At 51.8% G+C, this 288,358-nt stretch overlaps 1 protein-coding gene and 1 long non-coding RNA gene across 11 annotated transcripts in view; both read right to left on the bottom strand.

Moving 5' to 3' along the window:
• Positions 1 to 101,632: 101,632 nt before the first annotated feature.
• LOC124980349 (uncharacterized) lies at positions 101,633 to 244,455 on the bottom strand. The gene is made up of 3 exons (XR_007107784.1): positions 243,881 to 244,455; positions 121,551 to 121,617; positions 101,633 to 103,683 (listed from the first exon to the last, which is right to left on the bottom strand). It is a non-coding gene; the product is annotated as an uncharacterized LOC124980349 (long non-coding RNA).
• A 36,425-nt stretch (positions 244,456 to 280,880) lies between these two features.
• Positions 280,881 to 288,358, bottom strand: part of Slc39a11 (solute carrier family 39 member 11) — a 397,212-nt gene continuing 389,734 nt past the window's right edge. For all 10 annotated transcript variants that reach the window (XM_047544191.1, XM_047544190.1, XM_047544193.1 and 7 more), the window contains 3 exons: positions 285,453 to 285,551; positions 282,963 to 283,121; positions 280,881 to 282,349 (listed from right to left, as the gene is read on the bottom strand). In XM_047544191.1, the coding sequence (XP_047400147.1) occupies positions 282,271 to 282,349; positions 282,963 to 283,121; positions 285,453 to 285,551 (337 nt within the window). In that variant the 3' untranslated portion in view covers positions 280,881 to 282,270. The remainder of the gene's footprint in view (positions 282,350 to 282,962; positions 283,122 to 285,452; positions 285,552 to 288,358) is intronic.

The raw sequence follows: 288,358 nt of genomic DNA, 5'->3' as shown, positions 1-288,358 counted from the left end.
TGCGAGCGCCCCGCTCCACGCCAGGCCAGGCAGCGGCAGCTCCCCGGAGCTGGGAGCATGCGCGGTCCTGGGAGCATGCGCGGTCCCCAGTCTGCCTTCTACACATCACTCTCTGCTCAAAGGAACCAAGGTTCCCTGGAGGGATGGCAGATTTCAGGGCGGGGGCAAGGGAAGTACCAGATGAATCTGGGCCATGGCGCCTTTCCATTAACCAAGGAGATACTCAGAAAATGATGGAGACTTGTCAAAAGGGCGCAGGATTCAGCCCGAAGGAGCTCCTCCTTGCCAAATCAGGGACAGTGTGAGCAACGAAATGAAGAATAAAGCCATGGCTTATGACTGATGAGAACAATAGGAATCCTTGAGCCCACACAATGACATCAACTGAAAATATCAATGAGAAAGAGAAGATTTGTACAGTCACCAAGTGCCATCAAAAAATAAAAATAAAAAAAGAAACAAAGAAAGAAAGAACAGAAAAGAAACCTTATTAATGGCTCAGAGAACAGGGAATGATTTTCTGATTTTCTGATGGAGATGTCCGGCAGACCCGCCTCCATCAAGAGCTCAGAGCTCTCTAACCCACGCCTGGAGGGAACAGGGAACAGTGTCGTGATTCGTCAGGAGTCACCGCTCAAACTAAAAATTGAGAGATACCCTAGGAAGGGCTGGGTTGTGGTCTTTCGAACTGCCAAAGTCATCAAAGTCAAGGAGAGACACAGACGGGCCCACAGGGCCCTGAAGGCACAGGGCAAATAAATGACATGGGTTCCTTTTCTATAAAAGGCATCATCGGAACAATTGGTGAGACAGGAAGGACTCTTGGTAGCAGCGTGTCCGGGTTAGCTTTCAGGGTGCTGTGTTCGCACATGTGCTGCTAAGCCGGTACTATCGGCGCTATCCCTAGGAATCCCACACTGGCGTTTCCACAGTGGTGGAAACATGCTGGTAACTTACTCTCAAACACCTCCTGGGGAAGTAACATCTTTGTACAGTATTTGTAATTCTTCTGGAAGGTTAAGGTCGTTTCAAAAAAAAAAAAATCTAAAAAATTAAAGAAAAAAAAAAACAAGACTTGGTAGGTCACATAATATAGATCTCAACATGCAACAGTAGCAAAGGCGAACTGGACAGTGCCATTCTCTCAGGATTAAAAAGTTCATTGCAATGGACTGGACTTGAACTTGAGCTCAGAACTCCAGTCTCAACCATGCAACTTTGTGTCAACGAGGCATGGGGAGCTACAGAAGGGGGGTGCCCAGCGCCACCTCCCCAAAGAGCCTGTGAAGGCAATTGCCTTGGTGCAAGTTTGGGCTGGACGTGCCTCTGCTCTGGCTCCTGCCTGCCCCACACCCCAGGTCAGCTGGCTCTGGGGAAGGCTTTGCCTGTCTCCAGGGAGCCTCGGCAAGCCAGGCTGGGCTCCCAGGCACTACAGCTCTCTGTCTCTCCCACCTGCACCCTCCACCGCTCCTCTCTGGACAGCAATGACCCTCAGCTCAGTGGGCATCAAGGATGACTGGACAGAGGAATTTCTTTCTTCTGTGAGAGTTAGCTAAAAAGGCAGAGATGGAGTGACTTTGCAAACAGCCAGCCCCACGTCAAGGAAACACATTTGAGGGAGAGAGCCGAGTGGTAGCATCTTAGGGAGTTGGAGGTGCACACACTAGAGTCACTAAGACTCGCGACTATCTCCTGTAAACAGGTACTCGCCCAATCACACTCTTCTCCCACGAGGGCTTAAGAACGTCCGGAACACAGCAACAACCCCGCTCCTCCTTTAGGTGGGAGAGACTACATCCAACACACAGGGGCCTGCTGGGCCCCTCAGGTGACTGTCTTCATAAAATTCTCCAGGAGAGAAGAATGCCAACTATGCCTCTCGCATGCCGGCCTGCCATGAGGCGTGGCCACAGGCAGGTCAACAGGACGGGTCGGATCACATAACCTGGCCCTGGCACCCACCTCCGCGTGGCACCCTGACAAATCAAACACGGAACTGCCAGGACCTTCCTCTGCCACCCGCTCTGCCGGGAATCCGGTCCTCCTGCGGAATGCCCGAGTTCCTTGCAAAGTGGGGATAGCAGCCCAAGGAGCCCAGCACATTCCATAGGCTAACCTGAGACGTGGGACCTGCCGTCAGCCTCCTGAGCTCTGCTGTATGAAGGAGCAAAGTGTGATAATACAACTGAGGCACAGAAAGGAAGCCCAAACTCACACCTGGTGACGGGGTCCGTTCTGACGCTCCCGGGTGTAAGTGAAAAATAAAATAAAGTTAGGACTTTATATTAAGTAGAGGGGAGTGAAGGGAGGCGAAGGGGTACGGGGGGTGGGAAGGATAGTAGAGTGAAAGAGGCATGATTATCTCATGTCCATGTATGACTGCATGGCCAATGTGATCCAGCAATATGTATAACCAGAAAAAGGAGAGATTACACTCCATGTATGCATGATCTATCAAAATGTATACATGCTCTCCACTGTCATGTACAACTAACAAGAAGAAATAAAAAATTAATTAAAAAATAAATGAATTAAATCAATAAAATTAGGAAAAATGACCTTTAAAAATGAGCGTATTCAAGGACAGTAAGTCTGAAGTTAGGAGGCTCCAGGTGGGTTCATTTAGCAGTTCAAATGCGTCAGGGCTCTGGGTCACTTTCCCTGGAATTCTTTGCACTCTTCCTCATGGTGGCAAAATGGCTGCAACAGTTCCAAACATCAAACCCTGCACCGAGCGTCTATCATCTCTTAAGCACTGTACACAGATAAGCCGGACAGGTGGAATCCCTGCCTCCTTGCGGTTTCCAGTCTGTCACTAGTCCAGAGACTGTTCCAAAACTCTCCCACCTACAGGGGCCCCAGTTTCTTTTACTTCTGTCTGAATAAAACATCCTGGAGCAAATCAATTTGTCCTGTGTATTCTGTAACGCAGGGGAAGTCTGAGTGCTAGTGTACCCAGAATTCCTTTTCTCCAGGAACCAGCTTTCTCAACATCTTGAGACGGAGTGAGTAGAAAGCAACCAGCCCAGAGCCTGGAATGTGGCCAGTGTTCAAAACCAGTGACTTTGTTAATATTCAAGGCCCCTGGCTGCCACCACCTCCACTTCTCCCTCTACACCTTTCAGGAGAGACCTTTTCATGTCATGTTCTTAACCACGTGCTGCCCGGGGACAGGATGGACCACGACATACAGACAGCTTTCCTCGGCTTCCGCTCGCCCGCATGGGCTGGGACAGCACTGGGCTCACACGAGGCCCGGGACGTGGAATCAAGGCCATATTAGTTCCACGCAGAGGAATGCACCACGGGCAGCTTCAGGAGACAGCGACTGGTGAGATCAACATCTCCGACCCAGGGAGCTGGTCATCAGAGCGGGGGGACTTCTTCCTTAATCCATCCATTCTCACCTTCCCATCACTGATCCTGTGTAGCCACATTGAATCTTTCTGGCAATCTGACAGAGGAGTTGTTATTTCTCTTGGTTTGCACAGGAGGGAACTGGGTTTCAGAGAGGTTTGAAGACTTACCTGAGGCTACACAGCCAGCAGGAAAGCCAAGATGAAACCCAGGCATCTTGGGCTCTTTTTTTTCTTTTTCTTTATCTCATTCCTATTGCCTCGCCCGCAGGAAGTGTGGAAGAGAGGTAAGGACTCCCTGTCACACACCATTTTAGTTGTTTGGGCCTCCCACTTCCCACTTTAGAGTGGCGTGCCAGATTCATCCATTCATTCAATAAACACACCCACTGTGTGGGGAGCACTAGGAGAGAGCAGAAGTTTCTAGAATCAATAAGACCCAGCTGCGGGCCAACCTCAAGGAACTCACACCTAGGTGCAGGTCAGGTGGGTGAAAGGTACATGCCTAAGCAGTCCCTTCTAAAACACAGTAGAGGTGGAAAGAAAATCTTCTTCTGAAATTAAAATACAGAGCTTTCCTTGGGCTTGAGGGAAGAGAAGGCCCTTTCCCAGCTAAAGGTATTGTCATGGAGCAGCTGTCCATGTAAACAGCAACGGACTTGCAGGGGACACAGGAGGAGTAACGACTTGATACCTCTTGTTGCTGTGCAGGAAAAACATTCCCTCCTGATCTTTCACACCACCCTGCCAAGTAGGAAAATTCCCCTCCGCATCCCTGTATCAAATGGAAATGCCAAATCTCCGGAGGCCTGGCTCTGCAGGGAGAGGTGACGGGCAGGAGGGGAAGCCAAGGGGAGGGAGGAGGGAGATGAGGTGACAGGCCAAGGTCAGCTTGTGGTGTTGTTTTCGGCAAGTCCCCGACACCCTTCTGCTCGAAGTTTCCATTTCTCTCTACACTGCAAATCACTGGCTTTGCCCCTTCGCTATTAAAATAAGCCGAGTCCACAGGTAGAACCAGGCAAGGAAATGGAGGCATGGAACCTCCTGGTCCTCATTGGCTCGGATGGGGAGGCCCAGGTGATCGGGGGCGAGGCTGCACCTCCAGCTCACGGGATCTCCTCTCCCCCTCCCCCCAGCCCCTGCGACGGCCCTGGAGGGGGCCCGATAAATAGCAGGGACACTGGAGCATGCGGGTGCTTGGATCTGAAAGCTCTTCTCTGCCCGAGCTCTCCACCACCCTCCTCACCAAACAGCCCCGCCCCGGCCACTGTAGAATGAGGTCTCTGACACGTGGCCCTACCTTCCAGCCTTTCTCTCTGCCCGTCCTCTCACCTCATCATGATCCCCAGGGTCCTCCCTTTCCTCCCGGGTGTCACCCGGCTCCTCCTGCCACTCCTCCCCAGCCCCCGCTGAGCCCCTCCGGCCACGTCCACTCTCACGCTGTCCAGCCACACCACCTGTCCTGCATTGCCAGCCCCACTTGCCACCAGGCTGACTACGTGCAGGCCACTGAGGCACTGCCTGCTGACCCAGTCCTGACCCGGGCAGAAGGAAGCTCCCTGCAGGGTGACCCTCCTGCAGCGTCCTGGTGAACCCTGTCCTCTACTGTCCCCATCAGCACTGCCAGACCTCCTGCCCTGCTGCCACGCCTCCTAATAGAGCCCACCGCCTCCTGTCCCACTGAGGAGAGCAGCGTCCAGCCCGCCCGTGCCTCACCCGCCTGGGCCCCGAGGACCCCTCCCCTCCTGTCCGAGGGCCAGCCACACGCTCCCGCCTGCTTCTTCCATAACTTCCCACAAACAATGGACCCCAACAGTTCTTGCATTTTTAAATCTCTCTCTCCATTCCTTCTTCTTTTCTGTTGTCTTGACTTTCCGAGGGTTTTCAACCGAAGAGTCAGCTCACTGTGGGCTCTTTCTGCACCGAGTTGCTCTTAAGTGAGCCCATGTTTAGAGAATCTCCTTTTCACCTTTCGCTGACCCCCCGGGTTCCTTGGATCTGTCCCCTTCTTCTCTACACTGAAACAGCTCTCTCCAGGGCGATGTGTGACTTCCTTGTTCCCGAATCCAGGGTGTCTTTCAAGTCCCACTTGCCCTTCTGTGTGTGGACCTTTTGCCCCCAGCCTCCCCCTTTGATTCTTCTCCTGCTTCCATTTTGGACCATCTCCATCCTCTCCCTTCTCTGATTGCTCCTCCAGGTTCCGTGGGTGAACTTCCTTTCCTCTGTCCACCCTGCAGACGCCGGTGTCCCCCGGAGCTCGGCTCTCCAGTCGTTCTACTTCCTTTCTCTCCGTCACTCACCCGTGCACAGACTTTAAGCACCAAGCATTGCCAACGACTTCTCCAAGACCGTCCCCCCAAGATTCCTCCTGCATCCACCCAGTGGCCCCCGAGACACGTACCTCTGCTCCTCCCATGAGCCTTTTAGATTCTGTACCCCAAAATTCCCCCCAGCCCATCCTACTCTTTCCAACAGCTCACTGTCCCCACCACCCTGACTCTGAGAACAGAGCCACCACTCACTGTCTGTGGAGGTCACAGACCAAGAGACATCCTGGTTGCTCCTCTTTCCCTCACGCCCATGTGCACTGTACTTAGAAACTAGCTGGTCGCTCTCCCGTCCCCCACATCTCTTCACTTCACGCCACTGCTGTCTCCTTCCCTGCCTGAAATGTCACAAAGGCTACTAACTGGTTCTCCTGGCTCCAGCCCAGGTCCCCAGCAGCACGTCCTCTACTTGACACCAAGCATCTTTCCTAACGTGTAAATATGGCCATCTCATCTCATGTACTTAGAATTCCCCGCTGGCTCTCCGTGGCTTCCCATACACACTGCACTTCGGCATCCATAATTGCCATCCAGAAAATCATGTGCTCCAAAGCCCCACCACCTCCATGCCTGGCTTTTCCTCTGCTCAGAACAGCTTGTCTCCAGCCCCTTCCTGTACCCATGACCACGCCGGAAGATCTCCGGTCTCCTCATATCTATTTCTCCTTCACATCATCATCTTGACACCATCACTAGGTGTCAAAGGCAGCTCCATCACCACGTGGACCACATTGTATTGGGCCTGTTTATCTGTCCCTCTCTCTTCTCCAAGGACAGAGCCGCTTTCTTTCACCCTGTGTTCCAAGAGCCTAGACTCGGGTGTGGGAGGGCTGATAAAGTTGCACTGAAGGGAAGCACGAATAAATGAAAGCAAAGGCGCCAATTCAGACAATAACATGCCAGTAAAAGAATAAAAAAGAACTGACGTCAAATGGGAAGATGGTCCAGGGACATTCCTTTGCAGATCAGATCCTGCGACTGTTAGGTACAAGAGCCTTCACTCTGCATGAGTCTCATTTGCTGGAGTTTGGGATTGCTGATCCCAAAGCACCCTCCAAGTCCACAGAGGGCTCGCTGCGCATTAGACCCCTTGACTTAGTCTGACCCCACTGTCCTACCGTCCCAGGAATGAAGGCCTCACCTGTGAACATCTGGCCACTAGACTGTAGCTCCCGGAGCAGCAGAGCCTCCACTCCAGAGAGTAGACAGGCCACCTAGACCTTGTGGACCCTGTCCCCCATCAAGGTTTCCAATTCCGTACAGCCGATGGTCTCCCTGGGTCTCAGCAGGAACCAGCGAGTGTTTCTGTCTAGTAGAGATTGGGGGGCAGGGGCAGGGTGGCCTGTCCAGCCCTGCCACCCGCAGCTTCCTGGGTATGTGACTTAGCAATGAGCCAGGCCAGGGCTGGGGGAGCAAGAGGCCACCAGGGAGCACCCGTCCAGGGCTCCCCTTCTGAGCTTTCTGCTTTCTTCAGGCCTCCAGACAAGCAAGACTCATGGGAACAAGATGCGATTGAAGAGAGAAATGGCGTCAAGAAAGGAAGAAGATGCCCTCGTGCCAAAGGTTATCAGAGACAGGAATCCCAAGACATTTTTAGACAATTTAATAGAATGTAGTGTGGGTATGCGGTTAAGGGACACGCTGTAGGTAGGAGTTTAGGATTTATGTCCATGGGATCCTCCCTCCTCCTCCTTCCCAAAGCTTTACATCCCTTCCTCTTCCCCTTCCTCACACCCGACAAGGGATCCTAGAACTCACAAACATCCAAGTGGGCTTCGTCCATCCTTTCCTGAGCCGCATGTGAAGTCACTCCCTGAGTGTAGCCAGCGAGCAGTGCCACCTTCTTAGAGAATCCTCTTCCAAATTATCAAACACAAAACTAGGTCTTTCACCCTTCCTCAAACTCAACCTCACAGTTTTATGTCCCACAGAGACCAGTACCAACCTATGGATCCAGGACCCAGGAGGAAAACCATCCTGCTGTCTCCAGGACATAGCACCAGGTGTTGCTGGTGAGAGGCCAGCCGGTAACGCACTCCTGACTGGAGACTTGGTCCGGCTCAGCGCCATGCCAATGGTCACCTGGTGAACACCTCCAGGACAGGAGTGGACCCTCTGCATGCATGACATCACTACAAGCTCACACTGGACTCTGCCTCCTTTTATGAGGATCCTGTGGTGGAAGGGAATCTTGCCTGCCCTGCCCGCGACCATCCCCAAGGGAAGGCGGCAAGGGCCTCCTAAATCCCTCCCTGTGGCTGCCTTGGGACCCTTCCTTCCTCCAACTGGGTCCCCTCCATCATTACCCAGGGAAGTTCCCTCTCTCTGGCTCCTGGACACCACGTCCCCACACCTTGACCCGTGACTCTAAATGGGCTTCTGATTTGCCTTTGGAGGCGAAGATCTGCTTTGACGCACACCCAGGAAGGGCTGGAAGAGGGTGGCTTCTGTGTTTGGGATTCTAGGACTCCATGGTGGGCATGGAGAGTAGGGAGGGGTGGGGGATGGGGGCACAGATTTGGGAGGGAGATGGTGAGGGAGCCTCTGCCCCTGGGCTCCAGGCCTCTCAAAACCAGCCCACACTCAGGCAGAGGGATTTGACTGACCCTCTAACAAAGGGCTCCTTGGAAGAATGTCACCTTGTGAGGAACGTCATTGCGACTGCCGTTCAGCATCACCAACAGGTGGATGATGATAAGTGAAGGAGCAGAAAGGAGAAGTCTGAGATAGACAGAGCCTGGGCCTCAGGGTCCCAGCAAAGCCACCAAGTGGCCCGTTTTTGTTGCAACCTGTCTCGAGTCCTTCTTCCAAACCAATCCTTCAAAGAGTGGGGCCATACCCTGGCAGGAAAGATGATCCCCTCCTACCCAGAGTTCCCGGGAGCATGAGCTCATCCGATCTCCTCACTCCCTGCCACCAGAAGAGCTTGCTGAGAATGAGCTAAGGGGAAGGAGACGCTGAGTCAGAAGTGCACAGCCAGACCAGTTCCCCTCCTTTGGCTTAGATGGTAGACCATAGGAAACACAGCCTCTGCTGGCTTGGTGGCAGCCTCTCTCCAAGCTTGCCTACTGATTCTGGTCCCTTGTCCCAGGTCACCCTCTTCTCTCCAGGCTCCAGGCTGTCCCCTCCCCCCTTTCTCTCCTGGTCACTAGCCCTCTTTCTATCAGGGGTCAAGGGTTAAATGTTTCCAGGACAGGCCCATGGATGCAGGTGTGAACAGGGAGGAAGGCTCTGTCGCAGGTCCAAGAGCTTCTCTGAATGAAGAGTAATCACAGATTTTTACTAAAAGTCTCCAGGTGAAAATTCCATAAATCTAGAAACTGTGAAACATCAACAGAAATTTAATGAAATGAGTTAATATACGTGGAGAGCTTGGGGCAATGCCTGGCACGCAGCGAGCTGTATGAACACTTGGAAAGGAGCGAGAGTTTGGGGCGATGCACACACATTTCAACATCCCCAGAGTCGATGTGTCCCAGAATCCTGGCAAGTGATTGACCTTGGGTCTCTGCATTCGAAGTCTCTACTCTCTCCGCCACTAGGTTCTGTGATTCTTCTCTCTCCTCCATCTCATTTCCTTCTCCCCACTCCCTCTCTCTGAGAATCTTGGAGCTGTTCTGCATTTGTGGCTAAAGGCCCCGTCATTTGCTCTTACCCCCAAATCCAGTGGAAACCCTTGATTTCCCTAAACCTCTCGCTGGAGCAGCCGATGTGGAATCTTTCCTATCTCCTTGGCAGTGACTGCATTGGCTTCATGATAATAACCGTTTAGAGTTGGGCTGTAATTATAGAATGTTCTGGAAAGCCCATGTGAGCGTCAACTCTCCTCCCCCAGGCACACTGGCAGGGTATGGGTTGGGTTTCCAGGGAAGATCTCTCTGGAGCTCTCATGGGAAGAGGGTCCATGTGGTGGAGTAGGAGAGGACCCGGTGGTCTTAACTTTTCTCCAGACCCGGCTCAGTCAGGCCCTCGTCTCTAACCTGCCTGCCAGGGAAGTTGTAAAACTCTTCACTCCCCACAGAGCAGGCCATCTTTAGGACCCTTCAAACCGTGGCTTAAAGAGGAGAGAGGGAAAGAAATGAACGTCTCCTCCTTTTCAAGGCTTGGGGGGAAAGGAGGACGTGGGAGCGGTCCCCCACGACCTGTTGCTCAGGGGTGTGCTGGTCCCGGCAGCACTGACCTGGCTGAGATCCTGCCCGAGGCTGCCCCGCTAGCCTGGAGAGGGGAGTGACAGATGCCACTCTCCTGAGACATGATGAAAGACATGAGTCAGAAGCAGTGGGAGGGAAGTTGGCCCCAGGTTGGGGCCCAGCACTCCAGCAGCTGGATGGAGCTGAAGGAAGAGGAGGATCCTGGAGGGAAGCTTATCACTGAATCCAGCTGCCTGCTTCCTCACCCACCTCGACATTTCAGAACTGTACCAGATACTGAGTGGCCAAGTCCAGGACCATGCTGAGAACCAAAGAGCCCTCTGGATGCTCCCTCCCAGCCAGGCACCGCCCTGGAGGTGAGGCTGGCACATGGGCCAGGGTCGCTTGAAAAAGGGTGAAGAGGTAAAGGTGATTTAGCCACACTCTATACAGTGACGGAATCAGAAGAGCTCTTAGGAACCTCTTCTCTGCAAACCAAGATTCAGAGAGGGCAACAGGTGTGTCCAGGACACACAGCTCCCTGGTGGACAGGCAAGACCTTGCTCTGTTTGGCCCCCTCCCCGGACAAGGTGAAGGACAGCACACAAGAGCTGCCCATGCATCCACCAGAGATCATCTCCCAAGTGGGATCTGACCTCATAGTGGGTCCCCACCCCTTTGTCACCTGTGGGGCACTGAGAGACACACAGGTGACCACCTTGACAATCTCATTATACCTGTCTTAGTTCAAGGAAAATCCTAAGACCTGTGATTCACAAGCCCCAGGTCCTAAGAAAACCAAAGAAATCCAAGTAACTTTCAAAGATGGCTCTGGTGGCCACGTTTCTAGTGGCACACCACGAGGGTTGTGAATCTTTGGTCTGTGGTTTAGTGAAAGGCAAGGGACCCACAACCGAGTTCAAGACTGTACCATCAACTGTACCATCAACTAGGCATCTTTTAAAAAAGCAGCAATACCCACCATAGTAGGGATGCAATTCAGTTCTATCAAGGCTTAATGGACTTTGCAATTGCACCCAAAGGATCATTTTATTTTGGGAGAATATAAGGAAATACAGTAGAGGGCCCAGATTCCAGCAGACCTTTCCCAGAGCCTGGTGCACAGAATCCCAGAAGGACAATCCAGGCGGTGCTGGCTAAAATGCAGTCTTGGGCCTACCCTAGCCTGTGAATTCAGAACCTCTGAATCCCTGGCGGAATTCAAGTTCCCCCACATAGTTATTATTCACCCTGACGTTGGATTAAAATTTCCTCCTTGGTGCCTGTCACAGGAAAACCGCTGGGGGAAGTCATGGCGGCAGGATCATCAGGACCTCCAAGTCCATATGGGTGGAGAATCCCCAACCCCAAAGACCCGAAATACGAAACTTTTGAGCACCCACGCGACACCACATGCGGACAATGCCACACCACAAAACTTTGTTTCATGCACAACATTACTTAAAATGTTGTATAAAGTTTCTTCAGCTTGTCTGTGTAGATTGCCTACGAAACAGGATGAATTCTGGGTTCAGAGTGGGGTCCCAGTCCCAAAGATATCTCATTATGTATATGCAAATATTCCAAAATCAAATAGAAATCTGCAACAGTTCTAGTCCCAAGCATTTCAGGAAAGGGACAGATGGGAACAGACGAGAAGAGGATACAGACAACACAAGAACCCAGACAAAAGAGGCAACACTTGACCTTCCAGAACAATCTAGACAGATGCGTCCATTGTTGCTTTTCCCCTGTAGATGGTGAGCTCCTTGAGGCCAAGAGTCCAGCCCTTTTTGCTTGTCCCCTCAGTGTCTGGCCCTGCTCAATATGTTGGGCTCATCCCAGGGAAGGCCCGGGTCAGACAACCAGCAAAGTCACCCCAGACCTTGCCCCTGGCCTTACCTGTCCCCTTCCTTTCTCATGCAGATTGTCTGGGGCCATGGGAGGGACACTGCAGGCCCTGGGACCACAGGGCAAAATCAAATGAGGTCTGGACACCACCAGGGAATGGTGACCCCAGGGAGTTTCCACCTCTGGAAACCAGAAGCATCTGTTTCCAAAAGCCACAGCTCAGGGTGCCTGGTTAGCTTGGGGTGGTGGCACTAGCAGGGCTCAGTCTCCAGGGCTCAGAGCAGGGGACATGGGGAAAATGCTGAGCAAACCCTTGGGGACAGGCCCCAGGCTCTCCAGGATGCCTGGAGCAAGGCCCAGATGGGGGGCCCCCACTGTTCACCCACCAGTTCTCGGAGTGCCCTGTGTCCCTCCTTTGAGATGCATCTCTTGGACTTTTTTCTACTCTTTAAAATTGAAATGCCCCTGGAATGTGTTTAACCTGGTTGGTGCTGGGGTGTAAGTTACTTGCCGCCTTCGTAGGCGAGGGCTCTGTGACGCGGCACCACAGACGATGTGGCTTAAGCAGTGGACAGTAAATTTTTTTTTCTCTCAGTTGTGGCAGTTGCAAGACCAGCACCAAGCTGGACCAAACGGGGCTGGTTCCTTCTGGGGGCTGTGAGGGGCAGATCCACTCCAGGTCTCTCCTCGGCTTGTGGATGGCGACTTCTTCCTGGGTCTCTTCATATGCCTTCCCTCTGTATCCGTGTCGCAGTTTCCCCTTTAGATAAGGAAACCATCATCCTGGATTAGCGCCGTTCTGACGATCTCACCTGAATTACCACTGTGAAGACCCCGTCTCCAAAGAAGGCCACAGGCAGAGGCTCTAAGGGGTTGGGACTCCAATGTATGATTTGAGCAGGGGACATGATGTGACCCCTATGATGTGACCCGTATGATGACCCCATGTCTCTCCTTCAAGGCAGAAGTAAGGCAGAGAACGGCTGGAGGAGGAAGGGACCCTGAACAACAGAAATAGAAGTGGCAGAAATGTGCGTCAGCTCTGGGGGCCGGAAGTGGGGGACGCGCTGGCAGTCGGGCCCTGGCTGGCTCTGAGCCCAGTGGCACTTTGCGCTTCTCACTTTGCTGTTGCCTCTGGCGACGGCGCCACCCCCCTGCACCTGACCCTCAGGCGAGACAGGCCAGCTTGTTCCCCGCACCTGCAGAAGCCAGCCTGGCAGAGATGGGAGGTCGCTCACAAACTTCGCCCCGCAAAGTCTTTAGTCCCCCGATGACTTGCAGCCAAACCTTCATCCTTCTGAAGCCACCACCAAATGTTGCCTTGGTTGCCTGGAAAATCCTTCCTGGTGGTGCCCAGGGGATGTGACCTGTCACCTTTAATACACTGTAAGTTCTTTCAGCATCTGGCCAGCCTGGGAGCACCGACCTGTTCTGTCACTTGCCACCTGCATGGCCTGGGGCACATTACTTAACCTCCTGTGCCTCAGTTTCCTCATCTTTCGTCGGAGATAATGGTGACTCTCGGTGTTGTTGCAACGATTAAATAAGAGAGCATGTGTAAATTCTGTGCATATTTAATCAGCGGTGGTTATCCTCTTCTGCCCTATAACACCCACTGTTCTTTCTGTGTGTGATAGACAATGCACGCTCCCTGCCAACAACTGTCACACTCTGCACACGTAGACACTTACCCAGTGAGTTGAGTCCCAGCAGGGCTGGACCCAAGTCAGCTCTGGGCTGCCTTCACCTCCCTGGGGGCCAGGCATCTCCCCCTTCTCTGGACTCCAGAGCCTTCCTCTTTATTCTGGTGTATCACCTCTTTGGGTGGCTTTAAGGGAAAGACCCTCTAACATGAGTTGGGAGGCACAGCTGGAGGGGACAGGGCTCATGCTTCTGAATTTGGGGACCTCCAGCCTGGGAGTTCTGGGTGATCGTGAGTCCCACTGGCCCAAATCCTTTCTAGTTGTTCCATCCATTCAGCCAGAAAAGCCAAGTCCTCTGCCTCTGGTCTGTGGTTGCTTGTGAAACCCAGCACCCAGGTGAAAGAGTTAACAACCTCCCGGCAGAGGGATTTCCCCATAATCTGTGCACATGTCCCGGGGATCAGGACGGTGGGAGGTGGTGCTAGTCTGTGGCAGTTGCTTAGGTCCTTGGCCCCCAGCCCACCAAGCTCCCAAAGCCCTGTTGTTCAAGTTGATTTCAAATTTAATTAAGAACAACCCACAGAGGCTGAGGTCTCTGCAGGGCCATCATCGAGAGCTTGGAGATGGCCAAGGAGATGGTCACACCATCGTGGAACAGCAGGTGGAAGGCTGAACCATCACCCTCACCTGCGAAAACAAGAGACCCGAACTGTGGTGCAGAGCAGCTTGTAGAGCTCAGGGCTGGCAGGGGCTGAGCTGAGCTGGGCGGGTGGGGAGAGGCCGTGAGAAGCCCTCAGCAAGTCTCCAGGCAGCCTGCCCGCCTCTGCGTCTCGCCTCCACCCTCCCTGGCCAAAAGACCTGACACGGACCCTGTCCTGAGACTGGTGTGACTTAATAACCTGCAGCAGAGAAGCACTTAAGAAGAAAAGACAGGGAGGCTAGAGCCGAGGCTCGATGGATCCGTAGGGGAAACACAGAGAGCTTTGGGTCTTGGTCCACCAGCCACGGGGCTGTGCCTATTTCTACAAGTATGGCCCATTGGCCCCCAAATCAGAAAAAGCTCCAAATTCTGGGATGCTTCTCAGCATTGAAGATTCCTAGGCCTCCATCTAGACTTGGGAAAAGACCATCTAAGGGGGCTAGAAAATTTGCATTGTCAGGTGCTCTTGCAGTGATTTTTTTCTGTTCATTTTTAAAAAACTAGGATGGTCTACAATAGGGATTGGAGAATGACTGCCCATGAGTCAAATACGGCCCACCATCTGGTTTTGTAAATAAAGCTTTATTGGGATACGACCCTACCCTCTTGTTTATATACTGTCTAGGGTGACTTTTGCAATTCAACCAAGGAGTTGAGTAGTTGCAAGAGAGTTGGAGTGACCCTCAAAACCTGCCCCTTTACAGGAAACATTTGCCAACCTCTGGTCGACAACAGTGGCTCTCAGCCTCCATATCATGTTAAAACCAGACCCAGCCAGGAAGATGTAAGTCTCCTGAGGAGGGTCTGGCCACTCCATGGGGTCGGGTGGGCATGAGTGGTTTTTGATGCTCCTGTGTCCTAGACAGGTTGGGGATCCCTATGCAAGATCGTCTAGACATGATTCATAGCTTCCTGCTGCTCCTCCTCCAAGGGAAAAGGACCTTCTTCCACAGCTAAGCAAGCCCTGCTGCTGAGGGTCACGCAGCCCACCAGCCTTCAGCTGTGGCCAACAAAGTTCTGCATGCTCTCCTTCAGGTCCCAAAGCCCTGCTCCATCCTCAGCCAGCCTGTCTTCAGTTCCAGTGACCATTCCATCAGAATCATTGCAGGGGGTCCATTAGAAACCCAGACTCCAGGACCCAAGTTCCTGGGTGGGTTTGATCGAGAAGCTTCCAGGTGGCATCAGGACATAGATGCCCAGAAGCTGGTGGAGGCTGGAGAAGACCTTGCAATCAGCAGAAAGTTCTCTCTGAGAGTCAGTCAGCCCAGAGGAGAACTTTGTCCCCTCTTGATGGGAATTTGGGAAGTAGCTGATTAGTTCCATCTCTAGGCTACAATCAGGAGACTGCACGCGAGACGTCCAGAAGGCTGTTAACGTGGGAATGTGTGTGTGAATGCGTGTGCACTCTGAGCATGTGGGTGCAGGCGTGTTTGAGAGTAGGTATGTATGCAGGCAAATGTGTACACACACACAAGGGTGTGGGTGTGTGCATGTGTGTCCATCATGCCTGTGGGCACATGATGTGTGAGTGCGTATGTAGGCAAGTGGGGGGGGTGTGCATTTGCGTGTGCACGTGTGCTTGAGCGCATGCGAAAGTGAGTCTGTCAGTGGGCGTGCATGCATGTGATGTGTGAGCAGGTGCGTGTGTACGTGTGTGTCAGGCTGCTCCATGGGAGGGGTCCTGCCGCTGGCAGGAGATCAGTGAGGTGCAGGGTGCAGGGTCATGAGCGCGGGGCAGCCCATCCTGCAGCCAGAGCTGGAATCCCTTCACTGCTTCCCACCCAACTCCTTAGGCAGGTGCTGACATCTTTATAAGCCTCTGGTCCTTCATCCAGGTGAGGACAGTGACCGTGCCTGAGTCTGGAGGTGGGTGAGGAAGTCAGACAAGGTGCAAGGTGCTGTGCGGCCACCAGAATTCCCCATGCGGTTTTCTTTCACCAGGTATTTAGTAAGCCCTTGCTCTGGACAGGTTCACTCTAGACATTGGAAAGGAAACGTTGCACAGAACTAAAAACATCCCTTCCTCATGGAGGCTACGTGCTATGGGGACACAGGGAGGAAGACAGAAGAACCAAGTAAGGGCATTGGTGATGGGCAGAACCTCCAGGTGGTGTAAAGGCCATGGAGAACAGTGAATAGGGCCACACAGACACAAGGAGCATCGTGATTCAAATAGGGAGGCACTCCACGGCGACCTGGCTCACGTAGGACTCGGCTCCTTCACCCCAGGCTCCCTAACTTCCTGGGACATAAATGGTCCCCGTAGTTAAAAATGGAGCATTCTACCCAGAGTCATGCAAAACAAAACAAAATCCTAGACAGTAAACAGATGAAAGGCCCCCACACTTGCGGGTGGCTCTTCTCTGCGGCTCCTCTGCAGAGCGAATACTTACCCACGGACACGGAAGTGGCCCTGGAGACTGCAGCTGCCGCTCCAGGGACAGCTGGGACCCCCGCCCGCCCAGGAGGAACGCCCCTCCAGAGCCCACGCTCTCGTTTTCAGGATGTAACTCTAGACTCCAAAAGACAGAGAAGCCACGACCGTGGCAGTTACCGCCAACCAGGCTCCCCAGGGGGAGTTTTGTAACCAAGGAAGATTTTGAAATCACTCGCTGTTCCAGCCAGTGAGAAATAAATCTCAGTGCTGGTCAGAGGCTGAGACTCACTGGCTCTTGCATGCACTCAGGAGAGAAATCCACCATCGCTCTCCAGCCTCGTTCATCTCCACCTCGCGCCACCAGGGAGATGACCATTGCCTAGTGCCACCCGCCCGCTTGCAAGAGCCTCCGGGCATCACTTGCACAGGGCTCTGAGCTGACAGCACTGGCCAGGCTCCGCACGGGGGTCGTTTCATGCAGACTCAGCCCTTCTGCAAGTTTCATTGCTTTGTTTCCATCCATGTGTCCCCTGACTCACGCCAGGCACACGCACAGTGGTGATCACGGGAGACAAAGCCGGCAAGGGTCCTTTAAAAACTGCCGCACAGGTGAGAAGTGAGATGGTGGTTCTCATTGGCCACCGGATGCACAAGGCAGATCTTCCCAAAGCCCTGCAGACACAGGGCAGACGAGCAAGCTGGCACCCAGCAGGCATTTCTGTTGACTGCCACTTGGGAGCAAAGGACAATAGTGAATGGGCAGTGGCAACGTGAGATTCCGCCAGGCAGACTGGCACCCTCGAAACACCCTGCATTCTTCAGTTGCTGGCTGCCACACCCTTCTCAGGGCTCATGGGCCACAAGGAAGACAGGCCAGGAGAGAAGTCATTCCCGGGAGGATGTTCACTCAGAGGCAGAAGAGACACCTCAACATGTATCTGTTGAGGACCCAACCTCCCTGGACAATATTAGATTCAAAAATAAAGGAATAAATAAAGAAACTATACTTTCTTTTTCCTAGGAATGCAGAGTCCATAAGGATAACAGAGAAGCAGATACATTTTTTAAATTGTTCTAATGCGTTGTACATTGTTTGTTCTAATGCATTTATGCATTTTGATGGATCATACATAAATGGAGGGTCGTCTCTCATTTTTCAGATTGTACATATTGTAGGAGCAATCCGTCATGCACTCATATATTGTTGTCTCTGACATGCGGGTGCTAATTCACCATGGGGCTGGGGCTAGGAAAGCAGATACATTTTTAAATGACATTAACATCTAACTTCCTCTCCCTGACCCTTAAGGCCTTATGTGATATGATCTCTACCTACTTTCCTTAACGTATGCTCTCCTCCTTTCCACTCATGTAATCTTTTCCAGCCACACTAGTCTTCTTGCTATGTCTTGAGCATGCTAAGAATCATTCTGCTTCAGGGATGAGGCATTTTCTATTCTCTCTGGAATGTTCTCCCTGCAGACCTGCCCATGGCTGGCCCTCTGACTTCATGTCCTCTGCTGTCCGAGGACCCTCCAAGGAGATCCCCCCAGCCAGTCTACCCGAGCTAGCCCTGTGGTTTCCCTCGCTATCCCTCATGTAGACTTTATTTTCTCCACAGCACACACCACTGTCTAACATAATATACCTTCACTTGATATCCGCCTCCCTACTGGAAGAAAACCCCGTGAGACACCAACCTCGCTCCTGTGGTTCCCTGCTATATGCTTAATGCCTGGCATATAACCGGTAAATGAGAAATACTTGTTAAATAAGGGAATAAACAAACACGAAGATAAAATCCAAGCTCAACTCAATGCTTCCAAGGCAGTCGGGCAATTCCATGACGCCCGTCCCACTGAAGCAACCCTTCCCGGAATGCATCCTTGAAGCCCAGTTCCAAGGGTCAGCTCCGATTCCCCTGACAGCCCTTGCTGCCGTGTTTGGACGTGAGTCTCTGGAAAGAGACGCTCACATCCATGTACAGCAGAATCTCAGAAAGCCGTTCCAATCACGTTCAAATACAATATAGAGACTTCTAAAGGGTCAGCTGCCGAATTCGAGACGCTCACGTGCGAATGTCCTCATAAGGCAGAGCGAAGTCAGGATGATGCGGCGGAAGAGGGGCAGGAAGCTGAGCCCTTCTGCAGGACCCCTTCACTCCTCCCGAACAGCCACGAAGATGGATAATAGAACCTCCAGGCTCCGGGAAGCACAGTTTAAAATCAAGCACCAAGACTCCCCGGATAAACCAGGAGATACAAATGGAAGCCGAAGCAGGCTTCTCTCTGCTGACACCAAAGTCCCAAAGCTTAGAGAAAGCATCATCGCCAGCTGGTGACACAGCCCTCGCAGTCGCCCCGCAGCCTACTGCAGGGGCACAGGCATCTCTTTTGGGACCAGTCAGAACCAGGGTCCAGGCTCCTGGGCACAGTTGCTGCAGCTATTTCTGAGACCCAAACTGGTATCATTCTTGCCTTTCAGGGACTTAGGTCACTTCTCCAAGGGTGCACAACTGTGGGGGTCACTCAAACCTAAAATCTGTTCCCCGCTTCTCCTCGCCTATGCAATGGCACTTGCTGCCTTGCCTGCCTCCCAGGGTCACAGTGGGGGACAAATGGCATTCAGTGTGACAGCTCCCCACAAGGTACAAAACAGGTTCCAGCCGTCCCTTCATTCCAACACACGAGGCAGGCCTCGCTGGGCCAGACTCCGTCCCCGGCTCTGAATCACAGCGGCAGCTGGACGGACAGAAGCTGTGGCCGCTGGGGCAGGCGCTAGCAGGAAATGCAGACAACACAGGTAGGGAGAAAAATAACGGGTGGTGCAGAGAAGCATGGGGGGCGGCGGGGGGTAAGGTTGGCAGTGGGACCCACCCTGGACGGAGGGGCCAGGGGAGTCCAGTCTGGGGTGCCAGCCACAGGGCCTTCTGGGGAAGAGGACTCCAGACCACAGGGGCAGCAAACGCACTGGGCTGAGACGGAGGCCCAGGGACAACAGCAGGAAGCCAGAGTGAATTGGAAGTGAGGTGGTGGCTCCGGAGGTGGCGAGGGACAAGGCCTTGGTCCCCAGGGATGCACTTGGGTCATTCTCCTGCAGAGGGAGAAACAGGGCTCTTTGGACACGTCTTGGGTGTGTCCACCTGGGTCATGGGTTGGAAGCCTGCTCCTGAGAGGGCCAGAGTGTCCATGTGGGGAGGTGGTGGGGCTGAGGAGGAGGCCCTTAGACCAATTGGGGCTGCTCCCTCAGAAGGGGCCTGGGACCCCCGTCTCTGGTTCCTAACTTGCAATGTGCTCATTTGCTCACCCCTGCCCTCCTGCCATGATGTCATCTATCAGGATGTGACACAGCCAAAAAAGACTCACCACAGCAGAATTGATTCCAGCACCATGTCCTTGAACCCCAGGACTGTGAGTTAAATAAACCTCTTCTCTTTACCAGCACCTAGCCTCGGGTGTTTTGTTATAGGACTGAGAAGCGGACTAATCCAGCATCCACCAGTAACATCCAAAAGGCATCGTGCCAGCTGATCGGGACAGCAGCACCCCGGTGCTGTAAGGACAGCCTCTGGTAGTGCCCCCCACCCTCTGCCTCCATGAAGGGGGGCAGCCACAATTCACACCAACCCCACAGGGACTCTTCCCTGGCCTTTACTCTTTAAATGTACAGATTAACTGGGGCAGAGAGGCCAGGAACAGGGAAGTTTGCTGAGGCGCTGCCCCTCCCCCTGTCCCCCCCCAGCTTATTTGCATGAGATAACGGCAGTTAGGAGTCCTAGCAAGGGAAGGGAAACCACAGGTGTCACAGCAAGGGCACCCCGCAGCAGGACAGAGCTAGGGTTAGAGGTAAGGCAGGGAAGCATAAAGGAGCAGGATTAGCCAGGCACACATGCTCCCTAAGCAAATGTGACCATCGCGGTCCTGCCGAGGAACACCCAATGCAAAACTATTTGCATGCTCCCGCCACAGCCTCACCTCCGAGGCTGCAGGGAGGAGGCTACAGGGAGGCACAGGATTCTTCAAAGGTAAGACAGTCGCCAGGGTTGCCTCTTGGCACAGGCCAGCGCTCCCTCTGGTTCCACAAGGAGAGCCTTCCTTCCAGGACAGGACCAGGACTGGGCCTGGAGGAGCCAGGCTAGGCGGTTCTCACGCTGGCCTGGAGGGGCTCGGAGTGGCAGAAGGATTGGGGCTTGAGGATTCCCTTCACCCTTCCACTTTGTTTTCCCCTCCAAAGTTAAAAAAAATAGAATTACCGGGAGTTGATACGAGGACTTTCCTAAAAGTTGTAGACTTCAGGTCGTCCAGAGGAGCCATCTCAAGGCCCGGGGCTACACGGTCACTGAGCCCCTAATGCCATTCGGCTTTGCTTGACAGGCTCCTCGCCACAAGGGCCAAATTGAGCCACCACTCCCAAACAGATACATTGAAGTTCCCCAGACCTAGAATGTGACTGTGTTTGGAAGTAGAGTCATTCCTATTTCCTCATTGTGTAGGTGAGAAAACAAAGGTATTAGTTATTATGCAGCATTTATGGAGAATGACCAAAAAATCTGGTGCATGTTGACAGAAGGGGTAACCAAGTCGAATGAGGTCATTACGGTGGCCCCAACCTCCTAGAAGAGGTGTCCTGATGAAAGGGGAGGGATTTAGACTCTGACAGACAGGGGGAGTGGGTGGGGCTGCGCAGACCCAGGGGAGAAAGCCATTCAGTGGCTAGGAGAGAGGCGTGGCAGATTGTCCCTGGCAGCCCTCAGAAGGAGCCCACCCTGCCGACATCTTCATGGGGGCGCTCAGGCCTCCAGAGCTGTGAGACAATCCCAGCCCCCAGGGAACAAGAGCATGCACCCACAGCAGCTTCTGCAGGAAGGTCAGTCTTTAGCAGATGCCCCGTGGGGAGGTTTGCACCTCTTCCACGGGGTTTTCCTGGGTGCGGGGCTCCCCAGCCATGTTCTCCATGAGGCTGTGACATGGGCTCCTCCCACGTTTCCAGGATTCACTTTGTGTTAGGCGTGGGACAGGTAGTTTGCCGGGACTCTGATTTCACGTTCTGCATAACAAGTGCTGGTTTTCCCCACTTTGTAAGTGAGGAGACAAAAGCATTAGTTATCATGTGACATTCATAGATGATGGCCTTCGTCCTCCTCTGGCCAATTGCAAGGGTCCAGGTAGAGCCCTGGCCTTCCTCTGATCCCTCTCTCGGCATCAACTGCCCAGATCCAGCAGAGGGTTCCTCCACCGCTCGCTCTTCTCCACTGTTGGCCAGCCCCAGGCCAAGTGCCTGTCTCCCAGCAGTTCCTAGAGAGCTCTAGACCAGTTCCCATGGCCCTCCTGCCATCCTTCCATGTGTCCTGTGGGGACGATCACACCATCCTCAGGTTCCGCGTTCCAAGACCCGTGTCCCCTACCTGCCTCCTTCCCATGCCTGCAGTCTCCCTGCCAGCTCAGCGCCCAGGACCTTGGTTAACGTCTCCAGCTCTGACTGGCTTTTCCTTTCACTGAATTCTGCATTCCGTGGTAGAGATGGTCACTTGTCACACAGCACGTCACCAACTCCTTGTTTAAAGCCAGCCCTGTCTTCCGCCCTCCAGCGTCCTCAGATGTAGGAAGTCTTATTTCTGGAGTGCTAAGCTCCATGCCCCGCTTCCGTGCCGGACACCTGGCTCCCTCCTTCCCTCCTCAGGTGTTTGTGGAAACGTCACTCTCTCTGAATAACCTTCTGGGATCAGCACGATTAAAACCACAATACTCTGCCACCCCAAGGACCTCCATCCATCTCAACAAGCTGCTAAATAGACAAGTCACAACTTTGCTGGAGCTTCGAGACATTTGCTTGGACATAAAATACAGCATATTCCCTTTATCACTTAGTTCCCTCACAGCTCATATCAAATCTGTTCTCAGATTTTTATTATGTCTCCTTATCGATGCCCTTGATCTTAACTCCAAGGACAAGGACCATCTCTGCTCTGTGTTTCTAAAATGGGCTTTTAATTTTGGAATAGTTTTAGATTTATGGAAGAGTTGTCAAACATGGAGAGTTCCCATATATGCCATACCGGGGTTTCCCTACTGTTAACATGGTGTATTAATATGGAACACTGTCACAATTTATGAACTAATATGACTGGTTTCAGACTTGCCTTCTTTTTAATGACCTGGACAGTTTGGAGAAGCAGTGATCGAGCGTATTGTGGAATGTCTCTCAATTTGGATTTGCGTGATGTTTTGCATATTCCATGCGGTTTGGGCTTTTAGGAAAGAAGCCCCCAGGGGTCATGAGCACTCTCGTTGCATCTGGACTGGGCTGCGTGCTCCCATGGTCCACGCTCTGACTGTGACACTGTGGCTGATGAGCAGTTCACCCCCTCCTCCACCGTAACCCTACTGGTTTCCACACGCAGCCCCCTTTTGGAAGGTGGTATCCAGGTCCCAGGTCCTTGAGGTTTGAGAGTTTATCAATAATTTTATCAGTGCACTCATGAATATTTTTACTTTGGATTACAACCCAGGACTAAGTTTTTGTTGTTCAAATCTTTTCCATGTTGGTCATTGAAAGCTTTTTGTTGTTGTTGTTGTTGTTTTTTTGGGGGGGGTGCAGGAAGGGGGTGGGTGCTCTAGCACAGAGCTAGCTCCCAAAACCTTTCTTTTCTTTTTCTTTTTTTTTTTTTTTTATTGGGAGAGGGATAGGGTCTCACTAAATGGCCCATTCCGGCCTTGAACTTGTGACTCTCCTGCCTCAGCCTGGGATTACAGGCATGGGCCACCATGCCCATCTTGAAATCTCTTTCATTGGATATATCTCCATTGCTGGGTTTGTTTTATTTGTGTTTTGAGCATTTTTCTTACTTTCTGGCTTTACAAATGCTCCAGACGCATCTTGGGTGTTTCCGGCCCTAGCCTTAGAATCTGCCATTTCTCCAGGGAGCCCAGGTCCCTTGAATGGAGAACAGCACTGGAAATCAACTTCCAACACGATGTGCTCATTGCTTTTGGGATGTTGTTAACTCTTAGCCTCTCAGCTCAAGGAAACAGATGTTTGTATGTTGACCATGTTTATGCATGTGTGTGTACGTAATTTTTATATAAACAAAATTGCTATTTTATTACTAAGACAATTGTGAGTACATTTATTTTAGTCCCACTATAAAAGGTAAAAGGTAAAAATATTAAAAATGAATATAACTAAATTATGTTAAAATATACATAAAATAAGTAGCTGTAAATTGTGACAAATAAGTTGGAAATAATATGAGGATTTAGGCTAAAACAGTTTTTACATACAAGTTATCAGCTTAAAGTATACTTTTACAACTTGAAGTTTTCTATTTATTGATTTCTCTGTATACATGTTTTTAATTTCTTTGTTCTAATTAGTTGTACATGACAGTAGAATGCACTTATACATTTTGATAGATCACACATAAATGGAATATAATCTCATTTTTCTGATTATACATGCTCCAGGATCACATTGATCATGCAGTCACACATGTACATGAGGTAATAATGTCTGTTTCACTCTACAATCATTCCTTCCCCCATGCCCATTCCCCTCCCTTCATTCCCCTCTACCTAATCTAAAGTAACTCTATTCTTCCCTGTCCCCCCACTTATTGTGAATTAGCATCAGCATATCAGAGAAAACATCCGGCCTTTGGTCTTTCGGGTTTGGCTTATTTCTGTATATGTATTTTAAGAGTTGCTATATGTAACCATGTGTATTCCTGCTGAAGATGCAGATGCTGTAAAGTTCTGTGGGATTCGACTGCTCGATGTCCTGTGCACACCATTTCAGAATCAAATAGAAGCGTTCCATTGCCCTAAAACATCTCCTGTGCTCCATCCTTCCCTCCTGAGTCTCTGGCCACCACCGAATGTTTGCCATCTATATTCTTTATTTTGCCAGAATGTCATAAAAATGGAATCACACAGCATGTACATTTCCTGACCAGCTTCGTTCACTTAGCAATATGCACTTCAGATGCATCCTATTTCTGCATGGCCTAATAGCAGATTTCTTTTCAGTTCTGACTACTATTCCATTGCAGGTGTGCACCAAAGATTCTTGATCCATTCACCTACCAGAGAGGCATAGGCATAAAGCTGCTATAGACATTCAAACACAGGATTTTTTGCGGACATCATTTTGCAAATCAGTGACGTAAAAACCCAGGAGTATGATGGCCGGATTGTTCTATAAGATTTTGATTAACTTTATAAGATAAAGTAAAATCAACTTTTCACTTATTTGCTTGTTTTGAGCCAGGCTCAATAGTGACACATCTACAGATAAATACTTGGTAAATAGTTTTTGATTTGTGACAGTTGACTGCCTATGAACTCAGGTCCTAGAGAGCAGCTTTTAACCGTAAGTGAAGGAAGGAAAGTCCCTGGCAGAGCTCACTTCAGTTGAGATGCCTGGACATCAAGGCTGACCGTGGAAACACGTGCGGTGCCCTGCTCTGCTGCCCAACTCCTTTCAACTTGGCCATGCTTTGTGGCTTAAGGTATAATAATTACTATTAATGTTTTAATGTGTGGCCCAACCGAAACCCACATTCTCCATTCAATGTATTTATTTACAGTCTCCCTCTTAGGCAGAGATTTTCACAAATCCAAACAATCTGGCTGCCCACACCCTGGGTGGCAGGGAGGAAGCCCACTTTTCCAGGAAAAAAAAAAAAAAAAAAAAACTATTAACAAGCCTGAGCTCATTTGGAAGATGTCAGACCACCAGAAGGATCTGGCTCCTCTCCCAACCATGGAGGAACAAAGGACCTGCCCCTCTTCTTTTCCAATGTGCAATGGACCAAGGGGAGCTCAGGCTGTGTCTGTGTTCCCCTGCCGACCTCTTCAGATCTAGCCCAGAGCAGGGTTTGGGACTTGAGCTCATGTTAAAATCACCTAGAAGACTAAAGCCCAGACTCCCGGGGACCATCACCAGGAACTCAAAAATTCCCATTTCTAACAATCTGCTCCATGATGCGGGTGCTGCTGGTCTTGGAAGCCTCTCTGAGAACTCTTACCTAGAGACATCCAAATTCCAAATCTGGTACCATCACCCAGGACTTGGCTGGGAGACAGGCTGAAAGGAAGAGCTAGGGAAGGCTGAGCCGAGGATTAGAGACGGAGACAGGGGAGCCCAATGCTCTGACACGGGTCACACTGGCTGTCTACTACTCTGGAAGTAGCCACTCCTGCAGAAGCACAGGCCGTAGGAGATGAAGTGGACTGTAGCAGTGAAGCCCCCTTCATTGAAAAGCCAAGAAAGTGAGCCCAGAGGATGGAAGTAACTCCCCCAGGGCCACACAGCATGCTGGGGCAGAGTCACAGTGACCGAAGCCTTCTGGCTCTTTCCTCATAGCAAAGCGACCCTTCCATGTACAGGGAAGCACACCTGCTTTCTGAGCACAGAGGTGAGGAGGCAGAATTAAGCCTTGACTGGAAGGACAATGTTTGAGTTGTCATCTCAATCGGAGATGAACGAAGAATAGCTCCTCCCCCTAGACACACACACACACACACACACACACACACACACACACACACACAGGGTCACAAGGGCCAGAACTCCAGGGAGACAGGGAGTAGGAAAAGGGCAAACGAGGAGGATGAAATCTCATTGTTTTTACAGCAAGAGCCATAATTCATTTCTGACCACACAGGATAAACAACTGTGAGGATCTCAGAGACGAGGCTACTAAAGTTCCCAGCTGACAACCCGAGGGGGCGAGAGAGCCAGAATCCACATCCTCCACCAGAACGAAAGCCCTAGCCAGCCCCGCTGGAGCGGAAGCCCTGGGAACAGGCGCGCCGACCCTCAGGCTTGCTCAGGATGAATAACTTCCCGGCACAAAGTTTGGAACCCAGATCTCAGAGGGACCAACAGAAGAGGGAAGGGACCAGCGGAGGAAAGGCACGGGAGAGAAGAGTTTTGCCTGCTTTCCTGATATTGTAAACACGATTAGATGGCATTCTAGAATTTCTAATATGCAGGTTGAAGTTTAAATTACAAGATCTCTAACACAGTCAGGATCTGAACGGCACAGGAGCCGGCGGACAGCAATCGCCAGGCCGAATGGGTCTCAGGTACATGCTTTGCAAAGACAAAGCTCCTCTTGAGTGGCGGAGGGAAATCCGGGACAGGAGGGAGGGTTACAGGGTTTCCATTACCCTGATCATCATGTCCACGGGTGGGGGAGATGGAGAAAGAAGAGAGCGGAGTCCAGCCTGGCCCTGGTGCGGCTGAGCAGGACAGCTTAGGAAGAAGCACACACGCGGTATGTGCCACACCTCCAGAGGCGCCTCGAGGAACCAGGGAGCAAGCCAAGGGCCAGAGCCCTGTGAGCTCAGGCGTTCAACAAAAGGGGAAAAGCAACAGAAAAGCAGAGGGTGGGTTTTTGGTAGGTGGTCCAGGGCCAGGAAGGTGATCTTTCTCTGTTTATTCTTGAGATGACTTAAGATCAGTGCCTGAGCTTCCTCTGCAACCAAAGGACCTTAGAGATGAAGAGCAGTGGCAACTGCCCAAGTAGGAGGTGAAACGGAGAGAGGAGATGCTGTCCCTGTCTTTGTGGGCCAATGGTGGAGAGCGCAGGTCTCTAGCCATCTTGCTCCCGCGTCTTGTTCCTCTTTCCCCATTTCTCCCCTCCTTGTCATTATTACCATGGTCGGTGGCCTCTCTGAAGCCAGCCAGTCTCCAGCTAACTGGACACGTGGTCCTCATTGGACATCCCTCTTAGCAGGTGCTTCCCATGGCCAACCCCCATGCACATCCTTGCTCCTCCCACACTGGCACTTGGGGTGAGCAGGTCCATCCAGATATGGCCAAATAATACCTGGGAGGTGAAGCCAGTGGCTCCCCAATAGGGCTGCACAGGGGAAAGTCCTGAAGAACATGAACAACCGAAACAGGTATCTCTAATTTGGTTGCCCAGGCTCGGTGCTTCAGAGATCCTGAGGTAACCCGTCCACGTTTCCAAAGCTCCCTCCAGGGGCTCTTCTTGCCACCAGATCTGAGACCCACTTGTTAAAGAGCTGCTGAGGAGAGTTCTCCACAGGCTTGTTAAGCAGAGATGGCCAGGCCCATCTGCAGGGAGTGTCACTCAGTGGGTCCAGGGAGGATCAGACAATCTGCATTCCTAACAAGCCCCCAGTTGATGCGATGCTGCTAGTCTAAAAGCACACCATGAGAGTCACCGGCTCTAAGAGACGTGTTTAACTGGTGAGTAAGATGGAACCTGGGTCTTTCTGCCTCTGAGTCTGCACCCCAAGCATGTTTGGGTTATCCCTTAGAATGGTCTATAAAGGTCAGGAGGGTCTCCAGGTTCCTTGGCTGCTGTGGGGCAGCTGTACAATTTTTCCCAAGAGATTTGTCAGATAGGATGGGGGCAAAGTCATCCCAGGGCCCTGCTACTCAACCTGTACCCTGGGGACCAGGAGTATTGGTCTCACCTGAGAGCACAAAAGAGATGGAGACTCTATGCCAGAATCCCCCCCACCCCAGACCTGGAACCAGAAGCTGCATTTTGACCAGACTGTAGGGGTCTTAAGCACACGAAACCTGGAGCACAGAGGACACACCCACCAGGGAACAGAGGACACACCCACCAGGGCCACAGTTCAACCAGGTCCTCCCAGCCCAGGGCAAATACCAGCAGATCAAGAAAGGTGTCCAAGAGAGAGCACTTGACCTTGACGATAACAGTGACATAGGAAAGAAGGGAGGGAAAGGAACAAGATCCAGGTGCGGGGTTTGCACAAGGTCAGCAATGCATAGAGTGTGTTGAACTCTGGAGCTGCCCTGAGCCTGGGGCAGGGAGAGGAGAGGATGCTAGGAGGGTCCACTGTGGCTGGGCTCCCAGCAACCCTTGCACAACCCCTTCTGGAACTCCCGAGTTCTGACTGACACCAGTGCCCCCAGTTTTCTCTGAAGGACATCACCTCAGTCTCGCTGGAGAAGCATGTGAGCAAATCTCTGGCCAGTCACAGGGGCACATCCCCCCGGCTGCCAGGGTTGGCTCCCACATGTGGCTTGGGCAACCAGAGGAGAGGTGACTCATTCTGTTGGACATGAGGCTGTGAGCCCACAAGCCTGGAGGGAGAGCTGCCTGAGAACCAAGCCAATACCAAGAACAGCAAAACCCAGAGATGGTGCACAGGTCAGAGAGACCATGCTAAGCAGCGGGAGCCAAGGAGCACAGGAGCATCAGTAGTTCAGCACAGTAAAGCTTTGCTTCTCCCATACATAAAGTTCAACGCGAATGGACAACTCGCCAGGGCAATGGCTTCTCTTCTGTATCTTGAGGTTCAGGGGGCTTCCGGCAACACATGGATTTCAGAGTACCTGAGGGAGGGAAGCAAGACACAGCACATGCGACTTCTACTCACATCGGGTTGGCTAGAAGTTGCACAAGGTGACACCTACACCTAAAAGGACTGGGAGACATCATCCTCCGACACAGACAGGAAGCTGAAAGGAACCTCACATGCATGAACACTAGGGAGGGAGGGAGGGAAAGAAAGCAGTTTAAATGAGTAGACAGGATTTAGGTCTCTGGATCAAGCTGTACCTGAAGGTGTGGGAGTTCTTAAATAATGCAAAGGATTTCTTTTTGAAAGTCTAGTTCAAGTTTGGCTCTTGTCTCACTTGCAATTGAACAAATGCCAGTTGAGAAGAGCATGCACACTCCTCACTCCCAGGCGGGCCCAGTTTTCCCCTCCTCAACCTCTAAACACCATCCACTATCCTGCCCTTCCACTCATCAGAGAGCTACAACACTCAGCAACACAGATGTTCTAGGTTTTTCTAGGACCTGTCTTTTCAGTCACAGTGAAGGCCAAGTGGTCTGTGAGAGAGAAGTCGCTTAGAAGAAAAATGTGACCATTCTGATAACCTTTGGCCTTGCAGATGAACCCAGGGTCACCTGATAGTAAGACAGGCCCTCTCCAGAAAGCCATGAACTGAGCTCCCAGGGTCTTTGGAGGGAGCCGCACATCTGCTCTTGAACAAGAGGCAGCGTTTGGGGTCAGCGTGAGATTCTTGGGGGTTGCTTGATGACTCACCAAAGAGGAGACCTGGCTTCACCTTTCACTCTTGAGTTGATCCTGGGCAGGTTGTTTGTCCGCTCTGAGCCGGTTTCCCATCTAGAGGGAAATAGTTAAAGTAGCCTGTGTCTAATGTCCCTCCCTGTCCCCCTCGTACCTTAGAGTTCTCCAAGAGTCCCCTCTGCCCACAGGCACTGAGAATGTGAACAACAGTTGTCCTAATGGACCAACAGCAGAGGGTGCGCTGGTTGAAACCCGTCCCAGGGTTTCCCATGCAGAGTGGACAGTGCTCTCTGCCAGTTCCCGGAGCACTGGACAGCAAGTCAGGAGACCGAGGTTCACATGCCACTGTTCCATTGCCTCTGGCAAGCCATTTGAATCTCCCTGGGCTTCGGTCTCTCCATCTTCCGTGCTGGGGTGATCCGTGCCTCCCTTGCAGAGTTTCGGAGAGCGGCTACCTCTTGGAGGCGGGGCTGGACTTGGACTCGCATGGCCTGGTTGGGCTCCTGCTGTCAACCTGGAGCGCCGCGAGTAAGAGCACAGCCAACTCCACTGAGCACCTTCTTTGCGCTTCTCTTCCACCCACTTGGTAACTGACTCTCTAAGCTGCAAGGCCACACAGCAGGTGGAAGATCCGGATTCCAACCCCAACATGTCTGCCCCCAGCCCTCTGCTCTCAACCACATGCAGGGCAGTCTCTTGGACACAGAGGAGCCTGAAATGCGGCAGAGAAGTCTTATTTTGTCTTGCATGACCCTGCACGCCTAGAAAGGGGAGGGGGACTTAACGTGGTCTCAGAACCCTCTAGTTGAGTGAGTGGCTGGACTGGCAGGTGTTCCCATGGATGAAGAGATGGGTAAATTGCAGATGAGAACCAGCAAGAGGTGCAGAGGCCCCCACACGTTACGTGTTGACCAGATACCTTCCCGGCCGCTCCACAGGGAATGCGCGCGCTGCCATCAGGCGCGTGTGGGTTTGAGCTGTGGAGGGGGCCGTGCTGAAGGAGCCCAGAGAACCAAGCACCAAAACACCAGGTCTGCTTCCGCTCTCCATTCTCGCCCACAGCCCAGCGTGGCTCGGACAGCGGTCCACGTAGGAAAGTCATCTAATTAGAGGCTCATGCTAGAAAGCTTGAGGACCTTCACTGGAAATGAGAGAGAGAGAACTGGCCAGAGAGAGTGGCCAGCTGATGCAAGAGTCCACCCAACTCCGCCCTCGAGGCCCCGTGCCAGAAGCAGGGTGACCTCCTGAGCTTACCGCCAACCAGGGCTATGTCTCCCTCCTCGTGTTTTCACTCCCTCGACAAGCTCCCAACACCCAGAAAGACCCACTCATCCAACATCTCGAGAACCTACAATGTGCCAGCGCTGCTCACATTGCTTGCGATATCATTGAATAAACAGACTAAAAGTCCCTGCCAGCTGCAGCCGGAGTCTGATCACAAGAGCAACCCGTGGCCAACGACCACCTGCACTGTATCACTGAGATGCATTGACTAGCGGCTGGTCTTGCTGTGAACCTAGGGACTGGAGCCGTGTTTAAAGGCTGGATGGGTTCTAGAATTAACTCCCACTTTTAAAGAAGACCTCCAGCATTAGAGAACCAGCTGGCATCTCTCTTCAATAGAAGGACACAGGGCGTGGAGTCAGATTCTTTTGCAGATCTCAGCCTAAGCCACTCAGTGGCATGAGTGACATGCACAAGATCCACCCTCCCTCTTGCATGGGTCTGCAAAAACAGGGAGGTCTGGGGCTGCCAGAGGCTCAAACAAATTCGCTCACTGATAGTGCTGGGCAGGAGTCATGTCCATGGTCCCTTGCTAGGTGCTGAGGAGATGAGAGGCAGCCCTCACCTTGCAGGAACTCCCAAACAAGCTGACCACTGCACAGGCTAAAGAGGCTGGGAAAGCCATTCCTGGGGGAACAGAGAGCGAGGCCGAGGGGAAACCAGTCCGAGGCTGAAGCCAATGCTGAGAGCATGCAGGGCCCAGGGAGAGCTGCAGGGAGTCCATATTCATTCACTCAACCAGTAAGAAATATTTGTTCCATGCCTCTCCCACTCCACTCGAGTAAGCTCTGCAGATAACATGGTGACAAATCTGCACCATCTCTTTGCACATTAATCCGGTGACCCTAGTGGAAGGGGTAGGCAGTCAATAGATAACCACGCGTTATTTCTATGAAGGAAAAATACAAGCTGTATATCAAGAGAACAGTGAGAATCCACGCAGACGCAGGGCGTGGCTGCTATGAGCTGGTGGCAAGGGGCAAGTCCTGCAAAGGGAACAACCCGTCCAAAACTTCCGAGGTAGAGAGGGGTCTGGTACAACTAAGGAATTAGGAGCAGATGGACTAGGGGAAGCAGTAGGGAGGCAAGGGAGAGAATCTGCAAAGCCCCTGCTGATCGGTGCTGGTCAAGTTGAAGGGAAGGGCGGCCGTTGGAAGGTTTATGCAGCAAACAGCTATGCTGTGATTTGTCCTGAGAGAAGACGCCTGGCGGAGGGCTTCTGAGAGATTAGGTTCACACTTACGTTTTTTTGTGTATGAATAATTTGTAAGGATTTTAAGCCAAAAAAGTTCACTGGATGCATTCTCTCAGTACAGCGGGGTGGTTGTGCAAGCGGGATCTTAGAGTAAGGATGCCAAGTCCACGTGGAATGATTAATAACAAATTACCTCTGGGCCTCACGTCTCTCATAGGGCTTTTGTAAGCATTTCAATGTAAACATACGTAAATTTTAGAAGGGTTTCTAGCACCCAATCAGCACCCAACAATTTGCAGCTCTTTTCCATGGGTCTCCTTGCACACTGAGTAGAGAGATCCCAGGCAGATTAAGGTGCTCAACAGCCTGACCACTCGTGGGCTCATCCTTCACGGAAGAACCTTTGAGCAATTACTTTTTTGCTGAAATTTAAACATTTCCATTTTCTTCTTGAGAACAGCTGGTCTCAATCTACTAAATAACCCCTTTGCACACTTGAAGACCATTATTAAGATTCCCTTTGGCCATAAACATACGAAGAAGTGTTTAACATATGAAAAAAAAATGCTTAACCTCACCAGTAATCAAAGAAATTCAAATCAAAACAACAAAATACAATTTCTGCCTATCAATTTGGTAACTTTTTAAAATGATAGTGCTCAGGCTGGTGAGAGTGGGGTAAGGCGGCAATTTCGTACATTGCTGGTAGGAGCATAAATTGGTACAATCTTTCTGGAGAGCAATTTGGCAATATGTTATCAAGACCCTGATCGTCCTTCCCCTCTGACCTAGTCATCCACTTCTGGGAATCCGTGTCCAGAAAATAATCAAAGAATCAGATGCAGATTCCTGTTCACTGGTGTTGGTTATAGCACGCAATATCTCAAAATAGGAACAACGAAAAAAGACCTAGAAATCAAATGAGGTCATAACCTAGTTTAGGAGGTCATTAAAAGTCACGGGGACAAGGAACATCTGAGGACATGCAAAGCGGTCGCCATAAAATATGAATCCCAAACATACAAGATCCAAAACCAAATATAGCAGAAATTTAATTATGTAAATACTTATACTTTTTCAACTGTATGCGTATAGAAAACTTAAATGCAAACATAGCAAAACATTAACATTTCTTGTTAGAGGGCAACAGAATGATAGGTGGCTTTTTATTTTCTTCTTTATAATTTTATAATGAAAAATTATTTGAGAGCCTACAGATTGGGAGAAAATCTTTACCACATGCATCTCAGATAAAGCATTAATCTCTAGGATATATAAAGAACTCAAAAAACACCAAAAAAAAACAAATAACCGAGTCAATAAATGGGCTAAGGAACTGAACAGACACTTCACTGAAAAAATACAATTGATCAACAAATATATGAAAAAATGTTCAACATCTCTAGTGATTAGAGAAATGCAAATCTAAACTACTCTAAGATTTCATCTCACTCCAATCAGAATGGCAATTATCAAAAATACAAGCAACAATAAATGTTGGCAAGGATGTGGGGAAAGGTACACTCATACATTGCTGGTGGGGTGCAAATTGGTGCAACTGCTATGGAAAGCAATATGGAGATTCCTCAGGAAACTTGGAATGGAACCACCATTTGTCCCAGTTATCCCAGTCCTCGGTTTACACCCACTTCCCCGTTTACACCCAAGGAACTTAAAATCAGCATACTACAGTGACACAGCCACATCAATGTTTATAGCAACTCAATTCACAATAGCTAAACTATGAAATCAACCTAGATGCCCTTCAACAGATGAATGGATAAAGAAAATGTGATATATATATATATATCATATATATATATGGTGGAATATTACTCAGCTTTAAAGAAGAATGAAATTCTGGCATTTGCTGGTAAAAGCATGGAGTTAGAGAATATCATGCTAAGTGAAATAAGCCAAACCCAAAAAAAAATGACCGAGTGTTTTCTCTGATATGGGAAATCTAATTCACAATAGGGAGGGATAGGGAAAATTAGAGCTACATTATGTGAGGTAGAGGGGAAGGAAGGGAGGGGAAAGGCTATGGGGGAAGGAATGAAGTGGAGTGAAACACATTATTGCCTCATGTCCATATATGATTGCATGACCGGTGCACTCCTATAATATGTATAGTCAGAAAAATGAGAAATTACACTCCATTTATGTGTGATCTATCAAAATGTATAAATGCATTCTACTGTCATGTACAACTAATCAGAACAAATTAAAAGTTAATATATATATATATATATATATTTTTTTTTTTTTTTAAAGAATGCACATGGCCCTAAATATTTTCCTAAATAGCATCCCATCCCTGTCCTGCCGGAGCATGTTACCCCGGATTTGACAACTCTCGGGGGTTGTTGAGTTTCCTGGTTGTGGCCAGGCAGTGAGCATCTCACGCTCTTTGGGCCCCACGATCTTTACCGCAACCACTCAGTTCTACTGTCTTCGTGCAAAGGCAGCCACAGACAATAACACGCCAACAAGAGGGCAAGACTATGTTCTACTAAAACTACCCTTTGAGAAACAGAATCAGGCAGGAAGTCGGCTTTAGACCGGATCCAGCCTTGGTGGACTGATACATGACTGAGATGATTTGAATCACTCTCAGCCCCCGAAATCTATAATCCCAAGCAAATATAATTAGAGAGACTTCCAGAAAGGTCGGGAGAACCCTTCTCGCACGTCCCCGTCTCCCTAGTGAGCCAGCAGCCCGAGACCGGCACACAGAAGCAGGCAGCCCGGGCGCTCCCCGTGGCCTGGCCGTTCCTGCGCTCGGTGGTGCACACACTCCTTCCCAGAGCTGTTCCCCGGCCCTGGCCTCCGCCCTCACACAGCCTGTGCGCCGGGTGGTGGAAGCAGACAGCTCGGCCATGGCGTGGAGCTCAGCAGGAGGGCAGTTTATCTCGGGGACTTCCTTCTCCAACCCTGTAGCCACACAGGCTTCTAGGTCCTCAGGCCCCTTGTTCATTCCCCCCCTCTTGCCACTGTGCTCCAGAGGAAGTGGGGAGACAGGAGAACAACTGTGAGTGTTATGCACCCCAGGCAATATCCAAATGCGTTTAGTGGCCTGAGCTTTATAGAGAGACAAAGAGAATGCTCGGAAAAGACACGAAATGCCCATTGCGGATTTAAACATGAGGCGTGTGCTTAGCGCGAGAAGCTTTGGAATATCTCCTCTTGGGATCACAGTCCTACACCACTTACCCTGGTAGATATGCGGGTCATGCCGGGTGCGGGGAGTCTTCCTCCCATCCCACCTCTCCTTCCCAGGCCCAACTCATTTCGAGTGTTTCCAATGGCGACTCCGTGTCTAAATCATTTCAGACATAGTGCTTTTGTTCAACAGGCAGAAATGATACCTCAGAGCCTTCTGCATTTCAGGTGATGGGCGAGGGGCTACAAGACGATGGTGGCACTCCCAGGACCTCTCCATGCTTGTCACTTATCCCTGCAACCAAATCAGACGAGAACCATCCATAGAAAATGGCCCAAGTGACCAGAAAAGCCGGCAGTCCAGGGGTCCTCCCAAAGTCCTCTTCAGGCTCCTGGCTTTTATTTCTCCGACTTGGTTTAATTTTACTACCGTATTCTCTTTTGCAACCAAGAGGCAGGAAAGTCAACTTTCCCTAGGAACCCACCACGCTGGTTAGTTAACAATGACAGGAAAGAGCAGAGAACTAGATTCTGCACTGGAAAAATTCAAAGCTCCAGTGGGTTGTTTTGCTCATAAAGTCTCTCTCGCACCATAGACAAGACAGAACACATGTACCGCCAGCCCCCGTCTCTACCCGTGATTTCCATTTGGCTGCCTGTCTGACCTGCTTTCCTGTGCAAGACTGATGCTAATCTGCTTTGTCCCATTGTCCCAGATGTGGACAGTATATAATACACATGCAATTATAGAACGCAATTATAAAATAAGAATACAGTTATAATAAGACTAATTAATATGGTCATATATGTGACCTCTAGCTTATAATTTCCGACCTATTTGAATGCACCTGAGACAATTTCATCGACACAGACTTCCTTGTTGGCAGAACTGAAAATTTGGGACTTGATGAGTCTGACTCTGATTTCCCCCTGATAGAAATGTTTGGCGGATGTTTTGTTGGTGGAAAGGTGGGTTGAAGGCCCGCCGTGAATCGCACCATCGCATGCCCTCGGTATAACGCATCTTAATTATCAAACATTGGGAGGGTCACGGTGCAAAGAAAGACCATACGATCAGACATTCCGGAAGCCCACTTTTTAGGTATTATCTCTGCCGGAGATGAGCCTCAGTTGGAAACGTAGTTCTCTGCTTCCCAGCTGGGCAAACACCTTAATCTCTCCAGGTTTCTATTTCTTCTATTTAAGGGAGAAAAAGAACAGGGTGGAGGCGGGAGGCATGCAGCTGTCCACCATGCAGAGGGCAAAGTGGGCGCCATGGTCCCCTGGCACACGGAGGCGGGCTCAGAACTGTGGGTTCCCCATAACTTCTCTAAGCAAGGAATGGCACTAACAGCTCTGAGAGAGGCAGAGAAGGTCGGCCTCTAGCTCTGTCCTCTGAGCCTCCGCCAGTGCTGCATCTTTGGGGAGCAACATTTGTGTACACTGATAACTCGAAATGTTCTCCATGCTGAGAAAGGTCATGCAGTGTGCCACCAAAACAGAGAAGTACTAGGAATGTGACAAGAAGGTGGTAGCATTTGAGTTGAGCCTTGAAAGACAAGGATGGAGATAGAGAGGGACTTCCGATGTGTCCATTTTCGTTATCATAATGAAATCCCTGAGGCAGGCTGCTTATGAAGAAAGGAGCCTTCTCAGCCCTCAGCTTTAGAGATTCAAAGCTCCAGTTTGGGCACCCTGCTGCTTGGGCTCCGGCAAGGACAACAGGTAGCACCCCATGGTGGCAAGAATGTGTGGGCCAAAGCCGCCCAACACCAAGCAGAAAGTCAGAGGGGACTCAGGCTCTGGCTTTGTAACAGCTCACTCTTCCAAGAACTAACTCCAAGACATCATGGAGGACATGCCCCTGGGGACCTGAGGACCTTCCACCTCTTAAAGGTCCCATTATCACCTCCCACGTCGCCACACTAAGGACCAAGCCTCCAGCGCATGGAGCCTTGGGAAGCAGACCAAATCTAAACCATAACACAGAGGACCTGTAAGAGCACAGGCTGGAACGGGAGGGGACAAAGCATCTCAGGAAATGATGACACGTCACAGTCCGGTGCACAGGGAGCCCAGCATGGACACTGTGCTGAGGTTGCATGTTCTAATGAGGACGGCAAGGTCCTCGATCCAGGACATGACCTCATCACAACGTCATTTTAACAGGGTGAATGCACAGGACATTCCCATGGCATAATTATCTATAAAACCCCTTGTGCTCACAAAAGTGTTTCCGTCTAAACAATAAATTGAATGGCCACCCTAATTTTAGATGATGTTGCCATCCCATGGGAAACAGAAACTGGGGCAGAAAGAGGCTGGGCCCAAAGAGACAACTTAAAGGCCACATCAACTATCCAAGTAGGAAATTAGGGTCCCCAAATGCAGAGAACTAATGGGAATGAAAGAAACCCATAGACCAAAAAACCACGTTGAAGGTAGATTCAGTGAGTCCTATTGATTGATGGATGGGAGGAAGAAATAAGTAGCCCCATAGAGGATGGTGGTTGAGTATAAGTTATGTGGAGTCTGGGGGACAAGCAGGACAAGAAGCTGGGAGTGGGAATGTGGAGCAGAGCAGAGGTGAGAGACGGAGGTGTGGACTTGGCCAACTCCTGGGGAGGATCGTGGCTAGAGAAGGCCAGTTTGAGACCACCCAAGGAGAGGGGAGACAAAAGAACACAGGGCACACAGATGAGACCCAGAGGTGTACAGAAGCAGAGACGCACCCAGGAACAGAGTCATAAAGGCCTGGGGAGAAGAGGGTGGCGGATGACTGATGGGTCAGCAGAGCCAGATGCTCCCCAAGGACTGAGTAGGTTGGAAGAGATGATTAGAAAGATCTTTGAAAGTTCCATTCCCAAATTGCAGTGGGCTAGGGGTGAGTGGGAGGGAAGGAAGTGGTGTCAACAGACATAGATGACTCTTGGGATAAGTCCTTAGTGGAAGGAAGGAAAGGGATGAGACTGTGGTTCCAGAGAATAATCAAGAAAACGGTAGTTCAGCGGGACCTGGAGGTGTTTGAACTCCAAGGGGAAGAGGTTAGAGATCACCATGTGCAACAAGACAGAACAAGATGGAAGTGGGGCTGATGAGAGAGGGGACCGTGGCGAGTGATGGGCCGGTGGCAATGGGGTGTGACCATCCAGTCGAGAACTGTTACTGGTGTTGGTTCCCAGGCACGCTCCAACACTGATCAAGTTAAGACCCTCAACGACCCCATTGTACATGGGAGGAACCTGGGCCTAAGAGAGGCCAAGTACATTGCCCACAGATAGCAATCAAAGAGCAGAGCGTGGCTTTAAGCCCACATCCTCCCATGGCATAGGTTCGAAGGCCGCTTGGAGTCAGCATAGACCGTGGCTGGGTCCTCTCGGGAGAGCGGGAGGTGAAGTCATCCTCTGTGAATAGTGGGGGTGGATTTGGAAGCCTGAGGAGGGAGGAGGAGAGTTGAAACAGCTGCCGTGGAGAATGCACTAGGGATGGGCCAGGGAAGAGAGAGGGCACCAACAGCTTCCTGGGGCTCTGATGGCTTCCAGAACTCCAGGAGACGCCATCTTGTTCTTATCGCCTGCATTCCCAGCCCCACTTCCTGCCCAGAACCTGCGCCCACACTCTTCTCATTTCTTTGGTTGTCCTCTCTCCTCTAATCCCTCCCTCGAGGGAGGTAAGTCATGTGGCCCAAATAGAACAGGTCAAAGATCACAGGGCAGGGAGCTGGGAGGCCACCCTCTGTCTCTGTCCTACCAAAGAGGCCTCAGCCCAAAAGGCAGGAAGAGGCAGGGCGGTGGCAAGCACAGGTGGGAAGCCTCTGGGTGCAGAGGCTCGGCTTCCCTATTTCTGATTTAGTCCTCCAGTTGCTCATTCTCAGTCTGCAACAGAAGAGCTGGACTCAAAGAACTTCTCCAACATGAACTGGTCACACCTTCTCAGGCCACCAGCTTCTACTCCACTAACAAGAAGCCCATCCATCCCGGGTCACCTCTTCCTGTCGGAGATCCTCTCATCTTAGTTACCAATCAAAGAAGAAGATTCCTTCTTTGGAGTCTAGCACTTAATTTCCCGTCTCTGATTCTCTAGTCTGACTGCTTCCAAAAGAGTAGCAAACTTCAACAGGCCGATCCTCCCTCTTTGGAGAGAACATCATCCAACTAATAAATTGTAGGTGTTGACCCTAGGGACAGGCTCAAAGACACGAGATTACTGTTTATTGGATGTGGCCCACTGGCTACCAAAACAGAACTCCTCAATCATTGGTCAAATTAATAGAATCCATATGGGACAAGAACCTAAAAGAAACTGGACTTCTTTCAAAGTTCCATAAAAATGGCTAACAGGCCCGGGGAATTGGCATCTAGTTCTAGAAGCCTGCTGACTTTCTGCTTCCAGGCATCATTGTCAATACGCTGGGACTCTGGATAAAAAAAAAAAAAAAAATCTGTGGGCTGATAGATTCCAGAAGCTTCTGTCAGGATCTTCACAGGGGTCTTTCCCACAGGGATGGCTACCGCACTTGTCAGAGGGTAATCAGGAAAGATGCTTCGAGATCAAGAAAAAAGCACATGGAAATGACCACCTCTCAACAGGAGAAAATGGAACCATCCAGGGGACACAAGCCAGGGATGCATTTGTTAGGTGGGTCAAGAAAGAAGGACTCTTCAGAGAGGGTGTGTCCATATTGTCCTGCACTGAGAATCCACGTGTTGGAGAAGCAGTGGTGTGTGTGCGCAGGAACACACTCACATGCTCGCACACCTAAGTATACACCTTCCAGGTTTCCCCAGAACCAAGTACCATGACCCGGCCCAAGTTCAAGCCAAACCCGAGCCTCCCTGGACCCCCTGGTTTGAATCACATTCTCCAACCGTGAGCTCCTGACAAGAGGGGCCATGTCCTCGGCCCAACTCTGCAGCAGATTACCATCTTCCCCTTAAGTCGCCCTGAAAAGAAGCCCAAGGGCAGCAAATCCCTCCCTCTTCCACCAGTTCCAACCTTGCTCTAATTAATGCAGGAGAAAATTAATTACAGAGGGATTTTCAAGACCTCAGCTTCTAATGACCAGCCCCAGCCCCCCCACCCCCTCCAGCTAATTGTGGTTCCCATTGGTCCTGCCCAGCCCTGCCCTCCTCCCGCCCCTCCCTCCCTTCCCAGAACCACGAACAATACCACAGGCTAATTAGGCAGGGAAAGAGTTTCTTGGCAAAGGGGCCCGAGTGCTAGGTCAGTACCTTGAACAACCCAGAAGAAAAACAAAACAGCTTTAAAAGAAAAAAAAAAAAAAAAAGAGGTGGGGGGGGGGGACCTGTTAATCCCAAGTGCATTTCCGCCAAATATTCTCCTTTTCAAGTGTTTTCTTCCTGGTAAACAAAGTCCTGTGGCCGGCTCTGGAGATTTCAGGCCGCGGTTGCTTAGTGATGTTGGGGAAAACATGAGGTCCCCACCTCAGGCCACTTTGTTTCTTCCCTCTCTTGCTCACTCCACCGAGAGGCGGGGACGCATTCCCACATGGCAGAGACAGCCCGTTTGTAAAGAAGAGCTGAGTTTTCTTTTCTTTTCTTTCCTTTTTTCTTTTTCATATCTCACAGTTTCCCAGAGCCAGGCAAAGGGCACCAGCCTGTTTGCTGTCTAGTTAGTTCTGCTCAAGGCCGGAGCTGGCCCACAGGACTCTGGGTGGTGACAAGGAATTTCCCCCACCTGCTCTGTCCAGCGTGGTTGCCACTAGCCACATGTGGCCACCAGGCACTCAAAATGCGGTCCCTGCAACTCGATGTTAAATGTTATTTCATTTTGATTAATCGAAATTGAAACAGCCGCATATGGCTTGTGGCTTGGAGAGCCACGGCTTCTGACAGAACCCTCTGGGCGAGAGCCACCGAGAGCACAGGAGTGGGTCTGGGTAGCTCTGCGGCATTTGTGAGGGGCAGAGAACGGGACAGCAGAAGGAACACGGTGGCCGTGATTAGAACATGGCCCTGTCTTCTCTTCCTGTGGCCTTGGGCATCCCTGAGCTTAGCCTCAGTTTCCAGCACTGGAGACCATCTAGAGGACATGCCTTCAGATGGTCTTGAAGCTCTGGTACTGGATTCCAAGTCCCCCAGTGACCTCTCACACAGAGAAGCACAAACGTGGGCTGACAGGGCCCACTCTGCCATCCAGCCACTGGCTCATCCTGACCCGAGCTGGGCCTCCCTGGCCTGAATTGCTCCCTCCCCGGAACCCAGGCTGTTCCCACTACCACTCCTTTGCTCCTGCACCCCCTTGGCCTGGGAGGTCCTGCCTTTCTGGTGCCTTTGCCTCAGCCAGTGATTCCTGTTCCACTTCATGGGTCCTGAAGAATTGGTAATCCCAAAGCCAGGAAGCCCTACCCTCCCTTGTCGCCCACTCCCTCCCGGTCTCTCCCCTTCTCTCTCCATTACAGTAGCTACTAGCACCTAAAATGTGATCAGATCGGTGCAGGTGAGCTACTGAATTGTTGTATTTTGTTTTATTTTAATTAACAGAAATTTGAATTGAAATAGCCACCACATGGCACTTACTCTGTCACACACATACACACCCTGCAGATGCCATAGCTGGTCTGGATGTGACTCCTCAGCCTCATCCTTGTGAAGCACCCCTGCACTTACCTATGATCTTGACTCTTAACGATCTTTTTTTAAACCTGTCATTTCATTAGAAAGTGAACTATTAGAAAGGACAGCCTGTAGTTGGCTCTATTTTGCTTTGTTTCTCATCTGTGTCCCCAGCATCCAGGACAGCCTTGAGCACACAGTAATGTCTATGTGCTAGAAATAAACATTTCTTGGCCAGGAAACAACAATTATTCATGCTACACCCTACATCAGGGGTCAGCAAACTGTAGACGGCAGGTCACACCCAGGCTGCTCCCAGCATGGTCTGGATTTCAGACTAAGAAAAATTTATTTCTCATTTGCAAATGATTATGTCAGTATCTCCAATATTGCCTCTGTACCTGCAAATCCTCAAATGCTCTCCTTTTGGCCCTTTAAGGAAGATTTTGCCTATCTCTGGTCTGGATCCCAGCAAGAGTTGCTGAGGAACTCGGTGTAGCCTGGGGCCAGGGAAGCGGGAAAAGGATGCTTGAGGAGGGGCTGAGAGAGGCCCAGGCTCCTAGGGGGATGTTTTCAGCAAAGCTGAACCATGGGCAGCTGGCTTCACCCACAGGAGCTCATCCCCAGGGACCCAGCCAGAAAGGGTGGCGCAGACAGGTACGCCCTGTGCTTCCTTCTATCCCCACCCCTTGCCCCACTGCAAACACCCCAGGAAGTGGGGCTCTGAGACAGGACCACCCCACCCACCGCCAGCTCTCAGCTCCTGCAAATGGAACTAGGGACTTTTCTGGATCCCATCTTGTGGTTTGCCTGTTAAATTGCAGTTTCCATTTAAAGTAAAGCCCCCAAACATGTTTTTAATAGCAATGGAAAGGTCTTCCAAAGAGACACACACAGGGGCTTGGAAGCAATCCGGCAGGCAGGAAGCAGTCTGTTCTTCCCTTTCCTGCTAGGACACGAACTGAAGTTTCTAAGAACCCAAGCAAAACCTGCCCCAGGCCCTGATGACACCAGATCAAGGTGAGCAGAACAGCCTAAAAGTTGTCCCATTTTTGTCCCCTGCTCCTCCACGATCTCCTGCCTTGCCCCTCCCCCACGCCTTCCTAATCTCCAGCTCAGAAAGAAATTGCCACATGTGCCTCCAAACATCAGGGCATCCGTGGCCGCTCACTTCCCCGCCTCACTCTTCCCAACAGGGAGGGGCTGAGCGCACCCAACGTGCTAAATATTTCCCTGCTTGCTGGAGAATCTATTTGGCTGCTGCTTGGCAGCAAAGAGACAGGAAGCTATTTAGATATATTATCTTCCTTTTCAGGAAGTCGACAGGAACCTTTCTATTGCAGTTCACACAAACATTCCGTCTAATGGTCATTTAGTCACGCAGGCTCATTAGCTCAGCAGTGAAGAATGCTCAGGCTGATTGGATGTCATTTTAGCGTCTCCACTTGCTGCCCCAGATCCAAGGGAGAAAAAGAGCTTCCCCTAGCCTGGTGGGAACCAAGACTAGGGGTCCAGCCCAGAGGCCTTGAGGGTTTGCCCTGAACTCACAGTCCCTTCCAGTTCCCACATAAAGCGCTGCTCACTTGTAAGGCCTGCTTATGGTTTTAGAAAGTAATATTTAGATGTCAGTGAGAAGGTGGGCTCCATAGATACTTTCTGTTCAGATAAGGCTGTCAATCAGAGAGGATCCTCTGAAGGAGACACTGGGAATGTAGTTACCAAAAAAATAATGCAAAGGGGATCCATGGAGTTGGAGATGGTCATAGAGATGAATTCATAATTGCAAGGCAGGCCTAGTGCAAATCACAACAGCTATGATTGAGTGGAGACTGTTTTAGACACTGTTCTCTAGAGACTTATTCAAGACTTAAACAACTGAAAGAGGTAGGGACTATGAGGTAATTGCCCCCAAAGTTCAAATACTCTTCTTAAGGTCACACCAATGGTGATTGGTCAAACTGGGATATGGATGTGGTCTCTTCTGTCCATTGGGTCCTGCAGCAGTGGTAGGCATGTTCTGTATTTGGACTTTCCAATATGGTAACCACTGGCCACATGTGGTTACTGATCATTTGAAAAGTGGCTAGTGTGGCTGAGGAACTAAATTCTCAATTTCATTTAACTGTAATGTATTTGAATTTACTTGGCTACATGTGACTGGTGGCTACCATATTGGGTTCCTGATCTAAGTAACCAGGTGCCATAAGCAACACTCTTAGACATTCGACTGTCCTGCTTTCCAAATAAATCAAAAGCTTTTGGAGTTATTTATTAAGAGAATAATTAAACTCTAGAATTAACCAAAACAAGGATAGAGATAGAATAATCAATATCTTCTAGGACAAGAACACATGAGAAATTAGACTATTTAAGAATACAAGTAAGAAAAGTTAAATAGTATATATTTGGGTCAGGTGTTTGGGAGAATACCTATAAAGGGAAGAGAGGGTGAAGTACCAGCATGGTTAGTCAAGAGAGGAAGTGGTTTCCTCTTGTTTAACCAGTAGGTCATATTGAGCTTCTTCCATGTGACCTCATTACTAAGCTCTACTCCCTAGAGTCCTGTAGTCCAGCTGGGAAACCAACTCTAATCCCCCAAATAATACAAGACTGCAAACCAGGTTGACAAGAGTATTAATGTCTACCTTGGTGTGTGCATCCTGTTGGAATTCAGGTTGGATGTTCACCAGTAAAGCAGAAATGCTCAAGGAAATGAAGGACATGGCATTTTACCTGGGATTCAAAGGACATGGCTTGGAAGTGGACAGTAGGAAGGTGGAAAGGATGAACAGATGGACATATGGAAGGAAAAATGGACTCTGCAATGAGTTTCTTGGAGACAGCATGGGGATCAATCAAAAAATGACTCCAAATTTTCTAGCTTGGATTAAAATAGTGGTTCTGGGGGTAGATACAGGAACTTTAGAGGAGACAATTGAGGAAAGTTATGACTTGGGCTTTGGGCATGTGGGTTCTGGGGTGGCGACGTGCAGAAATCTTTGGTCAATATTCACGTTTCAAGTCAGATGGGAGCATGGTAGGTCAGAAGGCTGCCCAAGAACACCTCCATTCCTAGTACTTGGAAACTTGCTTTCCCTCTAAAACCAAGAAATTAGGCCAAGCAGAATGGAAGAGAAGCCACAGGATGGCAGAGGTGTTCACGTCACCGTCCCACTGGGGACAAACTCATGCCTTGTTTTCTCTGAGCTGACAGACATCCGGCTACCTCATCTTGGAAGTAAAATTCATCTGTCTTTTGGAACATCCTGCCCAATGATCGATTTTTCTTAAATAGCTTTTTCCCCCGATTATATTCATAGTAACTTCTCACTGCAAAACATTTGGAAATTTCTAAAACAAAAATAAATTTCTAAAAAAAAAAAAAAGATGTGCATGTGTGTGTGTGTACCCGTTTAGAAATACACACATTCGTGCAGAGTCAACGTATATTTGTACATGCGCCTGTGTGTGTGAGTGTGTGCACATGTGTATATGTGTGGATGTGCATAAACAAGCAGTCACTCCACCATAACAGTCTTCCTGCTGATAATGAACTGAATGTATGACCATGGTCCCACAACATCATAACAGAGCTGAAGGACACCTGTCACTTGGTGGCATCCTAGCCACCTAAAGTCACAAAGCAATGCAGTACTCATGTTTGTAGCCATGGTATAAGCAAGACTCCCGGGCTGCCAGTCATACAAAAGCAGAGCAATACAGTCACATCCAGTACGAACTACTTGGTAATGATAATAGAGGACCGTGTGGCCGAGCCGTGTTCACTATGCTGCACGTTTTATTATTATTTTAGAGAGTGCCCCTGGCACTTTACCGTAGAACAGTGTAGGGAGCTAGTGCCAGCAGCGTACACTCCTGCATCTCACTTTACCGTGTCTCCCGCGGAGTGAGGGACATAGACCACCTAGGTTTTTCATAAGTGCCGCCTGTGATGTCCACACAATGACAAAATTGCCTAAGGACACATTTCTCAGGGAGAGACACAGTAGAGGAGGTTGGAGACAAGGCAGGGTAGGACCCAGGGGACTCGTGCATTGCTGCCCTTAAACTGTCCCAGGGAAGTTGGAGTCGGGATTGAAATGCGTCCCGTGAACACAGTCTGAGGGCGCAGTCAATGGGTAGATCCTTGGGACACGGAAGGGAGCAGACACAGGGTACAACCACCCCTGGGGACAATCTTCCCTCTGGCCTTGGTCCCCTGGGGGGCGGGAGGTGACCACAGTCTCTGTTTTGGAGGTGGAGGAATCCTTATCTGGTTCCAGAAACTGCCGGCACCCTGAGAAGAGCTGTGATTGACGGGAGGGGGTCTCCACGGGAGGCTGGGGAGAGGGTGGCCTCTCCTCCAAAGAGTCACAGGGCTCCCACCTCCTGATCCTTGCTCCCAAATCTTCCCAATGAGCTGTCCCAGAGGGGGTGGCTGCTTTGAACAATACTTTGCCCATTCCTTGTTCTTTCTTAGAATTCTGTCCTCGGTTTTCCGTGTCCTAAGTGCTGTCCGCCGTGACCTTTCCCCCCAGTCTCTGACGGCTTCTCATGCGTGGAACATACGTTTGTTCGTTATTTTCCTGTCCGCCACCTTCGCTCCCAACCCTGCAGCCGGGGTCTCCCTCCCCGCACCCTCTACCCTCATGTCACACATATAATGAATTACCATTCCTTCAGACAACGAGGTGGAAAACTTGTGGTCTCCAAGGCAACGGGGCATCCCAGGGTGGGGGCCCTTGCCCGGCCTGGGAGGGACTGCCAGTGAAGGGGGGTGGGGAGGCTGGAGCAGAGATGATATCATTCCTGAAGCCTGGAAGCAGCCAATCAGATGGCAAGGACATGATGTCATCTCCCCCGCCCCCACCCCCTTGCGCCTAGGTAGTCCCACTGAGAATCCTAGACAAGTATTGAACTGAAGTTGTATTGCCGTGAGAGAAAGGGGTGGGGGTGGCAATGGGAGAGAAAGGGATGCACCGACCCTCTGGATGGCCCAGGCCCACGCCAGTCTTCACTCGCAGCAGCCCCATAAAAATGTCATCAGCTCAGGCTCTCCCTGCATTACAACACAATGATTTCTTTGGGGAGAAGAAAAAAAAAAAAAAAACAACAACTAAGATTTATTTTGCGACCACACCCCCGCCTCCCTTGGAAGAGAAACACCAACCAACAGCAACTCGTGAATGAACTGTCTACAGATCGGCTCCCCCAACCCAGCCTGAGAACTTTCTGGACAGACCGGACGCACACTCACACACAACCAGCGGAGCTGCTTTCTGCTGCTGTCAGCAGCTGCAGGGATGGGGACACGTTCTGGGTGCTCCAGGGTGGGAGCCCGGTTTGGGCAAAGCTGCCCAGCCTCGTGGTGTGAGCCACTTAAGGCGCTGGGGGAAGGGAATGTGTCCCCAATACAATGACAGCATCGAGGGCTCCGTGCCAGGCTCCCAGGGGAAGCAAACAAGCCCCAGCTTTCTCCGGGAGGGGTGCGGGCTCGTTAGAGAGCCTGCAGAAGTGTAGCGGCCACGCAGGGGGCGGGCGAGGGCGCGCGGCTCTCCCCTGCCAGCTTTTCTCTTAGGACTGGGAAGCAGGGCTGTTTGGAAACTGTGCTCTCAAGCCTCTCCCCAAGTGCCACAAATGTATCCAAGAACTCAGGTTATAGGACAGTGTGTCCAGTTGCTCAGACCAGGTCAGAGATGTGCCCCCTGCCCTTGTAAAGAAAGTCAGTTCATCACACGATCTCTCTGGAGTCTTTCTGGATTTATCCGACATGGACTCGCTTGCAAGTTGCCTTTGAAAGAAGAGAGAAACAAAGATCCCCATCAAAGCAAAAAGGGGCGAGACCAGCCCAATGACCAACAGAGAGTGACAGAGACTGGAGCAGACGCAAAACTGTCTCCAGTCTACTCTTCCCCACCAGGGACAAGCCCAGGACACCGAAGTAGCACCTGAGGCTGGAAAGCCTTGGGTCTCAGCGTCCCCTGGTTGCTACACCCGTTTCCGTAGAAATAATGATGCTGGAAATGCATTCATGAAAACCGCCTTCCCGATTCCTGCAAGCCCCGAGCGAGGATGGCTCAGACACCTGCTGCACCCCGGCACACGCCGGCCCTCCCCCCGCCCTGCCCTCACTCACACCGTGGATGGCAGGGTCCCATCTCCTTCCTGGGGCTTGCAATCCAGGAAGGGACACAAACGGGTCACAAAAATGCGTGCAAATGGTCCACACCCGAGTGGCAGGCGAGGGCCGGGAAGGGTGCACACCTGTATTTGAGCAGATGCTGCTTCCTGCTCCCTGTCCAGGGTTGAATCAAGCACGGCCATGCTGTGCTCCTGCCACTAACAAGGGAAGGAGCCGGCGACTGGAAACACTGCTCCCAGTGAGCCCCGGGGGCAGGCGCTCGGCTGTACTGGTGGCCCCTAGCTTATGCCTGGGGTACGTAGACACACGCTGTGTCCATTGGCCAAACAGAAGGATGGTTGTAACCCTAGAGGACATTCGCAAGGAGGTGATCCCCAAAGAGGGCCTTGGGAGATGAATAATAATTTTCCAGGTGGAAGGATGGGGGACATTCTAGAGGGAATAACACTTATAAAGACCTCTGGATAGGGCAGGTGAGTTATGCTAAGATAATAAACAACCCCACCCAAGTTGCCACAGTGTAAAATAACACAAGCCTACTTCCTAGTACACACCCACCGCCCAGTCAGCTGGTGACCCTGTGCCTTGGTTGGCCACCCTGACCCAGGCTGATGGAGCAGCCGCTAGTGGGATACCATCGGTCACCAGGGAAGAGGGAAAGGAGGGCTCATCCCTCAAGCAACACATCCCTCTGCCATGACTTCACCCACAACTGGTAACATGATCCCAGCCAATCCCCAAGGACCAAGAAGACTTCTGGGTCCTAACATATTCACCATAGGCGAAGAGCTGGAACTATTTCACAGCAGCACCAAAGAGGACCACACAGAGATGTGTGAAACCACCTTCATGTATTTGGGAAATCCACAGTGAGCTGGAACAGTCCAGGGAGGCTTCCCAGAGGAGGCGACCTAAAACATACCAGCAAACGCCAGGAGGACAAAGCACTGTGGGCAGCAGAACCTGTCGGAGCCCAATCCAGACACTGGGGTGAAGCTGGCACTGAGCAGCTGGATGGAGAGGGTGGGCAGAGCTGGAGAAGTTGGTCCCTTAGCCACCTAGATGCCAATCTTTCCTCAGTGTCAGGCAAAATTGATGCAGCATGCCTCAGTGACAGTGCTGTGCTGATTCTATTTATTTATTTATTTATTTTGGTTTTGTCGGTTTGTTTTGGTCTGTTCGTTGGGAAATTCTCAAAGCTACAACAAGGTGCAGAAACATCCAAAGAAACGCCCAAGGAGCCCTTCCCCAGAGTTGCTCACTGCTGACGCTCTGCCCCATCCGTTCTCTCTCCTCCTCTCTCTACGGGTGTGCACAGGGAAGAACCGTTGAAGGGTGAGCTACGTAGGTCCCGGCCTTTATGCCTCAATGTGTCAACGCGTGTTTCCTAAAAACAGCAATATTCTCTTACATAACCACGGTGCAGTAATCAACCTCCCGAACTTGCATCTCCATCCGCATCCCAGTTTTGTCAGAGGATCAAATCATTTCCGTTAGGCCGCGCTGACCCTTCAGCACAGAATCCCGCCTGGAGCCAGGCATGGCGTGGAGGCGCCCGCGCCTCTGACCCCTTCAGCCTGGAAGCCCCACGGCCTTCTTAATCTTGTATGGCACTGACATTTTTCTAAAGGGGACAGGCTCACCACACATCTCCTTTTCTGTTGGTAGAATGATCCTTCTGGGTGTTTTTCTTGCGGGAACCTTGTGAACGGACAAGTTGTACATGTCAGCAAGTGTCACCTAGATGGTGTGTCTTTCTGGGACAGGTCATCTGTCCCTCATGGGTGATGATGATTCTGATCACCTGGTGAAGACATTCCCAAGATCCCTGCTTTCGTGGTTTTGTGTTTTCCTTCCTTTGCAAATAAGAAGCAGCCTGAGAGGATCCAGCTTCAGATGGGGCGAAGATCCTGATCCTCAACCAAGTTTCTGGGGATTTGTTGATGAATCTTAACCGATCCAGATTTGACCAGGAAGGATCGCAATGGTGGCTTTCTGACTCCACCGAGTCTCTTACATCTACTGTCAGCCCTTAGGATCCTATTAGCGAACGCCCACTGTTAGGGTTTGGATCCCCTGAAAGCTCGTGTGCTGAAGGCTTGGTTCCCAGTGCAACAGTGTTCACGGGCGAGGACTTTAGGGGGTAATGGGGTCCTGAGGGCCCTGGGACCTCACCAGTGGATTCATCCATTGGTGGATTCACAGCTGAATGCACTGCTGGGAAGTAGGGGAAATTACAGGAGGCGGGGCCTAGTTGGAGGAAGTAGATCCTTGGGGGTGTGCCCTTGAAGAGGATATTGGGACCCCACCCTCCGCTTCCTCTCTCTTTGCTTTCTGTCTGCCATGAAGTGAGCTGCTTCTTCAGCCATGTGCTCCCTGCCCCAAATCCATGCACTGAAACCTCTGAAACCAGGAGCCAAAATGAATCTTTTTTTCATTTTAAGTTGTTTTCCTTGGATATTTTGTCACAGCAAAGGAAAAACTGATGAAGATACCCACCCTCCTTCCCCATGTGTCTATCATCTATATCATTAGCATGGATTCACAACTGCCTATTTTTCATGCCTTATAATTTTTTTCTGTATTAAATTATGTTGGTGTTCAAATTTGGGCCAGCTTTGGCTAAGGGATCCCCTTCAAGCTGGCTGTTGGGTTCTGGCTAACAAGATCTCATCTTTTTAAAATTTTAGTGATTTTTCATAATTGACATTAAAATGACCTTATTTGACCTGGGCTGCTGAAGCATCTAGAAGATGCTTCAAGAGTTTCAAGGAAGCAGAGGAAGCTCCCGTTGACCCTTCCCACCATCCTGGGGGAGTGAATGCACTTTTCCAAGGTACTGAGGCCTGTGCAAAACAGATCCTCTGGGAATGTAAGAGACTCCGAAAGGGGCACCATGGGGAGTGTAGCTGGCCTTTCCCTTTCAGAGCAAACCTATTAGAGCTGAGAGAAAAGGCTTCAGAGACACGGGGCAGAGACACGAAGCTCTCAGTACCACATTCTTTTTTTTTTTTTTTTTTTTTTGCGGTACTGGGGATCGAACTCAGGGCCTTGTGCTTACGAGGTAAGCACTCTACCAGCTGAGCTATCTCCCCAGCCCCCAGTACCACATTCTTTTTTTTTTTTTTTTTTTTTTTTTTTTGCGGTACTGGGGATCGAACTCAGGGCCTTGTGCTTACAAGGTAAGCACTCTACCAGCTGAGCTATCTCCCCAGCCCCCAGTACCACATTCTTGGCATGTTTGTGGATCTCTGCACGGGGCGTAGCGGCCTCAACACGTGGGTTCGTGTCACCATCTTCATTTCCGGTGCCAAAGCAGTCCATCTTTGGCCACGCTGCTCCCGGCCCCACACTGATCTCCTCGTGGAGAAGGTTTGCATGAGGTTTTTCCACTTGCATTTTACGGATGGCAAAACCAAAGCCCTGAAAGTCAGGAGACCTGCCTAAGACCACAGTCCCCTGCACTGGAACCCCAGCATGTGAAGTCACATTGCCTCCATGGGTTCACCCAGACAGAAAACAAGCATGGGCACCCAGTGCGAGGGACTCCTTCACCCCAGCTTGCCTCACACCCAACAGTGCACCTGCACCAATATGGGTCCCACTGGCTGCTCACCCTGGACTCCTCGCACTAGTAGAAGGGTTCTTAAATCAGACAGCATGCTCCCGTGGCTGAACCCAAAAGCAAGTAGTGGGTATTGCCTTGTGCCCTGGGTCCTGTCAAAGCAACTTCAGATTCAGAAGAGGGCAGAGCAGCTGTACGGGTGGGAGACTCGCCACCAGGAATACCACCCAGAGCTGGACATCTGGAGGTACCACGTGTCCCAGTGCAAAGGAGACCCATCCAGGCAAAACAGGCACAACACATGTTCCTCTCCCCGGGTCAGAAAGAGGGCATGTCCTGCGGATTAGGAGATTATCAACTTCCACGTGGTCAGTCTGTGCTGGTCGGAGGATGGCCCAGGGAGGAGACCAGAGTCGGCTGCTCCTCAAAACAGGACTGTGGGGAGTGGTGATTAGTACTGAGTCTCTGCTTCCACCTAAGCAAAAAAGAGGAGGCCATGGGACCACAGAGGGCCTGCAGGGGTTGCGGTCACCAGTACTATATAACCCTAACCCTGAAACTCTTTCCTTCCTGCAGCATTTTTCTTTTGCTTAACAGTTGGAGCTTTGACCAGGTGCAGTGGCCCACACCTATAATCCCAGCAGCTGGGGAGACTGAGCAAGAGGATATTGAGTTCAAAACCAGCCTCAGAAATTTCGCGAGCCCCTGAGTAACTCAGTGAGACCCTGTCTCTACATAATATATTTTTCAAAAAATATTGTTAAATATGGGGGTGGGGGTGGGATGTGGCTCAGTGGCAGAGTGCTCGCCTAGCTCACATGAGGCTCCGGGTTCTATCCTCAGCATCACATAAAAATAAAATACGATAGTTTGTCCACCTACGACTGAAAACAGAATTCTGGGGAAAGTGGTTACGTGCTCCTGTGTTCAATCCCAGGTACCTCCAACCAAAAAAAAAAGAGTTGGGGCTTCAGAATCAGGCAACTGGAACAACTGACTTATTTACTTCAACTTCCATGAACCTCGGTTTCCTCCGTAAAGAGGGATCGCGACACCTGCATCTCTGGGCTATGGATGGTAAGCCCAGGGCCCAGCCAGTGGAAGCCCTTGATCCACGGAAACCACTGCTGAGTTTGGAGGTTGGGCCTTCACAGAATATAAGGTAAGCCGAGGTCATGTGGATAGGCCCCAATCCAACGTGACTGCTGTTCTTATAAGAGACTTGGTCAAGCCCAGAAATGGCCATGTGAGGACACAGTGATAAGGCAGCCATTATCCAGCCAAGGAGAGAGACCGTGGAAGAAGCCTACTCTGCCCGCACCCTGATCTTAAGCTTAACCTCCAAAACCATGAGAAATAAACATCTGTTGTTTAAGCAGCTCCATCTGCAGAATTTTGCTGGGGCGACAGAGCAGGGTTCAGCTTGGCCCCTGTGCCCACCCTCTCTTTCCCCTCTCCTCTCTGCTTCTGTTCTGCCATGAGTCTCTCTGGGATTCCCCAGGCAGAGGGTTTCTGGGACCATGCCTCAAGGGATGGGATTCAGAGGGGTCTCTGGTCCAAACCTCCAACCTCCTTGAGCAAAGGTCCTGAGCCTTTGGTTGTAAGAAGACACCACTCTGCCTATTGCTCAGAACTGGTTTTCACCAGATCTGCAGGTCACACGCCCACCACCAAAGCCCAGCCCACGGCTCTTGGCATCCTGAGCTGGGGTCAGAACAGCGTCGAAATCAAATCACTGTCTTCGGTCTGTGGCTTCTGACTAAACTGGTTCTCTACTGCCTGCCCACCCGCCCGCCGGGCCCCACAGGCAAGGCTGCTGGGTATAGACATGGGAAGATGCTGGCACGGTGAGTCATCGCTGGCTTGGCACTGGCTGCTCAGGGACGGGAGGCCCAAACTTGGCTTCCGCTGGGCTGCCCCTGCAGTAGGGCCGGGCTTCACAGAACCCTGTCCGGATGGCCCAGACAGTGCCAGAGGAATCCCTTCCTCCTGAGGCCTCACAAGGTGGCCCTCATGGCCAGGGCGCAGCCTACCCACCGGTCAGAGAGTGTCCGGGAGGTGGGGAGGGCTGGGGGCCAGCACCCGGAGGGGACCCTTGCTAGCAGCTCAGTTTGGCTCTGTTCCACGGGGCAGGCGGCCTGCGCTGGGCTCAAGGTTCCATCTGCAGCCCGTTCCCATGCAACCTTGGCCTTCTCCCCGTGGGCAAATCAGGGCATGTCCGGAAATGATTACAATCAGCCACACTACCCTGAGAGCTGCCCCAGAGCCCAGCCAGGGCAAAAAACACACTGTTCTTCCATTTTATGAATGAGTAAACCTGTATGCTTTCTATAAATGTCTGTGTAAATCATTGGTGGGCATTCCCCTCTTGGCACAAGCAAAACCCAACCCAGACTGCACGGGCAGCTTCCTGCACGGGAGGGAGGCCCAGGGGCTGCTCTCTCTGCTTCTTAGGGGATCTGCGGAGCTGCCTCCTGGGCTGGTCTCTGGTTCTGCAGAGAAAGGTCTTGCTCAGACAATGACTCAGCCCCAAAGGGAGGCAGCTAACTCGTCCAAGGGCCTGCTGGGCTGAGCTCCAGGCCAGGCCCGGCCAGACCCGCTGTGCTGCAGTGATTGTTAGGCATGGTTCTCCCGGAGCCCTCTGGGCACCCCCACCTATGGCAGTGTCACAGAGGGGCACTGCCCAAGGCACCACTGCGAGGGTCTGCCTGCCCCGGGCACTTTATGTAAAAACCCATGTTCACTTAACTAACGAGTAACCTTTAATATTACCCCAGCCCACATCGCCGGCTGTGAAACTGACACTAATGGAAGGAGTTCTGGGCCCCCTGACCAACATTAAAACCAAGTTCGAACGGTTAATTCAAATGACCTGGCCTGATGGACACCGTGCCTTGCATTTTACCAGCATGGTGGCCTCTGAGAGCCACAGAGAATGATAGCATTTCCTTCACCCTGCTGTCACTTTCTCCCTCCCTCCCAGCTTCGGCTGGATCGGACCAGACAGACCAGACCACACGGTCCCAATCCTAATGATTTGGCTCATAGTTAGGCCCTTCTGGTGAAAGGCATTCCCAAAAAGGGGAAATGCATGGAAAATCTGGAGTTGAAAATAATGTATTCAGTATATACACACAGCCTCTGAACTGGCAGTGACAGACTGGCCTTGGACTTGGTACATTCAAACGGTTTGAGTCTTCACTATGGGAAAGTGGTGGGGAGGACTCTATTTGGGAAGGGGAGTCCCTGAGGCTCACTGGTCTCTCCTAGAGGCTGGCCTCTGGGAGGCAGAAGGAAGTTGAAACCCAAGATATTCAAGTTAGGAGGACTCGAACACAGCATCTACCTCTGTCCTCTCTCCGTCCCAGCATGCCTTTCATTTTGAAAGTGACTCATCCATCCCCATCCCCCCACACACCATGCTTAGGCCAACAGGCCTCCCATTCCCCTAGTCCCTCCCCAGCCTCAGGGACACAGCCCCCTGCAGACACCAGAGCTAGAAGCAAAGCTACAGCAGCCGTGGCCCCCAGGCACCCAGGACTGGGTATGCAGGGGCCAGGTCTGGAGAGCAGGTAGAGAGGGCAGGAGGTGGCAGGCGGATGGGGCACTTCACTCCGAAGAGCGTGGAAGCTTGGTGCTTCCACAGCCGGTGCCGAGGGCTGGGGGTGGGAGAGGCCCCAGTCCACAGATAGCACCAGCTCCTAGCAACCCCAGGAGGCCAGAGGGGCGGGGCAGATAAGGAGCCACCTGGCCAAGTGGTAAGTCGAGGCAACCTAAGGTGACATTGAGCTCACCCTCCAATCCCAGAAGACACTCTGGGACCCCCACTGTGCCTCGAGGTACAGTGGACTGGCTTGGATCTTGTTCATTCAAACTCCAGAGTCTGCTACTTCATTTTTTTTTTTTTTTATTTGCTTCTGGGTTTTGATTCCAGATACCTGAATTACTAGCTGTGTGTCCTTGAGCAGGTTACCTGACCTCTCTGTGCTTCTCTTTCCACATCAACCCAATGGGCCTGATGACAATCATGTGAAAGGGTGAAGTGGTATCTTGCACACTCAGTCCCTTGCTCAGGGTGTGCCCCGGACCTCTGGACGAGACACACTCTCCCCTAGCCTCCCATCCTATCTCATTCAGCAGGAGGACACGAGGTGGATGTGTCCTCCTCGTGTCCTCCTGCTGATTCTGCTCGCACAGGAAGCAGGTGACGGGTCTGGGAGCTGACGGCTGCCAGGTGGCATGGGGACAGCCCAGCGTCTCCTTGCAGAGGCAGCTCTCAGCAAGCCCACCTCCATCTGAACTGCAAAGGTGTGCATCCGGGCGGCAGGGCCTGCGGGGTGTCACCGCAGGGCTCCCCCTGCCTCTCCTCCTCCTCGCCTGCCCCTAACGACGCTGTCAGCCACCCCGCTGCCTCCGTCAGGCCCCGACTCGCCGGGCCGGCTTGCCTTGGTAGCGCGGCTTATCCAAACATCTTCATCTCTTTTCATAAATTCAATCCCTCCTTATCAGCCGCACCATCAGGAGGAAGGGCAGGAGGGGCCCGACTGAAGTGTGGGGAGAGGAGCTTTAATTAGCCTCCTCGCTCCGCGGGGTCACCCACAGTTCAATTGCCCTGCCCTCACATGTTCCCAATCACGTAGTGAGAACGCTGGCCCCGCGGCCCGGCTCAAGCCACGCTGCGCTGGGCTCTGATCTGGCCTCGGCTCCCTGCGTCCTGCCCCTGGGTGTGTGCAGGGCAGGAACTCTGCAGGTTGGAAACAGAAATGAGCGGGCACAGTCCCTTAGCCCCTCAGTTCTGAGACCGCAGGTTTACACCCATCTCCCAAAGCCGCCGAGCTCCCCCGGCCCATCTGGGTTCAGAGTTACAAACCATGGAACTCTCCTACCCGAACCCCGGCAGCCTTGGTCCCACACGCCAATCATCTGGCAGCAGGTGTCAAGGCACCTACCCGAAAAGCAAAGCGCTTCGGCCACTTCCGATGGGCCTCCAGGGTAATGAGGTGGAAAGAACTCAGAGTGGGGGTCTAGATGCTAGATTCTAACTCTAACTCTGCAGCCCTGGAAAAGAGGTCCTTGTCCTAAAAAGTAGAGAAGTCAGATGGTAATACCTGCCTCCCTTCTTCCCACTGCTCAGGGCCCCACGCGAGAAGGCCTGCAACTATGCCCCGAAACGTGCCAAATTCTAAAACATGGCGTGCATGGCAAGCTCCCCAGCCACCAGGCTTGTGGTAACATCGTGCCACATACCAAGCTCAGAGACTCGTTCTTTTAACACTCGCATTTTTAACCCAACTCTGCCGTTTTCCCAAGGCCTGATTCCTTGAATCCTCAGCACCTTGGTGGGTTTATTTTTCATGGAGCGAAAATATTGCTCACTCTCCAGCCCCATGCCCACTGGTCACCTGCTCTTCCTGCAAATCCAACCACTCCGGGGCTGCACAGGAAGCCCAGCACAATCGTTCCCAGATCCCTGCCTTGTACTTTCCGTAGGCCCCAAATTCCAGATGATTGAAAAGCCAAATTGGTCTGATAATAAGCATTTCTTTCCAAGACTCCTTCCCAGTACCAAGCCCTGTCTACGCTTCTAGAAAAGTCTCTAATTTTTTTCATGGCGGCCCAGATGGGCAACCCATAGAGAGAGACCCTCAAATCTGTCATCCAAACCAGAGGACTTTTGAAAAGAGGAAAGTGACCTTAACTATGCTGGGAAAACTGGTATCATCTGGGACTTTCTGGGGCAAAGGCAGCGGGATGGTAATGGATTTTCTGGATCTCGGGAGGAGACAGGGAAAGAAGGCACTCAAATAGCATGAGAAAAGTGGATGCTCGAAGGAGCCGGATGAATGGATCAATCATCTAATTCGTCTTGTCATCTTTAGTCATCACGTTCCCGGGAGAAATGGAAACGCTCAGCCTCCAGCTGGGTTCGTTAAAGGACCCGCTGGGGAGCGAGTCCCCCAGTGCTCAGGTTAGCGCCCCGCACATTAGCATGCAGCCCCAGAGAGGAGACAGGTCTAAGGGACAGAGACACAATCCCGCGGTCCCGGCCCAAGCTTTCGTGATTGTGATCGTAAGTGGCATGTGTGCGGTATCCAGCCCTTCCAAGCACATTCTCAGGCATTTTTCTTTTGATGTGAAGCAGATAACGCAGCCGGGAGCATGCGCCCGCGAGGCCACCCCGCGGAAGAGCACACTGGCTGAGCAAGAACAAAGCCCATAAATGAAGAAGGATGTTTGCACTATGCTCCCCGCTTGCCTGAAAACAGGAAGCCGTGCAGGCCTACCCTCTTCCTCTGCCCAGAGCTGCATAGCCTCAGAGGTTTTATTTTCATTGCTTAGTTTTTTTTAATAAATGGGGCAGATCTCTTCCGAGGCGCTCTTTCTTCCCTCCTTGCTTCGTGGGAGGGAGCTCTGTCCTTCCTGATGGCTCCCTGGGGAACTAAGGACCATGAGTGGCTTCCCACCCCCGCTTTCTTTTCACCTGCCCTTTCTCAAGCTCCTGTAAGAAGGTACCAGTGGTCAACTGGTAGGTGACCCAGTAAAGGCAGCTGACTGACCCTGGAGGCTAGCGACTTGGGAAGGAGGGAGTCAGACGGGGCAGGCGCGTGGAGGGGGCTTCTGAGCAGATGACAGGGGTGCATGGTGATGAAATGGACTTGTCATGGGATGGCATTCAAGGACCCAAGAAGGAATGGAGAAGATCTCTCTCCTGGACGGAGGAGGGCCAGGGACCAGCCAGCTAAAAGTCAGACAGTAGATACAACTGAGAATAAGACCGGAAGGAGCTGAGGCTCTCCAGAAGCTGCAGGCTGGAGCTGAGCTGCCTCCTGCCCGAACATTGACACATAGGCAAGGTACCAGATCTCTGTCAGAGAGGTTGCCTCCGGGAAACAGAAGCAACAGGAGGTGTGTGTTTGTGTGTGTGTTTGTGTGTGTGTGTGCATACATACAGATGTGTGTACACATATAGTTGCTCCATGGTCACCAAGGGACAATGGTTCCAGGGCCCCACCCACCCATGATTACCAAAATCCACAGATGCTCAACTCCCTTGCATAAAATGGCAGAGAACCTCCCGCTCCTCCCTCGCACTTACAGTCATCTCTAGATTGTTCAAAAGGCCTCGTACCAGGCCAACACATCACTTCATTTGTGTGGATTCAGTGTATTTCTGAGCACGCAACAAATTCAAGCTTTGCATTTTGGAATTTTCTGGATTTAAAAAATCTATTCTCTGCCCACTCTTGGTTGAATCTAGAGATGCAGAACCCACGGATACAGAGGGCGGACTCTCTGCACAATGAGCTTTATTTTAAGGACGTGGCTCAGGCAATTGCAGGGGCCAGAAAGTCTGACATCCACAAGGCAAGCCTGATGGAGAACACGAGTCGATGCTGCCGTCAAGAGTAGGCAATCTGAAGGGCAGGCGCGGGGGCAAACTCAGGCAGGAGTGGGCTCTGCAGGCTGGACGCTGAGGATGTGGTGCTGAGGATGGAACCCAGTGCCTCACATGTGCTAGGCAAGCGCTCTACCACTGAGTCCCAGCCTCAGCCCAATGCTGTGTTCTTAACTGACAGCTGAACACACCTTTTCCAGTACTGACTTATAACTTATCAAAGGGCCCAGACTCATATTCCCTGATTGGGATGGCTTGCCTTTTGGCAGGGCTGGACCTTGATATTGATTCATTCCTTCATATTCTAAAGGGCACACGATCTTTTCCCACTCAGGCAGGAGTGGGCTCTGCAGGCTGGATGCAGAATTCCCACCTCTCTGGGAAACTTGTTCTTGCCTCTGAGGTCTTCGACTGAGTGGGCTGGCCCACCCAGGGTAACGTCCTTCACTCCAGGAACATTGACTGCAGATACTACATCTACGGAATACCTTTTCAGCAACATCTAGACCAGTGCTCAGGCGAATCCTTGAGTGTAATAGCCTGCGAGTGCACACGGAAAGCTCACCACCCATCTCACTCAGGAGAGGCTCCAAGGCCATTTTGTAGGCTCTGCCATCTTCCTATCCAAGTGTGTAAGAGACAAGTCCCACCTCCAGTTGGCAGCTTCATCTCTAAGCCACTACCCCTGTCGTGAGCTGCCAGTGTGTGTACATGTCCAGTAATGCCTCTTGAGTTAGACCAAAGTAAATTAGAAAAATGAACTGAACACCATAGAAAAGATACAGGTCGAGAATCAGAAGACCTGGGTTTAAGTTCTGGCTCCACCATTAGTTGGTCATAGCCTCTTGTGTGTGTGTGTGTGTGTGTGTGTGTGTGTGTATACACTATATTGTATGGTTTGGATATGAGGGATCCCCCAAACTCCTGTGTTAGTGCAGGAATGTCCAGGGGTGAAATGATTGGATGGTGAGAGCTGTAATCTGATCAGTTCATCCTTCTATTGATCGAGTGGTAACTCTAGGCAGGTGAGGCATGGCCTGAGGGGCTGGGTCACTGGGGCGCGCCCTGGAAGGGTGCATCTGCCCCATGACCCCTTCCCGCTGTCGGTTTCCTGGCTGCCACCAATGGAGAATGCCTTTCTGCCGTGATGTGCCGCCTCGTCTCGGGCCAGAGAAATGGAGTTGACCCGCCATGAACTAAATCTCTGAAACCATGAGCCAAATCAGACTTTTCCTCCTTTAAGTTGTTCTTGTCGGGTATTATGGTCTCAGCAAGGAAAAGCTGACTAAAACAGTATAAATAGAAGCTGAAGAAGCTCCATGACCTTCATCAATGACTGTTAGCCCGTGACCTTAAGACACAGGCCTTAATGGCTCCAGGGACAGTGCCACCCTAAGAATAAGGACAAGCAGAGAAGTCAGAGAAGATTTGAAAAGGAGGCAGATAAATGACTGAGAGAGAGAGATTAGTCTATAACTAACATATCAACATGATGTAAACTTATGTAAGTGTAAAGAAGGGACAAAAATGCCCCAATGTTATACAACTTGGATTTTCTTCTTTTGTTTCTTAAACTTAACTCTCTTTGGAGGCTTGCTAATCATCTCAGACAGAATCATATCCTTTGAGTTTGGGTATAATTGTAAATAGCAGACCAAGGGCTGTGAGCACTTCCTCTGCACCTGAAGATAACCACCAGGGTCAAAGATGACCAGCCTGGTGGGGCTGCAAATTAGTGCAGCCACTCTGGAAAGCAGTGTGGAGATTCCTTAGAAAACTTAGAATGGACCCACCATTTGACCCAGCTATCCCACTCCTCAGTTTATACCCAAAGGACTTAAAATCAGCATACTACAGAGATACAGCCACATCAATGTTCATAGCTGCTCAATTCACCATAGCCAGACTGTAGAACCAACCTAGATGCCCTTCAATTGATGAATGGATAAAGAAACTGTGGTATATATACACAATGGAATATTACTCAGCTATAAAGAATAATAAAATTATGGCATTTGCAGGCAAATGGATGAAATTGGAGAATATCATGTTAAGTGATATAAGCCAATCTCAAAAATCCAAAAGGCGAATGATCTCACTGATAAGCAGATGATGACACACAATGGGGGGTGGGAGGGGGGCAAGAATGGAGGAAGGAGGGACTGTATAGAGGGAAAAGAGGGGTGGGAAGGGTGGGGGGAAGGAAAAAATAACAGAATGAATCAAACGTCATTACTCTATGTAAATGTATGAATATGCAAATAATATGCTGTTACTCCACGTACAAACAGAAACAACATGTATCCCATTTGTTTACAATAAAAATGAATTTAAAAATAAATAACAAATAAAAAAAAAAAAAGATTACCAGCCTGCAGGAGGATAAAACTCCAGGAAAGGAAACAGAAAATTTGCAGAAGAAATCCAAATGGCAGAACAAAACAAAGCAAATTGGTAAAGGATGCTTGGGCTCACAGTAATCATAGAGGTAAGCATATTAAAAACGTTTCTTAATATTTCCATCTGATCCGTAAAATTTAACTGGTTGATCAGACAGTCAGTGCAGAGGTAAGGAAAGGTGCTCTCAAAAACTATTGGTATGACCTTCTGGAAGGTTCATTTGGCAGATTCACCAAATTTAAATTATCCAGATCCTTTAAACTAGGAATTCTACATTCCAGCATGTATCCCACAGAAATACCCACTTGTGTGTGAATGTGGGTATGTGTGTATATGTGTGTGCATGTGAACGGGTGCATGTCGGTGTGCACATACATACGCGAGCAAGTGAGAGGGGATATGAGAATATTTATTGCAGTCTTATTTGTAACAATGAAGTTATGAGGAATCTACCCACCTGACTCAGCAGAATGGTTCAACAGCTCACCCTCTATCCATTCTGTGGAATATCATACTATGGTGAAAAGAGAATAAGATGCCTACATGTACCAATCACTAAAATGGCCTTCCTCAGCTCAGGCTGAAATAGCAAAATACCAGAGGCTGAGAGGCTATGAACAATGGAGACATATTTCTCACAGTTCTGGAGGTGGGATGTTCAACATCAGGATGTCAACGTGGTCAGGTTTGGTGAGGGCCCTCTTCCAGGTTGCAGACTGCTGACCTCTTGCTGTGTCCTCACATGGCAGAAGGAACAAAAGAGCTCTCTTGGACCTCTTGTTCGAGGACATGAATCCCATGCTCTTGTCAGCTGCCAAAGGCCTCACCTCCTAATAGCGTCACCTTGGGCGTCAGGATTTCCACATGTGACTATTAGGGGGTATGCACGTTCAAACCGTGCTGCACTATGAGCCAGGGGTATTAGGTCTCCATTGTGTGTGTGTGTGTGATATTTTTGCAAAAATACCTAGGGAAAAAATAAAACAGAAGAAAATCCACTGGGCCATCCTAATGGTTACTCAGAGAAAAGTTGGTGGTGGGGCAAGAGAGATGGAGTTTCTCAACCTGCTTTGTTCATTTGCTTAGAGCCAAAAGGTGGTCACACGTCATCAATATTTTAACATGAACAACAAGAATGCTGATGAAAGAAAAGACAAAAGAAAACGGAAAGACTCTTACTAGTTTCTGTGGTTATTTCAGAGTTTGTTATGGTTTATGTCCACCGAAGGCCACGTGTTCAGGCTTGGTCGCCAGTGGGTGGCGCTCTTGGGAGGTGATGCAACCTTTTGGAGGTGGGGCCTAATGGAAGGAAGTCAGGCCATTGGGGCGTGCCCTTCAAGGGGACCTTGGGACCTGGCCCCTCCTGATTCTCTTTTTGCTTCCTGGCCGCCGTGAGGTGACAGTCTTCTCCATTACCCACTTTGCCACAAGAGACTGCCTCACCACAGGTCCAAAGGCAGCAGGCCATGGGCTAAAACCTCTGGAACTGTGAGCCAAAATAAATATTTCCTCCTTTAAATTGTTTACCTCAGGTCTTTTGTCACATCAACAGGAAGCCAACTAACACAGAGGTGTCCATCCCCTCTAAACCCCAAATTCTCTCCCAAGAGCTCAGGTTGCTTTGAAGGAATGTGAAAGCCGAAGTGTCAAGCAAATTCACTGCAATTTTCAAATTCTTCCCGTGATTGCGTCAGCGAAGGTATTGGCAGGAAATGGAGGGCACTCTCAAATGAGGTCATTTAGAGGAAGTTAGTAAAGGTTGGTCTTACAAGGTGGGGCAGGTGTAGGAGATCATGAGGGAGAAGGCCATTCACCGGGGCTCACGGCCACCCCTGAGAGCAGCTGTGATCACCACGCAGAGGGAGAGAGCGGTGAAGCGAGGACCCCAGCTTTGCCCTCCTCTCTCTCCCGCATCCCATCAAAATCACCACTGTTCCCAGCCAGCCGGAAGCAGAAAGGGAGGGAGAGCTTTGTGCAGGGCATGCAGGTTAGTCTTCTGGGGCACAGGGTGGGGTCGGGTGGGGTGGATACAGCAAATGTAATGTCTCCCCCACACAGTTGTCCCTTGTAATGAGGGGGACATGCACAAGCACCGGACTTTTAGCTCAAAAATCACATGTGCATTTGGATATGGGCTGAACCCCACCTCTGTAGCACTTCCTGGTTCTGTGCCCCCAGCACTCGCCCATCCTGTTCTGGCCTCTGTTGTCTGGGTCTGTGAGAGGAGGGTGCTGGTGGCCTGATTATTTTCATGTGCCCTCCAACTCTGACCGCCATGTCTGTGGGCTGGGCCTTCTACCACAGCCTTGAGCCTTCTCCATTGCTGGTATCCACTGGGGACAGCTATCAGCTCCATGGCAGGTCCTGAGTCTGCTGGGAACTTGGACCAGACACTGCCTCTTCTACTTGGCACAAAAAGGGTAAAAAGAGCCCATTTGCAGAAATGGGCCAGTCCTTGACAAGATCTCTACCTGGGCTCCCCACCAGGGTAGCCCCAAGAAAGGAAGTAAAATCCACACTGTTGAACCCACAGGTGGTATAACTATTAATTCATTACCCCCAGACTACTACCCTCAGCCTGTCTGGTCGCTATCCTCCAAATCAGGATAAAGAGGCCAGTGACAATGTGGCCAACAAGCCTCACTACTCTACCAAAGACACACCTGATTGCACCTCACATATCATGTGGATGTTCTTACCTCAAACAGAAGAATAGCCTTATATACAAATGACCCTGTTATCCTTGGGCTCTGCCTTTCCAACCATAGACTTGAACTCTCCCGTCTCACAGAGCCAGCCTTTCCATTGTAATCCCAGTACTCCTTTGCCATCAGAGCATAAGAGCTCTTGAAAGCGACCTTGACCCCAAAATGCACAAAAGCTGACAAATTGTCTGAATTGAGAAGGATGCAAAACCCAACTTTATGCCTAGAAGAAGCTGTAGCTGTGATCGTAAAAGCTCCCTCCATAGCTCAAAAGGAAAAAGTCACTCCCCATCACTCTTCCTGCAGACTTTTGGTTTCAATCTATAGTGAGCTCACTTAAAGGCAAGAATTTCAGTGGGCATTTCCTTCTAAAGTGTTACAGCTGTACTTGTATTAGGTGAGCATCCATAACAATGAGACATGGAACTGAGCCAGTCAGCTAAAGAAATTGACACTGAATAAGAAAACATTTCTGACCAGGGAAAGACTCTCACCTATGCAATAATGCAGGACATTGCAAGAGACTGAGTCACACTGTGCTTAGGTCTGTGCCAAGGGACACCCGGTTACACGTTCCTCCAGATGCCAGAGTCAAGAAAGGGCAGGAGGGTCCCAAGGAGTCTTCCCCTGCATTTGCATGGTCTTAGCTTTTGGAGAGTTGCTTGGGTGAATTCTGAGCATTAAATAAATACTCAGGACCATAGAGATGGAGCAGCTCTGTCATCTGGGGACTTCCTAAGAGAAGGGATAGAAGGTACAGAAAGCAGCACCTCGCAGTGTTCTAACGGCTTTACAAACATCATCATGCCTTATCTTCACAACCGTTATGTCCATGTGAAGATGAGGCAAAGAGAAATTAAACAAGTTTACCAGAATCACTGACCTGCAGGACTGACCTTTAAACCAGAATCTCTGACTTTGGAGTCCTTGGAGGCCCTGTCCACACTACACACAGCCTAGGTGTGAACTCAGATAAACTGACTTTAATGACTTTTGAGATTCCAAAATGGCGGCTCCTTGGTATGTTTCCATTCAAGTCCTTTCCAGAACTGGGCCAGCTTCCCCATCCTCCTGACTCCCTGCAAGGGGTTCCAGTCATCACAAAGGAAGGACTTGCTGGTGGAGAGGAACAGAGACATTCACCCCCACCAATGCCTGATTACATGTTTGCTAGGAGATGGAAGACCAGGCCCACTCTTGGTTCTCCAATCAGTATGGGAAAAGGGACTCTTGTCATGATGAGGTCAGAGAGGAGTGGAGCTCTGGGCAGGAAAGTCCCCACAGCAAGAGTGGTGGGGTAATGTTGTTGAGATATTGACCAATGTCCACCTCCACCTCCCCCACACAATCAGTCCTTGCACTTCTCTGCCTTTCCTCACCTAGTTAGTGTGTCCCCGTGGAATTTGCAGCATTGGAGTAGAGGCAATTCACAAACATCAAAGGAACAGAATCATAAATTCTGATTTCTTAGTTTCAAAGAAGGCTTTTGAGATGCAAAGCCAACAACATATTTGGAAGACCATATGACAAGAGCAAAGTGGCCCTCGGATAAAATTTAAGAGAGAGTCTACCAAGAGAGGCAGACACGCAGCAGAGAGTGAGGTGGTAGTGCTCTAAGGGCCAAGAAGGGGTGCTACTGGGCACCCTAAAAAGTGGGCAGAGGAGTGTGGTGCTGGGAAGTCTCTGGGTAGAAACAGAAAGCAGCTCAGCAGGGACTGGTGTGGACTGATGGCCAAGGATCCCATGAGAAGCTGCTGGAAGTCTCCAAAGGGCCCAGTATGAACCGGTGACACAGGCAATGACCGACTGCCAATGCCAAACTGTCCCCACCCCCACGGCAGAGGCAGCGCCTACAGAAGGGTGTTCAGAGTTTTAAGAAAATCAAGTTCTACTTCTTGCATTTCCGAGTTTATTAACTGGGGCTCATTATTTGCCTTCCTGAGCCAGGCAGACCCTGCCACCGCTTCTTTCCCACCTGTGCAGAGTTTACTACCCCACCCCCACCCCAGAACTCTGGGGCACCTGCCCCAGGTGTCCCTGCCACCCAGAAGATCCCTCCTCCTCACCGTGCATAGCACACATGCAGGCTCTGCATGGGTGGGCCTGCTTTCTGGGGATCTTGGGCGTCAACCTGTCCTAGAAAAGGACAGCCGCACAGGTGACAAGCCCATTCCAGCCTGGGTCCTCTGGCAGAGGAAAATTCTGGGACAAGAGACAGACTCAGGGGAAAGGGCACTATTCCCCCACACCCCGTCCCTGGGAACACCGTATCTGAGGTTTGTTTGGCCACCCAAGATGCTGGGCTCTGCCAGACCAGATAACCATTCCGGTTTGACAGGCACCCAGGGCCCCCTGCCGAGTGCCTTTGGCCCACCTGATAGCTCTGTTTTTCTTTTCCTCTGGGACTCCCTGGGCTCCTGTTCCCCACCACCTCTTGAAAGATGCCACCAGCCTTCACCTTCCAACACTCACAAGAGGCAAGCCACAGGATGCCCCAACGTTGTAATCTTTTTTTTTCTTTTTAGCTTTTAAATCCTTGGAAGCATCATGGAAAGAAAGAGTTTGAGATACTTTGCAGCAGTGGTTCTCTGCCTTGGCCTCCTCAGGACAAGTTTGTCTTTCTAGGATGTTATTTGAGCTGAGCTGCAGTAGCACACATCTGTTATCCCAGCGGGCTCGGGAGGCTGAGGCAGGAGGATCGCAAGTTCCAAGTCAGCCTCAGCAAGTTAGCAGAGTCCTAAGCAATTTAGCAAGACCTTGTCTCTAAATCAAAAATTTTAAAAATGGGCTGGGGATGTGGCTCAGTGGTTGAGAGTCGCTGGGTTCAATCCCAGGTGCCAAATATATATATATATATATATGTGTGTGTTTGTATATATATATATTATTATTTGAGCACCTCCTGGGCCCCGGGCTCTATCCTAGTAAACGGGATCAGCCTCAGTAAGATCCACAAGGTCTCCGCTTGGGGAACTACACCCCAGTCCATTAAGAAAGGACTGTCTCTCTCTGGCCAAGAGGAGCGTGGGCATGCTTGTCTCTGGGGTGCTCTTTAGCTTTCAGGCTGAGGTCAGGCTCTTCTTGGGGTGACTCCGGCGGGTGACTGAGCACGGTGGTGTCCCAAGGCCAAGCCACTTCCACCTGCAGGGACTTCTCCAGTGGACAGCAGAGGCTCTTCAGGTCTTCCCATCCCAAGGACACCCCTGCCCTCTCCTGCTTCCTTTCCTTTAATAAATCTGATTCTCCAATTAACCCCTAACTCCATCTTCAGGTAGCCAGGGACGCACTGCTTGCCCAGCACGAGAGAGGCACGGTCCCCTCCCCAGCACACACAGATGACAGAGCCTCGTGGGGCCTGGCCTCGTGACAAACCCAGCAGGGTTGGGGCAACAATTCGTAATCACTCACGGCCTCCTCACAAGAGCGGCTCACCATCCGGGCTGTGACCGACCCGGGAGAGGCGGGGAGTGTTGGTCAGCTCCGGCCACTTGGGAGAACCCTGGTGTGCGAGGGACTGAGGGGCGCTGGTGGGTGGGTACCTGCTCCAGTTTGTTTCGAAACGTGAATCGCTTGCAAAACTCAGGATGCTATCCACTGCCTGTCACTCATCTCCTTGCTCACGGGTGAGGGCGACACCCCCCACACACATCATTACAACCTGGATGTTTCCCTAGAGCGGAGAGTGGGGGTCGTGGGGGTGGGGGCGGGTGGGCAGGACTCCCAGGGCCTTTCCCTGAGTCAGTGGTTCTCAGTTTGGCCTCCCAGGAGATATTTGGCAACATCTGAGGACGTTTGTTGATTTTTGCAATTTGGGGCATGGGTGGTCCGTGGGGAACGCTGCTGGCATTCAGCAGTTAGAGCAGGGACGCTGCTAAACATCCCACAGAGACAGGACAGCCCACCACCCAGGGTGCTCTCGCCCCAGACGTCAGCATGCTAACTGGAGGTTGAGAGCCCGCCTCAGAAAGAGCCGAATGGCTCACCTCGGAAGCAAGAGCTTCTTCCAGACAGGGCCCTTCAGATGCGACAGGGCTGATGCCCGCCACCAGTTGGGCTGTCTCCATGTCCCTCTGCAAAGTGGGTCACACACCCGGCTGCTGGTGCCTATCTTCTCACTATAGTTCAAACACCAAGAGAGATTTCCTGAGAAGGAAGAAGTCTGAGCTCTAAGCCTGCGGATTCTCCCTCAGGGGGCTGGCTGTTTGGAAAGGCCCACTGGAGTATCCACCCAGATAGAGAAAGAGGGACGGAGTAGATGACCCCCCAAAGCGAGGCCTTTCCTGCGGGACATTCCTGCGATGATAATGTACAGTGTGGCAGAGAGCTGTATTTTAATTAATTTTAGCCCCTTTCAAGACCATAGTTATTATTGTAAAAACACCGATAATACCAAACACATGTTGAAAATTCACAGGCGGCTGCAGCCCTGGAGACCCGGGATGTGCTAAGTCATATGTCATCTGGGGTGGTGAGAAATCGGCGGGCCCCTCCCCAGTGCCCTCCGGGACCCCTGGACGCCCTGCTCGGTAGACCTGCCCTTACTGTGACCAGCCCAGCCCCTGATCAGCCCGGCTTCTCCACTCCCCACAGAAACAGCCAGGGCGGGTGGGGTGGCAGGCCTCCCCAAATCCGGGTCTAATTATTTTATTGGGAAAAGAAAAAAAATTGCAAAGAAAAGGCACAGCCTGTCATTTTGGAAGAGTGTGGGACTCCTCCCTGGCAAGAGCAGCCCTGAGTTATTATGTGAGATGCTCGGCATCTGTGCTCTGCCTTCTAGGATCCCGCAGCGCCCACCCTGCGGGCTCCCAGGCTGGGGGTGGGGCAGGTCCCCCCAGTGAAGGCTGTGGGCACTGTCCATGCAGGCCAGGCCTGGCCTGGGCCACAGCTGCTCCCAGGGCCCTGTCCTGAAAACACTCCCTGGGGTACCTGAGCTCTGTGCCCTCTCCTGCAAGCCTGCTTCCCCTGCACCCGCCGCCTCTTGCCCGGCCCTTCAGATTCCCAGGAGCCCCTGCCTCCTGAAACAGCTCAAGCCTATTTTACACACTAGAAAGTTCCCTCTTAGCCAAAACTGAACTAGAAACTCCTACATCGGAGTTGTACTGTGTACTTTGTGACGAGATAAACAAAATTCACAGAAGTCTTCTGTATCCACGGTCTGGCCAGTCATCGTCTCTCCTGGGAGATGACAGAGCAGGTTTTGTTATTCCTGTGTTTTCAGATGGGAAAAGTGAAACCCAGAGAGGTTCATTGGCTCTTCCAAAGGCACACAGCAGTCGGGAGGCAGAGTCATGGGGGAACGGGGTGGTCTTGCCCCAGCCTCCCTAAAACCCATACTTCTCTGCCCAGGGACAGATCATTGTGACCTCTCTTAATAGCACGCTTCATGGATGTTTTCCCAAACCCCAGACTCGTACGGCCCCTGGAACACTGGAGCAGGGCGTCTGGTTGCTGGGTTCCAGTGGCACCAACCCTCTCCAGAGTGTGCCCACCTCCAGGTTCATGACACTCAGGCACAGGACAATTCCTCCCCACCTGTCGGATGGGGCTTCTCCTACTGCTCCACCTCCGCACTTGACACCTGGAGCCTTCCTTTCCCCACCCACACTCCCCGCAGGAACCCACGTGGTCGCAAACACCCCACCAGCCCGCAGCACTGAAGGCAAGGCCGGGTCTGGACGTCGTCACTTATGGAAGAACCAAATTCATCTCTATCCCCATGGGGCAGAGCTCCATGGACCTGACCTTCCAAAGAAGGTTCTTGAGGGCAGCCCTTTAGGGACAAAAAACAAAACCAGAAAGGTTAATGCATCCTCTCACCACTGCGTGTTGTAGCATCAGCTCCTTTAATCTTCACAACCATTCATGAAGGAGGTGCCGGGGTTACGCCCTGTTTAGATAAAGAAACTGAGACTCAGAGTGGTCACGAAACTTACTCAAGGTCACACAACCAAAAAGCCAGGGAGATCTGATTAGGCCATTAAGAAGAAAAAGAAGAAAAAAAAAAAAAAGCTGTCACAATTCCCACTGGAGACGGTACTTACTTAACAGCGAGGGGGACCATTGTAATTCCCCAGACAGGAGTCATATCCCAAGAAATTTCTGGAAGGATAAAATCATCTTCCATTCTCCTAAGTGCCCTGTAGTTGTGAAACAGGTGGGATCGCCATGGATTAATCTGCAGCATATTTTAATATATAACCATCTTTTCTCCCTTTGATGTTCTTGTCTGCAGCTCTATGAGAGTAGTCAGGGTCAGTGGGTGCTAGCTGCTATAACAAACAGCTCTCTGCAGCTTGACACAGTGAAGGTTCGTCATTGGTTCTTGACCCAGTTCTAATGGATGTTCAGAAGAGAGCCTCCAAACAGGACTTCAAGTACTGTGCCCAGCTCCATGGATCTTGTTGCTCTGCCATACCCATAAGACAATGAAGGAAAGGGCAGGATGTGACCTCACAGGACACTCCACAGGGATGGACTGGAAGTGGAAGGAATTGGCTGTGCCATATCCATCAGCCAGAAGGTACCAGCCCAAAATGACTGCAGGGGAGGCTGGGAAATGTTGACTTAGAGAGTGCTGGGAGGAGATCACGGGATGGCAAGCACCTGGCTGGTCTCCACCAGCAGCTCACACGCTTTGATACCTTCATTGCTCCTCTCTTGCATATCCCCCCGTGATCATCCTTTCCCTCCTCAGATGTGATGCTCAGGACTGACCACATTTCTCTAGACATGGCCAGGAGACCCTGCAATGTCACCTCCCTGGATCTGGATACCATCTGTCTATTAAACCAATCTATGAGTATTTTAGTGTTTTTAGCAACAGTCAGACTGTTGGATCCTATTATGCTTGTGGTCAACTAAAACCTCCAGATCTCTTTCATGTCGACTGCTGCCAACGAAGGGCTCTCTAATCTAGTGCTTGTGCTTCTGAATTTGAAACCACATGAAATTGAACAGTAACAGTTGAAAGTCTTCCATCTCGTTGGGTTTGGCTGGGTCCGGGGGTCTGTGGAGATTATCGACCGTCCTAGCACTTGCGTCCGCCATCTGGGCTTCGCTCCTCACCCAGGGTCGTCTCTAGCCTTTCTTGATCTTCAGTCGAGCCACTGATACAAATTGAGGCCAGGCTGGAGGCCCAGGGCAGAGCTACGGTCTGAAACGAGAATTTCAATGAGACTGTGGCTATGACTGCTTAGCCATCTGGGAATCTGTGAATCAGACCCTCATCCAGCTCACATCCACTCCCATAACCAGACAATAAAGTCGAATAAAACCTCATTCGTTTAGTGCTGACTCTTTGAAAGTGTCTAATTTCCCCAATCTATCATTCTTACTGAAGTCGGTGTGTTATAAACCCTAACTAATCCGTAGTCAGCGGGACTCCTGAAGTCCCAAGGCTTCTTATTAATGGAACCCAGGCTAGAATCTAGGTGTCCCGAGGCCCCTGGCTTCCCACACCATCCGGAACGCAATGTGCCCTCGGCGTACCAAGACGCTTGGCCTTGGCGCAGACACCGTCCCCATTAATGTGGCGCCATGGGGCTGTCCGTACCTTCTCTGAAATGCCCACGTATTTTCCAGTGTGTAGCTCTCCTCCATCAATCCATCTCTTTGACCGCCAAATATCGTGTTGGGCAAACTACCTGGAGCCACCCGGGAATGACTCATGTCACACGCACGTCCGTGTTCATCATGTGCTTGAGGGCTAGACCCCCTGGGTGCTCCTGGCACAGCTATGGTGCCCACCCTCCTCCACCACCCTGAGCTCACCCCCAGAGAGGAGGGCTGGTCTGCACTAGCAAAGCCCTCGAGTACCGAAGCCACAGGCACCAGGCGCTGGTGCTGTTTTCAAGGCCGGTGCCCCTGCCAGCAGGGTACGGCCAAGAAGAGGTTCTGGGGAGCTGATAAGGATCCGCCCCAATTAACACTCTAATTGCTTCCAAGTGGGTATTTCCAAGGACTTGAGAAGCTTGCTCCCTCCAGAAGACCAAAAGCCATCTCCCTCCATCAAACAGCATTGACATCATTAACTCCCTGGGCATCACAGAGAACTCAAAGGGGACCCAAAGACACAGTGACGCTGTTCTGAGTTCTTAGTGAAGGAAGTTGCTGGCATTTACTGCGTGTAGATGTGTATGTTTATATATATTACATATATAAAACACAGTATTACACTATATATACATACACATACATAATACACATACATTGTGAGTCACATGTATGTGTATATATGTATGTGAATATATAGCATAACGCTACATGTATTAGTAATATACAATTATATATAGTTTGCATATAGTACATATATGTATACATATACACATATATTTATATATATGTCTGAACTTGAAGGATCTTATTCAAGAATAATAAAAAATTCAAATTCAGTGATCTTTTTCCAACTCCAGACTTCTTTGATTGTTTAATGCTAACATATTTAAGCAGATAACTTTATGTATAGAGTCTGGCACTGCGCTGTGTACCTTCGTTCACTATTTCAGCTAATCTTGACAACAAGCATATGAAACAGAGAAAGAAAATTAGCTCCACATCCAGATGGAAAAGGTGAGGTTTAAAGGAGTCACACCAGGAACACAAGTCTGGACAAAACCGGCAAACTCAATCCTCTGACTCCAGCAAGATCCTTCAGAGGACACAGGAGGTGCCCGTGGGCTGTGGGCCCCCAAGGACCCATGACAACATTAGAAACCTTAAAAAACAAAAAGTGTTGTCTCTGAGATGTGAAGAAGCACAAAGCCATTTTTACTTGGTTGTCTATTCACAAAACCATGTTATCAACTAACCAACCTTCATTTAAATCAATTCTCGAATACTATTAAAGAATATAAAAGTTTAAATCACAAGAATAGATCTTTTTTGCTCTTTTTAGTTACTCGTGTCAGGAGAATGTATTTTGACATATTATACACACATGGAGTACAACTTCCCATTCTTCTGGTGTACATGATGTGGAATATTGGTCGTGTAATCACATATGAAGATCGGAAAGTCATGTCTGATTCATTGCCCTGTCTTTCCTATTCCCATTTCCCCTCCCTTCCCTTCATTCCCCTTTGTCTAATCCAAAGTACTTCTATTCTTCCCTACCTACCCCCTCTCCCTTATTGTGCTTTAGTATCCACATACCAGAGAGAACATTTGGCCTTTGTTTTTTGGGGATTGGTTTAAAAGCAATACTTAGCAAGAAAAATGAAGCAGGAGGCCTCGCAATACCAGATCTTAAATATACTACAGAGCTATAGTAACAAAAACAGCAAGGTATTGGCACCAAAACAGACATGCAGATCAATGGCACACAAGAGAAGACACAGAGAGAAACCCACATAAATACAGTTATCTCATACAAGACAAAGGTGCCAAAAACATACATAGAGAAATGATAGTCTCTTCAACAAATGGTGCTGGGAAAACTGGAAATCCATATGTAATAAAATGAAATTAGACCCCTACCTCTCACCCTGCACAAAAATCAATTCAAAGTGGATCAAGGCACTAAGAATTAGACCCCAGACCCTGTGCCTAATAGAAGAAAAGGTAGGCCCCAAATCTCCATCATATCAACTTGTGAACCGAATTCCTCAACAAGACTCCTAAAGTACAAGAGGCAAAATCAAGAATCCGCAAATGGGATTTTACCAAACTAAAAAGCTTCTTCATAGCAGAGGAAACAATCAAGAATGTGACAAGAGAGCCTACAGCATGGGAGAAGATCTTACTACCTGCACCTCAGAGCACTAATCTCCAGGGTACATAAAGAACTCAAAACACTTAACACCAAAAATAAAAATAACAACAACAACAACAACAATTAACCCAATCAATAAATGGGCAAAGGAACTAAACAGGCACTCCACAGAATAAATACGATCAGTGAACAAAAATAGATCTTTTTTCTTCAATCTCAATGTGACAAAACAATTGTAAAGATCTGCTTGTTCTCTTCCCTCCTGCATAAAATGACATAAAATTAGCGTGGGATGAGGGTACTTCTGATGCTCTGCTAGGACCAGGGGTGGGCCTCCAACAGGAAGGCGCCTGGGGCTCCTAATCTATGGCAGTGCTCCCTGGCTCCAGAGCCTCCCCTGCAAGCCCGGGGCCGGCCACACTTCACGCTCCAAGTTCACGTTCCAGTTCCTCTGGTGAAGCACGGGCCGGGGCTCTGCCAATGTTTGCGTTCATTTATCCATCAACCTCTTCCCTACGTCCCTCGTCCCTCGTGGCACACGCTGGAGTTGGAGGTGTGAAACCGTGTTTCTCTATCAACAGGTGATGGAGCTCTAAAGTTAAGGGTTCGGGGTTCGTCAGAGGCCCTGGGCAACCTCAAGGTGAGGTCAACCTACTCAGAACCAGTCTATATCACAGGCTGGACAATTACGGGCCCGGCTCACAGGGACCAGATCACCACTGGGGGCCTTGGCCAGGCTTTTCCAAGACAGGTGCAAAAGCAAATGGCACAGAGTTTACCAAACCTCATGTCCACCTGCTTTCTGCAGAGAAGCCACCTGCAGGGCCGCTGGTCACCAGAGCCCCAGCTCCCTTGAGGTGGGGTCCTGGCTGCCTGGAGACTCCCTGCCACTCAAGAGGCCTCGTCTCCACCAGAAGCCAAAACACACAAACCCAAATTCTTGATTTAGAGAAAGATCCAGCTAAACGCCCAAGGGGAGTTCTAGGGTTAGGCCCATGTGAGCCCTGCTGAGCTCCATGGAACCAAGCACCAGTAACTTCTGAGGTTTCTAGTTATCTGGGGGAAGACACTCTCGAATACATATCATCTGACCTGTCAACCAAACTCTGGGAGCTACGTGAGGCAGAATTCTTCCATTGTAATAAATAGGGGAGGCTCAGAGAAGTTGAGGGATTGCCCCAAAGCTACACAGCAAAGCTGGGGAAAGTCCCACCTGGTCCCAGGCCTCCAGAGTCAAGGCTAGTCCTCTTGACTACTAGAGAGGACTCACCTCCCAAGAGAGTTCAGCTCAAATCCTCAACCTCAGGATACAAAACCCTAGCGACCTGGGCCTGCTGGCAGGGGGCCCCCAGTCACCCAGGTCATTGACTCCAAATGGGGTTTGTGCCTCTGGGTCCTGGTGACTTGAACTATGCTTCTCAGTTGTGCCCTTTAACGAAGACCAGAGCCTGACTCACAGTTGGCATTGCTGGTAGGTGTGGCCACACTGCCCCTGCACCCCGCCCACCCACAACCCTTCCGGCTCCACCGCACTGACCGGCAGCTGGGCAGTGGTTCTCTGGCCTGACTCCACCCCATTCTCTCCAGGCATCAGAAGTTAGGTGTTGGTGCTGCCACGTGGCCTCTGACCCTGGGTCAGTTTGGAGCTCCTCACCTGGGGGCAGCCGCAGCGTCCCTCACAGCCAAGTCTCTGCAAGCTCCCCACCTGACACCTCCCAGCACAGCTGGGTCTGTAACACGGGGACCCGACAGCAGGCTCAGAATGCTGCTACCAGAGCGAGAGTCTCCAGGACATCAGGGCCTGACTCATGTCTAACACCCTGTCCTCTCACCTTGACCTCCACCACGAGTCCATTCAGCAGGCATTTATTAAGCCCCTCTCCCACCAGCCAAGGACTGGACAAGGCATGGAGCCGCCACCGGTGCCTTCAAGGAGAACACGGCCAGCGGGAGAGGCTCCGTCCCTTTCCAGTGGAGTCCACCTGACTCACATGATGGGGCAGCACAGGGTGAACCGCGGACCAGGAGGCAAACATGCAACCCAGCCTGGGATCTGAGGGGTTTAACCTGCACCGCCCAGGTCACCCCCACCCACAGCCCTTCCTGCTGTCCTGAGCGGCTCAGCAGCAGAGCGGCTTTCTAGACTAAGCCCCAATCTCTTCGGCCGGAGAAAGGAGGCCATGCTGGAGTAGAGACTTAGAGCCAGACTCTGCTGGGTCTGTTTGGCACTGTTCCACCAGCCAGAAACTCTTGTCCCAGGTCATTCCGGCAGGTGCCACTCCCCAGGACACGACAGGGTTCTCCTGTACCTCACCCCAGGCCCCTTCTCCTGGGGTAGGGGCTGGTGTCCCCAGAACCAGGAAGCTGGGGCAGCAGGGTGCCCTCAGAGAGAGCCTTCCACCCCGGAGGCAGTATGGCAGACCGAAGGTGACCCTCAGAAGTGTCCAGCACCCTGCAGCCATTGGCAGAAAAGCTACCAAAGGGCAGATCTCCACTGCTCAGAGAGAAGATGCCCACTGGCTTGGCTGCCTTGCTGGGTGATGAGACACAGCACAGGACACACCCTGAGTCTGGCAGGAAGGTTCTGGACGCCGAGCTCCTCTCCACACTCACAATGGCCAGCAGTGGCCAGTGTGATGGCCAGCCTGATCCTATGACTAACCACAGGCCCAGGAGCGAGCATATTGGCCAGGCCCGGCCAGGCTTCTCCCAAGGGAAGGGCTGACCCAGCCCGGCCACCCGACTGCAAAGGGACTCGTGGATATGGATGGGTCTGGGGTTGGAGGGTCTGCATAACCATCGGCGGTGAGTGGACGCAAAGTTCAGAATTGCTTGGGGGTGAGGGAAGGACTTTCTAGGACCTGGGACAACTTACATTCTAGGTGGACCTATATTCCAGGACCGAAGGCTTCACGTGCATTGCTTCAGCTAATCGGGGTCAAGGTGAAAGGTACAATGTGCCCTCGGTTTACAGAGAAGGAAATTGAGTCCCAGAGAAGCTAAGTGACAGACCTAAAGTCACCCAGCCCCAGTGACAGCACTGGGGTCAGAGACTGGTGCATCTGAACCCAAAGCCTCTGCTCTCTGGTGGGACCTACTTGCCTAAGTGAACGCACCTCTTCAGCCCCACTACCCTCCCATGGAGAGAAAAGGTTTTCAAGTTATCCCAAGGGTAGGGGAGGACAGGGACAGGAAGCAAGGACCCAAGAGCTGGGGCAAGGCTGGGCAATGCAGGCAGCTGGTCTCAGCCACACCATGCGGAGGGCCCGTAGGAGGATGATGGTGGTGGACCCGCCTGCCTGCTGGGAACCCCTGCCCTCCCACCTGCCTCCACTGGACATTCTTCCCACTGCAGGCTGAGACCCAGCGAGGTCCTGGCAGGGGGTCCAGGCAACTTTGTGCAGCTAGCTGAAGCCCCTGCCCCAGGCTTCATCTCTCACCTCCAAGGAGCCAGGCGAAACCCTCTCCAGTCATCTTGGAGGTGGCTGGGAGCACTGGTGCTGACCCCAGGGGCCCTGAGAGTCTGGCGCTGGCTGGCTGCACTGAGCTGTTGGGTTGAAGGGGCTGGGGGTGGGGCGTGCTTGGTGGCCTGCAGGCTGCTCTGGAGCACAGCCAGCAGCCCTCTCCTCCTCTGAGCTCTGCAGCAGAGCTCGAAGATGCTGTGGATGGACATCAGGGACAAGGATGGCCGCAGCCTTGCCTTCCCACTACCACAAAGGCAGGGCTCCTCGGGGGCTGGAGGCAACCTCAGGAGAGGAGGGCTGGGTATGGTTGGAGCCCCGGATGAGCACCTTGGTCCAGCATGTAGGGTGTTCCTCGCTCTGTGGATGGCATCCCACCCAGAGCTTGTTTAGGGTGAATCCCTGGGAAAGAGACTTGTGACTATATTCTGCAGGAAATCACAGCCGGAGAAGCCAGAAAGAAACCAGGTCAAGCTTCATGGAATCAGGCCACCAGGAAAGAAGGCCAGCAGCCCAGTGTGGTGGAGTGTCTTCCCCATGCTGGGCACATGCAGTACACATGGACCGCCAACCTCCAGGGGAGGGTGGGTTAAACCGCATTTTGCAGATGGTCCCAAATGGGGGTGGTTACCTAGTGGGCAGGTGAACAGCTGGGATGCACTTCCAGGTGTGCCCCGTTGCAAAGCTGGTACCTCATCTGTCCTACCCAAGACCAGCAGTAAATAGTTCTCACCAACACCCTCTTCAAACGCCAGTTTGGAAGCAAAGTAGCAGACAACGTGAAAGTCCTCACAGAGCCCCCATTATCAGAGGGGGTGCACTGTGGGGACCAGAGTGTGCAGGCCAGCTCGAAGCCCACCTCTGACCATGTGAGCTTGTGACATGACCCCGTGCAAGAGCCTGAAATGGGGACTCAGTGAGACATTCAGGCCATAGTTCCAGCATCCTGCATTTTCCATGGATTCGAGCTGTGATTACTATCATTAACATCAACATCAAGCTGAATCTCCACGTCTCCGCTCACACCACCAGCCCAACCTCCACCAAATCCTTCCCCTAAGCCCCAGCCAAGCAGCAGGTTTTCTGGCAGATGGCTTGTCACTAAGACCCCTCACAGGGGTCACAGACAAACTGAACTGAGAGGTTGAAAGTCAACACTCCCCGGCAGCCACACACTCTTCTCCCAGGGTAGACCAACACCTCATGGCAGGTGAGTGAAGGCAAGGGGTCTCCTCACGGGAGAGGAGTCACGCACCCCAACCAAAGTGTCTGAGCCACGGCCCCAAACTTTACCTGTCTCCCAGGTGTGGCCCACCTGACCCACTGGGGGAGATCTGAGATTAGCCCAGGCCAGGAAGCCAGGGGCTGCACGGGAGCACACAGAGGGGTCCCCAGAGCAGACACACAAACGTGAGCTCTCCTGCCCTCAGCCAGACCTCCCGGCCTCTGGCTGAGCCACTCCTCACCTTGACCTCCTCCCACGGCAGAGCCCCCCTGGCCTGGGGAACCATCAAAAGCAATGTTGAATAAGATGCCCCCAGAAACAGGACCACCCTTCCAACCCCTGTGTGGACCGGGTCTGGACCAGATGCCGGAAGCCCATTTTATCTTGAAAGACAATAGCCTCCTCGCCTCATTCAGTCCCCACTGGCCTCCACCACCAGGTAGAACGGTCACCCTGTTCCAATTTTTACCCCACTGTGCCTTTAAGGAAGGGGACAGTATACCTCATCTGGGTCCACCAAGGTGTTACAGCTGTTTCTCCCACGCCTCCTGAGATGTTCACCGCATGGTGGTCTCAGAATACCCCCAGCCAGGGCTCACGGGCCCTGTATGCGCTGCAGCGAGCTGAGCTGAGCTGGCGGTGGGCTCGCAAGAATAAGTTTCCTTCCCGTTGTCGAGGCTCACCCCTCGACTCTGCTCCCGCCCTTCCCCGTTCCCCACAGCATGGCAAATAATACCCCACTTTATTTGGAAAACACTAAAATAGGATCACACCTTTTAAAAGATATTTCCACCTCGCCTCCTGAAATCAGATTTCACCTTACACACACATGCACACACGCGTGCGCACACAACGCACACACGCACACACACAGACGTTTCGCTACCAGACTTCCCTAAGCCACTTTAATTGAAAAGGCATGATTTCGGCTAATTGACAGCAGATGGGTCCGGCTGCAAACTGCAGAGAAGAATTGGTGGAACATGATTTACAGCAACGAGGCAAAACTTTCTCTTTTTTATATCTTTCTTCAAACTCCCTGGCCAAAACAACTCAGCAGAAATGAGAGGAGAAAAAAAAGTAATTAGTGTTTAATTTTTTAACAATTTTTAACTCCCTTTTTAATTGCTTTACATAAACCTGTCCTAGAATTTTACAGCCTTCAAATCTCTGTCTAAGTCTGGTCCTTGTTTCTGGTTTTAATTACAGGGAGGCTTGTCTGGCACATTAAATTAGAAGAAAAAAAAAAAAACGCACACACAATTTCAGAAATATTTTGCTGTTGGACTCCCAACTGAACATCTAATATTTCAGTGTGTGAAGGGGAAGTTTCGGCCCGGGAGGGCTCTGGTGGGAACAGATGAGGATCAAGAGCTTCAGCAGCACCGGGTGCATCAACCCAAAACTGTCTCCTAGTGTCATTAGGAAGGAAAGAGCCGTCGGAGGAAGGCTCGGGTGGCACCTGGCAGCTGGGCCCTGAGCACTCAGTGCTGCCGAGAATAGAACTGCTTTCCCCAAAGGCTGTGCAGTTGTACAGGCTTTGGTCAAATTTTATGCTCTTATTTCTAAGACTGGCCCCTGATCTTACAGTGGCTTTCCAGCAGTCCGTTTTCAGGAGCACAGAAACTACAGAGAAGTGCTATGTACAGAAAACAAAGCCGGTGGGCTGGCCCGTGCAGGCTTCCCAGGAGGAGAGGGCACAGGGAGCAGATTCAGGGCACATGGTTCCCTGGTGACTGTCCACCCAAGTCCGCGTCCTCTTCCCAAAGAGAGGTCAAGCAAAATCTGGACCTAAACCAACCAAGAGACTCGTGCTGTCTGCTATGTAGCCACCGCCTACACGTGGCTATTTAAATGTATGCAAATGAACATGAAATACAATTTTAAATTCCCTTCCTCAGTTGCACTAGTCACCTTTCAGTGGCTCCTGAGGCTAGGGGCTCCGTAACATATGAATGGCACAGGTGTGGGACGTTTCCAGGAAACGTTCTGTGGGACAGAGCTGCTCTGGACTTCTGCTGTTGCCGGTGTGGTCCGTGGCGAGGCAGCCTGGACAGGGCCCAGGAGCTGGTCGGAAGTGGGAGCCGACTCGGAGTCTGCGTCAGAGCAGGACCCTGGTCATTCTGGTGCGGCCAGTTAGTGACTGGGGATGCTGAGGAGCCCTGCTGATATGCAGATTGCATGGGACCCTCCGGGATCACGGGGCATTGCGATCACCTTCTCCCTGCTTCTTGAAGCTGTCTTTGTACCTCCTGGATATCCATAGTTACTCCTAAATTTTTTTTAAAAAGCCCAAGGACATTATTTTACTAATAAAACAACTGTCTCACACGTTGTCTTACAAGGACTATGAAGACTTGCTTGGATCTAAAGCTGCAAGTAACAGGGAGAGCTGGCAGCTGGCCCCACCGTGGGGAGGAGGGTCACATCCCTGAAGCAGAGTGGCTGCCTTGGACCTGGAGCAGGTAATGGTGCACAAACCCCTTCAAGGTGGTGTGAAGATGGGCTGAGGAGTGGCTGCCATAACGTGTCCTCGGAGCCCAAGCCTTGCTGAGGCCAGCCCCTCACCCGCTGCTCGTGTTCATTAGCACGGAGGCTGCAGACCCCACTGGCAGGCCCCGCCCCAGGCTGCCCTGGGGTCCTTGAGGACTCCCGCTGGCGGGCAGAGGGCTGGCTGGCGCCGCGGGGTGAGCAAGTTTGGGGATGGAGCCAGGCCAACCCCGGCTCCCCCACACATGGTCATTACCTCCCGAAACCCCAGGAGTTATTACAATTAAAACACATTGCGGGGGTGAGGGGGAGTGAGGACTGGGGGAGGTCCCTCTAGGAAGGAACACTAAGATTAGAAGAAATTAGAGTAGTTGTCATGACAACACAGCCAGGACTGGCCTACCCTGTGATTATTTCAATGGGAATGGGATGGGGGTGCAGAGTGGGGCTGGGACGGGGGTGCTGAGGAACTGTACCCAGCTGTACGATGCTTTTGCTCTCAGAATGGGACACAGCGGCCCAGGAGAATTTTCCTGAGGCTGATGTGACTGGCTTCCTGTTCTCTGTAATGATCACTTATCACTTACCAATTATTGCATGAAACACTGCGGGGAAATGGCCCTCTGTCCTCCCGGTAGTCCGTACCCCAGAGGCCTGCTATCCCTTTCTTTTGAAAGTGGGAAATTCCCAAGAGGGTGGAACAACCTGGCCTGGTTTCCTATCAGTTCAACTCTGGCAATTGTTCGAAGAGCCCCAATTGACCCCAACCGCCCCTTTTCTGAGGAGGAGCGGGAGCAATCCAAACCTGAAGGCACAGGGATGCGTGTTGTGGGAGGAGGGGAGAGTCCTGAGCGGGGTGGGAGAGGGCGAGGCAAACACTCTGGAAACATGCCCATGGTCATGAGCAAGATGGCGTCTGTGGCTGGGATGCCTCCAGGAACCAGCGCAGGATTAGGGCCCCTGCAGAACGGGAATCCCAGTTTGGCAGAGCTCTACAGCCTGCAGAGGAGAAAACAGTAATTAGCCGTTGGTCTTTCTGCTCGTCTACTTCTGGCGAGGCTCAGCGGAGGAGCAGTTCTGGCACACGGGCAAGGAGAACCTGTTTGGAAACCTCGGGGGTCAGAGGATGGGCTCGGGGTAGGAGGCAGCAGGAGGTAGAGTCCAGTCTGCAGCTTCAAGGGGCATTCCTGGCAAACCCGCACTGCCCCAATCTCCTTTCCTCTGGTACCACCTCCGTGGGGCTAACCAACAGCAGGGAGAAAGCTAGAAACTTGAGACCAAGTGAAGGAGTCTTAGCTGTCCCAGGAGGGCCCTCCCCTTGGATTAATAATAGGACCAGGCCAGTCCTCCTTCCTCCCTAGAACCTAAAGCTGGAGATCTTGGAGCTGCCTGGAGCCAGCCAGCAGATGCCAACAGCAACCTCCTCCTCCTCCTGGTCCCCTCCCTTCTGAGAGATGAGTGTCCCAAACCCGCATTACCGCTGTCATTCATTTGGGCCATGGAGGGATCTTCTCTGTTTGCATTTGCCAGATCTGAGATGTCCTTATGGAAGACACATGGTCTTGGGGTGCAGCTAAGATTTATCTCAGCTATCCACTCTGTGTGACCTTTGGCAAGCTCACTCAACATCTCTGTTTCCAAATCTGTAAAAAACATCATCTAATTTACAGTGTGATCATGAGAATTTGAGAAAATAGACTTAACATGCCTGGCTCTCGGATAAACAGTCTTCTCAATTTGTTTGGGCCTGAGGTGATTCCCAGGGTGAAATTTCAGTTTTACCCTCAGGACAGTCGTGGGCAAAGTGGGAGGGATTGATCACCGTACCAGGCCAAGTGTGCCCGTGCTGGGGGACCAGGTATCACCTTACGTAGAGGACGTCACTCTTTTGAAAACATCTTTACACGTTGTGTGTTTGTATATGTATACATAGAGATCTACATCTTCCAAAGAGGTAAATTGGGAGGTATTCCCAATTCCAAATGATTCTTTACCTGGGAAAATAAAATCTTGGGAATGAATGGGACTCTCTGTGGATAGAAAAATTCAGAAGAGACTAAGTTTCTGAGTTGGACAGCAGCGGAAACCCATTTATGTCCGAGATCTCCATTTCTCCTGTGCACATCCTCCTCTTCTCTCTGGCTGCAAGCTGAGCACACCTGAGCAGGCTCCCTGCTGCCGTGGCACCCCGGGAGCAGTCTGTCTGCATGTTGTCAGGCGCAGGGGTTCAAAGGTTTGGGGTGTGCTCTGGTCAGGTGGATGCTCCAACTGTCCTTGGCCTCTCCACATGGGGGGTCTCTGCTGGTTTTTCTCCTCTCCCCTTAATTCAGAGAGCTCTTAGACCACCCAGGGTCCACCAACCCCTCAGACTGCAGAGGCACAGTTCACACACAAATGGAAAACGCCGACACAGCGCTGTCTTGAAGAATTTCTACCACTTCGTTCTGAACAGTGGGTGAGAGGGGGTAGGAGGGAAAAAGAGGGAGATGACAAAGGAGTCACCACCTCCCCACCCGGCTAGAAACTCCAGAGGCCATGGCAGAAGGATGCAGGCAGTTAGGCCTTCTGAGGAATTTCCAGAAACCATGGAACGTGGAAGTTGCAGTCCTAGACACCGGACTGTCCCAGCTTCGCCGCAGCCCTGTCCCAGTCTGGGGCTCCAGGGTCAGTAGGTGCAAACCCCCAGCGGGTACCAGAGAGGCGGCGAGGACCTTGTATCTGCCTGTCCTGTCCTCCTGGCTCAGCCCTACTGCCACATGATATTTCAGGTGCCATAGAGCCCATGTGACCTCAAAGACGCGGGATCCACTAAGGAGGTTCACTCAACCCCTGTCTAAATCGGGAAGAGGAGGGGCCCAGCTGGCAACACGCGGGCTCCTTCAAGGTGAGAGGACGGAATATTGGAAGGTGCTGACAAGGGACAGCTCTCTTTGGTTCCCTTGGAGGGATCAAAGTCCTTACTTAACAGGAAGAAGGGAGACCACCTCTGTGCCAGCTCCTCCCCTGGAATCTCAGCTTCCCAGGCTCCCAGCAGGCCAGCTCCCTGGACGCTAAGGTTCACATGGTAGGAAGCAGAGGGGGCTCTCTGAGGATCCAGACCTGCCGAGTAATAAGACCACAGACTCTATGTCTGAGGGCCTGGGCAGATTATTTCTTGAATGGTGAGAGATACCCCTGACATGTTTGATGACTCAGGCTCAATTCTGCTTGGGAGAGAAAGAAAGCTGAGCCCAAAGCTCCTGAGCACCCAGAGCACCCCCATCTCTCTCTGGCCTTTCCGCAGCCGCACTCACCAAACTGCTTTGAAGTGCTCTCTTTCCTTGCTTCTCTCTCTCCTCTCAGGGCAAGACTGTGCCTTCTTTTGTGTCTTTGCATCCCATGCAGACAGTAAGCACTAAATAAATGTTTGCCTACCTCAACAAAGGTGTCACGGCTTCACCAATATGCCTGTTGGTGTGGGGCAGAATCTCCCTGGCATGAAGGCCAGACCCCAGGAATCCAGGTGGGATACCCTGGCCTCTCCCATCTCTCACCTCTCCTTTTCCAAATATCTTTCAGAAGGGGGCTGGGAAGCTGCCTCCTGCTTTGCCAGACCACTTAACAAGACAATGCAAACAAGCCCTAGAGGGAGAAATGTAGCAAACACACACACAGACACGCACAACTCAGAGACGAGGGGAAAGTAACGTGTGTGCGTACAATTCCAGTGAGCATATTCCAAAGCCCCCTGGATAGAAACTAAACAGGAAATCCAGAATCATTCCCAAATGCACTCCCGGCTTGCCCTTCCCTCAGCCCCTGAGGGTGGGTCAAGGATGCTCAGGATCAGTTCCCTGGCCTGGAAGCCACAGGAGGGTGGGGCTTTGATGGATTGATTGGCATTTCCTTCCCCCTTTCCTCCCCTCGACCTCTCGGGAGGGCTTCTCAGAGGATGGCCGATAGGATGAGATGGAAGACCCTTGCTGCTGACGCCTCCAGTGCAGCAGGCCTGGAGCTGTTCCACACAGGCCTCCCACAGTGTTGGAGCGGAAGGTGGCCGGCAGCTGGCCTCCCTCACCCCACTCTACGGAGAGCTGTGTGACGCCCCAGGCTTTGGGATCAAGACCTCCTGCTCTTAAGAAAACAGATCAGAAATTTTGGCATCAAAATAAAATATGTGCAGAGGAAATAAGTAACCCTCAAGTGAAACTAAGGCCATAAGATCGAATTAAAATGTCCAAGTAGTGACCAGGGGTTCAAGTTCACCCCCCCCCATGAGCTAATCCTTTCGCTCTGAGCTTGGTGGAGGATCAAGCCTTTGCTCTGCATGCACGGCCCCGCCGTTCGCCACAGGTTGCTGGCTCCTTCTGCCAAGGCCAGATAGTAATGATCTAGGCACTCTGGGCCCCGCCACCTCTGTTGCAGCCACTCGACTCTGCCACCTGACCATAAAGCTGCCATCAATGATGCATAAAGGAACGGGCATCGCTGGCTTCCAGTGAAACCTCATCAAACACACAGCTGGCTAGATTGGTCCATGGGCTGTAGGGTTCCAACCCCAGCACAGATCATGAAAACAACGGAATGACAGAATGGTTCAAGAAAACAGGCTCTGGGGTCAGGCGAACCTAGTTCAGATCTCTCTCCAAGACTTAGGAGTGCATCGTTTTGGATAAGTCACTTAATCAAGCTCAGTTTCCTCATCTGTAAAGTAGGATAAAAATGCCTGTCTTGCCCAGTCACAGGGACAATGAAGTAATCTAACGAATACAAAGTGTTTGATAAATAAAGTGTTTGTCTGTAAATACTGGCTGCTAATCATTCTCATTATGAGGGGAATCAAGTAACATCTAAGGGAGGTAACTTTGCCCCTTTCTTTGTTATTGGAAAAGCCACTGATGCTGAGAAGCCCCCTGCTCACCTGCATATCTGAGATGGCAGCGTCTTCCTACTGTAAAAATTCATTTCTCGTAATTTAATATTCCATGAATTCACTCCACAACACCAAACCATTAAAGCAATTGCACATTAGAATCATTGGAGAAGAGCACTGAACTCCCCTTCCTCAGGCTGCAACCCAGACCAATTAAGCCTGAAGCTCTGGGAATGAGATTCCCAGGCATCAATGTATTTTAAAGCTCCCTGGATGATTCCTATGTGAAGCCCAAACGAGACCCATGGAGCTACCCAGATGCAGAGAAGAGGGGAGAGGACTCCCTTACTCAAGGTGGGACCCATGAACCAGCAGCATCCGCATCACCTGGGGGCTTATGAAGCCTGCACAAACTCAGCCACCCAGACCTGCTGAATCAGACTGTGCTTTGGGACAGAACCCCTGGGGGTTTGTGACCACATTCAAATTTGAGGACTATAGGTCTAGTGCACAGAGGCCCATGCACATGCAGAGCTTAAATAGTTCCCAGAATTCATTGCAGTTCACTGAATCAAAACCACCATAGGTAGAGCAAGGGTTGGTCCTTTTCCCCAACATTGAACTTGAAATTTTTGAAACATATGATGGTGTCCACCTCCCCACCACCTAGATTCCATGATCCCCGAGGTTTTATTCCATTTTCCTTCATCACATACCCATTCATTCTCCCACCCAACTTCCCATCCATCACTCCATCTCATTTTTTCATTCTATGGTAAGGTAAACTGCAAATGTCAGGACACTGCATCCCTAAACACTTCAGCACACACATCATTAATTCTTAACAAGGTCTTCAAGGTCACAAGGTCTCTGTGAACCCAGCATCCTACCTTGGGCATTCAAGAGTTATTAAACTAGTGGCGATCTCTGTTTCAAAGGAATAGCAGTTAGGACTTGGTTTAAAAAGAAAAATAAAATTCCTTTCCCTCCAACTTTTATAAAAGAATGCTATCACTCTGGCTATAATGCTCTGGCTTTCAGTAGTCGGCGAGGATTTCTGGGATTGGACCTAATTCCACCTTGCTCCTTTAATCCCGTCTCTTTTTGCCCTTGGTAAGACATTAGAGAACAGTCACTCACCACTGCCATTCCTGTGCCTCTTAGTATTTATTTAACAATGTCATTAACTGTGCTCAGCCATGTCTCCAAAATCTTCCCTGGTGTTTTCCCTCTGAAAAATGTCTCCAGGCAAAACATTCTACGGCCCTTCAGCATTCCATCGATAAAGAGCAACCACGAGTCTTCAGCTGCAAGTCCCAGATCTGCAGGCCTCGGAGGGCACTGAAGGACAAGGTACACAATGACCCTGGTTTCCGGGGTTTGGCAAATCCTCCATCAAAGACAAGTGACTTCTCCTGCACCTCTGTCATCTTGGGTTTTCTTTGGACAGTGACCTGCCTAATCCCAAACTCTCAACCCTGTCCATCTGGGCCGATATGAACTCAAAACTCAAAAGAGAGATGTTTTTCTGGCTGGTCCAACCCAGATAGGAGTCTGGCCATAGGACACAAGGTGGGGCCCTTCATTCTGATCAATAATTCAAGTTCATTGGGGAAAGAAGTTTGCCATTCCACACCCAGTGTTTAGGAATCTTCCAGAATCCCTGAACTGGAGCTGCAGATATAATCTATCCAGCCTGAACCCTTCCACTCCTCCTCAAGGTACCTGGGCAGTCACCAAAGTCCTTGACATAAAGAGTTATTGTCCCTGCAGAATTGCCCAAATGATCTTTTTCAACAGTCTACCAAGGGGCAGAACACACACAAGCCCCGGTCACTCCATCTCAGAGACAGAGCTCGGCCACAAGTAAGGTCACAGCTCAGCATTTCTACCTACGGACGTGCCCAGGGTATGGGTTCTCTCACTCTCGCCCTTGCTTGCTTTTCTTCCAGACCACCCACTCTCTGTTTGCATCGGTCCCCCAACCTTGAAACCTGACACCCTCCTCTCTAGGAGCCCCCCACGTTAAAACAAATAAATACCCCAAAGGAACCACTCCCTGATGGTATTCAAATAAATGTCCCAGGAAGGAGCAGGGGAGGGTACTCTGGGCCTTCTAGGTCACTTGCCTGCCATACACGTCCTGGGGCCTGTGCTTAGAGACAGGCCAGCCAGGGGACCCAGCAGAGTGCAGAGGGATTGCCTGGGATCTCAGGAATGAGGAGGCAGAGATGATGGGTGCTGTCCAATGAAGACTTGAAAGATTCCCTGTGACTCCCCAGTTACTCAGCAGTAAGCCTTTGAATCCCCTGACCGGGGAGGGAGGGCTTAGAGCCATTTTGGAGGGTGGGGAGGAACCAGGATCAGTTCTCTGGTGAGTCAGACACACTTAAATAGAGCCCAGAGACTTGTCTGCAGTGACGAGGGAGGGAGGAGAGAACAGGAGGGACCCATAAGGCCAAAAGCCTCTTTGCCTCTGACTCAGTGGAGAAAACCACTAACATTTCTTGGCTTCACGGATTGTGGACAGCTAGGAATAAAGGCTCTGGTTTGTCATGTGTGGGCTGCTCAGCAGGGTCGCTAATGAAAAATAACTTCAGTATCTCTCTAAGAAATCAGGGAGAAGACAACTGCCCCTGTCGGAACTCAGAGGGGCTGCGGACCCTTCCTTTGGAGGCAGGGAGAGGGAGAGGTGTCCTCAAAGGTGGGCCATGTCAGGTTATGGGTGATGAGGAAAGAATGGATGAGATTGTGCTGGAACACTGGACCTGTCCCCCGAGTGCATAAGGAAGAGGGAAAAGGAGACCACGTTTCAAAAATAAACACAAACCCCAAAATAAACACTGTTAATGGAAATGACTAATCAGGGTGTGCTGAACTCAGTGGTTCTCGATAAGATAGAGCGGGAAACGCACTTGGAAAAGAACAGATTTTCCCCCCTTTGGTAAATAAAGTGACGGGGGCCCAGGGTTAGGGCTGGGCTGGGGCCGGTGTTGCAGCCAGGTTTACAGCACAGTTTCTCAGCCCTGCCACGACAGACGACTGGACAATATTGAACAGCGTCCCCGGCCCCTACCCCTGGGTGCCAATGCTAGCCTCTTCTAGTTGTGACAACCAAACACGTCTCCATTTCACAAATGCTCCCTGGGGTAGGGTAAGGGACAAAGTGCCCCTGGTTGAGGGTCACTGTATGGGTTTATTTTTTTCAAGTTTTATTTATTTATTTACGGTTAATTTTGGTGACCAACTTGGCGAGATAGAAGGATGACTAGAAAATTGGTAAAGAGTACTTTCCGAACGTGTTCACGAGGGTGTTTGCAGAGAAGATTGGCATCTGAGTCAGCCAACTGAGTGGGGAAGACCCATCCTGATCTGGGCAGCACCATCCAATAGGCTGGGGTCAGAACGGAGTGGAGCTGGGCAGGCAGGGAGAAGCCTGCAGTGGGCACTCCATCCTCCTTGAGCAGGTGTGGACATCAGACTCCAGATTCCTCAGTCTTTGAGTGTAGACCTGGGCCAGCAGCTGTCTGGTGGGGGCCTTTGGGCCTTCTGCCTCTGGCCAGGGCTACATCATTGATCCCTCGTGTTCTGAGGCATTCAGCTTCTTGGCCTGAGCAACTACTGGTTTTCCTGACTCAACAGCCTGTGGATGACCATTGTGGGACTCTTCAGCCTGTAACCACATAAGGCAAACTAATAAACCCCCTCTTATAACTAGACATATTCCACTGGTTCTGTTTTTCTGGAGAACAAACCACGTTACATTTTTAATTGACATATAGTCATTGAACATATCTGTGGGGTAAAATGAGCTGTCGAGATTCATGTGTAATGATCAAATCAGGGTAACGAGCACACCCGTCACTTCAGATATTTATCTCTTCTTTGTGGCTGAATACTATTTAGCCACAAAAAGGAGGAAATCCCATCACTTGCAACAACATGGTCGAATCTAAAGGAAGTTATGTTAAATGAAATGAGCCAGGCACAGCGGGAGAAATGCCAGTCACGTGATCTCTCTTACACACGGAATCTAAAATAGCCAAACTCACAGAGGTAGAGAAGAGCATGGGGCTTGCCAGGCCCTGGATGGCAGGGGAAGGGGCTTCCTCCGTCAGCAGCTCCCCTGCTCTCCGTGAGAGAGGCTCAAAATGGCCGTACTTGGGGTTGGGTCTAAGTTCTGTTGTGGGCCACTTAAGTGTTTGGCCCTTCACCTCAGTCAGTGTTCCCTCTCCAGGGTCTCTGGCCACCCTTCCCTCCTGGCAGGCAAGGAGATAAATAATGAATGGAAGGGCCGCCAGAGCCCCCACCCCACACTCAGCATGCAGGGCAGACCTGACCCAGTGGGTGAAGGGGCGGAAAGTAGAGGGGAAGTGGACAGGAAGCAGGAAACACGTGGCCAGGCAGCCCTGCATGGGGGCAGGAGGCTGGCACAGCGCCCCCTGTGGTGGAGTTCACCCTGTGGCCTGGCGGCTGGGAGTTTTGTGAAGACCGCAACCCTGACTTTGCCCAACACTGCACAAAGGCTCAGACAGAAAGGGCTGCTGCACCCACAATCATCCCCTCTCTTCATGTCCCCAAGGGGCAGTGTCATGCCCAGAGGGGTGGAGAGAGGATGACGGTGGTATACCTGTCATGGTCTGTATGAGCTTCCTCTTGCTGCAGTAAAAAAACAACCACAGACTTAGTGGCTTAAAACAAGACAAACCTCTCATCCTCCAGTTCTGAAGATGAGAGGTCCAAAACGGACTGAGCCCAAGTGAAGGTGTGGCTGGGGTGTACTCCCCACAGGCTCTAGGGGAGAATATGTTCCCTTTGCCTGCTTTAGAGGTCATTTTCAATCTCTGGCTCATGGTCCCTTCCTCCACCTTCAAAGTCAGCAATGCAGCATCTTCAAATCTCTTAGCCTCTCGCCTGCCTCCCTCTTATAAGAACTGTTGAAGTCCCAGGGACCCCCTGGACTTATCTTGATCCTTAACTTTATCACATTTGCAGTTCCTCTGGCCATGTAAGGAAACCCTGTCCACAGGTCCCGGGAGTAGGATGCGGACATTTCTGGGGACCATTACTCTATCTACAACAGGGTCCAGGTCAATACCTGGCTCAGGGATCTAACACCAAGTCCAGCATGTTTTCTACTTGGAGTTCACCGACAGTAATAATTCACAGCAGATACACAGAAAAGCAGCTTTTCAGATTTTATAGGAGGGGCCTCCAATGCTTCTCCTTAAATTGGTTCACTAAGGACCAGAAATGACTATGAGAGTCATCTTACTTGAACCAGGAAGAGAGGTTGAAACCCACAGATTCTCCCAAGGCCATGGGCCGGCAGATGTTTACTGCCAGTCAAGAAGCCTTCAAGGTCCTCCACGGTCCTGAGGGGCACGCGAAGACCCCTACGGAACCAGATGTAAAATGATGTGATTCTGTGCAGTCGGGGACTTGTCTGCTGGAGAAGGGACCAACTCTTCAAGGAGTCAACTCAACTGTTCAACAAGACTTCTTTCAGGTCCTGCTTTGTGCCAGACCTGGTCCAGGCACAGGGTGCCAGAGAGAAGGAGGACACAGCCCCTGGCCTCTCAACCTGGGGAGCCCTCCCCACCATCACGCCACAAGTGCAGAAATGCATTCAGATCCCAGAAGCAACAGTGGTCAAGCCAGCCTCAGAGCCAGACCTGCCCAGCCCTACAAGTCCACCGCGCGTCTCCACCATGTGGGACTCCACGGGATCCGCTCCACAAAGATGTGGGAAGCGCTTCCTCGGACAGAGGCATGATTGTGCCTCCCCCCGGGGAAGACTGGGGGACAGGTAGTCATGGGGAGGTGACTCTGGCTGACACACAAGCAGAAGCACACACCGGGCCTATACGCTCAGTCACGCGTATGAGCACATGCCACCGTCCCCACCACCCAGCGAGGGCAGTACCATCACGGTTGCTCAGGGGGTGCTGAGACACAGAGGTGTGATGTCACTCACTCAGTCACACAGACAGACAGAGGCATCTGCAAGGGTCTAGTCCTGGGTCAGAAAGTTACCCGTGTGGTCTCTAGGGGCTCAGAAGGGCCAGGCAGCTGCCAGCTGGAAAGCAATGTCACATCTCATGCATTCGAGCCTCTGCAGGTCACCAGTGTCTGTGCAAGGCCACACTCCCACAGTAGCCACTGGGGAGACCAGCAGGGGGTCGGGATCTTATCTACTGGAAGACCATAAGAAGGAGCCTCTGGGGGCCGGGACTGGGGCTCAGTGGTGGGGTGCTTGCCTGCCATGCATGGGGTCCTGGGTTCCATCCCACAAAACAGTTGTTAACGCCGAGCGGGCTCACAACTCCCTGCTGCTTCCAAAGCTCTCGCCAGTAGTTGCCCTTGGTCTCAAAGATGCCCTGATCTGGAGGGTCAGCGTCTATTATCCATTTCAAGGAAGAAAGTTAATGGCCAAGAGACCTTCAGGATGCCGCCTGGGGTTCAATGGATAGAGCCACCTATTGCACCGCATCCAAAGTGACCCCATGTAGGGCCAGTGCAAGCCACTTTTCAGACACCACGTTTCTCTTGCAAAACAAAGACTAAAGAGAGGGATACGGCCTTGGAAGGGTTTTTAAAGACACTTGGAGACATCCTTTGGCCACCCCCAACTCTCTTGACCTACAAAGGCTGCAGGGAGCTGATCTGTATTCACGCAGCTCTTCCTCGGTGGAGGAGGGTGAAGACTAGCCCCGTCAGTGAGCACAGCCTCTCCCACCTGGTGGGCTGTCTTCACTGAGCAATCCTGCCTGCATCTCCGGGAGGGCATCTTCAGGTGTCACAGTGCACCGGCAGCCTGGCCTCGGGGTGTGGAGTGCCACTCAGCAGCACACATGCCGAAGGGTGTTCTCCTGCCTGGGCTTGGAAACACACTCCTCACCTGCCTCTCTCACTGAGCACAGGTGGGTTCCAGATGCTTCTCCTTTGTGCCCATTGGGTTCTGCCCAGAGATGGGCTGTAGGGTTGGAGAGGAAGAGCTGTGGCCGGGGAGAGACACAGAAAGGTGAGGAGAAGGTTGTGGGATGGGGGAGGGTCCCTCTGCTCTGAGTCCGTTCCTTCCTCTCTGCCTCCCTCCACCTCCAGGGCAGAGAGCTCTGCAGAATCCGCTCCCGGCTGGCCTGGTGCTTTTCCTCCTCAGCAATCTGCTTTCCACAAAAAAAAGAAAAAAAAAGTGTTCTAAATAGAGCGGAACTGAGAACAGGACCGCAGCCCGGATGAAGTCTCCCCCTCCCAGGGGAGCCCAGCGTCCCGTGTAGGGGCTGGTCCACCCCAGCGCCTCGTACTCAAAGCGCTCCTGACCCTGGAGCATCCGACCCTGGCGGAGGCACGGAGCTGCCACAGATGGATTTTGCCTCGGCAGCAGTTTGCCGGGGTCGGCTCCCTCCTCCCTCCCTGGCACCCAGGGGCCTGTGCAGCCTCATCTGCTGCATCTGCCCCGGGAGGCGACCAGGAGATCCTCCTCCTACAGGCAGCCAGAGCCCTGCTCCAGTCAAACCTCTCCGTTCACTTGTGGAGTGAGGCTGGGAGGCTCAGCTAACCCCGCTGAGCCTCGGCGTGACCGAGAGCGAGGTCTGAATACCAGGACCCGGATCTCTCCCTTGCCAAGGCGGATGGCTGTAGAACCAGTGTTTCTATTGAGTTTGGGTGTTCTGTTGCTTCCACGGGGGCCTGAGCACCGCCTTGGGGGTGTGTCCTCAGAGATCCCTCCTTGTTTCTGGAAGAGTCTATCCAAAGCTCAGCCCCACGGCAGAGCCCGCCGCACCTGTAGGATCCAGGCAGAGCACAGGCATTCTGGGTACGTCACTCCCAGACACGTGCGGGAGTCCCCAGTGCCAAACGGCCTTGGTTCTCACACCTTCTTCCCTCAAGTCCTATCCTTCAGCCCTCAGAAGACACGGCCCCCACGGCAGGAAGCAGCTAGCTCTCCTGTCACTGGGTCACCAACTCACAGCCCAGGTGCCAAGCCTGGGGCAGGTGACCATGGCCTGGGCTGGGAGGAGAGGAGAGGGAGCAATCTGGAAGGGCAGAGGCAGGCTGGAGAGCTGATGGGGAAGGGTAGGTGGGCGAGCCCACCCCAGCCACTTCCCGGTACCTCCACTCAGTCAAATCCTCAGGCATCTCAAGCCAAACCAACTCCAGGGCTTGCCGGTGAGTCAGGGCCACACGCTGTCCACTTCACCACCTCTCTGGGTTCAGCACCTCCAAGTAGACCCATCATGCCACCAGGCTCAGCCAGGGATTTAGAAAACGAAACTGACTTCCGATAGAAAGCGAGAGTTACTAACACTCCACAGTCAGCCCCAGGGGTCAGCACCGACTTTCACCTCCCGCTTCCCCGTCCCAACAGGACGGAGAACAGAAGGCAGAGGGGAACTAGGCAAGGAGGAAGGGCTCGTCTAAAACACGCAAGTAAATAGGGGCCTGGATAACACAACGCACTGATAACCAAGAGTGACACTTGTTCCCAGGTGGCTTTGGGGTCTGTTTCTCCCCTCTAAGTCACGTGAATTCACAAAAGAGGAAGTAGTCAATCCCCCAAACCCCACCCTGCCCCCTCCCCTTTCTCTCAAGTCTGGTTCAGAGCAAGAAAAAATGAAAATGCTGAAACAAGGTATTTCTTCCCCTCTGGATGAACTGCTTTACAATAAGCTACCTGCTGGGGTCAGGAAACGTGAGATCGGTGGACTTGGGCTCGCACAGGAGACTCAGGTGGGGAGTCAGGCTCGGAGCTCTCGCGGAGAGGGTCACCCCACACGGCCCTTTGCATGGGCTCCAGCTTGCACTGGAGGGCACGGCTGTCTTCGGCTACCTCCTTCCCTCCTGGGCTCCCACTCGGCCGGCCAGTGCGAGGGCTCTCCTGGAGAGGAGCTGCTTCTGCCAGGGCCAGAGGCCCGCCATGCTGACATGCTCAGGGAAGCCAGAGGGCCGGGCTGGCTGGAGCGGAGGGGAGGGAAGAGTGCTCCCGGGGCGCCCATAGGAAACTGATTTTCTTTATAGTTAGGTGTGTGATGCTCCAGAGGGAGAGGAATGGTCAAAATCAAAACAAATAAACAACGGAAATAGGGGGCCCCTCCCTGGGAATGGGAACTGCACGGAATGAAAGTTTATCCAAACACATGAGGGAGAAGGTTGGTGCTGGAGAACAGGGCAGGGAGTGCACCTTCACTGGAAAGAAATTTGTTTATGACATTTTATTTGCTCCTTATTTTTTAATGCTCCTCTGGCCCCAGAGTCCTGTCAACAGACCAGCTTTTCCATTCTCTCGTGGTGCCAGGAGAGCCAAAGACAAGCAGGCTGAGCTGGTGCCAACCCCCAGGCCACTGAGGTCTCACCGTTACAAGAGTCCACACTCAGGCCAGGGGGTCCCAGAAGGGGATTCCTTGGTTTCTGGAGGAACTGGGGAGAAAGACGAGATTTGAAATTTGGGCGTGGAATTGGGGAGAAGGCTGTCTGGCTTGCGGGCTTCCCCGGAGCCTTGGAAATCAGCTACATTTCTGCCCCAGGAGGAAGGGCTTCCAGTACCCAATGCGCATGTCAAAGAGCGTGCTCATTCCGCAGGGTCTTCTTAGCTGGTAAATAAAACTGAAAGATGCTGGGGAGCATCTTTAAAGCTATTTGAATCTCTTGATGACTTGGTGAGAAGTTTTTGAGGCCTTGTTTTTATTGATAAGGAAGCTAAGACTGAGGGAGATGGAAGGACTCGCCATGGAGCACACCCTGAAAGGGCAGTGTTATAGCCATTACCTTCACGTATCAGTCCCAGCAGGCTGCTGTAACAAAATACTCCCCAAATCCCTTTGTCACCTGAGTTTTTCTGATTGACACTTCAGTTGAACAGGAGCTGGTAGGAAGGAAAAACCTTGACAATATTAGAGTCAGGTGAGACGAGATGATCAGCTGGGTCCCTGAAAGTGTCCAGGAGACCCTGTCCACAGCTCAGCTCCACACTCCATCCCAAACAAAACCTGCGCAGCCAGAGGGGAGGCCGCTACAGCCCTGACAATACAGCAGAGGGACGTGTCTGGAGTCTCCTCTTCCTGCGCGGGCACAGAGGTTGCCTGAGCTCTACGTTCTGAGTAGAGACTGAACATCTCTAATCTGAAAACCCCAAATCCAAAATGCTCCAAGATCCCAGTCTTTGCAACCACCCTTGGGAGCACATTAAAGGACAGGACATGGAGGCACAGAGAGGGTAAGTGACTCACTTGAGGCTGCACTGTGTAAGCTTGTGGAGAGGAGGTGGTTGGGGCCCTCTGCAGCTCTACCCGCCTTCCTTTGAGCATCGTCAAGCCTGCGCGGGGGTCCAAACGTCTCAAGCATTCCCAGTAGAAAATCACTAAACCTACACAGACGCCGGTGGCATCGGGGCATCCAGGAGACCAGAACTCACGATTCTCAAGGGCCACCGTGATAAAAGGGACCCAGCTGCAACAGCAGGTGTTTGGTTTATTTGGCAGAAATTACTGAGGTTCATTGATATTTGTGTACTCCCTGCTTTCTTCAACAGAGTGGGACATTTCCCAGCTCCTCTGCATCCATGGGGAGCTCTGTGATCAAGTCCTGCCAGTGGGAGGAGAGCAGAAGTGATGGGTGTGTCCTCAAGGCCAGGGCAGTTAAAATGAGCATGTCCTCTAACCGGGTCCTCTCCCTGTTCCTTGGTGGAAGAAGTAGCTCCTGAAAGCAGAGGTATTGAGACAGAGGGAACCCCAAATTTCTGCATGAAAGAGAGTACCCTTATCCCCACCAATACCAGCACCTGTTCAACTGAAGGGTCAATCAGAAAAACTCAGGTGACAAAGGAATTTGGGGGGTATTTTGTTACAGCAGCCTGCTGGGACTGATACGTGAAGGTAATGGGTGTCCTTCCATCTCCCTCAGTCTTAGCTTCCTTATCAATAAAAACAAGGTCTCAAAAACTTCTCACCAAGTCATCAAGAGATTCAAATAGTTTTACAATTGCAAATCTCCATGAAACCCACTGGCTCACTTCCTGAATGACCTCATTTCTTCTCAGTCAAATGTTCTGCCATTTCTTTCTTCTCTAAAATGACTGCTGGTGCCCGTGGTCCACAGATGACCTCCTCTTTGTCCCAGCTCTCACTGTTCGTGTCTGTAAGAGGCCAGGAGTCGGAGAGCTTGCTGTGCTTCTCTCCCCAAAATGCAATGAAGCTGAGGCCACTCCTGCCTCCTCTGTTCTGTTCTAGACTCCTCTCTTGGCGGCAGCAATCAGGTGACAGGGGCACAGCCTCTCCCTCCCTGGGCTGCTTGTTCTTGAGAGGAGCCTCCTGGTCTTTGCCCATGGTCCCCAAGGTGAGTCCTGGAACCTGGTGAGTCCCTGTGGCAATGAATCTGCTCACTGACGCCCAACTTCTCTGCCTGCGACCTGCTGGAAGGTTCACACTACGGTGAGTCTCAGGAGGTCTGATCCATCCAGAGGCTCCAGCAATACTAACCATTGGTTCCTTTGGCAAATGTGATTGATGGCTTCACATATGCCCATCTTGTCTGGTATCATAAATAAGATTCTGAGAGCAGAGACTACCTCAGATATGTGTGCATGTGCATGTTCTATATTTCTTCCTGGTAGATGAGATGAAACTCCCTAGAAATTCTGATCTAGACTTGAATTCAGACTTCTCTTTTCCACCTTAAATGTGAAACTAGCCTGCAGTTAACTGGGGGAAAAAAACAGACACATTCTATTTCCTTCAGGGGAACCAACCAATCAAAGCCACCGATTTTTTCTGCTGTTCAGATAACACTTTATTGATTAGTATCAGGCAATCGAAAACCAGGCAAATTTGGAGGTATACACAGTAACAGATTGTTAATAGGAAAAGTCAATTTGACATCTTTCTTGTATATCTGTCATTTAAAGTCATCACACTGCAAGTTTACTAGCTCTGAACTTGAGACCTTGACAACGCTGGTTCTGAATTCCAACACTCACATGTAAGATTTAGTGGGGGCAATGGATCTTTCCTCTTAAGTCTCTGTCTTCTGATGAGTACGTGAGAGACTGCATGAATGTCCCCAGAGTGCCTGTCCTGGGACCTGAATGTTATTGGGCATTTCAGGGATACATTCCAACAAAGGGATGACCCAGCTCCTGTTCTTGGAAGAGTAGAAGGGAGGGTGCTGGGGATAACAGAGACACCCAAAACAAGTTTGGGATAAGTACAGTCCATGAGAGACTAAAATCCGTGGTCAAGGAAGGACGGGCCAGCATTTTTCAAGTACTTACATGATGCTAAATGTTTTAAAGGATATGTGAGCAACCTCGCAACTGGTTGAGAGGAAAGGAGAAATCCAGGAAGGCTTCCTGGAGAAGGGAGAAACTGAGATTAGTCTGGACGGATCCATAGGATTTTTATCATCTAGGTGACCAACATTAATCCTTAAAAGGGTAGACTCCTCCATGAAGAATTTCCCAGGGATGAAAGATCATGTTGAACCCCATAGTTTGGATGTGGAATGTCCCCCGAAAAGCCTGTGTGTTGAAAGCGTGGTTCCCAACTCAGTGCTGGTAGGTGGCGTGGAAACTTTAAGAGGTCATCAGGCCTGTGGGAAAGTGCCCATGAAGGGGACCGTGGGGTCCCTTCCTTTTTCACTTCCCAGCCATGAGGTGGGTGGTTCTGCTCTGCCACACATTCCCACCCCCACCAGAGGCCCAAGCTTCGGGTTTGCCAGATGGTGGCTACAACCTTCCAAACTGTGAGCCAAAATAAACCTTTTCTCTTTGTAAGTTGGTTATCTCAGGCATTTGTTATGGTGATGGAAAGCTGACTCACACACAGAATTCAATAAAAACTCATTACCGGAATGCAAGAGGAACTTTCTTAATGAAGCAGTTCCAGAACATTCCCAACTCCTGGCCACATGAGTAATAGGTAGAGAACTGCAGAGTCCTGGACCAGGGCAGAGTTGGCAAAGAGCCCTGAGGGTCTGGCATGCAGCAGCGTGCCCTGTTGTACTGTACCCCCCATGAGACCTGAGCACCCCAGCACTGGAGCATTTTAGAATATGCTGGTTAGTACTGGGGGTGAGGAAGCAAAGCATCAAGAGAATTGCATCCGCTTCACGGCAGCTCATACTTGGAAACCGGACAGCCTGTCCAGTCGCTCTGGTCTGATATGGATTCTCCAGAGAGAGTGAGTCACCAGGCCTGGTCAGCCCCTCCTTGAGTAGTTCATCTTTCAACAAGTGAGGCTGAAACCATCTGTTCTGGTAGGTAGGCACTGTCACCCAGGAGGGAGAGATCACAACTCAGAAAGAGCTGTAATCTGTTCTTTCCTGATGACTGCAACACTGCGCATGCAAAGCTTCCTGCGAGACAGGACTTTGCCTTACGACCTGGGACCTGACGCTGGGGATCGTGGTTCCAGCGAGGACCACCCAGTGGGCTCACTCCCAAGCTGCCACATCACCAGCACCAGTAGTTCCAGTCAAAGCCCTGGGGAGAAGCAGTTTTTTGAGCAGAGCATGGCTTCCAGCCCCCCAAACCCCGAACCCGAGTTACCAGCAGAGGTGGGATGTCGGGGGAAGGGGCAGGTGAGGAGGAAGAAAAGAAGGAGACAGAAAACAATTAACACACACACACACACACACACAACCCTTTGACAAAACTCGATAACCCTCAGTACCCAGTGATTGGCGCCTGACAGCATACAAAAGCCCAAACCCAGGTCCCAGGATGGGTCAGCCTAAGATTTAATATTTGCCTTTCACTAAGCAAACTAATAAATCCCCTCTGGTTTTAGCCACGCAGAGCTCCCAGTTTTTATTTATTGGTCAAAACGGCAGGCAGGTTTTTTTCCCTGCCTCCCAGTCCCCGGGGCGGGGGTAAACACCCCCCCCCCCAGCCCTCCCGTCATCGGCTCTGTGTCTATTTGCCTTCTCCCTTGACAAACTTGTGTTCAGCGCAACTGACAGCATGTGCAAACAGCTTTGAAGTATTCCTCGGTCATGGACTTCCCGGGGACAGCTCTGGTTTCCACTTGTGCAGCCCAAGGCAGAGGGACAATGTGCTACCTGTCAGGGATGGTCAGGCACCTGCTGGGTCGGGCAGGGCTCAGAATGAGACACAGAGGAACCTCAGAGGACTATCAAGACCAACCCAGAAAAAAGGCCTCCATGACTGGCATGTGACCTTGGAGTTAGCTGAAGCAAAAGACTAGCCAGCGCCCAGGTGTCCAGACTCCCCGAGTCCAGGGCTCTCCCCTACCTGGGCACATCAGCCTGGCCTGTAAGGGTCTCATCCAAAGTCACCCTGGGTCCTTTGAACCTCAGCCTCCTGAGCCGAGGGACTTGCACGAGGTCCTCCTATCTCTCTGGCAGCCTGTCTCATTCTCCCACACAGGCTTCTAGGGTCCTTTGAAGAGGGGAGGAGGTTTCCTGTGGGTTGAGTTTCAATGCCACAGAAAAATCTCACAGGGAAGCCTGAATCAGATCTTGGGGGTAGAGTGGGGAGCCAATATGAAATCAGGCTACGCTCATTTCGAACTGAGGAAAGGCCAACGGGCTCAGAATGTGCATGGAATAGCTTCACTCTGACCTTGGGCAATGTCCAACACAACACGGTACGTCTTGAAGACGGACTGCAGAGCTGGTGGCTTATGCGTTGAACGTAGCAGCGAGGCAGATGTCAGGGCTCCCAAGGGACCCCAGGACCATGTGCTCAACACCCTCCTTTACATGGAAAGAACTAAGATAAGGCACTTTGAGACAGAACTTAGGTTCCCCTGTCTCCTGAGCCTGTGCTTTTCACCAGCATAAGACAGACTGCCCGTATCCAGAAATAGAGATGGAGAGGTGTGGGTTAAGAGGGCAAAATACGTTTAGCTGAGATCTCATTAAGGAATTGATATCTGTGGCCACTTGGCAGGCCAGGAATTACTCTTCAAAATTCTCCTGCTTTCCCATCAAGCAGGAGAATGATCTTCAACCTTCCCTCACATCTCCCACTCTGCCAAAGAGGTTGCCTCCCGAGGGCTGGATGAGCCCTCACCAGATGTTTGAAAGGGGATTCCTGCATGAGTCAGAGGTAGATCCAGAGAAGAGCGATGTTTGAGACCACTCTGGCCCCTGGGATTCTGGGATTCTATGTGGATGAGAAGATAAGAAAAGAACGGGTGTGTGTGTGGTGGGGGGTGGGGGAGTTGTTGCCTTTGGCCCAACAGCACTATTATTCTGGAACCAAAGAATGAATGCAGGACACACATGAAGGGAACAGCTGAAATGCATTCATCTTTATAAAAGGAAAATGGCACCCAAGAAGCTGGGCCAGCATCCCTCCACCATCAGTGAGTACAGTGAGAGTCAGTTCACTCTGAGGGGCTCTCATGAGTGATGAGAACAGACTCTGGAGTCCACACACTCACCTCACCTCTGTCCTAGCATGTAATTACCTCCCTAGCCACACAGTGCAAGATTAGCCAAGGGCCCATGTTCCAGCATGGCGGATGCTCATGCCTGTCTTTCAGCAGAAAAGATGGAAGGTGAATCCCTCGACAAGCAGCAACAACTTCAGGGTGTCATGCAAGCCTGAAAACCTGGCTTTTCTAACCTGCGAAAGAACCTATAATTTGCCTTCTGACTGTTCTTACTTGTCATGAACACCCAAAAACTTGGGCAGGCCCAACTCTGCCCTCCTGCGCCACCTCCCCCCCCCCCCCCCCCCGCCACTACCACCTCCAAGTTCCGCTCCCTTATCCCAGATCAAGTCAGTGTCTGCAAAGGTAAGAATGAGCTGGGAGGTCCCACTCAGCACTATCTGGGTTGAATGCAAAGGTTATCTAGGAGACTTTGGAAAGAAAGTATACACTTAGCTCCAATTTACACGCCCTTGATATTTTAAATAATTCTAGCGTTCAAAGGAATTTCAGGAAGTCAACTCCTCGCCAACTCTTTTGCTCTCCAGAAGAAACCATACTGAAGGTTTTAGTTCTTTATTTCTGTCTAGCAAAGATGTGGAATTTTTTATTCTACATAGCACATGAATTCACATATCACCATTTTCCACTGTTCCTAAGGGCTACGTTATTTTTTTTTTTGCCTCTTAATGAACTGTTTTGTTTTTAATAAGAAAGATTAGTTTTACCTGTATAAGTAGGATTGTATTAGAGAGAAATCCCTGGTACCCTGAATCCCCACCGTGCCCATTGTTCATATGGCCCCTCTTACTCCGTATTTTATTCAATATCAAGCAATGCTTCCATTCTGGAGAGAACTGAATCAGTCAGGACTGGTGCCTAAACCAATGGCATCCATTTAGAGGCCGCAGTGGCCAATGAGGCAACCAGATGCAGAGTCCTGAATGGTATCTGGCCAAGCCTATCAGAAGCATCCATCAATTACAGTAGGAAAAGTAGCAGAGGCAGGATCACCCAACTGGGTGACCCATTATTCCAGTTTGCCCAGGACTGCCTCAGGTTTAGCCCTGAAAGTCCTCTGTCCTGAGAAACCCCTTAAGCCTGTGCAAACAAGGATAGTGGGTCCCCCTCAGTCCATCACCACAGCAGAATTCCAGAGTCAGGAGCAGTGAGTCAGGATGCAGAGTGAAGGATCAAGATGACCAGGATGCTACTCTTGCTGTCCCTGGAATCAGGCCATAGCTACTGGGTGTGCTGAAGGACTTCGGGCTTCTTGACAAGGCCTAGCTGGGTGGCTGCTGGAGTCCTCGGCCTCACTTCCCCTGTGACCTTGAAACACACCTCATTCACAGAGGTGATACAAGTGGGTCTCAGTTTCCAAAAAACGTGAACAAACCTGAGGAGTACCAATGGCTACCCCACGTGCTAAGGAAGGAAGGGGACTCCCATACACCCTCCTCAAATTTCAGTAGCAATGAACATCTCTGGGGGGTTCTCCTCAGTCATTTTGTGGTGACTTGGAGATGCCAAGAATTACCCCAAGTCACTAACCCACCATAACACACCATCCACCACACAGGCAAGTTTCCATTCTTTTATGAAAACAAACAGCCTGTTCACTTTGGAAATGAGCAGAGACACCTTTGACTCTGCATGCCGGACAAGGCTGGACTCTGACACATACTTAGTGTTTTCTTCAACCATGTTCATGGGAGCTACAGAGAAGACTCAAACTGCTGACAGGCAGTGTCACCAGAAGACACTGGAAGAGGAATGTCTCCATAAAAGAGCCCAATATCCAGCTAGTATGTCATGAAGCACCAAGATCCTGCCTGGATCCCAGCTGACACCTGAGAGAAGAGGATCCTTACAGACGACTGGATCGATCAGATGGAATAATCAGTTCATTTTTGTCCTTCCGGAAGTCCACCTGGGTGCAACCCACACAAAGAGAGCTGAACCTGGAGAACACCAGCCCTCAAATCCAACTCCCCTGCCCTAGCCTTCTCCGATGGCCATGATGTCTGAGAGCCTGCAGGACTTCCATGCTGATTCTTGGTCATTCTGGAACCTGAGGTGGGGAGGGGCAGGTCCAAACACCCTTCCCAAGCTGCTCACAATGTATGAATGGCGGCATCTTTAGAAAGAACAGGAACAAAACCCAAGATCGCATTTGACTCAAGTGTAGTTAACTATTCACTCTATATCCAGCCAGCAAACAAGAAGAATCGCTGGGTCCAAAGGCAGGAGGGGCGGGGGAGGTGGGGGCAGGCAGGGAAGGGTGTGGGGCACAGCCTGGGAGCCGGGTGGGGCGGGGAAGAGTGTCAGGAGCAGGAAGCAGCGGAGGCAACACTTTCCATAGGGAGGAAGGTCCGGGTCTGGGAGAAGGAGTCTCCTCCGGCTGCGGCGGCCCCAGCCGAGCCTCTCCTGGCTCGCTCAGGTCCACACGTGGCTGCTCCTTAGGGCGAGGGTCTTTGGTTTCCACCCGTATGCCTCCACAAGTCCAGAAGTTTCTTTATTCTCCAAAACAAAAAGTCTTAATCAAATCCAGGGCTCTTGACTCTCAAGAGGTGATCTGACCTCAGCCAAGTCTTTCAAGGGGTGCTGGGAGTCCCTCAAGGGTGCGCTGGTCCCGGGAGGCTTCCCAGTGGTGGTGTGGGCAGGAAGGCCAGTGCTTGGTCATCCTCCTGGGCCTGTGAACTGAAGCAGTGAAAGAGTTAGACGTGGGCTTCCTCACTGGCCACAGGTACCTCCAGGGCTCAGCCTCACTTTTCTGACTTCAGTCCCTAATACTCGAGTTCATGTTATCACTGAACAAAATGTTAAAAATGCAGTCATTTAGTTAAGAAAGGAGACTTATTGACACTTCCTAGGAACTCCCTGCACAGCAGCCCCTGCCCAGACTCAGTTGAGGTTGGAAATCCAGTTTTCCAGCTGGTCACCATCATACCTGTGTAATGGGGCCAGGAGCATGGCAGTGTTAGATCACCCACTTCACAGGGAGGAAAGCTGAGGCCCAGAGAGTGCCAGTATCCTCAGTTACAACCAGAGTCCACCCTAACCCTCACCCTCACCCTCACCTTAACGTCCACCCTGGATGAAACTTCTCTCTACTGTCAAAACTCCCTCGGCAACTAATGGGGACCTCTCCCAGAGTGGACAGTGGCCTTGTGGAAAGAGGAAACCATTAAACACGTTTCTCTCTCCCTAACACTGACAGCCAAGAAATTAAGATGGACTGGGACGCCCCATCTCTTCCTTGCACCCCCTAATCCCCACTACTAAGTAGCAAAAATATTTACACCGCAAAAAGGCCTCACAGGTTGGCTATTCTAAAATTGATGGGACTCAGCAAGTGGCGTCAGCAGCCTGTCCACAGCTCTTCATGAAGGAGGCTGCTCTCTGGGTCTCCGACTCCAGCATTCCCTGTCAACCCACAAGGACCAACTGAGATGACGACGCATCTGTGCGCTCACTGGTACCTCCCCGGCTCGATGCTAAGTTACACAGGCAAGCCCAGCCCTCCAAGGCCCACCAGGGAGGCACTGTGCACACAGGAAACCAGGCGTAATATCTGCAGGGAAAGAGCCCAGAGGTCCTGAAATCCAGACTGTGAGCGTGGCAGCTCAGCCTGGGGCAAAGGCCTGTCCTTCCTGAGCCGAGGTGGCTGAACCCTAGGCAGGGATGGAGCCGAGCCACAAGCCGGGGAGGAGGGTGCTAATTGCCAGATGTCACAGGGAGGCCCCAGGGCACTGAGTAGGGAGAAGATGCTCAAAGACATTTCTCGGCAGGGGAACTGGGAAAGGAGACAGAGTCTGCATTTCAGAGTCACCTACAAATAAAAACCCCAAAAGGCAGCCAATGTGCAGACTCAGAGGCGCTCTGCTGCTCTCTGAAGAGTGGCCAAGAAGGAAACTGGGTGTCTTCACCCTGGTGTCGCCCAGGCCCTCTGGACACTCCCTTCCAGCTGGACCTGAAAACACCCCAAACAAACCCAGAGTTCTCTAACTTTCCTCCGGTTTCCTTTTCCCTCCTGGGCAGCAACCCTCCGAGCCATCTCAGAGAGCCACACGGGCACGCAGCCTTCTCCCCAGGGAGATGCCTGCAGCTAGCAAATTAATTGGCAGCAGCCGGGACTTCCTTCTTGTTGCCTGGCAACTACATGCACTTGGCAGAGGGACTTAAACACAGAGGGGAATCTTGTGAGGCATTTGCAAAATAGAATAAAAAGTAAAAATGCAGCTCCCCAGAATCTCATCCCCTCGGTAGACCCAGCCCAGGGGAAGGGGGCGGGCGGAGCTGGGAGTGAGGGAATCAACACAGGGAAGGAAAATGAGGTTAGGACAGGAGCAGACCCTCCCCGGCCCCCAAACCCTTCTTGGCATAGCATCTGTTTGGCTACAGACACGCCTCCGTCAGCCTGGAGAAAGGCGTGCAGTCAGAAGGCACCTCGAGATCTAAGATTATTACAGCAAAGGTTTACAGTGCACTGCTGTTCAAGTCTGTCCGTCATCCGTCACTCCACAGGGGCGCCATTGGGGCCAAGGTGACACAGCCTTAGGGCGGAGGCGGGACCCGCCCCCGCCCTCACCCTACCCAATCCCCTGGCACCGGACCATTTTCACGCCTATTGCCACGGCCACTGGGAGCTGATTGGATGAGCCCTCTGAGGCCCTTCAGCCCCGCTCTGGCCTCCTCCACACCTCCCAGCCAGAAGCGGGACACGCAGCCTGTGACCTGAGCAGTCCACAGGAGAAAACTGGGAACAGGAAAGAAAGAGGCCCTGCAGGAGGCGCAACAGTGGCTCCCAAACACATCCTCATCCTGACGCCTGCCACCTCCAAGTGGCACACAGGCCAAAGGGGCTGTGCAGGGGGACTGAGCCAAGGTCCCGGGTCACCCAGGTGGGCCCTGGATGTCATCGCCAGTGTCCTGATGAGAAAGGCAGAGGGAGATTTGACATGCAGAGATAGGGGTGCTGGGATGATGGACACGGGAGCCTGGGAGGGCTTAAGGGGAGGTCATGAGGCCAGGAGAGCAGGTGGCCCCCAAGCCAGGAAAGGAAGGACTCCTCCCTAGAGCGTCCACAAGAAACCAGTCGTAGAGACACCTTAGCTCCCTGAAACTGCTCGCAGGGCACACCAGGTCCCTCAGGGGGATTTGTTTTGGGGTTTTTTTGGTCTTTTTTTTTTTTTGCAGTGCTGGGGATTGAACACAGGGTCTCATGCTTTACCACTGAGCCACACTCCCAGTCCCAGCCGAACAGATTTTTGAAGAGATGATCTCAGCAGGGATAGAAGTTAACAGTGAGATGGAGATGGAGCTGATCTGCAGGGGCAGGTCCAGAATTTGGCTTCCAGAGGTCTAACCAACGCTGCAGGCTCAGAAGAGAAGAGGCGATCGCCCAGAGCAACTGAGGCACGGGGCAGCCCCAGCCTAAAGTGAGCTGTTAAATTACACCATGTGCTGCCTGCGACTTGGACAGGTGGCTTAATCTCTTAGAGCCTTACTTTCATCATTGCAAAACAGAGATAATATTATTATCTATCTTGCAAAGCTCTTAGGATTAAAAGATAATACATCAAAAGTACCTAGCATATGGCAGATGCCAAAGAAGTGATAACTCTTGATAGATTAGGCATGCAGACATGGGCAGAAGCTGCAAGTTGCCCACCCCAATATCTACTCTCCCCTTTCTATTCAATAATAGAACTCTGATTTTTGGTTGGCAAAAAAGACTACATTTCCCAGCCTCCTGTGTGGCTAAATAAGATCAGGTAACTAACTAAGATCTGTTCAATGAGATGTAAGCAGAACTACTGGAGTAATTCTGGTGAGGCTGCTTAAAGGTGCTAGAAGGAGCCCAATTTTTACCTTCAGCTTTCGATGAGGGACATAATGGTTGGTGCCCCAGCAGCCATCTTGGTCTATGAGGACACTGAAAATGGAAGTCATGCACTCAGATGCTCCAACGAGATGAGATCCTGGATCCTTGGTCACTCCAGTGCTACTGCACTAGTCTAGGATGGCCTGCCTCTGGATTTTTTGTTATGTAAGAGAGAAGGAGGGAGAGAGACTTCTGTTTTAGGTAAGTCCATGCTGTTTTAGAGTTTTCCAGTAATTAAAATGGATACAATATATTTCAGATCTAGGCAAGCAGGATTCAGAGACATTCTAGAGCAATGGTCTTCAAAGGATAAGCCTGGACCGAGGGCTTCAACATCACAAGAGCACCTTGGAGATGAAAATTCCTGGGTCCTATCCCAGACTTACTGCATCAAAAACTCGAGTGGGGGCCTGTGATTTGTGTTAGCAAGATTCCAGGTAATTCTGATGCAGTCAAGTGTGAGAGCCACTGTTCCGGAGCAGGATTTCTCCACCGGTCACATTTGGAGCAAAGTAACTCTTGGTGGTGCAAACTTATCCTGGGTGTGGTAGGATGCACACCAGCCTCCCCGGCCTCTACCCATGAGCACCCTGTCCCAGTCGTGACCAACAGAAATGTTTCTCACATTGCCATGTGTCCACGGTGGGGGGAGAGGGCAGCAATGTTGCTCCCAATTGAGAAACACTGCTCCGAGTCCCTTCCTTCACGTGGACTGCACGTCAGAATGACCCTGGGGAGCTTTTCGGAACACCAGTGCCCAGGCCTCGCCCCTGCCCCTGCCCAGGTACATCAGAATCAGGGAGGGCGGGACCAAGGCAGCTGCTGCGGCTCCCTGGGTGAGGCCTGGGTCGGCCGACGTCAAGAACTGCAGCAGCAAAGGGCCAGGCCCCAAGAGACGCTGCTCCGAGCTGCAGGAAGGTTCTGCATGGCGAAGGCACAGAGGACACAGGATGCTCCTGAGCAGAAACTCATAAGAAGAGTGAGCAGATCCCCAGAGTTGGGAACCCACATCCCAGCGGCCAGATGGGGTGGAATTCCTGGCAGCTGTGTCACTTGGTTTCCCATAAGAACAGGGTGGACACCTTTCAGTCCCTCACATGAATAACCACACAAAGCCCCAGTCCCTCCCCTCATAAACAGGGCACACCGGGAGCCAGCTCCCACAGGGTGCAATAAACATGAGCTCACCCGCGAGCACTGACTTCACATAGCGACGCAGCGCTCGCTGGTAGGGCCTGTCTGGAGGTGGGAGAACAGATCCCCTTTCCGGTGGGTCGACCCTATGGGCACCGAAACTAGGGTGTGCTCTGAGCAAGGAGAGATGTCACAGATACCTGATTTGCTAAATGGGCTTGGCCACAAGTTCATAACTCAGATGGAAGGGAGAAGAAGGAAGTAAAGAAGAAGCCAGCCACCACGAGAGAGGGAAGGCTGAACAAACCGAGGCTCTGACCCCTTAAGGAGAAAGATCCAACCCCATGTCGGTTCTTTTTCCCTCAGGGACTGTCTTTTTCACTCTTTATTTCATCCCCAGCCAGCCCTGCGGACATGCTAAGGCTGGACATCCCTTGTGTCTCTTGGTCCACATCATGAAGACCAGGATGTCAAGAAGGTTAGGCAAGGGGAAGTGGAGGAAAGGAGAGAAAGAGGCAGGAAAGGAGGTGAGAGAAATGAAGGAGGGAAGGACAAGAAAAAGAAGAGGAGGAGGAGGAGGAGCCAAAGACGCTGGTGGTCTTTGGTGTGCCAGGTCTTCTAAGAACCAGCATTAAATGGCGTGTCTGTTCCCTACTATCTCAGCCTGGCCTGGCTGGTCGAGATGGGAAGAAGAAGGCACAGGCATGAGTTGATAAAACATAGAAAAGCCAGTCCCAGGGTCTCTCAGAAGCCACATAGAGAGGACGGAATGTCCCTGCATGTCCCATCCTTCCCTGGGGACTCTGCTCTGCTGTCAGTCCATCGAATGCAGATGACTGGCACAGGGGAGAACACGCCCAGATGCTCCATACCAGCAGCCCCACAGAGGCAGGAACCCAGGTCCCCTGCCAGGGCCCTCTGCTGTTCCGAGGGACTTCCAGCAGGCCACTGTGTGCAACAGCAGAGTCCTAGGAATTGAGGACTTCGTTGCTGCCTCTGGCTGCTTCCAATGCCCCCAACTCGCCTTCCTCACCCTAACCCCTCCCCACGAATACATCCCCCACTTGACTAAGACCCCTGGGTTCCCTCCAGCCTGTAAACCCTGTGTGCAAACGTCCTGACTCTTGCAAATGTGTTAAAAAATAAACCTTAAAAAGCTTCCAGATGTTCTGTTTGTGTTGTGGTGTTTCTGTGCTCTGGTCTCCAGAGGCCAATACATGATGCACATGTATTTTCCTGACGGCCCACAGGAAAACAAGGCAGCCAAGAGGCACAGCCAGGGGCGAGGGGAGGTGACCCCTCCCCAGGATGCGGGGACCCATCCACTCCGACCGCAGAGCGCGCCCGGATCCTTCCCCTTTCTCTTCCACGGTCATCCCGAATCCCACTTCCTCCTCTCTGCCAGACCAGAAACACCTCTTCGGGGTTCATGGCACAACACGCAAAGGCCTTCAAGGCTACAGAGTCAGTCTGAGATTCACAAACGGAAAGCGTTCAGGTTGGTCTTTCCCCGAGCACCCACCTCACTTCCCCATTAAACTTCTCATACCAACTGTTTTGGGGACACTGATCAGGGACAAAATGACACAGGAGTGACCCTCCTACTTAAGATGTTAAAGACTGTTTGCAGGGACCGTGGTAGGAGCTAGACCAGCCAGAACAGGGAACGCAGTTCAGGGCTTGCCGGGGCCCCTCCGGGGCTGGTGGCCTCTGACCTACAGGAAGGGAACTGCCAACGGGCTCCTTGTGCACACACTGCCACACACGCACCTTCCCACCACGCACACACCCGGGGCCCCGGGATCCTTCGCCCAAGGTGACGCCTGTTCCCTTTGATGCTCGCCGGGTGTGTTCCCATTGGGTGAACACCAGACCTCAATAAACCGGGCATATCAAGAGGCCGGTGGTTTGCAATTGCACCCGCCTGTTATCTCCGGCAGGGTGGGGCTGCTTCGCGGTTCACCATTGAAAAGCAGAACTTACAGGTAGATCAAAGACCCTTCCGAACCTGCCGGCCTGGATCCCCGTTTATCCCCTGTGGACTGTTTCTAAAGACGGACTTTAAAGATAATGGTACCCCGGGCCCGAAATCCCTTGGTGTCCTCATCTTATCCTGCAACATGTCCCTATGGGCCAACCAGCAGCCAATTGCAGGGTCTCGCTTGCCCCTTCTTTGGATGGCCCGCTTATCAACAGCACATGGGGGAGGGGCCACGCAGGTGCTCCTGTCCCCGTTGTGAATCACGCCAGGCAGGAGGTTCCAGAGAGGAGATTACCTGCTTTCCTCAGCAAGAATAAACTGCCAGGTCCCCACGCCTGATCCCCAGAGTCCCCTGTTGGACTGAGGTCTACCCAGATGTTAAAGAGTCCATCTGCAGTGAGGACACAGCGTGACCTTGGAGTGGTGTGTATCTGGGACGCTAAGAGGAACTGCCCACTGCCTGGGGAGAGAGCCCAGGCCCTCCGCCATGGGGGCAGGCAGGCCTCACACCTCCTGGGGGCTCCTCAGCCCACCCAGTAGGTCTGCCAGCTTGCAGGGGTATCGAGGTTATCATCTGTGCTGGAGAGGAGGGAGGGAGAGGGAGAGAGGAAAGAAGAGAGCAACAGGCCAAGCAAACCACCAGCAACACAAGCTGATTATCCTAAAAGTACAACAGCAACCCAGGGCAGGGCACACGCTCCTACCAATGGGAAGACCCTGCAGGTGGCTTGTCTCCTTGGAGACCACCAAGCTTAGTCACCTGCCATCTGATCAGGGTTCGAGTCCTGAATCACCCTCTTAGAAGCTGCAGGATCCTGGGCAAGTTACCTCTGTTCTCTTTAACAGCAGGGAGAACAGCAGCACCTAGTGAGGACTGAGTTAAGCACTAAGGACTTGAGGGGCAGTATTTGTCCTTATTCCTCTATTTCCAAAACTCTAGCACTATCTCTATTAAAGAGCACAGACAGCGCATGCCCAAGGACGGAAGGACACTCCCGACGCCGTTTTTCTAGCACAGACCATCGCCGACATGTGTACTAAGAGGTCCAGACCCATCCTCTGTTACTTTTTTTTTACTTTTTTAATTGATGAAGTTGTTCTAGCACCTGAATTAGCCCTCAGCTCCCTTCCAGGTTTCCACGAGCACTCCTACGCTCCAGAGGATACGGGTCACGAGTGGGCACTGAGACAGGAGTCATGAGTGGGGCAGGGGCTTAGGAAGCTCCCACTGATCAGCAGTTCAGCCACTGATAAGATCGAGGCGATCTGAACTTCAGCCGAAATACGGGGATCCTACGTTGCTCTGTGTGTCCCCGTCCTTCCAACGCTGCCTTCCTTGAACCCCTGGGTTGTGGCTGGAAGCCACCGTTGGCTCTCACTAGTGACACTGCCACCTTCACAGACAGGTCTGGCCACCTCCATGGGAAATGGCATCCTGAGGGCTCTGGTCCCCGGGGCTCCAGTGCCACATGGCCTGGCCAGCTTGTGGCTTCCGTGCCAAGGTGACAGGGGGAGCTGGGGCCCGCGCCGTCCCATCACAAGGAGCCCAGGCTGTTACCCAAGGCTGCAGCTGGGCTCTCTGAGGCCTGGGAGGTCAGGCAGCAAGTTCACTGAGCAGGCCACCCACACGGCACATCAGGGCTGCTGGACTGTCCCCAGGGCGAGAGCTGCACTGGCCCTTGGCCCTGACTCGGAAGACTCCACCATATGGCTTCCTTTGGGAACAGAGAGGAAGAAAGGGAGTGGGCCAGGGGAAGAGAGAGCCACGCTTCCCCCTGGGTACTGGGAACCCTCCCTGGGCAGGGACCTGGAGGGTTAGCCTTGTCCCCAGCAGGTCCAAGAAAAAAGAGGGTGTCCAATAAACGCAGAGTGATGGGTGACATGCCCGAGGACCTCAGGTCCCCTCTGGGACAGGCTCTCTTTCTTTCTCTCTTCCCCAGATGTGTTCCCAGGGTCTGATCTGAACTTCAAACACCCTGGCTGGGTCACTTCACACTCTTTCAATTAAAGACCCAAACTGGGTTTTCATGTTTGCAGAGAACTCTGACCAAAAGTGTAGGCAGCTGAGCAAAACAGGAAGAGAATGACCTGCTGTCCCCTCCCCTCCAAGTCCAGGGAGGGGGACCAAGCAGGGAAACACAATCTTGATTGCTCTGGCCTCCGGGCAGGCGGGGGTCCCCGCTAAACCCTCCCTGCTCTCCTGACAGCTCTTCTCTCGTCTTGGTCCTGCAGGCCCCAGTCCCCATCCTGCGCGGCAGGGGTGGGTGGGGAGCTGGGTGAGGCTCTGGCCGAGGACAGAAGCTGGGAAGGGATCCTCTGGCACAGCTGCCAGAAACAGAGCAACCTTTCCAGGTTGCCCGGCATGCTGGGACTTGCTGGAAACCAGAGCTGGGGCTGGAGAAGGGGGTGGACAGTGGAACCAGAATTCAAAGGGGCAGCCGAAGGAGGGGGCCCTGGCCTCGGGTGGGGGGAGGGGGAGGCTTCAGTGAATCATGTAAATTGGAGACAGAAAGGAAGTCCGGGCACCTTCATTTCCTCCCTCTCCTAATAGGAATTATCTTATTAGCCCCTGAGCTTCCTAGAGGCGAACTTGAAATGATTCCTGTAATGGGGATTTCAATCTACGGCCCCCTCCCCCAGCACTCTCGCTCCCAGGAGAGCCCAGGAAACTCTTAAAGGGACGGCAGAGAAAGAGGCCAGCTCAATGTGCTGAAGATCACATCCTTCCTACCACCTAGGTACTGCCCTTCACCCCGCGGAGGAATTTATTGTGGGGACACAGTCACAGATTTGGTGATAAACTGAATAACACACAACCCTCCAATCTCTCTACCCCTGCAAAAAAAAAAAAAGAGAGTGAGAGAGAGAAAGAAAGTAAAGAAAAAGAAAAAGATATAGCTACCAGTTCCGATCCCTGCAAGCTAGGAATGTTGCCTTCTAGGGAGAAAGGGATTGAGTTAAAGATTTTTGAGATGAGGAAATTGTCCTGGATAATCTGGGTGGGTCTTAAATGCAATCACAAGCACCCAGAAAAGAGGAAAGTGGAAGGAGATTTGAGTAGAGAGGGGAGAAAAAGGAAAGAGACCCCCATGGCAGAGGTGACAGTGATGTGACCATAAGCCAAGGAACACAGGCAGCCCCCAGAAGCTGGGATCGACTCTCCCCACAACCTCCAAGAGAAGTCAGCCCTGCCGACAACTTGATTTCAGCCCAGAGTCATGTTCTGAACTTCTTGCCTCCAGTTCTATAAGAGAATTTTGGGTTGTGTTAAACTTCCAAGTCTGGGGTAATTTGTTATAGCAGCCACAGGAAACTAATACGGTTGGAGTAAAGTTCTTGCAATAAGGATTGTCTTCGGAAGTTAATCTCGCAGCAAAAGAAAAATACATTGGAAACATCCAAGAACTGTTCAAAAATAACTGTGTCACGGTTTTACAATGAAATACTAAACCACCACAAAAATACTGACCTATTAATAATAAGGGATTCATATCACATGACTAAGGATGGGTGGTTCCTAAATATTTCTCTTGCTTTATTGTCTAATGATAGGCAGCTGATCATCCGGACACTGGAAGTTTCCTGCTTGTTTGCAGAGTGATATGAATTAAGGATGGTTGGCTCCCTTTCTGTGGATAGAGAAGCAGGAACTGGGGGTCTTTAGAGCAGAGAGGGCAGGTAGCGCCAGGACATTCATGTGGCAAGACTGCTGTAACGAATTACCACGGAGTGGAGGCTTGAAATGATAAGAATTCATTCTCTCAGAATTCTGGAGGCCAGAATTTCAAAGCTGGAGTTGGTTGCTCTGAAGCCTCAAGGGAGAATCTTCCATACCTCTCTTCCAGCTCCTCCAGGTCATCCTTGCCATTCCCTGGCTCACAGACACCGTTCTCCAACCTCTGCCCCTACTCTCATACCCCTTCTTCTGTGGTTCTCCCCTCTTCTTCTCTTCTAAGGACTGGTCATTGGGTTTAGGGCTTCCCCTAAGTCCAGGATGATACTGTTGCAAGATCCTTCACTAATAAGATCTGCAAAGACCTTTTGCCCAGATAAGATCACATGCTCAAGTCCTACCTGGATGCGAATTATGGGGGGACACTACTCAACTACTCAACTATGGGCATGTGGCCCATAGCTTCTCTCTTTCTCTCTCTCTCTCATTCGGTTGGAATCACCAATGTTTAGAGTGGGTGGCCTCAGGGGAGAGAAAGTTCTCCATCACAAAGTGTTCAAGCAGGAAGTACTTATCTAGAAAGACCTAGAGGTGATCATGCATCTGGATGCAAATAACTGGCCAAAACGAATGTGCTTTTAATGAGAGCAAGGATTGTACCCAAACTACTTTGCACAGCCCTGGGTATTAAAGAGATGTGTCCCATAAGGGATGCTCCCTTAAATCTTAACATCCTTCCTTTCAATGAATATATGGACTTCTACAAAGCAAAATAAACCACACTAAAGGGAATGCTAAGAATTAGACCATCTTTATATTTGATGACTATTTACAGAACACATCCTTGGTATATTGAACTACGGGATAAAACCTGATACTCCTATGTTCCTCTGTCTTCTTTGATGGCCAAAGGTGACACACCAGGACAAATTCCATGGCAGGAGACACCTAAATCAGCATTCAAAAAATTATGTAGATGGGACCCAGAAGGGGTAGTAGCCAGTCTCCATCTGGGCAGCTGGAGCGTCCCTCAGGAAAACCTAAGAGTGAGCCCTAGGATCTACCGATGCACCTGCCCAGCCTCCTTAGTAGCAGCCAGGGGCAGGCTGTCTGCTCCTACAGGGACCCAGACAAATCACACCCACCAGGTGTGTGATTTATCAGCTAAGGGAGGCTCTTAAGCCACAGGTGGGTGCCTGTAAAGCCAACCTCCAGGGAGCCCAGACCTCAGGCCTCGCTTTGCTGCTAATCACCATAAGCACCCTGGTGCTGCAACCCCTATCTGGGTGGCCCTTAGCCACTCCCAAGCCTTGTCACACGCTGGGTGATCTCAGCTGGCCTCACACAGACCCGAGTTAGCAGGACAGGTGTTGTTATTATTCCCACTTTGCAGATGGGGAAGCTCCGCTGGAGCAGAGTGGAGAGGTCCCATGGCTTGCTCATGGCCACCCAGGGAGTTCATGTCCCAACTCCTGGCCCAGCACTCCTTATGCAGCCCTGGCAGGCAAACGGCAGCTCCACGCCCGCTGTGCTGCCTGGGAGCACCGGAGGGCTTTGTGGAGGTGGTGGCAAGCACCAGGGCCCGTCACTTCCCTCTGGGCCCAGGGCTTCCATTTTGGACTCTGGGGAGTCTGGCTTGCTGAGCATCCCCAGCCTTCCTGCCCCTGCCAGTCTGGAGGCAGAGGGAATGACAGCCACACACAGGACTCGTGCCCAGGCTGGGCCTCCCTGGGAGCAGCCAAGCTTGTCTTTTGGGGTCTGGGAGAAGCTGCCTGTTCTGAACTTTTCCAGGCATGAGAAAGACAGGATGAAGCAGATGTGGACTCCCAGCTCCACCTCTGAGTGACAGCTTTCCCACCTGTCCTGGAGAGGGGCTCACAGAGGGGCCCTCAGCCTCCCTCAGCCACCTGGAGCAGCCTCTGCAGGTGGCTGGGTGACTCTGGAGCAGAACAGAACAAGACAAACACTGCCCTGTCTGGGACCAGAGGTCAGAGGGCCACCGAGTTAATGACACTCAGGTGGAGGCCTCCATGGGAGGGGGCGGAGTTAGTTCCTTGGTGGTGGGGCCGGCACCACCCAAAGGCCTTCTCGGCAGGTCTGAAGCAGAGCCCTGGGGTGGGCACCTGTGGGTGGGGAACAGAGGTTGGGTCAGTACCCTGAGCCGACTCCTGGAATGCCAGATTCAGGCTGGACCTGATCTTTGAACAGGACCAAAAAATCAGCTGTGGTTTTGTTCCCCCTGCCCCGACCCATTTCGTTGTCCCTTTCTCCATCTCTGAGGAATCTGCATCCTCAAGGGGCTACCTGGGTGAAACTGTATCTCTAGGAGCTCTTCTGCCTTTGGGGTCAGGCAGAGAGGAGCCAGGAGAGCAGGAGAGGACAGAGAGCAAGCTGTCTCAGGCACCCGGGCCAGCGCTCGGTTCCCATGGCACTCCAGGGCGGCGTTAATAACTAACCACGTCCCAGACAGGTGCTGGCGGCCTAGCCTTAGGAGTTCTTGTTCAGGGTTGGAAGTGACTCATTTCCCTTTTATAGTTTGCTAGCAGACTGAGTCACCCAGAGGCCGGCCTGCCACACAGGCTCCCACACCTTGGCCAGCTAACATGCATGCCCATACCTTGGGACTACCTCCTTCCCAGGCCAGCTGGGCCCGTGAAGCTGGCCAAACACCATCCCTGTGAGTGACCAGGGCTCGGCCCCGTTCCTCCCCACACTCCCTCAGTTGGGACAGTTGACTCACTGTCCTCAAGGAGTCTGATGAGCTAAGAAAAACAAGGCCTGAGATGGGGGAGGACCCAAACCCCAGGCCGGTTAGGTCTGCCTCACCTGTGACCTCTACCTAAACGAGACTCTCATATGACCCCACCTCATTTCTGTGTTTGGAAATGAGACTAGAAATAGAAAGCTCCAGAATCCCATGAGCCAAAGGACAACACTGCCATGTAAATAAGTCACCTTCGTCACTCCTGGGAAGGACAGAGGCTGAAGACAGGTGAACTGAGGCCCAGGAATGAATATGCTTCCTGACAGTCAGGTGACCACAGAGGCTGAGGCTGTGGACCATCCGGCTTGTAAGGCCCTGGTGTGAACCTCTTGGGACTCCTCTCCTGGACAGACCCCAGACACAGGCCATCTGAGAGGACATGCAGGGGCATTTTGGAAGCGATTCTTTCCCTGATCCCATATATGGTCTCTCTTGCCTTTTTTTTTTTTTTAACATTGAAAAGAGAGAGAAACCAAAAACATGAAAAATAAAAACCAGGAGGTTGAAAAAAAAAAAGGACCTCCCTACAATAGTTTGGGGATTTACTGTTTTGTTTTTGTTTTTTGTTTCCTCAATCCTCAGAAAGTCCCACTTGCTGCCTGGTTTCTAACACAGACAGTCAACACGGGTGACATCAGGTTGGACAGCACCGGGTGTCTCACCGCCAAGGGCTCCAGGCAGGTGTGAGACTGACAGGTTGAGAAGAGATGACACGATTTCTTTCCTCGGAAGATGAAAACCGAGCAGGAGCCATGTCTGCAGAGGCTGTGCTCCGGGCGCGGTGGGAAATCGGACACCCTGCCAGGCGCTGGCCTTTTGGGTGAACCCCGCTTTCTCTGAGCTCTGGTTACAGCTCCCGTCTCTCAGGTGTCAGCCAAACTCGCCCCCGGGGCTCGGAAACCTGCGACTGGGGCTGTCTCACCTCCACAGAGCCCCCGGACTTTCCAAGCTGCAGTCTGAGGTCTGCGCGCCGCGGTTCCCGCTCGACCTCCCCTGGCGCACGTCTCGCACAGAGCAGCCGGGCAGGGACTGGCCAAGCCATGGCAGCAGCAAGGGTCCACGTGCCGGGGGCTGAGGCTCCACCCGGCCCTGGCTCAAGGGACCATGTGAGTCATTAGCCCTGACCAGTGACCATGATGTCCCAGGGTGAAGTGGGAGGCCAGGGGATGCGCCCGCTGCGGGGACACGAACCAGGGTGACTCACAGTTGGACCCGAGGGGAAGTTCCGTCTCGTCCTCTGCATGGCTCCGGTCCCTGGGTGAGCTCATCCCTGCTGCTGGAGCCCAGGCTTCTCGCTCTCACTCACCATCCCAGCAGAAACCTTCCCCTGGGCCGCCGCTCCCCGCCACACACACACAGGACGGATGGCGCGGAGGAAAGCGCGCCTCTTCCCCGCGTGACAGATTTTTCATCAGCAAAATATATGTCTTCCTCCTGCTGATGTCACGCAGGAGCCTGCGGGGCTACGAGGGAGTCCATGTGACCGATCTTCGAAAGGAAGTATGCAAAAAAAAGCACTGGAGTAACACCATCACGCTCCTGCTTATAGCACCTGCTCCCGGGACCCGGGCACCAGGCGACCGTGGTGCCCCATCGCCCTGGGCCACGGGTCTGGAGGCAGGAGTGCAAGTCACTGGGTGGGAGACTGTCCCCAGGGGAGTCACCCAAAACACTAAGCTTGGCAGACAAGCAAAGGCTCTGTGCCCCCTTTTTTTTTCTCCAAACATTTCCAAAAAAGGGCATGCACAACCCTGGCCTGATAAAGTAGAACAGGTCCTCGGTGGCTCTTCTGTCATAGGCAGGAGCAACAGAGAAGTCCGCAAGGAAGGACACCAGGCATTTAATCCCTTACGGGCTGTTGTCGGGTTGTACACAATCACAAGACCTGTGTTAGCAACCACCAAGTCCAGGTCTTCCTGCACACAGTCGAAGAACGTACAGGATCAGACGTGAGCTCTGGGGCACCCCAGCCTGGCCCTCCTTCGAGATTGTGGATGCAGGTGGAGAGGGACGCAGGGGGAACCCTGGCGACCCCACGTGTCTCTGCAACTCTCCATCTGTGCTCTCGGAGAAGGAAGCTGAGAGGATGTACCAAGGGGGCAAGCCAGCAAGGAGCAGAGCTGAGGGCCCACGGAGGAGGGCCTCCGCAGGGCCAGCTGCCCTGGGGCATCATGGTGTCACCGGAAGGGTTCCCGTGAGCACACCCAGCACCCCTCGTCACCCCAATGTAACTGGAATGGGAGGCGGGGATTTCTCTTCTACCCATTTTCTCGCTGCCTCTGCTTTTCCTCTCATTTCCATTCTTTGCTGCTGGGCCTGCGACTTGCCAGTGTGACCCCTGGTGGCTCTGCAGGTGGGGGAGTGGGAGAGAAGGGCCCTCACGGCAAGCCTCAGCCATGGTGCAGGGACCTATCCCAAACACGCAGTCGTGGCCACTGTGGGCGGAGCCGAGTGGTCGTGTTTTTCTAGCTCATCTCCAGGCTCACTGTCATTTGATTGCCACGTGCATGTGGATGGGACAGGAGAGAAACGGGCACAACCAACGCCCCTCCCGTTTGGACCCCCTGCCCCTCTGGGCTTCAACAGCAGCCCCTGCAAAGGGCCCTCTGAACAGTGTGTCCATCACAGCACACTGGGCTCCAGATGCTGCTTGGTCCCAGCTTCCCCCAAGGCAGAGGGTGAAGCTGCCGTCCCCTCCGAGCCCTCCACACTTGCCAATCCACCTCTGCGCTCCCTCTGTCAGGAACACCAGGCCGCTCCCTCCCTGGCTTCCTCCAAGTCCCCTTCGCCACCTGGTGCTGGCCCTTGCCCCCACTCACCCCCGCCCAGCACACCTGGGCCTTCTTTCCTGCTTCTAGTCTACTTTCCCCACCACACCAGCACCTTCTTCTGCACCGGAGCCTTTACGCAGAGGCTATTTTCTCCTGCTTGCTGTCTCTCCTGCCCCACCAGAAGGCAAGTTCCATAAGGAAGGGCAGGGTCTGCTTTGCTCAGTCCTCTGCCTGGAGTGTTCCAGCAGCAATAGGACCCTGAGGAATATCCCTTAGATGAATGAATGAAGGAATGGATGGAGAGAGGGAGGGAAGGAGGGAGGGATGGGAGGAAGGGGCTGCATCTTGAGAAATGAACGTGCCCTGAGTTGGGGAGCTCTGGGGAGGAAGGGCTGAGGGCTGGTGGAGGCAGAAGGTGCTGTTTTCAGAAAGGCAGTGCCCACAGTCTGCCTGCGAATCCCCTTGGAGTCCCTCACTAACCAACCCCAACACGCAGGCAGCTGCCAGTGCCCAAGCCCGACTTCAACAACAGACTCTCCTTCCAGGCCCCTGCTCCCCCACAAAGCCCACCCCATCCTACCACCAGGCACCCTGTCTGCACTCTAGGAATCCCAGGGGGAACACTGAAGAAGGGGACAGAGTGGTTAAAGACAAAGAAGTGAAACAAGCCCCCTTCACACCCACCGGCGCCAGCCTCCTGGTGACACCCTGAAGCGGAGACGGTGGGCCAGCTGAGGGAGCAGCCAGCCCCACAGGGCCCTGTAGGAAGGGGAGGCCCACAGGTGGTGCAGGAAGAGAGCATGGTGCCACCGAGGCAGGGCACTGGAAGAGTCCCGTCCTGGGGTGGGATTCAAGCAGAGGGAGTGAGGAGCCGTGGGAGGTGAAATTTGATTGCTGGAGGGTCATGCCAGGGTTACTTGGAGGAAGAAATTCTAGAAGTTCAAAGGCTGGAGCCCGGGTGGGCACCGCAGCTGTATACAGAGGGGGCATCAGGGAGGGAGCAGGAACACATGGGAAACTGCCAGAAGTTCAGGACTTGGTGGGGTCGCGGATGGGGACCCACTGGCGCCCTTCCTTGTCACTGGTCCGTGTGGACTAAGAGGGCAGTAAGTGAGGACAGGAACTAACAGGGCGTCTGCGATGAGCCCCACTGTGCGTCAATTCAGGAGAAGGAATGAGCATCACCGTGGTACAGAGGAGGAAACCGAGGCTGAGAAATTCATCCAAGATCATCTCTGGAACTACCAAAACGGAAAGCAAAACAGAAAGCGCTGACATTTTTGGAATGCTTAGACTGTCCCAGGCACTGGGCTGGTCACTAACTGTGCTTTCTCCCATTTTACAGATGGGGAAATCAGAGTCCCGAGAAGGGAAGGTGAGCAGGCCTGGCCACAAAGTGAGGGAGCTGCAGAAGTCGGGTACGAACCCAGGCCCACGCTCCCCTGGCTGTGCTAGACCAGTGGTGACAAATCCACAACACACCCAGTTTGCTCCACACCCCTGCTTGGCATCATGCAGGGCTCCCTTTCCAGGCTCTATAGGAGAAACAGACGGTCGGTGGCCTCCATTCAGATATGCCCACATTCTGAGCGTCCACCCAGGGCCAACACCTGAGACCTCCAGCCAGAACTGCACCTGCTTCAGGTAGAGAGGTCTAGACAGCTACAGGCCAACCCACCCCGTGTGTAGGGAGCGGCTGCTCATCCCACATCCTGCATTATTAGGACCAGACTTCAGGAGCTGCCCTCCAGGAGGCTCCACCATCCTGTTTGATCCTGTGAACCGTCTCTGTGCTCTGAAGGCCAGCAGGTGCCATCCACCTGCTCCTCTACGAGACCCACAGGTTTGCCTCACCTGCCAAGGGTCCTTCCTGCATGCTGCGAGACCTCTGTGCTCAGTGGTGCGCTCCACATGGAAAGTGCGTGAGGCAGGAGCGGATGCTAGGCAGGTGATGACCCACTGCCCCTGTAAGCAGCAAAGCACCACAGCAATGTCCTGGACCAGGGCTTTGAACCCTGGCTCCCTCGCAAGTTACCTGTGTGACCTCAGACAAGGACTGTACCGTGGTTTCCTCACCCGTGGGCTGGGCATAATGTGATCTACCTGCTAGAGCTGTGCGGGATGCAAAGGAGTTAACCCAAGTACGGAGATGAGAAGATAGCCTGCTCTTAACAAATCCAGGTCTCTGGGCCCTCCCTGATGGCTAACTGGGAGGCCCTACCTGCCAACTGCGCTTTGTGCTGGGACACAGGACACTGCAGGGATGTCCTTGCAAGGATTTTTACAAAGGAGCAAAAACCCCCAAAGCGAGAAGAGCCACGAGGTCGCAGCTGTGCAGACGGACACTCACAACTCACCTTTGTCCTTGGCCTTCCTTCTTGGGGCGGAGCTCCCACCAAGTCAGCAGGAAACCTCTGATTTCACCTAGAAAAAGAAGGGAAACAGGGCAATAATGGAACTCATCTGCGGACTTCTACGGGCAGGGGGCAAGCTGCTGGATGCCGGACGGCTCCCTCCAGGCAGTTTGGTGGCTGACCCTTCATCACAGAATAAGGCCATATGAATTAAGAAAAGGGAGAAATCCAAGTCTGATGCCGATTGTGGACCTGGGAAGCCAACGAACATTTTCAAAGCAATATGGGCATTTATTCATTTATTTATTCATTTATTTATTTATTTTGGTATCAGGGACTGAACCCAGGGAATTGAACCACTGAGCCACATCCCCAGCCCTTTTATTTTTATTTTTTTTATTTTGAGACAGGGTTTCACTGAGTTGCTCAGGGCCTCACTAAGCCACTGAGGCTGACTTTGAATTTGCAATCCTCCTGCCTCAGCCTCCCAAACCACTGGGATTACAGACTTGTGCTACTGCACCTGGCTCTGGTTTTTAAAGGCAATAAATTAGACATAGAATAAACTCAGAGTAAAGGGATATCATGTTGGATAGTAACTTTTCTCAAGTGAGAACAAGCTTGAATTCACAGTGGACCTTGACTACTAAACAACCCAGGGACAAGCATGGGGTTCTATTTTTATTGGGCCTTTTATGCAGATTCCTATGATGCTATTTTTATACATACTGATCGGATGGTAGTTTGGATCCATTAAGTGATCTAACACATTAGGAGCACCGAGCTGCACATCTGGCCCCTGTGATTTCATGAACAGGGCATGCCATCAATATCAGCGATACTGTTATTGATTACACACTCCTTCGTGGGTTTCTAGAGAGTGAGGTTCTCCCAGCAACCACAGAATTCCTGAACGAATGTGCGCTGGTATCGGCAAGACCGCGTCTGTGGCTGCTGCTCAAATAGATACTTCATCTTTAAATCTGGCCCCTGTTCAGTCTAACGCAGACACCCAGAGAGTAGTATTTCAAAAGGTGTTTAAAGATAACAGCTCTCTTCTAAGCTTCCCCATCATTAAGCTCAAAGGAAGCACTCTAGACCCTTAGGTTGGCGAATGAAAACACAGAGAAGAAAGAAAGGGGAAAAGGAAACTATCGGATTTGAAACAGAAAACTCGTCACCTTCACGCACAAGAGAAAGGATTGTCTGGGTGGCGCTTGGGTCCTCTGCAGAACATGCATCACCCATCATCACTCAGTGGTCTGACTTCCGGAGGACAGCGCCAGGCTGGTTCTCTGCCCACAGCCAACCCCACCAGCCCAGGCTCATCATGGGGGAGCAGGAGGGTCTGCGACAGGTTTGCTGGGCCTCTCTCCCATGACCACGTCCATGAACTTATTCCAGGACCCGTCCTGAGTGCAAGAGGCTCTTGACCACAGGGCAGAGCAACCTGACCGTCTTAGCCCTGAGGGACTGTGCAACACTGGGACCCACTGGCTGGCTGGCCAGTGCTAGAAAACACCACAGAGAGCAAGCCAAGCCCCACCAGGCCCTCCATCTCTGACCCTGGCATCTGGACTGGGGCCCATTCCTGCTTTACACAAAGTCACCCCCGAGCCCAACCCACTCTCAGCTAGTCAGGTGGAAAGAATCCTCTAACCTCACTGGAGCTAAAGCCCAGGCCAATGGAAGCGGCTTCGGCACTACCCCTCCACGGGAGATCCAAATTTTAATCTTAGCTCTTCACCTACCCCCATGAGTCAATTCAGACAGTTTAGTGGCAGAGACTGGGGAGAAGGGGGAGTGGGACACGGAGGGAGGGGGGCTTCTTCAAGTCATAGGGTGGGGGGGACTGGGAGTGGGGAAGGCTGGCAGATGAGGGTCTCAGACCTGGCAGAGTCTCCTCTACCCACACCACCTGTCGCGTGCTCTGGAAGCTGGCCCCCCGCTGAGGTTCTGGATGGTCCACAGAGAGCTCTGGGCAGCGGGGTGATTTCTGAAAGAATTCTGCAGTAAGTCTGAGGATCCTCCGGGATGTTGCTAAAATGTGAATTTAGCGGGTGGGGGGTGGAGGCCTGAGACTGCATTTCTAACATGTTCCCGGTGAACCCAACACGGGGGCTTAGAACACACTGCGGGTAGCCGGGGCTTAGGGCCGTCCCCTGCTGCATCCTCAGTGCCCCTGAGGGACTCAGGGAAGCCCACCCACACCTCTCCAGCCAGAGGGTTCCCCTCTGGGGTGGACAAATCCTCCTCCGGGAGGCCTGGAGGGGTGCCTAGGTGACCTGTGCAGTGCCAGAAGGGGCCGGGACATTGTTCACATCCCAAGAGATGGTGGCCCCCACCCTTTCTGTAGTCTGGTTGCAGGCAGCCCAAGCCCTGGCCCCAAGTGCTCTACAGAGCTCCGCATTGAGCAGAATGTTTGTTTCATCTGGGTCCTCAGAACTCGCGGGGGCTCCTTCCCCTTGGTCCTTTATGTTGGCATGGAGACCCTGCCTCCCAGGGAGCCTGGCCGTCCACGGATCCCGACTCTCTGCCCCCACCCCGGGCTGGCCTCTGTCCTGGAGAGCCCTGCCATGGCTCCCTACCATGTAACCCTGCCCCAAGTGTCCTCACTGCCCACGACAGCAGAACAGGGAGTGGACGGCACGCCCTCTGAGGCAGGCCAACAGCAGCACGCCACACCCACCCAAAGCCAGCCCTCCGCGGAGGCCAGAGACTGTCCCCCCCACAGCCTGCCCCAGCCCCTCCCTCCTCCTGCACCTGCACCCCACTGAGCTGGTTCCTTCCTGACACCCCCACGCCTCAGCCGGGCACCACCTAGCGGCTCCTGGCCCAACTACTGCCTCAAAGGCACCTCCAACCAAGACGAAAGGCCCCCTCCACTCCTGCAGTCCTTCGGTGGAGGAACCCAGAAACAAAAGCCCGGCAGGCGAGGACACAGGAAGACACCAGCCTGTATGGGGGTCCCATAAAACACTTCTCCAAAAAGCACCACTATATTTGTGAGACTCAGGGAAGAGAGGCCCCCTGCGCAAGACCAGGGCGGTAGGGTGGCTTCCACACCTCAGAGACCTTTCATAGAGCCCTCTCTTAGGTCGGAATGGGAAATTCTTAGACTTTTGGGATGGATCCCAATCAGAAGGGAGTGATTTAGAGCTTTGTCCCTATCTTCCAGCAGCATTTCTAGAAGCTACCCAAGGCCAAGACATCCTCTGGCTAGAGAGACTTTCTAGGAATCATGAAAATGGTCTCATTCCTTGTGAAACCAGAATTAGTGACTATAATACCAATGTCTAGGTCACGAGGAATCCAGCCTGGGTTCTTTTCATCCTGCACCATAAAATATGGGAAGAAGGGAGCCGCAAGGGCAGAAATGCTGAAGGACCTGAGCATCATAACTTGGACCTGGATTTACCAACGTTTTTACAACCTCCAAACTGGCCAGACTTTACTGAGGCCCCTTGTTGAATGACCCCTCTGTGGCTGCCACAGAACTTTCCAGAAGACCCCCACTCCGATCAGGGGACCCGCCTCCAACGGCCTCCTATGGATCCGTCCCTCTCACTCTGGGCTCTGTCCAAAGTTCTCCCGCCACCGCAGGCGGGTTCATCTGAGGTCCCGGCGCCCTGGGCCTGATTCTGGCCAGGCAGCCTCCCAGCAGCCTCTGCCCCACCTGCCCTGGCAGGAGGGAGCAGCGAGGTCCAGACACACGCTCTCAGCCCCCTGCAGCATAAACACCATGCATCCATCACGCCCGGGCCTATAAAAGATAATTATACAATCTGATCTGGCAAATTAGTGCCGCACAACTGTCTAATTCTCACAGTGAACACAAGGGTTGGACGGGCAGGAAAAATTAACCTGGATCTTTATTGGGATTCGCCCCCAGGTCAGGATTAGGGTTCATGTATCTCTTTTATTTTCCTGCGGAGGGAGGGTTAGGCCCCGCCCCGCCCCACCCCACCCGGGGAGTCTGCCCAGGCTACCCCACTCCAGCCAAAAGCAAATACCGCGCTAGAGGGAGCCAGGGTAGGTGGGCAGGAAGGGAGGCAGGTGACAGACAGACAGGCGTTTGTTCACAGGAAGAAAAGCTAGGGTGTCCCAAAGCAAGGGATCCGGAGCTGATGCTAACTCAACCCAAGACCAGCAAATTAACTGACGTTCCCAGAGGGCAACCTGCTCCCTAATTCCTCTGAAGTGTTTCCTTAAAGAACACTCCCATCTCCACCTTCCTCTAAACACACCCCTCTTCCTCCCTCTGCCCGCCCCCTCCTCCCAGGAGTCAGTCCTTCTGGAGAAGAGGGTCATTATCGGGAGTCAGCACGCATCTCCTTCGCTTGACAAACAGCAGATCACCCAGGAGTGGTTCCCACGGTGCCAAGGCAGGCTGACAACAGCAAGGGTTATCCTTCATCTAACACAGACAAACACACAGCAGACGAAAAGCCTTTTCTTTTTTTTTTTTTTTGGTACCTTTCTGGGGGGTTCCTGTTGGGGGAAGATGATCGCCCACCCAAACCCCTAAAGTCAGCTCTGTAATGACCACATGCCCATAGCTCAAAAGACCCTCATCAACAGAGAGATGTTTAGCATCCAGACCTTATTAGGCTACAGAAACCATAGGTCTGTCAGGGACACAGGATAATGATGGACACAGAGACCAAGAGAACTTTCTCTACACTTAATACCCGTGGGATCTACCCATGAAATTATTCAAACATGCATCCCTCTCAGAGACCTCGCACAGAGAACCAGGGTGCTATTCCAGACCAACGTGGGGGTCTGGGGATGGCTATGGCATTTGTCTTTCAAACGTGTGAGAACTAAGCTCCCCCACTTCAGAGCAGGGATTACTATGCGTGGGCAACCTAAAACACACATGAGTGGTGTGTGTGTGTGTGTGTGTGTGTGTGTGTGTGTGTTTCCACACACATGTATTTTTTCCTAAGATAAAGGCCTTATTGGAAAAGCAAATGGTCTTAGATAACTGCCTCTAACTTACAGCGAGATGAAAACGCTCTTGTGCCGTGTGCCTCAGGATCCTGGGCGACCTGCTTGTGCGTGTGAAGAAGGGTGGAACCCTCACGTGTATTGTGGGTCGGACTGCAATCTTTGTAGAGTTCTAGCCAAATCTCAGACTCCGGTTCCAAATGGTAGAGACAAGCGTGCGCTTTTCTGGAAGGAGATAAACACCCACTCCTCTCCAGAGGAGGCTTGGCCAGAGGAGGGAGGCAGCAAAGAAAAAATATCCCTTCTCCCGAGCAGGGAATACAGCCATCCAACCAAGCTGCCTTCTGAAGAGAGGTCTGCCGAGGGCGTGAGCAGAGGGCACGGGAGACAGACCCGAGGAGGCCGGAGAGCCAGGAAAAGTGTCGTGGACACAGGGGAAGAAACCCTTAGCATCCTGGGATGTGCCCAAAGTCAGGCCCACAGGCAGGCATTCCAGGGGCAGGGAGTCCAGTGGGATTCGACCACGGGCCAGCTGTGGCACTTGGGACACCTTCTGAGTACTGGGCAGCAGTGACTCCTTGCCCCTTCTAAGAACTCTGCCATCAAAACTGGGATTTCCATTTAGGAATGCAAAAGAGGCCGATGGTTGTTTCCACATCAGCAACAAATCAAAAGGCATATTCAACAGTGCTGCCTAGGTCCCGGACCCCTGGGAAGTAAGTCGACAAATGCTATCTGTTCTCACTACCTAAAAAAATTATAGAATTTTTTAAGTTACAAAAACTGCAGGAGAAAACAAAAGGCTATTAGTAATCACCTCTGGGTACTAAGTTTACAGGTGACTTGTTTCTTATTTCTGCACGTTCAGAGTGAACAAGCAGTGTTTTCTGAAGATAAACCACGGTATTGAAAAAAGAATTAAAATAAAATGGGCATTCATAATTTTGAACTAGAAATAAAACCCAAAATGCAATTTAAAAAGAAAAAAACAAAAGAGTAGAAAGACAAGTTGCAAGACCACCGGAAGCCAGGGACAGAGCAGTGAACTAGAGTCCAAGGTGGGGACTGCAAGGGAGATCTGGCCAGGGCCTGGGTTCCCTTGGAACCAGAGCATGATCCTGAGTGCGACCGGGCGGCCAGACAGGATGTGCTTTGGGGCATCTCAGAGGCAGTAACGATGGGAGGGAGGGGAGGGGGCAGCTTCCACGGAGAGGCACAGTGGACACTGGCTTGGACTGTGAATGTGGCCGAGCATCCTCACCTGCAGACGGGCAGCGGCTGCAGGGTGGGACTTTCCTGGTACCTGTGCCATCACAGACAGGGCTCTGGGGTCACTCACACCTTGGTTCAGGCCCTCACCACGGGTCACACAGCCCAGGCTAGACCAGCAGAGGGTCAGCCCCGCCCCTGATGCAGCCTGCAGGGCCTGAGAGAGAGGGGCCTGCTCCCAGCGGAGCACTGAAGGGGCAGATGGAGCTGAGAACCAAGATCCTTGGGACCTTCCGCAGGAGAGCCCACCTCCAAGGAGCATGCAGGTTACGGGGACCAGGAGGCCTCTTTCAGATGCCCCAGCTCAGAAGCTCCCCTCTCCTCTTCCTCAGCTCCCTTCCTCCTGGGTCCAGCACAAAGCAGGACCAGAAGCGGGGCTGAGGTGGAAAACGCCCACATTTTCGCCCTTGACCTTGTTCCTAAGCTCCTGCTTACCAGCTGCCCCCAGGGTAGGCTCATCACTAGCTCCTGACAGAATCCCAAAGTCACCACATCCAAACAAGATGGCCAGGCCCCCTCACCACTCCCCATGTCAGTGACTAACCTCTCTCCATCACCCTCTACTAAGCTGAGTTTGTCCTATCTGGTCACTTCTTCTAATGCTGCTCATGGTCCATCTTCCTGTGACCACAATAACAACCCAAACCCCTGTTAACCTCAGGACCAGACTGCTCCTATAATAATATGTCCTTTATTGAGGGCTCACCATGTTCCAGTGCTTCCCATGTTCATTAATTCCCTGGATCCTTCCTTGTCTTACCTGGTTCATTGTTCTTCACTCCCTGGCTGTATTTCCCTACTGGGAATTCCAAGCTCTCTGGGGCCTTTGCACTTGCTATTTCCTTGGCCTGAAACACTTTGTGTAATGTGCAAGGTCTCCACTCAATACTTCTTCAGCAAGGATCTCCCTGATGACCCTGTTACCCAGGCCACCCAAGCAGAACCACCTCCTGTGTCCTTTACCTCACCTGAAATTGTATCTGTTTATTCATTTTTGTTTGTTTTTCTACCTCTGAGATTCTTGGATCCTTGAGTGCAAACAGCTAGTCTATCTTCTCCACTGTAGGATCCAGCACTCAGGGAATAAGTTAGAGTTAACCCCTTTTTGTGGTTGAACAAATGAATGAGTATTAGCATCCACATGTAAAAGGTAAGGTAACTGAGGCACAGGAAGATTTAAAGTTTGTTCACAGTCAGCAGGTTATTAAGAAGTTGGGTTCGCATCTACCCCAAGGTCCTCTGACCAGAGGTAAAGCGGACCGTGGCCTTATGGTTGCAACCATCCCTCACTTGGGCTCCTGGACTTGAGACCTGCCTGTTCCAGTCCATTCCACGTCCTTCTCCAAGCTTCTCAGCTAAAAGAGCAGTCAGCTCTGCCCAGCTCTGCTCAGCAGCCCTTGGTGGCCCCCTCCTGCCTTCTGGCTGCAGTCAGAGGCCATCCACACTCTGAGCCCTCTCCTCTCTCCAGCCCTGTTGGTAGGACTTCTGTGCACGCATCTGATCTTTCTTGGCTCCCCAGACCACAGCTCTTTGCTCCCCAAACCTGCAATACCTTCTCTGCTCTGCCTCTCCCGACACCTCTGTGCTAAGCCCAGGCCACGCCTGTCCCACAAGAGGCCACCTGACTTCCCAGATCTCGTTTGGGCCACAGCATTTCGTGCATGTACCCTGGCTGGCACTGAACCTAGGACAATGGGGGAATAGGGTTTCTGCCCCTTCCCAGGAAACCACACATTCCTCTAGGGTGGGCAACGGGCCTCTGTGTTTGAACTTCTGGAGCCCAGCTCAGGGCTCAGTCCATGGCCATGTAGCTAACTGACAGTATCCAAGCACCGCACCCCAGGTGCACAGCCATCCTCCATGACAGCCAAGCTTCCTCAAGATGGATCAGTGGGCAAGCTGGACCTCTGCTCACGGTGACTCTCTAGGCTGGACCCCTGAAATTGTTCCCCACCTGCCCCCACCTGGAGCCGACTTTTAACTCTCTCCTTGGTCTTCCTTGAGCCAACTCTAACTTGAACTTGAAGACACAGCTCAACTCACTGTGCTTTAAAAACAACAACAGAAACACCTGGAAGTTTACAAGCCCATCAAACCGCATCTTCGCCCCCAGGGATGCCCACTAAGGAGAGCAGCCAGACCCATCGGCAAAACAGAGGCTGGGCATCCCCTGGCCTGGCCTGTGATGTCACTGTGGTTGTGCGCCACTCCCAGCCAGTTGACGGCCCGACCACAGAAGGTGTCCCAGGCCCAGGTCCGCCACCCTCGTGCCCAGACGGAGCCCCGCGTCTGGCTTTCACCATGTTTAAATGGAAAATAAAATGCTCAACTCCAAAACACTTTTCCAATGATATTTTAAGGAAAAATGAGATCACAGAAAATCAGGGAGGTAAGTTTAGATGGTGTGACCCCAAGCAACAGCTTTTTATCCCAAAGAATCCCGAGAGGCTTGTTCGCCAGATGAGGTAGGGGAGAAACAGGGAGACCTTAAGCCCCAGAGACCACCAGGGCGGCAGGACGCTTATGCTAATGAGAAGACCTTACGATACGACACACCCTCCCTGCAAATAGCCTGTCCCTTCTGATCCCCAACTCAACAGGACCCTGTGGTCCCTTAGGTTTGCAAAAGCTGCCCAAGGCCCCCTTGCCAAGCCGGGTCAACATCTGCCTCTGCCAGAGATACCAAATGTTTCCTAAACCCACCCCAAGTCGGGCTCCCGGCGCTAGGAATAGTTATTAACGTTAACTCACAGCATTAATTAAAAAACACTCAGCCAGGCAAATTCTCATACTTTTTAAAAAGTCATTTGGGTAATCGTCTTTCCATGCAGCAAACTTTCCAATCGACTGACAGGTTGACATTTCACAATGTTGTTTGTTTTAATCAAGAAAGGGGGAGAAAGCCAGTGTGGTTCCCTGGTTCATTTTTCAGGTGCCTTGATTTATTGATTGACAAATCCTTACTTAATAGTTGTACAGCGAGGCTGGGGAGAAGGCAGCCCTCATCTTGCTGGGCTGGTGTCTAGACTGGTACAGAGGGAAGTGCCACACGGCCAAGCCCAACCCCCATACCCCCAGGACCCTCCTGCACCTCCCAATCCCTACTTCAGGTGCAGAACATCTCCACCAGACAAGGGTGACTTACGGAACCCATGACCAATGTGCATCCTAATCCAGCAATGTGGAAACCGGGGGTCAGAGTGAATGAAACCCTCCATGGTTCACAAACAGTTCTTTCAAGCAGTAAAACCCAGAACCAAGCAGGATTACATGCATTTCAACCCAACTCCACTGTTTATAAGCCTTCGACCAATGCCTCAAATTCTGTGCCTCAGTTTCCTCATCTGTCACAACTGCATATAATAACAGTGCCTTCCTATGAGGCTCTTCTGACCGTCCAATCAATACTTGTAAAGCACTTAAAATGCCATCAAGAAAATAAATGCTGGGGACCTGGGCTACACGGTTGAAAAGCCTGGGCTCATTCTAAGCTTGAATATCTTGACTCCATTTGACATACATGACCCAGCCATGTCACAAAACCTTCAGTGGAAAGACCAACAGGCTCTGAGAAGCACTATCAGCTCCCTCTCCCAGGGTCCTCCCCTGCTGTTGTCCAGGGGCAGGCGGGTGACAGACGGCCAGCCAGGGGAGGCCTGAGGTTGGCGTGGAGACTCGCCCTCCCTACCCAGGAACACACGGCAACCAAGAAGCCCAAGACCACAGACAGCAGTGACCACATACCCCTTCAGGGAGAAGGGCTTTTCTCAGAACAAAACCATTCCCAGCAACCTTACAACTAAAGCCAAGACAGGTGTGCAAAACCCCTACCCGGACCAGTGCACACCGCACAGGCATTTCAGTGTTGACAGAGCACCTACTGTGTGCCAGGCATTAGACCAGATGCCAGAAAAGCAGAGAATGCAGACTCCTGGTTCACCTGAGTCAAGAGCTCAGTAGAAAGGATGCCCTCAGGAGTGAACAGTGCTCATGTTCTGTGAAAGGTATTCTAGTGGATTACACGTGTATGTATGTGCACGTTAGATGTGACCTATATTGAAAATATATAATGGACTCTCGTCCATTGGAACGAGAACTTGGGGGAGAAGGTGGCTCCTGCCTCCCTGGGTTGACAGGATCAGGACGTCTAGGCTATTGAGGGAAATGGTCACAGAGTCACTTGCCAAAGGGATCACTTGGTTGGGTGGAAAGAAGGATGCCAGGAATACCTGGGAATAAGTACAACCGGGCTTTCCAGCCATACGATGGTGTACCAGCAGGCAGGTAGGCTTCAGGAGAGAAAGCAAGAGAGCTTGGCAGAGCTGTGTCCAAATGAGGTCGCGGGGAGGTGCCCGGCTGTGCTCAGAGCAGAAGGATCCCCACAGGAGCCCGGGGACGGCCTGGCCCGGCACCTGCATTTGTGCCGTGCTATCTTCTCATCGGCCAAATCTGGACTATCGTTCCTCCTCCTTCCTGTCTCCCCGGGGTGTCTGGAGACACATGAGAACCAAGTTGGCAGATGGGGGAGGCTGGAGAGCTGCAGTTTCAGAAGAAAGGCCCGGAGAGAGCTCAACAGGGGTTCCCTCACTTGGAGAGCCATGTGTGTGCTGCGGTTGTGGATTTCTTTGGGTTTATCAGAAAATCCTAACGGAAAGGAAGTCCTTTAACCAGGCCAGCAGGTGCAGATATTTTAAAATATTAAACTGAAATCCGACAGCCCTAGAATATGACTCCTCCTTCGCCAAGGACGCTGATTTTCAAGTCCTGTGCTGTGACCAGGAGCCTGATCCGAAGGGTATTTAACTTGGCTCTTTCCTGATCCCAAGGCCACCTGGAGCACATGGCAATGGGCTTCTGAGGGAACCTAGCAGCCTGGCTCCTCGGCTTCGGGGTCGTGTTGGGACCAGGATTTTCCTCAACTGAGAGTTGGGAGTCTCGTCATCACAGTGCCAGGCTTCTGACTCCGATCTGGGACCCCCAGGGAGTGGGCTGCACACCCACCAGCCTGTCCACAGACGTGCTGAACCCACGGGGAAGAAGGGGGGAGCTGAAGGGTGAAGCGAAGGGGAGTCCCAGCTCCTTGTCAAAAGCCTCAGAAACCCCGAAGGCACAGCTCAGCCAGCTCCTGCAGGGCGTGGATTTGCAGTGACAGTGTGTGACGGGAAGCCAGAATGAGCACACCTCACCTCCAAGGGCTGAGACGTGACTGTAGGAACCCCAGCTCCACAGCACACCCAACCGAGACACATCACGGGCTATGGAAGCACACGTTGAACAAGGCCTCCGCGAGCAGAGACCTAGCAGCACACACGAGCCAAGATGGGTCTGTCCGCTGCCTCAGAAGTTCCAGCAGCGAGGAGAATCGCAAACGAACGTCGGCATCCATACAAGCTCAGCACCACGGGCCTCGGGACCATGTGGTGCGTGTTATCTCCTTCCAGATGGCTGCTCAGGGCCCCCACGCCATCTGCCTGCAATTCCCATAGCTGGCTTTGTATTTTAAGAGCTTGTGGGCCTACTTTACTGTCCCTGCTGGGATAGATGCACCTTGAAGCCATGCTTTATAACCAGTTCGGCTTTTGGTATTGAAGGTAAAACATTTCTGAGTTACTCTTAAGAAAAGCCACTCCGTAAACTTTCTCCATTTAGTGTGGAGGTGGAGATTATTCCACCATCCCTTCTGTAGGAAGATGTGGAGGAGCCCAATAGGCCACCATCAGGTTCCAGGTTAGTTCCAATGAAAAACAGGCAACATTTATCACTGCATGGTCAAAGCTGTTGAGAAAACAGAGGTTGTAACTTTAACACCACACGGTGTAAGAGCCTCAGAAGTTCTGGACCATATAACCCCTTCCACCCTTCTTCAGAGCGAGTCACAGGAATTACACTAAAGCCTTTGAAAGCAGACCAAGTTGAGGTGGCCAGGGGACAGGAGCTGAGACATCTTGACCCGGATAGGTTGCTCCTCTGTGAGGTTGACACTCGGGGCTGGGTGACTCTTTGGGGTGGGGCTATTCTGTGCACTATATTCCGTGGCCCCCACCCACTAGATGCCAGCAGTCTCCCCCAGGGAGACAAATTTCCCTCCACTGCTGGTATAGGTCCACACTGCTGCTACTTAGCAATAGGGCCTGAAACTCTGAGAGTCCTCCACATAGGACCATAACCTCTCAGAGGCCATAAGTTTACAGTCATCTGATGAAGACACTGTCCTGGATTGGTGTTTCCCAAAACAGCGGTGCTATGTCACCTAAAGGTCCATGCGATACCTACTGGTCACAATCGGACAAGGCATTAAATGGCAGTCATGCCATGTTTTCCCTTCCTGGGTCTCTTTCAGTTGGGACAAAAGCAGGAAGAACATCTTCACCTGGTACTATTAAATGCTTAACACCACTTCCATCTGGACGGAAGGAGAGAGAGTTCTTCTCAGGCTCAGGGTCTTGAGAAAGCCACAAAATCTGAATCAGAAATTCCATCAGCATGTCAAGTGATGCTGGATTTCACTTATGACAGTGACACTAAGTGTCCACATGTCAGTGTAGCGACAAAAGGTCTTGGGCAGTGTTGGAAAGGTGGACTTTGCCTAACCTCCTGCTGGGTATATTACCAGATGCCTTATAAGGAACTCCAGACTTGAGGAAATAGTAATCATTGGAAAACTCTGAATCCAAGTTCTATCTATTCTTTTTCTGTAAAGGTTGGTCTTTTTTTGGCAGGTGGAGTGGGTACAGGGGCACTCAACCACTGAGCCTCATCCCCAGTTCCATTTTGTATTTTATTTAGAAACAGGGTCTCACTGAGTTCCTTAGCACCTCGCTTTTGCTGAGGTGGGCTTTGAATTCTCAATCCTCCTGCCTTAGCCTCCTGAGCTGATGGGATTACAGGTGTGCACCACCGTGCCCGGCTAAGGTTGGTCATTTATCACCCATTATGTGTTGTTGAATTGTGAAACTCCCACCTCCTCCAAAATTATGTGTTGAAATCCTAACATGTAATGTGATGGTATTTGGAGAGACAGTCAGTCCGGAGGTCTTTAGTGAGGGTGAGAGCTGAGGTGCAGGGGGCTCAGGATTCAGTACACTAACCACCATCCTCATACAATGAGGAGACTGGAACACACATCCACATGGGGAGAAGCTGTGTGAAAGTGAAGGCAGAAACCAGGGCAAAACTGGCACAGTAAGGAATGTCCAAGAGGGCCAGAAAACCGTCAGCAGGAAGGGGAGCCGCACAGAGCAGCTCTCAGGAGGAGCCCACTCTGCCGACAGCGCGAGATGGGAGTTCCAGCATCCAGAACCGTGGGAGAATACATGTCTGTGGTTTAAGCCACTCAGTCTGTGGTGCTTTTTGTTCCATCAACCTTAGAAAAATAATATTATACATGATCTTAAAAATTCATTTTCTAGTTTGTTGATAATCCCAGGAAACACTGTATTTTATACTTCTAAATCTCCTGGGGCAGGGAATGCAGAAGCGCTTATGTTCCTTTAGAGAGAGGGAGCTAGTAACAAATGAAGTTTGAAAAACCAAAGAAAACCCTCCACACCATCTGTGGTTGCATTTTCCTTACTGATATCTTTATACATTGTACAGGTTAGGTGGGATTTTCTTCTCTGGTTATCTATGGTCAATTAAGTAAGGGCACCCAACTTTGGCATAAAGAGGCTCCAAGTGGAGGCAAAACCAGGCCTAGCACTCAGTTGTCTCAGCCCTGGAGTTATCAATCAGAACTTAGGTCTGCAGGACTCACGCTGTCCTCCCCCTCCTGGGGGACATTTACACTCCCTGGGCCTTTGGATCAGAGGCTTTGGAGAAGACTGAAGTTGCTAGTGCCTAGGCAGACTCTGTTTAAAGGGATGCTGTGGCAGGTGACCAAACACATAGGCTCTTTATGCCACCTCTCACACAGTCAATGGTGGAGGGAACTAGGGACTTATCTTACACTAACACCTAATCAGAACCTAATAATTTTAGGCACCTGCTACAGAGCCAGAAAACTACAACTCTATCTAATTAAGAAAAATACCATGTAATTGTTACCTCTGCAAAAAGTGCGCCCACCAATTAACAGAAACTATAACCTTGCTTGTATATTTTTTTTTCTTTCACTAAAATAAATACACCAGAATCCCCAGCTCTGATCATCTGTACATTTAAGAGATCAATAATCAGGCTAAGGGCTGGGGCTGGGGCTCAGTGGTAGAGCACTTGCCTAGCATGTGTGAGGCACTGGGTTCCATTCTCAGCACCACATATTAAATACATGCATAAAATAAAGGTCCATCAACAACTAAAATAATATTTAAAAAAAATAATAATCAGGCTAGATAAGAAAATAGCACTCCTACTTTTTCCCCCGCTTCTCTGGAAGTAGTCAAGTAAGTAAGAATCAAGAGTCAAAGAAAGAAGGAACCCAGAAAGCACACCTCCCTGACAACAGGCGAGCTAGCTCGCTGTACATCCCTCTCTCCTGGCTCCCACGTGGAAGGTACCAGCTCAGGACTGAATGGGCACCTGAGTGCGGGGGATGCTGTGCTGGGGTTGGGCTTTGTCAGTGATAAAGTTGACACACAAGTCTCTGCCCCTTGGTTGTGTTCTGGGCCAGAACATGGGTCACACACAAGTAAACACCAATATCCAATTATAAACTATGAGGCTTCTGAAGTGGGAGAGGGTCAGGGTGACAGGAAGGGAGCTAGGCCACCACCTGCAGGACACCACGGAGACAGTCACATGAGTTAACACAGGGGGCTGGCTTCCAGCCACACAGGAGCAACGGGGGTGGGCCCCAGTGCCAAGCCCACACTGCAGAAAGCAGAAATTCTGAAGAAGCTAAAAGAAAATAACCAGACTTGGGAGAATACAGACCCATGAGGACACAAGACTGGGACAAACTGCAGACAGGACCCCAGGGTCAGGAAGGAAGCCCAGGGAGCCCCAAGGAAAGCCCAGGGCTTGGATGGAATACCAGGACAGAGGAAGCGTGTGCCTGGAGAAGGTGCCCTTATTTCCTTGATCACAGATCATTAGAAAAGAAAAGCCACGGATCCGGAGCCCCTGGTTCTGGCACCCATTGCTGAGCAGCACAGCAGAACGTTCTGCAGGAAGGAAGCAGAGTCTTGAGCTGAGGCCTTCACGGACAGCTCACCTCTCACGTGCCCCTGCCCCCTGTGGCCCGCTGAGCTCTGGGAAGGCATTGATGAGGCTTTCCATTTTATTACCATGAGCATGAGGCCTGGTTAAGATTTTAAAAACTAAAAATGAGGCTTCCTAATTCTCCGTCCCTAGTTGGGATAATGTCCCCAGGGCAAGCCTGGAAAATCCCTAGGCTGCTAGGTCACTGGGGCTCAAAGTCCTCTCCACCCTGCCCCACCCGCCAATGGAAAAGTACTGGCTTGTCAGCAGCTGGGTCTCCTCCAGGGGTCCCTGCTGGGGTGGGGACAGGGCTGTGCCCCCCCACCCACAGCCCACAGGGAAATCCCACCCAATTAGGTTAAGCCCCTGCCTCCCTTCTTGGTCCAATTGGTTTCACACCCTTGAACAACCTTGTCCAAATAACCAAGCAGTCGAGTGTGGCCAGGGGCCAGGAAAAAAGCCCTGAAAAGCAGTGAGTCCTTCATATCCGAGGGCTCGAAGCTTGACTGGGACACTGTCCACAGGAGGAAACAGAACGTGAAGATCTGGTGGACCGAGGAGGGAAAGGCAGGCCCCAGCCCCGCACCCAGCCGGCGCCTGGCAGAGGGTTGAGGCCGAGGACCCGTGGCCATCATGAAAGGGCTGTGTCCTGAGCACACAAGAGGCTCTGGCAGGGTGGACACACAGAGGCGGGTGGCAACAGGGTTGGAGGCGGACACTAGGACCCTCTCGCTTCTTTTGGTGGGGTGGCACACCTGACTGGCCAGGGCACACCTGGACGCTGGGGCTGGCCAAGCTTCCCAACAGTCGTTCACTGTTCCCTGAGAGAAGAGACCTGGCAGCCTCGGGCCTCCCAGACAGGGGGTTTTTCTCCTTCTTGGTGGGCCACGCCTTCCCCAGGCACACACTCCCTCCGTCCGAGTGTTCGTCCAAGCCCCAGGCTCTGACCGCAAAAAGTGCCCTTTTCTTTGGTGGACTCACCTCAGACGTGAGGTCCCAGAGAGCCAAACCGCCCACTAAAAGGACATCCCCAGCACATTTCTCTCCAGTCGGAGGGTCCATGGCTGCTGGCCACAGTCAGCACATCCTTCCCCACCCTGGGGCCCTGCAGAACGGCTCCTTGGTTCCTGCGTTTATTTATGGCCGGAGAGCAGTGACCTAAGGAGCTATTGGCTTTCAGCTTCGGGTGCTCCCGTCTGACCCAAAGCAAACTGGGCAAGTCCCTGGTACGCAGAGCTCAGGTCTCGATCCCCTCGGTGGTGCTGTTCCCAATCCAAAATCCCTGTAAAAATGCGAGAAATAATGGGGACCCCCTATCCCCCAGCAGAGAGGAGACCACAGCAGCCACTGAAATACTCCAGCTTGCTCTTGGGGTTGGGGGGTCCACGCCACCATCCATGAGAGTTTAGAGGACCTCTTTTTATTTTATTTTTTTTTTTTGGTCACACAAAACCTGGTTGTGAAAAGGAAAAGAAAATGCCAGCCCTGTTTGACAGACATCAGATTTATGACCGTTTTTTAAGCCTCAAGTACGTCACAAGAACTGGCCCACCTACTGCACAGCCCCAACTGTAAACACGCCGGTGCCCGTCCCTGCGCTCCCCCCACGGGGCCCGTGGCCCTCCACCTCTGAACGGCCCTTGTTCCCCTCCTGCAGCCTCCGGTGGGTTAAAGAGATGCCTGGCGGTACGTATATGGAGAACACACCATGGAACTCTCTGGGCTCAACCTCCAAGACAAACACAGCCTGCTCACGCCTTCGCCGTCTGCAGGCAGGCCGCAGATGTTAATAAACACGGCTGGGGTTTATGATCTGCCCACCGCTTTCTCCATCCATTTTACACTCGACAAGTCAGGAGCTCATTTTTTTCCCCCTTCCCTTAACGTACAAGCTCAGTAAACTGTTGTAAGGCTTGGCAATAAATTTATGAATTTTGGCCTCCAGATGTGGCTGGAAATAAAAGTAAACACAGGGCGTGGGCAACTGCGTTGAAGGTTTGTGCCCCGGGAGGCTGAGTCTGCAAAAACCCGGGCTGAGAGAGACTTGTTTGCCCTTTGCCACGAGACAGGGGGTGATAGTTTTCCTAAAGGTAGGGATGCTGTCCGCTGCGGGAAAGAGATGCAAAGGTCCCCTGGAAAATGTAGGGTAATGATTCGAGGGCAGAGATTTTGGACGCCCCTCCAGAGCATCAGACATAGTCCAATCCCCACTGAGAGGGAACCGGAACAAGCCTGGCTAGGACACAAGCCGACAGGAGGAAAGTCCTCAGAGCAGAAAGAACTGCAAAAAAGTCCTATCATGGGCTCTGCTCTTGTCAGACTATTTATACCAAAAGGAGAGAACGAAAGACATTCAGAAAAGAAAACCAAGGTCAAGTGTAAACCAATAGGTCTTTGCCCAACATGAACCAGTAGGTTTGATTTTATAGGTCCAAAGACTTGAGGCGCTTCAGGGCCTTTTAAATCAGAAATCCAACTTACCTCTCCACAGTCAGAAGCAGTGCAGAAAATAACTTTCACATGTGAAAAATGTAACATGTTGTAAGTTGGCATGTCTTAAGATTTTTCTTCAGAAGAACTAAAAATTGAAGGAGGGAGAAAGAGCCACCCTAGGCAAAGCTTTCAACTAAAGTGGAACACCGCCTGACTTCAGAGTGTATTTGCTTTAGCAAAGTAATAAAGCAAAAATTCATAAAGCAAAGGTTTTCTTGGTAACAATTCAGTGGAAATATTTGTGAAGTCTCAACCAACTCTGCATACTGAAGATGGTCCCAGGCATGGGCTCTTTCTTGATACAGGCAGGGGTGACAGGCTGGGCTTGTGCACTAACGGGAGGGGGTCTTCCTATGCATCTTGTTCAGCCCTACAGCAGGGGGTCGTACCTAGTGCAGTGGCCCACATCTGTCATCCCAGGGACTCAGGAGGCTGAGGCAGGAGGATTGAAAGTTCAAGTCCAGCCTCAGCTTATTAGTGAGAAGAGGCTCATAATTCATCTCCAACTACTGAGTAATGTAACTACATTTGCTCAAAAACTCGATCCTGCAAACCATGGAGGACTGTTGCTATGGAAGGTCCTCAGCTATGTGCTTGGGACTTACACAAAGAGAAAATGGTTTGGGTTTTAAGCACAGGGACTTTATATGTTCTGTTCTGGGTTGTGAACGAAACGCTATGGGGACCGTTAAGGCTTTTCACCTGTGGATAAGAAATCACAGGATTATCACATTTTATCCTCAGAAAGACTCAAGAAGGTCAACCTTTAATTCCCTGACTCTGTACTTTGACGTTTTTAGGAGCCACAGGGCATAAAGCTAGCTGGCTCAGCTTGTAGACCTGAAGAGTGCTTATATATTTTTTGTAATTAGGCGATGAGATGTAAAGATTGGAAATATTAAGATTCTACATCAAAATCTAAATTTCTGAGTGGTCTTTGAAAAGGGGGAGATCTGCAAGCCCATACCTGTATCCCCACAGCACAACTGTCACCCAAGAGAGAAGCAGCCCCCTCTCTGAAGCAGGTCACATGCTCTCCAGTGCACTGCAGCCCACACCATGCCCACGGGCTACCTCCCTGACCCCTGCAGGCATTTGCATTTATTATTCCTGTTTTTAAAAAAATCACTCTACTTAATGATTCTCATTTGACACTCCTCACATGAATGTTAAAGATGGATGTTGACTTCCAACATGGTTTGGCTCACAGATAAAAGAGGATGTTAACATGAATGCCTGCCACTCTTAGATTTCTTGGGGCAACAGTAGAACATTTAGTGCTGTGACATTTCCAAGTTCCTAAACATAAAATAATATGGGTGGATGTGCCTTGGATCTACGCATTATAAATGGCAACTGGCAGCAGCAGGAAGGAATCCAAGAAAGACTACAAAAGACCAATCTTTCCCTCTTCACCCCAGATTTCAGGGTGTGGGTCACTATATTCATGTGTCCTCAAGAGGTTTACACTCTTTCTGAGGAGATTTCAACAGAGTACGTGTGTGTGTGTAAGAGCATGGGAACCACTTTGAATGGGTTCCCACTGACCAGATTAGGAACAATTTGAGCACCAAAATAATTAAACAAAATAGTGGCATAATCATAATCAGAAATGATGATTCCACAACAATAATGAACAGATACACACACACACATACACACAAATAGGGGAGAAGGGAAGTTTCCAGCTAATGGTAAAATGTCAAGAAGCAAATCATAAATGACAAGAGAGCACTGGAGTTAGAACATCACCTGCGGACAACATGGCGGAGACTGAATCAAGCAAGAACTATCAGTGGGAGTGAACTGTAAGGAGTGACATGACCCTCATGTCAATGAGGGTCTTTGCATGACCTTAGAGTCCCAGATTGCTTGGAAAGAATACACTCCTCATACAGAGGAAAAATCAGACAACACCTACATGGGTGAGCAAAATCAACATCACCCATCAGAGACGGATGGACACTGGTCACCTCTGGGTGCAATGGGCTGAGAAATACACATCACCCACACAGTAGTCCAGCCGAGAAAACCCCTTGATCCAATCACAAGGAATCTTCAAAAAATGCAAAGTGAGGAGATTTCCTTTTGGAAAAAAAAAAAAGAAAGAAAAGGAGAAGGGACAATATTCTTCGAAAATGTCCATGTCATAAAAAACAAAAAATAAAGGAAACTAAAGAGATACACAAATTGCTCATAGGCAATCTCTCACCTTAGACTGGATTCTGTACTAGAAAGAAATGGTGGTATCAAGGACAGTCTTGGATCAACTGACAAAACTGGAACAGGGGGACTAAAGTATCACACTGATATAAATTGCCGTTATATATGAGAGGATACCCCTGGGTTAGGAAATATGTATTGATACATTTTGAGGTAAATGCACCAGTGTAGGTAACTTATGTAATCTCAAATGGTTTAGGGAAGGGCGGGAGAGGGAGAGGGAGTGAGGGAGAGAGAAAGAGAGAGCGAGAGAGAGAGAGAGAGAGAGAGAGAGCGAGCGAGAGAGAGCTAGAAAAAGAGCAGAATAAAGTCAATGGGATAAAATGCTGAGAGCAAATGAACATAGATAAAGGGGTGTAAGTACTTTGCTTTTTTATAATGTCTGAAATGATTTAAAGTTAAAATGAGTGCGCCTACACACGCAGTGCAGGAGCGCACGTTAAGTACAGATCTGTGGACGAGCCACCTAGAGGTGCAGCAGTGAGGTTGTTTGCAGCTCTTGAAGGCAGGAGTTAAGACGACTATCTCTCCAGACAAAGCTAACAAGAGGAGCCATGATGGAGGAAGAAGAACCCAAGAGCCTGCTGAGGAAAAATCAAGGACTTTCCAGAGAGGAGCACCCGTGCCAAAAGGGAATGGCTGCTAAGGCTAGAGAGAGTGCACACCTGCAGAGGACCGGAAGTCATCGCCTTCAGGATACAGCTAGTTAGGAGCAGGAAGCCCTCCAGCAAAAAGGTGCACAGCCGGCTAGAAAGGAGCAGGGACTGGAGGGATGGGCCATGGGAACCACTGAAGAAATCTAGGTGGGTGGTCACCAAATGTCAACCACAGATTCCTGAGAAGCCACGAAATTAACATCAGAGTCCCACAATTCCAGGGACACATTCAGGGTTGTCAGGAGACCAGGTATGTAAGGCCTTCCACGAAAGTGTGATATGTTCCAAATTTTTACAAGATAAAATACTAAATCCTTATGCAGTCAATAAGAGTCCATGAAAAAAAATGTAATAGTACACGGTCTTCAACATTCCAGAGGGTGAGGAGCCCTGCCACATTTACTGCACATGGTAGAGGGTGATGAACTTCCAGGAAACACAGAGAGGAGCAAGACAGAGCCCTGGCTTTTACAAAGACAATGTCCCAGGTGGGCATTTGCACCCCAGTGGTCAGCTGAGCAAGCCTCAGGAGACAGTGAAGACAGCATGTCCAGGAGCAAGAAGAATGGGGGAAAGGTAACTCCATCTCAGGGGTCCAGAGAGAACCGAAGCCCAGAGCCACGGCAGCTGGGGTGGGCACTCCCGGAGTAAGGGACGGAGGAGCTGTTCAAACCCCCTCCTGGCGGTCTAAGAAGGAAAACACTACGTGACAATGACAGCCTTAAGCTAGGAAAGGACATGGTCACAGATATCCAGGGAGGGACAGGACCAGGGAGAAGACCATGAGGAAGGACTCAGGCCCCTTCTCTCAACGTGGGGACAATTCTCTGGGATCACTGGGGGAGACAATCACAACCCAGGACGTGGGCCGAAAGGACAGAGCAAGCACCCGAGAGGCAAGTTCAGGGTCCAAAGCTGACTGAGGAGCTGGGTGTGTGACTCCGTGGGAGAGGACTGAGCTGCACCAGCGAGGTCCTGGGCCTGATCCCCGGGAGCGGGGATGCTGCCTGAGAGAGGTCAAGGTGAGGACCCAGCAGGGACAGAGTGGAGAGGACCTGTGGCTGGAGTCGCTGCCCGTGGTTTGGGGAGGGAAGGGTTAAGTGGAGTCCGGAGGACACTGGCGCAGCCCTGGCGAGGGCAGAGGCGGGCAGAGGCGGGCAGAGGCAGGAAGGGCCTGCGCATAATGGAGGAGTTCGGGGGAGGCGCCGGCGGGTCCTGTGCCCGATAGGGGTGTTTTTATTCCCGCTGGAGTCCCCTCTTGTCTTCACCCCAGTCTATCTGCATATCATTCGCCTGCATTTTGTTAGAAACCATGGTAACGAGGAAGCCGGAAGAAATGACTGAAACGTGAAGCGGGCCCGGAGCCGCGCTGGGCTGCCCTTCTGTTTTTTGGGGAACTGGATCCCTCAGTAAGGAGGGCTGGGCCAACAGAAGGGCCATGGCGGACTGTCCCACAACCGGATTTGACCTTCCCGGGACAAAATGAGCGGCCTGCAGCTGTGGCCAAGGAACGGGCCGGGGACAACTGAGGCCCAGGTGGCCTGTGTCGGGCCAGCTCCTGAGGCCCTGGGCGAGGGTCACCCCCACACGGTCTGGCTGCACATCACTCAAGCAGTGGTGACAGGATCACCGGCAGGTGCAGGAGGAACCTGGTCTAGGCTTCAGTGCTGCTCTCGGGCCTGCATCTTGTCCCCCCATCCATGCCTGGTGCTTCAAAACCCTCTGCTACGTGCCGGGTTTGGGCAGGATCCCACAGAAAGGGGTATGGACCTCCAAATTCATAGGCTGAGCCGCTAAGCCCCTGTGACGGTGTTTGGAGTTGGAGACCTGGCGAGATGCTGAGGTCACGGGGTGGAGCCCCGTGGTGGGATTAGCACCCTATGAGCTCTTCCCCACCCTCGCCCCCACCCCAGCCTGTGAGCCAGAAGCCAGGCGTCTGTAAATCAAGGAGCCCAACCACACTGGCACTCTAACCTTGAACTTGCCGGTCCCTGGAACTGAGAAAGAGAAAAGCTGGTGGTTGAAGTCACTGGGTCTGGGGTGTTTTTGTCACTGGCTGAGACAAAAGGTGCAGGCTTTAGAGAGTGCCAGGGGCAAGCTGAGGCTGCCCACAGTCCCATGAACTGGATCCGAAGAAACTCCAAGCGTCCCGTGCCTTCTACCAGGCCCGTGAGGGTCTCTGTGCCACCAAGAGTTCCTTCAGTCCCCGCCGGGTGGCATTCCCAACATGAACAAACACTCCTTCCCATCCTGCAAGCTCAGAAGCCAAGTGCGAATCGGCCTTGACTTACAGGGCTCTGCACAGAGGGTACGTGAAGGGCACAAGACCCCCACACACCTGTGATGGTATCAGCTCCCCTGGGCCAGGAGCCCCAGAGACACAGTGGCCCACAGCTTGTTCAATGTCACTTGAATCCTCAAGACTTTATTTTTTTATTATTATTTTTTTAACCTTTGGGAAACAGCATGACAGGGCTGCCGTCGGCCTGAGGCTCCAGCCTCCCAGGCCCACCGCACGGTTCTCCTGGGCTCCTCGCGGTGGCTCTGCTGGCCAGGTTCAGAAGTGACTGGGATGAGCGCAAAGGAAATGCCGGGCGCCCACAGGCACCTGGAGGCTGCGTGCGCCGGGGTGGTCCCTGTTGCAGCGGTCACAGCTCGTGGCCAGACGCCCTTGGTCCTTACGGCGCTGGCTCTGCCAACCACAGCCATCTTCAAACACATCTGTGGAGGGCCACGTGGCTGCAGCTGCACCCCGGCTGCCGTCCGGGGAGACAAGGCCCACAAGGAAAACACCTTCTGAAAGTCAGCCCCCAGCCTGGGGGCTCACCTGCCGTCCGAGAAGCGGACAACAGCAACCAAAGAGTAAAAACTGAGAAGATGGGCATTCAGCAGCCCCTGGAAGAGCAGTCTATGGAGAGAGGGGAAAAGGAGGGTCACCCCCTTTCTCCAGACCCACCTGAATTCGAGGTTTGGCACAAATACCAAGACAGGGCTGGCCAAGAGAAAGCGGTGGCCCGTGAAGGATGCATCCAGGAGTCCAGAGACTGTAATCCTGAATCCCAGCCCCAACCTCGCCTGACTCCAGCCAGGCTGCTGGTGACTCACTTGGTCCTCCTGCCTTGGTGGCTCCATCCAGTAAAACACAGGACTTCTGACCTCACCAGAGCAGGAAGATTAGCTCATGTTTATGAAGTGCTTTGAAGATGAGAAAGCTTATGCCCACAGGGGCTATTATTATTATAACTACCTGTGAAAAAAGAGAAAATGAGTTCTCATCTGGGTCTAACCATGAGCTCTGGGGACTCAGGGAGTCAGAGGGGCAGGGAGCAGATGCTCCTGCAGGCAGTGGCTCTCAATGGCTTCTACTTGAGCCTGTGGTACTTCCCAGAGTCTGGGATGGGGAACATCACTGGGTAACCAGATGGGTTTTTAGAGTCTGGGATGGGGAACATCACGGGGTACCCGGATTGGTGGGCAGACCCAGCACAGAACAGCATCAAATTGCAGAGGGAGAAAGCAACTGCCCCTTACTTAAGAAGAAAGCTCCCTTGGGCTCAGCTGTGTCCATAACATCTGACGACATAACTTTCCTTCACTAGAAAAAGAAAGATAACCCCAAGTTCAGAGGCCAGGGAGACGATCAGTAATGTGTACTTCACCAATGCTGTTTTGATTTCATTTTACTCATTATTTGCTCATTTACTGTGAATGCATAAGACGTGATACTGGTTCACTTTAAAATGATATTTCTCTGAATACATTTCTTAGCCTCAGACATATGGGCTTGTGTGGCTGTGGGGGCGGTGGAGGGGGGGCTGTCCTGAGTGCTGCAGGTCAAGCAGCACCCCTGGCCAGCCCTGCTCACTCCATGACAGGTGTGGCCACCAGATATGCCTTGGGACACTGCCGGGGGCGGCGGGGGGGATAGCTCCCCTCCTGCCTCTGTTGAGAACCACTACTTCTAAATCCAGCTAAAACCCAAAAATGTGTGAATGGGTTGAAGGAGTAAATGTGGAACAGAATCAGCTCCAGTGTGGGAAAACCTGTAACAGGGCAGTGCCCCAGCCCAGAAGCAGGAGGTGGGACCCGGAGGGCAGGCCCGGTTCCCGCCTCTCCTCCAGCACTGTCATTCCTCGGAGCTCCATTAACCAAAGGGGTCTGAGCGGCAGCTCACGGGAGGCTGAACCGTTTTTAGAAGTAACAAACATGTACAAATAGAGAAACAACATGTATCCCATTTGTATACAATAATAATAAAATAAAATAAAATAAAGAAGTAACAAACACTCTTCATTCCAGTCCCTTCCCCTGGGGCCGTGCCCTCTTATCAGATCTTGAGGACTCTGGGGACAGCTGTATCAGAGCTGGTGGAACTGCCTAGGAGCCAGAGAAAGGAGGACAGCGTGTGGTGGGTGGGGACGGGGCGGGGCCCTTCAGAGTTGTTCAGGTCTCAGAAGGGCCTGAGAAACTCTGCTCCTTCCTTCCGCCTCACCGTGGAGAAACCAAGGCCCAGGAAAGAAAGGGTCTGTGATGGGTCTCGGGACAGATTCGGGCAGACTCCTCTGCCATTGATTTTCTCCAACTCTGCGCCTTGCCCGGCAATATGCAGGCTAGAGAAAATGTCCCTGTCCCAACTCAACATAGGAGGCAGAGGCGTATAAATAGGTCGCTTTCAACGTTTAAAACTCAGCAGCAGCAAAGCTACATAAATGAAATAATTAAAACCTGCCTTGGCAGCCACCCAGCAGGCAAGAGGAAAGTCTATTCCGTCACCACTCGGGCCCCCAGCCCCTCCAGGGGAGGCCTGTGAGAGCGGCCATCAGAGGCTGCCGTGCTGCAGCTGGTCTGGGTTTTCACAGAGCGTCTCCCGCTCGGCTCCCTCTCCCCTATCTGGTCTTTTCATTCCTCACCTCTTGCTCCTGAGATCACAAGGAAGTTAAACTGCCAAACTTCCTGGTTCACACAAAGTTAAGACTGTCAATTAAACAGACGCCAGAGAAAATAAGGTCTAATTTTGAAGATCTGGTGTCAGCGCTGCTTAAAACCCTTGTCTGTCTCGGGGACGACGTCAGGCATCCAAAACAGAGTCCTAACGCACACCAGGAGTTTCTCAGGTCATCCACAGAGAAGACCTGGAGAAGCCTGGTGGCACTTCTCACAGGCCTCGGGCCCTGTGTTCCGGGCTCCACCTTCAGGCGTGGTGGCCAGAGACGTCCAGGCATTCCTGAGGACATCTGGGAAGCAGGTTTATGGTTCCCAGCGTTGGGATGAGAGACCGGCCGGCCGTGCTCGGGGCAGCTGCTGTTAATGAGGACTGGGGTGTAACTGGCTTCATCCAATTCCAAACCCTGTGGAGCTGCTTCCTCAGGAAAGCAAGCCAGGGCTGTTGGTCCCCCTTACTTTGCAAGATGGAGAATCACACCAAAGTAGGCCAGCGAGAGAGGCGGACATGGTGACTTCAAATCACCTGTCAGGCTACCAGCAGGCGAGCCCACCGATCAACGTTAATATTCACTACGTGCCACATAAAAACCCAGACTGGCCTCCAGGGACCAGCCAGTCCTACGAGCTGCAGTCCAACCCGAGAACCTTGCATTCTAGCAAGTGCTTAGAGAGATGCCACAGAGTGATGCGTAATTCCCTGCCACAAGGATGGCATCGTTACTAAATGTCACGAAATCAAGAGAAAGACCTCCAAGGGTCAAGCCTGCTTTGTGGAAGAGTTGGCTTTAGAGCAGGGGTGGAAAGGTGGCAGACCTGGGCAGCTGGGTCCAAGGCCCCTCGGTGAGAACAGGGAATGCTGTGCCCCCACCCCCATGTTCTCTGCAGCCCTGCTCCTGCCCTTGCTCAGCTCCACGTGGAAACCGCATCCTGGATGCTCCCGATGGTCCATCAAGTATGATAGCTCCCCTCCAAAAGCAAAAGAAAACCAAAATGAATGTAATACCCGAACTCATTTCTGCACAGTTTCAGAATGTAAATTTTGGTTTTTTCTTTGTGATACTGGGGATTGAACCTAGAGGTACTCTGCCAGTAAGTACATCCTCAGTTCTATTTTTTTTTCCCCCCCAGTACTGGGACTTGAACTCAGGGTCTAGCACATGCTAGACAAGTACTCTACCACTCAGGTACACCCCCATCCCTTTGTAAATTTTTTATTTGGAACACTTAAGTTGCCCAGGCGGGTCTTGAAATTGCAATCCTCCTGCCTTGGCCTCCTGAATTGCTGGGTTTACAAGCATGCACCTCTGCACTCAGCTGATTTTTCTTAGAGTAACGAATTTCTCTAAGAAATTTCTTTTTGCATAGAGGAGCTTCACAGGAAGGGCCATTTCTTCGTTCAGAAGAAATCCCTATTTGACACCAGCACTTTGCCAGACTGTGGGGATAGAGGATGAACACAACTTGAATCTTGCTCTAGATTGGGGACCTTGAGGGAATGTGAACAATAAACACAGTCCTAAAAATCCATGCAAAGGACAAGTGACAGCTCTGAGGTTAAGCCCATTACCCTGCCTGTCCCCCACTGACCGGGCTTCATGGGTTTCCAGGTGCTTGTGTGAACATGAACCCTTTGGATGATACAGACCAAGCCCTGAGCAGGAACAAGCCAGGGGTATGATGGGCCCTACACAAAGTCCCGGAGCCATGCTTTCCCCGTGAGAATCAACAGGTTGGGGGGCAGGACAGTGACAAGCAGGATGGACCAGGAGGGTCTGTGAGCAGATAACACTGCCCTTTCTGCCTGTCACTCATCCTGACACACAGAGCAGCCCAGGGCTGGAATCCCACCCAGACGAACCCATGACGAGGGAGGGATGCCTCTTGAGGAGTCTTCTGGAAGAGATTCCATCTGCGAGGAGCAAGCCCTGGGCATCACCCCTGCTCGGACTGCGAGGTAGCAAGTTTTCTAGGTCGCTAAGGTTTGGCAGGCCAGGAGGCCACCATCGCCGCTCCCAGCTTTGCCATGATCGTGAGAGAGCAGCCACCAACAATATGCCAAGGCACAGGCTGACAACTCTATTTGCAAAAACACAGGAACCCCAGGACTCGGCCTGAGGGCTGCTGTCCACTGGCCTAGAACATTCTCCGCCCAGGCCTCTACCTGGTCTCAACCTTTCCTGGACACACCCTAACAGTACCCTCCTGCTCTCTTTCCCCTCCCTGCCTCTGTTTTCTTCACGACAGTTATCACTTCCGATCTGTGTGTCTTGTTGGGAGTCTGCCTTTCCTCCAGCAAAGGAAGACGAAGATTTCTTTTTGTTTTGTTCACCACTAGCACCAGGCACTTAGTAGGTGTTCAGTGAATTCCTGGTGGGTGAATGCTCAGGAGCAGGTGCCTCATTTGTCTATAGGTGTCACCCAGAAATGTACAGGTCTCATTCTGCAGGGCTCCAGAAGGCTCTAAAGGTCAGTCCGGTTGGTGGCCAGATCACCAGCCTGACCCCGGGGAGGCCACGTGCAAAGCCATCCCCCACAGATCTCAGCCTGGTTTTATTCTTTCTTTTGAAATCCTCAGAGAAACAGCAGGGAAATGCCCACTGGACCCACAGCCCCCTCACTGCTCTGTGCTACCCCCATTCTGTGAGCCAATAGCATTTTCTCTCAGAATATGCTAATCCTTTCTGGCTTTTAAGAGAAGAAAGAAAAAAACAGGGACTCCTAATAGCCCACCCTATGTGCACCAAAAGCCAGCCCCCCTCTCTTCGGAGACTGATACATGCTTTTCAGCAGAGGATCACATCCATTTCTCCTGGTCAAGTTACTGTGGGTCCTTCCTCCCTCAACTCCAAAACCGGTTTCTCCATCCCGACACAGGGAAATCCACCTTCCCAAACCTCAGGGCTTTTGAGATGCCAAAAACCTCAACCACTGCATAGCTCACAAGATCCTGAGGGCAGATTATCATCCTCGGCCTCCCTCCCTGCCCTGTAAATCAATCCAGCTAACCTCCACCAGCAGATTATGGATCTGCTTGCTGTGGACCCTGCAGACAGAATCACTGGCCGAGAAAGAAAATCACCCCACCAAATCCATGAAGGACCCAAACTGAAGCTTCTCCCTAAAGTTCAATCTGATGACATTTTAGCCCATGCTGCATCCTCTCCCCTGGGCCGCTAGTTTTTCTAGCTCTCGCTCCTCTTGGACATGACCCCTGAAGCTCCAAGCAGGCTCCAAGTCCCTTGACTCTCAGTCTCAGAGTCTTCAGCCACACTTTCTGTCCAACCGGTTCTGCCTTTTATTTTTGTTTCAGGGCGGATTATCGCCATGGCAATGTCCAGGTGACCAAGGCAGGAGGGGGAAGAAACCCACCTGTATTCAACCCTTAATCCCTTAAAGCGTGTCAGAAAGTAGCAGCCCCGGAAAATAAGAAACCTGGCCAGTGTTTCCTACCTATCCTGAGACAGAATAAACTAGAAAACAGCTGAGCTGTGACGGACAGGCAGCTCCCCCCCCACCCCACCCCCACCCAGGAGGCTTGGTCAGGAAAGCGTCCCTGGAGGCTCTGCACGTTGCCCGCCCAGCACAAGGAGATTTGCTAGACACAGGTTTTCACTCTCCTAAAGAACACGGAAGACAGGAAGCAGAAAGTCAAGAATGGCTTAGAAAAGAGGAAAGTGGTTTTTAAATGTGATTCAGGTCACTTTCGGAGACCTACAGATCAGCAAGGTACCCGAGCCTCCTACCGGGGCAGTGCTGGTCTCCTGTTTGCTGTGTCCACGATGTGGCCTTCCTATCAGCACCTCTACCCAGGGCGGGGTGGAGCAAACCAAACCAAACCCGGTTCCGGGACTTAGCTCAGCACCCAGTCCTCAGACACCCTCTGCTGCTTAGGAGGAACTCTGAGGTCCTGACGGCAGGAACGCTCCTGGGAACAAGAGCAAAGGAGGAACACACCTCCGCAGGTACCCAGAGGGGCTACCAATCGCAGCCACACCACTGGCAGATGGACCCAATGGAATGACAGCTTATAAACATGAACTTGTGATTACCTATCACTTTTAAGAAGGCTTGTTTTTTGTTTTTTTAAATAAGTGTTATATTCTATGTGTGCTAGAAAACAGTTGCTCAGCAAGAATTATCTATGGGTAGGCTTCCCTCACCACATCATGTCCCCAATTTATATGCCACACTAGTGACCCTCAGCACCCTCTTTTCTCATTTAATGATTACGGAGGTGTGCACCCAAGTCGTCTTCTCCTCGGCGCAGTTAACCACAGAGACGAGATATTTTAAAGGTCCTGGTGTCCTTGCTAGGTCATAAAGTCAGGGTCAAGACAAGGGCTTTCAATAGGACAGCACCAGGTGAAGAAAAATGCTGTGCACAAAGGTGAAAGAAAGGCTTCACTCATTGATGACTGGTCACGGTGGGAAGGGACAGGTCCCTTTGCTGATGTGTGGTTTGCTCTGTGCATTTATCGGATTTTTTAAGACAAAATCCAGTGAGAAGACACTGCTGGTGAGCTCTCCCTTCTCTTGTGAACTACCGGTGCAGTAAGAAGGCCTGATAGGCCCGTTTAGCTGGGAAAAGTCGGCAGGGCCCTAAGGCCCATGCCCGGGAGGGGCTCAGCAGGCTGAACAGGGCTGGCCTCCCCTTTCTGAAATCAATTAAGGGCGGCCAGCCCCCTCCGACCACATGACAGGAGAGCGCATGCCAGAGGAGTAGATGGTGTGGTTGGACAGGGACTGCTTCATCCAGATCATGGTTTTGGAGCAGGATTTTGCGGAGGGAACGTCTTTGAGAAAATCTGAGGGATGGCTACAGACTAGAGGCCTGTCACAGAGCTCCCTCCTCCCCCGAGATGGGCAGATCAGAGCTCGGGCCACCCTGGATGGACTCAGGCAGGAGCTAATACTGAAGTCCCATGATGGATGAGACACACACACACTCACAGAGGTCCAGAGCCTCGCTCCTCTGGCTGGGATTTCTCACCCTGAGAAGCTTGGGTGTTACCCATGGGAACAGGCTCTTCCGAGGCCACACGTAGATGAAACTCCTCTCCCAGTGACAGCGACGTCACGTCTCCGGGGCACTGGCTCCCTTGGGAATGTGTGAGTGGCTCCCCTGGGGCACAGAGCAACTGCTCGGGGTGATTCATAGACCACACTCTCAGCCCTGTCACCCTGGATTTGCGGTTTCCGTCTGCCCATTACTCAGCCTCCGTCCGGAGCCCATCTCCACGCCAGGGCTGCTGCTCGGCCCTGCTGGCTGCTGCTCCCAGGCTGGGCCCTCGCCTAGGAGGGGCTGGGCGTGTGCTCAGGGCACCCGTGTGCCCAGCTCTGCCTGCTCTCCAGCATCAGATCAGAGCAAACACAATTTGTCCTATGAGGCGTTGGGAGGGGGGGTGCTAGGGTGGCAGGGGGCCCAGAGGGCAGAGAGATATAGGCAAGAAAAAATGTTGCCTCTGTTGAGAAACATGAATCACCTCCCGGGTGGCCTCCATTAAATCATGAGTGACACCGCTCTGCTCGCTCCCCTCAACCACAGCCACTAGGCTCTGCTGCTCCTGGGAGCTGGGACTTTGGACAGTTGAGGGTCCCGGGCGCCAGGGAATTTTAGAACATACACCCTCTGCCAATACCTACATCCTGCATGCAGAACTCAGAGCCCCGTGGGGAAATAGCATAAGCATCCTTGTAGGGTTGCCCCAAAAATCAGACCCCGTCTCCTCTTTACTTCTCTTATTAAAAAAAAAAAAAAGATTCTCTTTTCTGTTAGCGGACACTGGGCTCTATCTTCTACAATTGGCATTAAGTGCAACATTTTGTTCTGGGTGCCCTCCTTTCATCCTCCATTACTCTTCTAGACCAGGGATGGCAAACTTTTGCTGTGAAGGGTCAGAGTGGCTGGTTTCAACTTCGTTGGCCGTAAGTGTTCATCAGAATGCCTTAGCCCTGCTCTACGCAGGCTGAGAGGTGCCACAGACAATATGCAAACTCACAGGTAGGGCTGAGTTTCAATAAAACTTTATTGATGGACCTTAACTTTAATTCCATATAGTTTTCCCATATTGCAAAATATTACTTTGGGTATTTTGTTCGCTGTTTTTTTCCGATGTTGCTAGGGATCAAACCCAGGGCCTTGCACGTGCTAGGGAAGTGCTCTACCACTGAGCTACATGTCCAACCCTTTTAAAAAACTTCTAATATGAAAGTGATTCTTAGCTGGCAAGCAGTCCAAAAACAGGTGGCAGTTTGGTTTCGGCCCATGAGCCACTGCTTGCCAGCCTCTGGTGGAAAATCAAATGTTTTTAAAAAAAAAAAAAAAAAAACCCTCTGAGAGTTTCTGTTTGTTTGTTTTTCAAAAGAATTATACTAATCACAACAATAGCTACCATCTATTAAGCACTTGCTCCATGAAAGGACTTGACATGGAAGACTTTGTTCTCATATGAACGCACACGACATATGAACATTCTCCCTATTTTCATAGATGCTGGGACTGAACCAGAGGCAACTGACTCACCAGGTGCCCTTAGCAAGGATCTGAACCCGAGGAATCTGACGCCAGACAGACACCAGGACATGCCTATGAGCATCCTTGTGTGAGAGGGGGTCTGAGAAGCGGTCCCTTTGGGCTTCTTGGACTAATTCAGAAAAGACTCCCACCGGGGCCTCCTCCAAAGGAGGGCGGCCCTCTGCCCTCCTGACCAGATCTTCCTCAAACATTCTGCAAACCGAAGCAGCTCAGATGGACTCCAAGAACTGCTGAGTCTTGGGTCTGGGGAGGAGAGAGCTTCATTTTACAAAGGTTTGATGTCACCTTGTATGGTGGGTCACAGAAGTGTGGCCAAGCTCTGGAGAAGGGCAGGGCCCACTGCCCTGGGAGCTCTCCCCAGCACCCCAGTAGCAGTTCTGCCCCACACACTACCTGCTCCTGCCCCTGCCACAAGAGGCCTTGGCCTCTTCTGTTCTGGTCCTCTAATATTCCATCTCTGTCCTCCTCCCAACGTCAGCCTCTGCTGTCCAGGGTGGATGCACATTGCCCTCCAAGCTGGGTCTCCCTCCTGCTGCCTCCTAGACAGAATTCTACTCAAAACACCCCCTTCGGTGGGGAGGGCAAGAGAGCTGGGTGACTGCTTTCAGTTTTAGGCCCGCTGCCCAATTTCTTTTCTATCCTGGCGCCAAGGGGAGAAGAACACACTGCCTGGCTGCCTCTGGGCCACCACACCCAGTGGAAAGCCACGGAAACCAACCAGAGCAAGAAAAAGTTGTCTGTTGGAGCGGCCCTCCGCCCTCCAGACAGGCACCCGGGCTTCCTAATCCTCGGACCTTAGGAGAATGAGGCCCAATGACCACGGCGCCGGGAGAGGCCGCACAGGCAGGAGGCGAGCTTCTCATTACGTAAAAGCGCTTGGCTCCTGCCGCTCTCCCTGCATCCTGCTAGCAATTTCGTATCCGGTTTGGGAATTCCAGGAACATCTGTGATTGTCTTTTGCCCAACTGCACATGTGCGAGCTGAAGGGCTCAGTCATGTTCCTACCTGTGGCACCTTGTCAGTAGCCCTGCGTGGTGTGCGCGTTCGCGCTCAGGCAACCCTGGCGGAGGCCACACCGGCGGGATTCCACCTCCCTGCCTCATCCCGCTCCGACCCAAGGCTGGGAGACCGAGTCACCTTTCCAACATGAGAAGTGGCAGGGCCAGGCAGGCTTGTTTGAACAGTGCAAGTATTCTAACCAAACAGCTCATTTTCAACACAGCACGGTCCCCCGGCCTCTGCCCTGGGTGCGCTTTTGGGCAGCAAGGCCGGGGAGGCGGGTGGAAAAGGTGAGGAGCAAGTGAGTTCAGGGCTCTGATTGAGCTCAGGTGCACGCCTGGATTCCTTCTGTTTCAGCCAGCATGATGAACTCTGCTCAGATCCAAAAGACACTGCCACAGGGGCATTCAAACTGCAAGAAACTCTCGTCTCAGGCATCAGCCACTTCTCTTGGCCTCAACTCCCGTGTTCACCTCCACTCATCTGCCTCCATCACTGTTGTGTTCTCCAGGAATCCACCTCCTGCTGTCCTGCAGCGGGCTACTCTTTTGCTGGGTATGAATACACACCCCCTGCCAGTCTCCCTGAAGTCCTGTACACGGGGATTTTGACCTGGGCCGGACTTCACCTTTTGCTCCCACCTCTCTTGGAGAGCTATTGACACTCATAATTTCTTTGTCCACAGGCTTATTCCCATCATTGCTGAGTGACCAGACTGTACCCGCCTTTATCCCCAGGACCAGGCATTATCTCATGCAGAGCAGGAACCTAGCAAATGTTGTCTAAATAAGTCAAGCACTACCTCTGCCTCTCCCTGGCTCTGAATCCCCATCTCCAGCAGCCCAGTAGACATCTCCCCAGGGACAACACTCAGGCAGCTGCAGGAACACAGCAAGACCCCTCATGGGTCCTCAGCTGGTCCAGTACACCCAGACCTGAACTCAGAGCAGATCCTCAGGAGGTGTGTGCGGAGCTACCTGGGAAATCCTGCCTACTGGCCTAGCTTGCCTTCTGCCATCTTGGAAGCACCTCTCTTCCCCCATGAGCATTTGGCCCCTGCATTGCTGATTTCATCTCCAGCATCACCTACTCTCATGGCCGTTTCTGAAGCACTACCCTGGACCCTCGCTGCCACACCTCATGTCCACCAAGGAGCCCTTGCTTTCCTGCCCTCTCCCGCTCCCTATCCTGCTCAGAGAGGATGGGCAAACCCATCTCTAGCCCTAAAGCTTCCCAATTTCCCAGGTCTGACTATCGAGACCCTCCTCTTGTCGACCCACCACCCGCCATTTGAACCCCACCTCCTCGACTCCAAGCCCCCAGTCTCCAGAGGCCACTTGCCAAACCTGGGAAGGCCTGCCCATGCCAGGTCTGACCCCGGGTGCCAGCATGGCCACCGGGGACAGCATGCCTCCTTCTCCACTGCGCTGTGTCCTGAGAGCCGGCCCTCCTCCACGGCTCCTCGGGACTCTTCCTCTCCACCACCACCTCCCAGGTTTCCCAAGCGCTCCAGCCACATTCTCCCCAGGAAGGCTGTTGGTGGTAACCCAAGGCTCAGGCGCTGCATGTCACACCTGCCTGCCAGCCTCCAAGGTGGGAATCAGCTCTGCCCTCTGGAGCCAGAGGCAGCACTCTGCCCAGAGAGGTACCCACACATCACTCACGTACACCAACTGGCGCACACGCATAAACACTTCTCCTTTCACGAGGTCTTCGCGACAAGGAGCTCAATTTACCAGCTACCCCCTGGAGGCCAGGCTGGCACCTTGCTCACACAGGCCGGGATCCTGCCATGCTGGATCTGAGAAGGGCCTTGCAGGGCATCTGGTGGGGTACAGCGCGGTGTGTCCTCAGAGGCCTCCCCTGGGGATCTTGGGAAGATGGCATAGTGGGCTATGCCCCTCCTGACTCTCCCAGCGCCTTCGGTGGCCACAGCCAACCATCCCACATGTTTGACATTCACGAAAGATTCTGCTTATGTAAGTGACTATCAATCTTTTTAAACTACCAATGGTCACACGGCTCCTGGAAGGCAGATCTGCTTCCAAATCAGCCAGTATGCTGGTACCTGCCAGACAAGCCCAGGTTCCAGAGAGGTGCCCTGCACTCCCTCAGCGCTGACCCCAACTCTAGCTGCAGGGTCCATGGCAGACCCCCTTTGCTTCAGTGGGTGGTGGAAGGCCTCCTCAAAGGCAGACAGGGGTCTCAAACTCAGGGGCCTTCCGGGCTCAGGTAGCATACAGAAGTGAATGAAGCTGGTGGGGGAGGGGGGTTGGGAGGTGAGAGAAATCACAACAAGGCCAAGGAGGGGGCAGTCCACAGCTCCCCAAGCCTGCACGGTGTCCCTGAGGGTCCCACGTCTTCAAGCAAAACCGAAGATTCAAAATGTCCTATGAAATGTCCACCGTTTAAATATGGGCAGCTAACGCAAACCATTTTAGCACACACTATAAGTTAAAAAATAAATACACCCATACCCAGGCCTCTGGGGAGGCTGGTTTGTGGATTCCGCCCCCAAAGAGAAGAATGCCTTTCTGGTTGAAAGATCAGTTAACGAGACAAAGAGAAGCAAGCTCTGAGATCCTGAGGTTATGAGAACTTCGGGTCTGAAAGAAGCTTTCTGGCAGAAAACAACCTCACTTCTCAAAGTGAGGCCATTTCCAACCACCTACAAAAATCCTGTCCTTGTATCGATGATGCCCACACAGCCCCGGCTGGGAACCCACGGCCCGCTGGGGACAGGAGGCAGAAACAAACCAGTGGTTTTTCTAATAATACTCTCCAAGTGCTTCCCTTCAGTGACTGTGGCTCTGACTTTAGAGTAATAATGAGGACAATAAATTCAGGAGAAGAGCCCCAGCGGTCCCCAGCTCAGAGCTGTTCTCCGACGGAACATCCTAAAATTTAGACACACGTAAGCAGGAGCGCTGACCCTGGTTATCAGGGCCAGCCCATCTCCCACTTCCCTTCCCATCCCGTCCATAAAACAAGATGATTTACAGAGACACAGGGAGGGACCTCTCGCTTCCCCTCTGCAAAATTTATTTCTCTTTAATGGGCTGCTGCACCTCCCCTTCCTCCACGGCCACTCCCTCCGCCTCCAAGGGGCCCGTCAGCCCGTCAAGGTGGCAGAAGGCGACTGGCCGCTCCAAATGGTTAAAGAACAAAAGAAACTGCCAATGGAAGTTGGCAGAAGGAGGGGAATTCGCCTTGGGACTCAAGGGGCTGGCCTGGCAGCTGCGGGGTTGCCCGCGCCCCCACCTGGTTTTTATTGGGGAAAGAAACTTATTAGAGTGAGTTTTGCCCTCGGTGGAGAATCGGAGTACAGGGCACGGTGGCAGGGGCACGGGGAAGGAGAGCAAATTCCCTCGAGAGACAAAAGATTTATGCTCCTTGCACACAGCTTCGGGACTAATGGGGAGCAGGATCTATAATTAGACAACCAGGGCGATGACTCCAAATTCCGACCCTTTCTTACTCCCACTCCACTCTTGTCTTCCCCAATAAGCAGTTGCTCTGAACCCTGGGGGCAGGAGGTTAGGAAGCAAGGGAAGGGCTCAGAAGGGACGAGCCTGTTAATGAAGGTTCCTGCCTGGGACTACGGGAAGGTCTCCTCCGGGAAAAGTAAAAATCTCGCTGTACAAATAATCAAAAACACTTGTTTGCCATACTTTATAGAGCTCTTGCATTGACCTTAGCTCATTTGAGCCCGGCAACAGCTCCTGCTAGGTCCAGAGGGCTCCACTTTGTGAATGAAGAACTGAGGCCCAGAGAGGTTTGATGACTTGCCCCAGGTCACTCAGCCATCTAGGGACAGATCTTCTCACCCTAAGCTAGAGTTAGTCCCATTGGACTACAGCTGCCAAAGTTGTTTGAGGTCAGAAGACTAGAAAAGGGGAGATGCTAATAATGATGGTAACGATAATAACAATTCAAAAACATATATAGAGAGGCAGGGGTGTGGCTCAGTGGTAGAGTGCTTGCCTAGCATGTGTGAGGCACTGAGTTCGATTCTCAGCACCGCATATAAGTAAATGAAAGCATAAAGGTCTATCAACATCTAAAAAATATTTTTAAAAATATATATGGAGAGAAATGCAATATTCATGGTTAAAACAAAAAATGCAAAGGCCAGACAGAACTTCTGGCAGTCTATGCAAATGAGACTGGGACAGAAATAGCCGAGCATGGATCCTGCTAAGTCACATTTTTCTTTTCAACCACAGCAGAGATTCCCGCCTCCCTTCGGCATCCCAGAATGATGCTCTCTCTCTTTTCCCTTCAGGCCCCAAATGCCTTTTAATCTCTGTAACAACTAGACCAGGAGGAGAGACGAGCACAGAGACTGTCAGGCACGACAGACTCCAGATCACCCAGGACCTCATAGTCCTCCGTGCAAATTCCCTGGCAGCCAAGCAGCCGGTTCCTCTGAGAGGAGTTCCTCTGAGTAAGGTAAGTCAAAGTCAAGGTTGTGCTGTGGTCTTCAGGCTCTGGACCCTAGGCCCTTCCTCAGGAAGGAAGGGTCTCCCTGGACGGGGTCCATGCACTGTCACACATGGACCCAAGATACGCCACCCTGGTACGCTGACTGAGGGTGCTGGAAGTGAGCATTTCTGAGGAGCCCATGTACGTGGGCTGGGGAAAGGTATAAGGGCTAGCTGTGGCCTGCAGAAAGACAGACTGGAGACCAGGTGGCCTGGCACAAGGATGCCACCCACCCTGAGTCAATGTCAAGGCCAACACACACCTAGGCCTTGGTAGACCAGAAGGCTGGTCCCTGCCCCCAGCCTTTTTCCACTCACATGCAAACATCGCTGCCTGGCTTTGACCTTACAAAGAGCAATAGGAAATTCTGAGTGCTCGCCTTTGCCTAATCCATGCAAGGAAGCTTCCTCGCCACACCAGCAAAGGCTGGCTTATTAATTTCGCCTTAGAGAGGCAAATACTGAGCCCTAAACTAGACCATGACCAGGCTCTGCTCACACAGGTGGCTTTGGAGAGAACGAAATGGGACCCTTGTCAGGAAGACAGCCCCCCCTTAAAATATTAGAAAGCGGCAACATTTCCTTTGGGTGGCCACTTAGCTCGTTCCCTCCCCCTGGCTGCCAACCCCCACCCCCAGGCACCCAGCCGGATTCAGGTCTTGTTCTCAGGTGGCTGCCCACAAAGCCCGGAAGGTGTTAACTGATAAGCAAGGTAGTAATTTAATCATTTATATGCTCAAGTGCAGCCAACCCTCCAGGGGCTTCTGTGGGTTAAGAGAAGGTTCTCTTGGTGACAAAGAAGTTGAAACTTCACAGGAAGGGTGCTCTGACACAGAGTCTCAATCCTGGCATTTCTGACATTTCAGGCTGATCATTCTTTGTTGGGCGAAGGGCTGTCCTTTGCACTACGGGGTATCCAGCAGCGTCCCAGTCTCTACCCACTAGATGCCAGGTGTACCCCTCTCCCCCACCAGCTACAGGAACCAAAAATGTTTCCGGGCATTACCAAATGGCCCCCCAGGGCAGGGGTAGGACTGCCTCTGCTTGAGGCCAGGGATCAACTGGTAGAGGCCGGGCTGAGGGAGGACACCCCCCTCTGAGCCGCATGGGAGCACCCCTCCAGGGCAGCTCCCGAGACTCCCACCACATGGGAGATGACAGGGTGAACAGCAACAGGGCCAAGTGGCTTCCCTGTCAGGATGAAAAGCCCGGGCAAGAGCAGACTTCCGGGACTCTGAGTGCTCAGCGGAGACGGAGGAAGATGCACAGAGGTAAAGCTCAGCCCAGAAGCTTCAGAGAAGCCCAGGGTCTTCCAAAGGCGACGCCCCAGCTCTGTGAGCCTGTGTCCCCGCTCCTTGGGGGCCGCTGTCATACACTCCACCTCTCCCGACCTGGCTCCCTTTGTCCCTTCAAGGAAGTCTCCTGTCTCTCTGTGGTAGAAGAGGAAAGAAAGGGAAACCTGGACAGGCCTCTGCGTGATTTGTACCGACTTGGGCAGGTGTCAGTGCGGCCGCTCAGACTATCCCGAAACACCAGAGAGGTCCCTGATTAAGATGTGGAGAAAACAGGAGAGGCGCAGCCCGCAGGCCAGGCACCCTCCTGATTAATCGAGAAAACCAGCCGTGCTGTGTTTGAATAAGATTCCCAGTGGAATGCAGGCCCTTTTTTGTGTGTTCATTCGTTTGAAACAAAAGCGAATAGAGTGGATTACAAAGGGGCGGGGGAGGGGAGAGCAGCAGCCAGGGCGTCAGGGGACAGGCCCTGCCTTGGGGAGGTGGGGACGTGGGGAGGAGCCAGGGGGCGGCCCTGGTGGAGGCAGCCAGCCGAGGGTCTTTGCCAGTGAAATCCTGTCCACTCATCTTTCATTCCTCTTCTCAGAGGAATAGTTTATCTCCAAAACTTAATCATTTGAACTACCTCTCTAGACCTGCACGGTCCAGGGCAGAAGGCACAGAGGAGGTGGCCAGCACCAACCCAGAGACACCAGGAGTGTAAAACGCATGGCACCTCCTGGGCTTGGGATGAACAAGCACACTTACTATCACACTGATGATTTGCACACCCATGGCATGTCGGAACCATAAGGCTGGGGGTTCCCTGGGTTATATGCAAAATGCGTTATTGACATTGATTTCATCTCTTCCCTATGTCCTCCTCTAAGCATGGCCATCTGAATTCCAAACATCCTACCTGGCTGTTGCTCCATTTCTATTGGACAGCACTGAGGTAGGCTGAGAGTTCTTCCTGGAAGCTCTGGCCCTTCCCTGATTTCCTGCCCTTCCTTGCAGACCCACCTCGGGCCCCCTGGACCCTTACAAGAGCATATCAATCTTAAGACATTTTAGGTGCTTTCCATATGAAGCACTAGGCTGGCTTCTGTGGGAGACCCCAGAATGAATCAGGCCTTCACAGAGGAGGCCAAAGCTGGAAGGACCCAGCATGGCCTCCCAAGAGGTGAGGTCAAGACAGCTGGCCCCAGGGGCAGCCAGCAACACAGGAAGGACAAAGCCTTCCCCTCCCAGGCCTCGGCTGCCATGTTGGATTGGTTCCATGTGAGCAGCCGGTGAAGCTTCGTTTTCACCTTCCACACAGAAGTGGCTTTTCTGGTTCTGCTTCCCTTCCTGGTGGACACTAACCCTACCACCTTTTGTCCTCCTTGTTGGACCACAGGATTGTATGCCTTCAGGAAAAGAGCCTCTGTTGGAGGGGACAGAGAGGCAGGTCCTGGTCCCCAAGCCAGCCCCTGCACCAGCTGCCGTTCAGTTTACGGTCAGCCCATAGAGAGGGCAGGGGAGGGGGGTAGAGTGGGCATGCGCCATCCCAACCCACCATGCGAACTTTGAGGGATGTTTTTCACACAAAAAGTCCATGTCAAATACATCAGTGGTCAGTACTACGATCCAACACAGAGGTCTCAACAGGGAGCCATCCTGACCATCCAGGGGGCAACCCGCAGGATTTCAGGATATTTCTGATTGTCACACCAATGATGGTGGCATCTGGTGGGTAGAGGCCAGGGGTGCTGCTAAACATCCTATGTCAGGCAGGACAGCCCCCACAAAACAGAAACACCCATCCCCAATGTCACTAATGCCGAGGCTGAGAAACTCTGATCCAGAATCGGAGGAGAGCAACACTCCCCCGCGCCCCACCACCAAGCTAGAGCTTGCTCTAATCTCTGGCATCGAGGAGGGTCCAGCCTCCCTCAACACCGCCTTCCAACAAACACACCTGGGAGTGGATCCAGGAAAACCTGAAGGATCAGGGCAAGGAGAACAACCAGGAGAGGAAAAACAGCACAAACATGATTAAATAAATTAGCCTCGCTAATTACTGAGTGTCTAACTTAGCACCTGGAGCAGCAGCTGGGCTCACGGGATTGAGCAAACATCTCCCCCGACCCAGGCAGGCTGCAGGCATCCAACTTGCTTCTCCCTGCTTTCTTCTGGGAAAAGACTTGACAGAGAAAAGACTAAGCAATACAGTCAGAGCAGAGGGGCCACCCCCTGGAGGTGGGTGGCAGGCCCCCACCACCCCGGGAGTGCTGTGCACCCCACATTCCCACAGGAGATGACTGCTCAGTGCAGTAAAACCTCCTCTTGTGCTAAGGTCTCAGTTTCCCAAGCTGCTGACGTCTGCAAGCAGTCCAGACTCCTGCCTGCATGCGGATGGCTCACCACGTGCTTGTGAAACACCCAGAGAAAGGTGTCGCCCCCTCTCCCAGCCTCTGGCTCAGTGGTTCTCTAGGCCGCACTGTTTACTCAACTTCTCAAGCCCAGAAGACCTGCTAGTTGTCCTAGGAGGTGTTCCCACGAAGACCCCCAGCTGCCCCTTACTGCTGATTTCCTCCTGAGCTGCCACTGTACCTGAAGCTGGAACCTTGCTGAGCTGGTAGCCTCACCAGGCCCCTCTGTGGCTCTGCATCACAGCAACACAATGACAAGACCCTGCTGCGAATCTCACCAGTGCTCAGGGCTGCCTCCTCCCCCTTCCCACTGAAATGCAGCTCCGTCAAGCCACAGGGCTGCAAGGAAGCAGCCCCAGGACCCTGCTCAGGGCCTATGTTTTATTTTGATGTAACACCTGCCATAGGAATGATTCTTCTAGATTCCAGATTTTGTTGGGTTAGATGGTGCCCCACCCCCTGCCCCACCAAATCGGTCCACCTTCTAACTCTCAGATGGCCCCCTGTGGGAAAAGGGTCTTTGCAAATGAAATCAAGGATTTCAAGAGAGCTCATCCTTGGATTACTCAGGTAGGCCCTAAATGCAATGACAGGTGCTCTCACAGGGACAGGAGAGAAGACAGATGCACAGAGGAGAAGGCTGTGAAGGTGGAAACAAAGATGCAAGTGACGTCCCCACAAGGAAGGGGACCCTGGAGCTACCAGACACTGGACCAGGCAGAGTCTAACTTAGCACCTGGAGCAGCAGCTGGGTTGCACAGGATTGAGCAAACATCACCCCGACTCAGGCAGGCTCCAGGCGTCTGATTGGCCTATGGAGGGGGCACAGGCCTGCTGCCACCTTGATTTGGGACTTCTGGCACCCCGAACCGTGAGTTTTAAGCCACCTAGTGGGTAACAAGCACTCCAACAACCCTGGGAAACACACACATACCGACTCCCAGTCCATCCGTGCATGGACACACCTCTTTTAGCATAAAAATGTGGAAGTGTGAGCTAGAGTTATCTACTCACTAATTCCCACTCTGACTGGCTGTCTACTGTGCCCAAGTGTCACCTCCTCGGGGGCCGTTCACCAACAACCCCCCCTGAAAACGGCACTCACACATTTTCCTCTGTGGCCTCTTTACCCTGCTGTCTTTTTTCTCCACTCCCTTCTCTTCCCTAACACTATGTATTTATTTGCGTACTTGGATATTTGCTTTGCCTCCCATTTGAATATAGGCTTCCTAAGAGCAGGGGCACCTTCTTAATTGTGGCTAAAACTCCAGCAAGGCAGCCGGGTGTGGTGGCGCACGCCTGTGATCCCAGCGACTCGGGAGGCTGAAGCAGAAGGACCACAGAGCAAGGCCAGCCTCAGCAACTTAGAGAGACCACATGGTTGGTACGTAACACGTGGTTGGCTTTTAAAAGTCTTTGGTTCTGTGTTATCCCTCTCAGATCTCCCTTTAAATTACCTACTACAGGGGACGCAGTCCACAAATGCTGCTTTGATCCTCCTCAAGGCAGGTCACACTTCTAGACTGCTCCCGGGCAATCACTGAGCAACAGGAATGTGGGGTACCATACCAGCCCCCTCTCCCCCGTGCTGGATTCTTCTATTCATTAACAAAATATATTTGGTTGGATGAAAGTCCTTGTCTTCACAACAGGATGGTCTAGACTATGCCATTATATTCTAATTCTGGAGCATTTTTGCAAATAAGACCTCCCTGCGCCCTCCGCCCTCCCTTTGGGTCACTAAGGACCTAGACATATACTGCCCTGGTACTCCATGAGTTAGAACCTCATGATTTGTCTTTGGGGGGAAAAAATGGGAATTTTCTCTGCAGGGAAATTCCGGTGCACTGATAGATAAATAAAGTGATCGCCTAAAATGCCCCTAAATTTTTAACACGTTTCAGCATTTTTTTTTTTTTTTTTTTGCATTTCCCATTTCTAGCACTATCTTCAAGAAATACAAAATCAAGATGCACAGGGGTCTTGACTCAGGGAACAGATGGCGCCTCACATGAAGAGGTCGTGCTGGTGAGCAGACCGGGGCTTCCCTGGGCATAGAGTGGCTGTGGGTGGACAGCCAGCACCAGGGCTGGCCATGCTCCTGTACACCTGAGGACATTCAGGAGCCTCCAGCAGGTCCTCTGGTCCACAGTGCCATCCTCTAGAGGAAAGGTGCCCTTTGGCCAATGGTAGGTGGAGGCTAGTCCAGCACAGATGAGCAGAGCTGCATCCCCAAAACTGGCCTTCAAGCAAGCTCTGGTTTTCTGGAAGGCATAAATGCCCCTGCTCTTCACTTATCTGCCAGGGTTTGGATCTGCTAGTAGAATCACAGAGCTTTCTTAGTTGGGATAATAAGTAAACAGAAGTCTTTTAGATTTTGATGCAGGGGACATTCATAGGAGGAAAAAATTGGGGGTAACAACAGAATTCAAAAACTTTAAAGAAAACTTGTCCTCCCAAAGAAAACCAGCAATACTATCTGTACTTCAGTTTTCATTCATTCGAAATGCTAACAAGATCAGGATGGGTCTCTTTTTCTAGAGCCAACAATTGAAAATCACCTATTTACCATTTTGTCACCCTGAGTTCAAGGCCGTGTCTGAAAGGAATCTTTCCTCAAGGGCTAGAGGAAAGAAAAAGCCCTTCTTCTCTTGGAAGGGATGCCACCTAAGTGAGTCCCCTGTCACCTCCTCCGCTTCAAGCTGAAACTGGATTGCAGGTCCCCAAATCCACCTTCTCCGATCACATCCCCAGGGAGGACTTGACCAAATAAAGAGAGGCCTCAGGCCCTGGCCTAAAAGCCACTCCCACGGTGCTGAAGTAGGGACAGTTGGAAGAGGTGACAACTAACAGCCCCTCCCTTGGCAGGCAGATGAAAAAGGGAAAAAGTCACTGAAAGCAAAAGATGGATGATGTGTTTCTTAACTCTCCACCAGTTACAGAAAGTGTTCCCAGCTCGTGTCCCCCTGCCAAGAACAAGAGCAACGGGAGACCAGCAACCGTGAAGCGTCCCCATGTGGGGGGCGTCCACCCCGGATGCTCTGCACACCTCCTTCCTCCTCCTCAGTCTCCAGTACCGACCTCAGGAGGGAGGCGTCACAGAGACGAGGACTCCGGGGCTCCTGGGGCAGGCCCTGCCATCATGGAATCACTGCCCGCCACGGTTCACGTCGCCTGTACCACCCTCAGACGGTGCCCCCGCTCCAGCTGCCCTGAGGTCTAAGACACGGGTTCTCAGACGTTTGAATCTCCCAGCCTCTTCTGAGGGGCCTGTTCCTGTCCACACCAGAGAGGCCCTCCCAGATTCCACCCCAACACCGTCCACCCCTGGGGAATGGACTAATGCCCAAGACATGGCACATCCCCCCTGACTTCACCTGTAAGTTCTCCCCAGTCCCACACTTTGGACTGAAAAATGGGTCCACAATTCTAAGCCCCTGGGAGATATTTATTTCTCTTCCTCTCCTGAACATACAACCTAAATAGAGGCCATGCCACCAACAGACACACCTGCCGACCGAGCCCGCCTCCTATCTGCAGCCCATTCCCGAAGAAGCTGTATAAGGCAGAGAAGAAGGACCCCCCCCAACCCCTGGCTGCACCCTGCCCCCTGGCACACACGACGCCCACAGTGGAGCAAGCCCCAGGAAAACAAAGTTGATCTTCCAGGTGCCACATTCCCTGCAGCTACTCTGTGCCAGGGGGGCTTCCCAGAGCCGCCTCTGCCTGTCAGATGGCGGGCAGGGCTGAGGTTAACCAACCCAGGATGAAGGACGACGGCAATGGAGGTTTAAGGGCGACTTCCAACCACACTGGCAAGGTGGAAGGGATAGCTGACTCTCCTTTTCCATCACCTAAACATGCAGCCTGTAAGACCCTCACCATTGCATCTGTATTCTGGAACTTCCACCAGTCGGTACCTGGCATTGGTATCAATGAACTAAAACTAACACTTAGCAAGCGCTGACTATGTGCCAAGTGCAGGCTTGAAATGAACTTTTCCCATGAATAGTAGATGGGTGGTCATCTCATCCCAAGTAGAGAGATGAGGAAAGGGAGGTTCTGGGGGGCTATCTTGCCTGAGGCCCACAGTTGACAAGTGGAGCCCCAGAACCAGGCCTGACCACCGCCAGTGCCCAGTGAGGGAGGAGTGGGAGGACGGGCTTTGCCAGGGAAGCCTTCAGCCACTGCTCTGCCACGGTGGTGTGCGCAGTAATGCTGCTGCCCCACCTTACCCCTCACCATGACCCCAGCACCTCCAAATCACCTTCCCGCCAAGTCCTTGAGACGTGGTTCCTTGTTAGAATAGAGGTGAGTGGGAAGAGCATGGGCCCAGGGAGACCCGGAATATGTGCCCTGGACCTACTGCTGACTCGCTGTGTGACATCGTATGTGACAATCACACTCGCTCTGGTCCACTGGAAATGGGGGTTTGGGGGGTTCCTCCTTTAGCTCTCGCCCTCCACAGGGGCCACTTCATGTTTCCGGTTGTGCAACTGCTCCTTCACCAAACTTCAGCAGCTTGCTGTCCACTGCCCCTTCTGTCCTCTTCGCCTCTGGCCACCGTCTCACTGTCCGCACCCTCCCCCCACCCCACCCCCACACACGTGATCTGCATACCATGGACACTTTTTTTTGGTATAGGGATTGAACCCAGGGCACTTGGCCACTGAGCCACATCCCCAGCCCTTTTGATATTTTATTCAGAGACAGGGTCTTGCTAAGTTGCTGAGGCTGGCTTTGAACTTATAATCCTCCTGCCTCGGCCTCCTGAGCCACTGGGATTACAGGTGTGTGCCACCACGCCCAAGGGTTCCTCGATACCCACAGTCAGATTCCATTTTCCTAGAGTAGTGGCCAAAGCCTTCCCTTTACAACTTCCAAGTTCTCCGCCTGAGCTGGCCACCAAGAGTTCACTCCCTACCCATGGTTTACACAAATCAAGGCCTAGGAAAACCCTGGAGCTGTTCAGCACCTACAAATGGAAGGTGAGGTTCTTCAACAGGCAGGACTAACTGCTCTGCTGGGAGGAGAAGGCAGGCCCAAGATGCCCATCTTGGTGACCCTCATTATCATTATTTTAATTCATGGTGGGTTTATCCAACTAATAGACCAGGGCTCTGCAAACTTCCTGCAAGAAAAATATTTCTGGCTTGGTCAGTCATCTGATCTCTGTTGAAAGTAGTCAATTTTGCCATTATAGGTCAAAAGTTGCCACAGAGAGTGTGCAAACAAACGGACAAGGCTATGTTCTAATAAAACTTTATTTAAAAAAAAAATAGGCAGTGGGCTGGATTGCATCCATGAGCTACAGGAGGCAATGCCGGATCCAGACTGTAAGCACTGTGAGGTGAAAGACTGCATCCTTTAGCTTTTTCAAAACTTTTCTTTGTCTAGAATCCTCTTAGAGAAGGGACTTTGTGAACACCTGCTGCCTATAAGGAAGCTCCTTGGGAACTCACCTGGAATAGGGGGCAGTGGGAAGAAAGGAGGACTTAGAATCACTTATTCCAGCAGTCCTGCACAGGGTTCCTCTCCCTGAACTAGGCGTCTAAGGCAGGACCAGCACTGCTACACCAAGGAACTGTCATGAGACCAAAATGACATCAAATATTGTCCATTTAAAGACACAACACACAAGGAGTGCAGGAAAGTAGGCGCAAATGTGGCTGGTGACATTTTGGACTACCTTTTTCAAGGGCAATTCATCTGTCTGCCTGCCTCTCCACCTGTATCAAGGACCACAACAACATATATGCTCCTCCTTATGGAAATTCGTTTCAATGAAATAATCCTGGATATATTATTAACTGGATATATCATATAACTAAGCCTACCCTTAGTTATAAGGATGGCCGCTACAGTGTTATTTCCAATTTTCACTACGTAAATAACCTAAATGTCCAACAACAGGGGACTGTTCAAATGAATTCAGGCACACTATGCAGTAGAATACCAGGCAGCCAAAAAAAAAAAAAAGAGGGACAGCAGTTCTCCAAGCCTGGTCTGTGGACCCTGAGAGTCGCCTACACCCTTTTTACGGGAGGGAGGTCCAGAGGATAAACACTCTTTTTGAATAACACCAAGATGTTAGCTGCCTTTATACTGTATTCATTCTTGCACTGACGGTGCAAAAGCAGCAGCAGGTGCCTTTATCAGCACTTATGCTCGAACATAGGTAGTGGTGCCAAATTTAGATGCACACGGTCACAATAAAATACAGACATACAAGTTTGAGCCAAGAAAATCCTTGATAATATGCATTTTATTGTCTTGACCCTTGAGTATGGGTCTTATTTTAACACTCCATACAATGAAATGGAAGTATGTGTCCAATATTTCTTGCACAGAGTGGAAGGTAATGTTTGTCTCAAGCAAAGCACTTAGGAGACCGTTATGTTGCCAGCAAAACTAGCTGCATTCTTCACTGAACACCATTTTTACCTGAAAGAAAAACTGACAGACAAATTATGGGTATTCAGACTTGGGGTATCTGGCAGATAGTTTCTCAAGAATGTTACTTTGAGGGAAAGAATAATTGTGATGACTGACAATTTGAGCTTCAATCAAGAATCAGAATCTGAGACAAGTTGTAATCATCCCCATGAGCCTGACAGCTTCCGAGTACCATGACACCTTCCTTGTAGCAATGGTGATGTCGAAGAATGGGACTCGCTGATGGTGTAAAATTAAAGTCGTCTCTATTAGGAATACCTACAAAACTTGGGGAATCAGTACTTTCCAAATGACCCCGATGATGTTGCCAAATTTGGCATGGGTAAATGATTCATTCAAAATGCAAGGTTAGCCAACAGATATTAACAGAACGGAATAAGAAAATTCACTAAATGGTTTCAAATTTACATTACTGATATATCTTAAAATAAAAAAAACTATCCCTCCTCAAATTTTGATGAAATTTCAAAGATGATTATGCACAATTATCTGTAAAAGCTATGAATGTATTCCTCTTTTTCCACAAGCACGCTGGATGAAGCTGAATTTTCTTCACAGGTTTCACAACAACATATGTCTCTACAGATCGGAGGTAGAAGCATTTGTGAGAATTCAGATATTTTCTGTTAAACCAGAGAATGCAGAGTTCAGGAAAAATAATATTAAAATGTCACTTGGTTCACTAATTTTTTGTTTTAGAAAATATTGCTATCTTCGTAAGGTTATTATAACCTTAACATACAATAGGTGTTAAGGTTTGGATGAGGTGTCCCCCAGAAACTCACATGAGACAATCCAAGAAGGAGAAATGACTGGGTTGTGAGAGTCTTAACCCAATCAGTGAGTTAATCACTGATTAACTGAATGGTACCTGAAGTGGTAGGGTGTGGCTGGAGGTGGCGGGAATCAGCGCATGGCTTTGGGGTATATATTGTATAGCTGGAGAGTGGAATTTCTCTCTCTGCTTCCTGATGATGTGAGCTGCTTCCCTCTGCCACACTCTTCCCCCATGATGTTCAACCTCACCTGGGGCCCCGAGGAATGGAGCCAGCCTTCTACGGACTTAGACCTCTGAAACCGTGAGCCCTCAAATAAAACTTTCCTCCTTTACAGTTGTGCTGGTTGGGTCATTTAGTCACAGCAGCGAAAGAGCTAACTAAACCAGTGGGTTTACTATTGTTGTTTTTGAATATACATGTATTTTGGGCTTCAATTTCTAATATAGGACAAATCAACAGTTATGACCAACATAAAAAGCTTTTGGAGACTCCCCACGACTTAAGAATAAATGAGTCCTACAACCAAATGTTTGAGAATCATTGGTGTAGATTATTTAACACTGAAGGAAATACCTGCTGGGTGTTGCTAAGGAGGGAAACAGAGACTGCAAAAGACTACAAACACAGGGGCTTTGATTTCATTTTCTTCTTTGGGTTTTTCTAATTCTAATTTCTATTTCTAATTTTCAAAGCATACCCAGTGCACATTGCACCAAATTTTTTATAGGTACAATAGATTTGTGCATAGGTAGAAGAATGCTTTAAAAATTGAGGCCCTCCCCTTCTCAGGCTCTGTAACTGAGCCCCTTGTCAGTGTCTGACACACAGCAGGTACTTAGCAGCTCTCCCAAAGGCCTGGACCAGTTCTGCACAGTGATGAGCTCAGCATCCACATCGTCTCACCAGGGGGATCCATCTGCTTACCAAAAAAGTCCCCTACTAACCAAATGCACACTCACACATCCAAACACAGCATTAAATCAACTCCTGCATTTCATACCGTTTCAACCACGCAGAGGTCAACACGTGGAGCTCACCTTTGGCTTACAGGTAGAGAAAAGCCCTAGAAATTTATCTTCTTCTGGTAGGTGGAGGAGTTATTGCATTTTCAAACAATAACAGTATCTGATCATTTCAATTAAAAACTTTTCACCCGCCAAAAGCCACCAGAGAAGGTAAAAAGGTCATAAAACTTTGGTGCCGGGGGTAAGGGGTCTCCGGGCAGGCATAAGGGGGTCTCAACTTCAAAAAGAAGGTTGGGAATCGAAGCTTGAATTTGTTTACCTTCTGCGAACAGGAAAAATAATCCTTAATAGCAATGCTCCCACATCATTAGAAGATGCTAAGAAAAGAATAACTTGCAAAAATAAATAAATAGCAACCGGCCTGGTCTTTGGTCACAATGCTCTTACTGGGTGGCCTCGAGGAACTAATTCTGAGATTTCTGTTTCTGCAGCCATAAAAAGACTCTAATGAGCATTCCCCGAGGAGCAGTGAGGACTCCAATGCTCAAGACGGAGGCTGCTCCTGGAGAATTTCTGGAACGGGCATCCTGGATTTCAGACGCTCCAAAGACCTGGGCCTGGCAGAGGAGATGGCCTGCACCTCTGTCCTCTCCTGCAGGACACCCCCCAGAGGGTGGCTGAGAAAACCACGCCTGTCAAGCGACCACAGCACCCAGCCCTTTCCCTGGGTCCCCAGCATCGCGGCCCCGGGGCGATTTCCTGGTCAGACCCAAGGCACACAGACCCCTTATGAGGTTTTCCATGCCACCTCTCTGGGCGGCTCTGGCAGGTCCACATTGCTCCCTGGGGCTGCATAATTAGCGGCCTCAAGTCGCCAGGCCTGGTATGCTGTGGTCGCAGGCTCCCAAACACAGCCCCAGCGCCCCCTCCTCACCGGCGCCACTTCTGCCGCCGCTGCGCACACAGCCCCACCCTTCTTCCCCCGCGCCACCTCGCCTCCTGTGGTCGGTCCCGCACAGCAGCTCCGGGACCGCCACCACCCCCTCACACTGACACATTCCCTAATCCGCTGGCAAACGCAAGGCGAGTCTGCAGAGCCCTGCCTGTCACCACCTCCCAGCCAGACATCGTCCTCTGGGCTCAGCAGACTTTCCGAGCAAGGATGGGAAGAGGGAAATGCAGAGACCTCTCCAGGGGCTGAGCCCTCCACCCGCCCCACCCACATCACAACACCAGCTTTGCAAGGTCAGGTCATTTTAAGTCCACATCCCTGCCTTGGGGTAGGGCTGTCCTCAAAACAAACAGCCTCCCCTGCAGCTATGTGCATGGGCTGGTGACAGGGGCACACAGTCAGGGCCGTACCCCTGCATCTAACGGGTGACTGCACCCACACCAACTGCCCAACTGGGGACACTCCCCTGGGCCACACCGACACCGTCCTCCCTGCTCAACCATCGCCATCTTCAAGTCAGCCTGCCAAGGAACAGAGACACCTCAAGTCGATGAGTTTTCCACTGGAAGGACAGGGAGCGAGGGAAGTGCTCCCTCTGTGTTCAGAAGCTTACTTTCAGCTTCAGCAAGCGAAAGGTTTTTTTTTTTTTTTTTTTTTTAATATAATAAAAAAAGTTATACGACTTTAATTAAATGCACTTATTAAAAGGGTGAAGTATTTGGAGAGGCTGTTTTTGAGCTGGAGGCACCTTTATTTTCCAGCATGCTGTAGAGCGTCTGCATCCGCCTGCTCCAGGCCATTTTTAATGCACAAATAAATCCGCACCTGACGTGCTGACAGATTATTATGCAGTGTGGCGGCCAACAAAAGTAAACACGGGGCAGGTTTTAACCTCTTGCAGTCACAGAGCTCTCCCCACCGGGCCCAGCTCAGGTGTGCAGGCTGATGGTTGGCGGAGCTTCTCTTCCCCTTGGGCGTCTTCCTGTCCTGGAGCCTGTCCCTGGAAACAGGAGGGTTCTCCCACCAGGCCATAAGCAGTGGGGCATGAACAAGGGGGCAGGAGACCAGCGGAAGGGACAGGGTGGAAGGTCAGCAACACGTGGAGTTCCCCAAGCACCCCGACTTCCATCCCGTCTATCCTGGGGCCGTAAGATCCACAGGCTCCCACGCAGCAGGCCCCTCAGCCATCTGCCAGCGCTCCCCATTTATCCTTCCAGTCGGAGAGCTGGCTCTGCAGAGGGAGAGCCTGGCCAGGCGTTTCTCCCAGCTCTGCCCGACAGGAAAGAGTGAAGACAGTTACTAGAGAGCTAAAGGCGAATCAGGAAGTTTCCATACTTGGGGCGGTAAAGGATGGAAGTGCAGATCAGCACAGGGTGAAGGCATTTACTGAATCCAAGGGACAGGACTGCTCATCTCCCGTTGCTCTGGCTCCAGGGGGCATGCAAAGTGACCCTCCTGGAACTGCACACCTTGCAACAATCAGAGGTTTGGGTTGTACTTGCCTGGCCCACTCGATGTGGCTCTGTGGGTCCATTTGTACTGTGTCCCGTCTCTAAGTTGTTTGGCTCTGATCAGATTTCTTAAGACTTAAACGTTATGTCATCTGTATAATACGTGTTCAGTTGGGTGGCTCCACAAGGGAAAGGAGAGTCTGCGGATGGAGTTGTGCTCTCCCATGGTCTGTCAGGAGATGACCGTCCACTGACCCATCACCCCACCACCCTATCCTAAGAACAGGTTTTCTGCATCAAGTAATAATAATTGTTGTTATGACTTATTGAGTGTTTATTACAATCCATGCTCAGCACTCAGGGCTTTAATATCTTATCTCCTTTTATCACCAAATTCTCCAGGGTCCAGATCATTAGCCCATTTACTATTACCACTAATTTGAACAAGCACTGTTGAACAGCTCTAATGGACGTCATGCCTCATCATGCTAATTGCCCCCACAATCCAGCCATCCTCCGTTTACAGATGAGAAAAATGATACTTTGAAACACTGCATTATTTTGCCCAAAGAATCCATCAAAGGAAAGCATGAATACAAAAAAGTCACCACATTCACTTTTAACAAAATGGAGCATGTTATTTCAAATACACAGGTCAAGTACAACCACTGAAGAAAGAGTCTTAATTTTTTTCCCACTATGGATAAGGTTAGGGATATGTAGATTTATTTTAAAAACCAAAAAGAAAAGTTTGGCAAAATAAAAATGTGATCAAATAAACATAGGAAATTCCTACAGTGGGTAGAAGGCTGAGCTAGATGACTTCAAATACCCTGCCAACACATTTCTTTGTTAAGTTAGCCAGTCTGACTCTGGGATCCTCCCTCTCTGCCCCTAGGATTTGGGAGGGAAGATTTGGTACAAGTCTTATGATAACAAGTGTCTTCACTTTCTTCCTACCTCTTCACAGTGCTTTGTTTGAATACCCACTTCCATGCTTGGCAGGAAACGTCTGGGTTGTGGCAAGGAAAGAAGAGAGGTTAGCCACTGAACATCTTTTTGTGGATACACATTCCCTCTGGCCTAGGAAAGATGAACAAAATTCTAATCACATCCAGCAGCCAGGAGAACCAGTTTGCCATTACCAGGTAGATTATGTCTCTTATGAACATTTGTTAATCTCAAGAATTTGAGAAATGGTCTATCTCATGAAATGGAGCTTGAATCTTGCTCTGGAGTTGAAAACCCCCGAGACTTTCGATTCTCAACATCCTATGCATCTGTGGCAAAGCACCAGGTCCAGGTTCCTCTAATCTGTCATCACCATACCTGACTTTGAACCTTTAACAGTTATATGAAGCAGCAGAAGCCCAGAGAGATTCACTCTAGTAAGAGGCAAGGTAGCAGAAGAATATCTTCTAATCTGAGGTTATTAGCTAGAGGTGACTTCTATTGCTTGTACACAAGAAGCCTGATACATACAGGATTCTGTACAAAAATCTCAGCCTGGCACTTGGAACTCACAACACTATGTGTCTTCAGTTGGGAATTGGTGTTGTTTTGGGGTTTATCAATTTCAGCTTTTAATGCAATAAAATCTACAACACAAAATGCACATTTAACAAGAATACAGCTCATTGAATTTTCATGAAATAAACACAATTATGAAAGCACAAACAAAAAACAAAAACAGATCACTGCCAATGTTCTCAGAGTCCACCTCCTGCTCATTACTGTCATTACCACCAACCAAACATGGTCACTTTCCTGACTTCTGACACCATAGATTAGCTCTGAACTTTATATAAATGTGGTAACAATGTGTAGTCTTTATTAGTCTTTATCGGTCATCTTTATCTATCAGTTTATCTGTCAGTCAATGTCACACTTGGGAGATTCATCTGTTATAAGTAGCTGTAGATTATTTCAATTGCTGTATAGTATTCCACTGAATAAATATACCACAGTTTATTCATTCTACTATTAATGATCATTTGGGTACTTCTCATTTGAAGCTACTACAAACAGTATCAGTACAAACATTTTAGTACATATTTTTTGATGAAATGTGAATGTATATTAGGTATACCTCATGAAGTATGTATGTATGCTGAACTTTAGCAGATACTGCCAGTTTTCCAAAATGACCATATGCAGTAGAAAGATTTTTTTTTCTGAGGTGGGGAATTGGGAATTGAGCCCAGGGGCACTTTACCTCTGAACTCCATCCCCGGCATTTTTATTCTTTGAGACAGGGACTTGCTGCATTACTGAAGCCCTCATTAAGTTGTTGAGGCTGGCCTCAAATTTGTGATCCTCCTGCTTCAGCCTCCCACAACATTGGGTGCCAGCCACCGCTCCCAGTTTCCATTAGAATGATTCTCAATTGAACTACCCAAACAATTTTTAACCCCAAACATAGGGCATTGGGGGCAAATGAAAAGCATAGGGGAATGTAGGTAAAAATTCTCTAGAGGCATTTCCCCCGTCTTCAACGAGTCCACTGCAGAATATGGTGGTACTCAGCAGTTTGCACCCGCTTGACCTGGGCTAAACAATGCTGAAGGATCAGCATGAAAGTGAAGGGAACAGCTGGAACAGGATGCAGAGCGCGGGGCCTTCTGACGCAGCAGCAAAGAATCACACGGTCTTGCTGGCGCCACTGGCCCAAGACAAGAGTGGCCAAGCACCCACACCTTACCCTGTGAGACCAGCTTCACAGCGTTGAGAGGGCATGACTCGTGTTTGGAGGATCCTGGGCCTCAATACCTAAGGGGCCCTGGTCACCAAAACTGGACCAAACGGCAGGTGCAGCGGGGACCAGGGGGCATGACGCGCTTTCCAGTAAATGGACAGCAAACGTCCAATCTTAAGGAGACTCGTTTCTCAGCTTGCTGATTTCTGCCATACGGGAAAGGGTTAGGGCCATTGCTGCCAGATTTTCCACCTTTGCGAGGGAAACCCAAACACTGGATGTGGGGATGATGATCTTGCACTAGGTCACAATGGTGACTAATTTTAAGACGTGGAAGACCAAACACTCTCAGCCGAATAGAACACACATATGGATCAGCTGGCCCATCGCCCTCTAGTTGACCATCTCTGACTTAGAAAGACTCAGAATTTAGAGCCCAGACCCCAGCTCCCTCCCTGTGCCCGGGTGGACCCTCCACGGCCGTGACCCTCCCTATCACCCTGACAAAGTCGTCCTTAAACACAAGGCTCTTAAGATCAGAAACACCTCAGAGGAGGTGCCTCTCACAAGAAGGAAACCAAGTCTTTTGTTCCGTCTTTACATCCGGCAGGGACGTGCCCCGTGATGTCGGCAGGTCCCGGGCTCAGACCCAGCCTTCTCCAACAGGCAGAATCCCCGAGGGCCACCACACACACTGCAGCAGCCAAGCAGAACCCGGAGACAAAATGTGTCCCCAGGAGAAGTGGTCAAGGAGGAGCTGGTCTTCCCTGAGGACTCCGACCAGGCTTCTGGACAACCAAACCCCAGGTTTGGCTCCACATCCCGTCAGTCAAGCTGGCGACGACTGCATGCAGTCCTACTTGCCCCCAGCCATGAAGCACAAACGCCAGCTCCTGCCGCTGCCCTCGCGCCCTCTGCCTGGCTGTGCTCTGGGCAGCACATGCGCCAACCACGCACCCGACTTTGCACACGCACACGGGTTCCAAGAGCCAGCAGAGGGGAACGATCTAGCAGCACACGCGGGAATCCAGCTGCACCCGCTTTCTCTCAGCCTCACGCCCACTGTCCGGTTCCCAGTGAGGTGTCCAGCGTACAGAGGATGCTTGATAGACACTTGTCAAATATCCTGCAGTTTCCATTACACATCGCAAGCCCCCCTTGTGACATCAGATAAGAAGCCAGCTGCCACCCCGGCGTGGCATGGGCGCTCACCAAGGACGTGGAACCTTGCCACACCCGGGAGGCGGGCTGAGGCAGGTGTTCCTCAGATGCGGAAACGGAGGCACAGTGAGGTGCTGGGGCCATCTGGGCAAAGGGCAGGTGGACAGGCGGGAGGAAAAGGCTCCTTGGGGCCCCAGCCTCTAAAACTGCGCCTGCATCTGTGGCCGCGACGTTATCTGGTAGCCATGACAATTGTCCAATAAATTAATAACCTAAGAGCTCGATAAACATTAGCTATGTACCAGACACTGACGTCATGAACCAATATAATTCTTGCAGCAATCCTGGAAGGCTCACCAAGTCCTGGGAGGACAGAGGCTGCCTGAGGAGGATGCTGAGTCCCCAGGGGCTAGGGGGAAGGTCCAGGGATGTTGGGAGGCCACGATGCATGAGGCACTGCTGACATTGACAGGCAGGTGGCAGAGATTTGAATACCAGCATCATGTAGGACTTTGACCACCCAAATGCCCACAGCACCCCAGTTGAGAAATGCCACTCTGTTAGCAAGGGCAGAGCCAGGATTGGAGCCCCCGCTCCCTCTGACAGCTCCTTTCTGCAGTTCCCAAGCTGTTAACAGTGCCGCGTGGACTACTTCCCGGTGGAAAACCGACTGTTTCCTCAAAGAAACGTCAGTAGTAGAGAATAGACCTGCATCTCCAACAAAGTTCTGTCTTCTCCCCAACAGAACAAAAAATATTTAAGATGGATTCCCCCACAAGTAAAACCCTGACCTCAGGGTTGTAAAAAAGTGCTTTATTAACACATGTGTGTGCATATATATGCCTCTACATGTGTATGCATGTGTGCACACACACATATGTGCATGTGTGCAAGCACATATATGCACATAAAGCCATTGCTTCCAAAGTTGCAATTTCCTAAGAGTGAAAAGCAAGGGAATATAGCAGACCAGGAGTAGCACCCAGCGCCTAATCAAGATCAGACACGTTCTAAGAGTTGAGTGCCAGGGGACACCACTTTGATACTGGTGTTCAGAGGAGGCTTCGTGAAGAAGGTAGGGCTTCAACCTTAAGAGATGAAACAGATTACAATCTGCAGGAAAGAAGGAAAGGAAGAGGGACATAAAATCAAGCATGCAGAGGAGAGAGAGCGGCTTGCCAAGTCAGATGCTCTAAGGAGGCCACCCCGGATAAAACAAGGGTTCCATTTCAGAGCGGATAGGGGGAAGCCCCCCAAAAAGGCAGTTTGTACAGGAATGAGGAAGGATTCCATTAGGTCCAAGGAATTCTGATCTCTCTGGTAGGGAATAAGAGTCCTCCTGGGTCACACGTCTGTCCAGTGCTGAACGATCAAAGTGGGATTTTTCAGGTGCAGGGAGATGGCAGGAGAGTAGCTGGTGGTCAGTTAGAAGTCCCCTTGGTAGATCCAGCAGGAGCCAGAGCCTCCAGGGTCAGGGAAAAAGTCTCCATGCCCTGCCAATGCTGCCCTGCTTTTTCAAGTTGAACTAGATGGAAAACCTTGGGGGGAAGGGTCGAACCCGCTTCATATCACAGACTGTGACAATCGGAAGGATGATGGAACTGCTTACAGAACACCGAGGTCGGGGAGTTGAACCACAGCATTAGGGGAGAATGTCCAGGGAGCAGTAAAGGCTGATAGGGAGGCTGGTGCTATGGTCTAGAAACAATCTCATCAATCCCAGACTCCAAAATGAGACTGGCCCGCTCTGCCAGGTGTCAGGACCTTGCATGGAATCTAGTACACTAGTGCCTCTGGTGAAACTTGCCACCTGAGAGCCAGGCCTTCGTTTAGTCCCCTCCTCCCTAATTGCTTTAGCCAGCAGAAGGTGACAGAAGTAATTCCAGGCCAGTTCTAGGCCTCAGTCTTCCGGCGTCCTAGCAGCCACAGAAGAGGTCAAACTACCCCAATGCAGGGATCCCAGGGAGAATCCACAAGAACAAAGAGAAGCCCCCAAGTGATATGGAACCAGGCTCAGCGTCCCAGCAGCCCGGCTGAATGGGTCCCCAGTGAACCTTCCAGCAGAATGAAATCTCCTGAGTAACCACAGGCCAGACTAGCAGAAGATCTGCTCAGCGAGGCTGAGCCCACATTCCGGAATTATGAACAAATAAAATGGTTGCTGCCTTACGCTGCTAAGGCCTGGGTGGCTTGTTACACAGAAACTGATAACCCGTACACTTTCCCAAGGCCGTCAATGGTACAGGAGCGCCCCCTGGTCCAAGGCCACCGTCTGATCCTGCAAAGCTCCCTGCACAGGCAGGCCTGCATCTGTCCTTGGTGTCACAGCAACAGTAGCAAGAGAGAGCCACTGCCATCTATAACCACTGCCCACGACCTCCCGATACCCAAGCTGGGCACACAGTTGACCCCTAAATAAACATCTGTCAAATGGATGCCTAGCAGCCGCTCTGATTTTAACGGGCTCTAGAGAAGCCCATCCAAAGCACGCTTATTCCTGCAAATCTTCTCGGGGACTCATAACCCTCCATGTCAGGAAATGTTCTCATAAATCTGACCATAATCCCTGAGGCTCCTGAAGCTCATTTCCTCTTGTCCAGTACGGATGGATAACAGCTGGTCACTGCTTCAGCATTCACCAATACCACACCTTCCTCAGCCCAGCCAAGTTCTCTTCCCATCAAGAAAGAAGGCTACCCAGACCCGAGGACCGTGCTTTGCAAGGTTCCCTCATTCCAAATGTTGCCAGAACTCTGTTAAATACTATCGCCATTCCCATTTTACAGAGAGGGAAACTGAGGCATGGGTAGCTAAATAATTTGGCAAAAGGCACACCCCCCAGTGAGGAATTAAGCTGGGATCAGGACCTAGTTAGCTCAGCTCCAGGGTCCACCTCTTAACCACCATGTTCTACACCTACAGTGAAGGCATGTCCCTTGAGGCACCCTGCAGGTGATCTGGTTCACCACATGCAGCCGTGTCCCTGAAGGCAGAGCCTGTGACCCTAGTTCTAGGGAACATCAATGCACGCTCCTTGAGGGGACATTGGAGAAGGTGATAGAGATCACTCTGGGAAGCACTTAGTTAATCCAAATGAGATGGATTCCTTTTTGCAGAACTTCTCGAAGAGACTTCACAGCAAGCAGAGGCCGGAGAGTTTCCAAGAAGGAGTTGTATTTTGCAACATTCTCCGCCTGTATTGGTTTACAGGATCCATTTGTCCACAAGCATCTCGGGGCAGGAGGAGGAGGAGGTCAGGATACTAATTCCCTCTAGGAAACACAGGCCCAGAAAAGCGCTTCTGAAACTTTTATACGCCCTCGAAACACCTAAGGAGCTTGTTAAAGTGCACGCTTGGATTCTGTGGGTGTGGGAGCCTGAGACTGCATTTCCAACAAATTCACAAGTGATGCTGAGGCTGGCAGCCCACTTGGCATGGTGGGACCAGCGCAGGCCGGCTCTGTCCTCCCTCTCAGTGTCCCCAGGAGAACAGTCTGTGCAGATCTCCAGGGACTCCAGCCACTGCCTGCCTCCTCAAACCACATACTGTGAGTTTCACCCAGGCCCTTGGGACCTCCAGACCCTGCTGGAGAAGATGTGTCCCAGGGTCTGCACCTCTACCTCTCTCTCCGCCTTTCTGAGAACAGCACCCCTGCCCTGGCCTTGGGTAGCCCTCGGTCAGAAGGTGAAGTCCGCCCAGGGCTGCCAGGGATCAGCACGAGGAAGAGAGAGGAGGTGAAGGGAGGATAAGCGGGGAGCTCGGAGGCCCCGTGAGGTCTTGTGACCGACTGGGCCTCCTGGTGCTGCCGCGGTGGCAGTGCCAAGGCGCAGTGCTGGAATACTTGGCCCGGCTCCGGAGCAAACACCCAATCCAAACAGGCCCGAGTGTGTCTCCGAACAGACTGTGTCAATAAGGGGGAGGAGGAAAAAAACCCAACTGGCCACAGATCCCGCTTTCAAACACGTCGAAACAAAATAATCCCTCTCTCGCTCACTCGCTCTCTCCCTCGCTCTCTCTCTCTTTTTTTCTTTTTTTTAATTTCCACTGGTGCCGAGGCCTCCTCGGAGCCTGGCTGGCGGCTGGTTAGCGCCTGCAGCCTACCTGTCCTGCATAGGAATGAAGCTGGAGGGGTTACATGATCCGCCCGCGCCGCAGGCCCCGGGACAGCTACTGCATTCAGAGCTGCTCTCAGAGGCCGCTGAGGAGGGACCGCAGGGAGCCCGGGGCCCAGCTGCAATGGAGACTGTGCAAGGAATCTGGCCCTGACCAGGGTGTTCCACTCCCCTGGCCCTGAGAGTCCCCCCTGCCAGAAAGCAGGATAACGGCTCCCCGGGACAGGGCTAACTCCGCCAGGCTGGGCCGCCAGGGCACCCGTCCTGAGCCACTCTCCCGGGGCGGCTCCATCTCCAGTGTGTGTACAGACAAGGGGGTGACTCGCCTGTGGCCTGTTTCTGGTTTTGTACTGGGTTTGGAACTTTCTGAAGGCAGGGTGGGGTGGGGGTGCTACGCATGAGTCATATGCAGATGAGAACCCACCTCCCCGCTCCGGCAAGTTGAAACAATGGAGCTGTCACCCCGGCTCTTGCCAAGGTCTCTTACTCAATCTTGGATCAAGAGGGCCTTGGAGGGGAGGCCCTGAGGGGAATCCAGGCGGCTCTAGGCCCTGACATCAGCCCAGCTGCTGGAACTGCGCAGGGTCCTCTCCAAAGCCCAAGGGAGGTGGGGACCAGCCTGGAGAGGATGGCCAGGAAACAGGGACTGGTGACTTGATGGTGGAGCCCAGGGAAGGACAGGAACATGAGCTGAGCAGGAGGAGGACAGGGCCCACAGCAGGGGACCTTCCTGCCTCGCATCCACCCATCGTCCCTCCTCATTCTTAGGAAAAGGATTCCCACCCCCTCTGTTCCAGGCCTGGGCTCCACAGGTCGACAATCCCACTGACCAAGAGCCCAGATGTGGCGGGGTAAGTCCCGATAGCCTGCGGCTAGACAGGAAGAAGACTCCAGGTGGAGGCTGAGGACATCATCTAATCCTGAGGAAGCTCTGGTTGTTGTAACGTCATTGACAGGACACGGGTTAGAGGGACCTGTCTGAGATTATCCAGGTCCCCAGCAAAGCCAACAGCACACTCCGTGGTGGGGGAAGGGGAACGCTGCTTTTTCAAAGTTTAAAAAGAAAAATCCCCTTACACATTAATCTCCATTCTGGAGCGAGTGTCCAGGTGTCCCACAGTCACAGATTTGGCACAGTTACTAGAAAAAGCCCAGAAGAGTGGACCCAATGGTACAGGGTGTTCAGGACTGCCTATGCACTCGCTGGAGAGAGTCCAGTCCATCCCTGAGAGTTCCGTGGCTTATGTCTCTTCAGACCATGCGTGTCTGAAACCAGAAGCTCCCCTTCCCGGAGAGTCGCTGGGTACCCAGCACCATGCTGAGCGCGTGCTAGGCCTGAAATCCAACCCCAGGCACCACCCTGGGCAGCAGAAACCATGCCCATCCCATTGCACAGATGAACATATCAAGGCTTAGTGAGTGAGCAACAGCAAGACAGCCAGGAATCAGCTGTACACTCTGCCCTCTGACAGAGCTGACCACCTCCCTCCTACCTGCCAGTCAAGCCACGTTCACCCACCTTCTGTCTCTTAACAGAGACCAAAGGGCAGGGACAGGTCTCACTTCCAAAATGCCTTCAGCTCCCATTGCTGAGCAACAGACCCAAGTGACATCATTACTGGATAAATGGATGAACAATATACCCGAGGGACAGAGGCAGCTCACCCAGCACCTGTCTCTCACCCTTCTGGGCACAGGGGCCCAGGTGAGCCAGGTGAGGGCCTGAGAGTCCAGCACCGAGCAGCTCCTGTGCAATCCCTGCAGTGCAATCCCTGCAGCACACTCCTGAGCTCCGAGCTCCGCGGGGACCCGGCGCTGGGCAAGCCCCTGCCACAGGTGTGTTCTCCCCCAAAGAGGAAAACAGATCCCAGAGAGAGAGAGGATGGAGCTCGCAAGTTCTAAAGGGAAAAGAAGGTTTACTGGTCCCCAGAGGTCAGAGGAGAGCCAGCCTGTGTCAGCCCCCACCTGGCTCAGCACCTCCCGCCGCCACCCAAGTTTGCTCTCCGGCCACTTATTCTGCAGGATGTCCACACGGGGACAGGAGCAAAACACGTGAGGCAAGGCGAAGACACTGAGAGCACCACGCGCCCACCAGGGGCCACAATGTCACAATGCAAGAGCGCCACCATGGACAAGGGGCAGAGCAACGGGAAGGCTCCTCTGTTGTCAGTGGGCGTTGGTGGGGTGGGCTGGGGTCGGCCCCTTTGCAGAACCCTCTGGTGGTTTCTTCCAAAATTAAACACAGAGTGGCTAGGACCCAGCAGTCAACTCTAGGCCTCGTCACTTACCCAAGAGAAAAGAAAACCGGTCCACAGGAAGCCGTGCTCAAGAATGTTTGCAACCGCTTTATTCAAAACCTAGAAACAGGACACACGCCCATCAGATAAGAGACCGTGGGACAATCGTACAATGGGGCATGGCTCGGCAGCTGGGGAGCCACCCTGGCACCCATGATAGCACGGAGGAGTCTCAGGCGTCATGCTGAGAGGAGCGACGCAAAGGAGAACAGCCGTCCCCTCATCCGAGGGGGATGCATTCTGAGACCCCCAGTGGATGTCCAGATCCACGGAGAGCCCTGAACCCTGCACTGTGCTTTCTCCTCTGTAGGCATGCCTATAGCAAAGGTTAATTTATAAATCAGGCACAGCAAGACACTAACAAGAGCAATGAATAATTAAACAGGCACGGTGGCACAGGCCTGTGATCCCAGCAGCTCCGGAGGCTGAGGCGGGAGGATCGCAAGTTCAAAGCCAGTCTCCGCAACTTAGCAAGGCCTACGCAACTTAGAAGACCCTGTCTCAAAATAAAAAATAAAAAAGGCCGGGGATGTGGCTCAGTGGTTAAGCACACAATCCCTGGTACCAATAATAAACAATAATAACAGTACAATTATAACAGGATATATCAAAAGTTATTTGAGACATGAATTATTTATTTCTGGCACTTTCCATTGACTGTTTCCTAACTGCTGTTGACTGTTGGCGTGTGAAATAAAACCGTGGATAAGCGGGGGACTGCTGTATGTACAGTGTGGCTCCATTTACATGAAGTTTCCTTAAAATATCAAAACTAATCTAGGCCGAAAAAAAATGAAAGAGGAGTTGTCGCAGAGGGCCTGGGTGAGGGGACAGACAGCCGAGGCCATGTGGGAACCCTCTGGGCTGTGGGCACTGCCTGTCCCTTAAAAGAAAAAAAATTTTGCAGCCAGATATTGCGCTCTAGTTAATGATAGCATGCTGCAGCATCTGGAAGGAAGGAGACGGAGGCCTACAGCTTACATGGAAGGATCCACAGAAATGGGGCAGAGAGAGGCCTGAGGACCAGGCTGCAGGAGGGACAAAGTGAGCAGAGGCGGAATAAAGAAAAAAATGTCCACCGGGGACTCTGGAGGGGACGTGGGCCCTGGCGGTAAGAGTCTCTCAACCTTGCTCTATGTTTATACATTTCTAAAATAAAACACTGGGGGAAAGAAAATAAGAACACTCCAAACGGCTTCATGTGAGAAGTGAGTTGATGTGGTGAGTTCTCAAATGCCTGGTGTCACCAACCAAGGAGGCTCGGGCAGAGGAGAGGCAGGGGCAGCTACAAGACATGCAGGGCTGGGTCTACAGTCCCCCGGCCCCTGTGTCCAGACTCACTCTTCAGTCCAGGTGAAGCCAAAGTGAGACCCCCCGGGGTCTGCACGCTGGCACCCTGAGCAAGACACGGTTTCCTGGCCGTGGGATGAAGCACCCCTAGCTTGAAACACCTCTCCCTAAATAGCATTTTGATGAGTTAAGTGTAAATGAATCAGAAACAAATGGATTAAGTTTCTCAGGGTACAGCCAAGATTGGAAAAATAAAATAAAATGAAAGAAAAGAGAAGACGAAATCAGGGGCGGCAAAGAAAGGGTCTCTATTTCACCCCGTGCACAAAACCAGCATTTTAAAAGATACTTGATCGACTTGCTGATCTCCATCCCAGACACGGAGGGCTTCTGGGCCCAGCTCTTTAATATTCAAATGACTTCAAAAAATATTTCTCATCCTGGAAAGCAGAGGAGAGGAAACGCTTTGAAGTCCTCCTAGTGATTTAATTATTTTTTTTCCAAAGGTAAGATAGTGTATTTTTATCCAATATTAAATAAACTTTTTTTTTTTAATGGTATGTTCAAAGCCTTTAGGCTTCTGATGTTGGTTTGGGGTTTTTGTTTTGTCTTGTGCCCTGAAAGGAGAGCGAGGGTGGTGCTTTTTCTTTCCAAATGTTCTAGAAGCACTGAACACTAGACCCAGGAAGCCTTCCGGCCGATGTGCTGTTACAGAGGAGGAAGGTGACATGGGCTCCAGGGACCAGCAGCCCACCTGGGGCACAGCACAGGTGGCTTGGGCTCTGGTCCACAGGCAGGGCATTCCTCCCAAGGCAGGAAATCAGGGCTCCTGCCCCAAGTTGACCACCCCAGGGCCACCCTTCCTGGACACGTGAGCATACAGAAACATCTTATATCAGTCATCAACAGAGATGATTACAGTGCCATCTCCCTCAGGGACAGGACACCTCTCCATCACTCAGGTAAGGTCGGGCAAGGACCCGTGAAGTCAGTGTCCCTCTACGTAAGGATGTGGCCGAAGGGAGGGAAAAAAAAAAAATATATATATATATATATATATATAAATATATATATCACACCTATGAAGGACTTTTTCTAAATGGCCAAATTTAGACGCGAATCTACACAAGCACAACCCACAAAGATTATTTGGGCACAGAATATGGGACAGTAGAGTGGGAATGGGAATCACAGAATAATGATCCTCAAACACTGTGTTCGAGTAACAGCTCATAAATTCTTATGCAGTGAATGAGCAAGTCAGTATAAGTCACAGGCTATCAGAGAAGTGTAAGAATTTCAGAAAAGATGTGTTCACAGTAAGTTACCAACACCAGAATCCAGTTAGGAATGGTGTTCTCCGGGCCCCTGCCCTAAGTGACAGTCTTGATTGGTAGTAATGCTGTATTGCCTCATTTAATTCTTGCAATGGCCTTATGAGATCAGGGTCATTAAACATACTTTACAGATTTTTTAAAAACCGGGCCACAGACAAAGTAACTGCCCAAGGCCACACGACCGGAAAATGATGGACTCAAACCAGGTCCCCCTGATTCATTCCCAAGCCCATGCCTATCTAGCCTGCCGGGAAGGCACCCGGAAGGGCAGACTTAACCCTGAAGGACCCATGGAGTCTGATGGAGAGGCAAATTCTGTATCCAACCAGTGACAAATATATATTTTGTATCCCACTTTTGTTTTCCCCCAGAGCAACCATGTTTCTGTTAACATAATTCTCCTTGTAAACTAGAAAATTAAGATCACGTGAAATCTCAGCACTCCAATGTGACCTGTCCCTCTACTGTTCAAAAATATTTCCACAAGTTTTAAATGTGCTTAAATGCTTTTTTTTTTTTTTTTTTTTTTAACTTTTTATTCTGGTACAATTTTAGATTGACAGAAAAGTCGCCAAGTCAGGACAGAGAGCTCCTGCCCATCCTGTCCTGGGCTATCCTCACGTGAACATCTTACATCACCAAAGAGCATTGGTCACATCTGAGAAGTTCCTTGTAACTCAGTCGCGTGGTTTTTAAGCAGGTCGGGTTCCACAATGCACTGGGGACACGTTTCTGTCTCAGCAAACAGGTATCTCTCTACAGCATCCTTCCCTGCTGGTGGGTGACACCCTCTGACTAAGGGGCATTTCCATAGCTTTCAGTTCTCATGCCTTGTAAACACAGGATGGGCAAATTTCTCCACACAATGGCACAGCTGTCCAGTCACGGATGGGCCCCAGCACATCTTCAGGGACCTCCCCTCACCCGCCACTCTCCTCCGGGGAGCCAGAACCTGGTCACATCACTATCACCAGACCAACAACGTGAGCTCGGATTCACTCTGGACAATCGAAGACTTCCTGGGCAAGCCCACTCTCCACTACCTTCCAGGGACCCTCGTGGGGCTAGAAAGAGTTAATGGACTTTCAAGACAGTCATTTTCCCCCAAACCAGACTGACCATTTCAAAGAAACACCCAGAAATTAAACTTTCACTCTTTCAGCTCCGGCTAGCTCCGCTCTCCTCTCTGGATCTGACACACACAGATCTCTGGGTTTTTGGCATTTCGATCATGGAATTACTTTCGGGGTGCAAGGGCAACCCCCACCGAGTTTAATTTCCTTCTCATCTCTCTGCACTGTCTGTTGAAGCTTCCTGAAGCCTGGAGCAGCCTCATGCAGTAATGTATACAGCAGGAAGACAAAAGGGTTTGAGAGTCAGCAAAGTTATGTGCCTATTTTTTTATGGAAAAAGGAATAGGGAGAAGGCTAGAGACTGTAAAACTGCTTGCAGATCTAGAAATGGCTCAAACTGAGCCTGAACCAGGGCCTGCCCAGCATGCTAACTGTGGCCGTGGCGTTTCTTCAAAAGAAACCCATATTTTATTTTGAAACTCCTGTTCTTCAATGCAAAACACTTTGTCCCCAATGCTTAGAAACACCATCAAATGCTATATATTTGGGATGACTGGAAAAGAGGTGGCTGGGAAGATTTAGAGAAATCGAGCCCTACCCCATGCTGGGGAATTCTTAAGCGCCATCCTGACTTGCAAAAAGGAAAAAAGAAAAAGAAAGAAAACAAGCTACTGGTCAGAGGGAATGCTCTTCCATGCCAAGCTCAGCTTGAATTAATACACAACACAACCTCTTAAAGGGGGATACTGCTTTAAACCAAGAGTCTCTAAATGTAACCGATTAAGAGCAACAGGAAATGGAGAATATTCTGGAAGGAAAAGGGCAGCAACATGAGATATTTTCTTCACCCCAGTGTTTGCAATCTTGTCACTCTGGTCAAGGCCACACCTTCGGGTCAGGAGGGGAGACGTCTCTGAAGAGGAAGGTGCCAATTCCACCCCGCTAAGCAGAACAATGCTGGTGATCTCCGGCTTCCATCTCCCTGGGGCCTCTGTGGTCTGGTTGAGTGGATGGTAGAACCCATTGCACTTCTGAGTTCCACCCAGAAACCACAGGAGGATCTGCCCGTGGAAAAGAAAAATCTAATTGGTTACAGGGACTCAGCATTTGCCTAGCAGACACTCATGCCCCTCTCCTCAGGGGCTGTTCAGGCACTAGGGAGGAAAGAATGAATTACTCTAACGGTGGCGATTATCTCAGTGTGTACGCAGACACGTAAAATCATCCAGCTGTACACCTTGAATGCAAAATCATCCAGCTGTACACCTTGAATGCGTGCACTTTTTATTGACCAGCTGGATAGCAGTGAAGCGGGGGGGGGGGGGTGTGAGGCTTTCTCTCTCCTCCGTGGACAGGACCAAGCAAGTGTGGAACCAGGAAGCTTCTGCAAAGAGAAACTCAAGTCTTAGAAACGGATGCATTCTTATTTTTATTATTTCCGGAGTCTTGCAGGATAAAGAGAGCACCTTTCTGCTAATGGAGCCTTCTGAAGCCTATCTGGAGATTTTTGACATCGAGATGATTCAACTTATCAACATTACATTGAAACCTAAGAGCCATCCAGGGGGTTCTGAGCATGCCATGTTCCTAGGTGGGCTCTGTCCCGAGCAGAGCTTGAGAAAGGGGACTTGCTCATGAAAGTTTCCCCAAGCCCCGAGCTGTAAGCAGGCTCCATCAGGGGTGTGTGTGTGCGTGTGTGTGTGTGTGTGTGTGTGTGTGTGTGTGTGTGTGTTTTCTTCTAATTGTGAGTAGCTATGCATATTCTGTAAGCACAAACTGTGAAAGATGGTGCATATGTGGGGAGACCTCCCTCCTGTAAACACAACGGGCTGCTGGAATCAAATACAACTTGCAACAAATTAAGCCTGACATTGAGGAATAACCACGGTGAGACGGAGCTCCAGGGAGCTCCAGCATGAAAGACAAACCCCTGGGGGTTGGGGGGTGGAGGGGAGGAAGGAGCCAAGGACAGCAGCAAGCGCCCGGTAGGTCCCTCCCAAGGCTGGATCACAGAGACTTTGGCCAGGACTCAGACTCAGACAGTGTGGGTCCAGAATGCCACCCGTGCTGGGCCCCAGGACACTGACAGGCAGGGCCATGTGAGTAGCCTCTCAGGCTTCACCTCAAGCCATGGTGGACTGGATGCTGGTGGCCCAGGCTGGCTTGTCAGCATGGCAGGAAGGATGAGGTCTGAGGTTCTCACTACCCCTTCCCAGGATCTCCCACAGGAGAGCAGAAGGGGTGACCTAGGGACTGCTTATTTCCTTCACAGAGCCTGTAATCCTGCCCACCCACCCCCCCATTCTGTATTTACTGGAGTTTAAAGCAAATGTCCACGCAAAGCTCCTGCCTGCAACCCTTCACGGCTGTGCCGGTTGGCTCATCTGGTCTACCTTCCTAGCTGGGCCAGTCACAGAAGCACATGGGGTTATACACAGCAGAACCGACTTCCAGAAAAGCCCTCCTTCCCCAGCTCCTCCTGCTGTGTGGACTCAGAACGGCCCCCATGTTTCCCATATCCTGGAGAAGAAAGAACAAGCGACCATCTTGGAACATGGGACACTTTTGAAGAGAAATTCATGGGTGGGCAAAACCCAAAAGATAACCTGAGAGTCCAGTGTGCCCTTCACAGCCAGGAGGAAAGAGGACAGTAGGTGGACTCCAGGCCAACTGCCACTTCCCAGTCTGCCCCTGTCCCTCCATCTTCCCAGAAAAGGAGAGGGTCTGCTTACCTCCCAGGTCACTCCGGGCAGCCCTCCTTACTCTGCCCATCTGGAGGTGGGCAGTGAGGAAAACAGGGTGGGGAAGCCACAGTTCTAGATGATTCTGGGCCATGGCCGACGTGGGCCACCTAAGCCACCCTGCTGCAGAGACAGATGGTGTGAGCTGTCTGGGAACTGTGACATGCACTGCCTGCCTCCATGCCAATCTCTCAAGAGGGAGCTGAACTCAGCTGCCCATGTCCTCAGCCCAGGCAGCAGCTGCAGTCTACCCAGTGGCAGAAAGGTCCACTGAGGAGTTCTGCTGCTGTTCATTCATGCATGGAACCAACAGCTAAAGAGCCTACTGTGTGCCAGGCATTAGAGAGTCAATGTGGAACGAAAACAGTCATCCCCAGTCACCTCGAGTCCAGTGCAAGGGACCATCAGCGATCCAACAGACACAGCAGTGGATCTAAGACTGCAAATCAAAATGAGCTCCGCAGGGCTGGGAACCCAACAGCACAAGCTGGCTAACAAACAGACTCAGCCCCTGAGGGTAGAGGCAGGACCTGAGGAAGAAACTGCTCATCTGCCCTTAACCTTGGGTGAGTCAATTAATCCTTTGCAGCCTCTTTCTCATCTGTAAAATGGGCCACTGTAGATGTTCCTATTGAGGCTCACGTGGGAGAATCTATTTCAGGACATAGTCAAGTCCCCAGTGAAGGTTGGCTTGTGCATGTGGAAGGTCCCTGGGAATGAAGGCATCATGCTCAGGGCCACAGAGCCAGCCCCCCAGTCCCCTTCCCCGCCATCTCTCCCAGCAGACAGGCCTGGGCTTTCCCTGAATTGCAGGAGATTCTGATGGATTCCCTCCTCCAGCCGATTCCAGGCACAACCTCTAACTGTTTCTTGTACTTCGGTCCTGGGGCTTTAAGTAGCCGCTGCCAGCACTGTGGGGGATTTGCAGAGCCTCAGCCCTGGCCCCACGCAAGCTGGATGTGCTCAGCCAGGACGTGGCTGCAAGCCGGCAGGCTGCTGAGAGGGACAAAGCCACTCTCGGGCCTTCCAAAGCTGCTCCTCCTATTGACAGGCATCTTGCTGTCCAGTCGCTAACCCTGAGATGGACAAGGCTGGCTTCAGTCTCAAGGGTCTGAAGGCAAGTTGCTGGCCCAGAAGACAAATGAGACCACTGGAGGAGAAATCTGAGAGCGCTCCGTCTCCCTTCGTGTTCTTGTTTAAGGTAACTTTTTGTGGAGACAAAGCTTTTGTCTGTTTTCTCCTTGCTTAAGAAGCAGGACCAGGAGACAACCGGCAGAGAACAGGAATCAGCCTCCTTCAAATCAGTTGGTCTCAGAACATTCGAGAGCCCCACTCTGATGGACTGGCCTGTGTCCACCCTGTTTCCAAGCACCGTGATGTGAAGTCCACCGGAACCTCATCACAGAGCCAGTGAGCTGGAAGGGCTGCCGAGCTCTCTGCCCAGACTCACTGAAGCAAGGCACACGGGGAACTCAGCCATGAGGGGGATAAAGACACAGTTCTCCCCGCGCCCGGGGTGGCCCCAAGAAATTCCTTTGGCCAGGGAAGAAGAAGGTGAGGCCCAGTCTGTTAAAGGCCTGACAAGGTCCCGAGAGGGGCTGAGGCCAGGCAGCTCTCTCCAGGGCACATCTGGCATGGCCACCTCCCGGTGCCATGGATGGTGCAGAAGAAGATATGGATGGTGCAGGGGCCTTGCAGGCAGGAGCTGGGCGCCAGGGTCAGGGCCAGGAAAGAGGGCATGTCTGCCTGAGCCCTGGCTGCAGCGTGCCATCTTCCTCCTCTTGCTTGCTGTAGGTCTAGGGGCAGAGCCTAGCAATTGCCACTCAGCTCCCCAAAGCAGGGGAAGATCTTCCTTGAGCTGTGCCTCTCTCCCTCCCTGGGATCACCTCTAACCATCCCTTTCATCTCCAGGGCCGTTCACCAAGTAGTGGGGCCATCCCCGCAACTGCTGTCGCGTGGACGTACAGTCACAGCGCTCCAAACCTGCTTCTCGGGCCTGTTTTAACAACAAAAAAAGGCTTGCATTGAAAATTAAAATCCACCAAACATTGAAAGAGGGTCGATTGTTCTGTATGCCAACTTTACGTCAACAAACCTGCCTTGAGTAACAAATCCAGGGGTCACCTTTGGTAAAAGAAGAAGGCCCACACATCCGCTCAGAATAGTAGAACGATAAATAGGAGGAAAGGAACTACCTTTTGTTTGACTTCTGAAGTGTGGCGATTTTTTTTTTTTTTCAGTCGAAAATAAAATAGCTACCTCCCGTAGCAAACAAAAGTGGTTTGGTTCCAATAGCTGAGCCAAGTCATGGACTCCTCCTGAGGGCCCCACCACAGGAAGAACCCTGACTGGCACTGCTCAGCTCCCCAGAAGACCCACGGAGCAGTGGCCAAGAGTGGGCACACAGCTGGGTGGCAGGCAATGCCCACTCCCCCTCTTTGCACCCCAAGACATACAGGCCAAGGGCCAATAATTCACAGGCGTGAAACAAAGAGATTACACAACCCACTAATCACAGCAGCCAGAGGCAGGACCTGATGTCACTAGCCCACCAACACTACCAGAGCCTGCTTCGTGAGCTCACACAATAAATAAATAATAATACATCATATTGTAAATATATAATACCATAAACAGATTATAAATAAGTGATTACTATAAACATAATTAACAAGTTCTGGAGCACTACACTGAATTTGAGTCAGGTTACACATGATACTAAAGTCACTTTTCCCCTGACCCCGAAAGGGACAGGGCACTTGGGGGGCATTTTAACTCTATCCCACTTTCTGGAGCCTGTTGTGTGTCATGCAAGATTAACAGGCTGCCCTGTCACCAAGGCCCCGCGAGGTCGGCGTGGAGGAATGGAAACATGAGCAAGTTGAGAATAGGCTCAGACTGGGAGGAAGTCCAAAAACCAGTGGGGCAAAATGAAAAGGGAAAAGAAAAGAAATGGGGACAATGTTGTTGCAGAAAAGCGAGGTTCTCTCCTTGTCTCAGATCAACCCACAGGGTCTGGGGGGTAGGGACGGGGACGGATATTGCACTGGTAATTTTTGAAGCTTAGATATTATCAACAATAACCAGTCACCAGATGCATCCTAAACACAGGGACTCGGCACAGTGATTGACAACTGGTAGTGCATTCGGTCACTACGGCCCTAAAGGATGGGCCGGGACATCCCTGTTTTACAAGCGGAAACACTGGGGGTGAACCGTGAAGTCGCCCGAAGCAATGACCCACACCTCCAGCAGGCTCCAAGGCCCACACCCTAACTTTGTTATCCTGACTCTCTGATTCAAAGCGAAGGGCTTTCATACAACGTGCCAAACCCAGAGATGAGTGTTTCCACATATTATCAGATTCCTGACCAGAGGACACAGGGGCAGCAGCCCCTAGGGGTAGAGGAAGCCTGGCAGGAGGAGGCCAGGAGGCTCCGGGGCAAGTCAAAGTGACCTCCCCCAGTAGGCAGTGGAAATTCTCCAGGTACCAGGCTGCAGATGGAGAGACCAGAGGCTCCAGCTTGCCAGAACAAGGAGCTGCTGCCGAAACAAGTGAGACCACCCCTGAGGTCCCTAGCAGCCACCCATCGCCCCTTGGAGGGACCGAGCAGAAGATGAAAGTGGATCTCAGAACCCTGAAGACACCATGCTCAACCAAAGCCAGTATTGCGTGATTCTGTTTAGATGATTAAGCGTCCAGACCTGACGCAGCCACAGAGGCCTAGAGGGCAGGGTAAAGCCACAGAGGGTAGACTGGCAATTGCCAGGGCCAGGGGAGCAGGGGTGGCAGGGAATGGCCCCCTAGTGGGCCTGGGGTTTCCTTTGGGATGGTCTCCGCATACTTCCAAACTCTCCAAAGTGCATACATTAAATGCATGCAACTTTTGTCTATCGTTATAACTTGCAGAGTTGTTTTAAGCCTTTTTAAGTTCTGGCGCTAGATAGCAGTCATGTACAGACAACACTGCGACTATTCTCAACATCGGGGAATTATTCACCTTAAAATGGTCAAAATGATAACTTTTATGTTAGATGTATTTTACCATAATTTTTTAAAAGCATTTTTCCAAAGAACCCTTGAACTCATTCAATCAAGTAGGAGACCAACACCGGGGTTAGGTCTCAGCCTCTAATGGCTGAGGCTTAGAACTGGACATTCCCCTAAGACCCTCAAATGTAAAAACTCTGTGTTTAGAGAGAGGGTGGAGCAGGCAGAGAGGGAGGGAAGAAGGCCCGCCAGGCAGCCAGCAGCCAGCCTGCTGGCCGGGAGGCAGGGCTCCCTCCCGCACGGCCTCCCCCAGCTCCGGGCAGGGCCGCAGCCCCCCTGGCCGCTGCCCACCTGGCAGGCACCCTGCTTACTTTCTTGGGGCCGGGAGCCCAGTGTCCTTGGTCTGCATCACAGAGTCAACAACAGTTTATCTGAACCAGGCGAACAAGGCAGCCGTAAGTGGCGGCACTCTGACAATATTTAATGACTCAGGGGGTGGGGACGCTTGGTAAGATGGGGGAGAGCAGGCAGAAAACTCCAGGGGAAATTCCGTGGGGGGGCAGATAAAAGGGGGCTGTAAAGCAATTTTGACAGGTTAACAGACAGGTAATATTGCCACGGTGTTTACTTAACCAGGCTAGGGCTCCATGCAGCGCAGAGTAAGCCCAGGCACGGGAGCCTCAGTGGCTCGGGGTTCACAGGAAACAAAGATCCAGTCAGAGAAAACCAAACAGCAGCCGGGCAGACGCTGGCAGCCCGGCCGCCTCGCCCCGGCTCGGAAGCCTCCCGGAGATGCTTCCTGCACACGGATCTGGACAGATAACTTCCAGCAGGCTCCTTGCAGGGGCTGCCACCTGGGAACACAGGGCCCGGCTTCACCCAGTGCCTCCGCCAGGGTGGGGCCCAACCACATGCCCCTCATCCCGCCCACTTCAAGGCAGACCAGTTCTGCGATTCCTAGTCCTAGAAAGACAGCCTCGCTGGTCCCATCCGCTGTCGGCTCCAGACACGCAGCCAGCAATGAAATCCACGCCAGCTCCCAGATTCAAACCCTGCTCTGCCATCTCCTAGTTCCACGCGGGAGAAGGGACTTAACCTCTCTGGGCCTCAACTCCCACATCTGTAAAATGGGACGATAATCCTCACACACAGTCAACGAATGTACTCCTGATTACTGTGTGTGGACACACAGATTCATAACGTTTAATAAATAATGATGAGGAATTAGTGAATCATATGCAAGTTAAATAAAGCACAGTCGCTGGGAAATAGCAGGAATTCAACATGGCTTACTTTCCTTCTGTAACTGTCTCTGCCACCCACCTGGTGAGTGATCTTCCCAATACAGCAGGACATTAGTCACAAAGGTGCTCAGTTTTTGGTTTTTTTTTTTTTGTTTGTTTGTTTTTTAATATGCAGAAGGTGTTACATCTCCACCCCAACGCTCGCAGCATGGGGAGAGAACTCTTTAGGGACCAAAAGAGGTGTCATGCTGACCGAGGTACCGTGGAGAAACACCCAAGACACCCCCAGCGCTCTGAAGCCTTGGCAGCCGCACTCAGTAATCCGATATGGCTCCATGTTCCTGTATTTCTCGGAGAACATAAAAGTGTTCAAGCCCATGACCCAGCACTCAAGGGGCGCCAAGATCCTGACTTCACTTCCTACAGGGTTCCCTGGCCTCTGTTATAGGACACTATTTTGAGGCTGGATTATATACTTTCAGCTTATTTGGAAAATCACTGTGGCTTTAAATAATAAAATTCTGAGTGACATCTGTCAGCCCCGATTACCCTGAGTCTGCTAAGCAACCTTTTCTTCTTTTCTCATTTTTAGAAGTGTGCAATGAAGTAAGTGTTATCCAGAAAGGTCTGCAGGAGTCTGCAGGGCTGCGTATTAAACACTCTCTTGAAACTGGTCCTGGAGGTTTGTACTGGAGACCTGGCAACAGTCTGAGATGGTACACCCCAGAGCTGGGCTGGAAATAGTGACAGAAATTAGAAATCAGAGAGGCTGCGAAGAATCCCAGGGGCATCTGGTCAACCTCCCTGTTGCACCAAGGGGGAAGCAGAGTCCCAAGAGGGTCAATGTCTTGCTTGACACTCGCAGACAGTCACCAGCGAAGCCAGAACAAGAGGCAAGGCGCCCAGGCTCCTGTGAGTACTCTGCAAGGGACACTGTGAGGACCCATCGTTTCTTCTTGTTCCGTGACACAGAACACACGTTAGCAAACTTCCCATTCTGCTATGCAGCCCTGAAAACACCCAGCAAAAGGGTTCTTCCACACCAACCTCAGCCCATCTCCTTATTTTCATGGTCGGATAATCAACCCAGCTCAGAGAGGTGCATCTGTTAGGAGGACCCCTTGGCTGTCATACCTAGCACGGGGCTGGTGGCTTAGGAACACCCATCGCACAGTCCTAAGGGGAAGGTGCAGTCTGAAAATGGGGAGTGGAAAATTGGGGTGCAGTCTTCTCAGAGAGCAAGGTCCCCTGGAACAAACATGCCCCCAAAGCCAGCTCCTCTCCCACCAAGCTTAAGCCCCAGGTGTCATGACTTGTTGAGACTTCCCTGGGACCAGGGCAATATGGCCGCCTAGGAAGGCTGCCTCCAAGACCTCAAGGTGAGACCTATGACCTAAGAGGAATGAAAAGAAGGAAGACTGATTAAGAGTCAAACTCAACCTTTTATATTTTGGGCTGGGGGGGGACTAAGCTGGGGGTTAGAAACCAAGTCTGGATTAGCCTCTGGGCATTACGATAATCTATTGATGTGATTTCAAAGAACACCGCTTGGTACCCCCAAAGGTTAACCAGCAGGCACTTCATGGCTGATATTTTGTTTACCCCTCAACCTCTCTCACTGGCACACTTCAGTGCCTGGTACGGGAGAGCTGCCAACGGATATGGATGGACTGATGGATTCTGGAAGGTAAGCTTCTTGGAGGAAACGGACGGGAGACTCAAGTCGGCTGAGCACGTGCACCTCATGCAAAACACAGACTGCATGCGCTGGGAGTTCCGTCCAAACCAACGGGCGCCCACTGCAAAAGTCTCCAGGTGTGGAACCATCTGTCCAGGTAAAGAGCCCTGAGACTCAGGGAGGGAGGATGGCTCTCTACATGCCACCAAGGAGACAACCGAGGACGTGAGACAAGGAGACACTTCTTCAGGATCTTCAGAAGCATTCCTGGAAAAGCTGGGAAGAGCCCTAAGTGTGCTCCCCCTCCTCGGTGTCTGCTATTCTCTTAAAACGGCATTTTAGAGCTTAGACCTCTTCCAAAGTACATCTGAAGCCCACACCAAACACCTCAGGCTCTCCTCACTCGGGAGGAGAGGAAATCAGCCCAAGTGCCCGGCCTGCCCACGGTTGATGTCTAAACCACGTCACTGTGTGAACTTTAAGCCCAAGCCAAACAATCCTAATCTCATTTCTGGAAATCCAGGAAGGTGGCTTGCCAAGGACAGGAGTACTGGACCACACCTCCGAGCCTGCCGAGCAGGGAATGCTGGAAATGAGGAACCTCATGAGCCGACCACTTGACCTTCGCAGGCTCCCTTCCCCACCTGAAAACCAAACCACGGCTGGAAGTCCCCCCACGAGACAACAGGGACCTCGGTCAGAAACACAGTCGGTGCTTAAACATGCACAAGTAAGGTGACTTTGGATCCTGGTGCACTTGCATTATAACTCTGCTCTACATAGGGTCGATTCAGACAATGGAATAGTACTCAGCCCTAAAAGAGAAAGAAATCCTGACATCCCTGAACGTGGATGCACCCTGAGAACATTACGTTAGGTGAAATAAGGCAGCTACCACAGGACAAATACTGCCTCCTGCCACTCATGCGGTCCCCAGAACAATTGGATTCAAAGAGTCAGAGAGCAGAATGGTGGGCACCAGATCAGGAGAATGGGGACTTAGGGTTCAACGGGTTTAGAGTTTGATTTGCAAGATAAAAAAGGTGCAGATGGCTGGTGGCGACGGTGACATCACAACGTGCACGGATCTGTACTCTGAAGAATTCCTGAAGTGTTAAAGTGTGTAGCGCGTACATTTTGCTACCACTAAACATAAATAAATAAGTTTGCAAGCACGAGAAGTAGGAAGGAGGCTCCTCCATCAGCCATCACTTGTAACGGCGGTGACTCCCACTCCCCCAGAAGCCCCAAGCCCAAAAGCCAATCCAAAGGGCACCAAGTGTCCCGGAGAGCCTGCCCTGCATTCTGAGGACACTTTCTGGAGCAGAGCGAAGACCTTCCACCAATGGCCCGCCAATCGCCAGGAAACGGGAAGCAAGGGGACTCAAACAGCATGGGGTGCCCAAGTCCACAGAGCTGCCACTCTTGAAGGAGGTAGAGGCAAAGACATAAGAAACCAGGAAAGACGACACAAGAAAGATCAGGCAGACAAGGGACGCGATGGCAGGGAGACCTAGGGGACAACTTCTAGCCCAAGGGAGGACAGAGGTGGAGGCTTCTCTGTTCATCTCTGCTGTTGGGCAGGCGGCGGTCTCTCCAGAGGAATGTACATCCTCCAACCCTCTCGGGTCTGCGGTAAGAAAAGAAACACAACTGGGTGCGGTGGTGTGCACCTGCAACCCCAGCAGCATGGGAGGCCGGGGGAGGAGGATGGCAAGTGTGAGGCCAGCCTCAGCAACTTAGGGAGGCCCTAAGCAACTCAGTAAGACCCCGTCTCAAAATAAAAAATAAAAAGGGCAGGGGATGTGGCTCAGTGGTTAAGTGCCTCTGGGTTCAATCCCTGGTACCAATAAATAAATAGACAGATAAATAAATAGACAGGTGGATAAAAAGAAACACTTTTTAGAAGTGTTTTTGGATGGAAGGACAGAGGTTCAAGATGGAAGGACAGCCAACACTTAAAATGTGACCATAAATGTGCTCCAAGCTTGATTTTGCCCTCGAAGGAGATAAAATTCATCATTTGTCAGATAAGTAGAAAGGAAAGCTCTCAGAATGGAAACCTGGCCAGGCTAGAGTCTACAAACGCAAAAGGCATCTAAGTGTTCCAGCAAAAGAAGACCCTAGAATCCACCAAGACACACCATTAACCCAAACCAATCCAAGAAATGCCCCCACAAGAAGGAGCCCATTTTCATTTGCTGGGTGGGCTTGTCTGTTGACCCTTCCCCTCCATGACCTTAGAGGCCACCCCTAAGTGCTTCAAGGGAGGGTAGAGAATTACTGACTGAGAAGTAGGAAGGTGGAAACTTCCAGACTGCTGGAAACATGGAGTCTGTCTTGCTCAGCGTGGTGGTCACATGGAGGTCTACTATATTAAAATCCATGGGGCTGTACAGTTAAGATTTGCCTATTTTACACACTTCAGTCTCTTAGTACAAAACAACCCAAGTTGCTCATTTCCTGTCTGGAGGGTTTTGCAAGACAGTGCATAGGAAACCCACGCCAAAAGCAACCAGAGAACCTCACAGTCCAGCTCTCTCCAAACGCGCTCACTCGGAACTTCTATGAGTGCGTCCTGTTCCTGCATTGCAACAGCATGAAGCAGACTCTTTCCAACATGGCAGCCTTTCAGATACCAAGAGTGGATGGCTTCTTACTCCAAACAACTCTTGTCCAGGTGATGCATTCATCTGTTCAACATCTGGCATCTCTCAATGGCCACAATATCACCACTTCCTCTTATAGAGTATGGTTTTCATGGCCCCTCACTGGCCTGGCCACCCTCCCAAAAGATAGGCTTCAGACAAGGGTACTAAACCCATGCATGCTCATGAAGGCCCCACCCTCAAGACCCAGTCATCTACCAAAGGCCCCAACTCAACACCTTTACGCTGGGGGTTAGATTTTGACATAAATCCAGCGGGGACACAACACTCACATCACTGAGCTGATTGAACCTTAAAAGCCTACAGAAGGGTGAGCAAGTACCTGACCACCCTTCTCTATCCACATCCTTCTGCTGTGCCATTAGGAGCCCCGTGGATCTTGGCTTCTGGGAAACAACGTTCTCATAATGCTCATGTGGTCACTCTCGTCTTGGGTCATAGTGAGCATGTCTGATACAAATTCTCAGGCCTGGTTCCCAACCAAGAGGCAAAGTCAGGGTGAGGCTCAGAATAAGCCAGTAAGTCCCACAGCAGAACCGATGTGGCCTAGGAGATGTGGGCTGAGACAAATGGATGTGCAGCCACCAGGCTATAGGATACCAGGTCTAACTGGGCTCCTGATACTCACTCCTCCCCTGGGAGGTGCCCAGCTTCTCTCTCTCACCCCATACCCAAGTCCATGGAAGGTGCTAGGCTTGATGCCTAGAGGGAACACGACACTGAAGACCGTGTCCCTCAACTAGGGCTCCCGCATTGCTTTCCTCATTCTTCGCTCCATTTTCTCAACGTCCCAGGCTGCCCAGCTTCCTCCACAGCCATTATGGACTCACGCTGCATCCTGTCTCTTCTAGCACCTACGTGCTTCCATGACACACAATGAAAATCACAATGCTCATCCTAATAATAGCTAATACACACCAAGTGCACGCTGGGTACCAGGCGCTATCCCAAGTGTTTTACAATGATTAACTCAGTCTTCACAAATGTGTTCATGATTTTAGTGAGTCTATTTTACAGATAACGAAATTGAGGTGCAGAGAGGTTAAGTAACTTTGTGGGTTTACATAGCTACTAACTAAATGGTAACTTCCTTGAGGTTTGTGTGTGCATGTACATTTTGACTCTCCCAGTTATCTTTTTTGATATTTTTTGATATTTCATTCATTAAGTAGGCTTGTATTCAATTTCTCTTTTAGCATGTATCTCCATTTAAGGAGGTGGGGCTGTGACCCGGAGTCGTCCCCTGCCTATATTTCAGTGTGGATGACCCTGCTGAGTTGTTCACCCTCCTGGTAAGCTCTTCGTGTTTGTAAACTGGGGATGTCAGGACCTGCCTCTCAGGTTGTCCTGAGGGCTGACTGAGGTCCAGGGTTTAGCTCACGGCCCAGCACACTATAGGCACACACCAATGCTCCTGTAGTCTCCATAGCTGCTCACAGAGCCTGCTCCCTGCTCCACACACACACACAGTCTTGGATAGCCCTAGAAACCTAAAGCATCCTCCATGAGGAAACTCAAGGGAGACTCCAGGGTCTGTCTTCATGGCTTATCCCACGTTCCCTGGAGCAGCAAGGTCAGGAGTCATCCCTAAAGCCAGGAACGGAAAATACACCCACTGAGTAAAGAGAAGCCCCAGGGTAGCCCTGGAGCTAAGAACAGGACGTCCCCAGGCCCATGGATCCTTTTCCCCACTAACCACAGAACAGCACAGCACAGAAACCCAGAGAACCTGGGCCCCTTCCGGGAGCTTCCCCCCCAGGCCTGGTCTCCTGAGGAGACCTGCACACCTCATTTAATGCACAAAATAGAAAGAGCAGTCCTCCTGTCTCAGTCCAAGGTGTTCATTTGTGGGTTTTATTTATAGTTCTACATATATTTGTGCACAGACAGGCATGCCAGCCAGGAAGAGGAGGCCCAGGAACACACACACACGCACACACACACACACACACACACACACACACAAAGATTTATTGGTAGGTCCATGAAGCCCAGGTTAAGATAAGTCCATTCACTCACGGTTTCTAAAAGAATCCTTCTCTATTCTAAAACCACTCTACAAATAAACATCCAGTCAATTTAATCAACTCTCCAAATCACATGTCATAGTGCAGATAGCATGAACTCTAATGGCTTTCCCCCTTTGCTGTTAATTAACCTAAGAATTTGGAAAACAGAGGAACTGAATATCTAACCTCCCAAACTGATTCCCAAAGCAGCCTGTCCCTAACAGCCTGAAACCCTCTCCCTTCCTCCCTAAGCCCTCTGCTCTCAGGAGGTGGCTTCCAGCTATGCGGTCCTCTCAGGGGCCATTTAGACAGTTGGTAGGCACTGCTTCCTGGTCAAAGAAGAAGCATCCCTGCTAATGCTGAGGCCCAAGAGGCTGTGTCATAGACAGGCCAGGAATAGGAGGGATGTTCTCTGCGATTTAAAATATCACTGCCCCAGGAGCCCAAAGGAAAAAACCCAGCAGTTGATGTGAGGCTTCCAGGAACTCTCTCTCAACACTCATTTCTTTTCTCGTTCTGATTATCTTTTTGTCCAGGGGCTCCTTGCTTCTCCCGTCTCCTCACTCCCACTTCTGTCCTTACAAAAGGACCACCAATCCTCCCCTTCCCACCCACATGGACATTTTGTGAGAAATCCCTTGCCGGGGACATCTGGGACACATGACAGAAGAACAAAATCCGCAATCATGTTGCAAGTTGGGGCCCAGGAATGTCCCAATGGCGGGGGAAAAAAAGAAGTCAGTGGAGCAGGGAGGCCAGCTAGAAGAAACAGAGTGTCCCCTTGCTGGCAGGACATGTGCCCTGACCCACAATCTCACAGGGAGGTGTGCACCTGTTTGGGAAAACCTGGGTTTGGGACATGTGGACACAGAAATGCATAACAAACAGAGTGACACGCTGCTGTCATGTCATGGCAGAACATGACAAAATCCCTGGGAATGGGAGGAACGAATAACGGAAGCATCCAAGAAATGTCCAGGCTGCAAAGAAACTTCCAGGCCAGCCTACGGGCCTCCTTTGTTTATCAGCTCATGTCGGAGTCTAGAACATTCCATGGGTGATTTCTGTTGAAACCTGAAAAGCATTTCAGGGAGGAGAATGACGTCGCGTGCGTCTTTCCTTCCGAGACCACCCCAGTCCTGTCTCCCTCCAGCCTCAGCTCCCCGCCACACAGTGGCCTTTGAGGGACGTTAGCCCAGACTCAGCCAGGGAAGCACGCAGAGGACGTGAAAGCCAGTTTTTAAAAAGGAAAGGCCCTCTAGCATCAAAGCAGGATGAGGGTCCATAACAGCCCTGGGCCACCTGCTTCAGACACTCAACCCCGGGCACCCTTGAGGGGAGAGGCCTCGGCTCAACACACGCCTCCCCACGAAGGTGCTCAAAGCAACACCCCAGCTCCTCCAAGAGAAGAACGAGACTTACCCCGAGTGCTCCTCTGACTCGTCACCGTGAAGGCTGTCCTTTCATCACGAAGAAAATGTGAAGGTTATGAAATGAAAAAGCAGAAGGTCCAGGCAAGAGGGCGCTGCCGCCACTGAGCCACGCGCCCCACAGGCACCGCCTCCTGTGCTCTGCCCAAGCCCTGGGAGGGCCACACAACCGTCAGGCCCGTCCTACCGACGAGGAGACCGAGGCTCCGAACAGTAAGGCCATTGCCTGCCGGCCTGGACCGTGAACCAAACACGGCAGAAGAATAAAGAGAGAGGAGCTGCAACTGCTTAAAAGCTCAGGGGTCTGATGGAGCCCAGGAAGCTGCAGGTGAGAAGACGGCACTGGGTCTGACCATGGAGAGAAAGGGGACCAAGAGGGCGGGTGTGCGGGGCGCGCTGCAGGGAGAGGCAGCAGCAGCAGAGGCTGGGGAGGCGGACAGCAACTTAGCTCAGGACTGCTGACCCAGGACCACGGGACACCCAGGCAGAGACGGCTGCCCGGCATGCGAAGGGCAGCCACGGCCTCTCCTGCACCTGTGTGCCAACCCACAGTCTGTCATCAGCAAAGAAGTCAGCTTACACCACTCCAGCCTTCACCCTGTCCGGAAGTTCTCCTACCAACTGGCTGGGAAGCAAATTGGAAGTACATGTTGGCCTCTAAAACGAGTCCTGAAGTCACACCTACGCTCTTCGGCCTTCCTGTCCAATGTCCTGGGGCATCCTGCCACGCCGCCCCAGCAGGTTTCCCCGATCCCACCCGCAGTCCCCACCTTTAGCAAGCACGAAGTCCAAACCCAAGAGGCTCAGGGAGGCCCTGCCTCCCTTGGCTTCCCGACGGTCCTAAGGAAGCACTAGACAGATCCTAACGGCTGACCAGGGTGGCCTCTCTCCCTTTTGTCTGGGGAGAAGTGGCTGTAGAGTTATCTGTGCAAGTGGGCAATGACCCCACCAGGGGCTTCCAAAGTCCCCTACAGAACGCCAGCTCCATTTGAATGGTGCTGCTTAAACTCTCTGAAAAAGAATCAGAGTTCCCCACAAAAGCCCACTTCCAATGTGCTACTGGATTCTGCACGAGCTTCCTGCAGGACTATCCTAGGACCACATGGCGCTCTCCACATGGACAGTCCAACAGCCCTGTGGAAAAGATGCTCAAACTGACTCAGTGTTACAGTACATTTCTGTGTAGAATGCTGTGTTAGAACATGACTTTGGGATTATGTCCCTGGTCATGCACATCGGCACAAGGAGCTAACACTCATGATCAGTGGCTCCCCAGGCCTCAACTGGACATCCCATCCCCAGCACAAGGTGACCATCACAAAGAGCTTTACTAATTACCAAATGGTCCATTTGAACCTCTACCTGTCCTGGTGCCCTTGAGTGGTAGGTCCATATAGCACATTCTAGACAAGGGGCTGAAGGAACTTCTTCCACCTCCCCTGCTGCAATAAACAGTGAAGTCATAGGGTCAAGAAGATGTGACAGAAGATAGAGCCCCTGTCAGCCTGAGTTCCTGGAGCACAACCTCCTTCACCCATGCCAGTGTCCCACATATAATGTGAATGAGGAAGGACACATACAATGTGAATGTTTTAAGTCACTTGACATTCAGGGATGTTTGTCACTGCAGCATAGCTTAACCCATCCTGACTAAGACACTCACCATTCAAGACCCCAGACACACATTTTCTCATTCCTCCTCTCATTAGGTTAAGGCTGAAATCTTGTAGCACTGTATTCAAGACTCTTCTGAATCTGTCCTTGTCCTAACATGCCACTGCTCCAGTGTACACCCACCCTCAGTATTACCATTCTTTACACACACCTTTAAGACTCTGCTTCTGTGCATGCTGTTCCTCCCCCTGGGATGCCATTCCTCTCTCCCCACCCTGCAAAACTCTTTGAACTCCTTTTATCCTTCAAGGGCCACTAAATGTCCTACCTGCCACAGATGGAACTAGATCACACATTCTTCAGTATCCCTAGAGGTATGGGCTTGTGTTCTGTCACCCACTGTGCTATTGTGATAGGACCTGCTGCTCCAACTACTGGTTCACATGCCTCTCTGTTCACTGGACAGGAGCCGTCCTCAAGGGCACTGATCTACATGTGTCTCTGTATCCCCAGCACGAGGATATGAGCAAGTGCTCAACGAATATTTGTTGAATAAATTAACAAATGAATATATATCTCCCATGAAGATCTACAGATTAGAGATTCTCTTAAAAAAAAAAAAAAAAAACCCACATCAAAACTTATTCCAGGTGCAGATGTTTATAAGGGGGAAAATTCACATCTTGGCCACAGGGCAGCCTAAGGGGACAGATGTGCTGCCTACAATTCACTGAAGTCCTTTGCTCCATGGTCGTTTTTGCCCAAGCAAACAGCTAACTTGATCTTCCCCTCTCCCTCCCCCCAACAAGGGACTTCAAAGGACAGGGTGGGCCACAGGCCTAGCTGGATCCACCCAAGGCACAGGTCCTCAGCCCAAGCAGTTCCATCCTGGTCTCTGCTCATCAATCCAAGGGAAGAATCTTCAGGTGCACCTCACTCAGGAGAACTGTCCTCCATCTGCAGGGAAGCAACCTCAGAGCAGGTCACCAGGCCGGAAGAAGGGCTGACAAAGCCCAGGGGAGGAGAGTGGCCCCAGAAGGCTCACTAGGTCCAGAGAAGAAGGGATGGATGTGCCTGTGGTGGTCACTGTGTGCTCAGTGGTCTGTGTCTCGACATCTCCTCCTTGGAGACGCTACCAGGGCAGCAGGCACTGCAGAGTCCTGACATGGCACCACGGTCCAGTCGATTCTTGAATGACCACCAGAGAGCAGAGATGGAATCTCAGGAGATGACCCACACTCCTGTCCCCTCTGTCCAGAGAGCTCTTTAAACCCACACGCTGTCCCCAGGCAGCCTGGGAGCAGGGCAGGAGGCTGCATGTCCGTCCAGGGCATCCTTAGCTGCAGCAGGTGGAGGGGACAGTGAGTGGGCCAGCTGGCTCCTCCGAGACCTGCCTCTGGGTCATTCCCATCCTCCCCCTCCACACGGGTTTTCCACACCTAGACCTCAGCAACCGCGCAGCCAGGCGGGAGAGGCAAGCAGACCAGGGTCAGGCCTCCGGCTCCCCCACCAACAAGCAGTGTGACCTCGGCCAAGCCGCTGAACGTTTCTGAATGTGCTTCCTCATCCGTAAAGGTAAGCAACGCCCACTTTCCAGAACTGAGAAAACACTAAAGGTAGCCTGAGCAGAACTCCACCTGGCCAGAGCACGGTCAACGGATGCCCCGGATCACAGGGGCAACTTTGTCCCCGGCTCGGCTTTCCACCTTCAGCCTCCTGCAGTTAGTCAGCATCGCTGCGGCTCCATGATCCTCCTCCTGACGAATCGTAATGGCAGCCTGACACTAAGTCCCTCCTAAGACACTCCTGTCCCAGGGTCCGTCATTCACCTCCCTGCATCCCATCACTGGGCACGGGACCACCACATCCTCAGAAGAAAGCGGGCACCAGACCACTGGATATTTGAGAGAGGAACCACATTTGCATAACTAAGAATTCTTATATGTTATTGTAATAATTCTTTCATTTTATTAATAGTTGCTCTTAATCTTTTATTGTGCCTAATTTACAAATTAAACTTTGTCATATGTCTAGGGAGAAGCACAGAACACACAGAGCTTGGGACCCTCATGGCTTTAGGCATCTACTGGGGTCTTGGAATGAATGCCCCCCACAGACGGAGGGGAGGCAATTGTGTTTCTGGTATTTCCACCAAGTGTTCTGGAATGTTCTGATTGCATGCTCCCTGGGGGAGTCTTCCATGACTCTAGGCTCATCCCAGATAGCATGATCAGGAATTCCCCGTCCCACTTGCAGATAGGAGGTTCCCACAGGGACACATGCCCAGGGATGCACGCAGGTGTTGGGGACACCTGCCTGCGACCATGTAGCCACAGCGGTGTGGGCTTAGCTCCCAATGGGAGACCTACAGGAACCACCAACATCCCCCGAGGCCGTCTGCATCAAGCTCCCCAAAACTACCACTGTGGACCTAGTTCTAGAGCTAAGACAGCAAGGCCAGGTCTCCTGTCCTGGCAGCCACCAGCACCGTGAAACTCAAACCAAGGCTGGGTACAGTCACCTGTGGGACCAGCAAGGGAACGGAGTCTGCACAAGTGGGTTTTTAAGATGATCGCCGCACCTGGCATGGACCATCCAGGAACCAGAGGGCTCATGGCCCCCTGCCTGGGGCCATTTCTGGCTCTCACAGGCTATGACTGGCACCGTTTCCACCTGTGGTCAGCTCTTCAGCCCTGTGTGGGGTGCAGCGTGCCTAAGAGTGAGTCTTCTAAAACCACACCTGGGGGCGCAGCACGGGGACACCTCAGCGAGCAGGTCCCAGAGCAGACTCCATGCAACCAGGTCGGTGGACCAGCAGAAACAGCACAAGGAGGGCGTCAGAGGGCTGTGGACCCCAGCTGCCCACCAAAGCCCCGGCCCACCGACACCAGCCCAGCAGAAAGTGAACACTGCTGCCAAGTTTGCAAAATCCGTGCCCACGTTGGCCTTCTGCACCCCTCCCGCAGGCAGTGACCTCACAGTGGTCCCCCTTTTCAGCAGGGAAGTGACCGAAGCACTGGGGCCTCAGACTGATGGCACTTCAGCTGAGATCCATTTGCCGACTCTGCTCAGACACTGCACTGCTAAGCCCCCCACCAGCGTCCAGCTAAAGGACTTTCCCTTCTCTAAAGCAATCTGAGGAACTGCGGCCGCATCCAGCACAGGCGCTCGGGCGGATGGGGTTAGGGTCCAGAAGTCCCCAGGCCTGGCCCGCAGTCTCTTCCTCTCCTTCTCCCACCTGGGCCCCAGCCTCTGCCCTGGGCATGGCCCCACCTGACACCTCAGTCACATCTTCTGGCTCCTGTGTCTCCCCCACCTGCGGCAATGGGGATCCTCCACACACTGGGACCTTGACAGACACTTCTCCGTTAGTGAGGCCAAGACATGGCGAAGGTCTTTTGCTTTTTGTTTCACGTCTGATGACCACAGTTGTGAAATGTCATTAATAAATTCCCCTTGAACGTCCTTTGTTCAAAACTCCAGGGGTGTTTCTTGTAGAGGGTCTGGGATGGGAAATCCACCCGGGTCTTCAGGAGAAAGAAATCTGTGAAGTTGAGAGCCAGGGGTCCTCAGGCCAGGGGACTTAGGAGGCTGTTTCCTTTGTCCCTGTCCCCACAGTTCTTTCCAGAGTCCTAAGAAGCCACGATGTGACTCCTGGAGTCTCTGGGGGCAACCAGACAGCACTGTTAGCCGCAAAAGAAAAAAGCAATCAAAAGTTTGACTTTTTTTCTCTTTCCTGAATATAGGTGGCTCTGTGGACCGCCATCTGACCGCATGCAGGCTGGAGGGCCAGGTGGCAAAGAGTGACATTTCAAGCTCTGGGGTTCAGATTCCTGCTCTGATGCCTCACATCTGAGAAACTGAGGACAGAATGAAGCTCTCTGTGGGCCTCAGTTCCCCCCAGGGGGACAGAGCCATACCCATTTCGCTGGGGTCTTGGGAGGATTAACTAGAATAATCTAAACAAAGCTCTTAGCACAGTGTTTGGCTCTTGGGAAGCATTTAATAACTGTTTAGCTTTTAAGAAATTACCATCCGATATACAAAAAAAAAAAAAAAAAAAAAAATCAACTCAAAGTGGATTAAAGACTTAAATGTAAGAAAAAAGAAATTACCATCCACTGTCTCAACACAACTTCACATCAGCCCTGTGGATTGGCAGGTCCTTACTCCATTTTACCAATAAGAAAATTGAAACAGAGAACATCCTGTGATTTCCCCCCAAATCGCAAAAGAGGCAAAGCCAAACTTGGAACCCAGGTTGGTGTGGCCATGGGGCCATTGGGCCCCTCGGGCACTCAGACATCGATGCACAGGACATTCCTGGGCTACCAGGGGGCCCGGGAGGCTGTTTCCTTTGTCCCTGTCCCTGGAGTTCTTTCCAGAGTCCTAAGAAGCCACGATGTGATTCCTGGAACTTCCAGGGGGCAACCAAACAGCACCGTTACGGCAAAAGAGAAAAACAATCAAAGTTTGATTTTTTTTTTTTTCTTTTCCTGAATATAGGTGGCCTGTTCCCCTGAGGAAGCTGGGGGCCGATGCCCGCCCCAGCCTGGCTGCCCTCTGCAGCCCTGGGTGCTCAGAGCTGCAGGAAGGGTCGGTTCAGGCAGACACCCTGCTCCTGTCCCAAAGTGAAGACAAGTGCAGAAAAAGTAGCCGGCTCCCCCACTGGCCTCCGCATCTGTCTTGGGTCCTCCTGAGTTATAAGGGCCTGTTCAGGGACTCGGGGGCCTTGTTCTCAGTCACCAGTCTGGGTGGCCTGGGTGTCTGACCTACTGCAGACACCTGGGGTTCTTGGAGGGAAGCGGGAAGCTCAGAGGCCTGAATTCCAGACCCTTCTCCCCGTCTCCTGAAAACAGCCAATTTTAAATGGGGCTGCTCACTTTGCAGAATGAAAATGGGCGACTCTGGCCTTTCCAGAAGAGCCCCGGCTCCCACTTCTGCCCTCTCCATTAACTACAGTCACATCAGCTTCTTCCAAATGTCCGCATCTCGGCTCCAGTAAGACCGAGTGACGCAGAAACCCGGCTGAGAGCAGTTTGCACACCGAAGTTCAGAAGTGGACCGGCTTGAATGTGGCTTTCAGAAACCCGCTTGCCAAGGAAAAGCCTTCGCCAAGTCTTAAACTAAAAGGCAGGCCACTGCCCTGGACCAGGTGACCCCATCTGGGGGGATGAAGGAGAGCGTATTTGCGCACTGGTAATAATCCTGGAAAGAGATATTCACATACAAAACCCACTTCTAGGTGCAAAATCATGGATTCTTTTTATTTCCTCCTGTGCGTTTTTCAGCATTTTACAGAAGTGCTGTGCTAGTCACAACATGGCTCATTTTTAAAGAACTTCGTTTTCCCTTTCTTCCTTTGCCTCCAGAGTTAGCTGGCAACTCTGTGCTCAGTTTTCTCTCCCGAGCACAGGCTCTAAGAGGGATCTTTGGGAGAAAAGATGGGATCACGGGAAACTTAAGAAGAATTTGCAGGGGCCAGCCCTTGCTCTCTTCCACGCTCACCCAGGTCAGAGGGTGGATCAAGTGAAACTGCAGTCCAGCACACCCTGCATCTTAAGGAGCTGCTGGGAAGCCTGCAGAGACTAGTGCAGGTCAATAAGCAAATCAAACCAAAACAAGACGGAAAGAAAGGAAGATGTTTGAAGAGGAATAAAGTCCTAGGTGGCAAAGATCCTCTGTATCCAGGCCAGGGAGGGGAAACAGCACCAGAGTTTCAGCCTTCTTTCACTGGGGCAGCAAGCGGGTTGGCCTGCGCTCTGAGCAGCTGCTCTGTGCTGCCTGCAGAGCTGCCGGGCTGGGGGGCTGTGCCGCTCCAGCCGAGCGCCGGCGCGGGCACAGTCAGGCGCCGGGGGTGACCGCGGTAGCCCCAGCGGCGGCGGTGGAAGGGAACACGCCGTCCGCCCGCTGCATGGTGGAGCCACAGCGCCACCAAGTGGTCCCTTGGAGAACTGCCGCCAGGGGTGGGCGTGGACGGGGGAAGAGGTTCAGCGTTTCAGAGCTTCAACTGTCCCTGGGGGAAGGGCTAGGTCTGCCAAGCTGTCACTCAGGCCCAGAGGCTGGAGCCTTCAGACCAACAGAAATTGTCCAGATGCATTACACTGACAGGGGCTGGTGTGGAATGCGCTGCCCTAAGGATACTCGGGGATCCCACTCCTCCTTGGAGAGAGACTTCTTTCCCAATCCAGACCCACCCTAGCCTCCAGCACCTAGCTGAATTTGAAAGGTTGGGTCTCCAAGAAGATGGGGGCCAGAGCAAAGGGCACACCCAGGGGCAGCAGAGCTGCCTGCTGCCACACATTCTGCAGGGGACGGGGACTATCCAGAGAGGGCAAGGCAGTCTGCCAGACTGGGTTCACCCAGGCTGTAGGGCACCAAGGGTGGAGTCACTGTCCCCAACCCTGCAAGGTCCCCACCCTGTAGAACATTCCTCCTGGAACATAGCACAGGATTCCCCACTGTCTCCCCAGACAGATCAGAGCCTCAGAAACCATTATGGGTTGACTCAAGAAGAGGGCAGGTGATCTCCATTCACAGACCATGAGAGGAACGCAACATACGAAAATCAGGGGTGCTCACCCCTTATCCTCAGGAATACGTTCCAAAGCCCCGGTGGGTGCCTGAAGCCTACATACAGCACATTTCCCCCTATACATACATGCACAATACACTGCTTTACAAATGAGGCAGAGTAAGAGAGCAACAAGAACCCACAAGCAAAGAGCACAATCAAAACAATGTACTGTCAGAAAACTTGCTCAAAACTTATGAACTGTTTATTTCTGAACGTTCCATGCAATATTTTGCAACTGGCCTCCAATATCTAAAACCTGGGAGAGTGAACCCGCAGGTGAGGGGGGACCACAGTCGCATTAAGAAGAACATACTAACCGGAAGCCGACGGGAGGCAGGCGGCTCTGCACGCGATCTCATTTAGCCTTCACCCTGACCTTAGGGGACAACGCTTTGATGATTTTTGTTTTACAGAAAAGGCAGCCCCCAGAAGTTAAATACAGACCAGGGCTGCCAGCTGGTGAGGGGCAAAGCCAGATCTGGATGGAGGCGCTGGCCGGGGATCCTTGGCTTACTGCCTCCTCAGTCACCCACCGCCTCCCATCGGTGGATCCAGGTTTTGTGGGACTGAGGTTTATACATTTTTCTGGAGGGAGGGGTGGCTTCCTTAGGAAGAAGCTGTAAACACACAGCTGGGTAAGGCGTGGAAGGCAGGTGCAGGGCTGTGGCCTCCTATCTCCCGGGCAGATCCACCTCTGCTATTAGCAGCTGGCTCTCCTGAGGCGCCCTCTGCATACGCACCTCCCAGCCAGGGCTCAGGCTTCAGAGATTGACTTCCACACCCAGCTCACCCTTGAAATTGCTTGGTGACACCCAGGAGCAAGACGAGGCCTCCGCCTGTCCCTCCCAGAAGACTGCAACCTGACTTTCCCATTCCTGGAAGCCGCCCACCTCCCAGCCCCAGGACACCACCCTCTCCTGCGTCCCTCTTTCCACCCAGCTGCTTCCTGCATGTTCATCAGTCACCTGCTCCCTAAGTCTCCAGGCAAGCAGCAAGGGAAAGAGGAACCCCAGGGACAGCCAGATCCGAGGCTTCATCCTGAGCCCCGCTGAAGAATCCCGCAACCACCTGCAAACCAGGTACCCTCTCAGGCCTCTCTGCCCCCTGAGAAGTGGCTCACACACCACTGGTTATTTCATGATTAAATGAGATCACACATGCTTAGCTGGATGCCTGCCACAGAGCAGGGCTCCCCAGTCACTGAGTCCCTGTTACTTCCAAACCCAGTCCATCTCGATGTCCTGGGCCTTAGATTTCTATTTTCATTGCCCAAAGAATCAGATGACCCAGGTGTCCCACCAAGGGACTAAATTTGCCCAAACTGCACCTCCAACCTCCCTCCAATCTGTCGTCTTCGTCTTCCTCCTCCTCCTCCTCCCTCTTCTTTTTTCTTTTGCCAGTTTCTGAATGGTGCCACCAACCATTCAGCACTGCGACAAGAAATCCAGGATTCACCCTGAACCCAACCTCCACAGCCCAGAAACGTCTCCCTCTAACCATCGACCACACCGGAGCCTCTCAGAGTGCACACCCTCCTCTCCCACCCACGCCCAAGGCTCCAATCCAGGGAACCTGGGTCCCCAGGCCAACTTCCTCCCAGGGTCCAGGCAGCAGGTCCAGCAGATGCCGCCCACTTATAAATGTGCCCTCCGGGGAGCTTGGCTTTGGGGACTTCACCGTGCAAAATCTTTCCCATTTTCAGTAAACTGACACGCATTCTGGCCCCTTCCTTGGCCTCTGGATTTAGTCAGCTTTGGTCCAGCACCTGAGCATCCTGCCAATGTGGTGCAAAGCGAAAGACTTTAAACCAGGCGGTGGAAAAGCCACGTTCAACCTTCACGCTCTGCCCCTCCTGCATGCCACTGCTCAAAAGAGCCGTCCCTTCTCCTGACGCACGTGCGCACGCACAATAAGATCTTCTTACACGCCTCAGGTGGAACAGAATATACCCAGCCTGGTTCACACAGCGTGGGCAGATATAAGGCCTGGACCCTCACAGTGTTTTCTTCTCTGTGATGTCGTAATGGTGTAGGTGTGTCGCGGAGGCTGCAGTAGACTGTGTGTCCCCGCCTGCTAATTCATGATGAAATCCTAACCGCCCTGGCTTGGCATCAGGAGGTCATGAGGGTGGAGCCCCTGAGGACGGGATTAGTGGCCTTAGAAAAGGAACCCCGGAGAGCTCTCAGACTCTCCCACCACGAGGACAGTGAGAAGCTGGCGGGGACAGGAAGATGCCCTCGACAGACGAGGACCTGCAGGTTCTCAGCCTGCTGGCCTCCAGAACTGTGGACGGGAGGATTTTGTTGCTATCAGTCACCCATCCTGGGGTACTTTGTCCTAAGAGCCCAGACAGACAAAGACAGGGACCCTCCAGGACACCCTTCCTGAGGACATGAAATGGCAGCTATTCCCTCCCGGTGTTCTGGAGCAGGTCAATTCCTGCACCTGCGAGGCTGACTGGGACCACCGGCAGCCTAGGATGCACCTGCAGGACTCATTCCGATGCTGGGACCCTCAGGCTTTCAGGGGCCCCTTTCTTAATTTTTAAAAGACGGTCTTGGTGTAAAGGCAATGCAAAAATAATCTGGGTTGGACACATTGTTACCTATTCTTTATGACTATGTTCATTTTTTTTCTTCGAATTTTAAAAGAAGATTAAAACATTCTCACAGGTCCCTAAAGCACCTCAAGCCCTGGGCTCTGTACCCTGACACGTAGGGATGGGATCCTTGAAGCTGTCACCTGTAAGAGGCAGGATTTTTTTTGGGGGGGAGGGGGTACCAAATTTCTTTATTTGAAGGAATGGTAAAAATTAAAGAACGTAAGTGGAGGTTTGGGTACAACTCCTAGAAAAGGTGAAGGTAACCCCACATGCAGGCGCTGCCTTGCTGACCAGGGAAGTCACTGCCATGGCTATGGGGAGTCAGCCTGAGGGTTAGCTCAGTATCGCTGTCCCCAGGGTGCGCGTGTCAAAGAGATCAACTCCGGGGCTCACTGAAGGAAACATGTGGGTTTCAAACTGTGTCCTCTTTCCCCCCATAAAGCAAAGAACCACATGTCCTACAAAAGTCCTGTACATCCTACAGGGGCCACAGCCCTACTCAGGCCAAGATCCCTGACAGTGAGCACCGCCCACCCCCGAGGGCTGCAGGAGTGAGGGGCGTCTGTCCTGAGGACAGCGTCTTCATTCCCCAAGCAAAGCCACCCCTCAGTCCACCAGACGACATCATCCATTTCAGCTGGCCCCAACCAGCCCGCGCTCTTAATCACGTCGCAATGTCCAGCGCATCACTCTGCCCTTAATTACCCGGGGCTGCAGTGAGCCAACAGGCAGGACTTCGCACCCGTATCCCAAGACAGCGCCTTTGTTCCAGCCCGTGAAGCAGGTACTTTTTCCATTTCCTGGGCGACGAACGGTGTGCCCAAGGCCTCTGTCAGCACGTCCTGCTCAGGACACACTGTGGCACAGCAAACATTAATTGCCCTTATTTTAAAACAGACAAGAGTGAGTGTTCACCACGCAGGCTGCTTGGCATCCCGGGCATGCAGCCCCAGGAACAGCTGGCTCAGGAGGGGGCCCTTGGCGTGGCCGGAGAGGCCAAGAGACGATGACTAGCTTCGTGGTGGAGAGGGAGGGGCCTGGTGGCCTGAATGGCTCCCAGTTCCTCCACGGAGTAGTTTTGGGACCTTGGGAGCTGATTCGGCTTCTCCCTACCTCAGCGTCCTCCTCTGCACAAGGGGGTGACGTCACTTACTGTCAACACATTGCGAGAACTCTGTGACTCAACGGGAGTACAACCGGCAAGATGGCCCACGGCCCAGCCTCCCGGGGGTCAGGCCCTGTGGAGGGCGTCTCCTCAAGCGTGGCGGGACTCGGTGATTTGTAAGTAATAAACGTTCTACGACAAATATATAGACAGAACCTGTCCTTTCAGAGGCCTGGAATCCAGGCCCAGGTTGCCACAGCCCTTGAGGGCCCTGTCCACAGGTGGAGGGGTGTCCGCTGCAGAGTCATCTGTCCAGCGAAAGCCTGATCCACTCCAACTCTGTGTCAGGACCTACGAGACCAAGCCCCAGGCCCTGGGGAAAGGCCAGCCGCCGCGGGAGGCCTCAGACCACTCTGGGTTTCTCTCACCCTGTGGTGTCCCCTGCCTTTCAGCCTGAATGCATCCACCTTGCTGGTCCAGATCCCAGCCAGCCACACCCTGGCCACAGCCTTGGGGACAGTACCGAGCAGTTCAGCCTACTGGCTTTCTCAGCTGGAGGATGGGATGATGTCTGTGTCCACCTGGCAAACGTCCTTAGGAGTGATGTAAAGACACAGGTGACCTCCAGTCCCAGCCTCCGCCTCGTCAAGGTGAGGCCTGCAGGAAATAACGTGGGGGGCACCAGGTTTCCACCCAGGGCAAGCCTGAGACCACGGCCTGTCCCTGAGGGGACAACAGAAGCCCTCAGCCACCGTGAGGGACTTCCATGAACAAACCCTGGGACGGCCACTGTGAAACCTCGTTCTCATCATACCAAAGACCCCAGAGTCCCAATCCAAGCTTTAAAAACTCTGGTGCTAAAAGCAACAGTACAGGACTATGCGCTCCACATCCCACAACCCCAACAAGGAGTCTCACAAAGGAAACCGCTCCAGGACCAAGACAAGAAAGCGTCCTTTAACAGGTGTCTGACCCCCGGTGTCAATATGAATGAACGGGGACAGGACAACATTTCCTTACAGAAGAAATTCTGCTCTTTCCTATCCACCCCACTTATTGTGAATTAGCTTCTGCATATCAGGGAAAACATTCAGCCTTTGGTTTTTTGGGTTTGGCTTATTTCGCTTAGCATGATATTCTCCAACTCCATCCATGTACCAGCAAATGCCATAATTTCATTCTTCCTTAAAGCTGAGTAATATTCCATCACATATATGTATATATCACATTATCTTTATCTATTCATCTGTTGAAAGGCACCTAGGTTAGTTCCATAGTTTAGCTATGAATTGAGCTGCTATAAACATTGATGTGGCTGTGTCACTGTAGTATGCTAATTTTAAGTCCCTTGGGTGTAAACTGAGGAGTAGGATAACTGGGTCAAATGGTGGTTCCATTCCAAGTTTTCTGAGGAATCTCCACACTGCTTTCCATAATGGTTGCACCACTTTGCACCCCACCAGCCATGCATAAGCATACCTTTTCCCCACATCCTCGCCAACATTTATTGTTGCTAATTCTGATTGGAGATGAAATCTCAGAGTAGTTTTGATTTGCATTTCTCTAATTACTAGAGATGTGGAACATTTTTCCATGTGTTTGTTAATTGATTGTATTTCTTCTTCTGTGAAGTGTCTACTCAGCTTTTATTGACTGGGTTATTTGTGTTTTGGTGTTAAGTTTTTTGAGTTCTTTATACATCCTAGAGATTGATGCTTTATCTGAGGTGCATGTGGTAAAGATCTTCTCCCAATCTGTAGGCTCTCTCTTCACATTATTGTTTCTTTTACTGAGAAGAAGCTTTGTAGTTTGAGTCCATCCCATTTTCTGATTCTTGATTTAACATCTTGCACTTCAGGGGTCTTGTTAAGGAAGTCAGATCCTAGGCTGACATGGTGAAGACTTGGGCCTACTTTTTATTCTAGTAGTCGCAGGGTCTCTGTTCTAGTGCCTAAGTCTCTGATCCACAGTGAGTTGAGTTTTGTGCAGGCTGAGAGATAAGGGTTTAATTTCATTTTGATACACGTAGATTTCCATTTTTCCCAGCACCTTTCTCCAAATAATGTACGTGGGTCCGTCCCCTTTCAGGAAGAGGAGCTTGGTTCCCCTCTTCCTATCAGATTCCTATAGGAGGCAAGCCTTCCTGTCATACCAAGGCCCAGACCCTGAGTGAGACAGCCCTAGAGGCGATACCCAGAAAGACCACTAGGTGGCGGCAGACTCTCTGCTGTGGAGGAGGGCTGCGGGGGAGGGTACAAGTGGGGCCCAGCTCTTGGCCTAAGACTTCCTGTCCCACACCACGTACTATAAACTAATCAGTACCTTCCCCTTGGCCCAGATTTGTGAGGGGAGAAAGGAGGGACTTCCCTTGACCACTGCTACTAGAGACTCTTCTAGAAACTGGCAAACATCTCTGAGCACCCAGATGCACACGCACACCTGAATGGACCTTCATCTTCGCCCAGCCAGGCAGGGTATGCAGGACTCCTTGACCAGTGTAGGAAATGGACACCAGCTCTGGGTTCCACATCTATAGAACCTCAGGTGCTCCAGTCTGAGAACCCAACTGCCAGGGCTGAGATTCCAGCTCTGTCACTTACCATGTGTGTCACCTTGGCCCATGGCTGAGCTGCGGTCCCCGTTAACCCCACCTGGGGCTGGGAGATGGGAGTGCTGGATTGATACAGGTTAACAGGTGAAAGCACTTAATCAGCGCCTCCTAAGTGTTGCCATGTCTTTTTTTTTTCTCTCTCTCTCTCCTATCCCTGGAGTCGGTGGATTTACCCCACCACCTGGCCCCCAACAGAATAGGACTGTCTTGCTGTGGCAGCACCAGGGGATCAGCTTCCCTGCTCCTGATTCAGGGTACGAAAGAAAAGAACAGAGCTTCCTCAAAACCAAAGACCAGGTTGGGAGATGTCCTCAACCTCCAACCAGATCCCAAGAACCCCCCATGGTGGGCCACGGTGGCACCCAGGGCAACATGCATCTTCAAGTACAGGCCAGGACGCTGCACAGGGGGGACTACGTTTTATCTCTGCTCTTCTGAGAGGTGTTTATGGTCAAGTGCGTGTTTAGGATCTACTGCTCCTCACCCATTCTAGACGAAGCTACCACAGCCCTGAAGCAAAAGGTCCTGGACACTAGCAGAGAGTGTCATCTGTGTGCAGAACAGACCCAGCTGTCTGTGGAGACAGTGACATTGGGGCAGAGTGGAGAGATGGCTCCAGCCAGGGCAGGCCCCTGAGTCCCTTGGTTTCCTTATGAGATAACTTCCTTTGCCAACTGCAGGGAGGAGCTAGCTGCCCTTGCAGGGACCTGGAAGGGCAGAGCAGAGCTTCAAACACTGTGCAGGGAAACCGTCATCCTCAGCTGCTCTGCCAGCATGCCACTCACAGAGGGGAGACAGAAAGAGGCCAGGCACCTGTTCAGACAGGGTCCCCCAACCAGCAGCACCACCAGGAAGCTTGTCAGGAATGCCAGTTCCCGGGCTCTGTGAAGAACGACTCCACCAGTAACTCAGGTGGGCCAGCTGTGCTGCACGGCCCTCCAGCTGCCCAGATGGGCTCAGGTTGGGGAAGCCCGGCTCCAGTGTTCCCAGAGCGTCTCCATTACACCCTGCAGCCACTGCCCACTCTGGCCTTCCTTGGAGTCACCTTTACAGACCTGCACTTCAGGGCTTACATCCCAGGTCTTCTCAGGGGAAGGCGACAGGAAGAACCCAGAAGTTCCCTGAAGCTCAGAATTTCCTGAGAGAAGATGAGGTGTCCTGGGGAACTTGGGGTTCCCAGGTCTCCTTCTGCAGCAGTGATTGTACACAGATGATGTCACCTTAAGAGAACTGATAGGTCTGGAAAATTCTAGACTACTCTGGACCCTCTCCTCGCAGCCTAGCAATGACATAGGGACTACCGCAGAATGCTTTATCCCAACTTTGTCCATGGCTTTATCTTTTTTTTTTTTTCTACCTTCATTTTCCTTACTCAGTAAAAAATAACATTTTTTAAACTGTCTTAAATCCTTTTGGCAACAGGCTAGTTATAAGCATGTTTAATAGTTTTCCAAAGACACGTGACTTTTCTAAAGCAGTGACCCACCAGGGCGAAGAAAGGCAGACCCAGGTTTTTAGTTTTTTCAAGCCCATTTGACTTGGGTGAATTTGTACACAAAACTGCAATAACATGACCTAGACAATAGAGGGCACCAGAACACCCAGGTTTTTAGTTTTTTCAAGCCCATTTGACTTGGGTGAATTTGTACACAACCCTGCAATAACATAACCTGGACACTAGAGGGCACCAGAGCCCAAGTGTCTGGTTGCAAAGGCCCTGTCCCAAGGCAGGCTCCCAGACTGGAAACCACCTGAGTTGCATGACCCACAGGAGACAGGCCCTCAGCCCCACATCTCTGAACCCCACTTGCCTGAGTTCGGCAGAGCCACAAACCTGCCCAGCTCATCCTGCAGGTGCACTGGGCTCTCACCGCCCGCCAAGGAGATGGTACCACTGAACATACGATGCTCACAGCACATTCCTTACACGTGCCTCCTTACAACACCCCCTGCACCCAGCAAGCTGGTCCTTCACCCCTCCTTGCAGGAAAGAGTCCAGGCAGGAAGGGGAAGGCAACTTCTCATGGCTGCACACCTGGACCAGTTAGAGGCCCAACTGGGCCCAGGGTGGTTCCCATTTTGCACAGAACCTCCCCAAAGCCAAACATGGACCTGTTCCCAGGAGTCCTGCCCACGATAACCCAGAGCTGGCCGACACCTGGCGCCAATGCCGCTGACTGAGCTCAGGTGGGTCCCTGGGGGTTGGGGCTCAGGCTGGCCACACGGAAAATGCCCCACTCGGAGGCCTGCAGCCCACCAGCTCTTTGCGGAAAGCTTTGAGACCTGTGCAGCACGGGGTTCAGGTATGTCTGCTGCTGGGCACCCCATAAAAGGCAAGGTGGAGTGCACTCTACACATGCACAAGGGCCCTACGTGTGTGTGTGCACGCGTATGCACACTTACGCCTCCACCTCCCCGAGGCGCCAGAAGAGACCTGCCCGTCACTCCCTGCAATTCAGTCTGGTCACTGTCCCCAGCCTTGGCTGGCAGCTCCCGTTCACACCCAGCATTGTCCTTCTCTGATAACCTGGAAAAAGGGAAGGGAGCAAGAGGCACCTGGACACAAATCCACGGAGACTCACAAGCATGAGGACGGGGAGGAGACCCAGGTGACACTCCTGCCCCCAAGATCAGGGCCGCCAGGTCCTCCCAGCCACCAGGCAGAGCTGACAGCTGAGCTCCCAGGCCAGGATCACCCTGCAAAAATGACACAACAGCGAGCCACCAATATTTTTGCAAGCACTTTACTTTAGGACCACAAACACACATGAAACTCGCTCGAATTTTCTGGGCTTCGTCTGGTTTTGCCCTACTAAATATCTTCTGCCAAAAACAATCTCCCAGAATGGTTCCTGGGCAGAGAACGATACTACATCAACCTTGCCCACTTCCACAAGAAGAATGGATCTGCTGAAACCCATCTGCGTCCCAAATGATGTCTGCAGAATAGAGCACGCGTTCCTTGCCCCAGAGAACACCCTCCTAATTCTGAAGGCGGGCTGCATGTGAGACGTCCTTCCTGCCACAGCCCTCCTCCAGGTCCTCACGGGCACTTGGAGTTGGGACAGGGTCCCAGCGCCAAGCTCCTGGCAGGGAGCAGCAGCCATCCTGATGCTGCAGCTGCCCCACAGGAAGGACAAGGGCCATGAGGAGCAGAGATGCCCCCAAGCATGGGACCAACCAGAGGAGGCCGCTGCCAGCCGGCTGGATATCCAGTGTGGTCAGGAGGCACCGCCAGGACCCGGGTATTTCTCAGGGCCCATGCACTTGTCTTAATTCCACTTTAAGAAAAAAAAGACACGCGCTTTTAGGCTGAAGAAAATGTTGTAATGTGTCTTATTCATCTATATGAGCTCCTACCAATACAGGTGTAAAAGTCAAACTTCTGATATTATTTTACTTGGGAAGGGGCCCAAGAAGGCTAACTTGCCCTGGGGCCACACCAATCAGAACCTCTGAGCAGCCTGGGAGGAAGGGCCAGGGCACTTGGGTACCTTACAAAGCACTGGAGACAGCCCCCTGGCCACCTTCTCCTCAGCCCTGAAGATGGAGCCACTGTCCCCAGAAACCAGGACAACAGACTCCACCTTGCCCCAGAAATCTCCTGCTGCCAAGAAACTCTTACAATTATGTCCCTTTCAGAAAGGGATCTTAATCAATCTTAAGGCCAGGGCGCTGGAGACCGGGGAGCTGGGTAACGTCAAACACAGGTGCTCCTGAAGTTACAGCACAGCCACGTCCCAACAAGCCCGTGGTGTTGAAAACAGCGTGGACTGACTACGCACTGGACACAGCTGGACGCTCGCCCTCAGCAAGCCAGGGCACCTGGGACCCAGGGCTGACTGGGAAGTGAGCCCGCAGCCACTGCCCCGTGCCTCGGACACGACCGAGGACCACAGCACACGGTGCTGGCCCAGGGAAAGACCCAAATCCAAGTCTACCGCAGGCAGGGCATTTCTGTACCAGGTGAGGTGGAAAACCCCAAGAAGATCACAAGTCAGGGGCCACCTGTCGAAGAAACTCCGAGTCCTGTGCTGGGACAAGCCATGTCTTGAAGCTCCTGTGCTCCCTTGAGCTATTGTGTCCTGTGGCAAGAGTCCCACACCACACACCCCACCGCTTGACAGCATTTTCAAGTGTACAACCCAGCACAGTACAGCCATCGCCAGCAGCTAGCTCTGGGACATGCCATCTCGCCAAAGGAAACTCCAGACCCACCCACCAGTTACCCCTGCTCCCCTCCCCAGCCCCGGGCCACCATGAATCTACTTTCACCATGTTGTGGTTTGGATAGGAAGCATACCCAAAAACCTATCAGGTATTGGAAATTCCAATACTATAGTATAGTTCCAATACTATCAGGTATTGGAAACCTGATAGTCAATGAAGACTGTTCAGAGGTGAGCTGATTAGATAATGGGAGCTGTAAGCCCATTGGTGGATTAATCCATTCGACGGATGAATGAACTGGATGAATTACGGTGTCGTCGCTGAAAGCAGGCGGGGCACGGCTGGAGGAAGGAGTCACTGGGGACGTCCTCCCCTGGCCTCTCCTCTCCCTCTGCTTCCCGGCCTCCCTGAGCGGCTTTCCTCTGCTGCACCTTCCGCCATGACTGCTGCCTCACCTCAGGTCCAGAGCAACGGAGTCGGCTGACCATGGATGGAGCCTCCAAAACCAGGAGCCAAAATAAACTTTTCCTTCTCTAAGTTGTTCGTGTCAGGCATTTTGGTTGCAGAAATGGAAAGCTAACACACAACCTGTGATCAGCCTCCCTGGGCATCTCATGGGCAGGACTCAGGCAGCAGGTGGCCCCTGGCTGGCTTCTGTCTCTGAGCCTGAGGTCTCCATGGTTCCTGCCTGTTGCCACCCGTCAGTGCCTCATTCCTTCCTGTGGCTGCAGAACACCCCACTACGTGCCAGCCTTCCTGTTTTTCTCCTCCTGTAGGTGTGGAAGCCCAGGTGAGGGAAAGCTGAAACCACATGACTGACATGAGTTCAACTAGGCAGAAGCAGGGAGCCACAGCGCCCACGGGATGCACAAAGTCAGATCCACACACAAATGAACATTCCCCCCGGCTCAGCCCTCCTGTCCTCCCCTGTAACTTCAGCCAGTGCCCCGGGGCTTCCTGAGGCAGCCAGGTGGACTCATCTCCCCTGGCGTGGGGTGAACTGGCCCTTCGCCTGAGGCTGTGACCTACACTGGCGGCTGCTGGGCCTGGTCCCTCTTTGCTGGGAAGAGGAGGGTGAAACTGGGAGATCCCCAAGAGGAAGGTAGGGACAGGAGGAAGAGAGGCTTCACCTTCGATCTGAGGGTGTCTAGGAGCATTAAGACCAGTGGCCTCGGCAGAGTCACCTGCCACTTGCTCACCTTCCTGACCTTTCCGTCTCCTCCTCTCACAACAGCAATCCTCTAGGAGGCTCCTTGGTGATAAGAGCTCGGCCACACCCACACACGAGAGAAGGGCTGTGAACGAGCAGAGAGGGCAGGGTGGGAGAAGATGACCCACTTGGACCTTGTCCCCAATGCCTGGAAAGCAAAAGATCACTTTTTTAAAAAAATGAGAGCTTTCCTTTGAAGTTCGGGGCGATAAACCAAGGAAGAGTGTGAGGCCCAGGAGACGGAGAGCAAGCCGACAGCTCACCCCACCGAGCAGGGCCACAGGTGGCCACTGCTCCCACCTGCACACATCTGGCTGGGCACCTGGCCGAGGGACCAGGCATCAGAGGCACATTTTTCCTTTGTGCCCCAACCTCACCAGGGTCTCCAGGAACTAAGGGTGATGACCACCAGCCCGGAGACTCAAGTCAGAACAGGTGATCCTGCTATTTTAAAAAGCTACCTGCAATGTATCGCTCAGGGTGAAAATCTCCAGAGCCCAAGGCCCAGCGTTAGGTGCTAGTTAATAAGCACTGGCCGCCCTGCTCACCGGTCCCTGAGCACCTTTAGAGTCATCAAGGTGGGTGTGGCACAGGAAGACGGCACAGGTGTCAACATGGAAGAAGTGGGACAGACACCCTGAGTGGTTCTATGCAGCTGCAGGACACTGGGCAAGACCTTACGGGCGACACTGGACATGCTTCATCTTAAGGCCGCTTCAACCTTGCAGATCGGATGCTCTTCGATCTGAGGGTGTCTGGGAGCATTAAGCCCAGTGGCCTCGGCAGAGTCACCTGCCTCTTGCTCACCTTCCTGACCTTTCCGTCTCCTCCTCTCACACCAGTAATCCTCTAGGAGGCTCCTTGGTGATAAGAGCTCGGCCACACCCACCACGGCCGTGTGTACACATGTGCGCACATGCACACGCACCCACGCTCTGCAACTGCACTTGGCAATTCTCTAGCCAGGGCAATTGGTGGCTCTGAGGCCAGGCCATCGGCAAGGGGAGGACAATGCCGCTTTTCTCTTTGGAGGGCTGTTTGCTTAACACTCCGACATCCCCAGACTGTGCTGGGTTAAGAAAGGAAGATGGCTTTTCAGCGGCTGGAAGGAATCCCAGACAGACGGCCCAATCCTGCGAGACTCTCCCCGTGCCCGGCGGTCCTTCCAGGATGGGGAGGCAGGAGCAGAGAGCAGAAGGGCAGAGAGCCACATGGAAAGCGGGTCCTCCAGGGCCACCAAGCAAGCCTGGAGACTTGAGTCTCTCCTTTGAGCACGTCCCAAAATTCCTCACTCCACTCTGCGTGTGGGAATCCAGGGGACAGAGCGTTCTGACGCTGCAGCTGTGTGTCAGGCAGGTCCAAGAGCAGATCTGATGTCTTCAAAGGTTCAGGACGTGGAGCTTGAGAACAGAGTAAGGAGAAAGCAGAGGCCAGGATACACCGGCACAGCGCGAGGCTCCACACACGGGGACACTACTCCGGCCAAGCCCTGCTAGCCACTGGCCAGGAACCCGCCCACCCCAGCAGCTCACCTGCTGCAAACCAAACTCCCCACACCCTTGTCCGGTGCCACTTCCACCCTGTTACCAAGACACCCAGGGTGACCAAAAGGTAAACGGAGGGGAAACCTGCTTCAGAGCCTCAGTCACATCACAGGGTTAAATGAAGTTAGCACCCTTCTCCCAACAAGTCCCTTCACAAGCCACGGTACTCACTCCACAGCACCTGCGTGAGAAGGTGGAAAATGAAAACGAAAGACTGAAGAAAAAAGCGGGAATCCAGCCACTCCAAAACGACAATTCTGCCAACCCCAACAGGGACCGGGGATAAGAGATCACCAGGTGTGTCAGAGCATGACCGGGAGCTGGAATTCACCACGTGTTCTGAAAACCAAATCTGACTGAAGAAGTAGCAGAGGGGACCCCCAGGGTGTCTCCAGAGATGGCAGCAGAGAAAATCACCCACCCTCCCCGTCAGAAGCCCAGCCTGCTTAACCAAAGTCCCCCACTCAAGTCCACTTGGAGCTGAAGCCAGCAGCTCCCATGTCTCCCTCCTGCAGCCTCCTGGTCTCCCGATGAGCAATCAGCAGACTCCTCAGGGCCAGGTGACTCCTTGTCACCCCCAGAAACCCCGTGTGCTCTTCCACCGGGCCCCAGGCCTCGCTGCCCAAGCTCCGTGGAGGCTGACTTTCCAAGCACCACCAAGGGCGAGCCAGGGCCCTGCTGTCCCTGTTCACCACCCAGATGGCTCATCTCACACCTCTTCCTCCACCTCTGACTGTGAACTTGGGAAGCCTGGGGCTATTCCACTTTCTCCCCCAGGCCAGACATTCAGCAGGAGCTTGCTAAACGAATAAACGGCCCCTCCCTCCCTGTCTCCTTCCACAGGAGTGGGGATGGCTGCAAGAGGCCTGCAAAGAAGAATCAATGGATTTTTTTTATTTTTGGATACAATGGCCTTAAACATCAGTTGAAAGGGAGCCCTCTCCCACAGCCTGGCGAGGGTCGCCAGCTCCTCAGACCCTCCCTCAGCAGGGCTGGAGCAGCGTGATGGGAGACTCAACCCTTCCTGTCAAGAGTAGGGCTGGACCACGTTCCAATCTTCCACTTACTTTAATTGCCAGGAAACAGACCTCCTGTCTGTCATTATGACTTAATTAAGCCACAAGCGCCCGGAAGGAGGCGGCCAGGTCCTTAAAACTGGCTGGGAAGGTGGAAAGCCAGGTCAGGGAGCCTGGGCAGGAAGCACTGAAGACAAGACATGGCTGGGACCCCAAGTGCAACCCCACCCTCCAGCTCAGCCTGGGTTCCCGTTAACCCATTCACTGCCTGGCAGTCACCAGCCGGGACCACGAAGTCCAGGGAAAAGTGGGTGGTGGCCACTTTCGGAAACGTTACCCTGAGCAAAGGAAGATACAAAAGACCAGGTGTGTCACTCCATTCACAGGAAATGTTCCCAAAAGGCCGATTTGCAGAGACAGAAGCAGATCTGCGGTTGCCCAGGGCTGACCAGGGGCAGAGCCGCAGAGCAACAGGAGGGAAGTCCTGGGGTGGACAGAAATGTCTCAAAACTCTCTGGTGGCGATGGCTGTAAAACTACCAGCTGACTGCGATTCACAGAACTGCGCGTTCACAACAGGTGGGTTCACAGTATGTGAATTACAACTCAATCAAGCTGGCTTAAAAGCAGGGCGTTGGGGGAAGGTTTATGATCAGACAGGCAGCTCAGTGGGAAAAGAATAAAGCATCCTCTGGAGCCCGTTGCCTTTACCAGCTCTACCAGGAGTAGCCCTTGTCCCTGGACTCTGGGGACCCCAGCAGAGAGTCAGGGGACTGGAAAAAGGATGGGCCTCAAGATCAGACAGAAGGAGCCCCCAGCTGTTTGGTGGTGGATATATCCCCACCATCCAGCCTTGACCTTGACTTTCTCACCTGTGGAAAGATGCTAAACAGATGCAATGAATGCAGATGCTTTCGAAATGCAAAGCTGCTTTAAAAAAACAAATCTGATTTAAATAGTAGAATGTCAGGCATCTGCTCTGCTTCATGAAAGTCCCCTCCTCAAATTGACCCAGAGTTCAAATGAGCATCTCCCACCTGCTTCCACCTGCTCACATAAAGCATGGGACAAGGGCTTGTTACAGGCAGGCAGTCACCTTTACTTGGGTCCTGTCCATTCAGCAGGTACTGACAGAAAGCTTGGCAGTTGATGGCATTGTGCTCTGTAGTTTGGGGCACAAAGTAAATAAAGAGCGCTGTTTCCAGTTTACGACCTTGTCCATACACTTAATAAGCAAGTCGAGGTAACTGAGGACCCTCACAGCCATGGCCTGGAAACTGGTGATGAGAAGCCGGAAGGTGGAGCCCAGGTGGCGGCAGCATCTGGGAAGGACTTGTCCGACCTTCCCCGTCAGCGGGCTGGTTTAAAACCCAGGCTCTCTCACAGCCGTTAGGCCAGGCAAGAGCCTCAACATCCCGCCACGCCAGGAAAGTCAGACCAAAGCGGGGATCCCTCCTAGAACTGGGTAAGGAGGAAAGAATGCCACAGAGCCTGGCACAGGGAGGGAGCTCAGGAATCATCGGGTGACGTGCCCCCGGGGCGAGCAGTAGGAGGAGGGCGTTGGGGTGCAAGAACACCGAGCAAGCGCGGCTGGCTGCCTGGGGCCGGGAGAGACCCCCTCACAGAAGAGCGTCTTCTGCATCTCCTCTAAGAGACCTCCAGCTAGTCGGGGCAAGCTCTGCTCTCCTTGCTCCCTCCTCAGCTGAGGGTTCCCCACCCACAAAGAGGCCCCGCTAGGCGGCCTGACCCAGGCAGTTACTGGGGAAGACAGGTCCTTTCCTCCAGGGAAGGAACAGGTCCTGCTGGCTCCGTCTTTGCCCTAGTGGTTGTCCTCCTGAGCCCAGGTGGAAAGCAGACCAGCAGGGACACTAAGGGAGGACAGGGATGGGCCAAAAGGGAAACGGAAAACCCCAGCACCGGGCCAGCTGGGAACCCGAACTGGGCCTGGGCCACCCCCAGGAGAGGGGGGAGAGCTGCAGATGCTGCTCCCCAGACGGCAAAGGGCGAGCCCTCCTCCCCCAGGAGGGCCTGTAGCCTTGGCCTCTCTCCTCACATTCAGAAAATGCCAATCAGTTGCTCCAAAAACTCTGGCCAGACCTCAGGTGGCAGGTAGCAGGGACCACGTCTTTTGACCTGGGGATGGAGCTCTGGTCTTTTCGAGTTGGATGGAGCCATGCTGGCAAGTGAGTGACCTTGAGCTGAGTCATCTGATCTGTGTGCCCAGCAGGCTCTGCCACTTTAAAGCAAGGACAAAGGACCGCGACCCTCCAAGGCTGTCAGGAAGGCTAACGTGACCCTGGGACGGAGCGCCACTACCCTCACTGGTGCTATCCCTTGGCGCCTGCCCAGCCCCAGATCATGCAAGCACGGCCAGCAGCAGCCTGACCTCCCACGTCGGGGCCGGCCCTCCATCCATCCTCCTGCACTAGCCCTCGGGGACACCAGCACGATAGCGCCTCCCCAGCCTCCCTCAAGGAACGGAGCCGATAAGAAAGACGTGGCCCCAGACCCGGTCCAGACCGCGGTGCGCTGGGACCAGCCACCCTGACACTTCCATCAAGCTAGGTGTCCGTCTCCTCCAGTCCCTCTAGGCGCCCAGGTTCCCTGCACAGAGGTGGCAATTCCACAGTGTCCTCCTGACCGCCACACCCCCGCCCAGGCCGCCCCAAACAAAGGTGCTGTTCTCCCTGCTCTTCGGGGTCACCGCGTTTTGGTCAGACCTGGGCTTGTTTTCTTTCCGCGCGGGCCCATCTTGGCTTGCCTCCCCAGGCCCCGCCACCCCCAGGAGACAAACCCTGCATTGTTTCCACAGACCTAATAAATGGCATCGCTCCCCCACCTCCTGCCACCAACCCACTAGCCCTCCCAGCCTTTCCTGTCTGAAGTCTCCCTGTGCTGTGTCCCCGTCCCCCAGGAAAGAACAGGAATCATTCATTGAAGGGGGAGAAACACAGCCCAGAGGTGCCCCCTGCCCCCGCCACCGTCCAGGGAAAGGCAGCGTCGCTGGGCTTGAACAGCCAGCCCCTTCCTGCAGCTCCCATGCGGCAGCAACTGGCGGCATGGATGACCAAAAGGACACACCTGCCATCAGCAAGCCTCCTCCCCAACCTCCAAACGTCAACCATGAAAGAGGTGGACAGGCAGAGTGGCCCCCTCCCCCACTGCCAGCTCTGGTGCCCGGGAAGGGGCCCCCTTCTCCTGGGTCACCGGAAGGTGGGGTGCACCAGCGTGCAGGTGCCACAAGCCCAAATAAGACACACCCATCGTCCCACCCAAACACGGGCTGGTGCCTGGGCTGCTCTGGCCTCACGAGGTTCCTGAGTCTGCAAGACGGTCCCCAGAGCCTCCAGGTTTGGAAGGTGAGCAAGAAGTCAGGGGACAGCAGCCACGGAACCGCCTGGGTCACCAGCTGCGGGCCAGACGTGGCCTTCAGCACTGCCCACTCACCGACTGCCTACTGGGGCAGATGAAGGAGCAAAGCCAACCACCTCTGAGCACCGTGATGGATCCCAACCGCCCTGCCTGCCTCTCGCTACCCTCAAGAAGGCTGTATGGGCCAAATGGACCTGGAGGCAGGTCCCCATGGCCACCCCTGCAAGATCCCACCCTCCCCAGGCAGGGTGGAAGGTCAGGGTGACCCGCAAATCAGGGCAGGAGGGACTTGAGCCACAGGGAGACAGGCGAGGCCATGCACTCTCATGCAGGCATCCCAGGGCACGCAGCCGCTGTACTTTTTAGAGCTGGACAGAGCCTTGGGAGTGCGTCGCGGGTATTTCACCTAGAAAATAAAACAGGCGCAGAGAGAAGGAGACATTTGTAAGATCGCCTGTGGAAGAAATACCGAGCAACGACCAAGGCCCATAACATTCAAACTTCGGTCCAATGTGACTCTCGGCCTCCTCCTTGACACGACCAATAAGCTGCAACCTCTCCGTGAGGCAGGAAGCAGGCCCTGAATACCCACCTGTTAGGAAAAGGTGAGAAGGGACCAGGCACACCTGGAGAGGCACCACCTGCCAGGGGTGACTGGGCGGCAGGGAGCCAGAACCCGTCCTTCCCTATTCCCACCTTCTGTGTGACACCCTCTGGACGACACGGTCCCTGTGGTGTGGGAGTCCCTGGAGACTGTTCCGGATCCCGTGCTTGGCAGTGGCTTCAGCGCGGTCATCCTCATGTTTTAGATCCGATCCAGGAAATGGAGAACGAAGGGGCCTGGCCTCCTTGTCGGATGGGGCTGCTGTTCCCCAAGTCTAGCATTCACCCCTCTTCCCACACCCCATCCCTGGCTCCCCCTCCCAGACAAGCACCTGGCTCCTCCCTGCTGCGCTGCTCCTCTGGCCAACCCTCCCCTGTGGGATGCCACAAGACTGAGGGTCCACAGAACTGAGGGAGGGAGCGGGCTTACCTCTCCCACAGCCTGCGTTGAGCTACAGCCTGAATTCCCCAAACCACTCTCCCTCCCACCCGCCTTGCACCCAAACACCTGCAGGCAGCCACAGCACTGTCTGACCCTGGCTCCACCTCCCGCGGGCTGTGTGTCTGCAGAACCCAGAAGCCTCTCCCAGGGGTGACATGCTCCCTAACGTCCCTCCTCTCCCACCTCCCGGCATTTCAGGCAGGCTGGGGAAGGACCTCAGGTCCTGTGGTGGGATGAGGTGGGCTTGGCCAGACGAGGGGTGGTCCAGAACCCTCTTGCTGATGGAGCATGGGCCCACCCACCCGGCAGCTCTCCTGTGTGAACAGGAACCCTGGGCTCGGCCGTGAAGCCCTTCTGGAAAGGTCCTTCTCACAACTGCGGCTGAACCTGCACCCCACCCCACTGAAGGAGGCACAGAGGTACACAGAACCGGACGCAGGAGCCCCCGCCACTCCAGGGTCCTGCCCAGCACACATACATCGATACCAGGGCCCAACACGCCTCCCGAGAAGCCACAGCGAGAGGAGAGGGGCACACGTTAGGGCTGGGGCAGGGCTAGGGTTCCTCTCTCTAGGAGGTCAGTGGGAGGGTCCTCCTGGACCAGTATTCCAGCAAGGTCCCCAAAGCCAGCTTGTCTGCTGTAGCAGCCAGGTGGCTCCCTCCCAGCCCACACCCAGTGGGCACAGGCTCAGTCTCTGTCACCAGAGGTATGTGCTGAGCCCTCCAGAGACACCCACCAGGAGGGACAGGGAACCACCAAGAACACACACCTTCACGCACCTGAACCTAAGTGGCTGACTCCCAGGCAGCACCAGGTGAAGAGGCAATGGACTCTGGGCAGAGACCTCAAACATCGCTGGGTAACCTTAGGGAAGTCACTTTCCCTCTCTGAGCCTTGCAAAGATGTCATAAGATTAAGCGAGAGGCTGATACAACCTTTGGCACTTAGATGGTCAACAAACAGTAGTCTGATGCCCTTCTCTCACCATGGCCAATCACAGAGTTCTGGTTTATAGGACTGAGCAAAACCCTATCCCATGAATGATCCAGAGTATTCCAGAGGTAGGGCTACATACACGCAGGGGCTCCCCACATTGCTCTGCACCCCAGATGTGCACCCAGGGTTCTAAGTGGCCCAGAGTCCCTGAGATCATGACTCTTGCAAACACACATGGCCAGAGCCTGGCGCGTGGAATCGGGGAATCTTTGTCTATCCACATAAGTAATGGGGTGGGGGACCCTGGGGATTCTCCCTGGTGAGCCAAGACCAACTTGCTAAAGAGGAGGGAGGAGGAACGTGGGATCCTCTATCTGATGGAAGAGGGGCTCTCGCCAGCCCTGCGCCCAGATTTCCCGTAAAACCCCAGCGATAAGATAATAAGCTGCCGCTGTCCGGCGGCAAGGCCAACACGGACCCCCTTCTCCTGTTTGCTCAGACCCCCGGTCTCCAACACAAAGTCTTTATTGGTCTCACTGCGGGGGTGAAAATAAAGGGGGTTTTGTCCTCCTCCTACCCCCCTACCCTGGGGCTGAGCGAGTTTATCTGACACTGCAACAGTCTTTGTAAACCGAGTGTCCCGGGATAAACGTTCCCTTAAGAGTCCCTTGGCCTGGGACAGAGGGACCCTCTCCAGAGGAGAATGGGGAGCTTGTTCCGGATGGTCTTTTAATGGGGAGGGGGGGCGTCACCAGGACAGGCCTCCAGCACACTCACAGAGCTCTCTCTGTCCCCGGCGACAATGGAGGCGATTCTTAAAGACACGGATGCTGAAAGAGGGAAGGGAGGTTTTTTTTTTTTTCCTAAGGGGAGAGGAGGGCGTTCAGGGTGGGAAGGAGGCGGGGGAGTGGCCCAGAACAATCCGGACTGTGACAAGGCATCTCTGTGCCTGGGAGCCACGGCAGGGCCAGCACACGCAGCCCCACAGAGAAGGCTGGATCTGGGTCTCCTGGCGGTGTCTGCTCGGCAGCGGCTGGTTCGCATCCCAAATCCAAGAGGTGAACCTCCCGGCACACAAGAAAGAACTGCATCCTGCCCAAAAGGAAGGGCTTGAGCACTTGGTTCTGAAGCTCTACCTCTGAAGGCAGTTTGAGCCCCGGCGCATGCCCTGAAGGGGTAAGCAGGCGCCCCCAAGCCTGCAGATAAGTAATGCTCTCCGAACCTCAGGGAAAAGGAGCGCTCAGCCTTCCAACTCGCTTATTTTGGTACAAGGGCACCGTATAAAAAGACATCCCAAGCCGGGTAATTACACCTGTAATGCCAGGGGCTGGCGAGGCTGAGATAGGAGGATCTCGAGTTCAAAGCCAGCCTCAGCAATTGAGCAAAGTCCTAAGTAACTTAGGGGGACCCTGTCTCAAAATGAAGTACAAAAACAGGCTGGGGATGTGGCTCAGTGGTTAAGCGTTTCAGGGTTCAATCCCTGGCACCCAAAAAGAAAGACATCCCACACTGTCATGGATGATTCCCCGGCAGGACCATTTCTGTTTGATCGAGGACTTTTCCAGGGAGCTGAGCGGTGCTGCTGCCGGAGCTGGGCGTCTGCAGAAGACCCCGCCTTCCTCCTCCCCTGCCTTGCTCATGTCCAGGTGCAGGACTTGAGGGAAAGGAGGAGACACCTCCTGCACTAATATGAACCAAGGCATCAGCTGGTTCCAAAGCATAGAAAGGAAGCTGAGGCCCAAGGTGGGTGCCACGTGCCTGAAGGCAAGTGACAAGGACGAGACGAGGAAGAATCAGGGACCTGTGGATAGAAATCCAGAATCAGGGGCTGACAGCATGCAGTTCTCAGGACCATGCCAAGCAAGGGCCTGAAACACCCGCAGAGAGGAAGATGTGTCTGGGTTACCGAGTCAGAGCCTGCTGACCCAGCTCCAAGGTGACCACAGTCACATGCCAGTCAAACAGCAGCACAGCATGGGCCTCCCTCCCACCTGCAGAGTCACCAGGTACACATCCAGGCTTTCCTGAGGTCAGCATCAGGTCAGGTGCTGAAATCACAGAATGGACATGCCTGGCTCGTGACAGTATGCACAGTTAGAAAGTTGTGCAAAAACGGAGCTAGCGCCCTACGACTGGGTGAGTTTATTCACATATCGCTTGCACATCTGCTGGATAAGAGTGATGGGTTCAATGTCACCTCCAAAGCCAAGGATCACAGCCTATGTGCCGGGAGAGGAAGGAAAGGAGGAGATGGAAGGCGTGGCCCAAGAGGGAAGGAGAACCTGTCAAGATACTGGGGATAGGGCTGAGCCAAGCCCATTCCAGACCCTAGGAAGGAAGAGCCAGAGGGCGTCACCTGCCCCCTTTCCCCACACCTCACTCCTGTCTGTGCGCTGGAGCCAACGGAAATTCCTGGGTTCACTCATCGTATTTGCCTTGCTCACCAAAGTTGCACACCACCCTTACGTAAGTTGTCCCACGTAAGCCAAGGAAGCCACAATCCAAATTCTAACTTCTTAGAAAAAAAAGCCAAAATGGGAGATGGACCTCCTGCCTAGAGGGTGGACACTTCCTTCCCCCAATTAAACCCAGTGACATCAGAGCAGAGCTACAGCCCAAGCAGACAGAGCCACTAAGCCAGGAGTTTAGGCTTGAGCCAGAGGGGGAGGGGAAGTGGGGGAGGAAGGGATTCGAGATTCAGTTTCCCTGGTCCAGTGAACAAGGCATCCTCCAGTTCCAAGGCCCAGAAGCTCCACTCCTCATCCTCCCAGTCACTTCCATTTAAAGGTTCTGCATATGAAGGGCAGAGCACAGGGCAGCTGCCCAGATCTTGGTTCAGCATTCGGTGCTTCTCCCCATCTCAGGCATAACACGGGAAGAGCAAGCCTAGCAGTGGGTCTCTTCTGGAGGCTCAGCTCAGGCCGCGAGTGCTCTACACAGCAACATCCTGCTCAACGGAGAGACACAGGTCCTCCTGGAGGACTGAGCACAACACTTCTGTGGAACGCCTTATGATGGGTCTGTCTGCCTCCCAGACCACTGCAACACCTGCATCCAATCTCACAAGCCTTTTTATTGATTATTGAGGATGCTGGGAGACACCCCCCAGGATCGTCACACTCACAGGGGATGTAGGATGTGAATACGATGCCTAGCAAGCCCACACTCTAGCAACCCATGTGGGGTGCACACACCTCCAAAGCAAATGGTGTGGGCCATGCACAGGCTTGGAAGGCAAGTAGACTGGACCCTGGCTCCCCCACCCGCCCGTCGGGAAAGCAAGTGCAATTACCTACAGTTCTCCAAACCAGATTTCACACCCACAGGGAGGAACCTGAGAGTAGCAAACAGAAGAGTTAAACTGGGGCGGGGGCGTCTTGAACCTGGGGGGCCACTGGTGAGCGCTTCTCATGGAGGAGACTCCAGTTAGTGAACCTTGCCCTCGGCTTTGGTGTTCGTCACCTTCACGCTGACATGCTGTCTCATCTGCAGGGAGAGCCAACTCTCCTCCCAGAACCACTTCTAAAAGGGGGCAGGTCTCTACTCTGAGAAGGCAGAGGAAAGAAACACTGTTTAAAGCTTCCAGTAGGTTCCTCGGAGGTAACGAAAAAGAGGCATCACAGCAATAGAAACAGGATGACATTCGTTTATGTGTGACTTCTGGCACTTTCCACAGGAGACGGGGAGCCCAGCTTGCAGCCAGAAACTAGGTGGATGCAGTCATGTGCCCACCTGGAAAGAGATCAAGATCTGGTTCTGCACAGACCAGCAGGGGGACTTGGCACAAGTAACCCAAGCACCGGGATCCTCAGCTTCCCAGTCTGGTGAATGGGGCAATACCAAGCACAGTGGCTAGCACTCCTCCTGGGACATACGGCCTTGTGGTACATGATAAGCACCCCTCTCCTCCCACCCATTTCAGCCCCTGAAAAGGCCATTCCTATTCAAGCTTAGACAGAAATAATCCGCCACCATGACAATGAGATTTTTTGCCCCCCCCTGCAACAACAGCAAACAAGGACAGCTGGTCGTACCTGCCAGAGCAGCATGGCTTCCTCCAAGAGCTCACACAACCCATGATCGTGAGTCACTACTCCTCAAACAAAGCCTACCTGTGTAGCCAGAGGACAAAGCAAGCAATATTGAGTCCCCCACCCTGAACTCAGCAGCCTGGAGATCAAAGCCGCCTCTCTCACATGGAGCGCCCAGAAGCGTCCTTCCCCTGGCACATGAATGTGTGAACACAGAAGAGCCATCTAGAATAAATTCGCCTGTGTGTTCGCTCCCAGACCAGCTCTGGGTCTGGCCTCCCTGGCCCGCTGGCTGCCAAACACAGAAGCCCAGAAGTCTGCCCAAATCCATCGCCCTCCGCTCCTGTCTCCAGGCCTTTCACACCAGGAAAGGAACAAAATCTGCCTCCCCGGAGCAGGCCGGGAGCAACACCATTAGTCCACAGGTGTTCAAAATGAGGTAACATGTTTTCCTTTCTTTGAAGAAATTCCAGGTAAGAGGTGCTGTTCCAAGCATCAAGTTGCTATGCCACTGACAATTCTGTCACCAGAACCAGTCACGGGCGATCAACTGCAAGGCTGGATTTAGCAACCCAAGAGCCAAATTGCCAGCTCTCTGATGGAGTAAGAAGATGTCCCCTTGCCAAAAGAGACTCGGGCTCAGAGGGTCAGAGGAATGACCTGCTGCGGTTCTTTTGTTTGCCAGCTTTTACCGAATGTGAACTTGTCCCAGACACTCTCCTAGGAATCAGGCAGACACAACTAGTTCCCTGCCTCAGACACACGCACGCTGGTGCAGCATCCAGTAGTCCAGCAAATTCACAGGAACACATGGTGAGACCTGCCTGCATCCACCCCACTTCCTGAGGGCCTTCACGTCCCTTTGCAGAATCCTGGTGGCTCTCGGAAGGGACGCTGCCTTCACCCACAGAGCCAGCTGTGAAGCCACAGGAGAGCCAATCAATGCACCCCATCCCCTCACCACGGCTGAAGGTCCAAGAGTGGGTGTAGCCCCAGGGTCAGCTCTCAGGGACGCACAGAAGAACCGCAGAGGCGGGAGGTCCTGCAAATACTGCTGCCCCTTCTGACTCCCTGAGGAAGTCACCTTAAGGATGAAGTTACACAGGACAGGACGAAAAGAGCTGGAGAAAAAGACCAACAAATCACAACCCCCACATTCCTCAGTCATGGGGACGATCACAACTCTTGATGCTGCAAGTTGGTTCAAGCTGATTTCTCTGGAACCTACGACTGAAAGCAACCAGGCTCATCAGACGCTGTGAGTGAGGAACTGACCCACAGGGACACACAGTCAGACAACGATGGTGACCGATCCCCGCTCTGAACCACGGCCCCATCCTCAAAGCTACGTGACCTTGGGGATGTTCCTTGACACTTCTAAGCCCCGAATTCCCACTGATAACAACACTGACGTCCCAACCTTACAATTAAGCCCCGACCTTTCAATCCTGTGAATACATCAAGAAACTGAGGCAGGTGCCTTAAAACAGGTTGGAAATCATAATCTAGGGCTTATAGCTGTGATTATATTATCATATCAATATTACTATGTTCTTAGTATAGAATCACAGGTTATATACTGTATTTAAGTTTCGACAGGGATCCGCATCAGGGACAATGGGGCAAAACAGCTTCAGGGATGTAAAGACTGAAGCCCCTTCTCTGAGCCCCACATCTCCTTCCAGCTAGAACCCTGACGACAGGCAGAGGGCGCTGGCTGGGGAACCCTTCCCCAGGGAAGGAAGTGGGTCAGGTCCCTATTTCAGAGACAAGCACAGGGCGCGGTGGGCAGGTGGACCCGGGAACACAGTCACACTGACACCTTCGCCAGGCTGAGGTCCTACAGAGGACCAGTGTGCCAGGGGTCTTGGAAAAGGGGGATTGTGCCTGTCCCGTCACAATCGGTGGAGGAGGTGGGGCAGGATGAAGGAAGACATTGAAGGAGAGGAAGACAGACACCCAGGAAAGGCCCAACAGCCCACGGGTCAGGCCGGAATGAGAACAGGTCAGTCTCGGCTCCTGGGTGAACTGAGAAATGTAATTAAAACCCCAAACACCTGAGCTTCCCGGCAGGCTTGCCAAGGACCACAGATTCCCTAAGACTCAGAAAGACCTCCCTCGGCCCAACTCCGGGGCCCTAACCAAGTCTGGACTGAAGGTGCATGAGGAGGGGTCAGCGGGAGACATCCCTCCCCTCCAGAGAGAAGAGAGTCGCTTGGGAGCGTCCAGCCAAGCGCAGGAAAAACAGCCTCACTTCCAACTACTTAATTTTAAGAGTAAAAAAAGAAATACATCAGTGAAAAAAGTTAAAATAGAAAAGATCACATTTGCAGCAGCTCCAAAGGCCCCTTTCCTCTCGCCAGGAATGAGAAGGTGCAGAGAGGCTGTGAGAGCCACAGAGAGACAGACACAGTCCCCCAGGGCCAGGGAAGCCACTTACTGCAAATGCCTGGTCCCCCTGGAGGAGGGACCCCTGGGACTTCCAATCCCAGCCCAGGACAGAAAGCCCTAGAAGGAAGGCAATCACCCCAACCCAGCCTTGACCCGGCTCTCCAGGGGGCTGCATGGAAACCTGAGAGCTAGCTCACAACACAGCTCCAGGATGCAGTCTTATGCCACTTGACTGCAGAGAAGGGTTCTCTACTTAAACATAACGTTTAAATTATATACAGGTACACACACACACACATCCATCCATCCCACTTCCAGCAAACTTCATGGATGAAAATCTGAGCCTGCAGGACACGTTTGCAGAGAAGATTCACCCTAGAGTTCTCTCAAATCAGGGTCCTAATCACCATCCTCCTGGCCCCTTCTCCAACCAACACCTCCAAAATGCCCACTTCCCACGGTGTGGAGTTAGGGTCTGCAGGCGAGTTCCGCTGGGTCTCCCGGCCTCCCTTCACCCTCCCGCACCTTAACACCCTCCTCTGTGACAGGGAACATATGTGGGTACTTCCTCAGGCCCAGGGTGATTTCAGGTGGGACAGTTTAAATAACTGGGAGCTCGGGAACAGGCTGACCACCCAACCTCCTAATTTAGAAGGAAGAGCGGCACCTTCAGAGCTTCATCTGCTCCTCGGTTCCTGGGCATTGACTCCCAATGGAGGCTACTCCTCAAAGCCAAAAGCACCCCACAACCAGGAGGTGGCGGGAGGAGAGCTGTGTGCACACAGGGTGATGCCACCTTGACAAGGAAGGGAAAACAGCCAGGACAGCGTGGGTCCACCGAGGGGACACCATGCTGGGCAAACAAGGCAGACAGCGGAAGACAAGCACTGCACGGGTCCCCGGGCGCAAGGTCCCTAAAATGTCAAACGCCTAGAGACAGAAAGAAGAAGGTGGCTGCCGGGGACCGGGGAGGAGAAATGGGGACTTCTTGCTTCAGGGGTCCAGGGTTTCAGTTGGGAAGACAGAGGTCTTCAAGGTGGACGTGGTAAAACTAAGCAACGTACCTCAAGCTGCCAGAACCGTACACTTAAAAATGATCAGGGTGGTCAGTTTTGTTTTATATATGTTGTTGCAATTAAAAAACAGTTCACATTTTAAAAAATGAGTTAAGTGAGGGAGACAACTGTAGAGGCAATAATCAAGTCAAGCTCGTTAGGGTTTCGCTCCTGAAGAGGTGGTCCCCAAAGGCCAGCCTCTCAGGCATCTTCATTTCCATGCATGAAGCCCAGCAGACCCCCTCCTTCGGCAGAGACTACCCCTCCTCACGTCACCCTTTGATTGGCACCAAAGACCACTCAAGACCACATGCGTAAGAACCACAGGGGTTGCACCAGTATCTAAGAAGCATCCAGCAGGCACTCAATATTTGCAAAATTAAAGAGAGAGGAAGTCAGTAGGCACCTGGCTGGGGGGAAAAAGCACACCCTGAGATCCCCAAGCAATCGCCAGGTAGAACCTCTGGTCAGACAGGGATGGTCCTTCCTGGCCTGTCCTACCTGGGCCTCTCAGTCCAGGGAAGCATAGGAAAGTAAGTGGCAAATATGAAATGAGAGTAATTACAATGCACTAATTGAAGTAATAATAATAGCTGGAAATTCAACAGGAGTGGCACAAGCAGATGGGGGAGGAAGGAGAGAAGGGAAGTGGGAGGTCCTGGGAATGGGACCGATCGACTTAGGAGCACGTAGGACTATGGCCTGACGCATCCCATTACTGTGAATGATCACAATGCACCAACGCAAATTTCTTTTCAAATAAAGTGAAGTGATGTTCAGGACCCTCTTTTTAGGTAAAAGAAACGAAGCTGAAAACCATCAAAATAAAACCGTAATGAATCAGCACCATCCAAACTGTTGGGCGGCGTGTGCTCGCAGCCCATTGGATCCCGGAGCTTTAGAACCACAGGACTGCAGTCCCTCATGATCAGCCCAAGCACAACCACCTCACTTGAACCACACGCAAAGACGCCCGGTTTCAAGACTTCTGTGCAAAAACCTGTACCAACACACCAAATATGGGAGGAGGTGATGATTCACGTTGCAGAAAGAATTCTTGGACAGGAACCTGCCACTTCAGCATTCTTGCTGGCTGCAAGATCCCGCCAGGCCTCCCGGGCATCACGTAATCAACCAAGGTTGGTTTTGTGCAGACTTTTTATTTTTTCAGGGTAAACCTACTTGGTGGAGCCCCAGCGATTTTGAATAGGGTGTCCTTAGCTAATGGCGTGGCTGAAAGGAAGACGTTCATGTGGGATCACTCCTGTCCTCTCAAAGTCAGCTGCAGACATCTTCACAGGAAGAGGGGATGCTAACTTGGACCCTGTCTACTCCATGATAACAGTGACATTGCCTGGGACGATGGCGGCCAGAAATAGAAGTGATCTGCACACACACGCCAGCAAGCTAATGCACCAGGAAGCAGCGGGTAAGCGGCAGCTCCCAAGCTCCAGGGCACTCACATTCCCGAGGGGAAGGACTGCTGCAGATCTGACTCTGAAGTTCCTTTCTCACTCACCCCAATGCAGCAACATCTGTCTCGACCAAGGACAAAGGACACCTGGCCTCATGACGTCTAGGTAAAAACCTGCACTAACAAACCTCGTATGTGCAACTGGTAGACCAGGCCAGGTGGGGGTCAGCCAAGAAGGCTTCCTGGAAGAGGGAAGAGAGCATGTGGTTGGGCAAGCTCCAGGGGCGGGGGAAGACTCAATTTAGGCTTGAGCTGACCAAGAATCAGTCAACTCCCTGTTTCTCAAAGTGTCCAACTCTATCTGTATGGGCTGCAGAACGACGAAAACCGGGAACCCCAAGCAGCCTCCCCAGCCTCAGACAAATAAAAATGGAAGCTCTATCGACAGGTTCTCCAAGCAACTCACTCTCAAGCCACCAGCAGACAACAATCCATGGGAACAACGAGAAGTATCCCAAAGTGAGGATTCTGAACGGGGCCCACGTGGATCCGCAAAGAGCTGCGGCTTCTGGGAGAGGAGGGCCCTCGGGAGTCGTGGAGGAGAGAGACAAGCCAGGTGGAGGGAGCAGCGCCCTCTCCCCTGGGAGCTAGCTGATTACCAAGGATGCCTGCTCCACAGTGTGTGAGGACAGCTTGGTTGGAATGGTTGTTTTCCCGTTTACAAGCAGTGGGAAGCTTGGGAGTGCCCACAGCAGAGACCAAAGGCCAAGTCCAGGCATCCAGACCCTGGCAGAAGCAGAAACTACCTGGACAACAGGAGGGTGCTCTACGGAGATTTAAGTCATCTGAAGACTTCTGGACCCCAAGCAAACATGACCACACTCTGTGCAGGCGACCACTCCACTTTGGAAAAGACAGCAAGGAGATTATCTGCGGGGTTTAATGGGCCAACGGCTTAGGCTCACGTGGTCTCTTTGTTGCAGGACGCAGAAGACCAGGTGAGGGGCAACCAGAAAGGCTTCCTGGAGGAAGGGATCGAGCTCTGTGGTTGGCTAGATTTCAAGGGCCCATTTAGGCTGTCACTGCCAAGAATCAGCCTTCTTGGGGTTTCCTAAACTTCTCATAGCACTCTCTTGTGCAAAGACCCTGGGCCAGCTACATTCCCAAGCGCCTCTGTGCTGGCTCTTCTCACCCCAAGTCCCCCACCCCTCCAGACAAAGAGAGCCCCTAAAGAAAAGGGGAGTCCCATCTTCACCCAAGATTACCCAACAACACCCTCGATCCATTCCAAGGCGAGGGCAAGAACCCATGTTCCTTCGCTCTGCCCAGATGACCAGGAAGTGCGGCATGGTTGGGTTTGCACACTGAGCACCCTGACACACCTGCGGCGTGAGTCACCCGCGCAGGCATCGCATGGCGTACTTGTCAACCGCAGAGCAGCCTGCTCTCACGCACACCAGATGACATCCATCTACCTACCCCTCAGAGACGTGTTGGGACAGATTAGGTAATAACCCAATTTTTACTCAACCACATTCCCAGTGGAGGTTTGGAGAGAGAGAAGGGGAGACACAGACGGTTTCCTGCTTATGGTCAGAGTTCCTCCAGGCCCTGGAGAGGTCTGATCTGACGACTCAGTAGTTGCTATCATTCAAGAGGGGGCGAGTTAACCTGAGGAGGAAGGTGGAGAGGCCATCTCAATTTTAAACCTTCTCCAGAACAGGGACCATCTACTGTGTCCCTCTCTGCCTCTGCTTTTACAAGAGGCATTGTAGGATCAGGGATTAGACGCTGCACCAGAAAAGTATATTAGTGGGACCACCAGCGGAATGTCAGTAAGGACAATGGGTAAGTATAAGCATTGTATTAATATTAATGTCCTCCATCTGGTCCGTGCACAGGGGACGTGTCAAATGTTAACAAGTGGGGAGCTAGTAAAGGATACGGAGGAAATCTGGGTACAATTTTTGCAACTTTCCTGTAAATCTAGATTTATATCAAAATCAAGTTACTTTTTAAGAAAAGATAACATTTAAATCTAGTTGCTTACTTAACACTAAATCTACAGTATTGCTAAACCAATTCACACCAGTACTGCAGGCAAATTCTAAGTTATTCTCATACCAATGCTAACCAATTCTTTGATGTAGAGGAAAAAGAACTGGAAAAAACCCTACATTCACTCAGCAGTCATGTCTTCTCCCTGAGATGCAGGCACACCATCAACTGCAGACCTGATTCTGAATTAAAGGAAAAATAGCAAGTTCTGGGGCTTTTCCACGGGGCAACAGCCAAAATGTGGACAGATCCTATGCACAAAAGGAGACTCAACAATGCCTTACCTCTGGGGGTGAAAGTTTGGAAATACCTTAGTGTCCAACGATGGGGGAATTAGCAAGTAAATTACAGTTCAACACCTGCGGTGCAACACAGTATCACAGAATCATGGCATGGGGAGACATTTAAATAAAATCAAGGGGGAAAATGAGCCGGAAACAAAGCAGTGCAAATTACAAGGTTTCGCCAGTAAGGAAATAAGCTCATTTTTTTACTGTGGGAGCTGGATTTCTTTCTTCCTTTTGCACCTTTTTGGTAGCTTTCTGTAAAAAGACAATGGATGGGGAGAAGCGGTGGTGCTGTGGGTCACTGGTCACAGGGCAGTTTCAATAGCTCCTGTCCCAGGGTGAGCTTGAGCAGAAAACTGGGCAGGGGGAGGGTGGGGAAGTGCCCTGGGATCATGCTGCACCAACCTGGGCAGCTCCAGGGAGCCAGGTGGGGCCAGAGGCAGCTGAGGCCCCAGCTTCTGGGAGAGGGGCACATATTAATATAACTCACCATTTTTTCTTCCTTTACTGCTCCCTCTGCCTGCCTGAGCAGGTGCTCACTAGAGGTGCCAGAACCCTGTGCACTGACCAAGGAAGATCCCTGACCACTTGTAGTTTCCTATGCAGGAGGGACTTGGTGGTGGAAAATAGATCATCACCAACAGGTTCCAAATGAGAACCTAGAGGCTGCAGATGGGTTTGGGGTACAGGAGGGAATCCCACAGCTAGGAAAGCATCTCCAGGAAACCATTTTCAGGGGCAGGGTCCTGGAGTTGAAGTCAAGTGTCAAGGAAGGAGAAGGAGAAAGAACCCTGATTGATCTGTACATTGAAGTGACAGGTCCTAGATGGCTGCCTCAAACTGGGCAGGCACAAAAGAACAAGGAGAGAAGGAAACTGTTCATGCACAAATGGTTTGCTTTCAGTTCAGGACTCAAGACTTAACCCCCCTCCCATACTGGCCAAGAAACCTTCTATTAACAAATTGTCGGGGAGGAAAAAGGAGTGAGGGGGGTAGCAGGTGGACTCAATGGAACTAATTCCTGTCATCTCCCACCCATTCAGAAAGCATGTCCACACCCTGGGCAACGGCACCCGCCTGGCTTCCATTGAGGGTGGCCCTACTGAAAGTACATTCAGCAGACACCCCTGCCCCCTCCAAGCCCCAGTTATTGACCCCAGTGCCTTCTCCAAGAGCTGCGTCCCAGCAGCACCCTGAGTCGCCAGTGGGCAGACGCCAGGAGCTCATGAGCACAGTGCTCCCAAACTAACGGGACCCGGAGAGCGACCAAGCAAAAAGGCAAGTGCCAGGTCGAAGCAGGTGCACAAGGACGCCGGACGCTGGGCGCTCCCTCCAGCTAAGGCTCTGTCCCGCAGGGCAGCCAAAGGTTTGGCAGCGCAGGGATCTGAAGGATGATAACCAAGAATGTCAGGGTGGGGGTGGTCGCTGTTCACTGCAACCTGAGAGAATACGAGAATACGCTCCGCCTAGAGGCAGAGGGATGACAAAAAAGAGCTCCGAGAAGAGACCTACCAAGAGACACGGGGTGAGGCGGGGGCAGGAGGAGCAAATCAAATCCCCTTCACCGAACCGAAAGGAAACTTACCTCCAGCTGAGCAACCGATTGTTAGGTAGAAGGAATCAATCCGCGAAGGAGAGGCGGTCCTGGGTCTTCCAAGCCCAGCTGATACGCGCCAAGTAATCCACGTTAGGGAGCCCCCATCTCTTTCCCCACTGTCCATTCAAGACCAAAGCGCCGCCAACCCCCACCGACTCTCCACCGCGGAGATGGCAAGGGTCCCCAAGCGGCTGCCTCGCGGTCCCCAGGGGTGGGCGCGCGCCGCAGGCACAGGCCAGGCGCCGGGGGGCCCAGATGAGCGCACCCCGCCTGCTTTCGCTGGGAGAGCAGCGGTCCTGGACTCATCTCTTCGCCTTTCATCCCTGCGCATCGCCCTCGTGAACCCACAGTTTGCGTTGGAAAAATCCCTCTGCCAGTCCAGGAACGCGCCGCAGGCATATCCTCTCTCGGCCTCAGGTTTGTAAGTCCGCGGGGCCCGGGCAGCCTGGAGTGGGCACCCATTAGACGGGAGAGTGCCTGCGGAGAAGGGCCGAGCCGAAAAAGCCAGCTGCCGCGGCCGCGTCCGCGTCCTGCCTCCTGCCTTAGAGAGCCCTAGCCAACACGCGCGACTGCGCCGCCTCTGAGCTCTGCCGGCGCTCGGGCCATTCGACCTTTTTATACCATCGAACTATAAGGGGGCGGGGTGGCGGGGCGGGGCAGGGCCGTACGGCTTGCTGGGAGTTGTAGTTTTGTCTTCCTGATCCGTACAAACCCTGGGCACCGAGGATTGGCAGGGGTTTGCCACAGCAGCTATCCTCCCTCGTCCCCTTCCTCCGTGAACAAAGCTGGAACTCCAGACCCAACGATAGTTGGATTGGGTCTATTCTTGCCTTTGTGCATAAGGTGGGTCACACCTGCCCCTACGTGCAGCCCAGGACCATAAACCTTGGTAGCTCTGGAGTCGAATCCAGTTGAGCTGCAAGCGCTGCCTAGCCACTAGGCAGCTCTGTGACCTACCGATCTGGCACGGATAGGGATGTTAGTACCTGCTTCGGCAGGGCTGTGGTGGTGAGCCAGCGCTGTCCACACAGCCCCTGGTCCAAACAGTGTGGCCTGATCCACCTTCTTTATAGTGAACAATTGCCCTACGTTGGTTATGTGCTTCAGGACACCCCTCCACGACCCAGTTGCTAGCTGGAGTCCCTCCCAGATTAAAATTCTGGAGCTGCCACTGCCCTTCTTCCACCTTAGGTTTCTGCGTGCACCTTCTCATTCACCCAGCGCCTGCTGCCAAACACCTGCAGACACTGGATCATGCAGGCAGGAGTCCTCCCTCCAGCAGCCCAGTCAGGTGAGAGGAGGAAGCAGCCTCGTGTGGTGTGGATGTGCAAGGGCCTGTCTGGGTCCAGGCACGAACCCTGCCTGACCTTCCAGAGAGCTGGTGCCTGAGCTGAGCGGGCAGGAGGTAGGCGAACAAAGATACACAGCAACAACACAGAGTGGGAAGAGAGCTGTCAGTGTAGGGGAAACCGCAGATACACAAGAAGAGGGCAGGTCGAGAAGGGTAGAGCCCTTGGATTAGTTTCCTGGAGCTTCTGTAACAAAGTGCCACCGACTGAGGCACAGACTGGGGGCTTAGAACAAAAGAAATTTATGCTTCTTCTTGGCTGGAAGTCCAAGATCAAGTGCCAACTGGGTTGCTTCAGCCTTCAGAGTGGTGCAGGAGAAAGTGTGGCTGGCCTCTCTGGTCTTTATCGGCGATCCTTGGCTTGTAGATGCATCCCCCGCCGATCCTCCACCTTTACACCGTCTTTCCTTGGTGTCTGTTTACCTATTTTTCCTCTGTGGCCTGTCTTTTCCCATGTGTTCTTGTCATAAGGACACCAGTTATATTGCATTGAAGTCCTCACTCCGCCAGGACTGCATGTTAGCTAATTACATCTACAGTGGCCCTGTTTACAAATAAGGCCATGCTCTAGGGCACAGATTAGGACTTCAGCTTATTGGGAGTGGACACAACTCAGTCCATAACAGGCTCCCGCGCCTTGCTGCCCAGTCACACTCTGACCAACCAGCCCTTTGATAAGAGCAAGCACTGATAAGTGAGATGAAACCACAAAATCACTGGGGCCATGAAAGGAAGGGAGTAGGACACTGTCCCGGTGGCCACAATGGGGCTTCTGGAGAGGAAGTGGCCTCAGGAACGAGGCATCCACATTTAAAGTGCCAAGAAGGACCTGGGTATATTCCCCTAGCTCAGGAAAATGGGGTCAGGGAGGAGAGAAGGCGATGGTGGGTTGCCATGGTGATCAGCCCATTGAAGTCACAGGCTGCAGGCAAGTTCTGATTTGGCCCTGGAAACCTGGTTCCCAGCTCTTGCTGTGTGGCATCCACAGAGTCCGTGGCAGTGCAGCATGGTCTGACCACTGCTTCCATTTTACAGTCACATGTATCTCCTCTTGTGCTTTGGAGAGCAAAACTGAGACCAGGACAAACACCAGAGATGCAGACTTCTGACCTCCCTTGACCTCCCCCACAGGCTCCTGGGGAGAAACCTCCTGCAGTGTCACCAGGAGTAGCAGGACGTCACCAAGATTCTCCCTGCCCAGCTAAGGCTCAGGGGCATCCTGTCATCTCAAAATGGTACCCATGCCCATTGTTGTTGTTGCACAGGTTACCCGTATTTTTTGCATTCAACACCATTCCACTCCTCAGACTTTTTAAATTGATCTTCAGCATGCATTAGCTACTTGAGTGGTTAAGAATTAGTTTTAATTCATCATTCATTTCTCCTCATTGCTGTGAGATTGATTTTTTTTTTCCAAGCAAAGTCAGAATCACTTCTCTTCATTGCTCCCAAACCTCCAGAAACATCAATATGAATCTGTGTTTAGCTGAATACAGACACAGATAGGTACAGAAATACTTATGAGTATGCATACATAGTATATTATATACGCATGCACATCTCCCTGCTCTCTCCACTGACAGGGCCTAGAAGCAATGACACCCAGGAGCAGGAATATATGGTCTACAATTTTCTAATACCATTGTCCAACAGAGGGAACCGAGGACATGTGGAGAAATGGCTAAGTCTAGAACAGGTGCAAGAAATGTACATGACAAACCTGGGAAATGTTATAGTGCCAGAAAGTCAGAAAGTGTTAAAGTGTACACAGGCGCCCACACCATGACCTTGTATGGCAAAGGGTTACAGAATCCAACTTCATGAGCTTCTCATGGCCAAAGCTAGGCAAGGATCTGAACCACAGAACAAATAAAATAGCATTGGATTATAGCCCCAAATATAAAATAAATATTCATGAGTCCATACTGATGAAATTAATAGAATAAATAAATTCACAGGGGGAAATAAATCTCCTGGTGCAGAAGAATTCCAAAATTGTTTGTGGACAACCTGCCCTCTCCAAGGTAGGGCACGACTCCCCACTTCCTGTCAGGGGACTGTACATGGTGACTTCCTTCCAAGGAATGAAGCAAGGAAATGGGGAAAAGGGCCCCTCATCATGGCATCACAAGAAAAGGACCAGACAAATTTCAGTTGAGGGACGGGCTGCAAAATCCCTGACCGGTATGCCTCAAAATTGTTAGGATCATCCAAAACAAGGAAAGCTGCCACAGCCCAGAGGGGTCTAAAAAGCCAGGATCAGTAAATGTAGTATTCTGAATGGAACCTAGACCAGAGAAAGGACATTAGGTAAAAAAAACTGAGGAAGTCTGAATAAAGTGTGGACTTGAGTTAATGAGAATGTATCACTAATGATTCAGAATTGTTACAAATGTAGCAATAGAGGTAGGTGTGGGATAGAGTGCCATCTTTGCAACATTCTGTAAATCTGTTCTGAAACTGAAGCGTGAACCTCTTTTCAGGCCTCGCAGTTGTATCTCCTGTCTTGTGGGTTGTCAATGTCCTTTGCTCTCTCTACTGGTATCTGATGTGCTTGTAGGAATTTATTATCTATTAAAGATAACTAACCTGGGGGAAAAAATGTACGCCCAGAAGGAAACAATTGCAATATCAGTTCTCTCCTGAGGCAAGTTATTTAATTTGGGGAGTCACTTCATGGTTTTCTGTTCTGTTGGCTATTTTTTCCCTATCTCTGGACGGTGATCGTGCTGTTGGAATTTGAATGCATTTCTTATACCCTAATGTTCAGTGGGACATGTCACCCACTTGATCTTCTTCAAAAGGTTCTTGGCTATTCTTGAACTTCTTCCATCTCATATCAAATTTAAAATTAGCACATTAAATCTCAGGTAAAGATAGACAAAAATATTGCAGAGGAGAAATGCTTCCAAAAGACCCTGAGAGCCCACAAAATTGCATGTAAACTTGACCTCCTGACATCAAAGCCTCCTATGGTCTGACCTTAATCTCCTTTTTCACTCATCTGCCCAGTAAAGCCCCTGGGCTCCAGGCAAATGGGAACGTTTGCTGTCTTTGAGCTGACTGCAGACCTCAGCCCTCACTGTGTCTGGGAGTGCCTCCTCTACCCACACCCCCTTCACCTCCACCTACGGAGTTCCATAGCATCTTCCACCCGCCTCTCACATGCCACCTCTTCCAGGAAGCCTTCTCAGATGCCCAGTAACTGAAAGAGTTCCACTAAAGCTCCCTGAGTCCCTCTCCAGACCAAGTTTCCTGAAGTCATGAATTATATTCCTCTTGGTCATAACCCTCCTGTCCCTGCCATCAAGGGCATTTGCTGTGCATGATTGAGATGTTTGGACATGGTGTCTGCCATGGAGTCCTTGGTGCCAGCATCCAGTTGTCTTCAGAGCTAACGCCAACTCCAGCAGTACAGGCACTGTCCTCAACATTTACAGCACATCAGAACCTCCACAGATACCAATAGTAGGTCCGAGTATTAATCCCACATTAGAGAGAACAGAACCCAAGCCTGCAGCAATGAAGCTCTTTGATGTCACAAAGCGATGGCAGAGCCAAGGCTCAAGCCCAGAGCCCTCTCCCGGAAGCACCTCCACCCTACTGTAAATTCCTGTCAATTTCCCAGCAGCAAGGGCTGGGTCTCCACACTGCTGCACCTGCTGCCTGGGGGTTCCTTCCAGGAAGGCTGTGTGCTCTGCACAAGCTGGTGTAAGGATGTGGTTGGACAGGTGTGAAGTACCCAGCACTGTGTCTTGCCCATAATAGCTACTCAATAAATCCTGGCCATCCAGGGAGCCCACCTGTTCTTCTGTCCTTCCTCTGCCCGCTCCTTGCCCCACAGAGCTCTTCATCACAATCCTACTCCTCCTTGTCAAAACGAGTAGCCGATGGATTTACCAGCACATGTAGACTCCCACCATCGCAAAAAGTTCTGCAGCATCAGCACCACTAAGACCTGATGAAACATTCAGACTCTGGGCTGGCAGTGTGGTTCAGTGCTAGAGCACTTGCCTCGCATGCAGGAAGCCCTAGGTTTGATCCCCAGCACCACAGAAAGAAAAGAAAAGAATGCCGAATCTCACGCTGTACACCAAGCATCAGAATCTGCATCTTCTGATTCACATTTTTTTTTAAATTTTTAATTTGACAAGTAGGCCTAAGTGTACATATAATTAGTTTTAAAATCTTTTTCAAGTCAAGAAGCATATCCTCTTGGACAGAGTGTTTGTTCTAAACAAGCGGAACATATCCTCCATCTCATTCTGCAACACTCTTTTTATTTTCTGTTAGCAAAGTTCTGGAGAACCTTCATAAATCTAGCAGTTCAAAGGAGACAGAACATTTGGAAACAGTTTGACATGGACGAAATTCAATAAATCCAAGACTGGCCCAATGCCCCACATCATGCAAATCTCTCAGATCACAGGATGTGCATATTAGCTGGTTAAAATGTGCAGACGAACTTAGAGCTGATGTCCAAAATTACCAGAGGTGGGATACAGAGAGCCCAAAGCAAGCAGTGTTATGTTCCAGGGACGAGAGGGCATATTGAGGGGATTTGATTGCTGAGTTTCCCATGCTTGGTGCAGAGACTCAAATAACTAAAAAACAGACAGACACAGATTTCAGCAAATAAATAAATAATAAGACAAAAGAAAGCCTGCTGAGAGTCAGCGAGCTGGGTGCTCCAGAGCCGCTGAGAACTTTCAGAGATGAGTGTCCGTTAGACTTTCCAACAACTGGCCGTGAGAGTCGTCAGGCGATTTGAAATCATAGTCATGCAGGGGCATCCTCAGAGCCCTGACCTTCGCCTTCAGGTCACAAGATGATCATCTCGTCTCCTTTGCTTTCCAACAGGCCAGTTCTCAGTCATAAAGGATAAAAAGAACGGATGGAGTTGTGGTCCAGATCAGTGCCAAGCATTCACAGCTAACGCATGTGGTGGTCTTCGGATGCAGCAAATATGTGGGACAAAGTGACTCGTTCAGGGTCACTCAGGCCCTTCTTCCTGCTTTTCAAGTGGACCCACCTCTTCTTCCTGCAGCAGAGCAACTCATCTCTTGGGTCCCCACATTCTGACTCTTACCTCCGTCTCAAAATTAAGGGTGTCCTCCAGAGACCCCAGGGATCTGCTAACTATCCAATCCCGGGAGCTGGTTTCAGCCATCTCAGAATTGCCCTCTCTGCAGTCCCTGTACTCGAAATCCCCTCTTCCCTTGTTTTTGTGACAGGGCAATGCATCTCTGCCCTGGTTTTTGGTCACGCTTCCTTCCTGCCCCCTAACTGGGAGACATGTCCCAGTTTAGATTCCCAGATGTCCTCTGGTCTCTCATCCTAGGTACCTGGCCCAAGTTCTCGCCCCATCCTGAGCACCATGAGGTGGACTGGACGCCAGTACTGCCCCCCAACCTGACATTGGATGCGTCCACCTCCCTCAACCTCAGGCTGAGAACAGGCACCTCTGCCCAGTCACTGGTGATTCCCACCCAATGTCCCCTTGCCTCTGACTTTCCTGGAAGCCACAGGGAACAATTTCAGCAAGGGGCTGTTCCCTGCCTCAAACATCTGTGGCTCCTATTTTTTTCTTTTCTTTCTCTTGCTGTTCCAGGGTCCTGCTCCCGAGACGTGCTCAGCTCTTTGCAGAAGCACCACACAAGAGCCTGGAGTGGAGTCCCCGCCAGGGCAACCCTCAAGCATAAGGGAAAAGAGGCATCAGACAAATATCCCATCTTTTCCACTCTTCAACTTGGCAGTTCTGAAGTTTATTCTACCCTGTTGCTTGGAGAGTCCCAGTGAATTTCACCCCTGTACATCCACAGCATGACCTCCCATTAACCCACCGTTTCTTAACTTTTCTCCTTTCCAGGTCACCCTGAGCTTCCAAAGATAAACTCCCAAATTAATTACACAAGAATGCTTCTCTGACTCAAGAAGAAAGCAAAATGCGACACCACTTAGGCATCCATTTTTCCTTCTAGATTATTTGCCCATGTCTGCAATTTTCTAAGTCTTGCACACTTGGGTTTAAAATTCAGAAACACTTTTGATTCTTTTGCTCTTTCTCTCACCCCACGGAGTCTCTCTGGAGTGCTTGAGGAGCTTCTCTATGGCTCTTACTCTTCCCACTTGGTTCAAGTCTTTGCAACCTCTTGCTTGGATGAGCTCTTCCCATTGCTTACCCATTTCTGTCTGCAGGATGCTCTTGAGTCTGTGATAGGATTGTCCTTTAGGCTCCTCTGGGGTAGCCTTTCTTCCCTGCCACCTTAGCCCAATGACAGCTCTCTCTCCTTGGGACTTCCTCTACACTGTTATCGCTCTGTTGATTTGGCATCTATTTAGACACGTACATTTCTAGCTCCTCCTATAAATGTTAAGTGTGCTGGAATCAAGGATTTTATGTATATCATATGCTCTCTTTTGTAAATCCCTTCGAAAGGGGCTCAGTCAACCCCATCTGGTATAATTTGACTGACAAGCTCACATTGCTAACAAAGCAAGTGCAGATCAATGTTGCTTTTGCAAGCAGACAAATATATTCATTCCCCAAATTATACTGAATCAATCTCCAGAAGTCTCAACCACAAAGCTCCACCCCAAAACTTGACATGACAGCAAACCTCCCAAGCAGGTAGAATTAATTAGCCTGTACCTATGTGCCAACATGTTTACATTGAGTTAATATTTTGGGTGGTTTGTGGAATCATGGAAGAGAAAGTTGGTGGTATTACTGCATATGATAAGGATAGTCCGTGGTCCCAGAAGCTCTATGAAGAATGTGAGTGTGTAGGTTTCTGTCTTTAGATGGAACAGTGATGATCATTCATTCACTCAATCAACAAATATCTACTTGGCACCTGGTAAACACTCTGCTAAGCACTGGGGATATAATGATCAAGATGAGAGATAAGGTTCCTTTGTGGAGGAGACAGAATAAATTAGTGAACAACTGAATGAAGTACTGTGGTGTCCCATCAGAGCAAGGAAAGACAGAAAGCTAAGCTCTACCAGGAGAGAGGCACTGCCTTGGAGAGCTTTCTCTGAGAAAGAGAAGAGTTTCAAAGCTGATCGCATCTGACCCTGGTGATGTGAGGGGCTCCTTTATTCAAAGGCTTCCTGGGGTGGCCTGAACAGAGAAGTGTAATAAAAGATGTGGAGGTGACTGAGTTGAGAGCATGCCAAAGTGAGTTCTCTGGAGATGGTGGAGAAGACAAGGCTAGGATCCTCTGCTAGGTGAAGCCAGAAGAGGCGCCCTACACACTCACATCCGGGGATTTGGCAACCATCTCTGAAGCTCCTCAATGGAGAATCTCGTTTTCCCCTGGGAATGGAGTGGCTTTGGGGAACCCAGACACCCAGGAACACCAGTCCCAGTGACGGAGGGCATGGGACCCATCCAGAACACACCTTCTCCCTTTCACAGAGCTAGGAAAATCAAATATGGCAACAGGTACGGAAGCTCTGCCCAGATTTTGCAAGAAACTTTGTGATACATATGTTCTCAAAGACATGAGTTCAGCCCTTCACCTCAGATGCCCTCTCTCTCTCCCCGGGTTCATTTCTTCCCCTCTGGGAGCAGGTCAGAGGGGTGGGAGACCGGATTGAGCAGTGTCGGGAAAATGCCTGGGCCCCACCCCACTCCTACCACCCCTGGAAGGAGGAGGCACCCGTGGGCACTCCCCGTGGAACACTGAAGCTTTGTTTGCTGGAGGTTCTGAAAGCGGCCTCCTCACTTACCTCATCCCAAACCCAAGGTTCTGTCCCTTCCTCCTTCACCATGGTCTTGGGGGAGGGGGCTAGAACCGGAAGGGAGAGGGGGCAGAAAGAAAGTGGTTAACAATGGCTCCCATGCATATCCAAGCCTGACCCCACCCCAGTCCCCTAACTCCCTTAACAGATGGGAAATTGGCTTAGAGGGATGGCAGAACTTGACCCAGGTCATATGGTGGGTAGATGCTGGGCCAGCTTGGAACTCCGCCTGTTCCATTTGTCCTTTGACACCACCTGCTTTGCTGATGGCCAGACAGCCCAGTTGGAGGGATGGCTCTCTGTGGGAGAAACCCAGACAGAAGACAAGAGGAAGCCCATGTTCAAGTTCTGGGTCAGCCCTTTACTAGCAGAGTCTTGGTTTCCTGTGGAAAAATAAGGGGTTGTCCTCATACACAAGTCTCCAAAGAGGTCATAAGCCATACGTGGCTCTGTAGAAAAGGCATGCCTGAGGAGATCAAATAAAAACCATCACATTTTCATCCATTCAGTTAAAATTTTTTGAAAGGCACCTACCTACATGCCAAGCAGGGAGAAATGACATGACTAGGATCCTTCAGGATGAAAGCAGAAGGCACCTTCTTGGAGAATCCATGCTATGCTTTATTTTATAGTGGTCAGGAGTGAAGCCCAGACAGGGCAAGCGACTCACCCAAGATCACACAGCAAGGCAGCAGCAACCACTAAGTCCTAAGATAGCTCACCGGAAAGCAGGGTCCAGGCTTCAGAGGGCAACCCAGGCTATCTGAAGAAGGTATGAAATGCCATTTGGTTCAACCTAATAGCCCTGTTCTTAATCAACAAACCAGGAAACCGAGACACTTAGAGGGCCCCACTGAAGGTCTCCTTGGAAGAGGAATCAGCCACGGAGCTTTTGGCAGAAGTCAGCCACCCTGCAGCAGATGCCCCATGGAGAGGACCAGCCCCCATTTGCTGATGCACTTCCATGAGGCTGGGCTTCCTGCCCAGCACTAAAGAGAACCCTCTGGATTTTTATCCAGCCTCTAAAGGACTGATGCCAGAGTCTGTCCTACTGCAGGTGAAATTTTCTAATGATATATCAGTCTGACCACCTCGGAACAGGACCTGGTGGGTATCAGGGACCAATCCCTGACCCTGCAGACTCACTGTCTGAGCCCTCTCCTGGCCAGGACTACCCTGGGCAGGAAGCTGCCAGAAGAGGAACAGCACAGAAGATGGAGGGGACTATGACACATCAGGACCCTGGCAGGCACCTGAGGGGTTACCTTGGCTCACTGGAAGCTAGGGATAAGTCATATGCAATGGCCTCAGAGACCAGGTGGGTACAGGGTTACAGCAAAGCAGAGACCCAGGCACCTGCCACAGTGATGTCACAACCCTGGGTCGTCACTTTGAGTATCTGTCCCACAGTAGCATATTTAAATAGCAGCCTTGAATTTTTCCTTAATAAGCTCAGTGGTTCACCTTGGGAAGACAGATTCCAGCCATAAACGTACCAGAAAGGAAACTATCTTCAGAGGTGGATCACAGTGCAGGCTGGCCCGATCACCCGAGTAGAGGTGGAGGTAAACAGCTCCCACGCCTTCCGCAGGATCAGGAGGACCCCGGATGCGGGCCCAGCTCCCACCCAAGGAGTATTGACTCTTACAAGCCGGAGCTGGGGAGTGGGGACTGTCTGGTTTCTCCAAGCCCCAGCGGGAAGCGGAGGAGGGCAAAGTCTGCGTGAGGTTTAGAAAGAAGGGATGGGAAGAAAAGCAGGGAGAAAAAGAGGCAGAAAAGAACATTGCCATTCCTCCAACACACTGGTGCACCCTCCCTCTCCAGATCCTTGCCTGTCTGCTCCCCAGGGTCTCCGTCCTAACCACCTCCTTAGAAGAGCCGTCGGGGACCACCCTGTCTAAGCCGTCTCCCACTCCCCCAGGGTGCGCTGGAGGGGGCGGAGACTCATCCCCACTACTAATGACCCTGCTGAGTCAGACTCCTACCCACGTTCTCTACCTTGTCCTCGGTGAGTGAACCCATTGGTGCCCAGGAGCCCGGGCCCAGGTTTCTCAGGTGGGAGCCGCTAACTTGTTTAGCAGCTGTAATGTCTCTTAAGCCTTAGATGTGGTCCTGCTCTGCAAATCCAAACTTCCCCTCTGAAGACTGTCCCCAGAACTAGACAGGAAAGGGAAACTGCTCAAGTGAGGACCCCAATGCCACGCCCGTCCCACCCGCTAACCCAGCCCTGATCAGCAGTGATTCCTCTTTGGAGCTCAACCTGTCTGAGGACTGAGTCCATCTCTCAGGTGGTTAAAAGACAGGCAGGGTCCTCCTGAAACCCTCAGTGTATGTTATGTTGGTCTCTCCTCCACTAGAATGTATCCACCAGAGTCTTGGACTTAGATCTCCTCTGTAGTCCTGGAAGAGTACCCAGCACCTAGGAGGAGCTTGCTAGTCATTGACAGAGCAAGTAGATAATCATCATTAAAGGCCCACTATATACTTGCATGGGATGGATGGGACCTGACCCCTTCATATCCTTTGAGGGTGGTGGGATGAAGCCAATTTGCAGATGAGGAAACTGGGATTCAGAAACAGAGTCATGCAGACAAGGTGCATCGAAGTCAGACCCCAAAGAGCAGGGGTCCCCCTGCAGGGTTTCAGTGCTCCAAACCACACTGGCAAGTCACCACTTCCAGCAGCAGCCACTTCAAGTGGAAAGAACACTTCTTAAACTATATTTGACAAACTGACCTTTACCCTACTTATTTTCAAAAAGTATCTGATTCAAGAAGAAATGGAATAACTGAATAGACTTGTAACACATATGGAATTTTTTTGAGTGATGACTTGTGGGTAGTTTCTCTATTCTTTATTTTATTTTTTTTTAAAGAATTTTAAATAGAAACACACACACACACACACACACACACACACACACACAGGAAGCCCAGGAGCAGAGGACTTTACATACAAATGCCACCAAATGTTTAAAGAATTAACACCAATCCTTCACAAATTCTGAAAACCCAGAAGTGGAAGGATCACTTCCCAACTCATTTTTATGAGGCCAGGGTTCCACCAGCGGTAGAAGACAGAGACATCAGGAGAAAAGGAAACGCAGGCCAAAGTTCCAAATGAAGATGGGGGAGAAAGTCCTCCATGAAGCACCGGCAGACCAAATGCAGCCGCATATGTAAAGATCACAGACCATAACCAAGTGAGACTTATACCAGGGAGGCACCGTCAGCGTGACAAATGATGATCAGTCAATGTGATATGTCATGGTAATGAAATAAAAGATGAAACTACATCATTCTTAATGGACACCAATTGGCCAAGTCCAATACCTTTTCATAATAAAAAGGACCTGGCAAACTAGAAAGGGAAGGTCACTTCTTCCACACGACATACAACAGCTGTGGAAAATCCAGAACTAACATCATACCACGTGGTTACAGGCTGGATGTTCTCCCGTCAGGACCAGGATGTCCACTGTCACCACGTTTACTCCACACTGTCCTGGAGGTCCTAGTCAGAGCAAGCAGGCAAGAAAATTAGATAAGGTCATCCAGATTGGGAAGAAGAACTAAAACTCTCTCTGTATGAAGATGACATGAAAATAGCACGTGCTGGTGAGGAGGTGAAGGAATTGGAGCCTTATCCATGGCTGGCGGGATTATCAAATGGCACAGGTACTTTGGAAAACAGTCTGGCAGCCCTCAGATGACTAAGCACAGAGTCACCATATGACCCAGCAGTTTTGCTCCCAATTATATACTAAGAGAACTGAAAACATGTGCCCGTACAAAAACCCGTGCACAGATACTCATAGCAGCCTTAGTCATGCTAGGCAAGATAGAAACAACACAGCTGTCCGTCCACACCCGAATGAGTGAGCCGAATAATGTAGTAGATCCACACAGTGGGACGCTCTTCAGCCAGACTAAGGGATGAAGTACTAAAACCTGATACAATGTAACTGGACCTCGAAAACACTATGCTAAATAGGAAGCCCGACACAAAGGCCACTCATTGTCTGGTTCCACTTACATGAAATAATTAGAACAGGCAAAAGCACAGAGACAGAAATTAGACAAGGGTGGGGTCAGGGTTGGGGGATGGGAGGAATGAGCAGCAACTAGTAATGGTGTGGGTGTTGGGTGTTAGAAGGTAATCTGGAATTAGGTAACGGTGATCGATTCACAACTTGGTGAATATACTAAAAATCATTGAGTTGTACATTTAAAAACATTAACTTTATGGAATGTGAATAACAGCTCAATAAGGCTGTTACTTAGGATAATAAGTGAAGTTCCCTTAGTCAAGTATATTTATAAATTGCAATCAAGACCAATAACACATGATAGAAGGAGAGTCAAGAACTAAAAGGAGAAAGTAAGGGTAAGCTGCTCTTGTGTAATGAAGGGGCACTGTCCCTGAGCTAGGGGACACTGTCCCTAAGTAATGCCTGGCCTGCATGCACCCTGTTTCAACTGAGTTTTAGAACTAAGGGGCCACTGGAAAACACCAATCTGACTGCTACCAAGTGTAGCGATATGATAATGCCAATATCACTGGTTCCAATATAATATTTAATGGCAAAGTGCAAAGTCTAAAAATTTCTATCCCAAGTCAGGCAACCAAGAGGTAACCGACCTTCCTCCCTCTGGGCCATGTGAGAAGTGCACTTCGGTATTGCACTTGGTTTCCTGAGCATCTCTTATTCATTTCTAGCTCACATGTGGCACTCAGGCAGGTGTCAAAACTCACCTACAAAATGACCCCAGGGAGCAACTTCTTCCCTGTTCTAAAATCTATGACTCGACTAGATCCAACCCAGACAAGCAGAACTATGAAGTAGAAGCATGGAGGTGTCCTTGAAGGGTTTGTATTCCTTTTACAAAAATAATGGTTCATGTCACTATTAAATAATGTTTATTTTACACCTACATGTAAATTTAGCAGTGTGCTGAGCTGGTCAGTAGAAAGATGCATAAAGGAAAAAGCTGCCTCCTAAGCCTCTACCTTTTAGAGTTCTGAGCTCCTGTTTAAAATTGCAACCTGGGCCTTCTCTCCACATAATTCTACGTTGCTTTTCCATAGCACTTACCAGCTACCAGTGGATGACCAAATTTACTAATTTATCATTCTTATTATTTGTTGTCCTGGGAGCAGATTATTTCTGCTGATTATCTAACACCCCTAGCATATGCCCCATCCAAAGTAGACACCAACTTGAGATTTGTCAAAATAGTTGAAATAGGTCATGGGCCCACGTTTGTTTTGTTTGGTTTGGTTTGGTTATTTTAACAACTAGTGTTTTTAATGAAATCCATGCCAAATAGAGGTGTGTGTGTGTGTGTGTGAGAGAGAGAGAGAGAGAGAGATCTTAAAGAAGTCAACCACCTCTTCTGTACATGTTACTCCATCTTGGGCACAGAGTTCTCCCCCCTCATCCTGTAAGATGCTTCAACGTGCAGCAAGATGCAGAGGACCATAGAAACCTGAGGCTGGGATTCCTGCATCAGATGTTCTGCCCTCATTTTTTGGGCACCAGGGATTGAGCCCAGGGACGCTTAACCACTGAGCCACATCCCTAGCCATTTTTTGTATTTTACTTAGAGACAGGTTCCCACTTAGTTGCTTAGGGCCTCGCAAAACTGCTGAGGCTGGCCTTGAACTTGTGATCTTCCTCCTCAGCCTCCCAAGCCTCTGGGATTACAGGCGTGGGTCACCATGCCTGGTTAGATGTTCTGCCCTCTTGGAACTTAAACTCTAAGAGGCTTTGCAGCGTCCTCTTACAAACACCCAATCATGCAAGCATCACACCAATGATTTAAAGGGACAGGAACTGTTAATGCCTCTTTTGTAGACATGGAAACAAGGTCAGGTGAGTCGAATACTTGCCAATGCTGTGTAAGGATTGAGTGGTGAAGCTGGGGGCTTGAACCTATAGCATCTCATGCCAGGTCCGTTTTCACTCAGTCTCTGTCACTGCCCTATCACAGGGTGCATCTGGGAGCAATCAGAAAACAAGGAGTTCTCCTACAGGGACAGTGCAATTACCCAAATTTTTTTGCTTATTGAACTGAGAGCATCTGTCTGTTAAACTGTGGATATGTCAAGTGGCCTAAAATCTCTTCATGCTGATAGGTTTATTTCTAAAATCAATTACTGTTTAAATGGCACTGTTCTATTGTAAAACCCTCTCTGCCTTTGAAAACAACTCTTTCCACTTCATCCCATAGTTTGGGCAGTCGCTGCCCTCTTCTTCCGTGGCCTGCCCCTTCCCCTGGGCTAACTTGGTGGCTTCAGGCATGATGGATCTGACTTACGCCAATCCAGAGTCCCACTTGGGATCAGAGTTCCTCAGCGAAAGCTTCGAGATGCCGCAGTCACAGGTCAGCCCATGCTCGGCTCCCTCCACGGGAAGCAGCCAATCCATAGCCACGGAGCAGAGAGCTCTGTGCAGAGGAGAGCTGGCCCCGTGGGTCCTGTGGTGGACCGCACTCTGCACTCTCTCTTGATATTTCATTTCTTCTTCTGAGTTTTGTTCTTTTGTTTGTATGGTTTGTTTGTTTGGTTGTTGTTGTTTTTCCCCCTTAGCTTGCTCCCAATACATTCCTCTTTGGATCCATCCTAGTTCCCACTGGGAGTCTATTTCTTGCATCTAAAAATTTGGCTCCCAAAATGAGCACGAGAGGTTTTGTTTTCTAGCTAACAGCTCTCTTAAACTTTGGAAGAACTCCTAATGCACTTAAGCAAAAGTCCAGACTCTCCTGCTTGGAATTCCCATTTGCTCAGGGAGCGGTGGTCTTGTTGGGGTGGGGCCCTCATAGCCAAGAGCCCACCTCTGCCATCTGCCAGCACCCGAGGAAGGCGAGTGGAGACTGCTTGAAAGGAGGAGGGGTGCAGCTTGTCTCAGGGTTCAGAGGCAGCACTGCAGGTCCCTGGGGAAGGCAGCAGCTGAGGAAGCATGGCAGAGCCGACTAGGGCATGTTAAGAAGCCAGAGATCAAGAACCGCTCGTTCTCGTTCAGAGCGACACAGGAAACCTAGAAGATTGGTGAATGGTTTCAGCACATAAAGTTTTCTCAACTGTCTGGTTATTTCTTTGCCTGTTTCTTATGAGTTTGACCAGGAACATCACCCAGGGAAGAAGGAAGATGGAAATTGTTCTGGGTGCATTCAAACCCCGGAGTCAAAGAGAGGGATGAGGTACAAGGGGATGGGCAGGGCCCAGGGAAGCCGCGGGAGCCTGCAGGGGCCTCAGGGCCAGTGAAGGTGGGAAGACTTTCCCCTGAGAGGCCAGAAGAGGTGAGAGGAGCAGCAGGCTCTTTCCAGAATTCACAGGAGGCAGCCATCTAGGGAGAACCTTGCCAAAAACAGAGGTACTTCCCTTCCACACTCTGACCTGGACCAGTTGCTCTCCCACTGACCACAGCCAGAATCCTCAGGGCACAGCAGCCTGCCACTGGAGCCACACAGGGCAGCTCTGGGGCAGCACCGGGCAGGGTGGGGTCGGTGGGGATAAGAGCGGGGTGCTCAGAGGGAGGAGGCCCTGCCCATGGCATCCTTAGAGGGGGTGCTGGGGAGAGACAGCAGCCCTGACCATCCCGCCGGCTCTCGACCTCCCATTTCCAACCTCTGCCCTTGCCGCCTTTCAAACTCGGCACATCCAAACTGACCCCTCATCTTGCTGCTCAGCTGTGATGGTCCCCTGGAGCTATTGGTTGCTTTTGTTACTCCAGTTCTGTCCTCCTGGTCACTAAAGCCCCAGGGTCCGTTCCACTGTGCCCTTGTGGACAAGCCCTGGTGGCTCAGCCCTCCCTCCACTGACCTCTGTGTCACACACAACCCTCCCCGTCTACTCCTCACTGGCTCCCAAGCCGCCAGTCTCTTCTGCTTCAATGCTTCAAAGTGCCTTTCACACCTTGACCAGGTGAATCTGCCTAAAACTCACAGGGGATTGTGTCACCTGCCACACCTTCACCAACCCAGCCCCTCATTGTTCCCCAAACACCCAGGCGCTTGCCCCGCCTCAATCTCCGCCTGGAGGAGGGGCTGTGCTCACCTTGCTTCCCTCCCCAAGGTTCTGACCTTTCTCTCTTCCCCAGACATTAGCTTGGAACTTCCTCCCCGCAGGCACCAGGGCTCCTTCTTGTTTTCCTCTCCACATTGTAAACTCCAGGGCACCACGGTGCCCCGTTCTGTCTGTGGCTGCTGCTCCCAGCACCCCGCCAAACAGCTGGCTCCTGGTAGGCACCCGATCCCAGTGCGGATCCCAGGAGCGGATGTGACTGGCACCTGGGAGTTTTATGAAGGCCATATGTACCGTCCATTTCTTGGTCTGTCTCTCCTGTCTACACAATGACACGGATCAGCTAAGCCCTAATGAGCCCCATGTTGATTGTGGGGCACAGAACTAATCCCGTAATACACTCGAACTGCTTTATGGAAGCACTCTTCACACAGCTTTATGGCGCATTCGGGCACACAAGGTCGGGATGGATATCTGGAGATTTATTGGATCATTAAATGGCCTAGGGGACAATAGGTATTGTGTTTGTCCACACAGGGAGGGAGATCCAGGGCACCTAACCCACCCCCGTGTGAAAAACCAGCCCTCAGGCTCCATGGAACCCACAACTCTTCCAGAAAGGCCCCCGAGGTGCGCCAGCCAGCTCAGGTCGGTGGCCCTGGAGAGGAGCAGCGCGGGTCTCAGTGGGGGCGGGAGGAGCGAGGAGACGTCAAAACGCAGTCTGTCTCCTTCTCCCTCCCGGCCTCCCTCCCTCCCTCCGCCGCCACCCTGCCTCCCGCACAAGGAACTATTGAGAAGGGACAGAACAAACGCTCCCTTATGCGGCCCCGGTGGCGACTCCGGGTTTGTCCGAGACAGCTGCCTGTAGCACGCTATGGTTACTCATTACCCGGCTGCCGGGCAGGGGAAGGAGCAGGACCCAGCTCGCCCTCCGCCCGCAGCTCCAGCCTCAGATGCAGAAACAAGTCAGGTGTACAGGAGGCGGCGGGAGGGGGCGCCACCAGAGCAAGGGCGTCAGGAGGCAGCGGGAGGAGGGACAGAGGGAACCCCCATGCTGCTGGCAGGGCCTCGGAGGGCCATCTGGAGACACTGAGAGCGCAGACCTCGAGGGGAAGCGGGAGAGAGCGTCTCCAGCTGCTGCACTCTGGCCGGGATCAGACCTCACCCTCCTCCCGGCTCACGGAGCCAAGGGTCTCCTCTGCAGTGGTCCCAGCACCCATTGAACAGATGGAGGATGGGGACGGGAAGGAAAAGCAAAGGGCCCCCCAGGGGGGGACTGCTGGCTTGAAGTTGGTTGTGCGCCAAGGTTTTAAAGTGACCCAAGGAGTGCTGCCTAGCCTGGGGGATTTCGCACACACCTGGAAGACTCAGGGTGGCGGGTGGCAACTGGAGACATTTTGACAGTCACACCTGGGAGGGGGGAGGGGGAACTCGCATGAGCAGATTGAGGCTAGGATGCCGCCAGACTTTCCACCATGCACAGGTCATTCCCCCAATGACCTGGGCCAACATGTCATGATTTGGGCCATCATGAACTGGCCCAAATGTCACCCTGCTGAGGCCGGGATGTCCTGCTGTCTAGATCTGTGTCTTGGAGCCCAGGCCCCTCCAATATGGCCGATGGGATCGGTCCTTATAGTTCCATAAAGCCACCCATTCCTCCAGGGTGACATTTGGAGGCCCACAGCCCTGGCAGCTCCAGCTGAACCAGCTTCCCAAGGACCGGTGTGGGGGTGGCTGGGTGAAAGGACGTGTGTAAGATCCGGGGCGTGCGTGTGACCTGTGTGCCTGTGGGCAAGGCGTGGTGTGCGTGCACGTGGTGTGTGCGGCACCCTAGCTGATCAGGAAGACCACGGAAGCCTCCAGAGAAGACACCCTCCCGCAGCATCTCATGGATGGACCTTTGGGAGACAAGATAGCACCCAGAGGCTCGGAGAGGAGGCTGTCTGCATTCACTTCCTGTCTGCTGCTTAGGGGCTATATGACCTTGGGTAAGGTGTTTGACTTCTATGGCACCCAGTTTCCTCATCTCCTCAAAGGGGTGATACGATATCTACCTGTGGGTTACAGGAATTAGTAAATTGGCATAATACAGCAAGCACTCAGTTAATGTGGCTCTGGTGATTATCACGTCTTGAGGAGAAAGTTCTTCTTGGAGTCTAACCTAATATTGCCTGCTCCATTCCCTGCCTCCCTGTAGAGCAATCCCCACCTCTGCACAAAGGCATCCTCTTGACACAGCTGGGTCAGTAAGAATGTCAGGCCTCGGCCCTCTATCCCGGCTCTTCCAGCCCAGACAGGGAGGAGCGGGTGAGTCAGCCACCAGTCCACGGGCCTGAGGACCCAAACCCTCCCTGGTGGCCCAGCAGACTGAAGGACGTCCACAGCCGGCGCCTTCCTTCCTAGCTCTCCAGATGCTAACGACAAAGTTATTGCCACAATAAAGCAATGTCAGGCCCTATCTACACTGTCACCCCTCACGGCCAGTTTGCCAAAGCCGCCCCTCCCTGCCTCCTTGTTAGCTCTGCGCTTGCTTATCTGCTGCTGGAGACAGAAGTCTTGGGTTTAATTGTGGCAAATTAATTATTGAACTCCACACCCGCTCCTCCCATGCACACGACAGCCCCTCCCCTTCCCGGCGCTGGGGCGGGATTCCCTGGCCAGACGGCCTTGGCGTCAGCTTGGGGACCATTCAGTCCACACCCAGCGAGGGACCTGAAGCAGCTGAGTGACAAGCCTTTCCTCCTCGGGGAGATGCTTCTGACCTCTGTCCGTGACACCTGCGCCAAAGTCGTCTGCACCAGAGCATGCCCGTGCCCTGTCTTTGGGAAGTTGATCGGTGTTCTGGGGCCACGTGGCTCACCTGGGTGATTCCACCGAGCCAGGTGAGCAGATGCTCCGTCAGCGCCCAAAGAGGGAGGACAGATCAGTACCCCCTCCCACCTCCATCTATTGTGCTGACAGTCGGTCTCTACAAGTAACCCACGGCACTCATGGACTTAATTGCACTAGGTGTTCGGCACGGGGCCATTAGTTGCCCTTAGGTGTTGGGCACTGCTTCAGCCTCTCCTCCTAAGAGGTCAGGGAGGCTGGTGCTGTTGCCATCAATGCCCAGCTTACCCAGAGGACACTAAGGTGCAGGGAGCCGGCCTGGCCAGCCCAGGACCTCAGGGAGTGGCGAACCAGGACTCTTTCACCAGCCCGAGCAGGAGAGACAGGAGGACGGGCCTGCCGGATGTTGGGCACCCATCCCTGGGTTTCCATGGTGATTTTGACACACACACACACACGCACACACACACACACACACAGATCCTCAACTCATGGCTCAGTCTAGTTTTTGGATTTTATAAAGGCAACCTTAATTCACACGCGCCCACAGGCTCCCTCCCCTGAAGGAAGGAGCGTGTCTTCCTCCTCGGCCGACCCCCCCTCTCCACTCAGTGCTCCTGGGAATAACCGAAGCTCTTTTCATTTCTATCGATGGGCATATTCTCTGCCAAGTGCTGCAGAGTTTGCGGAACTCTTCCTTATCCGTCGCCTCTTTGTGGCAGGTAACCCTGCTCCCTTCTTTTTCCAGCGATCTGGAAGACACTCTACAATGAGGACCATAAAATGGCACCTGTGTTGGGCAGGGTTTCTGGGCACTTCTGGGAATACAGTTGGGCACCAAGATCAACCTTTCCTGGCGGTTTCGTGGGACAGAGGGGCAGTGTTGTCGTCAGAACAGGATGTGGAGGCAGCTCTCCTGGGCTTGAGCCCCCAAACCAACGTTAATCAGCTGTTGGCACAACTGCGCTGCCAATGAATCGAAAAACCCCGTGGCTCAGGACAAGAGCTCCCTTCCTACGCTGCAGGCCTGCCGGTGGACAGTGGCTCTGCTGCACAGGGTGCCTCTGCTGGAGGTTGCCTGTTGGCTGAGCTTGGATTGGCTATCAGTGGCTGTGTGGCAAAGTCCCCCAGAACCCAGTGGCTTAAATCAACAATGATCAACTTCTCTGGATTCTCCGGGCTGACTGGGCCGCCGTCCTGCTGGTATACCCTGGGCTCACTGCTGTGGCCCCAATCCCCCCAGCCTCCCTCCCCTGTCCGGGAGCTGTGCTAGCTATTCTCTGGGGCTCCTCCGCCCTCTCCCATGTGCCAGTTATCTCCAGTCAGTTAGACTGACTTCCTCCCTACATGGGGGCTCAGGGATCCCACCCAGGGAAAGAGCAGGAAGCTAGGTCTCCTAAGGGCTGGGTTTGGGGCCTCGCACTGCCCTTCTGCCACATTCTGTTGGTTAGAGCAAGTCACGAGGTGGTCAGCTCATGTTCAGAGTGAGGGGATAGAAGTAGATCTGCCCCCCTCAGATGACAAAAGTGACAAGGTCACATTGCAAGGGGGTGGGTGTTCAGGGTGGTGTGATTCACTGTGTGTGGGGGAGAGGCTCATAGAAGTAATTATTAACATAATCCAGCACAGTTGGGGTCAAGTTCACTTTTGCTTTTTCTGGAACCAAGACTGGAAGGTCATGAGTGACCTGGGATATGCTCTTCTTGGGGTGGACCAAACCCAGCCAAACCGCATGAGCACCTCAAAACCACAGCTCCTGTCATGGCCACTAACGTTCCATTAGCCAAAGTAAGCCACATGGTCAAGATCAACATCATGGAGCATGTATCGCGGGAAGAGGGGTGTGTGTGTGTGTGTGTGTGTGTGTGTGTGTGTGTGTAAAGCTAAGCATGATCCAAGCTGTAATGAGCTCACTGTAGCTGCTAATACTGAAGACAAGGGCAACACAGGTAACTCATCTTTCATGGGACAGTTGTAAGGCAAGATGACCACCTTGTCCACATTTGCCTGGGACTTTGCTGTCTTAGAACTGAAGGGCTTACATTCCAAAGGTTTCCTTCAGCCCTGAAAACACAGGGATCACCTGGACATCCAATCTTGAAGGCTAGATGAGATCCTTCCAATAATCCCTTGCTGGATGTGGTTATGGTGACCCGACCCTCTCTACCGAAGAGAAGAGCAACTTTCTGGTGGCCACACGGACAGTCCAGGGGATAACCCGCATCTAAACCTGGCTCTTTCAAAGCAGTGTCACCTGCAGATTCCCACACTCCCTGCTTCCCAGGACCTTGAGGTCTTCTCTCCCTGGTCCTCTTAAGAGCCCCATAGAGGGAAGTAAGTGCTAAGAGACAAATTAAAGCTCAGCACACCTGCCAGTGGGCATATGGAGTGCCTGATCCAGGCAGGAGTGGCAGGTACACACAGGAAATAAAGGGGCTAGCCTCTCTACTGAGATCCATGAGGAAGGTGGTAATGATACAATCCAGCACCACGATGCCCCCTTGCTTCCCAGGGAATCCCCACTCTGAGACCGGGGACCTCCACTCCCATCATGTCCTGGGTTCTTTCCTCTTCTGAGGGCATCCAAAGGACAGGCACCTTCTGCTGGGAATGTTTTGTAAATCCTCAACATCTGGAAGGAGCTGCTACAAAGGCCCCCTTTGTGTAGCTGGGAACTGGGCAATAAAACAGAGCCAGACCCCACAGAGCTGGGCGAGGGAGGCGCGCGGTCCGGGGGCCTGGGAGGGGATGTGTGAGCGTGAGGTCGCGGAGAGGTGTGTCCAGTGGCACTGGTCAATGAATCACAGCATCACTTACCTGTGCTTCCTGTGTGCCAGGCTGTTCAAGGGCTGTATTCACAGTGCCTGTTTGACGTGAAGGTTTGCAAGGTGGTCACAGCCAGGAGGGACGGTGCCCTGAAAGCATGCAGATGTGCGACCGCAGAGAGCAAAACGTGGGGCAGAAGACAGGTATCCAAGTAACCCAATCGCTTGGTTGCTCCTTCAGTGTTAACAACCAACCTTCAGCCCCTCTGACCATCTGGAATCCTCTATGGTGAAATGGGTCATCTCAAGAGAAAAGAAAAGTCCTGCAAACAGTGATAGGTGGAGGTCCCCCGTGAAAAGTCACATCTTTGTCCTGTGCACCCTACAGTGAGGTTTACCAGTTGTTACGGACCTCCCCACCACCCCTGTAGGCAGAGTGTCCCATGAAGCAAGCTTCACTTGCATTTGAGCAAAGTCCCTACCAGGAAAGAGAGAGATGGAAGCAATGAGTAATAAAATGGTAGGTTGGGGGAGAGAAGAAAGAATCCCAGGGGACAAAGAGACAACGCAGGGAGCAGGAAAACACACACACACTCACACTACCCCTGCTTTTTATGATTATCCTTGGAGAGAGAGAAGAAGGTACTGTATCCGAGAAGTAAGATCAGGAGGCCACCGAAGGAATTTTATGGCAATCAGAGCGTTGGCAAAGTAAAAGCGTAATGGCAGGAACTGAAATGGAAAAGGCAGTGGAACACAGTGCGAAACAGGCCACAGACAGAAAAGATAAGCCCAAGAGGAAAGATACGAAAGAGGCTCAGGGAAGCGAAATGCATTCTGCTGTCAGGTAAAACTAATCAGAACAAAGGGAAAAAAGAAAAAGAAAGAGGATCCAGCTGAAAGTTCTAAGATCCAGCAGATAAGAATTCCAAGAAATAAGCTGAAAAAAAAAATCGTTGAGGGGAAGAAATGGTGGAATAAATCATATAAGAAAAGGAATATGCATTTCCAAGTTAATACGGGCTATCTAGGGCCCAGTCCAGTGAGTGCAAACAGACCCGACCAAAACCCTGTATCATGAAACTGCATCATGGCGCCTTCCCCTTCTTCAACAGGCGGGTGGGTCTTTCTTGTATCTCACGTCATTCCGATTCACCCTCTCTGTCTCCCTTTCCCACTTAGAAGGACCTTTGTGATTATCTTGGCCCAAGGGGAAAATGCAGGGTCACCTCACTTTGAGATCAGCTGGTGAACCACCTGAATTCCACCTGCCATCTCCATCCCTCTCTGCCATGGCCAAGGTATCCGGGTGCTGGGATTAGGTCACAGACACCTCAGGCAGACATTATTCTGCCTGCCATACTGGGCATGTTGTCACTTTGCATAAAATCTGGGTCATCTTCTGAAGGATGACAGGAAGAGTGGGGTAGACAGACAGGAAGAGGGGTGGAGGCAGGGTCCCATGGCAACCGAGCAATGGCCCAGTCCCAGGCTGAACTCTGCTATAGCACCAGGGAAAAGGACCCGTCTCAGGCCAAGCCATGGTAGGGAAGCTTTTGTTCCAAAAAGCCAAATGCAGGCCTTACTCTCACTTTTTAAGGTAAGAAGTTAATAATATTTAAAATCAAAACAGGAAGAGAAGCCAGGGCAGGCACAGAGTTGGGAAACGGCAGGTCAGTCTCAGTTGGAAATATCTCGATTGGAATTTAAAGAAAGGATCTTGGGGAACAGATTCAGAAAGAGGAAAAGAAGAGGGGGCGTAGATCATGACTGCCTATCTCTAAAATCTTATCCAGTGTTGGACTTATTAAGCTTTGGCTATCTTTTACTTAATAAGGAATACATTTTTGATTTTTTTAAAAAAATGACTATTTGGAGCATCTGTAGCAACCAATCAGAAAATACAAGGAAAACACCTGCCTGTGTGACCCCTGGCTGTGGGGGTGGGGTGGGGTGGGGGTCAGGCTGCGAAAGTCCCCAGGGGTACCTCCGGGGATACAGGCTCAACACTTGTCCAAATTTGCCTTCCCTATGAGTGTGCCCAGGGCCCTGCTGCCCTTCCTGAGCTACAAAGGTCGGGAAGCTGGAGCAGAATCCCATTTCCCATCCCTGAGAAGATCCTGCTTTCAGGAACAGAGCTTAGAAGAGGGCGCGCAGGATCTTCCTCCTGCCGCGTGAGCCTCTGGAAGGCTGGCCCTGGGGAACGCAGCTGAGATCTTTATCTCCTCCAGCCCTGGCACACGGAGCGCGGGATACACCTGTTTCCACCGTCAGGCAAATGAGTGGGTTCACAGGCAGAGGCCTGCCCTGCCAAACAATGCTCCCCTTTGTCCCCGCCCAGAGCTCGGGAGCCGCAAGGAAGCCAAATCCGTCAGCACCTGTCAGGGCCCTTGAAATACACAATGCGACCGGTGACCCCCCACTCCCAGCCGGGCCCCAGGCTTCCCGCAGGCCGCTCTAACTGACACGCAACGCGTCAGTCAGCCTTCTGAAAAGCCGTCTGAAAGCGTGGGGTGGGGACCCGTGGAAGGGGGGCACTGGGCTCCCATTCCCAGAAGCCAACCAGAGCCAGAGAAGGTGCTGCCGAAACTCTTGACACCTCCTGTCTGAGACCCAGCCCGAGAGAGCCGGCTCGAGGAAAAATCATTTCCCCACGTTGGCGCAGGCTCTTGGGCTGTTTAGCAAACACAGCGTGAAGCCAGGTAGGGCACAGGCTGGGCTCACGCAGCCAACACTGTGAAGGACAGACAAGGGAAGGGGAAGGTTGGAAATGAGTCCCCAAGTGAGATTCCCCACCAAGAGGACACAGGGCAGAAAGGGGCGCCTCCTCCTCTGGAGCCAGCGAGGTGGCAGGCTTTGGAGGAGGCGGTTTGGAGCTGTAGAGAACCTGGAGCCACCTCAGTGGATCCTGCCTACATTCTTCTACAGGGTTCTCCAGGGGACCCTTTCCCATCCCAGCCACACGCTCTCCAGCCACCAGGCCAGGAAACTACCAGTATTTTCCCTGGGCAAACAACTCTTCCCCTGCAGACACCGAGATGGACCCTGGCACTCGACACAGCAGAGAGGAGGAGACAGAAGAGAAGGGTGCAAAGTCTGCAGTCCCCCTGGGGGGTCATTGGCAGGATCTGCTGGGTCCCAGGGGCAAGGCAAGTCCAGAGCTATGGGCAGTGCTGATTCAGCCAAGCCCCAGGACCCCGTCCACACTAGACTCACAGGCTTATCTGTGGGAACCAAGCGAGCTAACGAGGTTTGAGAAAAGCATAAATTCCCGTAGAAGTACAGGATATCTGAGCCAAATAATATCAAGTAAGATTTTATTGCTTTTGGCTAAAGGCCACTGTTTAACTAAAGGGAAAGCAATAAAATATATGCAATATATAACTTCCATAAATTACAGTAATATAGTAAATTATAGCAAATTTATACAGTAAATTATAGTTATATAGTAAATTATATAATGTCTCTCGTGTGTGTGTGTGTGTGTGTGTGTGTGTGTGTGTGTGTGTGTGTGATAATGGTATCAGAATCCTGTAAATGAGAAATCCTAGGTATCTTAGTCCGTTTTCTGTTGCTACGACAAAATACCAGAGGCTGGGAAACTTATGAAGAATAGAAAGAATGCAAAGTCCAAGAGCCTGCACCTGTATCTGCTGGGCTTCTGGCGAGGGCCTTCTTGCTGCCTCAACACACGGCAGAGGACATCAATAGTGGGAAAGAAGTGAAGCAGAGAGAGCTTGCTTTATGATGCAGGCGCTCCTGAGATAACCCATTCATGCACTCACAAGGGCAGAGTCTATGTGACCCCATCACCTTCCCACTTTTGAAATACTTGAACTATTATATATGACTTTGGGGATTAAGTTTCTAATACGTGAGATTTGGGGGACACGCTGGAACCATAACCCTTTCCTCTCCAGTATGCACCCCACTGGCCTATTTATGAATGAAATGACAGGATGTCTTTATTTTTTTTAAGTCACAGGTAGGGGGAGGGGGGTAGGACTGACCGGGGTGAGTGGTCATTGCACCCGGGTGATGGATCCAGGAACGCTTGTGACACGGTGCGGTTTTACCTCAGTCAGGCTTGAAATTCTCCAAGACAAAAAGTTGAATACGAAGGCATTTGAAAGATCCAGGCGGAGTGAAGAATCAATCTGCCAGTGGATGGACTTTAGGGATACACTGTAAAAGCCAATGCCCAGGACTGGCTTTGCTTTTTAATTGAAGTGACTAAAATAGATGTGGTTTTGCTTTTTGTACACAGACAACAAGAAGGAGAGTTAGTTCCCGTTAACTATTGTTGGACAAAAACCCACCCCACCTTGCTGGTAGGATTCCAGAACCTGGTGACATAGACTCTCAAAATACTTCTTTAGTCGTACCAGATCTGTGTCACAACATTAGAGACCAGGCGGAAGGTCCTGTGACTTCCGGGAGCTTTCGAACACAGAATACGTGTTGATCAGGGTGTGGTTTAAAGGTAGACTGTCAGAAGCACTTACCAGAGCAGAAGGAAGAGAAGAGTGGCCAGGGGTAGGGGCGGGCAGTACTCACTTTTAGTCGTCCAAGTCCCCAAGGTCAAGCCTCCCAGTACCCTGCGGGACGTTGCTACCATTTGGCCTGCTGTTTGAGAGAGCTGGGATTCCATTTTTAGCTGGTGCACTGCCCAAGCTCATATGACCCACTGAAGCTTTTCTTCTTGCTTCTGTTCATAGCACCCTGTGTTGAGGTTAAGATCAAGAGGGAGACATTCAGTTCAACACTCATGGCCCCTTCTGATGGGCAAGATCCTAACCTTCTCAACGGGTTCCAGCTTCAAACACCCTGGATGGCTCCTTTCCTCTTTCTTCCTGCTAAGAGAACCTCAATGGATAACAGTGCCGACCAGTTTGTGGGCCACGAGCAACTGCGGGGTCCATGATGCCGTGAGTGGCAGGGCACCAGGTGCTCATGGGTAATACCCCCAGGGGCCAAACCGGGGGCACCAGCCTCCCTGACCAGCAAAGGAGGTAGGAGATGGCAGCTGAGCTCAGGTGGGAGGAGCCTGGCCCCGGGAGGCAGGGGCAGCAGCCCTGAGCAGAGAAGGGTTGTTTCCAAGGCAGCCTGCACCCTACCTGTGTCTGCACCTTTCCAAACCACAAAACCCTCCTGGAAGCTCCTGCCCAGGCTGATCCCAATCTGCCTTGCTATCGGCCTTGTGATCTCTTACCAGAGAGAGTTCTGCAGATGCTGGTGAGCCCAGGGTGCTCCCTGGAGGAAACCCGCTTTTCCCCAAGCCACGTTGCTGGCTCTTCCCCACTGTGGCACATTTCCAGAGAGCAGCCATGGTGCCCATCTGCATCCCTGTCAACTGCCCTTCCTCCTTCAAGTTTAGCCTTCTCCTTCTCCCCAGCCCTAACCCTCAAGGAGGGGCTGAACCATCGCTGGTTTCCATCATTACCCTCCAAAGCTGGGAAATGAATATTCAGAATGACGGAGTCCATGGAGGAAAGCATCCAAAGATGAGCTTCCCTGTGACACTAGAGGCTGGACCATCCAGCCAGAGTCTGTCACTCCTGGCCCCTGGGTCTCCCAAGGACTAACAGAGGTGGCTGTGCACCTGGTGAAGCTGTGAGGATGATAATAAGAAACAGGCATCAGAGGTTTTCTGGTTTGGAAAAAGAGGACTTTACATTTCAGTGCCTGCCAACCTGATCAGCTGCCAAGAATTCTACACTAAACAAACATGCACACCTACATTGCCCTGCCTTCCAAACAGGCACAAGTGACTGGGCAAGGAAACAGCTCCTAGGAAGGAAGACAGTATGGGTTCATGAACCTTGCTGGTGTCCAGGGCATGATCCATTTTAATCTCCAGCAGAGGACCTGAACGGCAACTCTGCCAAAGCCCCCTTCCCACCGAAGTCTGGGCTCAAAGCGGGAGAATTAAGACTTCAGTTTGACCTACCAGATTTTTGCAGTTTTTATTATGCAAGGCTGTTGTATGAGTTTTGAATCAGCTATATGTAGTTTTGGGGACCCTCTTAGGTCTCCATGTGGGACCACTTTTATGTTCTCCACGTCCCTCATCCTTTTTCTTCCAACTCTTCCCTGCAGAAAATGGCTGAAACTGAAGTAGCCAGTGTCCCCGAATTTGTGCTATTGAGAGTTGATTTGTAAAAGTTCTTGCATCAAAATAAAAGTGACCACAATGAACATCCCTGCCACATCCCGAGAGCATCTAAGCAGAACTTGAATCGGAAGTGTTCTTGGCTTAGCCCCACTGTGCTAAGGAGAGTAGATGGGATAGGACAAAAAGATACACAGAGACCAAGCTCTCGGTGTCACTGGCTCATGCAAAGAAGCCCAGAGTTGGCCACAGCCTTGACCCGCAGCTCTGGGGAGCAGCCTGTGGAAACCCCAAGGAGTGTTTCGCAGCCTCTAGAAATGGCGAGTCCCTAGCCACTAGGGAAGCCTTGCCTAGGAAGCAGGTGCCCTGTGGTCAGCTGTCGCGGGGGAACACCTGCAACCCTGGGTGGTCTTGGAAGCAGACCCTTTCCAGTCAAGTGGCACTCAGGCCAGCTGGCACCTGGATGCAGCTTCTGAGACCCTGAGCAGAAGAGCCAGTCAAACTGCCTCCAGACTCCCGACCCAGAGAAACAAAGACACAGGTTGCCTTCATCCACTAAATTCATGAGAGTTTGTCACACAGAAGTAGAAATCAAATCCAATGGCCCTTTCCCACCACGTTACCAAATATGAACAGTGTCCCTGTGGAAGACATCGATGGATTCATAGTTGATTGAAGAGCCGTCTTTCCATACCTGCCCTTTTTATAGGCTTATTAGGGAATAAAAAAATTTTCATTTCCCATAGTTTCACATATTCAGTGAGTATTTTTCATAGAAAAGAATCTTTAGAGAGGGAGCAGTTCCCACTGCATGAAGAAGTTGAAAAAGCTGAAATTCATGCACTAATCTTAAATTGGGTCATTGTTCTTTTCCACGAGATACCTTCCAGGGCCTGCTGGTGACCCATGGAGGCTCCGACAGTGCACATTGACCCCCAGTTTGGCCAAGCTCAGAGAAAGGGGACCCCTCTGACCCCCAGCTGCACAACCAGGGAGCAGAACCCCAGCTTTGTCAAGGGCTCCCCCGGGCCTGTCCCACCGTACAAGTCAGCTTCCCATCGCCAGGACGACCCACCCAATAACCAACTCGGCAGGAAGAAGCATTTATTTTGGTTCACAGGTTCAGCGGTTTCAGTCCATGGTCGCTTGGCCCTGTTGCCCCGGGGTTGTGCTGAGGCAGAACATCAGGGTGGGAAGCGCTTGGCCCAGAGCAGACCGCTTACCTCGTAACAGCTGGAAGCAACAAGATTTCAACACAGAGTTTTCTGTTCATTTGTTTGTTTGTTGTAGGACAAGGATTGAGTCCAGGGCTGCTCCATCACTGAGCTATATCCCTAACACTGTTCTTTTTTTTTTTATGTTGAAAGAGGGTCTCACTAAGTTGCAGAGGCTGGCCTTTGAACTTGTGATCCTCCTGCCTGAGCCTCCCATGTCGCTGGGATGACAGGCGTGTGTCAGCACACTCAGCCCACGTGGGCCCTGTGGGGGCATTTAAGATGCAAACCATAAATAACACCTATGTTTCCACTTTTCATTTGCACCTCCTGGGCTTCTTGGAGGTCATGGCCCTTGTCATTGGTGAGGGGACATGCCAGCCCAGCATTTCACATATTCATACTCCCTAGGTTGATCCCTACCAATTCCAAACTGGCTGCATCCATGCCCTCTCCCTGCTAGATGGAGAGGGACCCATGACAGACTTAGCACTGTGGCTCATGGTGCCAGGGAGAGAGAGGGAGAGAGAGAGAAGATCCCACATGATTTCCAGTCTGGTCTTTTGCAGGGACACAGGTCTAGGGGCTCACCTGGACACGGGATCAGGTGGTCTTCCTTGGGCCAGAACAAATCAGTTGCCCTTTCACCTCATCCACCCACATCTATCATGGGTCAGAGTAGAGGGCAGTGGACACTTGGGGATCTGAGGACTCAGAAGCAGCCCCTGGAGACAGATGATGGCTACCAGCCCTTCCACCTTCGAGCGACATGGTAGAGCCCAGGAACTGTCACAAGGATCAGAGCCAGAGGGCAGAGGACTGTACAGAATCCAGAGAGAAATTTAGGGTTGCTGCTCCCCATGGCCCTCCTTGGCCGTCCAGGCCCAGCCTCCTGCGTCCTGCTGGAAGGATGGCGGAAGTAGGTTTACTTCTTCCCCCTGCAGGAGAGAGAAGCACAACTTTGAGCTGTGCCCCTTCTGCCATGACCACACCACCAGGCCTTCTCGCAGTTGCTGGGCAGGGGACTCCTGAGCACCTGTCTTGTAACAGAGGTCCGATGACCTGAAAGCTTTGGACAGCTGGAGCTTCAGGGTGTCCAAGCCTTGGACATAATTTTGCATTTGTGTCTTTGAATTGTTTCCTCCAAAGACTGCTCTCGTAAATGCTTCTGACTCCCCAGACCAGATCCCCCCTTATAAGGGACAAGCCAGGGATGACCAGCCTGCAGAAGGCAGGGGTCCCTTTGGTGCATTCGACTGGCTTCACTGCAGCCAAGTAGGTGACAGAGTCACTGGTGCACCCTCCTCAGGTGGACTGGCCATAGGAGGCGGGCCCATGGGCATCTAGGTGGCCTCCTCCCAGAGCTCGAGTTTCTTTGTGTGCAAAGCCAGGTGGCCATGCCTCCTGCCCCAGCCCTGAGCAGGTGAGTGGCTGCCATGGAACCCACCCGGGCACCCAGGGAGCCCTCAGTGAGGTGCTTGGGAATATGCAGCTGTGCAGACAGCCAGTCCTGGACAAGCAGGCAGAGTAGGATCACCCCCGCCACTGGGTGGGGTGCACCCAGAGCACTAGCCAGGGACAGGAGCCCTGAGACCTTGCGGGCCTCGATGCTGTGGCTGAGGAAGATCCGTGGAGCTGTGCAGCACACCCTTTAGATTCGTGTAGCAAGTCATACCTCAGTCTGAAAGGGAAGGAGAAAGGACAGCCCATTGGCTTCCGACTTCCACAGATTCAACCAGGTGCATCTGGGACGCAGGTGAGCAGGTGTCATGCAATGTAACTGAAGGCCACAGTCGCCCTGTGCCCAGAGAAGCCAACCCTGCGACTGCCAGCATCAGCCTGGCAAGTAAGACTTCCTGGCTCTCATCTTCCTGCTGGATAAAGTGGGGACAATGACAATGAACTCAGAGGACTGAAGGAAATGGTCGAGGTGTAGCAGCCTGCCTGTCTACACCCGGGGAAATGCCCTGGGTCCTCCCATCAGCTCAAGGGCATAAGGTCTTCTGTAAACACCCAGCCAAGATCTTGATGCTAATACCTACCACCTCCCTACCTGTCACACCAGTCACCTGGAATGAGGTTCCATTAACAGCACAGCCTGCAGAAAATGGGTTTCTGCCATCGGTCAAGGACATGAGGCCTGACAGGGGCCCTGGTAAGCAATACCAAGCAGCTTCAGATCCTGTCAAGCTCAAGTCTTGAAATCAGAAACCCAAGAGAGAGACCAAAACCTGGAGCTTCCTGAACCCAGGTTCAGAGGATCATCCCACAGAAAAACCAAAATCCAAGAGACGAATGTTGGAGGGGAAGAAAGACTTTATTCAGTGGCCAATGAATGGAGAAGAGGGACCTGTGCTCCCAAACCAGTCTGGGCTCCAGCAGGTTGAGGCAATGGGACATGGGATAGAGATAATGAAGACGAGAGAGGCTGATAAAGGGGAGATCATCCAGGAACTCAGGTCCCACTTTTTCCCCTCCCTCTGTGGCCTGGTGCTTATGGTCATGGTGAGTAAGGCTAAGGTATCGTTAGCCTTAAAGAGCAGGTAAGAAAGACTAAGCAAGTCTTGGTCAAGTTAATCCTCTATTATAGTTTTGGACAAAACATTTCTCGAATGATCAATGTGTCTAACGTGTAGTGCTGAATCTGATTCAAAGAACAAAGAGATAGGCACAGGATGAAGACAGAGATCACCCATCTGTCATCTGCAGGTCCAAGAGAAGAGTCAGTGTTTCCAGCAAAAGTGGCCCCTAGGTCCCTGAAGAGTAACCTAGGCACCTGTCATCATGAAGACCCGTATCTCAGAGGTGTGATCTATAGCAAAGTCGGTGGGATGTGAATGATGCATTGCCCAGTTGTGTGACCTCCAAAATTAGTTTCAAATCAATTAAGAGCAAGTGAAGCAGCAACTTCAGAACAATTTCAAATGATGTTCTTCCATCCATTATTAAGCACTCTAAATGTGACTTTAGTAACATTTAAAAATATCTTATCTTTTTCACCCATAAGATTGAGAAAATGGAAAACCAAAGGTAAGACTGGATCCTGAGGATTGGATAAATTTCTGTGCTGGTAAAATCATAGCCTTTCCAAAGATAATTGGAATATTGATCAGGAAGGAGCAGGGCAGAGAGGATGAGAATGGAGCTGTAGGAGAGGATTTGAAAAGTTTGGCATTCTCTGAATCATTCATTTTCAAAGAGCCTCCTCTGTCCCAGAGGCCCTCATCTCCTGTCTTCTGAAAAACTTTGCAAAAAACACTCTAAGTCTTTTGTTTCTTTTGTAGGAGTCACCCAGGGAGAGAAAGTCAGTTGTCCATGTGCACTAACCTCTGTTATCCCCAGGATGGATGGAATTATAGTCCAGCATACTTCAAAAGGAGTCTTAGTCAGTTTACCATTGTTATAACAAAGTACCCAAGATCAGGTATTATATAAAGAAAAGAGGTTTACCTAGCCAGTGGTTGTGAAGGCTGAAAGTCTTGGGTGACACCCTTCATTCAACTTCTGGTAAGGCCTCATGGCAGATGGCATCATGGTGGGAATATTCACAAGAGAGATTACATGATGGCATATGAAGTGAGAGCAGGGGGTGACCAGGCTCATCTTTTATCCCTCAAGAACTAACCCAGGGCCCCACAGGAGCTACTCCCATCCCTTTGGAGAGTGATGCCCTGTGATCTACTGACCTCTCACTAGGCCCCACCTCTTAAAGTTCCCACCACCTCAACACTCTACTACCCTGAGGACTGAGATCCAGCCAGTGAACCCTGGGGGACACACTCACACCTAACCCAAACCTCAGCAGGGGGCAATGGCAAACCCAAGCCAGGGAGGAGAAGGAGCAGAAACCAACACCATCTCAAGATTCTTCTAATTTTAATGTATCAATTTGGGGAAAACATATTGGAATGGATGGAAGAACATCATTTTAACTTGTTCTGAAGTTACTATTACAGACACTTGTCACAGAGAGTCTGGATTTATTGAGCTAGTGTGAGAAGCTGGGCATGACTTCTGAGACTTGGAGACTGACCTTGAACTCCAGGTGACTGTTGCCAACATACTGAGTCCCATCTGTGATCCAAGCTGGCCGTCATGTACCTGGACATCTAACACTCCTAAAATCCCACCACCAATTAGAAACGGCTGATGTGGGACTGGTCCTGACCGGGTCCTGAAGACATAAAATGGCATGTGCAGGTGGCCCCCTGACCTTGTCCCTGCTCCTGGGTCCTTAAAAAATGTCACTGTGTCCCAAGGAGGGTCTCCCGAGAACCCGTGACTAAGAAAGGAAAGCCACTCTGAATGGACCAACTGTGGTGCTCTAGCTCCAATGAGAGCGGCAGAGGAAGGGGAGACCTCTCCTTGGGGAGACGCCCAAGCACCTGCCTCTATGTCCACTTCATGAGGAAGGAAGGAAGTTTGATGAAGGAAGGCTTGTCAATTTAGCGGCGACAATGATTTAGACAAATGATCAAGAACTTGAAAGAGGCCAGGTGCGGTGGTGCGTGCCTATAGTTCCAGGGATCAGGACGCTGAGGATCTCGAGTTCAAAGCCAGCCTCAGCAACTCAGGGAGGCCCCAGGTAACTCAGTGAGGCCTTGCCTCAAAATAAAAAATAAAAATATAACAAAGGGCTGAGGATGTAGCTCAGTAGTTAAGAGCCTCTAGGTTCAATCCCTGGTACCAAAAAAAAAAAAAAAAAAAAAAAACCTTGAACAAAGCAAGATGGAGGTTTGGGGGGACATATGTGGCCCCCCTCCTAGAATGGGTCAAATCTGAAAATCATAAATAAAAGGACCTCCTCCAAATTCCTCACTGGGGACAAGGCTGTCTACACTGTTGTGACGTGTCCTTCCTTGGACATTTTATTGCTTCCTCAACTGATCCGTGAAGAAATGGTCACGTGAGCAAGGACGGGAGGGTGGCGGGTTCAGGCACAGGGACCTTCCCTCACCAGTGCAGCCCCGGCCCGGACTGCACAGTGTCAGTGGCCACCCCCGATACTGACGGCGGTCCAGGCATGCCGTGGACTACTTGGTCACAGACAGATGCCTTTGGACTTCTGTGGAAAGGACAGTGACCTCTCCCCACAGGAACGGACACTTATCTCAGGTTTTGGAATTCCGTTCAGTGCCTGTCACAGCATCGCGGTGATAGAGCATCCAGCGGACCAAGGAATTCCTGGTACAGTGAGAGAGGGATGGCCATGAGCGATACCCGTGACCCCGACACTGTCACCCTGTCACCCGTGCTGACTGTGACATGACTTCACCGGAGATTCAGTCTCGGGACTCGGAGACGTCACCTGATGAGGGTGAGCCGTCCTCACGCGGGGGTTTGTCCTGACCAGCGGTCAGCATGTGGTGCTGGTTCCACACTAAGCCAGTCTGGAGGAAGAGGGGTGGGACGGTGTCCTTTCCCTTTCACTTCCCGACGCTCCTGCTCTTTGACTTCATGTTCCACCCTTCAGGGATTTTGGTGCCCAAGAAAGGAAGCCTTCACCATGCGGGTAGCTGGCCTCTGGAGAGGGGAGGTGAGCGGTGTGCACAGGGTCGGCGCCATCGTGGTGGACATTTCCGTAAAACAGTGAAAATGGGGGCAGGGATAGTTATTGAGCCAAAAAAAAAAAAAAAAAAAGAAGTCAATCAATCCAACAATAGTCCGGACAGGTCAGCTGGGCATGTGGAGCTTCCCAGGTCATTAGGTACACAGGCCTCCAGAGGGGGTCCTGTTGCCGAGCGCAGAGACTGACCCTGGGGAAGAAGGGACAGGGTATGCCATGGGGCACACTGGTCTCCATGCCCTCGGGGAGTGGGTAGGGTCGAGGCCCTGCACAGCGTGACCCCTGCTCTGAGGTGATGGCTGAAGACAGCGTGAACCTGAACTGGAGGCTGCAAGCAGGGAGCATCCGGTCTCTCCTCCAGGGGACAGGAGGAGAGCTGTGGCCTGTGTCAAGTGCATATTTAAATATTCTAAGTCATTGTCTGTCTATTCTATTGCAGGTGGGGCGTGTGGTCACTGCTAACTTCACACCTCAGACCACAGACTGTAGAAAACTGAGATGGGACTGTCAATCAGGGGAGGAAGGACCATCACCCAGAGACCCTGGTACAGGAACTGACAGAGCTCTGTAGCAGGGCCCTTTAGCAGAAGAATAGTTCTGATTGTACGAGGAAGAGCTGCATTTTCTAAGTCAGAAGCTGTTTTAAAAAGTGAAAATAGGAGAACCAGAGTCTGTATAGATACACGACCCAAAGGCAAATAGGAGTGTGACATTTCCGATGAACCTGGCTCTCCGCCTTGTTGTGGCAGCGCCAAGGATCGAGCCCAGGGCCTGGCGCAGGCTTGGGAAGCACTGCACCACTGAGCCACACCCTGCCCTCACCGGTTTCTTCTTTTGGCTGTTCACCGTTTGAATTCGCTCCAAAATTTGGAAAATCCATTATTATGTGAGTCTTGGTAAGGGGCAAGACCAGCTAGTTCATGGGCACAGCTGTGGCCACTGGAAGTTTCTGTCCAGCACCTCGAATACGGAGCCAGGACAGAAGATCTGGGGGCAGTGTGAGTTCACTCTCACGTGCTGGGGTGGCAATTTCTAATGTGGTGTCCAGTGTCTAAGGACCAGCAATGCGGTCCTGGCACCTAAGCCCAGCTGTTCTCCAGGCATGACTGGGCCACAGTCCCAGACCATGGGCTTTCTTGGATCCAACTCATTTCCATTCCTGATTCTCCTGTAAATCCTGGGAGTTCCTTAACTGTGTCCGTGGATTTCCTTTCCTTTTTAAGGAAGCTGGAGTTGGACGCTCTTGTTTACAGCCAATCATCTGACTGGACTCCTCATCTGAGCTTTCCTTTGCTTCCCCTGGGGTTGGGTAGTTCCAACCCCATAGTGCATTCCCAAGAAGCAGCGGCTCTGAAGGACAGAACACGACACAGGTCATCCACAACAACATTCCCTTTATTGATAGTAATCACAGTTACGAGGTCTCATCTGGCAGAAAGAAAAATCTGAATTATGCAGAACTATATCCAAAGACATAGAAATAAAACACGCATACACCAACCACCAAACCAACTAATCCCAACCAGTCAAATCTCTGAATGTGCCTTCAGCTTTGATCATCAGTGCTTTGGAAGAACACACACAGACCCAGCCCAAGGGTGGCCTTTGGGGTCTTGGAGCATTCACGGAGCAGGACATTTGCCCTTGGAAACAACAGAACATGTAAACTCAGAGATCAGGCGCTGAGAGAACAGTGCCTGCACACCGGCTCCTGGGCTGCGCACCTTCTGGACGCAGGTCCTGCCGTCCTTCGTGGTTATTTCCGAACGATAACTTGGCGACACTGTTCTTTTCCTGACCCTCTTCCTTTCCCATCCTAAGCCAGACTCAGACCAAGCTAGCGGTGGTTCTAGGGTTCTCAGTTGGGTTGTTCGTTACCAAATAGCCTGTGGGCAAGGACCCGCTGCAGGTCCCAAATGTCCCTCTTGAGTGGCTCCCTTCATGAGTAGAGGAAGGGTTGGGGTTCTAGCAGCTTGCTGGTATCCCCAAGTCTCTTAGAAAACTGAAGCTCATAGACTTATCAAATTAATGCCTACTAGATTTGGGAACCATGGAAAAACACTCTGCTCTTGGAATCCACTCTCTTCTCTTCACAGGGCTCACAGTGGTCCTCATTCCTGAATTCCCTTAACTTCAAAAATGCCAATTTTAGCCTTAAATTAAAAGAAAAGAAAAAAGAAGACTATCCGACTTCCTCCCTCGGACTGTCTCTCTCCCCTACAGGACTCTCTGGGGAGGTGGACGGAGGGGGACGCCTCCTTTCTGGGCCAGCTCAGCCTGGGAGACCAGAATCGCTGTGTTCACAATGCTCTCGTTCAAGTGTTCCAGATGTGTAGGGGACCCACAGCCAAGGAGCAGGAGGGGTGTAGCTAATCTGCTCCGAGACTGGAGGCCAAACTTCTTAGGAGACTTCTCCTGGCTTCTGCGGGTAACCTTGAGGAGCTGAGGTTGGTTGAGTCGAGCGAGGGAGACTGGGTGAAGGAAAGCAGAGATTTCCCTGATCCATATGTCCTTGACAATCCCACTGAGGAAAGATTCCATTCAGTGGCCAAGACAAGATTCTATGGTTCCATGACACTTTGAGATTCCAAAGAAAACCAATATCTCCCTCAAAAGCAAAGTAAAGATAGTTCTATTACAATCAGAGCCGATCCGGAGAGTGAGATGAAGAGGAGAGAAAGGAGCAATGGTTTAATGTGGAGAAAGAGGCTCTTGGTCCTATCGAGGTCTGATGATGCCTTTCCTTGGGGTCCTTCGCGACTCAGAGCTAGCCCAGGCCCACGTCCAATGACATCATCACCACAAATCCCAGGATGGAGGCCCAGGATGCCAGCTTCCCATTGCCACTAGGAGGGAAGGAAAGGAAGAACGTAAGACTAACTTGGCCACCTCTGTGCCTAGGAATGAAGCCCCCCCCGCATGCCTGATTCCAGCAAAGCCTTCTGCTGTCAATGAGGGCCACATTTCCTGGGCCCAACCTCATGTCAGGCAAACAGATTAACTCTTAGTCCCAAGCAAATCCCTTATGGATCTGTATCACTATTATCCCCATTTTCCTGGGGGTGCATGGGGAACGGAGGCATAGAGAAGTTCCTTGCCCAGGCCTCTTGAGTCTATGCTTGAATGATAAGGAGTGGCAGTTATTTTGTAAAGATCTTATTTGATATGGCCTGTGAACTGGCTTCAAAATGATTCTGCTACGAAAGCCAGGATGGCACCAATCAGGACCCCCTCCCCCCTGCTGCCCCCCGACAGCTGGCCCATAGCTGGGTAGAAGCTGTGTATATCACTCTCTCTAACAGCCCCAGGGAAATCCAGAGAGGCAGAGACCATATACAAACAGGATCGTCTGTGTCTTCCTGGGCCAGGGGAAGTGGCAGGTGATCATGGAAACAAGCAGGGGAGAGGTGAATGGAGAAAGGGCCACCGTGGAGGCCAGGTCCCCGGTGAGCTCCGCACCTGATCTGGGCTTCCGGGATGATGTCGTCCATGACCACGTAGACCATGGCACCAGCAGCAAAGGCCAGAGCGTAGGGCAGGAGGGGCTCGGCCAGCACCACCGCAAAGGCGCCCAAGACCCCGGCCAGTGGCTCCACCATGCCACTCAGCTGCCCGTACCTGAGGAGCAACAGAGACAGACAGCTGCAGGGAGGGCCCAGCAGACACCCCGCACGCCCACGCTCTGGTCCAGCCCTTGAGAATGGATGAACTCCATCCCACCTCACACCTGAGCACGGCCGTGCAAAAGCAGCTCACGGCCTCGTAAGCACGGCCTCCTCCCCGGCCCCCTGTGAAACACGCACAGGACCCCCTCCTGATTTCCTTTCGACCTTCAATTTCCTACTTCCTTGAAAATATCAGCATTACTGAGGTATAATTCAGCTGCCATATGACACGCCCACCTAACGTATATATTTGGTGGTTTTCAGTGTGTTCACCAGGTTGTGCAAACATCACCATCACCTAATTCCAGAACATTCTTATTCACCCCAGAAAGAATCCCATTCACATTAGCAGCCCCTGTGGGTGTTTTGCTCCTCCCAGCCCCTGACCACCACAAATCCTCTCTGGTTTTCCTCTACGGAGTTACCACTTCTGAATACGTCACATAAATGGAATCCCATGTTATGTGCTCCTTTCTGTCGTCTCTCACTTGACATGATGTTCCTGAGGTGTAGCCTTGTAGCATGGTCCTTTAAATGGATGAATGACCTTCCATCGTGTGGCCATACCACATCACATATCTGCTCATCTCTGACACCCACACTGAGTGACGGGAAGCGAATCAGGAGTGATGGACAGTTGTGTCTAGCTTGCTCGGGGGTTCAGGCCACAACTGCTACCCTTTAGGGGGGTGGCGGCCATCCACTCTCCTGCAGAGGGGACCCACTTGGCCATGTGGGTGTTGAGAGCCCATCTTGGATGAAGGTAGGCTCTCTCCCTTTACTCGAGCAGGCAAGAGTGGATCCTTGCTGTTTGAAATGAAATGAGGTCCGATTGAAGGAGCAGCGGACGTGAGTGTTGAGAATTTTGAGAGCAGGAGATGAGCCAGAACCTGAGCCCCACACCAACAGGCAGGAGTCAGGGTACCTCTCTTATGGGGGGCATTTGGTAAGAAATTAGGAAGGGCTGGGGATGGGGGTGTAGCTCAGTGGTAGAGAGCCCCTGGGTTCTGGGTTCAACCCGCAGGAAGGGAAGGAAGGAAGGAAGGCAGACAACATTGCCTGTGAGCCTCAGTCCCTCCATCTATATAATGGGGGGTCAGAAATGTCTTCCAGACCCAACTTCCCCAAATGAGAGGACAACTCGTGGGGACTCTGAACTCCTGATCCCTCCCTGCTTCTCCCTGGCCTGGGAGCAGGCCCGTGTTGCTGGGGGATCTTCACAGGGGCCACGGCTTCCTGTTCCCCAGGCCTGGAGGCATAGACCAGCAGAACAGGCAGCTCTTTGGTTTGTACAACTCCTGGCCCTGCCTGTGTTTGAGGAAAGTGTGGATCTTACGTCTGCCCGGGCTGCAGTGGGCTTCAGCGCCGGGGCTCCGCCGCCCGCGAACGCTCCCACCTGGGGCTCCAGCATCTTCCCAGGGCTCTAGTGTGTGGAATTACCCCACGGCTCTCATACACAAAGATCTCTAAGGCCGCCTTGCCCTGTCCTGGCCCAAATCCTCTAGTCCATGGACTCCAACAATGGAGAAAGAGGTAAAAGAGGGTGGAAATAGAACGATTGAAGAATGTGCAAGAACTTGTAAGTCACGAGGTGCTATAAAATGGGAGGTATGCTTAAATTGTTGTTATTAACCGTCCTTTAAAGTGTGCTTACCGTACATTCTGGAGTAGAGATTGTTTTAACAAAGAAGCGTCTGAGGCTTGGAACCCTGAGCGGAGGGCAGGAAACCCGTCGCATAGGCTCGTGGTCTCAGAGTCCCTATGGATGAGCCAGGTGACTCGGGAGGACCATCTGACTCCCACCAGAGCTCCCTTGTCTGAAACCCGGGCTGGGACGATGGGTGTTGCAGGTACAGCTAGGGAATGCACTAGAAGGCCAGCAGCGATGAGGGCTGTCACCCAGATGCTGCGGCGTGCTGCTGGCTTCACGCTGACCGGCACGGGGAGCCACCGGGATGGCTGCGGGGGTCAGGCACTGGCAACACGCATGTCACCGAGGCATGGGGCGGGTAGAGCAGGCATAGCCAGCACCGATGGGCCTGGTGTGTTCACCACAGAGAAATGTCACAATGGGAGTGCAGCCACTCCGGCTGGTGCGTGGAGAGGTCAGGTGAGAGGAAAGGCTGCTCCTTGGGGTGCCGTGCAGACCGGGCTGTGGGTGTTTTACAGGAAGCCCTGACTGGCGTTCAAGAGGAGACGTCTCTTGGAGCAGGCAGCTCCTATGGTGTGTGTGCTCATCACCTCAGGCGCGACCCTGCCCCTGACGGGAACACTGAGCACTTACCAGAAGGCTCTCCAGGTGGAGAAGCCCGCCCCTCGCAAGGGGAGGCTGACGGCCAGGCCCTCCGGAAAGTTCTGGATTCCAATTCCAATGGCCAAATTCCTGAAAAACCAAGAAGGCACGTGAAGCTTCTGTCTGGACTGTGAAAACACACAGGTGGAGGCTCCTGGTCAAGGCCCAAACCCTCTTTTGGTGCCAGGGAGCCAGGAGGGGTCCGTGAGTGGTGGAAGGAGAAGGTTAGGCGCACACATAGGCAGGTAGCACACCTGAAGAAGAAGGAACGTGGATCCTCCCCCCAGCATCCTGTCCTGGGTCCCTGGTGATGCTCTACCTTTAGGATACAGCAGAGGCCACACTGACTGGGTTAGTATGGCCCCAGTTCTGTCATGTGGCCGAGCACTTCTGCACATCTCACTTTCTACACTTCACACAACTTGAGGATCGTAACTCCCACCTTTAAGGATCGCTGTGCAACCCCACTCCACAGCCCAGTAATGCCTGTGGAGTATCTAGAACACACGAGAGGCACAGGCATTTGATTTCTATCTCCTTCAGCTCAGAGATGGGTACATCATGCTTTATCCAGAAGCAGCCTGAGGCCGGTTCAAGGAAGCTCTTCGAAAAAGACTGACCCTACCAGAATCTTGAATATGCCCTAGTCAGCAGGCACGTAGTTCATTTAATTACTCAACCTGTCCCTTCTAAACAGCGTTACAATGTCCCCCTTAAGTTCACCTATCGGCTTATCAAAATGATGGCATCTGAGAAATTAGTCCCTTAATAGGGGAACAATTTATCATGTCTTGGGATTAGCAGGGTCATTGAGCCCATCTACCCAATCTGCAGACAAGGCTGTTCCTAAAGGGGGGGTGGACAGAAAAGAAGCCACCCCAGCACCTGCCCAGGGGGAGTCCACCAAGGGCCCTGCTGAATCAGCCAGTGTCTGCGGCCTTCTCCATGAGTGTACCAGTGCCCACGTCACCTAAAGCTGCTCTCTTACTTTGAGAGGGGTTTGGCATGCTCTGGCTTCATCCCCCACCTATGGAGCAGAGGATTTCTGTAAAGGTCTAGATGGCACACGTTTTAGATTTTACTGGCCATTGAGTCTCTTTTGCAACTACTCAACTCTGCTGTCAGAGTGGGAAAGCAGTCACAATACATACATGACAGGGCATGACTGTGTTCCAATAATACTTTATTTGCACATACAGGTAGGGGACTGGTTTAGGCCCGTGAGACAAACTTTGATCCCTACCCTAATAGTCCAGTGACTGCAGAAAGAGCTGACAAAATGGAGCCATTGACCCTGGGCAGACCCTGGGCAGACCCTGTTCCTCCTTAGGTCCTCAGAGCCATGCATGTGGTAGGTGAAGCCTGGGGCAATCAAACCTCTATGTCCAAACCCTGGGTCCATGGAGATGTCCATCAAGATTCGAAGGAAAGCCTGGGAGCCAGGCAGAAGTCAGTAGCAGGTCAAAGGCCCTGTGGAAATTCTCCTTTGGGAGCATACCTTGTGGAGTCATGGGAGTGGTCATAGCAGGGACCCCAGAAATGAAAAGCAGTCAGCAGAATGTCACACCAGCCTCCCACAGTTACCAGCCAGAGCCACCGTGTGCCTTCTGACCAGCAAAGAGGAAGTGGGGGGACGTCACTTGTAAGGTTTTTGCAAGAACCACTGGGCAACATGAAGGCCTTTCAGGTAAGGGCTCCTGTCTGGGTCACACAGGAACTCCCATGAGACGTGGACCCTTGCTCCTCCTGGGCTGGCACCCTTGGTCTGGTCACCTCGAGGCTCTGTCCCTACTGAGCCCCAGTGGATGAATGGAGACTGGCTGCTAGCCCAGACACAGAGATGAGCACACTGGACAGGCTAAGGAGCACGGGCGTCCCTCTTCAGCTGTGCTTCAAGGTAGGAAACCCTCGCTGGTCACCTCTCAGTGACCCTTGGGATTTTGTCCTAGGTATCTGCAGACAGTCTTACGGTTCTCTCAAAGTGCCTCTTCCACCCTTCCTGGCAGCCCTGCTCTGTCCTAGTTCAACAGGAGAGAACAGGGATTAGGGGAAATCAAACAGGATCAGAAAAGAAACCTGGCTGGGGACCTGGAGGGAAAGGTGCTGTGCTTTCCTCGCTCCTGAAATGTGCGCATGCACATGTCAGTGTGTCTTGCTGGGCCATCTGCTCTTCCTACTCTTCTGGTCCCCCAACCATCAGTCCTCAGTTGGTCTATAGGGCAGGATAAAAGGGTCGAGAGTTTCCTGTCTCCCTGGGCTCCCTTCCCTCCCCTGTGAATCTGCCAGTGGGGGATGAGCGCCCACTTTGGCCAGGAAGCAGGCTTCAGGATCAGTCGACAGCTCGCTTCTTGCCTATCGGGCTTTAGGTCTAGGACTATGCATCCAGTTCTGGGACATGCTATCAAGGCCAGTTAAAGATGTAGGGCCAGGGTGAGCCTGTTCCAACCAGCCGCGGGCACATCTACAGCTTGTTCTAGAGGCTCCTGCTACCAGTTTCATGGTCAAGCAGATCCTGAGCTCCTTCTGCAGGAGCAGGGGACATTTGAAATTTATTTCTGTGGAAGGAATAGACCTATGGGCAAGCTGGGTGCAGTGGTGCCTGTAATTCCAGCAACTACAGAGGCTGAGGCAGGAGGATCACTGGGTAGAGGCCAGCCTCAGCAAGTTAGTGAAGCCCTCAGCTACTTAGCAAGACCCTGTCTCAAAATAAAATATGAAAAAGGGCTGGGGATGTTGCTCAGTGATGCTAATCACTGATGGGTTCAATCCCTGGTACCAAAGATCAAAACAAAACAAAACAAAAACCTATAAGCAATTTCCTGCCAACACTTCGAGTCCCCATCCTGTCTTCCCAGACAGCCACCCACAGAGGGGCCCTTTCCCTCTGACCCCCTTCA

The sequence above is a fragment of the Sciurus carolinensis genome, chromosome 3 (genome assembly GCF_902686445.1).
Source record: "Sciurus carolinensis chromosome 3, mSciCar1.2, whole genome shotgun sequence".
Taxonomy (NCBI): Eukaryota; Metazoa; Chordata; class Mammalia; order Rodentia; family Sciuridae; genus Sciurus; species Sciurus carolinensis.
This window is presented reverse-complemented; position numbering and strand designations above follow the sequence as displayed.